We start from the raw sequence: 288358 nt of genomic DNA, 5'->3' as shown, positions 1-288358 counted from the left end.
GTCGCTTGGAGTATATTTGATAGAACACATGACAAGTTGGATTGCTAAGCTAATCAACTTGCAAGAAGAGTTTACTGATTACTTTCTATGGATTTGATTCTATTTTGACATTGCTGCGATGGGGCAGATATGATGCAGGTATGCAACCATAATCATTATAGTAACAATTGATTTAGCATGTATTATGGGCCAGTGCATACAGGTGAAATAACTTAAAAAATAGGTAGAGAATGGCTGATCAAGGTCCAACCCAGGTCTGTCTGATATTAAAACCTTGTAAACTGTACTGCCTTTACATGGGAAGCCCAAAGTATTTCTTGTCTTCCAGAAACTTTCAAGCTCATTGTAAAGAAAACACACCCAAAAGATTTAGGGACTCGCCTAAGAGAGTAGTTGTTTAAGGATTAATAATATTAAAGTAACAAAAGCTTGCTTTTATTGAGCATTACTTGGTGTCAGGGACTGTGTTAAGGACCTGACATCATTAAGGAGATGGAGCTTGGGTTTGGCCTCAAAACGGGTGGGGCAAAGATAGAAGCAAGGTCCTTTGAGAGGATGAAACAGCATGGGGGAGGGGGTGCTATTTGGCATCTGTCAGGCTTGGGGTGACAGGTCGGTGTGAGGGGTGGCACTGAATGGGTAGGTGGCCCCAATTATGGAGGGCCTTGAAAACCAGACTCTAATGCAGACACTTGACCCAGGAGAGACGTGTGGACTCATTCCATGTTCTTAAACATTGGAGACATGATCATTCCCCCCTGTAATTACTAGGCTAAAGGGAATACAGTTATGCCCCGCTTCTCAAAAGTTCACTTTACACCACTTTGCTTTAGCAAAACACCTACACTAACACCTGTTTCTGAAAGCCAAAAGAAATCCAAAGAATATTTTCACTTTTACAAAAAAAAAGGGGGAAAGTGCAGATCGCATTCAGTATGTGTTTTGCACTGAGCCATTATAGAGGCAGCTCACAGCGCACCCCAAGCAGTGAGAAGAGCAGTGAGAACAGCACCGCCAAGCTCCTTCCTGGGGACTACACTCAGCATCTCAGCATGAAGCTGGCATAACTTGAACTGAGTCCATGAGCATCTGTGCTTTATCTTGATTTATTTTGTGCATTTGTTAGCAGAATGTGTCCTAAGGTAATTGCTTCTCCACTCTACGCCATTTCTGCTTATGAAAGGTTTCACAGAAGCACTCTACTTTCAGATAGTGGGGGGAACCTGTATGGATTTTCTGTTGAGGTAGCTACTGCCAATGTACTCTCTGAAAGGCTTGCCAATTACTCTACCACCAATATGCCAACAGGATTTTAGAGTTTTCCATCTGCCATATTTTCAAACACTTTAATATTTGCTAATTTTTTCTTTAAAAGTGATATCCCATGTTTTTTGTTTTGCACATCTTTGGCTTTTGATGTGATTGTGCACCTATTTATATATAAAGTTAATTTACAGTAACTGGCCATCTACATTTATTTTTCTGTGAATTCATGTTTGTATTTCTTTTCTTATCCTAGTGGGTAGGTTTTTTTCTTGTTGATTTGTGGAAACTCTTTATATATTATGTTTTCATATATGTTCAGTATTGTCTCAGGGTATTGTTTTTCTTCCAACTTGGATTATAGTGTATTTTTTCCATATACATTACTATTTATGTAGCTAAAGGTAAAAATCTTTTAAATACAGATACTAGGCTTCATATGCCTAGAAGGAAATGCCAACATTATAAAAAATATTCCAGTATTTTCTCCTAGAACTTAAATTTTTTGATACATTTACATTTCTACACATTTGATACATTTGATCCATCTGGAATATAATTTGCTTTAGGTGTGAAGTAGAAATTTATTTTCATTTTTGCTACTGATTTGAAATGTCTAATTATCATATGTTAATTTTCTATACATGGGTCTGTTTCAGATTTCTGTTCTATTTCCTTACTTTATGATGAAATGACACCATATTGGTTTAATTACTATCATTTTATTAAAATGTCCTGTTACAGTATAGCACAGTGGTTAGGAGCCTAGTAGAGAAGAGCACAGACTCTGGCACTGAGACAAGTTGCTCAGTCTCTCTGTTCCTCAGTTCCCTATCTTTAAAACAAGGATAATAGGGTGGTCATGAGGATTTTATGAGTTTCTATATATAAAGTACTTAAAACAGTGCCTGGCATGTAGTAAGTATTTGTAAAGGTGTTGACTGTTATTATTTGTCATAATTTTTCACCAAAATTTTCTTGCTTGTATTCTGCATCTTCTGGATGATTTTTAGAATCAATCCCTAAGAGGGCTTATCAAGAGATTCTCAAAAGACCATTCCCTTCTTACGAGGAACTCTGATGCCACCTGTTAAGGTAATTTCATTTTCCCCTTGGCACATAATAAGCACGTAATAAGTGGCAATAACTTCATTGTTAAAGTTATTATTTTGGAAGGAACAGCAATAGTGCGAAAGTGAATACATTTTCCTCAGATGTGTCATTTTCCTCCACCTGCTTGTAACGGAATCTATGTAGAGAAGGGAGAGAAAGCTGGGGAGTGGGGGATGGAGGGAGGGTGCCAAAGGAGCAGCTTCTCTTACATTCCTTTGCAGGAATTTTAAGTAGGTCTCTTTCTTGCCCCCTCAGCATTCTTCTGTGGCCCTTGCCTTTAAAGAACTTTTGTGGAAATCAGAAAGGGCTGTATTTCAGCCCCTTCCTCCCCAGCAAGCATGTTGGATCCTCAGAGATCCGGGGGAGATAAAAACTCCCAGAAACAGCACTTGGGGATTAACATAGGCTTTAGCAGAGAGATACTCAGTTGTTTAGCTAAAGCAGAAATCATACTGAAATGCCTACAGGTGCCAGCAGCCAATGCAAATCAAAGGTAGTCAAACTATTCTCTCATGAACCTCCTGAAAAATTTTCAGAAAACCATGTACCCTTATCAGATTTTAGGTTAACATCTAAAATTCTTAATAGTGAGCTTAATAGTTAGTTTTACAAGGTAATTAGTGGCGCACTGTAAATGGTGACATTTTAAAATAAAAGCCTTATATCACTCTGATAGAAGTTAAACCCCATTGCAATTTGATAACCACCATCAACCATAAAAAGGTATACCAACAAATTTTATTTGAAAAACAAATTTTACTTCCTTTTTCTCCTTGAACTTATTTTTTAATTTCTCTTCTCCCACAAAATTTTATTTGAATATAATGTTTGATTTTAAGTGTTTTATTCATCACACTTTCAGACTTCTCTGCCACATAAGTTAAAATACAAATTGAGAGTTTATTTCCTGTGACCATAAGAGCATATGTGTTAAAATCTTTTCTTCTGGAAAAATTGATTAAAACAGCCTGAATATACTTGTAAAGTTGTTATGAATAACTGTTAAACATAAAATTTTATTTTAAATGCATACCTGTATGAGATAGGTGGGTTTTATTTTTTCCAATTAGTTCATATATGCGTAGGTGAACATTAACTTAATGCTAGAATGAGATCAGGTTCAGCACCAAATCTGTTCCTGTGTTTGGTGTTTATAGATGTAAGGGCCTCGTTTATAAAAACAAACAGGAACAAGAACCATTTTGTTACAGCAACGTCAAGATCAATATTTTGAATTGTCTTATCATCACCCAGGGAGTTGTAACACCCCGAGGCAATGCACCACGGTAGGATTTGAGATGGGTAGAATGTGTGCGTTTGTTCTGCCTGACGGGTTGGGTTCTCTGGAGGCAGATGCTGAGACAGAAGGTGAGGACAAGCGTTCTGGACTGGAAAGAACTTGTTGAGCACATGGCCAACCCAGGAGGCAGCTCTGAAGCAATTATTACCCATTAAAGTTGTGTTGGTGACAGGCTGAGGTGGCGGGCCTCGATGCCGCCACTCGCTCAGTCACCCAGGTAGGGTGGGCCTTTAGTGGATGAGGCCAGCCCTGAAGGAGCTTGCCCAGGGGGCCAGTGTAGTCATTTCCTGGGGTTGCCATAACCAATTGCCACAAACTGGGTAGCTTAAAAGTGACAACTTTATCCTCTCAGTTCTGGAGGCCAGAAGTCCAAAGGCAAGGTGTTGACGGGCAGTTCCTTCTGGAGGCTCTGAAGGAGACTGCTCCGTGCTTCTCTCCCAGCTTCTGCAGGCTCCTGGCGCTCCTGGGCATTCCCTGGCTCAGATCTCTGCCTCTGTCTTCACGTGGCCTTCCCCTCTGTGTTTCTGTGGTTCCCTACTTTTCAGTTCCTTCTAAAAAAACACTCCTCATTGGATTTAGGGCCCTCCCCCCATAATGTAGGATGATCTCAAGACCCTTACCTTAATTATATCTACAAACACCTTTATTCCATGTAAGCCAACATTCTGAGGCTCCAGATGGCTGTATCTTTTGGAGGTCACCATTTGACCCACTACAGCCAGCTAGTCCTTTGTTGAAGGGGGAGTTGAGCAGTGTATCTTGGTATCTCCCACATTTTGCAACGTGAGAAAAAGGTGATTGTAAAGGGGAGCTGAGAAAAAGAGGGCAACTCTGAGGCTCAGAAGGCAAGCAGTTTGCCAATCAGATCGGCCTTAGAAATGAGAGCATATGGAAGCTGAGTGTCTAGAAATTGATACTCCTTGGAAAGCCTTTGAGTACCCCAGGGTGACAAGTAACCCAATTTGAGGATTTAGTTCAAGCTGACTGTTTCCTTGCAGGAATACAGTCCTCAGGTTGCTAGATCTCCAGTTATTTAAGAGAATGAGAAATTCACACTTTAAGTGGTATCTCCTTATTTTTAAATGTTGTCAACTAATTCAAAACAAACAAACAAAACCTGTAGAGACCCAAGGAAAAAAATGTTGTGAGCTGAATATATAGCCACTGAGATAACCTGTGCTCTATGTTTCTATCCCTACTCCTACCATAGTAAGTAAAAGAAATATCAGTACATCTTCTTTGATGGCCACCAGTTTACCATCTCACCTGGAGAGCTGTATCAGTCAGGGTTCTCCAGAGAAAGAGAACCAATAAAATATGTGTGTATGTATGTGTGCGTGTATATATATATATATATAAATAGAGATTTATTTTAAGAAATTGGCTCATATGATTGCGGGGGCTGGCAAGCCTGGAATCCATAGGGCAGTTTGGCAAGCTGGAAACTCAGGCAGGAATTAGTGCTGCGGTCTTGAGGCAGAATTGTTTTCTTCTCCAGGAAAGCTCAGTTTTTGCTGTTAAGGACTTCTGGTGAATTGGATGAGGCCCGCTCACATTACTGAGGGTAATCTCATTCACTTAAAGTCCACTGGTTTTATTTTATTTTATTTATTTTTTTAATTTTTATTTGATATTGGAGTATAGTTGATTAACAATGTTGTGTTAGTTTCAGGTGTACAGGAAAGTGATTCAGTTATACATGTACATGAATCTATTCCTTTTCAAATTCTTTTCCCATTTAACTTATTACAGAGTATTGAGCAGAGTTCCCTGTGCTATACAGTAGGTCCTTGTTGGTTGTCTATTTTAAATATAGCAGTGTGTACGAGTCAATCCCAAACTCCTAATCTATCCCTCCCCCCAACCCTTCCCTCCTGGTAACCATAAATTCATTCTCTAAGTCTAGGAGTCTGTTTCTGTTTTGTAAATAAGTTCATTTGTATCCTTTTTTTTTTAAGAGTCCACGTATAAGTGATATCATGTGGTATTTTTCTTCCTCTCTCTCTGACTTACTTCACTTAGTAGTATGATGATCTCCAGGTCCATCCATGTTGCTGCAAATGGCATTATTTCATTCTTTTTTATGCCTGAGTAATATTCCACTGTATATATGTACCACATCGTCTTTATCCATTCCTCTGTCAATGGACATTTAGGTTGCTTTCATGTCTTGGGTATTGTAAACAGCGCTGCAATGAACATTGGGTTGCATATATCCTTTTGAACCATGTTTTTCTCCGGATATATGCCCAGGAGGGGGATTGCTGGATCATATGGTAGCTTTATTTTTAGTTTCTTAAGGAACCTCCATGCTGTTCTCCATAGTGGCTATACCAGTGTACATTCCCACCGACAGTGTAGGAGGGTTCCCTTTTCTCCACACCCTCTCCAGCGTTTATTGTTTGTAGATGCAAAAATCCTCAGCAAAATACTAGCAAACTGAATCCAACAGTACATTAAAAGGATCATACACCTTGAACAAGTGGGATTTATCCTAGGGATGCAAGGATTTTTCAATGTCCACAAATTAATCATTGTGATACACCACATGAACCAATTGAATAATAAAAATCATATGATCTTCTCAACAGATGCAGAAAAAGCTTTTGACAAAATTCAATACCCATCTATGATAAAAAAAAAAAAACTCTCCAGAAAGTGGGCATAGAGGGAACATACCTCAATATAATAAAGGCCATATATGACAAACCTACAGCTCATATCATACTCAACAGTGAAAAGCTGAAAGCATTTCCTCTAAGATCAGGAACAAGACAGGATGTCCACTCTCGCCATTTTTATTCAACATAGTTTTGGAAGTCCTGCCATGGCAGTCAAGAGAAGATGAAGTCAACTGATTTTAGATGTTAGCCTATCTGGAAAATCACCGTCACAGCAACACCTGGGTTAGTGTTTAATTAAATAAGTGGGTACTATAGCTTTGCCAAGTCTACTCATAGAAGTAAATTATAAGAGCCATTACTTACTGTGTTGAATTGAACCTGAGATGTAGAAGGGATCATACAGGTCACCTGGTTCAGTAGCACCTCATAGTACAGAGGAGGAAAATGAGGCGCCGGAAGGTGAAGCGACTTGTCTAGGATCACACAGCTGGCCTGGGAATGCAAACTCAAAGCAACGCTCTGGCCTCTGAGCGCAGTGCTCTTACCACTGTTTTACCTTCATGCGCCTCAATGTCTCAAGGCCAAAATCATGGCATTTCAGACGGACAGAAAGTCCCTCAGAGGTTATATGGTACACACCTCTCATTTTATAATGAGGTCTATAGACATTACGCTTATGGCCTCAGTACAAAATGAGAATTTTGATTCCTAGTGAAAGGCATTTTATACCACACTGCATAGCCTTTCACACTAGGCAGAGATGATTGTACTTAAACTCGTCTCTGTTAAGTTTTTCTTTCAAAACATCCTCTCTAATAGAAGCTAGTTTGCTTGTCATTGACTTCCCGTGAGTGTGTAATGGTCAACGAAACAAAACAAAGACGGTACGAGTCTGATTAATTTAAAAGTTGTATTGGTTGGATGCCAATCAATATTTTTCCTGAAATTTTTGTGCATATTGACTATATTTCTAGAACTGCAAGACCAAGAATTCAGCAGTTCCCTTATGGATAATCCTTTACGGATAATAACCCCCACCTTTTCTGCTCGTACCAGTTATTCTCCCAAAACCCCATAGGACTGGCTCCATTTTATTAGCTCATAACAAAATAAATTTAACTCTAATCAATTTTATATCACATTACAGTCATTTCTCTGGCTTAGATCATAAGTTATATTTCTGAATCACCTTTGAGGGGGATAAGAATCCCCCCCCCACCAAAATACATCAATTTGGTATAAAGGTTAGTTTGAGCTGAAGGCATTGAGGAAAATGGCAGACACATTAAGAGCTCTCTGCCCTCCCCAAGTCTGCCTAAGAGTGGGGCATAAATTTTCCTTTGTGAAGGTGTACCGCTCCCATATCCCATACCAGGAAGGGGAGAACAGGCCTTGTCACTGGAAACAGAGATGACACTGTCATGAGTCTGCATAAGTAAACCTTACTAAATAACCCTTATCTACCTTTAGTTTCCCTCATATGTTTACCTTCCCACAAATGTATTGCCCTTAGAAGCCCAAACCCCTCTTTCCTTTGTTTCGTCACTTCTCCGCAATCTATTGCCCTTTGTAAAAATAGTACATAAGCTCCCAAGTCTAATCACTTCTTCAGGAATTCACTTCTTTTCTGTGAAGATTCCACGCATGTAAAATTTTCTCTTGTTAATCTGATTTTTTGTTAGTTTAGTTCACAGTCCCCTGTGACTGAACGTAAGAAGATGAAGGAAAGGTGTTTTTCCTCCCCTCCATCTTCTCCATTATATGACCCCAATTCAGCTGGTCCCAGCCATAGGATGAGGAAGCATGGCCTCTATGATGACGTTTTCCCATTTTCCAAGCATGGTTATCATTAACCCTAACGTGCACATTTGTAATCCCAACGTGGTTAGAGCTGGTCAAGGGCACCTTAGGTGATAAAGGGGGACCAGTGTGAGGCTTTCTAGGAGGCCAAAGCCAGAGTCATTTCTGATGTCTGAGGTCTAGCTGAGAGAGGGAAGTGATATCTAAATGTGTGCTGGGGAGCAAGCTCTTCCTTTTCTTACCTCCTCCATGATAAAGCTCTGACCTTCATTTCCAACAGGGTCTTGATATTTCTAATATATTTCGTGTATTATTTTAAGAAGGTCTGAAATCAGATTTTGCTTGTGTGTTTGAGAGAGGGGCAAAAAAAAAATCTATTTACAAGGCTTAGCTGAAGAAAATGAAAATTCCTAAAACTGCATAATCTCTTCTACCTCGATGTCTCTTCCCCAGTAAAAACAAGAAAGGAAGATGGAAGAATGAATATAATTTTACAGTAGCGTGGATTTCACTGTTTCTCTAGGCAGCGAGGGGAAGAATCACGTCTCTGGATACCACATGTCCTCTGAAATAACAGTGAAAGAAAAATAATTCAGCAAATTCTATTTATTTTCACAGCCAAAGTCACAATTCTCTTCCCAGAGAGCCGAGGTCTAGAATCCTGTTATCAAATTTAACAGTATCAAATTCTTTGTTTTCCAGGATAAACAGGTTTGAGAAATGGCCAGTGGAATTTTCCAGTTCAGTTAGCCACAGTGGGGAGTTTATATTATTATACAACTGCAGTGAAGTTTAGTAATGGGCATCACAATGGAAAATTAATAAAGGCTCAGTGTAGCCCAGCCCGTTCAAGTAATTGTCAATTAAGGCTACAATCAATACCGAGGTAATAGCTCATGAACAAGGATAGTTGGGTACTTACTTCATTAACATTGCAAATCGATGTCAACCATTTGGGAGTTAGCGCAGAGAAATGAGCTCATATATTGGAGGTAATCATAGCTGGGGAATTTGCTGGCTGGCTGGAGATTTAGGGATCAGAAGCTACAACAGGCAAATGCCAGGGAATGGCCCCATCTGGTTAACAGAGTGTTCTGGTTACTAAAAGGCGAAACCTTCTTTGTTCCAACCCTTGATGCTGAAATCCTTTGAAAGGACCTTCATCTCTTTTCCTATACTTTGGGCACTGATCGATTTGCGTTTATGTCCTTCTTATTCTTCTTGAGTCTCCTACAGATAATGGTGTTGTTCTCCCGTTAAAAAATGGCTATAAATATATTTTTTCGGTAGTCCTGTGTAGCACCAGGCAGCCCCCCGAGTAAGGCATATTCATTCGGCAGGTGGACCTTCAGTTGGTATTTGCTTAGGGAATAATCTCTTTAGGGTCAGCATCGGTTGACACTATCTTTGCCCTCCCCCCACCCTCTATCCCCTCTTCCCCTTCCCTCACAATAGCACCTAAAACAGATCTTCACGTAATATGAAGTCAGAATGTATTCCTAAACCTGAAATAATTATTGAATGATATGCCTGATGGGAGGAGCCTGATCACATAGCGAGTACCCCAAACAGTGTGTGGTCGTTGACTCTCCATCCTAAGCTGCAAACAGTACAAATCCAGCAGTGTAGTCATGCCAGTGAATTCCCCTTATTGTCATGCAAAGAATTAATTTTCCTGACCTTATTGTCTGAGAATTTATGAATGTCTTTCCTGCCTCATATTCCTCACCAGAATGTACAGCCCGTGGTACTGAAATCTCCCTGGTCCCTTGGTTCAGATGTGAGCACTCAGAAAACCTCTTGGTATTGGTCATGTTGTGTGGAAAAGAGACACGATGACAGGACTAGGGTCCCAGACAAGCCTGGGTCAGCAGGCTAGGAGGGGATTCTAATGCCAACCTTGTGATCTGAGGCTCGGCAAACTTCCACAGCCTTTGTTGGTTTCTGAGGTCTTTATGTTTAGAGCATTTCCACTTGGGACTCATGGAAAAGCAGATATCTGTGCAAAGTGGGAATAGCAGATAAGACCATGGAAGCAGCTGCATTCATAGCCCTCAATCTAAGAGTATCCCTTTAGTAGAAAAGTGGAGAAAAAGGTAAGAGGTGGGGAAATGAAGAATTGTTGGGCTCGACATCCTCTCATGTAAAGAGCTCTCAACTGAGTTTAGAAGCTGGGAATTTAGGAGCCACCTGTGTGGCCTTGGAAATGGCACTTAACCTTTGTGGAGGCTTCACTTTCCCATCTACAAGCGGTGACAAAGAACTTTGCAAGAGGTAAAGCTTTTCTTTCAAGTGCCCGACATCATCAGAGCATAACATAGGTTATGTCTGCACACACAGATCTGGTGGAAAATCCAGGGAGTTTAAACCGTGCTTACAATCATTCAAAAATAACAATATTTTTCAAGGAGACGTTTTTCTGTTTTGAATTCACCATGATTTTCTTTTCGAAACCAAATGTCCTCTTCCATGAAGAAGCCATTGAGAGTCTATGCTTATGCAACAGCAGTATATGCCCTTACTGATTCCAGGGGAGCTGTAAAGTACGGCACACACACGCAGCCAAAGGAAACCATTTCCTTGCCTGTCACCTCATATGTCAGCCATCAGTCAGGGCCACGTTTTTACGGCCCAGGAAGTGGGGGACCCTGATGGAGCTGCACGCAGGCCTTGGACGACCCGTCCCCTAACTGCGCACGTTTTGTGAGCTTGTCTGCCAGGAGATGCTTTCTTCACAGAGTTGAAATACGAGGTATTTACTATAGCACTTCATGAAGATTCCCCCCTCCGCAAATCTCTCCTCTGCGTAGGCCTCCCTCTCCTTCACTTTGTTTCAGGAGGGCAGAAAGCTGCTCCACACAGGGTGTAAGTGGGGAGGTATCTCCTGTAGTCTGAGTTACCCCGTTCCAGAGGCATGCAAGATGTATGCATGTGCCTGGCTCCATCAAGCTCAAGCGCGCTTGGGTCCCAGCCACCTCGATCCTCGGCTTCCCAGCCCGCATCTGTCCCTCTGGTACCCAACCTTGGTCACCAGAAAAGTGCCTGCTCTGCCTCTTCCCAGTCACCTTGATCGAATTGGGCCCAGTTATGCCTGGATAATGCTCCCGGGATTTTCCAGAAATGGCCATTTGAAACTCACAACTGTATTGTTTTAGGGATGTTGTTATATACTACCTCACAGAAAATCACTTTATGAAGACCCATAAAAATTTTTCTTTGACTCAATACAAGAAAAGAACTGGACTTTTCCTGAGCCACTGGCTTCTTGTTCTTCATTATGTATCTGTGAATCTAGCAACTGACCTTGGTCTCTTTTCTCTGGCTGCTAACAAGACTTTATAATTCACCTCTGTTCAAAGCTACTTGCTAAGGATTTTCAACCGTAAAGTATTTCCCTACCTTTACATTTCCTTCCTCTAATTTTCTCATTTATTTTGTGTTTTAATAATATATGTAGCTCTGCATACAATTTCATAACTTTTTGTAATTGGATGGTGGATAAATACCCAAAAAGCAGACCATCTATTCCAACATTTGTTGAGCAACTTTATTGAGCTCCTACTCTCTCCCAGGTACTAAGCTTGGTCCTGAGGCATGTAGGTAAAAATAACGAGCTGGCTGCTCCTGGGGAGTCCACAGCCCGAGTTTGCTGTAACCTCCTGTGGACCTTAGAGCCTGGAAGTTACCATCAAGCAAACTGCACTTACATCGGACCCTGGGGGGACGGGAGGCAGAGCCATGACAAGGAAGGGCCACTCGCTTTCTGGTCACCATCTCCTTCTCACACCTCCTGCAATGTACAGGCGTTGGTCTTCTGCACGCTGGCTACTTGTGTCTGTCTCTTCTCTAGAAAGCTAAATCTCCAGCGCAGTTCATGCCCACAAACACCAGGCAAGAGAAGCATCTCAAGTAACGTTCATCGACCGGAAGGATGATTACTTTGATGGAATCATAGAAGCTTCTTAGAAGGGGGAGGTCAGGGTGGAATATTAAGATTTTGAGGTTCTAGTTTAAGGTGGGTCTTTCACTGTGGAGTCCTGGTTGGAATTGTGCAGTTTGTGATATAATAGTTTAGGATGGATGGACACAGCAAGGTGAGGGCTTTGCAGGGGACCTTGAAGGGTACATAGACAAGTTGGGTTGTTCTGAGAAAGGCGCAACCACCCTGATCCCCATTAGTTGAAGAGTTTGTTGTTCAGATAAATGGGTTTTCAGGAAGTTCCTAAAACAAACAGTACCGCTGTTTGCAACTCCATCTTTTTGGACTAGAATTTTCTAGAATGTTGCTGTCATGTTAACGCGGAGTGTCAAATAGTTGAATCGTGTTAGCATGGACAGTAAGCCTTGTGGCTGCAGTGGTTTCGGGCCTCATTTATTACTAATGTATGAAATTATATTTGTTTACTCTCTTATTATCTGTCTCCCCACCACACACACACACACACACACACACACACACATATATAATTTCACACGAATGTGATTGCTCTAGCCTGTTCGTTTCTGTGTCCATATCACTTACTACGTGGCCTGGCACTGATACTATTTGTGAAATTTAAAGCAAAATCAGGACTTTGCGTATGTTCAACACCAGGGGCCACAAGGCTGTGCTCTAAATTACCAGCTCCCTGCTGAAGGACCCGTACAATGGAAATGTGGGTATTGTGTTTGGGCTAGTGTGCTCCCAGGGTCTACAGGCGTTCATTCACTTACTTACTCATTTAATCAAAAGCATTTCTGGAATCCCTCCTGTGGGTCCGGCATGGTGCAGGGTGTTTGCCACATTAAGCATCTGATGGCTAACTGCTGTCTGCCAAAAGGGAGGGCTCTGAGATCCGTTCCTCTCATTCCCCTACATGCCCGAGCTGGGGATTAGAGTCAGCATTTGTCAGCCATTAAAAGACCTGGTGATGAAAGATATTTGAAGACATAGGAAAATATATAGCAGTAAATATATACAATGATATATGAAATCAAGCATGTTATACATACATATAATGTTATAGGGAAAAACATAATATAAAACTGAATATTTGGATGTTTGGTATAATCCAAATTTTATAAATATATAACTGACAATAAATCACACACACACAGGTGTGTGTGTGTGTGTGTGTGTGTGTGTGTGTGTGTGTGTAGACAAGGAATAGACCAAAATAATAACAACTCTGGGTGGTAAAATTATTACTGGTTTTAATTTAATGTTTCATATTTTTCTGCACTTTTGACAGTGAATGTATGTTTTTTGTTTTTTTAGAATGGTATTTGAAAATGTCACTTTCCTGTTTGAGGGTGGAGAGGGTGGGAGAGTTGCCAGATAAAATACATAATGCCCAGTCGGATTTGAATCTCAGATAAACAACAATTTTTTTTAGTATAAGTGTGTCTTTAATATCACATAGGACATACTTATAGTAGAAAGTATTCACTGTTTATCTGAAAGTCCCATGAAACTGGGTGTCCTGTTTTTTATTTGCTAAATCTAACAACCCTAGCGGGTGAGGGCAAGTCATCAGAACCATGTGGGGAGCCTTTTCAAACCTGTCCTCTGGCTCCCACCCCCAACCAGATTCTGATGTGCCTACCTAACCTTACCCGCCAACATTCAGAGTTTGAAATCTCCCAAGGTTATCCCTGCAGTGAGGCGGTGAGGGCAGCGTTGCAGTGGGGTGCTGTGGTTTGACAAGGCTGCAAGGGGGTTTCAGTCACGTCTCTCCTGTTCTCCCTGGTGGAACTCACTGAATTCCACACTGTGAGGACAGCTCTTCACAGTGTCTGGACCCTCCGGACTGTGTTCTGATTGGGCTGTTTACATAATTCTAGTCCTCAAGGAGGAACCAGTGGGCCCTGGACAGTGGTGGAGCTGCTTTGCAGGAAAGAGGGAGCTCTCGAGGTTACTTGAGGTCTCTGACCTTGAAGATTCTCCTCTGGATCACTGGGTCCCCCGCAGACCCAGGGACTGAGACAGAGTGAGAGCTGTCTCCCCAGAGCACGAGTGTCTGGCAAGTCACCCACTAAAGGCCAGGAAGCCGACAGAACTGTTCCAGCCTCTGTGAGACTCTCTCCTCCAGCTTCACCACCGTGGGCATGGAAAAATGCTTTTTTTTCCAGAAGACAAATATGTCCAGAGAACAGCCCTCTCTCAGGAAGGAAGTATCTAGGACCCAGGGCCAGTGACTATGCACCAGCTTGGCACCTCTAGAGAGCTGTGAAGAATCCACAGCATTGTCCTTTTGGGAGACCTGTGCAGAAGACCTGAAATAACCCTGTGGGTCAACACCTCACAAAATAATACTGGAGATGCAAAGAGCTAAACATTAGCCAGGACTTGTAAACACAGACTTCAAAAAGGTGATAATTAACAAGGTACAGGGCAAAGAGCAATAGAGGAGAAACAGTAGGCTTTGAACGAGGCCCCTGAACCCTCTAGGCCTCAATTTCATCATCTGTAAAATGGATGGTTTGAACAAGATGATAGAAAAGTACCTTCTAATTTTGATGTTCTGGAAGGTTAATTTTGGGAGTTAACGGGGGGTCAGTTTCTGAACCAGGGAAGCAGAATGATGACTCATAAACACAGCATCATTTACTGAACGCTGCCGTATGGGGGGTGATGGGGAAGAGGGATTAATATTCTTCGGGTGTATATTTGGTACTAGCCATTTTGGTACGTGTTTGATCTCATTTCTATGCTTTATAACAGTTCTTGGAGAGTAGTATCATTGTCTTCCTTTTATATCCAGGGACTTGGAGCCACAGAGAGATTAAGTGACTTTTTTGAGGTCACACAGGGGCACGTGCAAAGCCAGGATTTTTCACCAGGGCTGTTTTCTGCTGAACTCGATGCCTCGGCCACCACACCATGTAGACTTTCCCTGGCCACCTCTGTTGCTGAGCTGAAGCTGAAGTTACCTGTTCCTGAGCTCTCAGCAGCACCAGGTGAGGTACAGAGATGGGGGGCAGAGGGAGGTCCATCTAGAGAGAGCTACTCCCCTTTCAACCGTGATTAATCTATCAACTCTGTAAATAAGGAGTTGCCTACAACTGACGTTTGCTTACCAGGGACAGATGCCAGGGGCTATCTTTAAGGGCCCCTGTGCTCCAGAATTCTCCTCATATCAACTGTCTGATCTCTGAAATACCTTGAACAACATCCAGAGCTTTTTATTATGTAGGGAAAGGGTATATTTTAAATACCCGAACGCTCTCCACCCCATCCATCACCGAGAGAAGAAAAGTAGAAACTGCATTTCAGCCACTGACTGGTTTAATCATTTCTCATGAACAGATTTTGACTGGGCAAGTTGGAAAAGATAGAGAGGCGTTTTTGCCTGAATGAGGGCACTGGGAGAGAAAAAGAGAGGACAGGAAAGGAGTCAAAGTCTTAACTGTAGTGGTCACCAGTGGGGAGAGGGCAGTGGGGGGCCGAGATCGGGGTGGGGGATTAAGAGATACAAACTACTATGTATAAACTAAGTCCGCAACAAGGGTGTATTGTACAGCACAGGGAAATATAGTCATTATTTTATAATAACTTTAAACGGAGTATAATCCACAAAAAAGATCGAATCATTACGCTGTACACCCGAAACTAATATGATATTGTAAATCAACTATACTTAAATTAAAAAATGCAAATTAAAACCATGATGAGATACCATTACACATCTATTAAATTAAATTACAATTAAATTGAAATCATAAAGACTGACCGTACCAAGATTTGGTGAAAATGCAGAGGAACTGAAACTTCCATATGTTGCTGCTGAGAGTATAAAACGATATAACCACTTTGGAAAGCGTTTTGGCAGTTTCGTAAGAAATTAGACATATACCAACAATATGATCCAAGTATTTCATGTGTAAACATTCACACAAGAGAAAAAAGAAAGTACGTGTTCATACAAAGACGTGTGAATGAATGTTCATAGCAACTTTATTTGTAATAGCCCCAAACTGGAGACAACCCAAGTATCCTGACAGGTGAACCTATCAACATTGCGGTATATCCATGCCATGGAACGCTACTTAACAATTAAATGGAATGAACTTCAATCCATGCACCAACACAGATGAAACCCAAAATAATTATGCTGAGTGTAAAACTCCAACAGCTACAAAAAAAGAATACATAGTATACAATTCTATTTATATAAAGTTTTAGAAAATGCAAACTAATCTATCATGACAGAAAGCAGGTTAATGGCTGCTTGGGAGAGGGGCGAAAGGAGTGGAAGGGAGACACTGTAAAGCGATGTGGGGAAACTTTTGGAGGTGAAGCATATGTTCACAGTCTTGACTGTAGTAATGGATTCACGGGTTTATGCATATGTCAAAACTTATCAAATTGTATACTTTAAATATGTGCAGCTTATTGTATGTCAGTTATGCCTCAATGAAGCTGTTGAACATCCTTAAAAGAGGAAGTCTTAACTGATTTTAGAGTAAATATTCAAGCAAGCTTCCTTGAATACAATGGTGGTTGATCAAATGAATTCTTTGGCTACTGTGGGCCCTGACCTTTTCAGGCCTCTAAAGGCACAAGAAGACATGTTAAGTAAAAAGATTGGAAATCACCAATAGCAAAGAATGTGGGTGGGCAGGAACAGAAAAATTTATTTATTTGTATGAGCCGCTGGCATTTAAATGTCAGCCACTTCACTTGGAGGAAGCAAATCGCTTTGGAGTAGATTGAGGGGAAAATGTAAGACCAGAAGGCATTCAGCACCTAGAAACTTTTGGTTGGTGTCTTAAGTTGAGTTCCCCAGGCGCAGACTCTGAGATGAAAGCCACGAGGAAATGGTTGATTAGGGAAGTGCTTCCAGGGTAGACAGGTGAGGACGTGGAGGAAGCAGGACAAGGAAAGGAAGGAAACCAAGCAAGGATATGAGGTTGCTCCACCCTGATCCCACAGGGGAACCTGGGAGCGTTAATTACACGTCACAGTTGTCCAGTCGGAGGCAAGAGAACTGGGTAAAGGGCCACTTTTTGTGGGGCATGCTGTGTGCAAATTCCCAGACACTTCTAGCTCTGTGCAAATGCAAGCCAGCATCAGGGCAGGCCTCTGAAGAGCCACAGGTGCCTTAAGGATGCTGCCTCTCTTTACACTTCTTGGAATGCAGAACTAGTCTCTGGACAGCAAGTGAGCAAATCAAATGGATCCAGACCTGATCCCTTCCCTTTTGAAGATGTGATGAACTGAGGTGGTCCTGAGTGAGCTTACTTATAGGAAAGGAAGCTCAAGTGAGAGGGAATTCACCATGAAGACAGGGGGATGTGGGTTTGTAGATGCCCCTATAAAATGATCTACGCTAGCATGGCTGTTTCATTTTGGGGCTTTGGCTGAATGTATGGGAAGGGCAGTTATAACCTCAGGGACCCAAGGGTGGAGCACACATAGACAAACGTGCCAATGAGGTAATAGGACCATCACAGTGTTATGGTAGTAGAAGGCAGTGATACGTTGGCCTCGGAGAGCCAGGTCTTTTCAGTGGTGACACAGTCTACAATAGTCATTGTAGTAATCTTAGAAACAAGGAATAAAAAGGGAAATCTGTTAGTGGATTGATCAGATTTTATAGTTCCTCCTTGTGGGATATTTGAAAGCTCAACTAGCTAGACTATATGCTGAGATTCTAGGATATTACAGCCAGGGGTTCCAAGATAAAGACATACTACTTCCTGCTAATATGGACATATAGTGGCTCAATACCTTTTTAAAAAATAATAACAATAAATTTATTTATTTATTTTTGGCTGCATTGGGTCTTTGTTGCTGTGTGCAGGCTTTCTCTGGTTGCTGCGAGCGGGGCTACTCTTCGTTGCGGTGCGTGGGCTTCTCACTGCAGTGGCTTCTCGTTGCGGAGCACAGGCTCTAGGCGCACGGGCTTCAGTAGTTGTGGCTCACGGGCTCTAGAGCGCAGGCTCAGTAGTCGTGGCACACGGGCTTAGGTGCTCTGCGGCATGTGGGATCTTCCCAGACCAGGGCTCGAACCCGTGTCCCCTGCATTGGCAGGCGGATTCTTAACCATTGCACCTCCAGGGAAGCCCAGTGGCTCAATATCTTAATTTAAGTTTCAAAAGCATACCTGGTGGACCTCTGTTTTCTGGTCTAAAACTTCTGGAAGTTGTCACTCCTATCCTTATGACAATATAAAAGATGAACCAAGTGAAAATCAACAGCTCTTTCTAGATCCATCAGAGAATTGGGGTCACAGGAGAAATTGCTGTCCTGAAAGCTGGAGCAACAGACAAGTGGATACAGAGAGCCACAGCTCATAGAGCCGAAATCCTTCACTGCAGCCAATATTGGTAGGAATATTTTAAACTGTAATTGATGAATTGCTCCAGGCTCAGTATAGACAAGCGTGACAGTTAAAAACTCTGAGGAAGCCCAGTTTTAGGGAGGCCTCCACACATTTGTAAGTTTTATCCCCAGGAGTTCTATAAGTTTGTCACTGTGAAGACTGGAGAAAAATGCCCTCATGCTTCCAACAGGGAGAGGGGAAAAGTAACCATTTTGAAATATATCCAGAGCTGTCTATTCTCAGCAAGGCCTACCCTTAAGGCAAACTAATTTACAAATGTCTAATCGACTGAGGCTTTACCAAAGCCTAACCACCCTGGGGAAAGGGAAATACCCAACTCATGTTCACTGAAAGGCTGAAATCTGATTACAGGACTATAGAAAACTTTCACACACACACACACACACACACACACACACACACACACACACACACACACACACACCATACTACCAGTCAATCCACCTTCTGTGTAACAGTAGATGATTACAGCTAAAAGAACTGCAGCCCTCAGACCCTGTTTAAGAAGTCTCTAGGAAAACCCCAAACAATGGGGGAGACAAAAATAAGGATACTAGCAAAAATTTTAGTCTCTGACACCACAGTTACAGCCAACTGTAAACACCACCTAACTCCTAGTCAGATAGACATAAAACTTCACACTAAGGGCCTATCTAAATCAGTTTCTTTTACCCAGTACATCATCTCTGCTTTCAATTTAAAAAACTTAGAAGGAAAGCTAAGGGAAAAAAAAACCCAAAAAACAAAACCTGACAGTCTGAAGAGATAAAGCAAATATCAGAACCAGACACAGACATGGCAGAGATTTTGGAACTAAAATAACTATGATTAATATGTGAAGGGCTTTAGTAGAAAAGTGGACATTGCACAAGAGCAGGTGGGTTATGTAAGCAGAGGTATTGACACCCTAAGAATCAAAAGGGAATACGGGTAGTCAAAGACTCTAAAATAAATGGAGAATGCCTTTGTTGGGCTTATTAGCAGACTAGACATGGTCATGGAAAATATCAGTGAGCTTATCAATAAAACTTCAATAAAACTGTCAATAAAACTTTAAAAACTGAAATGCAAGGAGAAAAAAGATGGAACAGAATCTAAGGACTATGGAACTTTTGCAAAAGGTATAATAACGTACAATTCAATGGGAATACCAGATGGAGAAATGCAAGAGAAAAGGACAGAAGAAACATTTGAAGTAGTGATGACTGGGAATTTTCCAAATTAATGGCAGACACAAAGCCACAGATCCAGGAAGCTCAGAGAAAGCCAAGCATGATAAATACCCAAAAAAAGTACCTAAGCATATCATATTCAAACTATAGAAAATCAAAGACAAAGAGAAAATCTTGAAAGAAGTGAGAAGCAAAAACAGAGGAATAAAGATAAAAATTACATCAGACTTCTTTTCAGAAACCATACAAGCAAGATTATAGTGGAGTGAAATGTTTTAAACTTGGGGGTGGGGGGAAGCCTACAAACCTAGAATTCTGTATCCAGTGAAATCATCCTTCAAAAGTGAAGGAGGAATAAAAACTTTCTCAGACAAACAAAAGTTAAGGGCGTTTATTGCCAGTAGTCCTGTCCTGAAAGAAATATTAAAAGTTCTTCAGAGAGAAGGAAAATGACATAGGTCAGAAACTCAGATCTACTTTAAAAAAGAAAAGAGCATTAGAAGAGGAATAAATGAAGGTAAAATAAAATCTTTAATCTTTCTTATCCTTAATTCATCTAACAGATAACAGTTTGTTCAAAATAATAATAATAGCAACAATGTATTGGGTGATTATATCTTAGGGATAAGTGGAATGAATGACACCAATATTAAAAGGAACAGGAGGGAAGAACTGGTAATATGCTGTTTCAGGGTACTTACACTACCTGTAAGTAATCAATCTAACTGTCAATGGTCTAAATATACCAATTAAGAGACAGAGATTTCAGAGAGGATTTAACAGAAAAACAACACCCAACTATATGCTGTCAACAAGAAACCCAGACAAAGATTAAAAGTAAAGGAATAGAGAAAGACAGAGCATGCTAACACTAATCAAAAGAAATCTGGAGTGGCCATATTGATTTCAGACAAAGCTGACTTCATAACAAGGGAAATTACCAGTGATAAAGGGGTACTGTGTAATGATAAAGGGCTCGATTCTCTAAAAAGACAAAACAATCCTTAACGTGCATGTGCCTGCAATGCAGTTCTGACGTTGACTACCCAGAGTTAGTGCAGACTTCACAAATTAAGGGCTCCATTCTCCACAAAACTCCCCTCACTTCAGACACCAGCTGCAAGCTCCAGGGTTTCCAGGCCACCCACACTGCTTATCAACTGGATACAAATTTAGGGGTTCCCACTATCCTCCTAGGTTTCATAATTTGATAGAATGACAAACATCACTCAGGAAAGTGCTTTACTTTTTATTACAGTTTTATTGTGAAGGATACAGATAAGGACCAGCCAAATGAAGAGACCTATGGTGAGGTCTAGGAGGGTCCCAAACGTGAAGCTTTCTTATCCTTAGGGCACATCACACAAAATATGGAAGTATGATTGCCAGCCAAGGAAGTTCACCCAAGTCTCGGTGTCCAGAGTCTTTATCACGGTTTCATTATGTAGGCATGAATGATTGAATCATTAGTCACAAGGCTGAATTCAGTCTCTAGCCGCCCTCACTTCCTGGAATATTATATAAAGTTAACAGTAATTAAGACAATGTGTTGGTGGCACAAGCATAGACAAATGAATTGATGTAACTGATTGGGGCCATAAGTAGACCTATGCATATACAGTCATTTGATTCATGGAAAAGGCCCTTCTTTACTTCAGTGGAGAACAGTTAGCTCTTTCAATAAATAATGCTGGAATACATATCTGTATCTTTTAAAAAAGAACCTTAATCATTATTCACACCAGCTACAAAAATTAATGCAAAATGGATATAGACTTAAAGCTGAAATTTTCTAGAAGAAAAAATGTTTGTCCATGCTAATGATCTTGGGATAGGTAAAGATTTTTTAAACAGGATGCAAAAAGCACTAATCATAAGTTAATAAATTGGAATTGATTAAGATTAACAACTTCTGTTCATCAAAAGACTTCATTAAGAAAGCAAATAGGCGGGCTTCCCTGGTGGCGCAGTGGTTGAGAGTCTGTCTGCCAATGCAGGGGACACGGGGAAGATCCCACATGCCGCGGAGCGGCTGGGCCCGTGAGCCATGGCCACTGAGCCTGCGCGTCCGGAGCCTCTGCTCCGCAACGGGAGGGGACTCAGCGGTGAGAGGCCCACGTACCGCAAAAAAAAAAAAAAAAAGGAAAGCAAATAGGCAAGGATTTGAATCTAGGATATATAAGGAACTCCTACAAATAAATTTCAAAAAGACAAAAAATTTACAGTTAAAAACTAGCAAAAGACTTCAACAAGCAATTCATAAAGGAGCATATCCAAATGATTAATAAGCATGTGGAAATAAGACTAAGCAGTATTATTCATCAGGGAAATGAAAACAACAGTAAAATAGTAGTCTATACTCATTAGAATGACTAAAATTGTAAAAACTGGAAATACCAAGTATTTTTGAGGATATGGAGCAACTGGAACTTTTATACATTGCTTATGGGAATGTAAATTAATTTAAATACTTTGTAAAACAGTTGAGTAGTAACCACTAAAGGTACATATACACCTACTCTGTGACCCAGAAATTCCATTTCTAGGTGGAATTCAGTTCCAAAAGAACCAAGTAAATAGGTCCACAAATAGTCATATATGAGAATGTTTGTAGCACCTTTATCCATCATAGCTCAAACATGAAAAGCACCAAATGTCCCGCAGCTGTGCTGATGAATAACTCTATCATGGTATATACACTCAATGGAATATCTCAGGAATAAGAAAAGAACAAACTATGGATACATGCAGCAACATGGATGACTATCAAAGAATTATGTGAATGAAAGAAGAAAGACACAAAGTAATACATATGCTTTGATTTCTTATATGAAATTCAACAACAGGCGAAACTACTCAATGAAGATAGAAGTCAGAGTAGTAATTACCTCTGGGTGGGGGAAGGAGACTTGGACAGGACTTCAAGAGAAATTCCAGGTGATAACAATGTTCTATATCTATATTTGCGTTGTGTTTCGAGTATATAGACACATGCGAAAATTCATCAATCTGTACACGTAAAATTTGTTCACTGTGCTATGTGTAAGTTATACTTCAATTTTTACGAAGAAGTAAAAAGTTAGACCTGAGTATTTGTAACTCAGGCTAGTGAAGCTGTTCACGCCAGTTATAAAGTCACATGTCAGGGGCTTCCCTGGTGGCACAATGGTTAAGAATCCACCTGCCAATGCAGGGGGACACGGGTTCGAGCCCTGGTCCGGGAAGATCCCACAAGCTGTGGATCAACTAAGCCCGTGCGCCACAACTACTGAGCCTGTGCTCTAGAACCTGCAAGTCACAACTACTGAAGCCCACATGCCTAGAGCCCGTGCTCTGCAACAAGAGAAGCCACCACGATGAGAAGCCCGTGCACTGCAACGAAGAATAGCTCCTGCTTGCCGCCAAGTAGAGAAAGGCCACGCACAGCAACTAAGACCCAACGCAGCCAAAAATAAATAAATAAATTTATTTTTAAAAAAAGAAAAAAGAAGGAAAGTCTGGCAGGGCTCCTGGGTTATGCCCATCATTTCAAGAGCTAAGTGAACAAAGAAGATTAGCAAGATGTCATTCCAATTTTACAAGTTATATCTTTTTTTTTTTTTTTTTTTTTTTGCAGTACACGGGCCTCTCACTGTTGTGGCCTCTTCCCGTTGTGGAGCACAGGCTCCGGACGCACAGGCTCAGTGACCATGGCTCACGGGCCCAGCTGCTCCGCAGCATATGGGATCTTCCCGGACCGGGGCACGAACCCGTGTCCCCTGCATCGGCGGGTGGACTCTCAACCACTGTGCCACCAGGGAAGCCCCCACAAGTTATATCTTTATTCGATGTATTTTATTTTATTTATTTATTTTGGCTGCATTGGGTCTTCGGTGCTGCGTGTGGGCTTTTCTCTAGTTGGGGCAAGCAGGGGCTACACTTCATTGTGGTGCGCGAGCTTGTCATTACGGTGGCTTCTCTTGTTGCAGAGCACGGGCTCTAGGTGTGCGGGCTTCAGTAGTTGCAGCATGTGGGCCCTAGAGCGCATGGGCCTCAGTAGTTGTGGCACGTGGGCTCAGTAGTTGTGGCGCACAGGCTCTAGGGCGCGCAGGCTCAGTAGTCGTGGCTCACGGGCTTAGTTGCTCCGCGGCATGTGGGATCTTCCCGGCCCAGAGATTGAACCCGTGTCCCCTGCATTGGCAGGTGGATTCTCAACCACTGTGCCACCAGGGAAATCCTTGATGTATTATTGTCATCCACAGATTTTTTTAAATAAAAATGTAAAAATTAAAAGACCCCCTAACTAAACTGAAGGAGCATTCATATATATCATCTTATCTCATCCTCACAACACTCCTGTGAGATGTATGTTCTTACTCCCTCCCTCCCACGTTTTGCATATGAGGAAATGAGTCTCAGTAAGCTGGGTAGCTTGCCCTAAGTGCTGAAGCTAAAACCCTAATCCAGGTTTTTATTTCAGAACCCATGATCATCTGTTGAGAGTTCTGCTTAACAGATATACCATAAACTGTCAGGGCTTCCCACTTCAGTGCAAGTCTGCCCAGCTTCCAGCTACCAGCATCTGCCTCTCTTTGCTTGAGGGCTTTTACTTGCTGCTGGAGGAGCTAACCCTCAACCAATGATGGGAGTTGCAGTATAAATATCCCAACTCCTTGCCTCTGGGGGTGAGGGTAACTGAAACACAGTTTACACTGACTCACAGGGTTCCCCAATAGGATCAAGCTCCAGCCACCCTTGGTGATTTGTTTGATAATGCACACTTCATTGGCTGCCTTCCCTTCCCTGACTCACTTTCCTGCTCCCCTGCTGGTATTTCCTTCACCTCCCAAATAAGACTATTTGCACATAAATCTTTGTTTTAGGATCCGTTTCTGGGGAAACTCAAACTTAGACAATTGAGTTTCTCAGAAACAATATTTTTAAAATTTCCTGGCCCTCATTACCACGGCTGGTTTAGTCATTGGGCATGATCTTAATAGTGGTCTTCCTGATCATTGGTAGAAATGAGAACAAAATCCCTTTCCCTGACAAAAACATAAATTAAAAAAAAATAGACAACTTTTCGCTCTTTTAGTTTTTATTAATGTTGCATAGGAATTATTTTTACAACTGACCTTTTTTATTGAGATATGATTCAGATAGCTGTAAAATTCACCAATTTAAAACGTATGATTCAGTGACCTTTAGTATATTCAGAGAGTTATGTAACCATCACCACTATGTAATCCCAGAGCATTTTCACACAATAAAGAAAAACCATAGCTGTTAGCAATCACTCCCCATTTCCCCTGACCCTTAGCAACCACCGACCTAATTTTTGTCTCAATGGATTTTCCTGCCCCTGACATTTCATATAAATGAAATCATCCAATATGTGACCTTTTGTATCAGCCTTCTTTCACTTAGCATACTGTTTTCAAGGTTCTTGAATATTGTAGCACAAATCAGTACTTCACTCCTTTCATGGCTGAATAATATTCTATTGTATATACATACCGCATGTTTATCTGTGTATCAGTCAATGCACATTTGGGTTGTTTCCATTTTTTGGCAATTGTGAATAGTGCTGCTGTGAACAGTCATGTACAAGTTTTTCTTTGAAAATTTGTTTTCAATTTCCTTGGGTATATATCTAGGCATGGAATTGCTGGGTTATATGGTAAAACTCTATGTTTAACATTTTGAGGACTTGTCAGGCTGTTTTCCAAACTGGCTACACCAGTAGACATTGTCACCAGTAGTGTATGAGGATTCCAATTTTTTCACATCCTTGCCAATACTTATTTTCCTTTTTTCTTTTTAAAAAAGGTATCTCATTGTGGTTTTGATTTACATTTTCCCAAATAATTAATGATGTTAAGCATTTTTTCAAGTGCTTATTGTCCATTTGTATATCTTCTTTGAAGAAATGTTTATTCAATTTCTTTGTCATTTTTTAAAATATTTATTTATTTTACTTATTTATTTTTGGCTGCGTTGGGTCTTCATTGCTGCACGTGGGCTTTCTCTAGTTGCGGTGAGCGGGGGCTCCTCTTTGTTGCAGTGTGCAGGCTTCTCATTGCGGTGGCTTCTCTTGTTGTGGAGCACGGGCTCTAGGCATGCGGGCTTCAGTAGTTGTGGCACTCGGGCTCAGTAGTTGTGGCTCGTGGGCTGTAGAGCACAGGCTTAGTAGTTGTAGCGCCCGGGCTTAGTTGCTCTTTGGCCTGTGGGATCTTCCCAGACAAGGGATTGAACCCGTGTCCCCTGCATTGGCAGGCGGATTCTTAACCACTGTGCCACCAGGGAAGCCCTCTTTGTCATTTTTTAATTGGGTTATTTATCTCTTTATTGCTGAATTGTAAGAGTTCTTTATGTATTCTGGATACTAGATCCTTATCAGATATTTTGATTTGCAAATATTTTCTTCCATCATATGAGTTGTCCTTTCACTTTAAAAATTTTTTTTATTTAATTTAATTAATTTATTTATTTCATTATTTTTGGCTGCTTTGGGTCTTCATTGTTGCGCATGGGCCTTCTCTGGTTATGGCAAGCAGGGGCTACTCTTCGTTGCAGTGCACGGGCTTCTCATTGCGGTGGCTTTTCTTGTTGCCGAGCACAGGCTCTAGGTGCGTGGGCTTCAGTAGTTGCAGCACGCGGGCTCAGTGGTTGCAACATGTGGGCCCTAGAGCGCGCGGGCTTCAGTAGCTGCGGCGTGTAGGCACAGTAGTTGTGGTGCGCGGGCTCTAGGGCACGTGAGCTTCAGTAGTTGTGTCTTGTGGGCTCAGTAGTTGTGGCTCGTGGGCTCAGTAGTTGTGGCTCATGGACTCTAGAGTGCAGGCTCAGTAGTTGTGGCGCAGGGGTTTAGTTGCTATGCGCACGTGGGATCTTCCCAGCCCAGGGATTGAACCCGTGTCCCCTGCATTGGCAGGCAGATTCTCAAGCACTGAGCCACCAGGGAAGTCCTGTCCATTCACTTTTTTGATAGTGTTATGAGTTTTATCGTTTTATTCTTACATTTAGATCTGTGATCCATTTTGAATTAACTTTTGTATATAGTATGAGGTAGGAGTCCAAGTTCATTCTTCTGCATGTGGATATTCAGTTGTCCTACTATTATTAGTTGAAAACACTACTTTTTCCCTGTTAAATAGTTTTGGTACCCTGTCAAAAATCAATTGACCACATAGATATATGGGTTTATTTCTGAACTTTCAATTCTATTCCCTTCATCTATATGTCTGTCTTCATGCCAATACCATAACCTCTTAATTACTGTAGCTCTGTAGGAAGTTTTAAAGTCATCAAGTGTGAATCCTCCAACTTTGTTCTTTTTCATGATTGTTTTGACCAAGTCACTTGCATTTCCATATGAATTTTAGGATCAATTTGTTCATTTCTGCAAAAAGATAGTTGGAATTTTGACAGGGATTGCATTGTACCTATAAATCAATTTGGGGAATATTGCCGTCTTAACAATATTAAGTCTTCCAGTACATAAGTACAAGGTGTCTTCCTACGTATTTAGGTCTTCTTTAATTTCTTTCAGTAATGTTTTATAGTCCTCAGTGTACATCGTGCACTTCTTTGATTAAATTTATTACTACTAAGTGTTTTATTTTTTTGCTATCGTAAATGGAATTGTTTTCTGAATCCCATTTTAAGATTTTTTCATTGCTTGTGCACAGAAATACAATAGATTTTTTTATATTGATCTTATATCCTGCAACCTTGCTGAACTCATTTATTAGCTCTAATAGTTTTTTTGTCTGGATTCTTTAAGCTTTTGCTATGTAGTATCATGTCATATGCAAATAGAGGTAGTTTTATTCCTTTTTTTCCAACTGGATGCCTCTTACTTCTTTCTCTTGCCTAATTTCACTTGCTAGAACTTCCAGTACAATGTTGAATAGAAGTTGTAAGAGCAGGCCTCCTTGTGTCTTTCCTGATCTTAAGAAGGAAACTTTTAGTCTCTTACCATTAAATGTGATATAAGCTGTGGGTTTCTGTAGATATCCCCATATCACGTTGAGGCAGTTTCCTTCTACTTCTAACAAATGACCTTTTGGGGGGAAAAACGATCTCTACTTTTCTAAATAGGGGGAAATGACTATCAAGGTAAAAACATTGGCTAGAAGACACATTTCTTAGGATTTTCATGTCCAGAAGGCCCAGGGAAACATGTTATGGCCTCTCTGCTCTTCCAGCAGACTTCAGCAGGAAGTGAGTTGGCTATTTCTAAGCTAACGTGGACATCATAGCTGTTTCACTTGCCTGGACTTCAGTTTTTCACTCAGTGACTATATCTAGTTCATTTAAAGAGTGAGAAAGATTACCAAAGCAATGCTTCAGGGATTTAAGTTTCCTGTGAATCCGATGGAAATATTGATACATAGTAAGCATTCAGTAAATATTTATGAATGAACGAATTAACAAACTTCAGATGGTATTTAGGATTTTTAGAATGTTGGATTAGAAATCCTTGAAAGCTTCTCCTAACTTTAATACCCTCACGTTATCCAGCATACTGAAGTCAGAGTGACTCCGAGGCTTTCCTACCTGTGAGTCAGAGACAGAGCCAGGGTACAGCTGGAGTGCCTCAATTTCTCCTGCAGGACTCTGTGGCATATACCGTCCTATCCAGGAAAGCCCGAGTCTGCACATCTTCTAGGAGCAGGCCTTGTAATTAGGTGGCTCCACTGCCGAAAACTCCATTATTAGAGTTTTATTCGTTTAAATCAGAGACTCCTAAAAGATGGCAGGAGCACGTCAGGCTGGGGCACGGAGGGAGTCCAGGCAAGAACCTGGATGCTGAATGGTTAGGAGGCAGCCTTATTATAGACACAGCCTTCAGCTGAGGACAGAGCTGAGCCTGAGTCCCAGTTCTGTCACATGCCGTTGTGTGACTTTGGGTTAGATACTTAACTTCTTTGAAGTTCAGTTTCTTCGTCTGTAAAATGGAGATAATAATAATACCTCCTTCACAGAATTATTAAGATGATGAATAGGATCCCATATTTAAAACGCTCAGCAGAGTAGGAGAAGGGAGACCTTGAATTATCTTTTTTAGACCTACTCCCCTGTTGTAGATCTTCAGGCTCCTGGTGGGACCCAGGAGTGTACTAGGAGCCCACCCACCCCAAGGCCTGTCTAGAGCCAGGGAAACTGTAGGCAGAGCCAGAGGCAGAGGTGGGCAAAAGAAAAGGAGGAGAGCTTCTTTCGAAACAGTCGAGAGGAATGCAGAGAAGGGCAAAGGTGCTGTGGCCTTCAGAACCAGATGGGAGGAAAAAGAGAATCTAGTAGGTCTTCTGAAGATGGAAGTTCCGTAAGGAGTCTTCCGCCTTCTGAGTTCTTCTAAACCAAGAAAAATATTAGCAAAGAAGGCCCACATCAACACACAGCAGGCTCTCTGGGTTTCTGTTTTTCTTCCTTAATTCCTACATTACATAATTTTATGCACACTGCAGGGGGAAAACCAAGTTAATGTTGATTTTGACTTATATCTTCATTTATTCACAGGCACTTGCCTGGCACTGGAGGCTTGCTGAAGGAGCTGGCTCATGGCTGAGCCTGGCTCTGGATTCTTGCGAGGCCACATACCACCGTGTACTCACTGAACATAGTAGTACTCACCCCTCCTGCTCTAGTAGGACACAGCTCTTAATACCAAACCCCGCCTTGGATTTGTTGCAAGTGCCTGCAAGCCCTGAGGGAGGTCCCCTGTACCTAGTGATGGCAAATTACATTTGCCTCGTGCTGACACCCATTTACCAGTATTGCAGTTACAGAGATGTGTTGAGAAGGATTCTGAATCTGCATCGGGTCTCAGTGGGAACAATTTGCGATCGATTTGCAATATTGGCTTTAGGCATAGTAGTAAGGAGTTACAAGTTTAGGTCATGGTTGGCCAGGCTTGGACTGCAAGAAGAATGCTTACAGAATCAACAAATGTACATGCCTTTTGTGCCATTTAGAAGAGGAGAGACACAAAGCTTTAGACTCATTTAATCCTCAGGTTCCAAGCAACAGGTGCTCAGAGTGAACCCAACCAATTCCTGGGAGAAGGACTTTGCGGGGAGAGGTCACAGGGCCATGTTCTCTCTGACCTGGAAGAACATCCCTCTCATCTTCTATTTCATTTCTAAACATGTTTAGTGAAAATACAAGTTGTTTCTCTGTAATTTTTTGAATTTTGAAAAGTCTATCACCTTCTCTTTTTTTTTTATTGTGATAAAATATCCACAACGTGAAATTTACCATTTTAACCATTTTTCAGTGTACAGTTCGGTGGTATTCAGTACATTCACAGCGTTGTGAGCCATCATCACCCTCTATCTCCAGAACGTCTTCCGTCTTACTCAACTGAAATCCATACGCATTAAATGGTAACTGCCTGTTTCCTCTCCGACCAGCCACCGGCGACCTCTGTTTTACTTTCTGTTTCTATGAACTTGGCTACTCTAGGTACCTCATAGAAATGGAATTTGTCCTTTCGTGACTGACTTATTTCATTCAGCATGTCTTCAGGGTTCATCCATGTTGTAGCACGTGTCAGAACGTCCTTCCTTTTTAAGGCTGAATAAGTCCACTGTACATACGTACCACATTTTGCTTATTCATTATCAGTCGATGGGCATTTGGATTGCTTCCACTTTTTAGCTGTTGTGAATAATGGGTGTACAAACATCTGTTCAATTTCTTGCTTTCAGCCCTTCTGGGTATACACCCAGAAGTAGAATTGCTGGATCATTTGGTAATTCTGTTGTAATTTTTTTGAGGAACTACCATACTGTTGTTGTCCCCAGTGACTGTACCGTTTTATGTTCCCACCAGCAGTGCTCAAGGTTCCAATTTCTCACCAATACTTGTTATTTTCTATTTTTTAAAACAATAGCCATCCTAATGGGTCTTTTGGGGTTTTAAAGATTATGCTAGCTGGTCCCAAAGGATGTGGCAAGTTCAATGCAGTAGAATCTCTTTGTAGAGGATTTTCCTTCCCCTTAATTTTCAAGGTATCATCATTCTTTAGGTAAAACACTAGGTGGAGTAGACCACATTTTAAAAAATATGTCCTGAAAAATTCTTTTTCTTATTAGTACTGTCTGATCAGACAATTCTACCAGCTTTTGAGAACAGACATAAAGAATGACTTTGAAATAATTGCATGTGTCTCCCTTCAAAGCCCTGGAGGAAATGGGTGACTTTGGGGTGGTTATCTGAAGGCAGAACTGTGGGTGGTGGTTCATAGGTAGTGGGTATTGACCTCCCTCTCCGCCAGAGCAGGGACCCTGGTTTGATCATGACCCAAGTGTTCATGGAGCAGCTCCTTGTCCAAAGTACTGGCTTTTGGACAAAGATGCATAAGACGTGGTCTCTGCCCTGATGGAGAGCTGCCTGTTGGATTGGATCAGAAGTCATAGGTGGACGGTGTAGTCCCAGTTGCTGGAGAGAAAGTAAACGCTTCGGGGCTCTGAAGGCTCTCCTCGGGACTGTGGTCATCTAGGATGGCTACTGGCAGGTGACGGGACACCTCGGGACTGGGTAGGTCTCAGGGGATGTGGCGTGAGAGGGAGTGAGGGACATTCCTGGGAGGAGGAAGAGGCTGAGGAAAGGGAGGAGAAAATACATCTGAGACATCCATAGCCTCATTTTAGGGTGCCGAAAAGTCACTAAGAGGATCTTCGACGTTAGCTTTTCTCCAAGGAGGCGGTTTCTGAGCAGAGGAGTGATACCATCGAACTGCTGCTTACAAGGATTGTTCTAGTAACAGGTTGTGGATCAGATAGAAAGTGGAGAGAGCGGATAGGAGGGCCCTTGTATTCTGTGATGGGAGGCTCTGAACTTCAGACGAGGCTGGAAGTAACACTAAGGGATTCCCATAAACACAACGCTTTATTTACTTTCTGTCCCAATACCTGGTGCCCTTAGGCCTCCAGCATCCAGCCAGCCCAGGCCTGTCCCCTGATGAGCCAGCGCAGCCATGTGCGGTCTGCCCTGCCTTCTCTTCACTCTGGTTTCTCCTCCTTTCATGCGCCAGCAGACCCCTCACCAAGGCAGGGTCCGCTCCATGGCCAGCCTGGAAGAGGAGGGAAATTGGCCTTTCTAGTCTAGATGCTCCTGTAATAAGGCTTTCGGACCGACCCACAAATCCTGCCCGTGTTTTGGCTTTAGCCAGAGGGGAAAAGTCAGAAACTATAATAACCAAAGAAGAAAATAAAAATCAGCCATACTCCCTATCATCAGGAGTACAGGTTGGGTTTTGTTAAGGTAACAAATAATTAGCAGTGTCAGTGGTTTAAAACCATTGGTCTTTTTTTTCTGCAAGCTACATGATCATCGTGTCAGAAGGTTGCCTGGGGCATCTACTCCAGTGTCATCTTCCTCATTCTGGGCCCCAGATAGGTAGAGCTGCCCCTTAACATTTGGAACATTGCCAGTTGCTGTGGCTGAGGGGAAAGAAGGGAGCAATGGAAAGTCTCACTCCAACAGTCACACACTTGACCCAGCAATGACACATGTACTTCGGCTTACAACTCAATGGCTAGGACGCTCGCATGGTCCCGCCCCACTACAATGGAGCAAGGGAGTACGCTCCTACTATGTGTCTTCATGGTTGGGAGCCAGAAATATTAGGTCAGGAGCACAAATGACTATTATACCAGGACCAAGTAGAGCTATAGTGCTAACGTTTTGGTGTTTATCCTCCAGGGTTTTGTTTTGTTTTTTTTTAATGCACATAGGCCTAGCTAGTCATCCACACATAAAAACAGATATTTTGTATTGATTTTTTTGTTTGTTTTGTTTTTACAAAAATGGAATCATGTTGTATGTATTATCTTGCAACCTACTTTTGGCACTTAACGGATTATGGTTGTTTTTACTCATCACTGAACACATCTAATGGCTGCCTAGCATTCTACTACATGAAGACCATTATGTATTTAACCAGTCTCCTACTGTTGGACATTTAGGTTATTGTGCAAGTTTTACTATGTTAAATAATGCTGCAATGGACATCCACGGAAATGTCTTTGTACTCTTATACTATTATTTCCTTAGAATATATTTCCAGAAATGAAATTAGTCTCCAAAGATATGCCATGTTATATATATATATATAACAAATATATATATAAATATATATATAAATATATGTAATATATATATAAATTATATATATATTTTATAAAATATATATATATAAATATATATATTGTATATATATATATATATATTTTTTTTTTTTTTTTTTTTTGCATTACACGGGCCTCTACACTGTTGTGGCCTCTCCCGTTGCGGAGCACAGGCTCCAGATGCGCAGGCTCAGTGGCCATGGCTCACGGACCCAGCCGCTCTGCGGCATGTGGGATCTTCCCGGACCGGGGCACGAACCCACGTCCCCTGCATCGGCAGGCAGACTCTCAACCACTGCGCCACCAGGGAAGCCCCCATGTTTTATATTTTGATAGATATGGCAAACCTGCCTTTCAATAATGCCTTGCCAAGTAACACTCTTACCAGTGGCATTTAAGATTCCTGAGAGCCTGGTTTCATCAGGAACGACTTAGTTCTCCAGCAAGAGCTTTCTAATAACAATGATCTTAATAGCACTTACTAGACATGGCAGCGTGCAAGTATTTATTGAGCATTATTTCATTTGATTCATATAATGTTTAAGGAAGATATTATTATCTTTTTCCAGATGAAAAATCAGAAGCTAAGAGAGGTTAGTTAACTTACCCAGGTTAACCCAACCAGGAAGTAACAGTGCTGGGAATGACAAAGACTTTCCTTTACCAAACTTGAGTCAGGTTCCTCTGAGGCCTCTTTGTGACTAGGCTTCACTCTTAGGCTCTGTCCTTGGCCCACTTAGTCCAGTTTTAGCTCAAATCATGCTGGGTCATTTTAGTGACTATCCCCTGCCCTTGATATCTGATCAAATTTCTCATCCCACACCCTGGCCTGCTGTTAGCAAAAATCCTATCAAAATTGGTTTAGCCAGAATTTCCCTTACCCCCATGTTTCTTCTTAGTAGTTTCCCATCCAGTAACCCGTACTCTGCTCCTTGACTATAAATTTCCACTTGCCTTCTTGTGTTCAGAGTTGAACCCCATCTTCCTCCCCTACAGCTAAACTCCATTGCAGTAGCCCACCTTGAATAGTCTGCCTTACCGTTTTTAACAAGGGTCACGAATACTATTTTTCTTTGGCAAGTATTTAAACCCAGCTGTCTCTGACTTTATAGCAAATGCTACAGTCTCCAACCTCCTTGACAGAAGATTTCTAAAAAATTTGAAGCTGAACCTCCAATAAAACCGTAATATGCTTAAAAACAAATTTTTTTACATGAAGGTTACACAGTGCAATAGTTAAGAGAACTGACTATGATACTAGACTGCCCGGCTCCAAGTCCCACTCTGACACTCCTGAGCTGGGAAAGTCACTTAACTTTCTGTGCCTCTGTTTCTTCCTCTGTAAGATGGAGAGAATATCAGTATGTACCTCATGGAGTTGTGAAGATTAGAGTCAGTATCTGTGAGTACTTTGAACAATGTCAAAGTACATAGCAAGCACTATTAGGTGTTTGCTATTACTGTTATCCCAGTAATGTATCATATTTATTATAAAGAACACCCCCCCTAAAAAAATGAAGAACGATGAGATCAGCTAGTAGATAAAAGAGAAGTGCAGTATCTTTTGCCTGCCTTGGGTTGGCTTGCACAGGCATCAGCTCCCTCATCCTCTCCTTTGGATACCACTAGGCTTACATGTACCCACCTTGATGATTCCAATGGGCCATGAAGGCCCACAGCCTGGGCCCATTAGGATGCCATCATGGACTTGGAGCTCGCCATCGTGGAAACATATTTGCAGTGAGGACCAGTCTACATACCCAGTCACAGAGCTGGGATGTGGGCTGGCCCCTCATTTCGGCTAAGGTTACACCTCAGAGGGGCTTATCCTGACCCATCTCTTTGCAAGTAGCTCCCTCACCCCAGGTATACTCTCTTCCATTACCTAGTCCCATTTTCTTCTTCACAGCTCCTATCACTTTCTGAAATTATCCCGTTTCTTTATGTTTTTGCTCATTTACTGCCTGTCTTCCTCATCAGGATATAAGATGTTGTCTGTTTTATTCACAGCGGTATTTCCGCTGGTTAAGCCAGTGCCTGGTACAGAGGAGGTGCTCAGTAGACATTTATGGGATAAATGAGCGATCAGATGTTCCTTTCTATGTCCCAAGGACTGTAAGGCATCAATAAATAGAAGGAGAATGAACTCCAGAGCTTAACTAAGCAACTCCATCCCTCACCCCTTTCCACTCACTTCCATTTTACAGATGAGGAAATTGAAGAGGTTAGGAGAACATCCATGAACACACACAGGGCAGGACAGAGGGCTCCCCATTCTTTATTTGACACACAGTGGCCAAACCATCGTACTTTGTCCCACTGGGAGGAAATGGAAGAATGCAGAAGTCTTCTCTGTGGGTTCAATAGGTTAGAAGGTTGAAAAACAAGGCCCCATCATCTGCATAGCTTTATTAGCCCCATTTTATACCAAGGGAGACAGAGGCCCAGAAAAGTTAAGTAATAATTTATCCTGGTAAACCACAGTACTGGAATCTGAAGCCAAATCTTTCAATTCCACCAGGTACTTTCCACTGTATGGGAGCTACTGCCTCTTAAGACCAGGTGTATCAGTTAACAATGGATTTGGCTGCAAATAATAGAACATCTGATTAGTAGCAGCTTAAACAAACGGGAAGCTTATTGTTCCTCAGGTAACAAAAAATCTGGATGTGGGTAATCAGAGCTGGTGCAGTGGCCCAACAGTGTCCGTGGAGACTCAGGTTCTTTATATCTTGCACTCTGCCCTTCGAAGCATTTTGGCTTTACACTCCTGCATGTCGCCACTGGTTGTAAGGTGGCTACTTCCCCTTCAGCCTCAGGGCCACGTCCCCAAGTTAAGAAAAAGCGGGCAGGGGCAAAGGCCAAAGGAACACGGTGACTGGGTCTGTCCTTTTTGCAAATGTTTTTTTTCTTTTAGGGCAAAGATTTCTGTTTTTACCTCTTTGCCCAAACGGTGTTACAGGGCCACAGTAACCCCTTGCTGTATAGATGAAGAGGAGGTTAGCTGGTTGGGTCAGTCAACCCACAACGTTTGCTGCGTCTCAAACTCCGGCTGAAATTCTTTCTTTAGATCCCTATTTTCACGTGGCTGCCTAATTGTTTTCTGAGGCGCCTCGGAAGCATCCAGTAGTTCTTTGAGTGTAAGCTCTGAGTTTACCATCTCTTGCACCCATGGGATGCCACACACACAGCTGGCCTCAGAGAGCTGCTTCAGTACAGATTGATTGGGCAGAATTGTCTTCCAAGAAGGGCTTGGGCAAGGAAGAGCCTCAGAAACTGGTGATGCAGGGGAGACCCACCAGGATCACAGCACATGTTCCTGAGGTATCCAGCTGAAGCCCTGCAAGTTTAGACCACTGGGGCGTGCCGGGCCCACAGTTAGGCAGTTAGTCTGCCCAACTACGGGGGTGAGGGGGAAGAGGTATGAGGTGAGCCTATATCTGTTCTTGTCATCTCACTGAGGTTTATCGATAGAGAGGAAATGGTTGCGCAGATCATAATGGCAGTGTTTTCTAAGCCTAATTTCCTTTGGTTTACTTTAACCCTGGTGATGCTGAAGCCAAGTTCACTGATGGGCATGTATGGGAAGACCATCGTTATGCAAGGCAAGTGGGGAAATCTATGAGATGCTGGAAAGTCCCCTCTAGAAAGACCTCCTCCTGGGGCTCTAACAGTATCAGACAGGTCACCACTGAGATTTATTCCTTTGGGTCAAGACTTTACCTGTTATCTTTTTCTTTATTCCTCCAGCAAACTGTTTTTTTTTTTTAACCACAGTCATTTCAAGAAAAGAAAAAAGTTCATTATCCCACTACTCAGGTAACCCATGTTCATATTTTAATAAATGAAAGTGGATAATCTGTATATTTTAAAACTGTAAAATGAAATGTAAAAGTCTGCACCCCTCAGTGCCATGCCTCTACCCAAAGGTAGCCACAGATAAAATACTTTTGACTGCTTTCAGAAAACGTGTTTACGCCTATACCAGTGTGCATCTCCCTTGCTCCTTCCCGTCCTCTCTCCCTCTGTCTACCTATCGTCATCATTTATCTATTATGTTTCCTTTTTGACAGAAAAAGGATGATATTGTACACAGTTCTGCACCTCTTTTTTCCCCTGTCTCTGTACACACAAAACTACTTCATTCTTTTTCATACCTGCATAAGAATCACCATACGGTAGCCCTGTGCTTTATCTAACCCCTAATTGGTGGGTTTCTTTCCTCTTTTTTGTAATCAAATAATGCCACAATGAACACACTTTTATGCATTTCTTGACCGACATATTTAGGTACATATACATATAGGTAAATTCCTGACAAAGTAATTGTTAAGTTAAATGATATCTGTTTTAGTCCACTCAGGCTGCTAGAACAGAACACCATAGGCTGGGTGGCTTAGAAATTTATTTCTCACAGTTCCAGAGGCTGGAAAGTCCAAGATCAAGGTGTCAGGAAATAACAGTGTCTGGTGAGGACCCTTCCTGGTTCATAGATGGCCTTCATTTTCCTGTATCCTCACATGGTGGAAGGGGTGAGGGAACTCTCTGGGGTCTCTTTTTATAAGGGTACTAATACCAGTCATGAGGGTTCCATCTGCATGGTCTAATCACCTCCCTCTTAAATACCTCCTAATCACCTCCTAATACTATTACACTAGGGGGGTTAGGATTTAGCATATGAATTTTGGAAGGATGCAAATATTCAGTCTATAACAGTCCCTTTAAAATTGGATGGATTTTGCCAAGTTTTTTTTCCCCGGAAATGAACCAGTTCACCAGCCCTCGCTTTAGCTCTTGCCTGTTTGCCTCTCCATAGCCTTCTCAGAATAGGACCTCCTCACGTTAGCTTCCCACGATCTGAGTTAAAACTAGTCTCTTGTTGCTGTGTAATTTGCATGTCTTTACTTATGAGTAATGTTGAGCATATTTTCATATCTACTGACTACTTTTTTATTTCACTTTTTAGTAATTGACCACTGATCTGCATTGTTCATCATTTCTCTATTTTATTTGCATGAGCTTTTTAAGAATGAAAGAAATTAGCCCCTTTCCTGTCACATAAGTTAAAATTTTCCCAACTTGTCATTTCTCTTGACTTATAGCATATTTTTATTTTAAATAATCATAATTTTTAATATAGTCATTTATTCTTCCAGAAGTTTTTTAGTTTCTTTCTTACATGTAAATTCTTGATCCATCTGGAACTGATGCTGGTGTAATAAGTGAGGTAGGGATCTAGCTTTATTTCTTTTCTCCAATCAGCTGCAACACCATTTATTCGCAAATCACCTTTTCCCTACTGTTTTGAAGTGTTACTATTTCATATATTAAGTTCCTTTATGAATTTGGTTCTGTTTATGGATTCTTTTAAAATTTAATTTATTTAAACTAATATGTATATACACACACACACAACACAGTTTGCCTATTCCTTCCATCCCTCTACCCTCCGACTCTTGCGACCACCAATCTGTTCTCTGTATCTGTGAGCTTGTTTTTTGGTTTGCTTGTTTTTTTGTTTTTTTTTTAATATTCCATATGTAAGAGAGATTACATGGTACTTGTCTTTCTTTGTCTGACTTATTTCACTTATCATAATGTCCTCAAGGTTCATGCATGTTGTTTGCAGTGAACATAGGGTTGCATATATCTTTTCTAATTAGTGTTTTTGTTTTCTTCAGATAAATACCCAGAAGTAGAATTGCTGGACCATATGGTTCAAGTTCTCTTCTTTAATTTTTTGAGGAACCTCCATACTATTGTCCATAGTGACTGTACCAATTCACATTCCCATCAATAACAGACAAAGTCTACATCCTTGCCAAAACTTATTTCTTGTCTTTTGTTAATAGCCATTCTAACAGGTGTGAGGTGATATCTCATTGTGGTTCTGATTTGCATTTCCCTAATAATTAATGATGTTGAGCATCTTTTCATGTACCTGTTGGCTGTCTGTCTCCTTTTGAAAAATGTCTATTCATATCTTCTAGTTTTTAATTGGACTTTTTTTTTTTTTTTTTGCCATTGAGTCATATGAGCTCTTTATATATTTTGGGTATTAGCCCCTTATCAGATATATTATTTGCACATATTTTCTCCCATTTGGTAGGTTGCATTTTCATTTTATTGGTGGTTTCCTTTGATGTGTAGAAGCTTTTTAGTTTGATATTGTCCCACTTGTTTATTTTTGCTTTCGTTGCTTTTGCTTTTGGTGTCAGATTCAAAAAGTCATCACCAAGACCTGTGTCAAGGAGCTTACTGCCTATGTTTTCTTCTAGGAGTTTTATGGATTCAGGGCTTACTTTCAAGTAAGTAAGTCTTTAATCCATTTTGAGTTAATTTTTGTGTATTATGTAAGATAATGGTCCAGTTTCATTCTTTTGCATGTGTCTGTCTAATTTCCCCAACACCATTTACTGAAGGAACTGTCCTTTCCCCACTGTATATTCTTGGCTCCTTGTAGTGTGGATTTATTTCTGGTCTCTCAATATTGTTTCATTGATCTCTGTGTCTATTTTTATGGCAGTGCCATACTGGTTTTTTTTTTTAATTTATTTATTTATTTATTTATTTTTGGCTGCATTGGGTCTTCATTGCTGTGTGTGGGCTTTCTCCAGTTGTGGCGAGTGGGGGCTACTCTTTTTGTGGTGCCTGGGCTTCTCATTGTGGTGGCTTCTCGTTGCGGAGCACAGGCTCTAGTGAACGGGCTTCAGTAGTTATGGCACATGGGCTCAGTAGTTGTGGCTTGTGGGCTCTAGAGAACACGCTCAGTGGTTGTGGAGCATGGGCTTAGTTGCTCTGTGGCCTGTGGGATCTTCCCAGACCAGGGATTGAACCCGTGTCCCCTGCATTGGCAGGCGGATTCTTAACCACTGCGTGCCACCAGGGAAGTCCTGCCGTACTGTTTTAATCACAATAACTTTGTAATATAGTTTGAAATCAGAGAGCATGATGCCTCCAGCTTTGTTTTTCTTTCTCAACACTGCTTTGGCTATTTGGAGCCTTTTGTGGTTCCATACAAGTTTTAATGTTGTCTGTTCTCTTTCTGTGAAAGATACCATTGAAATTTTGATAGGGATTTCAATGAATCTGTAGATTGCTTTGGGCAATATGGACATTTTAACAATAGTAATTCTTCCAGTCCATGATTACGGAATATCTTTCCATTTATTTGTGTCTTCTTCAATTTCTTTCATTAACAGCTTATAGTTTTCAATATAGAGGTCTTTCGTTGCCTTGATTAAATTTATTCCTAGGAATTTTATTCTTTTTGATGTAATTATAAATGAGATTGTTTTCTTAATTCCTCTTTGTGATAGTTTACTATTAGTGTAGAGAAATGCAACAAACTTTCGTGTATTGATTTTGTGTCTGGCAACTTTGTCTCCTGGATTCATTTCTTAGTTCTAACAGTTTGTTGATGGAGTCTTTATGGTTTCCTATATATAATATCATGCCATCTGCACATAGTGACAGTTTTACTTTTTCCTTTCTGATTTGGATGCCTTTTATTTCTTTTTCTTGCCTAATTTCTCTGGCTAAGACTTAAAATACTATGTTGAATAAAAGTAGCAAAAGTGGATGTCCTTGTCTTATTCCTGATCTTAGAGGAAAAGCTTTCAGCTTTTCACTATTGAGTATGATGTTAGCTGTGGACTTGACATATATGGCCTTTAATGTTAAAGTACATTCCCTCTACACCTTCTTTGTTGAGAGTTTTTATCATAAAGGGATATGGAATTTTGTCAAACACTTTTTCTGCATCTATTGAAATGCTCATATTATTTTTATCCTTAATTTTGTTAATGTCATGTGTCACATTGATTTGTGGATGTTGAACCATCCCTGCATCTCTGGAATAAATCCTACTTGATTGTGGTGTATGATCCTTTTAATGTATTGTCTTTATTCTTATTCAGTAATATATCTTTTCCCTAATAACAAACTTTTAAAATAATTATAGCTTTAAAATACTTTTGGTATCAGACTTGGCTAGTTCTTCTTATTGTTTTTCATTTTCAAGAAATTAATTGATCTTCTTAAGTTGTTTTACAAACTTTAATATTATTTTAAGTTTAAAAAGTGGTATTTTAACTGAGATTTAATTACCTGTATAAATTAATTTAGGAAAAATTGATATCTTTCCATCAAAGACCATAGTTTGTCTTTCAATTTCTTAAGTCATCTTTAGGTCTGTCAATAGATTATTAAAGTGTTTTTAATAAAGACCTTGCAAATTATTTGTTACATCAATCCCTAGGATTCTTTGTGGTTGATATTTTTAATGAGATCTTTTCTTTTACCACAATTTCTAACAAGTTATGGCTTAGGAAAATCCATTGGTTTTATATATTTACTTTGCAACTCATCTCTGAATTCTCTTACTGTTTCATGTTGTTTTTCAGTTGGTTCTCTCAGGTTTTATGGGCCTGGCATTCTCTTTTAGAATGTAAATTATTCCATTAGGGGTAATTTTGTTAAATCATTTATTTGCCTAATATTTGACTCTTCAAGTTTTATGGGAGGTTGTGCCACAGTTGTATGCAATAAGTCAGTGCTTTTCCTACTTTCTTATTTAGGTACTTCCCCCGCCACCCCAGCCACTGACCCCACTGCTTTCTCAGTTCCTAGGACACCCATGCTCTGTCTTGTTTTTTGAAATTTTATGTATCTTATTTCCCCATTCATCACTTCCCAGATCACTGCTTAACAGTCACTTCCTCCAAAGAGTCTTCCCCGAATCCTAGTTGAACTTACCACTCCCCTAGCTCTATGCTCCCACAGCTCTTTGCTGTCTTTTATAATACTCAACACACTTAGATGTACTGCTTTCATAACTGTTTTTCTCACTAGACTTCAGGTTCTGGAAGAAACAGAAAGGCACTGCCCTACTCAGTGCTTGAGTTGGGAGCTCTGCACTGTGCCTGGCACATAGGAGGCTCCCAATGAGCATTTGCTGGATTGTAGCCTAAAGCAGCCTGCTGCATATTTGACATTTTTTTGATGTCTTTGGTTTTATCTTAAAACTCAGAAGAATTTTGCCTTCAGTTACATAATATGTCTGTGTTATTTTCAATATAAAAATAATGTTGTTTTTTAATGACAGAGTAAATTAGCACAACAGGAGATGGCCTTGGTTTTTCCATGCCTTTGTAAACTGCAAGAGATTTAAACTCTCCATCTTCAGCTTAAAATAGTAATGATGATTTAGCTTTCCACTGAAGTTATTTTCTGAATGAGGATATTTTTTTCCAAAATATTTGCTTGGGGGAATCATCATATGTTAGTTTGAGATGGGTGGAGGAACCTTATTGTTTACACTTTTCTGTGAGCTCCTCCATGCCAGCCACATGAGGCAGGATACAGGGGCTCAGGTTCTGATGAAGAGTGAGGCAGAAGAAATGGCACATGTGTAATGATAGGGCAAGAATATATGATGAATAAAAAATGAATTTTCCCAGAGATGCACCTCCCAAAGTTTGGGTGGTAGACCCAGAGCAGCTGAAAAAGAGCAGTCACCAAGAGGCCAGATGGAGAGGGCCGAAGGTAGCTGTGTGCCAGCCTCACACTCACCCACGCCAAGAGCCTGGCAGCAAAGATGCAAACCCTAAGGGGTGAATTCCTGCTGTTTCAGTTCAGGGTAGAGGCTGGGCTCTGGGACGCTGGAGCCAGAGGCCATCACATGTTCACAGTCACAGCACTGACACTTACCAGCTGGGTGACTATGGGCAAGTTATTTACTCTTTATAACCCCCAGTTTCCTCATCTATAAGGTTTTAATGGAAAAAAATGAAAGAATGTGCCTTAGCTTGTATTGCAACAAAGAATCACCAAACACTACATTATGAGGCCACAAAATTTAAGCTTGCAAAAAAGTCCATTTTTTCCCACCAACATATCCCCAGATCTGAGCTGCTTACTAATTTAAGAAGCACCAACTCTGGTGAAGACCATTGCTCTTCGGTTCTTTTGCAGAGTTTCCCAAATTAAAGGAAGCTTGAGTTACTGTCTGAATATGATTTGGTTTGCATACATGGATGGAGCACCTTTCAGGAATCAGACATTATACTAAAAGTGAGGGAACATGGGCAGGACCCCCGTGCTCAAGGATTAAATGAGTCAACAGCACGTCTTTCTAGTACACAGCAAAACCTCGTCCCTATTAGGGCCTCCATGAAATAGAAGAGATGATGGATTAAGACATCCTCTTAGAGTAGGAAGGTCTGGCCTTGAATTATGAATGACCTAACCTCAGAGGATTGTTATAAGGAGAGTATATATGTGGAAGCACTAAGCACAGTATCTGTGTTATACACACACACACACACACACACACACACACACACACACACACTTACACTCGACACTCACAGAGGAGGAATTGTAAGTGAATCTTCCTGGCTCATGGAAACTAGTCCCATTATTTTGCACCCTCAGTTTCTCAGGAGAAAGTTTGGAGATCCACACCTCTCCTGTCCTAATCTTCCCCCCCTGGGCAGGTCTGTTTGCTGCTCCATGCACAGAGATGTACCACTATCCCCAGCCTCCTCCCACATGGAGTAGAAGCCTAGACTGGAGAGCATTCTCATCATATTCTTGAAATGTGGAAAATTTGCTCCAAAAGAAAAGCAGAAGGTAGTTCCCTGGTGGTCCAGTGGTTAGGACTTGGTGCTTTCACTGCTGTGGCCCAGGGTTCAATCCCTGGTCAGGAACTAGGATCCAGCAAGCCACACGGTGTAGCCAAAAAAAAAAAAAAATCGAAAACAAACCGTTCAGAAAAGCAGAAAGGTCCTCTTCTTTAATCCATGGCCACCACTGTAATGACTGCTTCCCAGCCCCACTTGGTTTTGAGGCAAAGGGCCAGGCTGTTAAGGCCCTGCGTTGGAAAGGAATGAGGGGTTGAGCTAAGAAACAGATTGATGTGCTCTGTGGGGGATTTGAGCCCTTCTAATGAGATCCCAGGCTTTCGTCTTTCTCTGCATTAGGGCAACCGGGAATAAGACCCACCTGTCCTGAAGATGGGCGGGGGAAGCTTGGTGGGGGGTGGGGAGGGTGGAAGCGCGGGGGTAGATGGGAGTTGATGAGGGGTGGGTCGGACACCCGGAGGTGGGTGGGAGTCTCGGTAGCAGAGGCGAGTGTTGCGAGGTGTTTTTGCGTGAACGCTGACAAGTCTGGGCTGGGAAGTAGACGTCCAGTTATCAAGAGCAGAGTGTGCGATGCAGTCGTAAACATCAACAGTAATAATAATTTTAGCTGCGTGGAACTTCACTGCTTATTAAACGTCTTCGTATCCTGACAACAACGCCGAGAGGAGCCCAGGCAGGTGCTATTCATCTCCAGTTTACAGGTGAGTTAACTGAGTCTTGGAGGCTGCAAACCCGTGTGTCTTTACTCAGTATGCGGCGTTATATGTCAGTTAGTTTATAAAGTAGAATTTCATATATACAAAAATATGTCATAGTATATCACCACATTCTTTCCACTCAAATTCATTTGCCATCTTGCTCCAGATTTCAAAAGAAACAAATTTTACAGGCAGTTAAAGTGTTTCCTCCCTCATCCGATTCTCCTTTTCCCTCTCCTGTAAATAACCTAATGTTGATGTGTTGCTGTCTGTGTCCTTACCTATCTCCTATTCGTTAAATGCAATATATTCATAAACAGTATTACCTTGTTAGTGTGTGTTTTTATTGTTTGTTTGTTTTTGCGGTACGCGGGCCTCTCACTGCTGTGGCCTCTCCCGTTGCGGAGCACAGGCTCCGGACGCGCAGGCTCAGCGGCCATGGTTCACGGGGACCAGCCGCTCCGCGGCATGCGGGATCCTCGCGGACCGGGGCACAAACCCGTGTCCCCTGCATCGGCAGGCGGACTCTCAACCACTGTGCCACCAGGGAAGCCCAGTGTGTGGGGGTTTTTTTTGCGGTACGCGGGCCTCTCGCTGCTGTGGCCTCTTCCATTGCGGAGCACAGGCTCCGGACGCGCAGGCTCAGCGGCCATGGCTCACGGGCCCAGCCGCTCCGCGGCATGTGGGATCTTCCCGGACCGGGGCACGAGACCGTGTACCCTGCATCGGCAGGAGGACTCTCAACCACTGCACCACCAGGGAAGCCCCAGTGTGTGTTTTTAATTCTTTTTTTTTTTTTGCGTCTGTACCTGTGTCCATTTATTTATTTAAATTTTTTATTGCAGTATAGTTGATTTACAGTGCTGTGTTAGTTTCTGGAGTACAGCAAAGTGATTCAGTTGTGTGTGTGTATGTATGTATGTCTCTATATATTCTTCTTCATATTCTTTCCCATTATAGTTTGTTACAAGATATCGAATATAGTTCCCTGTGCTACGCAGCAGGATCTTGTTTATTTATTTTATATATAGTAGTTTGTATCTGCTAACCCCAAACTCCTAATTTATCCCCACCACCCCCGTTTCCCCTTTGGTAACCATAAGTTTGTTTTCTATGTCTGTGAGTCTGTTTCTGTTTTATAAATAAGTTCATTTGTATCATAGTTTAGATTCCACATATAAGTGGATCATATGATATTTGTCTTTCTCTTTCTGACTTACTTCACTTATTATGATAATCTCTAGGTCCATACTTGTGTTTAATTCTTATCATACTGTCTGAAACTTTTTGCAATGTTTTTCTTTTCCACTCAACATTAAATATTTGATTGCTTCTTTACCTTGATACATAGAGATTTTAAATATTCATTTTTAACTACTTCATATTATTCCATTTATGTGTCCTTTCTTTATTGATGGGCTTTTCTGTTGGTTTGTATCTCTGTTTGTTTCTCAGTATGTGATGAGAATCATGGCTGCAAAAAGAATTCCCCTACCTACTCCTTCTACCCCCTACCTACTCCTTCTAACACAAGCGTCAGGGTTCTCAGGATATATCTAGAAGTGTTCTTGCCGAGTTTATAGTAAGCACGTCTACAACTTTACTGGAGTATGCCAAATTGCTTTTCAAATTATTTTCTTAGATTTATTCTTAGGTACCTTTTGGTTTTATTGCTACTTTGAATGGAAGAACTTTTACAGTACCATTTCAGTTGTTGCTGGTAGATAAAATGTTATGGGCTTGGGTATTTTCATCTTATATCCAACAAATGTGTTGAGCTCTCTCATTCAATATAATAATAATAAATTCTCTTGGATTTTTTGGATAATCATATTGTTTATGAAAATTTTCAGTTTCATTTCTTCCTTTCCAAACTTTTTGCCCTTAATTTCCTTTCCCTGTCATATTGCACTGCAAAGGACCTACAGTGCTATGTTAAATAAAAGCAGTGACATAATGGTAAATATCTTTGTGCTCCCAATTTTTAAAAGAGTGCTAAAAACAAGGTAAACAAATCTGATCATAGAAATCAGGACAGCGATTGCCTACCTGGTCAGAGTAGGTGAATCGACCAGAAAGTGGTGTGAGGAAACATGGCAAAATGGTGGTGGACTATATTTTGTCCTCGGTCACGGTCACATGGCTGTACACGTTTGTCAAAGTTCCTTGAACTGTACGCTTAAGGTTTGTGCATTTTACTGTCATTTGCCCATTTTCTTCTTGATTTCTAGGAGCTCTTTAAAGAGATTAGCCCTTGGTGACTTGAAATGCAATATTTGTTACCAAAGTAAAATTTGCCTTTTGAATTTACTTATTGTTTGCATAGACGTTAAATTTTTATGTAAGTAAATAAGTTTTTACAGTTTCTAAATTTTGAATCGTAGTTAGAAAGGCTTTCCCTACCATTCTCCAATGTTTTCTTCGTTGGAATTCATATCTGTTTTGTTTGAGGTATGGATCCAACTTAATTTTTTTCAAATGGCTTTCACATGTTATTACATTAATAGAATTTCTAATATTTCACCATCTTTATATTTCTAGGATAAATTATTCTTGGTTATGCTATAATATTTTTAATACATTTCATGTATTAAATGGTTTATCCCAGGAGATTGGATATGGTCCCCTGTGCTATGTCACTTTAGTATTTTATCTATGCATGTATATGTACACATACACATTTATGTGTGTATATGAATGTACACACATAAGTTTATAAGCAAGTTTATATAAACATAAACTTAATAATTTTCTGATATTTTACCACAGATTTCTGCATCTGGTTCGTAAGTGAAATTGGGCTATATTTTTCTTTCTTTCTTTCACAGTGCTTTTTGAGTTTTGGTAATGAGGTCAAAATAAACTCATAAAATGAATTCAGTAGCTTTTCCTCTTTTTCATTTCTCTGACACAGTTCTTAAAACCATCTGGGCCTGATGCTCTTTGGTGGAGATTTGACTCCTGGTCAAATTTTAAATTTTTATTTGTTTTATATTTCTTCTTGGGAAAATTTTGTTAAGTATTATTTTTGTAGAAAATACCTTCTTTTATCTAAGTTTTCCAATTTACAGGCTTAAAGTTAATGCTATTCTCTAATCATTTAAAAAATCTCTACTGCCTCTGTTTTTCTTTCCTAATACTATTTCTTTGTGTCTTTTTTTTTGCTTCATTGATGTACAAACAACCTTAGGGTGCTCTGCCGACATTTTTGGCTGATTACTTGAATTTCTGGGTCAGGGTGGCAGAATAAAGGAGAGAAGAGGAACACAATGAAAACAAATTTGGGCTTCCCTGGTGGCGCAGTGGTTGAGAGTCCGCCTGCCGATGCAGGGGACACGGGTTCGTGCTCCGGTCAGGGAAGATCCCACATGCCGCGGAGCCGCTGGGCCCGTGAGCCATGGCCGCTGAGCCTGCGAGTCTGGAGCCTGTGCTCCGCAACCGGAGAGGCCACAGCAGTGAGAGGCCCACGTACCGCAAAAAAAAAAAAAAAAAAAAAATTTAAGGAAAGAATCTTCTGATACTACAGCGCAGGCACTGCTCCTTTTGTTTGGTCATCATAAGCTCAATTATGCCTTTTTTCCTTCAACTGTAAGGTACGAATAAATAGAGTATCTACATTATGGGATACTATGAGGATCAAATGAATTAATACCAAAAAACCATTTGAAGCAGTGTCTGGCATATGTGGAGTTGTCAGTCTATATCCTTAGTGTTTGTTGTTGTTGTGTAAAGGAGAAATAAAGTGACATACCCAGGTTTGAAGTATAAGGACTGCTGAAAATATGTTTGTTATGGATTCTTCCACACTTGGTGACTGGGTCCTTTCCCTACCTGGTCATCTCCTTCCTGCTAAATACTTTCCTAGTCTCCAGAGATAAATACTGAATTACCATGAAATAAAACAATGTGGCTTGAACATGGCCACATTAGCATTGCATAAACTTTCTGGAAGTTGCATTCAAGCCTCACACAGTCAGATTTAACATGAAAGGCAGGACTGGATTGCAAAATGCTGCAATTGTCTGTAGACTCCTTTTTTTTTATTGGAGTATAGTTGACTTACAATGTTGTGTTAGTTACAGATGTTACAGATGTACAATGTTGTGTTAGTTACAGATTCAGTTATACACATACATATATTCATTCTTTTGCAGATTCTATTCCCATATGGGTTACTATAGACTACTGAATAGAGTTCCCTGTGCTATACAGTGGATCCTTGTTGGTTATCTATTTTATAGATAGTAGTGTGTGGTGTTCATCCCAAACTCCTAATTAATCCCTCCCCACCCCCACAGATCCCCCCTGGTAACCATATATTTGTTTTCAAAATCTGTGAGTCTGTTTCTGTTTTATAAATAAGTTCATTTGTATCATTTTTTAAAAATTAGATTCCACATATGAGTGATGTTCTATGATATTTGTCTTTCTCTGACTTACTTCACTTAGTATGATAATCTCTAGGTCCATCCATGTTGCCGCAAATGGCATTATTTCATTCTTTTTTATGGCTGAGTAATATTCCACTGTATATTGGAATATACATGTTTTGGCTATTGTAAATAGTGCTGCAGTGAACACTGGGTGCGTGTATCTTTTTGAGTTATGATTTTTCTCTAGATATATGCTTAGGAGTGGGATTGCTGGATCATTCGGTAGTTCTATTTTTAGTTTTTTAAGGAACCACCATACTGTTCTCCATAGAGGTTGTACCAATTTACATTCCCACCAACAGAGTAGGAGGGTTCTGTTTTCTCCACACTCTCTCCAGCATTTATTGTTTGTAGATTTTTTGAAATTTGTATTATAGTTGACTTACAGTGTTGTGCCAGTCTCTGCTGTACAGCAAAGTGACTCAGTTGTACAGATATATACATTCTTTTTTTTATATATTCTTTTCCATTATGGTTTATCCCAGGAGATTGGATATAGTTCCCTGTGCTATACAGCAGGACCTTGTTCTTTATCCATTCTAAATGTAATGGTTTGCATCTGCCAACCCCAAATTCCCCAGTCCATTCCTCTCCCTCAACCCCTCTCCCTTGGCAATCACAAGTGTGATCTCTATGTCTGTGAATCTGTTTCTGTTTTGTAGATAGGTTCATTTGTGCTATATTTTAGAGTCCAGATATAAGTGATATCATATAGTATGTGTCTTTCTCTTTCTGACTTATTTCACTTAGTATGATTATCTCTAGTTGCTGCAAATGGCAGTATTTCATTCTTTTTATGGCTGAGTAGTATTCCATTGTATATATGTACCACATCTTCTTTATCCATTCTTCTGTCAATGGACATTTAGGTGGTTTTCATGTTTTAGCTATTGTGAATAGTGCTGCTATGAACATTGGGGTGCAGGTATCTTTTTGAATTATAGTTTTGTCTGGGTGTATGCCCAGGAGTGGGATTGCTGGATCATACAGTAGTGCTTTTTTCAGTTTTCTGAGGAGACTCCATACTGTTTTCCATAGTGGCTGAACCAACTTATATTCTCACCAACAGTGCAGGAGGGTTCCCTTTTCTCCACACCCTCTCCAGCATTTGTTATTTATAGACTTTTTAATGATGGCCATTCTGACTGGTGTGAGGTGGTACTTCATTGTAGTTTCTTGTTTTTTTTTTTTTTTTTTTTTTTTTTTTTTTTGCGGTACGCGGGCCTCTCACTGTTGTGCCCTCTCCCGTTGCCGAGCACAGGCTCCGGAGGTGCAGGCTCTGCCGCTCTGCGGCATGTGGGATCTTCCCGGACCGGGGCACGAACCCGTGTCCCCTGCATCAGCAGGCAGACTCTCAACCACTGCGCCACCGGGGAAGCCCTTCATTGTAGTTTTGATTTGCATTTCTCTGATAATTACTGATGTTGAGCATCTTTTCATGTGCCTGTTGGCCATCTGTATGTCTTCTTTGGAGAAATGTCTGTTAAGGTCTTCTGCCCATTTTTCCATTGGGTTGTTTGTTTTTTTGTTGTTGAGATGTATGAGCTGTTTTTATATTTTGGAGATTAAGCCCTTATCTGTTGCATCATTTGCAAATATTTTCTCCCAGTCTGTAGGTTGTCTTTTCATTTTTTTTTTATGGTTTCCTTTGCTGTGCAAAGCTTGATTAGGTCCCATTTGTTTTTTGTTTTTTAAATAAATTTATTTATTTATTTTTGGCTGTGTTGGGTCTTCATTTCTGTGCGAGGGCTTTCTCTAGTTGTGGCAAGCGGGGGCTACTCTTCATCGCAGTGCGCGGGCCTCTCACTGTCGTGTCCTCTCTTGTGGCGGAGCACAGGCTCCAGATGCGCAGGCTCAGTAGTCGTGGCTCACGGGCCCAGTTGCTCTGTGGCATGTGGGATCTTCCCAGACCAGGGCTCGAACCCGTGTCCCCTGCATTGGCAGGCAGATTCTCAACCACTGCGCTGCCAGGGAAACCCCCATTTGTTTATTTTTGGTTTCATTTCTATATTGCCTTGGGAGACTGACCTAAGAGAACATTGGTACAATTTATGTCAGAAAGTTTTTGCCTGTGCTCTCTTCTAGGAGGTTTATGGTGTCATGTCTTATGTTTACGTGTTTAAGCCATTTTGAGTTTATTTTTGTGCATGGTGTGAGGGTGTGTTCTAACTGTATTGATTTACATGCAGCTGTCCAATTTTCCCAGCACCGCTTGCTAAAGAGACTGTCTGTTTCCCGTTTTATATTCTTACTTCCTGTAAGAAGGAGGTAATTGACTGTAGGTGTGTGGTTGTATTTTTGGGCTCTCTATTCTGTTCCATTGATCTGTATGTCTGTTTTTGTACCAATGCCACATTGTTTTGATTGCTGTAGCTTTGTAGTATTGTCTGAAGTCTGGGAGAGTTATGCCTCCTGCTTTGTTTCTTTTCCTCAGTATTGCTTTGGCAATTCTGGATCGTTTATGGTTCCATATACATTTTTTGATTATTTGTTCTAGTTCTCTGAAAAATTTTCACCGGTGTTTTGATAAGGATCACATTAAATCTGTAGATTGCTTTGGTTAGTATGGCCATTTTAACAATATTAATTCTTCTACTCCAAGAGCATGGGATATCTTTGCATATCTTTAGGGATCACATTAAATCTGTAGATTGCCTTGGGTAGTATTGCCATTTAAAAAAATTTTTTTATTGGAGTATAGTTGATTTACAATGTTGTTAGTTTCAGGGGTACAGCAAAATGAATCAGTTATACATATACATATATCTGCTCTTTTTAAAGATTCTTTTCCCAGGTCATTACAGAGTATTGAGTAGAGTTCCCTATGCTATACAGTAGGTCCTTATTAGTTATCTGTTTTATATATAGTAGCGTGTATACGTCAATCCCAATCTCCCAATTTATCCCTCCACCCACTTACCCCCTGGTAGCCATAATTTAATTCTCTAAGTCCATGAGTCTGTTTCTGTTTTGTAGATAAGTTCATTTGTACCCCCTTTTTTTTTTTTTTTGCGGTACATGGGCCTCTCACTGTTGTGGCCTCTCCCGTTGTGGAGCACAGGCTCCAGACACGCAGGCTCAGCGGCCATGGTTCACGGGCCTAGCTGCTCCGTGGCATGTGGGATCTTCCCGGACCGGGGCACGAACCCGTGTCCCCTGCATCGGCAGGCGGACTCTCAACCACTGCACCACCAGGGGAGCCCCTGTACCCTGTTTTTGATTCCACAAGTAAGCGATATCATATATTTTTCTCTTTCTCTGACTTACTTCACTCCGTATGATAATCTCTAGGTCCATTCATGTTGCTGCAAATGGCATTATTTCATTCTTTCTTAAGGCTGAGTAATATTCCATTGTATATATGTACCACATCTTCTTCATCCATTTCTCTGTTGATAGACATTAGGTTGCTTCCATGTCCTGGCTATTAAATAGTAAATAGTGCTGCAATGAACATTGGGGTACATGTATCTTTTTGAATTATGGTCTTCGCTGGATATATGCCCAGGAATGTGATTGCTGGATCATATGGTAGTTCTTTTTTTAGTTTTTTAAGGAACCTCCATACTGTTCTGCATAGTGGCTGTACCAATTTACATTCCAACCAACAGTGTAGGAGGGTCCCCTTTTCTCCACACCCCCTCCAGCATTTATTGTTTGTAGATTTTTTGATGAGATGGCCATTCACACTGGTGTGAGGGGATACCTCATTGTAGTTTTGATTTGCATTTCTCTAATAATCAGTGAGTTTGAGCATCTTTTCATATGCTTTTGGCTATCTGTATGTCTTCTTTGGAGAAATGTCTATTTATATCTTCTGCCCATTTTTTGATTGAGTTGTTTGTTTTTTTGATATAGAGCCGCATGAGAGATTTGTATATTTTGGATATTAATCCCTTGGTGGTTGCTTCATTTGCAAATATTTTCTCCCATTCTGAGGGTTGTGTTTTCATTTTGTTTATGTTTTCCTTTGCTGTGCAAAAGCTTTTAAGTTTAAATAAGTCCCATTTGTTTATTTTTGTTTTTATTTTCATTACTCTAGGAGGTGGATTGAAATGATCTTGCTGCAATTTATATCAAAGAGTGTTCTTCCTATGTTTTCCTCCAAGAGTTTTATAGTATCCGGCCTTACATTTAGTTCTTTAAACCATTTTATGTTTATTTTTGTATATGGTGTTAGGGAGTGTTCTAATTTCATTCTTCTACATGTAGCTGTCCAGTTTTCCCAGCACCACTTATTGAAGAGCCTATCTTTTCTCCATTGTATATTCTTGCTTCCTTTGTCAAATATTCAAAGATAAGGTGACCATAGGTACATGGGTTTATCTCTAGGCTTTCTATCCTGTTCCATTGATCTATGTTTTTGTGCCAGTACCATACTGTTTTGATGACTGTAGCTTTGTAGTACAGTCTGAAGTCAGGGAGCATGATTCCTCCAGCTCCATTTTTCTTTCTCAGAATTGCTTTGGCTATTCGTGGTCTTCTGTGTTTCCATACCTATTGTAAATTTTTTTGTTCTAATTCTTTGAAAAACGTCATTGGTAATTTGACGGGGATTGCATTGAATCTGTAGGCTCCTTTGGGTAGTATAGCCATTTTCACAATATTGATTCTTGTAATCCAAGAACATGGTGTATCTCTCCATCTGTTTGTGTCCTCTTTTATTTCTTTCTTCAGCATTTTATAGTTTTCAGAGTACAGGTCTTTTGCCTCCGTAGGTAGGTTTATTCCTAGGTATTTTATTCTTTTTGATGCATTGGTAAATGGGATTGTTTCCTTGATTTCCCTTTCTGATCTTTTGTTGTTAGTGTATGGGAATGCAAGAGATTGCTGTTTTAATTTTGCATCCTGCAACTTTACCAGATTCTTTGATGAGCTCTATTAGTTTTCTGATAGCATCTTGAGGATTTTCTCTGTAGAGTATCTTGTCATCTGCAAACAGTGACAGTTTTTACTCTTCTTTTCCAATTTGGATTCCTTTTATTTCTTTTTCTTTTCTGATTGCCAAGGCTAGGATTTCCAAAACTATGTTGAATAATAGTGACGAGAGTGGATATCCTTGTGTTCTTCCTGATCTTAGAGGAAATGCTTTCACTTTTTCACCATTCCAAATGATGTTTGCTGTGAGTGGGTCACATATGGTCTTTATTATGTTGAGGTAGTTTCCCTCTGTGCCAACTTTCTGGAGAGTTTTTATCATGAATGGGTGTTGAACTTTGTCAAAAGCTTTTTCCACATCTATTGAGATGATCATATGGTTTTTATTCTTCAGTTTGTTTTTGTTTTTGGATGCATTGGGTCTTCGTTGCTGTGCATGGGCTTTCTCTAGTTGTGGCAAGCGGGGGCTATTCTTCATTTCAGTGTGTGGGCTTCTCCTTGCGATGGCTTCTCTTGTTGCAGAGCATGGGCTCTAGGCACGTGGGCTTCAGTAGTTGCAGCATGTGGGCTCAGTAGTTGTCGCTCACAGGCTCTAGAGTGAAGGCTCAGTAGTTGTGGTGCATGGGCTTAGTTGCTCCACGGCATGTGGGATCTTCCCAGACCTGGGCTCAAACCCGTGTCCCCTGCATTGGCAGGAGGACTCTTCAACCACTGCGCCACCAGGGTAGCCCCATGTGTCTTTTTGAATTATAGTTTTCTCTGGGTATATGCCCAGTAGTGGGATTGCTGGATCATATGGTAATTCTATTTTTAGTTTTTTAAGGAACCTCCATACTGTTCTCCATAGTGGCTGTATCAATTTACATTCCCACCAACAGTGCAAGAGGGTTCCCTTTTCTCCACACCCACTCCAGCATTTGTTTGTAGATTTTCTGATGACGCCCATTCTAACTGGTGTGAGGTTTATTTGAGATTTTTCTTGTTTCTTGAGGTAAGATTGTATTGCTATAAACTTCCCTCTTAAAACTGCTTTTGCTGTGTCCCATAGGTTTTGGATCATTGTGTTTTCATTGTCATTCATCTCTAGATATTTTTTTTATTTCCTCTTTGATTTATTTCTGATCCATTGTTTAGTAACATATTGTTTAGCCTCGATGTGTTGGTGTTTTTTACCAATTTTTTTCCTGTAATTGATTTCTAATCTCATAACATTGTGGTCAGAAAAGATGCTTGATATGATTTCAATTTTCTTAAATTTACCAAGGCTTGATTTGTGACCCAAGATGTGATCTGTCCTGGAGGATATTCCATGTGCACTTGAGAAGAAAATGTATTCTGCTGTTTTTGGATGGAATGTCCTATAAATATCAACTAAGTCTATCTAGTCTAATGTGTCATTTAAAGCTTGTGTTTCCTTATTAATTTTCTGTCTGGATGATCTGTCACTTGGTGTAAGTGGAGTGTTAAGGTCCCCCACTATTACTGTGTTACTGTTGATTTCCACTTTTATCTCTGTTAACATTTGCCTTATATATTGAGGTGCTCCTATGTTGGGTGCATGCATATTTGCAATTGTTATATCTTCTACTTGGATTTTTCCCTGGATCATTAAGTAGTGTCCTTCCTTGTCTCTTGAAACATTCTTTATTTTAAAGTCTATTTTGTCTGATATGAGTATTGTTATTCCAGTTTTCTTTTGACTTCCATTTGCATGAAATATCTTTTTCCATCCCCTCACTTTCTGTCTGTATGTGTCCTTAGGTCTGAAGTGAGTCTCTTGTAGACAGCATATATATGGATCTTGTTTTTGTATCCATTCAACCAGCCTGTGTCTTTTGGTTGGAGCATTTAATCCATTTACATTTAAGGTAATTATCAATATGTATGTTCCTATTACCGTGTTCTTAATTGTTTTGTGTTTGTTTTTGTAGGTCTTTTTTCTTCCGTTCCTTTTTTGTTGTCTTCTCTTGCTATTTGATGTCTGTCTTTAGTGATGTGTATATGTTTGGATTGTTTTTTCCTTTGTGTGTGTGTGTCTGTTGTAGATAGATTTGGTTTGCATTTCTCATGAGGTTTTGATAAAGCAGTCTATATATATATATACAAGGTTGTTTTAAGTTGTGGTCTCTTAATTTCAAATGAAATTCCCATTTCCTGAATTTGTACTCTCCTCATGGTTGTTGGTTTTGATATCATATTTGTGTATGGATGATTTCTTGCTTTTACTGTATGTTTGCTTTTACCAGTGAACTTTCCCATTTATGATTTTCTTGTTTCTAGTAATGGCCTCTTTTTTTTTCCCCCCCCGCCTAGAGAAGTTCCTTTAGCATTTGTTGGTTTGGTGGTGCTGAATTCTCTTAGCTTCTGCTTGTCTGTAAAACTTTTGATTTCTTCCTCGAATCTGAATGAGAGCCTTGCTGGGTAGAATATTTTTGTGTGTTCATTTTTTCCCTTTCATTACTTTAAATATATCATGCCACTCCATTGTGACCTGTAGAGTTTCTGCTGAAAATTCAGCTGATAACCTTAAGGGGATTCCCTTTTATGTTATTTGTTGCTTTTCCCTTGTTGCTTTTAATATTTTTTCTTTGTATTTAATTTTTGTTAGTTTGACTAATGTGTGTTTTGGTATGTTCCTCCTTGGATTTATCCTGTATGGGACTCTCTGTACTTCCTGGACTTAGGTGACTATTTCCTTTCCCATGTTAGGGAAGTGTTCAACTATAATCTCTTCAAATATTTTCTCAGGCCCTTTCTCTTTTGCTTCTTCTTCTGGGATCCCTATAATGCGAATGTTGGTGTATTTAATGTTGTCACTCAGAGGTCACCGAGAGTGTCCTCATTTCTTTTCATTCTTTTTTCTTTATTGTTCTGCAGCAGTGATTTCCACCATTCTGTCTTCCAGGTCACTTATCTGTTCTTCTGCCCCAGTTGATTCTGCTGCTGATTCCTTCTAGTATATTTTTCATTTCAGTTATTGTATTGTTCATCTGTTTGTTTGTTCTTTAGTTCTTCTAGGTCTTTGTTAAACATGTCTTGTATCTTCTTGATCCATGCCTTCATTCTTTTTCCGAGATCTTGGATCATCTTTACTAGCATTACTTTGAATTCTTTTTCGGGTAGATTGCCTGTCTTCCCTTCATTTAGTTGTTCCAGTAGGTTTTTATCTTGCTCCTTCACCTGCAATGTATTTCTTTGTTGTCTCATTTTGTCTAACTTAATGTGTTTGTGGTCTCCTTTCTGCAGGCTGCAGGATCATAGTATGTCTTCTGGTGTCTGCCCCCTGGTGGGTGAGGTTGGTCCAGAGGCTTATGCCGTTATCCCCTTGATAGGGGGTTTGACTGGTGGTGTGGTCACAAGAGCTTGCCCCGGATATTGAGCAGGGCCTTCCCTTTGCTCTGTGGTTGTCACTGCCCTGTCAGGGATGGGGCCTGCTCCCTGGTTGTTGAAGTAGAGGCCCCCAGATCTATTTCTTCGCTGTGTTTCAGATCTGCATTGCAAGGTAGGTGGGATTGGAGCACTCCCACTGGGAGAGAAGCCCCTGAGTATTCCTGCTTTGTAGCTGTTCACCTGTGAATGTGCTTTGTTGTGTCCCCTTTCACCCATTGTGCAGGCTCACAATGTATACTGTTGTTGGCACTGCTCTCAGTCCCACTTGAACTGTGGGTACACCAGCAGTTGGCCCTGGTGACTCTCAGGCATTGTTTACACCAGGCCACCAGTGCAGATCCACTGAGGTCAGTTCCCAGGACTGCAGTAGTTGTGCACCTGGACCCACTGTGGGAGCTGTGGAGGCAGCTCAGACTCTGGCCTGGCCCAACCCCCACGTGTACTTGCCCACAAAGCCCACGGCTGCTAAAGCTAGTCCTGTCCCAGCTGCAGGAGCAGTTGTTGTCCTTCCAGATGTTTCCCAGGCACTGAATTTAGGAAGCCATCAATGGAGGTGTAACTCCACAGTTCATGCAGCCGTGAGGAGAGATTTCAGCTCTCCTTCCGTAGTCACACAGCCACTGGGGCTCAGCTGTGGTTTCAGCCCCACCTCTACATGTGGTCCTCCCACTGGAGTCTTCTCCAGAGGTTGCCGGAGCACATGAGCCCATCAGGCAGGGAGGAGCCAAGGTGGCGACTGGGGCAAGTGGGCCACCCAGGTGGGAGGGCGCTGCGGTAGCAGTTTGAATGTAGGAGCCCATCAGGCAGCGATTGGGGTAAGCAGGCCGCCCAGGCCAGGGAGGGGAGGTGGGGGAGAAGGAGGCGATGGCAGGGGCGCATGAGCCGGCCCCAGGAGGAGCCCTCCCTAGTTAGTGCCTGCGGAGGCAGGGGCTGACATGTGATGAGAGAGGCTGCAATGGCGGCCCTGCCCTTTGTGCGTCACTCAACAGCGGTGCTTTGCTTCTGTGGTGATCCAGGTTTCCTCCACAAGAATTCCCCGTTGCGGAGCTCCTCACTCCGTGGGGAGTCCCCACAGCCAGCAGTAGTTCCCTCCCCAGGTCTACTCTTCAAACCCCACATTCCAGCACCCAGACTCCGTGCACACCAGCGGACACCCGTCTCAGGCTGGGGTGTGCAGGGCTGTGGCACGGACTATCTGTGTACATACATCTCACTCTGTCCTGCCTGCCACAGACCAGTTGCTGCTCTCTCCTCAGAGCCCTTGAAGCTCCCCTTCTGTCCCAGCTGATCTCCGCACCAGTGAGGGCATCGCCACATGCGGGAACATCTCTTCACCTTCAGCTCCCCACCAGGGGCGCAGGTCCTGTCCTGCTTCCTCTCCTCTTCCTTTTCCCTTCTTGTTTCTTTTGTCCTAACCAGTTACGTGGGGACCTTTCTTGTCCTTTTAGGTGTCCGAGGTCCTCTGCTAGTGCTCAGCAGGCGCTCGATGAGAATTGTACCATTTATAGATTTATTCTTCATGAGTTTGTGGGGGGAGAGGAGCTCCACGTCCTCCTCCTCGGCCGCCATCTTGAGCACCTTTGCCAGGGAAAAATCACTATTGCCATTTTTTTAAAATTTAATTTAATTTTATGGTACGCGGGCCTCTCACTGTTGTGGCCTCTCCCGCTGCGGAGCACAGGCTCCAGACACGCAGGCTCAGCGGCCATGGCTCACAGGCCCGGCCGCTCCGCGGCATGTGGGATCTTCCCGGACCGGGGCACGAACCCACGTCCCCTGCATGGGCAGGCGGACTCTCAACCACTGCGCCACCAGGGAAGCCCAGTATTGCCATTTTAACAATATTAATTCTTCCAATCCAAGAACATGGCATATCTTTCCATTCCTTTGAATCCTATTTAACCTCCTTTATTATGTTTTATAGTTCTCTGCGTACAACTTTTTCACCTCCTTGGTGGGGTTTATTTCTAGGGGTTTTTTTTTTTTTTTTGGTGCGATTTTAAAAGGTACTGTTTTTTTTTTACATTCCCTTTCTGATATTTCATTGTTAATATAACAAAATGCAACCAATTTCTGAATGTTAATCTTGTACCCTGCTACTTTGCTGAATTCATTTATTAGATCTAGTAGTTTTTGTGTGTAGTCCTTGGAGTTTTCTATATATAGTATCATATCATCTGCATATAATGGCAATTTTACCTCTGCTCTTCCAATTTGGATACCTTTTATTGATATTTCCTTTTCTTGTCTGATTGCTGTGGCTAGGGTTTCCAATACTATGTTGAATAGAACTGGTGAGAGTGGACATCCTTGTCTTGTTCCAGATTTTATTGGGAAGGCTTTCAGCTTTTCACCTTTGAGTATTATATTGGCTGTGGGTTTGTCATAAATGTCTTTTATTACATTGAGATGTTCCCTCTATACCCACTTTGGTAAGAATTTTTATCATGTACAGATGTTTGGATGGGTGGATGGATGTTTTATCATGTATGGATGAGTTTTGTCAAATGCTTTTTCTGCATCTATTGAGATGATCATGTGGTTTTTGTCTTTTCTTTTGTTAATGTGGTGTATTACATTGATTTGCATATGTTGAATCATCTTTGTGAACTTGGGATGAATCCCACTTGGTCGTGGTGTATGATCGTTTTTATGCGTTGTTGGATTTGGTTTGCTAATATTTTGTTGAGAATTTTTGCATATATATTCATCAAAGACACTGGCCTGTAATTTTCTTTTTTGGTGTTATCTTTGTCTGGATTTTGTATCAGGGTGATGTTGGCTTTGTAGGATGTCTTAGGGAGTGTTCCCTCCTCTGCAATCTTTTGAAAGAGTTTGAGAAGAATCTGTGTAAGTTCTTCTTTGTATGTTTGGTTGAATTCGCCTGTGAAGCCATCTGGTCCTGGACTATTGTTTGTAGGGAGTTTTTATTACAGATTCTATTTCACTTCTAGTGATTGGTCTGTTCAAATTATCTATTTCTTCTTGATCCAGTTTTGGTGGGCTGTATGTTTCTAGAAAGTTGTCCATTTCTTCTGTGTTGTTACATTTGTTGGCATATAATTGTTCATAGTATTCTTTTTTTTTTTTTTTTTTGTATTTCTGCAGTATCAGTTGAGATTTCTCCTTTTTCATTTCTTATCAATATTTTGTTTATTTGGGTTTTCTCTCTTTTCTTCTTGGTGAGCTTGGCCAGAGTTTTGAAAATTTTGTTTACAGTTTCAAAAACCAGCTCTGGGTTTTATTGATTTTTTCTATTGTTTTTTAAATCTCTATCTTATTTATTTCCTCCCTGATCTTCATTATTTCCTTCCTTCTGCTGACTTTAGGTTTTGTTTGTTCTTTTTCTAATTTTTTTTTTTTTTTTTTTTTTTTTTTTTTTTTTTGCGGTTCGCGGGCCTCTCACTGTTGTGGCCTCTCCCATTGCGCAGCACAGGCTCTGGACACAGAGGCTCAGCGGCCATGGCTCATGGGCCCAGCCACTCTGCAGCATGTGGGATCTTCCCGGACCAGGGCACGAACCCGTGTCCCCTGCATCGGCAGGCGGACTCTCAACCACTGTGCCACCAGGGGAGCCCTCTTTTTCTAATTCTTTTAGGTGGTAGGTTAGGTTGTTTATTTGAGATTTTTCTTGTTTTTTTTAGGAAGGCCTGTATCGCTATGAACTTCCCTCTAGGAACTGCTTTTGCTGTATCCCATATATATGGGGTTTTTTTTTTTTTTTTTAAATATTTATTTATTGATTTATTTGGCTGCACTGGGTCTTAGTTGAGGAATGCAGGAACTTCGTTGTGACATGCAGGATCTTCAGCTGCAGCATGTGGGATCTAGTTTCCTGACCAGGGATTGAACCTGGGCTCCCTGCATTGGGAGCATGGAGTCTTAACCACTGGACCACCAGGGAAGTCCTCCCATATATTTTGTATTTGTGTTTTCATTTTCATTTGTCTCAAAGTATTTTTTAATTTCCTCATTGACCCATTGGTTTTTTAGTAGTATGTTATTTAGTCTCCATGTAATCATTTTTTCCCTCATTTCTTTTCCTGTGGTTGATTTCTGGTTTCATACCATTGTGGTCAGAGAAGATGCTTGAAATAATTTCTATACTCTTAAATTTTTTGAGGTTAATTTTGTGCCCTAGTATGTGCACAATCAATCATAGAGAATGTTCCATGTGCACTTGAAAAGAATGTGTATTCTGTTTTTTTGTGTTTTTTTTTGGCTGTAATGTCCTGAAAATATGAATTAAGTCTAACTGTTCTGTTGTATCATTTAGGATCTCTTTTGCCTTATTTTCTGCCTAGAAGATCTGCCCATTGATGTGAATGTGGTGTTAAAGTCTCCTACTATTATTGTATTCCCATCAGTTTCTCCCTTTATGTTAGTATTTGTTTTATGTATCTAGGTGCTCCTGTATTAGGTGCATATATGTTGATGAATGCAAAATCCTCTTCTTGTATTGATCCTTTTATCATTGTATAGTGTTCTTCTTTATCTTTTTTATAGCCTTTTCTTTAAAATCTATTTTGTCTGTTATGAGTATTGCAGCTCCCACTTTCTTGTCATTTCCATCAGCATGAAATATCTTTTCCCATCCCCTCACTTTGAATCTGTGTATGTACTTTGCCCAAAGATGGGTCTCTTGTAGGCAGCATATTGTAGGTTCTTCTTTTTTTATCCAGTCTGCCACTCTGTGTCTTCTGATTGGAGCATTCAGTCCATTGACACTGAAGGTAACATTGATACATGTGTATTTATTGCCATTTTAAACCTTGTTTTCCAGTTGATTCTTTGTCTCTTCCTTTTTCTTTTTGTTTTTCTTTTTGGTTTGATGATTTCCTTTTAGTTTATGCTTGTGTTCTCTTCTTTATGGTTTTTGTGAATCTATTGTAAATATGTTTTTGAATTGTGGTTGCCCTGTTTTTCAAGTATGTTAACCTCCTCCTATATCTGCCTGCTTTAGACTGGTAGTCATATAGGCTCAAACACATTCTTAAAAGAAAAAGAAGGAAGAAGGAGAATCTGCATTTTATTACTCTCCTTCCCCACGTTTTATGATTTTGATGTACTTTTTTTTACATCTTCATGTTTATCCTTTTGCTGTTCCTTGTGTTTATCATCACTTTGTTTGTTTGATTTTAATCTGTATATGGGCTAATTTAAGTGATTTACTTTCCAATTTGTGATTTCCTCCTTCCTATATCTTTTTGCTTCTTTTCTATTTAGAGAAGACTTTCAGTATTTCTTTTAGGATAGGTTTAGGGTTGTTGTATTCTTTTAGAGTTTTTGCTTGTCTGAGAAATTCTTTAATTCTCCTATTCTAAATGATAATCTTGCTGGGTAGAGTAGTCTAGGTTGCATATTTTTCCTTTTCAAGCCCTAGAGTATATTTTGCCATTCCTTTCTGGCCTGCAGTATTTCTGTGGGGAAATCAGCTGATAGCCTTATGGTGGGTCCCTTGTAATGAAGTCTTTGTTTTTCTCTTGCTGCCTTTAGAATCCTCTCTTTATCTTTAACTTTTGCCATTTTTATTATATTGGGTCGGTCAAAAAGTTCATTTTTTTCTCTGTAAGGTGGTTCTAGTAGCACTTAGTTGTCCTTAACTTCAGTCAAAACAATTTTGTTAGATTGTATGTGACAGCTGTCATATCAGTGTGCATTTAAAAAAAGACATCAAAATTGGTGAATTTTTGTGTAGCCATTTTAATATTGATGATGGAAAAAAAAAGCAACATTTTTGGCATATTTTGCTTTATTATTTCAAGAAAGGTAGAAACGCAACTGAAATACAAAAAATTGATTTGTGCAGTGTATGGAGAAGGTGCTGCGACTGATCAAACTTATCAAAAGTGGTTTGTGAAGTTTCATGCTGGAGATTTCTCACTGGACGATGTTCCAGGGTCAGGTAGTCCAGTTGAAGTTGATAGCGATCAAACCAAGACATTCATTGACAACAATCCACGTTATACCACATGGGAGATAGCCGACATAATCAAAATATCCAAGTCAAGTGCTGAAAATCATTTGCACCAGCTTGGTTATGTTCCTCAATTTGATGTTTGGGTTCTACATAAGTTAAGCGAAAAAAACCTTGTTGGCCGTATTTCCGCATGTGATTTTCTACTTAAACGTAATGAAAACGTTCCATTTTTTAAAAAAATTGTGACAGGTGATGAAAAGTGGATACTGTACAACAATGTGGAACAGAAGAGATGATGGGGCAAGCGGAATGAACCACCACCAACCACACCAAAGGCCAGTTATCATCTAAAGAAGGTGATGTTGTGTATATGGTGGGATTGGAAGGGAGTCCTTTATTATGAGCTCCTTCCAGAAAACCAAACAATTAATTCCAACAAGTACTGCTCCCAGCTAGACCAACTGAAAGCAGCACTCAACTAAAAGTGTCCAGAATTAGTCAACAGAAAATGCATAATCTTCCATCAGGATAACGCAAGACTGCATGTTTCTTGGATGACGAAGCAAAAACTGTTACAGCTTGGCTGGGAAGTTCTGATTCATCTGCCATATTCATCAGACATTGCACCTTTGGATTTCCATTTATTTTGGTCCTTACAAAATTCTCTTAATAGAAAAATTTTAATTCCCTGGAAGACTGTTAAAAGCACTTGGAACAGTTCTTTACTCAAAAAGATAAAAAGTTTTGAGAAGATGGAGTTATGAAGTTGCCTGAAAAGTGGCAGAAGGTAGTGGAACAAAAGGGTGAATACATTGTTCAATAAAGTTCTTGGTGAAAACGAAAAATGTGTCTTTTATTTTTACTTAAAAATTGAAGGCAGTTTTTGGCCAACCCAATAATATGTCTTGATGTAGGTCTGTTGGGGTTCATCTTGTTTGGGACTCTCTGTGCTTCCTGTATCTGGATATCTGTTTCCTTCTTTAGCTTTGGGGAGTTTTCAACCATAATTTCTTCAAAAACATTTTCAGTCCCCTTTTCTCTTTCTTCTACAATCTATGCATAATTCCTCTTATGCATAGATTGGCACACTTTATATTATCCCATAGGTCTCTTATGTTGCTTTCATTTTTTTTTTCATTTGGCTGTCTCCTGTTTTAATTGGGTAATTTCCATTATTCTGTCTTCCAGATCACTTATTCTTTCTTCTGCATTATTCATTCTGCTATACATTGTCTTGAACTCAGTTTTTGTCTCAGCAAATGAATTTTCTAATTTTTCTTGGCTCCTCCTTACAGTTTCTAGTTCCTTTTCACAGTATTCTGCATTTCTGTCAATAGCCTTTCTTAATTCCTTCAGCAGTGTTATTACCTCCTTTTTGAACTTGGTATCCATTAGACTGAAGAGGACTATTTCACTGTTTGTTCCTTCAGGGGAATTCTCTTGGTCTTTTAACTGGGAGTGGTTCCTCTGCTTCATTTTGCTTGTATTTCTCTTACTCTGAGTTTAGGAGAAACAATTATCTACTGTAGTCTTGGAGTGCTATTTATATGCAGGAGTGTCCCTGCATAGCTTGTGTGAGTTTAATATTGTTTTGGCGTGAGAGCTGGTTTTGGTTTGGATACTTGCTATCTCTTTCCTCAGCGTGTGCTGGCTGTCATCCCCTTGATAGGGGGTGTGCAGGTGCCTGGCCCATGCACACTCCCGGGGAGGTGGGGGCAGTGGTTGGTGCCTGGTTGCAGCACCCTTGGTGGCTGGCCGCACAGTTCCCAGGAAGGTGGGGGCAGTGACTAGTGCTCGCTCACAGGATGTTTGGCAGTGGTAGCAGTCCATGCCCACTTCTGGAGTCCAAGATGGCAGCAGTGGCTTGTGCTCATCCCCGGAGCTCGTGTAGGTGGTGCCCTGCCACCTAAGAGCATGTGCAGAGAAAGAAGCTCCTATAGTGGGACTGCCCCTTGCCTTGTGTGCCCCCCAACAATGGAGGCTTGCCTCTCTGGCAGGCCCCTGGCTTCTTTCTGTATTCCCTTGGTCGTGGCCCACCACACCCTAGCCCCTGAAGACTGTCTCCATGCAGCCAACCACAGTCTTCTCCCCAGGGTCTGTCCTCTGAAGCCTGAGCCTCAGCACCCAGCCCCCACCTGCCCCAGCGGACAATCATCTCAGGCTGGGGAGTGCTGGGCAGCACCGACCTTCTGTGCACGTCTCTCTCAGCTTTGCCCTCTGCAAACCAGTTGCTGCACCCTCCTCCAAGGCTCCAGAGCTCCCCCTTTGTCCCAGCTGATCTCCCCGCCAGTGAGGGGATTTCCCAGTGTGCAGAAACCTGTCCTCTTTCACAGCTCCCTCCCAGTGGCACAGGTCACATTCTGATTCCTTTCTCTCTTTTTTTCTTTTGTCCTTCCCAGTTATGTGGAGATTTTCATGACCTTTTGGAAGTCTGAGGTCTTCTGCCAGTGTTCAGTAGATGTTCTGTGAGAATCATTCCACATATAGATGTATTTTTGATGTACTTGTGGGAGAAGGTGAGCTCCATGTCCTATTCCTCTGCCATCTTGATCTGATCCTCTGTAGACTTTTTGATCATGGCCATTCTGACCACTGTGAGGTGATACCTCATTGTACTTTTGATTTGCACTTCTCTAATAATTAGTGATATTGAGCGTCTTTTCATGTGGTTTTTAGCCATCTGTATGTCTTTGGAGAAATGTTTGTTTAGATCTTCTGCCCATTTTTTGATTGGGTTGTCTGTTTTATATAGAGTTGCATAAATTTTTTTTCATAAATTGTTTTTATACTTTGGAGATTAATTGCTTGTCAGTCGCTTCATTTGCAAATATTTTCTCCCATTCTGTGGGTTGTCTTTTCATTTTGTTTATGGTTTCCTTTGCTGTGCAAAAGCTTTTAAGTTTAATTAGGTCCCATTTGTTTATTTTTGTTTTTATTTTCATTACTCTAGGAGGTGGATGAAAAAAACATGTTGCTGTGATTTATGTCAATGAGTGTTCTGCCTGTGTTTTCCTCTAAGAGTTTCATAGTGTCTGGCCTTCCGTTTAGGTCTTTAATCCATTTTGAGTTTATTTTTGTGTATGGTGTTAGGAAGTGTTCTAATTTCATTCTTTCACATGTAGCTGTCCAGTTTTCCCAGCACCACTTATTGAAGAGACCGTCTTTTCTCCATTATATATTCTTGCCTCCTTAATCAAAGATAAGGTGACCATATTTGCGTGGGTTTATCTCTGGGCTTTCTATCCTGTTCCATTGATCTATATTTGTTTTTGCGCTATACCATACTGTTTTGATTACAGTAGCTTTGTAGTATAGTCTAAAGTCAGGGAGCCTGATTCCTCCATCTCCGTTTTTCTTTCTCAGGATAGCTTTGGCTATTCAGGATCTTTTGCATTTCCATACAAGTTGTGAAATTTTTTGTTCTAGATTTATGAAAAATGCCATTGGTAATTTGATAGGGGTTGCATTAAATCTCTAGATTGCCTTGGGTAGTATAGTCATTTTGACAATATTGATTCTTCCAATCCAAGAACATGGTATATCTTTCCATCTCTCTGTGTCATCTTTGGTTTCCTTCATCAGCATCACATACTTTTCAGAGTACAGGTCTTTTGCCTCCTTAGGTAGGTTTATTCCTAGGTATTTTATTCTTTTTGATGCAATGGTAAATGGGATTGTTTCCTTAATTTCTCTTTCTGATCTTTTATTGTTAGTGTATAGAAATGCAACAGATTTCTGTGTATTAACTTTGTATCCTGCAACTTTACTGAATTCATCGATGAGCTCTAGTAGTTTTCTGGTAGCATCTTGAGGATTCTCTGTGTAGAGTGTCATCTGCACACAGTGACAGTTTTAATTCTTCTTTTCCAATTTGGATTGCTTTTATTTCTTTTTCTTCTCTTATTGCCCTGGCCAGGACTCCCAAATCTATGTTGAATAAAAATGGGGAGAGTGTACATCCTTGTCTTGTTCCTGATCTTAGTGGGAATGCTTTCAGCTTTTCACCATTGAGAATGATGTTAGCTGTGGGGCTGTCATATATGGTCTTTATTGTGTTGAGGTAGGTTCCCTCTGTGCCACTATCTGGAGAGTTTTTATCATAAATGGGTGTTTAATTTTGTCAAAAGCTCTTTCTCTGTCTGTTGAGATGATCATATGGTTTTTATTATTGAATTTGTTGATGTGGTGTATCACACTGATTGATTTGCAGATATTGAAGAATCCTTGCATCTCTGGGATTAATCCCACTTGATCATGGTGTATGATTCTTTTAATGTATTGTTGGATTTGGTTGGCTAGTATTTTGTTGAGGATTTTTGCATCTATGTTCATTGGTGTTATTGGCCTGCAGTTTTCTTTTTTTGTGATATCAGGGTGATGGTGACCTCATAGAATGGGCTTGGGAGTGTTCCTTCCTTGGAACTTTTTTGGAAGAGTTTCAGAAGGATAGGTGTTAGCTCTTCTCTAAATGGTCAATAGAACTTGCCTGTGAAGCCATCTGGTCCTGGGCTTTTGTTTGTTGGAAGTTTTTTAATCACAGTGTCAATTTCTGTACTTGTGATTGGTCTGTTCATATTTCCTATTTCTTCCTGGTTCAGTGTTGGAAGGTTGTATGTTTGTAAGAATTTATTCATTTCTTCTAGCTTGTTCATTTTATTGGCGTATAATTGCTTGTAGTAGTCTCTTATTATCCTTTGTATTTCTGTGGTGTCCATTGTAACTTCTCCTTTTTCATTTCTAATATTATTGATTTGAGTCCTCTCCCTTTTTCTCTTGATGAATCTGGGTAAACTTTTATCAGTTTTGTTTATCTTCTCAGAGAACCAGCTTTTAGTTTCTTTGATCTTTGGTATTGTTTTCTTCATCTCTATTTCATCTACTTCTGCTCTGATATTTATGATTTCTTTCCTTCCACTAACTTTGGATTTTGTTTGTGCCTCTTTCTCTAGTTGCTTTAGGTGTAAGATTAGTTTGTTTATTTGAGATTTTTCTTATTTCCTGAGGTAAGATTGTATTGCTATTAAATTCCCTCTTAGAACAGCTTTTACTGTGTCCCATAGTTCTTTTTTTCGATTTTTTTTATGTGGACCATTTTTAAAGTCTTTATTGAATTAGTTACAATATTGCTTCTGTTTTATGTTTTGGTTTTTTGGCTGTGAGGCAAGTGGGATCTTAGCTCCCTGACCAGTGGTCAAACCCACACCCCCTGCACTGGAAGGCAAAGTGTTAACCACTGGACTGCCAGGGAAGTCCCCCATAGCTTTTGGACCATTGTGTTTTCATTGTCATTTGTCTCTAGGTATTTTTAAATTTCTTCTTTGATTCTTCAGTGATCCATTGGTTGTTGGGTAACATATTATTTGGCCTCCAGGTGTATGTGTTTTTTACAGTTTTTTTTTTTTTTTTTTCTGTAATTGATTTCTAATCTCATAGCATTGTGGTTGGAAAAGATGCTTGATATGATTTCAGTTTTCTTAAATTTACCAAGACTTTATCTGTGACCCGAGATGTGATCGATCCTGGAAAATATTCCATGTGCACTTGAGAAGAAAGTGTATTCTACTGCTTTCAAATGGAATGTTCTATTAATATCAATTAAATCCATCTGGTCTAATGTGTCATTTAAGGCCTGTGTTTCCTTTATTGATTTTCTGTCTGGATGATCTGTCCATTGATGAAAGTGGGACGTTAAAGTCCCCCATTTTTATTGTGTTACTGTCGATTTCTTTTTTTTATGACTGTTAGCATTTGCCTTATATATTGAAGTGCTCCTATGTTGGATGCATATATTCTTACAATTGTTATATCTTCTTTTTGGATTGATCCTTCGATCATTACGTAGTGTCCTTCTTTGTCTTTTAAACAGACTTTATTTTAAAGTCTATTTTATCTGATATAAGTATTGCTACTCCAGCTTTTTTTTTTTTTTCTATTAACATGGAATAACTTTTTCCATCCCCTCACTTTCAGTCTGTACATGTCCACAGATCTGAAGTGGGCCTCTTGTGGACAGCATATATATGGGTCTTGTTTTTGTATCCGTTCAGCCAGTGTATATCTTTTGGTTGGAGCATGTAATCCATTTACATTTAAGGTAATTATTGATATGAATGTTCTTATTGCCATTTTGTTAATTGCTTTGGATTTGTATTTGAAGGTATTTTTTCTTCCCTTCCTTTTTTGTTTTCTTCTCTTGCCATTTGATGTCTGTCTTCAGTGATGTGTTTGGATTGCTTTTTCTTTTCTGTGTGTGTGTCTATTGTAGATTTTTCGTTTGTGATTCCCATGAGGTTTTGCTTTGTTCTGTTTTGTTTTGTTATAAATTTATTTATTTTATATTTGGTTGCATTGGGTCCTCATTGCTGTGAGTGGGCTTTTCTTTTAGTTGCAGCGAGCGGGGGCTACTCTTCGTTGCGTTGCATGGGCTTCTCACTGCGGTGGCTTCTCTTGTTGCGGGGCACGGGCTCTAGGCGCATGGGCTTCAGTAGTTGTGACACATGGGCTCAGTAGTTGTGGCTCGCGGGGTCTAGAGCGCAGGCTCAGTAGTTGTGGCACACGGGCTTAGTTGCTCTGCACCATGTGGGATCTTCCTAGACCAGGGCTCGAACCCATGTCCCCTGCGTTGGCAGGCAGATTCTTAGCCACTGTGCCATCAGGGAAGCCCTCCCATGAGGTTTTGATATAGCAGTCTGTATATGTACAAGATTGTTTTAAGTTGCTGATCTCTTAATTTCAGTTTCATTGCACTATCCTGCATTTGTACTCTCCTCACGATTGCTGGTTTTGATATCATATTTGTGTGTGGATGATTTTCTACCTTTACTGTATGTTTGCCTTTACCAGTGAGCTTCCCCATTCGTAATTTTCTTGATTCTAGTTGTGACCTTTTCTTTTTTACCTAGGGAAGTTCCTTTAGGACTTGTGATGCTGAATTCTCTTAGTTTTTGCTTGTCTGTAAAACTTTTGATTTCTTCATCGAATCTGAATGAGAGCCTTGCTGGGTAGAGTATTCTTGAGTATAGGTTTTTGCCTTTCATTACTTTAAATATATTGTGCCACTCCCTTCTGGCCTGTAGTTTCTGCTGAAAAATCAGCTGATAACCTTAAGGGGATTCCTTTCTATGTTATTTGTTGTTTTCCCTTGTTGCTTTTAATATGTTTTCTTTGTATTTAATTTTTGCCAGTTTGATTAACATGTGTCTCGGTATGTTCCTCCTTGGATTTATCTTGTATGGGACTCGCTGTACATCTTGGACTTGAGTGATTGTTTCCTTTCTCACGTTAGGGAAGTTTTCAGCTATAATATCTTCAAATATTCTCTCAGGCCCTTTCTCTCTCTCTTCTCCTTCTGGGAACCCTATAATTCGAATGTAGGTGCATTTAACGTCATCCCAGAGGTCTCTGAGACTGTCCTCGTTTCTTTTTATTCTTTTTTTCTTTATTTTGTTCCACATCAGTGATTTCTACCATTCTTTCAGCTCACTTATCCGTTCTTCTGCCTCAGTTATTCTGCTATTGATTCCTTCTAGTGTATTTTTTCATTCCAGTTATGGTATTTTTCATCTCTGTTCTTTAAGTCTTCTAGCTCTTTGTTAAACATCTCTTTTATCTTCTTAGTCTGTACCTCCATTCTTTTTCTGCGATCTTGGGTCATCTTTAAGATCATTACTCTAAATTATTTTTCAGGTAGATTGCCTATATCCACTTCATTTAGTTTTTCTTGTGGGTTTTTGTCTTATTCCTTCCCCTGGAACATATTTCTCTGCCGTCTAATTTTGCCTGACTTTTTGTGTTTGTGGTCTCCTTTCTGCTGGCTGGAGGATCGTAACTCCTCTTGCTTCTGGTATCTGCCCTCTGCTGGGTCAGGTTGGTCCTAAGGCTTGTGTAGACTTCCTGGTAAGTGACATTGGTGCCTGCCCACTGGTGGATGGAGCTGGTCTTGTCCCTCTGGTGGGCAGGGCCATGTCAAGGGTTGTGTTTTTAGGTGGCTGTGAGCTTAACATAGCTTTAGGCACCCTGTTTGTTGATGTGTGGAGCTGTGTTCCTATCCTGCTGTTTTCTTGGCCTGAGGTGTTCCAGCACTGGAGTCTGTATGCTGTTTGGTAGGGCCAAGTCTTGACGCCAAAATGGTAACCTCTGGGAGAGCTCATGCCAATCAGTGTACTCTGGGGCCTCTTCCACCAGTGTCCTTCGCCCACCCCCACATCCCCCCACCCAGTGAGCCACAGCCAATCCCCGACTCCCTAGGAGGCTCTCCGAGATTTGTAGGTACGCCTATCCCAGGCTCCTATGGAGTTACTGCTTTGTGCTGGGTCTCAGTGTACATGAAACCTTGTGTGTGCCGTCCAAGAGTAGAGTCTCTGTTGCCTCCAGTCGTGCGGAGGTCCTGCATTCAAGCCCTGCTAGCCTTCAAAGCCAAATGCTATGGGGATTCCTCCTCCGGATGCCAGACCCTCAGGCTGGGGATCCTGACGTGGGGCTCAGGACTCTCACTCTTGTGGGAAAACCTCTGCAATATGATTATTTTCCAGTCTGTGGGTCACCCACCCAACGGGTATGGGATTTGATTATGTCACGAAAGCACCCCTCCTGCTGTCTTTTTGTGGCTTCTTTGTCTTTGAATGTAAAATATCCTTTTTTATAGTTTCTAGTCTTTTTTATCAATGGTTGTTCAGCAGTTAGTTGTGATTTTGGTGCTTTTGCGAGAGCTGGTAAGCTTAAGTCCTACTCTGTCCCTTTTTTGCAGTCAAGGGACCGCTTTTAATTTGGATGCTTGCTGCGCCTTTCCTCAGTGTGTACTGGCTATTATTCCCTTGATATGGGTTGTGCAGGTACAGTGGCCCTTGTGTGCTCCCGGGTCAGCAGGGGTAGTGCTTGGCAGCTGGTGGTGGGTCTTGTATGGGTGACTGCTCTCAGCGCACTCCCTGGACAGCAGGGGCAGGGCCTGGCGCTTGCGCACAGGTTTCGTATGGGTTTCTCTTTCCACGCCCTCCCGGGACAGTTGGGGCAGGGCCTGGTGCCTGCTCTCGGGTCTCATAGCAGCAGCCCGTGCCTGCCTCTGGAGCCCACTATGGTGATGATGACTTGTACCGCCCCTGGATCTCCTGTAGGTGGTGTCCTGTTGCCTGGGAGCACACACACAGGAAAAGAAGATCTTCTGGTGGTTGTGCCCCTCTCCTGGTGCAAGCCCCTGAACAGTGACACCTTGCCTCTCTGGTGAGCCCAGGCTTCTTCCGGGTACACCCTCAGTTGCCACAGTCCAGCCTCTTCAGGCTGTGTCTGTGCGCCCAACCCCCGTCTTCTCCCTGGGTCTGACCTCTGAAGCCTAGGCTTCAGCACCCAGCCCCCACCTGCACCGACCGACTAGTGTCTCAGGCTGGGGAGCACAGGGCGGCGGTGCTGTTTTGACTTCTGCAAACCAGTTGCTGCGTTCTCCTCTGAGGCTCTGAAGCAACCCCTCCGTCCAGGCTGGTCTCCCTGCCAGAGAGGGGACTTCCCAGCACGAGGGAACCTTTCCTCTTTCACAGCTCCCTCGCTGGGGCACAGGTCCTGTCCCGATTCCTTCTTTCTCTTTTCCCTTTTGTTCTGCCCGGTTACGGTGGAGGTTTTCTTGTCCTTTCGGAAGTCTGAAGTCCTTCTCCTTCCTGCCAGCGCTTAGTAGGTGTTCTGTGTGAATCGTTCCAGTTGTAGATGTTTGTTTTTTGTTGTTTTTTTTTTGCGGTACGCGGGCCTTTTACTGTTGTGGCCTCTCCCGTTGCGGAGCACAGGCTCCGGATGCGCAGGCTCAGCGGCCATGGCTCACGGGCCCAGCCGCTCCGCGGCATGTGGGATATTCCCGGACCGGGGCACGAACCCGTGTCTCCTGCATCGGCAGGCAGACTTTCAACCACTGCGCCACCAGGGAAGCCCTGTAGATGTATTTTTAATGTTTCTGTGGGAGAAGGCGACCTCCATGTCCTACTCCTCCGCCATCTTGATCCCCTCTGTAATCACAATTTCATTACTTGTGATTGGTCTGTTTATATTTTCTCTTTCTTCCTGGTTCAATCTTGGAAAGTTGTACCTTTCTAAGAATATGTCCATTTCTTCTAGGTTGCCCATTTTATTGGCATATGGTCTCCCAATGGTTTGTTCATTAGTAAGTATTTAGATGTTTATGATGTGTGAATCCTGAGTGAAAAATAGTGTTAAATCTGTAGTTACCCCCTAATGGATTAATGAAGTTTTGCCCAGAAGAGATACAGTGTTGCCTGCTTTAGTGTCTGTGTTAAAATTCATTTGCAGCTTTTGTCCCATCTGTAATTGTGTCTGTACGTATGTGCTCACTGGCCAGTTTCACATTCTAGGGCTGTGCTGTTGAATATAGTACCCATTAGCCACATGTGGCTATTTAAATTTAAGTGAATAAAAATTAAATAGAATTACAGAATCAGTTCCTCCATCATACTAGGCGTGTTTCAAGAGCTAAGTAGCCACTTTGACTAGTAGCTACAGTATTGGAAAATTCTGAATTGTAAGACATTTCCACCATTCTAGGAAGTACCATTGGACGGTTCTGTTCTAGAGAGAGTTTCAACAATATTAAAGTAGTAGTAGTTCTTGTACGGATGCCTCAGGGAGCAGATCACCTTGTCCTTACTAGATTGGCTGAACGCCTGTGGTTAGAGCTAGCATGATTAAAATAGTTTGTTCTTTTAAGCAGGTTAAACAAATGCTTTGCAATGTTGTTTATCCCAGGAGGTAGCCTGGAGATTCCAAAATTCAGGAATTCTCTATTAGTGGACCCAAATTAGTGTCATTTACTCTACTGTCTAGGTCAACCCTGAAGGCTATGCTTTTTCTTTTACATTATTCCTGGCCAGAGGTCACCCCGCCCCCTACCCCACGCCCACCTCCTCCACTTTCCTACTTGTTGATGTAAATGATCACCCATTTCCTGGTCACTATCAGCCCTCAAACATTTGTCAACTTTGGCCACTTTCCTAGAATAAATCATTGGGCAGTTTTATTGCTTTTGCACCATGAGTGACATCTTTAGCAAAAGCACCCTCCTTCCCAAAAGTATTAGCCAGCCAGGCCTGGTAAAAATAGATAACTTATCATATGCTTCCTGTTGTGTATGATTCAAGTATCAGATCTATAAATGCTGGATGTGTCGTAGATGGAAGAACATTCTTTTGATGTACTCATAACAATTCACATGATACGGTGAAATACACATGAATCAGAATGAGGGCAAGGAGACCACGGGGCTAGGTGTTCTTTCTGTGTTTGGTGTGTTTGGATTAACAAAGGGATGAGAGTCAGGGGGAGAGGGTGAGCGCTCTAACATGTTGCTGTAACTCCTGCTGGCCTGAGAGGGGTGGGCAGGTCCTTCAGGGAGTCAACCATGATAAGAAAAAGGGTCTTAGGTCTCTTATCAAAACATATTGATATTTGTGGCTTTCTTCCCCCAGATTTGTGGTGACATGCTGGTTAGCAGTTTACTCTCACCTGTCTATTCAAAGTCCACCCTGACCAGATAGTGTGGGTTGTAAACTAAGACACTCAGCAGAGTCTGTCCACCCTCTCCCCTGCCCCAGTCTCTGGGACCCATTAAGAAGAGAGCACACAGGGTGCTACTTTGTGAACGCCTCACTTCAACTAATATTAAGCTGAGCAAAACCAGGAGGAAGCTTGGAGGCAGTGGACCAAGGGGATGAAAGACCAGAAATCTTTGTCCATGATCACCAGACATCAGAATGTGCTGTTTGCCCAGCTTTTCAATCCTGAATATACATCAGTTGTTCCATTTAACCCATCACTAAGTCTGTTCATCCTTCCTTCCAAGTACTTCTGAAATGTATCCACTCCTCCATTCCACCACCGCAACTGAAATGACCACCATCTTTGCATTAGATTGCTCTCAATATGCCTTCACACAGCAGCCAGAGGGTGACATTGAAAAAGACGAATCTGAACATACCACCTCCCCACTTAAACCTCTTCTTGCTTAGGATAAAGACCAAATGCTCAACCTGGTCTCTTAGGACCTATCTGGCTGACCCCTGCTATACTCTGAACCTCAACTCAACCTCATTCCCTGGACCTTATTAATTATGCTTCTGTCACATAGGCTTTATTCGACTCCTATAATAAGTTAAACTTGTTCCTGCCTCCCGGCCTTTGCACATGTGTTAGCTTGTGCTTGGATAACTCTTCTCCCAGTTCCTTCTCACCTGGTCAACTCACACTCGTCCTTCACGTTATAGGTTTAGTCACCACCTCCTCTTCATGTATCACTTTTTCTCCCCTGGAACTAGGTCAGGTTGAACTTTTGTTATTTATGTGGGTGACTATTTGATTAACTCTCTTTCCCATAAGATTTATAAACTCCAGAGACAGTATTTTTTATCTTTTACTCACCATTGTAATCCCAGCTCCTAACACTATGCCTGGCAGTTGAGACATGAAAAAATCTTTGTTGACCAAATAAGCAAATAGGTAAATGGTGACTTCTGTTACCTGCCAGGAGAGGAGCATGGTATACAAAGGAAGTTGTAGACTTAAGAGCCCTGGGTTCAAATCCTAACTCTGCCAACTTGTTAGCCAGGTGATCTTGGGCAAGTTGATTTACCTAGGCTTCAGTCTTCTCCTCAGTAAAATGGGCATAACCATATTTACATGGGGCTGTGAAGAGTCATGCCAGATGGGCACCCAGTAGGTTCTCAACAGACATACACATCGTCATCATCACTGTTATCGTTATCCTATTTGGGGACAATGGGGTAGAAAGTACTCTGGTGAGGTCACAGGGCTCCTCAGGAGGAAGTGACAGATTACACCCAAAAGGAAACAGATAGTAACATTTTTTATTAAATATTACAGTGGATCAAAAAGTACAAAATATCTCTTGCCTGCTATGTGATTGGGAAACTATTGGCACGTAATACAGTATCAAAAGCAGTAATAAGTACAATTTGGAAAACATACAAAATTGAGTGTTTATAGTTGGCTCAGCATTCTTCTGGTAGTGTTTAAACTAATGCAAAGGTTACTCAATAACCTCTCCATCGGGAAACTATATAGTATCACTGGGCCATGTTGCTATATACAAATAATCACCTTACAGAAGAGCATAGAGGTTACAGAGCTGGAGTCACCAAAAGTATACAATATTTACAACACAGGAAGGTTTAAAAAAGTATAAACAGCCAAGAGATTATGCTGCTATTCTTCAGACATATTTCAACCATGAGGAGACAAGCAGAATATCAAATACATCAACAGCCAACACTGGAATTTAAGTGCTCAAGATACTCATTGCAATGGTGTGGGTCTCACCAGGGCAGACTTGTTCCCATTTTTCTTTAAAATTGGGACAAGAGTAAAACTAGACCAGATGGGGGCTTGGCTGACCACGACCATATGTGACTTGTGGGACAACAAGTGAAGAGAAATAAATGGTTCTCTTTGAAGGCACACTACATAAAATATTTTTGTGGGATCACCTCGAAATTTCCATCAGACACACCAACACAGTGAAATACAGTACTTGAGAATACATGCACCAGGTCAGAAAGTTGTAAAGTCAATGCTGAGTTTTAACAAACCCTTCTGTATATGCCCTGATAAACAAGTGAACTTAAGAGCTTCTAGCTAGTAAATAAATAAGTCAGTCCTGTGGCAAAGATTACAAGTTCCAATCACTTACTAGAATACTTATTTCTGAAACTTGGTTGGGCTGGGTTTTGTGGGGTTTTTTTTTTTCCTTTAATGTTGAGTTGCCAAAAGTTAAGCCAGAAGTTTTTCAGAAATATTATTTAGAATCTCCAAATCTCCAGTAAATCACGGACTTAGTGCATTTTGAATTGCAACATTTCTTGGAAGCCACACTTCGTAAATAGATTTATAACTCCACTGCCAATTAGATTCCACAGTTTCCTTTACAGAACTACCAATAACAATGGTTTGATTGCACAAAGAAAGGCTTGTGCAATTCCATTCAATAATAAGGCCCCTTGAACTCAAACAATGCAAACAAAGCCCTATTTAAGACTTTTTAAAATGTAGTTCTCGGCCAATGAAGAATTCAATGGTCTTTTTGAAGGATTTCCAAGATCTCTGTTCAGAGTTTTAAAACAACACACTGCTTCTGTTGGGAATGTATACCCCCATTTCTCTTTATTTGTCCTGCTGTTTTGCCAAGGGTATGAGCTTCCTCAGACAGAAACAGTGAATCTCCTCTCGGAAGAGATGAGAAAAACAAAAGCTGGACTATGTTAACATTGTTTGAAAATGGTGTGATCGAATTCCAACATGATGAAACCAGACTGAAATCATTGCAGTGGGGAAAACAAATGCCCCATATTCAAAATGGATAGGTGAGCTCCACCAGGGACAGATGCCCCCATTTTCTTTGAGAAACGAGCTCAGAGAAACCATGTAGGATAGGATCTAGCCCATGTCAGCTGCAGAGACACCAGAGTTTCCTCCTTCTTCCATGTCCTCTGATTCTGTGACTTATTCAATCTAGTGCAGCTTCCTTCTGTGTGTCCTGGCCAGCATTCTGCCAGCTGGAATTGAGATTTTTTTCCGCCCTCCATCTTGTGCAATAGCAGGATAATCTGCATTCACACATTTATAATCTAAATTCTACTAGTCTATCTATGGTTCTATTAAATATATATATATATATATATATTATTCCACAGGAAGGTAAATAATTAATTGAAGCAAATGGAACTCTTAACACTAGATCTCTACATTCTTTTGTTTCCACCTTTGGATATTAAGTATGCTACACTGAGTATTTGGCTTCGTATCATAGAGACATTTCACTACAAATGCATGGCATGCATGGCTTGGTTTAAGAGCCACGGTTTCATTGTTTACCAGTTTTGATCATTTTGCAGTCAAGTTACCTATTTAGAAGTTGAAAATGGTCATCCATTTTCATAGAATTAAATATCTCACAGGTAAAAGACTTGGTTAACTATGGTCCTAATGTCTACCGGTAGTGGTGGGGGCAGGGGAGGGTTGACTGGGGAGTTCATCAAAGCAGTCTTATCAGCAGGGATGGGACCTGGAAGGAAAATCCACTCTCTGTGTCGATCGACTTTTAACACACTTAGAAAATGCATCCACCTTGATGTTACATCTCGGCAGCAAACGAATAAAGTGGCAAGAATGACAGTATACATTCTCTGCATCTTTCGACTGCTTGAACAGCTTGACCATTTCTTCCCAACAGTAGAAGGAATTGTTAAGTGGGCCGTATTGCCAGGTGGTTAAAAACATGACACAAATCACCCTGTGTGTGTGCAGAAGTCATGCCCCATAAACCCAAAGAGGATGGCTTTCTTTTGAACTGGGTAATCAGTTTGCCGGCTACCCCCAAAGATGTGGCCTGTGAGGTTCTTCCTGGGAATAGCGAGAAACCAACTCGATGAAGGCAATGTGACTACCTGTCACTCGAAAGACCACTGGCCCTGGGCAGGTATCTGGTGCCTGGGCCTCCCGCTGTGCACTTTCTCCTGGATAGTCAAGTTCTATCTTCTTCCCAACCCCCCTTCCCAGACTGTTTAAAGGGATCAGTGCCAACACGAATGTAAATCATTTTGGCTTCTATTCTAATTTCTGAAATTCCTAAAATATGTGCGCAGCCCACAAATATGTCCTCTAGACTCTGTTGTTATTCAGCAGCTTGCTGCCAGTGAGGTTTTTGTTTTTATGATTCCTCTGGTATGTAGGACAGTTTCACAGCCTAGATAAGGTAAGTACAATGCTCGATATTTTCACATAACCCAATACTTCAAAGCAAAGCATTTGGCCGGGTAAGCAGTGTATAAGCTCTTTCAACTATGCCATTTATGAGGAAAGAAATCCTTAAGTTGCAGATTTGCAAAGGAACGTTCTTTGCACTGTTGTGTGCTCAACTGTTTCTTTGATCATTTGTTCCACTAGAATCAGTTGCTTCAATTTGTAAACAATAACATTACCACCCAAAGCTGCTCAAAATGATAAGATGTGGAAAAATTACAAACACACATCAACAACTAAGGACAGTCAGCCTTTAAAACAAAACAAAACAAAATAAAACAAAAACAAGACCTGCAAACAAAAGCGATACTGTTTAATTAAAAAAAAAAAAAGGGGGGACAAGAAGGAACTGGGAGAAAATAGGACTACCTGTATATAAATTAGGTGAGCAAACAGTGATACGGGTAGTTTTAAGAAGCAAATATATACAGTCAGTTTAACAGTGTTTACTTCTCTGGATTGTTTAATAGTGTCAAAATGAAAGATCTATTGAAGTTTCACTATACATTGCATTGATTGAACCTTGGAGAGTTTTATGAAGAGAGGGGCATCCCTTGGCATATTTGCCAGTCTTCCTTGCCCCTTCCTCTGAAATATCTGCCCTTTTTTGCCCAGATTGTTTCCTGACCATCAGAACTCAGACGGGGTCCTCTAAGTTCTTCCTGGATACACATGAATCCCCTTCACAAGATCCCCGTGCAAAGTGGACCATCTGAGGCGCGAGGGCATCTGTGTTGGCAGGGGCTCAAGACTGACCAGCCAGGGCTAGAGTCATCCCGGAAATATCAGGTATGTTCACCTCCCCTCTGGGCCCCTTTTGGCCGGGACTGATCTCACCCCGGATTAGAAGAATACTGACTTCTAATTCTACAAGCCGTCACCCCGAGGCTAAGGAGTGAAGCTCTGTTATCCACGCCATTTGGGATGCTGGGCAGAGCCAGGCTTACAGTTTTGTACTGGGGTGTACGGACGACAGCTGAGAAGATGGGAAGGCGGCTTGAGGATTTAGAGCAGCTAAAGGGTAAATGCTGTTGTGCAAAAGGTCCCCATACGAACTTCCTACAGGTGTGGCTGCAGCCAAGTGTCTGTATAGCTGCTGAGAATTTGTTGGCGACGTAAAAATTCCTCTTTGCATCACAAGTGAGTGGAAAGCCAGGGGCTGCATGAGTGGGGAAAGCACAGTCTGGTTTTTCAAGTACTGCAGAGAATGAGAATACCCAGCCGGGAGCCTGGAGTTGAGGCCCGAGTTACACAGGCTTCCAGAATACAAACCTGGGAAGATGGGGGAGGAGAGGGGCAGCTTGTGGCTTTCCGAGGCGCCCCCGGCATGCCCACCGTGCGTGGCCTTGCTGCCTTCGCTCTCCTGCTCTGAGGCCTTCTCCTTTCCAGAGACCTCCTTGGAGGGGTCCAGAGGAGACACGGCCCGGGCCTTTTTCCCGGCAATCACAAGGTCCAAATCCTCCAGGCTGCGCTTTATGGGACGCGCCGCACCAATGTTCTGGGGGCTCATTTTCCGGTGCAGGATGGGGTGGACCATGCCTTCCATCTTCCTGAAATTCTCCAGTCTCACGGGATGAGGTTTTCCCGATCTGGAAAGCGATTCAGGGTATTTTTTAGGGGCCGACATGGTCATGGGCGATACCCGACAGGCCTTGGGGTGACAGTCTCGACTCTGGCTGTTTATGACCTGGAACTGGGAGGGGCCCTTGCTCTCCTGAGGCCCGGGCGCCACGTGGGCCAGGCCCAGGGCCTTGCCCGTGGGTTTGTGGGGGTTCTTGGGAAGGCTCAGGTCGGTTGGCTGATCGTCTGTGAGGGCTTCCGCCGCAGCCGACTTCTTGTCTTGCAGATGTAGAGACGCCAGGTAGTTTACGTGGAGCTTCTCTTGGTGCTTGTGGGAGGGAAAAGCACTGTTTTCCGACTCCCCGTACATGTCCCTGCAAGGGTACTTGCATGTCTGTTCATTATGCAGGTGGCGCTCAGTGTGCCTGTAGAGGCTGTGGAGATGAGGCGACGAGTAGAAATCGGCCAGGCAGCTGGGCATGTGGGAGTGGGGAGGAGCCCTCCGCTCCAGCAGCTTCTCCTTGCCATCCTGAGCATCCTGCTTGAGGGCATAGGAGTCGGCAAGGGGGCTAAGGTGATGCTTGGAGAAGCCGCAGCGGTGGGGCTCCAATCGACCCAGCTTGTCGTGCTTCCAAATGTCATTGATGCCCTTTCTCTCCTCTGACGGCTTGCTTCTGAAACTCTGGACGTGCTGAATCACTGACGGCCGGCTGACTGCCACGTGGTCAGTGCTTTGGCCGTGATGGGCCTGGGACAAACCCGAACAGCGGTCGTCCCTCACAATCAGTTTCTTTCTGCTGATCAAAGGGGGTGGGGAGCCATAGGGGTAGCTGCTGGAGAGGCCGGCCCCGCTTACTTGGGACAAAAGTTTTTTCTTGGCCAGCGGGGACATGATGCCTGGGTTGCCCCTCGAGTAGAGCAGGGGCGTGTAATTAAGTCCATGGTTCTCATTCATGGGCCCAGTCAAGTCTTTGTCTTTGAACATGTCAAATGACTGGACCACAAGGACCTTCGGGGTCTGCTTGAGCGCACTGTGGATGTCGTCACTGCCCAGCTGGTCCACCTTCACGGTGCAGTTGGCGATATAATCCGCCATTGCGGGGAGTTTGTCATCCTCCATTTCACTCTGGTTTGCCAGTGGTGGCTGCGTGGTGGGGTAGCCGGGGAAGGACGCTTCTTGGAGTTCATTTTCAGGGCTCTCTGTAAAACAGCAGGGCTTGGGTTCTTGTTTGGAGTCCAGGAGAGCCCGGGGAGAGGTGCGCGACTGTTTGCCAGCCCCGGGGATCGGGGCTGGATCCCTTTCGGGGGCCGGAGGGGCACTCGCGAGTGGAGGGGCAGGCCCCTCCTCTCCTGCCTCCTCGTTGCTGGCACCCTGATCTGTGTCGTCGTCCTTTTCTGGGTCTGCTCGGGACACCAGGGGCCTTGCTGCAAAATCCTGGTACCCTTCCACTTTTTTCTTTGTGTCTGCTACTGGGAGAGGCTCAGTGATGCTCTTCTGGTGTAAAGTCTCTTGTTCCTTCTCTTGCTCTGACGAAACCTGATAAAATATTGCAAAAGATAGTCAGAAGGAAGCCAAATGCGTTGACACTTCATGCTATGAAATAAGATATTACACACAGCCGTTTTTTGAAAACAGCCTTTTCAGTCAGCTCATGGGAGTCTCTGTAAAGCTTTATTACTCCCCAATCATGGCTCTAAACAAAGAAATATAAATTACAGAAACATTAGGGGAAATATGCATATTCACTCCAGTCCCTTATGAGATACCTATCAAAATAGCAAAGTATTATGTACTGCCGGTATACAGTCATATCACTCCTTGATTCTAATATATAGTTTAATTCTGAGGTTGTTTTCTTGTCAAATCAGTCAATTATCCAAATGGGTTTTAAATTACATGTTGTGGTTTATGACACTTTGGAGAAAGATTTTTTTAGAATCTCTCTTTCAAAAATGCAACCCCGTGTCAACAACAAACTTACTAAAACCCCTTGTTTTTTCTTCGAGAGAGCAAACCCCGTCCTAACGTGTTCAGTATGATGCGTTAAATTAGCAATGCTTGAGTGTTAATAATTTCTACCCAGTGCCGTATGACATGCAGATAAAGCTAAAATATTGAAAAATTATGCAGATGCCTCGTCAGCCTGTCTACCTGAGGGGCAGAAGGACTCCAGGTCCTTCTAGGCTGCAGCAAACTACATTTCCATTAAAGCTGAAAATGAAATTGTCAAAATGCAAGCAGTGAGTGCCACAACACAGACAGCTTTTCTGTTCACTGAAATAAGTTGTAGTCGATGAGATGGATGGTCTTTATGTGTCCCCACTGACAGAAGTTGTGGGCACAGTTCGACTCATTCATTGCATTACGTAGCTGTGCAGACTTTGGCCTTAGAAGGTCATCTTAACTTTCCACCTGTGACCCAGGGGGACTGGCAAGTTCTTTCAAAACTTCTGTCATTCTGCCCTGACGTGTCTTGGTGGAGAACAGTCACAAAACGGTGATATTGAGATGGTCTTCCCCCACCTCCCCGCAAACTCATCCCTTGAATATTTTTCTTCTTTGTGAAGGAAAGAAGTGTCTACCACTTTAGCATCTTCGGGCAAGATTGAGGATGCTGGTGTAGGGATGCATAGGAACAAAAGTTTTAAGGAACCATACCCATTTCATAGATATTTCTCCTTAAATCCGCTTCAAGATAGCCCTCTGTTTTAGGGATACTTAGCATCATTCTTTTCCTTTCTTTGTTTTTGTACTAATAGCTGCCTTTTCCAGTACAAGTACCATTACTTGTTCTACATTAACAGTCATCATTGGTCTCGTGAGCTTATACATTACATGAAAATATAGAAAAATGACTACGGCTAGGGAAAAAGGCATATTGCATTTCAGTGTCAGTTTCTGATGGCGCTGTGGGGGAGTCTCAGCCCCACTGATGTCTCTATGACCTAGGCCTTCAGGTACATGGAGTTCTAGGTTTTTGGTTGTAAACAGGTTTAGGAGGTCATTGAAAGCTAGGCAGGAAAAAAAAAAAAGTAAAGGACCCTTTTTGTAGGATGGCATTTTATGATTTGCCTTAGTATATTAAATGGTACCTTCCCACCACACAGCTTATAATCTGATTACTTGAAGATAGTGGGTTTGACTAGAAGGGCTTTTTAAGCCCTCCTATCTCCAAATTAAAAACAATGACAATAATAACAACAACAATAAAATTCAACCCCCAAACACACAGTGAGGAGAGATATACTTGCTATGTATAGAAATAGCAATACAAAATATACTATACATAGCAAGTATACATAGCGATATACTTGCTATGTATACTTGCTATGTATAGTGTATTTCTATATATAGAGAGAGAAATATACTTGTTATATATATATAACACGGGTCTGTGTAGGAGGCGGGGAGCGATTCTGATCTTTGGGTCAACCTTGGAGAGAGGGTGTGGGATTCCAGGTAGTTTAGATAACCTGATCATAATGACCTCGGTCCCTTAGATACTTGAAGTCCCTGAAGGGAACCTGTGGGGGCCTATAGGAAACAGGGAGCCTTAAGGCTTTCAGGATTTCTGTGGACTGCAGGGCACCGGGCTCTACTCTTGACAGCGGTCGCCTCCCAAGCTGACAGGCTCAGGGCAATGGCTTGAGGATTCCTCCCCCAACTCACAAAGCAGCCCTTTCAATTCTCACGCCCGGAGTGGAGCCATTCAAAGGCCAGCTGGCCTCTTGGTCCTCAGTTTGTCCCCTGGTGCTTTGGCAATGCTGTACATATGGTATCTAATAGAACTCACTGATCCCAAGCCCTATAATAAATCACCAGACCAACAGGATAAAGGGAGAATGGAATGTAAGCCTTAACTTGGAATTTCCTTGCTTTTGGCCATTTATGTTGCAAGCTTGCAGATGTTTGGAAATCTCTGCATCATCCCCCCCCCTTTTAATTATTAGAGCTTAAAATAATTATGAAACAAAAATTAAAGCAAATTTCTCTTCTTGGTATTAATATTATCTTCTTACACAGGAGTCAGTTGGGTAAGTTAATTTCTAGTTAGGAGGCTGGTGTGTGTGTTTTAAGCTGGTGTTTAATTAGAGAGTCTCTTATGTGTTCATTATAAACCTGATTTTTAGGGGGTGTTTAATATCAGCACCAAAGTTCCCTCTGGGGTTGAATCTTAGAACGTGCTGTCTTCAGATGTGGCTGCTAAGTTTGGTTTGGTTTGGTTTTTTTTTTTTTTTTTAATGGGCAGCAGAGATTTTTTTATTATTCATCTTGAAACAGAGCCCAGCTCATCCCCCATGACTGTCTGGACGATGATAGTAACGGCTTCTACCAGAGAGCTGCTGGGGGCTGTGGGTAGCTGGGGCCTGTTTTAAAAGGTTCAGAAACTACCTGTTAACAAGACAGATAATCATGGCTTCAGAGGAACCATTTCAAAATTCCCCTATAAATAATACGTACTTAAGATGTTTCTAAATTGGTCTCAACCCAAGTCTGGTGCACAGAGGTCAATTAATGGAGGCAAACAAGTCTCTGAAGTTTTTAGGACAGTCCTGCAGAGACACAGCAGATCCCACAATGCGTGTTTTAAAGTCACACCAACTCCTCAGACAGGCTGGCTGTGAAATGGCAGAGAAGCCACATCTTTCACATGGGAGTCCCTTGGCTTTAAGAGCTGAAGCTCTGGCTCCTTCTATCTCAAAGTCGGGTCTGCTCTCAGTTTTCTACAGAGTGTTTGCTTCCTTCTAGATCCTATTCTTGGCCTATCCCATTCAATCCATGTGCTGCCCCGAAAGGCCCACTATTCAGGGAATGGTGAAGTTTAGATGATTAGGTTTCTTAGTCTGGTGGTGTCTCTGGCAGGGATGCAGCTGTGGATGCAGGGCTCCAGAAGACCCTGAGGCAGGACCAACCTCACAGAGGTATTTCTGTGGAGGAGCCCGACTCACCTCTGATGCATGCTGGGGCTTCGGGGCATTCTCTTTTTCTTTCTTGCTCTTAGAGATTTCGTGTTTGATGCGTTTGCCTCCTGATACTTTTGTTTTATTCTCGTTTTCCTGTGAATTGTTCTCCTGTTTTCGAGGTTTGATTGGAGGCAGGGGCTTATCTTCCTCTCCTTTAATAAACCTTTCATACGGCAGGATTAATCTACAAGGGTATCAGAAGAGAGGCTCGGTCAGGGCAGGCAGTTCCAGTAGTGTCGATGCTATGGGGGTTTACTTTCTTGTCTCCCCGGTCAAAACCAGCACCTGGTAGCTTACATCCTGCTTTCTTTGCAAGACCTCTTTCTTGTTTTGCGAAGCTGTACACCAAGGATACCAATGGACACATCCAAAGTCACATCATTATCACTGCCCCTGGGACCTGGCTAAATGCTGATAACCACATCACAGTAATAGCAACTATAATGCTAGCTGCCATTCATTTATCATTCTGCCAGCAGCTGTTTATTGAGCACTAACTGTGTGTCAGGCAGTGTTCTAGGCACCAAGATACAGCAGCGAGCAAGATATTCAAGGCCCCTGAGGCTTACGTTCCAGTAAAGTACTAGTATGTGCCAGGTGATGCCCTAGGTACATTATGTAGGTTATTTCACGTAATGTCCACAACATCCCTGTGGAGTATTTACTATTATTGTTGTTGTTGTTATTATTCTCTTTTCAACAGATGAGGCAACTGAGGCCCAAAAAGGCTAAATAATTTGCCTGAGTCACCCCATTTGTTAGATGTGGAATCTGAACCTAGTTCTGCCTGTCTCCCAAGTTTGCATTCATTCATGTCAAAATATAGACCAGACACTTAAGATAAAGAGGTTACGGGAGGGGAGCGCAGCACAGCGGGAGATGGCTGTCTTACCCAGAGCTCTTGGGGTGGGAGCAGGTGCCTCCCACAGGAGAAGCTCTGTTTTGGGGTGCCAAGTTAAAGAGGGCCCCAGAGAGAAGGCAGGCAGGCAGAACGTTCAAGCCACAAAAATCAGAGGGCTGAAAAATTCAAGCATTTTAATTATATAACTTTTTAGACAAAATACATAAAATTGCTCTAAAAAGAGAAACATCAAACAGCTCTTGTTTTAATCTGTTTTCCCTTTGCGATGTAGCGCTTGATCTGAAAGGGAAAAATAGCTGATGTAATTAAACGGGATGGATTGCATTACAATCTCAGTTTCAACTTCAGTGATTAAAGTTTTTATAATGCATTTGGTATGATTAATGACTCACTGTGGGATTAATACAAGACTCAGCCTTAAAAATATGAACTTTAATACAGCAAACATAATTTGTTTTAAATAAGACAAGTTGACTCAATGAAGAAAATGTACTTGGCTTATAAACAACATAAATCTGTTCAAATATTGGGAACCGTAATTATTTTTAAACTAAGACTCCCAGGCAAAAACTTCTTTGGCTTGGATATTTGTTAGCTATCCTAAAACTGGTTTCTAACTATGCAATCTGGATCACAACTACTTAAACGTACACAACTGTTCGGGTTTCTGAGTACAGACGTGGGGACATGTGCGATCATGATATTTCACTCTTTAATAAAATACCAAGTAAATTACGGGAAAATCAAATCTCAGTGTATAGCAATTAGAAACAAAAGTCATTACTGAGCATGCTCAGGCAAGGTATGTGCAAGAAGGCGTGAATAATAGTTTTGAGCCCTGCGTCTGGCAGTGGGCCAGCCATGAAGATCAACACAGCCCATGGGGAATAGTTATCTTCAGATCCCATTACAAGCTGAGTTTAAACATGTTACAGCTGCTAAAACTGGAAACTGTTCTCTCTATGTGGACTTTACTAAAATAATATATGGCTGCCAAATACCTGCTTCCCACTGTAATATTACAGTTAATGTTTATATAATAAAAAGCATAACTAAGCAGAAGAGAGAAAAAAAGTAATCTTGTTCATACTTGAATGTATTCCGTCTCATCTGTAAAGTCCCCAACATTCCCCCCAGTTGCTTTTACCTGCATGGTTCTGCCAGGGACTTTATCCCCTTCAGCAGTGGCAGGTTGGGGATTTTTGTCCGGGAGCAAAATGCATTGAATATTTTAAATTAGGAAAAATATGTTAAATTGACTTTAATGAAAACATATTTTTATTGTTAGGACAGATAGGTTTGTTTTACTTTTGTTTGGTTGCCATGGGAACCCAAGGAGCATTGAAGTCTGGGTATTCCAATGGTTATTGTTTGTTGGTACCACCCTCCCCCCAAACTCCACTCTCTAATTGAGATGGTGGCACCATGAGGGAGGGGACTCCCTTCACTAAGGATGACAGCATTACCTCTGACTGTGGGGAAGGGGGTGAGAGGAAGCAGAGAACTGGCTGGGAGAGACACCCAAGGTGAGGGACCCCTCACCTCAGGTCCAGAGAGTTCTGGGCCAACCCAGCTTTCTAGATGGGTGCTAAGGAGACTTTAATTTCCTCGCACAATTTTGCAAGTTCAAGAAGCAGGGCAACACTTCTATTTCATTTCTTTCTTTCTTTTTTTTCTTCCCTTCACTCAGCTCAGCAGCTGGCTGGCTGACAGCAGTAAAAAATACATTTCACTTTGCTGGTCAAAGGCCTAAAGCCAGAAGCAGGAAATCTGGAATTAAATGTTTCTTGTATCTGGAAAGAGGCATGACTAAGGTAAAACTGAATCCAAACACAAACCCTGCTTGTTCAAGGCTTCCAGAGGGCGAGTGTGTGTGAGTGTGTGTGAGTGTGTGTGTGTGTGTGTGTGTGTAAAGGTCAAGTGAGTGTTTTTTTTCCCTTCTAAATCACTGAAAGATAATTATAGTGGCTCAGGGAATAAAGGCTCCCGAAATAAAACAAGAAAGGCAGCAGCTAAAAGGAAACAAGTAGAAATATGACCAGCTAAGCCCTGAAGAGCAGACAGAGCTCTTCTCACCCGGCACACAAACAATCGCTGTTCATATAGTGATTTCCGTTTGGTACGATTTTCACTGAATGTTTTTTCAGTTATCCTGTCATGGTACAACACAATTACCCCACAGGATATGATCTTATCATCTGATTATTAGAAGTTTTTACACAGTACAGAGGACGAAAGCTATTATAGGTTTCTGAACATTTAAACGTTTAACGTACATGCGATACCATTGAAAACAGGTTAGCCAACATAAGGTCAACATTGCCTAATGCAGCGAGCGTTGTATAAAGAATTTAGTATAATGCAACATGACTGCACCTTACAACAAAGATTTAATCAGCCTCTAAACTGTACAGATAAAAGCAAAAATGCACCCCAGCCCCTAAGAACTCATTACACAGGAGAAATATTTTCAATGGGCTGCAACTCTAAGAATGTGGTTTGGGTTTCTGGTGGATGGAAGAAATAGGGAAGGGAAGCAATATATTCATTAGAAAATCCAGAGAAATTCCCCCTCCCACCCCCCCAATCTAATGTAGTCCGAGGATTGAAAGCTAGGCAGATAAATGGGCCTTTACTATTATCGAGATTTCAGATTAGCAAAATGCTTATTTACGATGCCGTTAATGGATCTGAAATAGGTAAGCCATCATGTATTAAAAAAAATAACATCTTTCCATAGGCATAAGAATTGTAGCAGCATGAGATTTTATTTTTCCCTAGGAATAATACAAGAATAACATTTTCCACCCCAAAGCAGAAACAGTAGGGGAGCCTTTTTCTATCACAGAGATTCTTACTAAATTCAGTCACTGTGAAAAGCAAGATTTTTTTCTCCTTCTTTTTTTTTTTTCCTTAAATAAAGACAACTTAAAACCAACCCAAGTTAAAATGAACAAATCAGTGGCATTATAACCTTGATTTATTAGCGTCTGAGCCACTAAATTATCATCATACAAGAAACTGCTGGTTTGAAAAGATTTCTGCTTTGTTAAATCTCAAGTTAAATAACGGTGCTCAGTGTACTAGGTTTTTAGATCTGCCTCATCTGATATTATGAAAAATTCAATACATTTCTCTTCAGCAGAAGTCAAGGGTCAGCAAATCTATTACTGTAATGTAAGTAATCTGGCAACCTGCCAACTCTTTCTCCCTTTTATTATTTTTTTAAACACGAAGGCAGATAATTTTATATTTACAAATTCTGAAATCCTCCAGGGCCTTGCCTCTCTTTCTCAACAAAAAGCAGCAGCCTCATATTCAAGAAATGAATATTGCACGTGTCCTCATCATTTGCATTTCATACAAAAGAAGAAAAGACCCTTCATCTTTATTAGGCAACATTCCCCTTCCCTCCCCATAGACAGAGGAAAAATAATGTCAAATCTCATCAGAACGGGTAACCACTAATGTCTCCTGTATTGACTAATGCTTTCATGGAATGACTGACTTTGGGGCCAAAACATTTAGCAAACAGTGCTTAAGACGAGAAATGAGAATCCATGTATTTATAGAGCTCTGAAAAATATTATAAGAATGTCTAGGACTGATTCAGTCTGAAGAGTTAGAAGAAGTGGCAAACCTTTTTTTTTTTTTTTAATTAATTAATTAATTAATTTGTCTTTGGCCGTGTTGGGTCTTTGTTGCTGGGCGTGGGCTTTCTCTAGCTGCAGCGAGCAGGGGCTACTATTCGTTGCGGTACACGGTCTTATCATTGCAGTGGCTTCTCTTGTTGCAGAGCACTGGCCCTAGGTGAGTGGGCTTCATCAGTTGTGGCACGGGGGCTCAGTAGTTGTGGCATGCAGGCTCTAGAGCACAGGCTCAGTAGTTGTGGCGCACGGGCCTAGTTGCTCCACGGCATAGTGGCAAATATTTAGGGTTGTATTTGAACCTCAAACTTACCCTAGTTACTTCATAGGCACTTTGATGCTATCAAACCAGTGAACAATTCCAGGCCCAGATTTCTACTGGTGCCTTTGGAGCAGAATGTTTTAGGGGCAGAGGGGATAAAGTTGGCGTGCATGTCAGGGCAAAAATGCTACTACTATTCTTTTAACTATTAGGTTTTATCGTGGCATTAGAAAAGAAATGACATATTGGTTCCACTGGGGCTTCAGACCTGATCTGATCCCAAATGGAGTTATTATACCTCCAAGTTGATTCCAGGGTCGATAAATTCTAAGGTTTGGCCAGACATTTCCCTTCTCAGCCAGAAACTGAAAATATATAACTTCGCTGTGAAGTGTGGGGAAGCACTCTTTCACCAAATATGGAGCCAATAGAAGGTATGTTTTTCCTTTTTGAAGATGAAGTACACACACTTGTTAAGGTTCCAAGAAACATGGAAAGTTCTAATCTCACATACTGTTCACCTCCAGCTCAAGGTACCAGACCATTACTCTAAAAATGTCTAAAGAGCATTTGTCGGTGTGGGGGGGGGGGGGGGGGGCGGGATACGTACCAAAACAAAAGCCAAGTACACAAATGTGCTGCTATGTCAACGTGCGGAGCAGTGGGAATGTTTCCTCAGTGGGCACAACACTGGTTGAGTATAATGGCCATTATGCCGTTTTGTTCCTATTCTTTTAAAAGCCAGACTCCATCTAAGAAAAAATGTGGGCTCCAGATGAAGATCTCCACCAGTTTATGGTGTAAGTGTCAGTGGAGCAGAAAAAAGATCAGTCACAAAGAGAGCTGAGAAAGAGGACTTGAGTGTCAGTTTCTGACACTCAAAGCTCAAAGATGTGAACTCAAAGCTTTGAGCACCGAACCACGGAGGGAGGTGCCATGCTGACATGTAGGCCACGGAGAATAAGCCAGCGGCAGGACCCACCTGAGCCTAGAAGACGGTGGGAGAATGCAACATGGGTTCTGTGTGAAAGACTTAGCTTGCCCATGAGCTACCAACGGTAAACTGTACAGAGCTCTTTAAAAAGGAAGTAGGTATGAAGAGCACCATTTGTATTCTACTCTAAGATACGTAAAAGGCACGTGGCCCGTTATTATCAACGACCATTATCAATGGCCACTCGTCTTCAGAAAACCTCTGCCTTGGGAAAATAATCGGCTCACTAGGGGCTTCATTACCTACTCAAGGGCAAGCAGAAGATGAACAAGAAAACCTTTTGAAGGCACTAATTTTCTCCCTTTGCCCCAGTGGTGGGAGAGTTGTTTCTGAGGCCCATTGATGACTCTTGGCCTTCCCACAGTCGTGGAGTAATAACTGTGACCCTAACTAAGCAAAGAGAGGAAAGAAAGGTGCTGGGATCCCTGGCTTGATGGATGGTGGCTTGACTCCCATGAAGGAGGGTCAGCGTGAGAGACGCAGCTCCAGGATGACAGGCCCCTGAACTGAATACATGGGCTGTGGGAGCCAGGGTTGGGGGGGGGGGTGGGGGTGGGGGTGGAGAGAAACTTCTGGGTGTTCTTTTGGATCTCTTTCAAGGGCAGATGAACATCCTTTCAAGAATAATAGACAAATACAACTACGGTGTTTTCAACGTGATGTGCACCCCCAACATGAAGGGTCCATATGTAAAAGCACAAACAACTGTCGCATTCGAGTCCCACGTGAGACACCACACATCCCAGAGCTTCTGAAATGTTCAACAGTTCCCCAAAATGTATCACTTTGATCAAACTCTGTAATAACTTGCACAAAACCAAAATGTTCCAAGAGGTTTTCAGTGGAAGAGTTAAGGATATATTTTAATGGTAAACAATTACATTCTTCTGTCATCTGATACTTTTTTTTTTCCTTTCTTTTTTGGAAACATGCTTTCTGAATTTTCAATAGTTCCTTTGTGAAGGCATCTGTTACTCACATCATTGAAAAGATGTTTGTGCAGTGGCATGCTTGAGAATACAGTTATTTAATCTTAATGATAAAGCCCTGAGGACAGAAAATCATAAGTAGAAACCTCTTGTTATTTATCTAAAAGAAAAAGGGCTAAGACACCTCATCTATTCTCAAATTTAAATTCAGGCTGGATGAAAACTATCAATAAAACATGGAACCTGCAAAGTTTCCTAAATACTATAGCAAGGTTCAAAGGGGGTTGGGTAGGGGGAGTGGGAAGAAAACAAAAATGAGACAATAAGGGAGCTCCACAAAGAAGAAACTGCTGTTTGGCAAGCCTTTTTTGGGTCAAACAAAGAACTTGCTGTAGTTTACAGCATGACATACACACTTGATTAGTTTGTGCCTGAGGGTGTTTTTACACTCAACAGTGTAAACTCCAACTTCTATTAATTACAACTTGCATTTAGAGGCAAATTTAAGAATTTTTAAATAGAGATTTTTCAAAGGCTGTTGTTTATTTTTTTTTTTAAACAGAAACCAGTTTTTCTACTCCAGGGCCTGGCTGGGGTTCTGTTTTCCTTTTTAAAAGTTTCTTGAAAAATGCAGGCATTGGAAAGTTATCAGAGCATTTTAGGCATGCTGAGTGATACGGAGGGAGGCTCTTGCTTATGAAATTACCTGACTGTCCTTTGGGGAGACATTCTTTACAGATGAGAAGCTGCTCCGGGCATAGGGTGCTTACATCCACCCAATTCAGGTGCCTTATAAGAACAAGCCTGATGGGGTATCACTGGAAGAGCAGCAGCAGTACCTTACCGAGTCTGCCTAAATCTCAACACTTTGTGTTAGATTTTGGGGGTTGCTGGTTGCTGATAACGGCCAGGTGGCCTTCTGTGGGTGTGGGGAAAAGGGAGATGAGAGCGCCTGGGTGGCGGTATTACAGAAGCGTTACCAACAGAGTGCCTGTTGGCCAGAGTCTCCATTACCAAGACAGTGTTTACAAAGGAGATGCAAGTCCATAGATTGGTCGAGCCCACCATGGGTGAGGATGGGGTACGGTCTACCCCCTGGACCTCAAGGCAAGAGACTGAACAGACACTGAGAGGATAAACGATAATACCTGCCTTTGGTGTATCCAATTTGGAAATTCAGCCTTAGACCCCTCCTGACTGCCCCTTCTACCAACTCATTCCCTACCTCTTCGTACACATTTCCTAGAGAAAGCTGTCCTTTTGGTTTGGATTTAATTTAATTCACTCAACCCCTAATACTTGAGTCCCTGGTATGTTCACGACGCAGTACTGGGTGCACTGGTGAGTCTCAAGGGAAGCAATACCACAAGGTCCTTGCCCTCAAATATAATTTCTTTACTGTTTCTGAGTTCTACAACTGAATTATTTTAGGCAGTGTACGATGATCTATCTTAGGTTCTAACCTAATCTCTTTAAGGTCCGGTTCGTAAATTGGTACAACCAACTGTGGAGAACAGTATGGAGGTTCCTTAAAAAACTAAGAATAGAACTACCGTATGACCCAGCAATCCCACTCCTGGGCATAAATCCGGAGAAAACCATAATTCAAAATGATACATGCACCTCATTGTTCACTGCAGCACTATTTACAACAGCCAAGACACGGAAGCAACCTAAGTGTCCATCAACAGAGGAATGGATAAAGAAGATGTGGTACATATACACGAAGGAATATCATATATATATTGCCATAAGAAAGAACAAAATAATGCCATTTACAGCAACCTGGATGGATCTAAAGATTGTCATACTAAGTACGTCAGAGAAAGACAAATCTAGAACATCACTCACATGTGGACTCTAATTTTTAAAAATGATAAAAAATGAACTTATTTACAAAACAGAAACAGACTTACAGATATCAAAAACCACTTATGGTTACCAAAGGGGAAATATGGCAGGGAGGGATAAACCAGGAGCTTGGGATTAACATACACACACTACTATACATAAGGTAGATAACCAGCGAGGACCCACTATATAGCACAGGGAACTCTACTCAATATTCTGTGATAATCTATATGAGAAAAAAAATGAATATATATGTATAAATGAATCACTTTGCTGTAGACCTGAAACTAACACCACATTGTAAATCAAATATACTCCAATAAAAAAAAAAAAAAAAACAGTTCAAATTCTAGACCCCCCCACCACCACTGGAAGACTTTGCTTATTCCATTTGGAAATTCTCTCTTCTTTCTCTGATCTCTGTTGAACTTATTATTTGTATCTATTACTTCCTTACCTAAGGTTTTTATAGCCTTAAATATTTAACTCTCTTTCACGTATGTATGGAGTATGAGTCGGATCACACAAGATAGGGTCACACCCAGCAACCCCACGACTGGGCACATACCCAGAGAAAACCATAATTCAAAAAGACACGTGCACCCCAGTGTTCACTGCAGCACTATTTACAACAGCCAGGTCATGGAAGCAACCTAGATGCCCACAGACAGACGAATGGATAAAGAAGACGTGGTACATACATACAATGGAATATTAGCCATAAAAAGGAACGAAACTGGATCATTTTCAGAGATATGGATGGACCTAGAGACTTATACAGAAGGAAGTCAGAAAAAGAAAAACAAATATCATATATTAACGCATATATGTGGAATCCAGAAAAATGGTACGGCTGAACGGTTTGCAAGGCAGACATAGAGACACAGAGGTAGAGAACAAACGTATGGACACCAAGGGGGGAAAGCAGGGGTTGGTGGTGGTGGTGGGATGAATTGGGAGATTGGGATTGACATATATACACCAATATGTATAAAATAGATAACTAATAAGAACCTGCTGTATAAAAAAAAAAATTCCAAAAAATAAACAAAAAATGTAAAAATAATAAAAAGAAAGCAAATTTTAGAAAAAAAAAAAGATAGGGTCACAGCACCTCCCAGTTCTAATGAGTTGGTAGTAGTGCGTATGGGTGCCATGTTGAGAAGAATTGTGAAGCTGCGCCTGGGTTCTCGGGAAGCGGCATCATATTCCCTTAGTGGTCTCTGCCATGAATGTGGTAGCATGGGCACCTCCTCATTTTTTTGCCAGCCCTATTCTTGATAGACGTTCAAAAAACACCAACTGGCTCTTGAGGGCAGCAGCAAAGGAAAAAGGCAGTGAGTCAAATGGCACATCTACCCGACCCAAGAAAAAGAAACTGGCCACCAATTTCAAAAGGAATCTTAGGCTCTGCTGATAGACTGACACTGCCCACATCCCAAGAAATACTATATGCCACATCTGGAGTAGCTTTGGGTATTCTAAGTGACACAAACGGGAGGCATTTACACGAGAGCAAGCCAAACCGGTGAAAGTCCATATATCGTGCTCTGAGGCTTGAATGAATGGATTAGGAAGACTTGAAGTGAGAGAGGAGCTTTGCCAAGTGTATGGAGGCCCATCACCGAGAAAAAAGAGCATGTGGAATGAGTCAGCCCCAAAAGGCAAGGTAGAGTCAGTGGGAAGCCACAGGTGCGCTGCTCAGTATGGGAAGAGCGTACAGGTGAAGAGTGCCTTCAACAGTGGTGTTTCTTCGTTGCCTTCCCACTGCAGGGCGATTAAGCAGAGACAGAATTACAGCCCGATGCCAGAGACAGTTCGGTCCTCATGGAACACAGCAGCCCACGGGCGTGTTTAGTTTAGTTTACATAAAATATTTTCAGAAATATTGGAGCCAGTATTTGTAAGTCGGGTGATTTCACATAAAAATTATCTCCAGAACACGGAAGGCGTGGAAGCACCGAGACTATATCCTTCTACGGCAGTAAGTGTCGCTGATCCCACCGGGCCTCTCTCGCGCCCGGCTGTGTGTTTTGCACTTTCCAGCCTGGCCACACCTGTGCTCACCCATGCTACCTGCCCCCATCAACATCTGAGTGTGTGACCACTGCTTCTCCAGTGACCGGGTGAGAGGGGCCAGTTTCCTAAATTTCCTGTCTGTTGCTGACTGATAGATACTTTTGTAAAATACCATAAAAAGGAATTAACAGGAAAATGAGAAATTTTAAAAGACATACAAAATGCAAGCCCCCATTAAAAAAAAATTCAACAGACAAAAAATTATTCTGGCAAACTGCCATGTAAGTGTATCAGCGCTTATGCATAGCTGCCCCATTCACAGAGCACAGATGGGCCAGAAGAACCTCACTTTGAGTAACACTGTCTAGAGGATTGCTAAAGGATCCCCGCAATCTGTGAATCCTGCCTGTGGCTTCCTCAACCGTGTGCTGATTAACTGAGTCCCTTAGAACCTGGTGTATGTCTGGCATTTACCTTGCAGCACATACTTATCTTATTTAAAACGTGAACCTCTCACACACTGCCTTCCGCCTTCAGAGAAAAAAAGGCCGAAGCTCCATCTGACTATCACTGGGCTTCTGCCCAAACGCATGGGGCTTGGGTGCAGCTCACCCCAAGTCACTGCCCAGGAAAACGCCTCAGCCAGGCGGCGTGACCGTCTCACCCCAGGAATGCTTGTGGGAAAAGGGTAGAGGGTAGACTTTGAAATTGGGCATTGAGTACATAAGAAGGTGAGGCATAATTGTTCATTTCCCCCACAAACAAATCCATTTGTTTATGATTTTCTAACTACTCAGAAAAGCACATCATAAAGTACTTTTGCCTTAATGCTCCTTTTAAAATCCCTAGGAACAATTTCATGTGCTCCACAGACACAGACCATGTAATTTATTCAGGAAAATTAAAACCAGTAATCTGGTATTCTGTGTAAAGATTTTTTTCCCCCTTGCATGTGCTTAAAAACATTAAAAAAAAAAAAAAAAGAAAACAAATCTGCATGTGAAAACAGTCTTTAAAGTGAATTACTATTCCAGAAAAATCAAGCTAAGAGAATTCCACTAAAGTAACCATTTTCCTTTTTGTTCCTTTACTGATAAAAGAAAGTTATTCGGGGCATCTTCAACGAAGAGTTGAACGAGAAAGAAAATGTTCCACTGAGACGTGTCCTGCACAGAAGGAGGTGGGCATTTTTTTTTTTTTTTTTTTTTTTTTGCATTATAATCTACAGTAACTTCATCTATAAATCCTGAACAAGAAGTGTCCAGGATAACCACACTTCATAAGCTTTGCTGAGTTGGAGACATCTACATAGCGACAGTCTTTCGATGGGGAAACATTAATGCTTTTTATATTGGTGATCATCTGTAACATGAGCAATTAAGTACAGTACTAATGGACTGCGGCCAGGAGCCTGGTACTAACATTAAAAACTGACAGAGATGAATAGGTTTGGAAGCAAAACCAGGCTGACAAAGACATTTTTATGAAGTGCTTGGACCTATTTGATTTAAACCAATCAGAGGCAAGTTTGGACCAGTCAGGCCTTCAGCGACAATGATGCATTCACAGGCATTGTACCTACCATTCCTGCTATGCCCTAAATAAAAACAACATTGATTCTTTTCAACAACTTGCACTTTCATTATTACACTCATGAATAAACCAAAAGTGCCCAACTAATATATACAAGTAACATTTACTGAGGGAACCGGCTACTTTTTTCTTGTTGGAAAATGAAAACATTTACTGGAAGCATGAACCACACTGCATGAAAAATAAATCAGTGGATAATGCGTAGTAGATCACTCACTGCTTCTTCATCTTCTAGGAAAGCAAAGCTGGTGGCAGGGAAACAGGAAAGGGAGCCAGTCCCTATATTAGAGTGAAAACAGGAGCCCAGGTGAGCCGGCAGCAGAGGGGGAACTCCAGTCATTCTTGTCTGGTTTGGAAGGCTTTAAACACTGCCAAGGGCATCTCCAGACTAGATGTTTGCTCACAAAACCCTGACCCTTTAAAACTCCCTGAACCTTCTGGAAGACAATGGCCTTTCACCATTCTAGTCATCTCTGTTTTAATTGTGTTAGCACAGCCTATAAGTAGCAAGAATGAGTGAAATCTACCAAAATCACTCAACACAGTTGCAGTCAAGAGCTTCAGCCTTTTCTTTGACCAAAGCATAACTGGTTCAAGTCCCTGGACAGATCTGAGTGTATACTCTTCCCTTCTTTGGTAGAACCATCAAAGAGAAGTAGGACATCTAGCACCGTCATTCCCAGACATTTCTCCCCACCATAACACACGGGAGTATGGGTGACTCCTTTAGAGCGTGGTTCAAACGAGTGAGGGTGGCATTACGGTAAGTAGAGTCTGATTTCTTTAAAAAATATACCAATATTTGCAGATGGTTGATTTAACTATTAGAGATTACTAATTATTCATGACACCCCTTGTATCTGACCACAACAATGCAAGAGGGACTTAGATGGCGAAAGTAAGTGCCTACTGTAAAACTCTTAGAGGAAAACACAGGCAGAACACTCTTTGACATAAATCGCAGCAATATCTTTTTGGATCCACCTCCTGGAGTAATGGAAATAAAAACAAAAATAAACAAATGGGACCTGATTAAACTTAAAAGCTTTTGCACAGCAAAGGAAACCATAAGCAAAATGAAAAGACAACCCTCAGAATGGGAGAAAATATTTGCAAATGATGTGACCAACAAGGGATTAATCTCCTAAATATACGAACAGCTCATGCAGCTTGGTATCAAAACAAAACCAAAAACAACCCAATCAAAAAACAGGCAAAAGACCTAAATAGACATTTCTCCAAAGAAGACATACAGGTGGCCAAAAAGCACATGACAAGATGCTCAACATCTCTAATCATTAGAGAAATGCAAATCAACACTACAATGAGGTATCACCTCACACCAGTCAGAATGGCCATCATCAAGAAATCTACAAACAGTAAATGCTGGAGAGGGTGTGGAGTAAGGGGAACCCTCTTGCACTGTTGGTGGGAATGTAAATTGGTGCCACCACTATGGAGAACAGTATGGAGGTTCTTTAAAAAAACTAAAACAGGGCTTCCCTGGTGGCGCAGTGGTTGAGAGTCCGCCTGCCGACGCAGGGGACACGGGTTCGTGCCCCGGTCCGGGAGGATCCCACGTGCCGTGGAGCAACTAAGCCCATGAGCCACAACTACTGAGTCTGTGCTCTAGGGCCCACGAGCCACAACTACTGAGCCTGCGTGCCACAACTAATGAAGCCCGCGCGCCTAGAGCCTGTGCTCCGCAACAAGAGAAGCCACTGCGAAGAGAAGCCTGAGCACCTCAACAAAGAGTAGCCCCCGCTTACTGCAACTAGAGAAAGCCCGTGCACAGCAACGAAGACCCAAAGCAGCCAAAAAAAATAAATAACTTATTAGTTTGAAAAACACAGACTCTTTAAAAAAAAAAAAAGATACATGCACCCCAGTATTCACTGCAGCACTGTTTACAATAGCCAAGACATGGAAGCAACCTAAATTTCCATTGACAGAGGAATGGAGAAAGAAAATATGGTACATATGTACAATGGAATATTACTCAGCCATAAAGAAGGACGAAATAATACCATCTGCAGCAACATGGATGGACCTGGAGATTATCATACTAAGTGAAGTAAGTCAGAGAGAGAAAGACAGATATTATATGATATCACCCATACGTGGGATCTAGTTTTAAAAAATTATAAAAATGCACTTATTTTACCATACAGAAACAGACTTAACAGATATCAGAAACCACTTATGGTTACCAAAGGGGAAATATGGCGGGGAGGGATAAATCAGAAGTTTGGGATTAACGTACACACGCTACTATACATAAGGTAGATAACCAACGAGGACCCACTGTATAGCACAAGGAACTCTACTCAATACTCTACAATGGCCTATATGGGAAAAGAATCTGAAAAAGAATGGATACATGTGTATCTATAACTGAATCACTCAGTTGTACACCTGAAACAAACAACATTGTAAATCCACTATACTCCACTGTAAAATAAAAATTAAATTAAGACAAAGAAAGGAAATGCAAATGCCAAGAACGGGTTAAGGACCATGCTAATCACCCTGGAACAGCTGTGCTCCAACCTGGGTTTCAGGTTCTGTGCAGGGATCTCTGTGTTGGGGGCCCCGTGGGGCGCCCACAGCTGACTACTGTCTCTCAGCTCCAGATCCACTCTTCTGTGCTCTGCCTGGTGATGCTGGGACCGGGACAACATAAATTACATGTCTCTCTTGTCAGCTGTCTTCCTATTGGGGTTCTGCAAGTGGGGCCCTAGCAGGCCAGGGGAAGGGAGAAGGGACCACCTTCCCTTTCGCTTGCTGTTCATTTCAGTGCCAACCCAACAATGACGTAGCAGCAGCAGTTGGTTCCACCCTGTCGCGTCTTTCAACAATCCCTGAGTAGTTTCAGTGCGTTTCCTCTGAGGTCTGGCCCCAGCCACAGAGCATGCCTCTTCAGGACGGCGCCCAGCTCCACGGTGCCTCCCCTCTGAGCTCCTGAAGGACCAGTACTGGCTGGGCGCCTCTACCTATGAGAGATCTGAACCCCAGTTTGGTGAGGTCCACTCTCCAAACTTCTGGGTGGTGATAACCTACCTTCTTTTCTCTATTCCTTCAACCCTAGGAAACCTCTAGTTACTGCCTCCATAGTGGTGGACTGCTTCACACCAACGCTTGTTAAGCAGTTCCCTACGGTAAATTCTCTCTGTTGAATACTTAGTGTGGATTTTTATTTTCCTTCCTGGATCCTGACTGATACACTGACCAAACAAATTCTAGATTTGGAGGAGTAACCGACATAGCTTTTCAAAAAATGTATTCCAGTGGGAGACTAAACCTTTATGAAGTCTGCTCCCAAGAATGAGAGAAGAAAAATCTCTAAAAATCTTTAATAATGTTTTTAGTTGCTAAACTTGGAGGTATCTCTATTAGAATTTTCCATTTTGACTGACTGAAGGCATGTGGGATTCTACTACTCCAGGAAGAGGTAAATCATAAAACAAAAGTACACAACCTTCAAAAGAACATATCTTGGCATTTCATTTAAGATTGAAGCTATTTTTATCCACACAACTGCTTGAGTAAATTAAACACAGAGCCACACACACACATACACACACACACACACACACACACACGTACCTAGTACTATGGAATCCAATCCTTTTTCTGTCCCAAACCTTATCTGTTTTTTGACCATGTGATGCTGCCTAATACATCTGATTAATTTTTCACTCTACCTAGGTGAGCTGGCCCCCAGCTGAGATAACACTCCTTTTTCAACTTTTAATTGCTATCTGGGCCTTTAAGTGTGATGGTTCACATGCTGGGGGCGTTGGCACATGGAGCTAAGGGAGGTTCACTATCTGAAAGTAGAGACAGTGTTGCTAATGAAAATGTTTGGATTAAAGCCTTGACTCATAATCAAAACAAGATGACTCTGGTACCTCAGACACTACAGAACACTCATCCCAGGTACCAGTGCCTTTTCGTACTAGAACTTCAGTGCTGTTAAGTGTTAGGTACAGTGAGGGTGCGGGCTTTTGTATTAAATACTGCGAGAAATAACACATTTAAAAAATTCGTGCAGTATACTGCAAACAATGCTATGCAAAGTAATAATTTGAATTCCTGTTATAAATTTTTTAAAAATCCTTCTGCATTATAACACTGTCAAGTAAGGCAATCTCTTGGGAATACTTTGTGAGAATTTTTCATAGGGTACTAAACCCAGCTCAATTTTCTACGATTATACCTATAAAAACATTCCAAGTTTCACTGAATGGCCATGCTAAAAGAGGCTCTGTGTTAAGTGCAATGCAGATAAAAATATAATTGGGCTCAAAAGAAATATGACTAAGAGTTGATGTGTGAGGTGACATTATCTGAAGATGCATTTGTATGATCCAGAGACGGGTGTTAAGCATGTGGGTTGAAGTTGGAATGGTAACTGACTATGTGAAGAGCTACCATCAAATTTAGCACTTGTGTTTTAGTTTTCAAAGGAGGAAGCTAACTGGCCCGTTTGCTCAGCTGACCGTGTCTTGACTTCATTCCATCCATGGCCATCATTAAAACGCAGACACCTCTACTCGGATCTCACAAGCTCTGAATCTGAAACCATGAAGCCAAGTCGGTCAACACTACTGCAGGGAAATGCCAGTGATAAGGAAGTTGTTATGACCTAAAGAAATTAAGTAGGGGCTGAAAGTACAGAGCAAGGATAACGCGTGATTTATGCTAACTGGTCTCCAGCGTTGTGGGTAACACAGTCCTAACGCAAAGGGGAAGAATTCCTGAGGATACAACCCGCATAGGAGGCCAATTTGGCATTAGTTCTTGTTTGCATTATCATCACCTTTCTGAGAGAAGCTGAAATTATTAGAAAACCAAACCACACAGAGCTTGGCAAGAAAGGATTTCCTGGGTCGAAAGCATTAGGAGAAAAACACCAAGATGGGAAAAAACAATGGATCTTATCTGGGACCAATTTTCTTATTAAAGAAATGCTTACTTTTCAATATTAATACAGTCAGCATTAACACTTTTCAATATTAATGCAGTTACATGGCAACCTCATAGTAACACCACAGACCCCAGAATCTCAAAGTTTTCCAGAAGCTGAAAGTTCTCGTAGTAAATAAACCTACAGAGTACAGAGAACATATTGAATAATGTATGCTTGGGGGGGGGGAGGGGTAAGTATCATCAGGCAGGTGGTCACAGGATAAAACCAAACTAAACGAACTTAATCTAATTTCATCCCTTATAACCAGAGAAAGCCATGTTCCCTAAAAATCACAAGGCAGTATGCAAAGTAAAATGCCAGAGGGATATTTTCTGTTTCCTAAAAGGTCTTATGCTTGACCAATTAACTTCCAATTAACACACTTTTAATTAATCAACGACTTTCCAAGAAAGGGTGCCTTACCTTTCATAATGTCTGCGGGTACAAGTGGCGGCACTGGTGCTCCCAGGATTACCGCCTAATTCATCATAAATATGTTTCCATTGACGGCGGGCTGTTATCTGAAAAAAGTGGCAATGAGAAATTTAATCTTGCGTCATAAGAGATTCACAGTGCCAGGATGTGACAGTCTATTCTGGAAACCCAGAAACAGAGAAGTCCAAATGAATACATGGGAGACTTACGGGCTTATAGTAAGATCTCACTTTTAGCATTTTTCTTTACAGTAAAAATGGAATTCTGCTTTGGGCTCTATATTTTGTCACCCTTAGCGCATTTTTGTCTGAGGCATCTCCCTGGATATTCATGTAGTTATTTGCCCCCAAGGTCCCAAACTTATACTCTGTTCCTTTATGTCATGTGATAAAGCATCAAAATAAAATAAGACTTCAGCTAAAATATATCTTAGTGTACCAGTTTAAATGAATCAGAATTAACATTACTTGCTTAAGGGCTATGGTAATGGGTGGCTGAGTACACAGGTAAAGACAGAGTTTTCATAAAACATGCTTTTGTATCTTCTGGTTTTTCAACTATTGTGATGTGTTGCCTACTTTAAAGACTAAAAAAAAAATTCCTACACAAATTAATTAAAATGATCAAGTTGGTTATGAAATTTATGGTCATCTCAGGCTGTATTTTTATGCCAGCTCCTCTAACCATCAGAACAAAACCAAAATCTGAAACTGTCTATGTCACAAGCTGTTTATTTTTCTTCACTTAGGTCAGGAAAATGGGATATCCATCAAATCCTATGAAAATTAACATATTCCAAAGTTAAAATGTAAGCTCTGTATTTTACTGAGTTGGGTGAATAAAAACAAACAGCTTGCAACATACCGAAAGGCATACTATGGTCTTGTTTTTTTTTTTTTCTCTTTAATTTTATTTTTATATAGAAATTAAGATTTTACAAAATAACAGATGCATGATCTAGCAAATGATTCATTTGGGGAAACCACGTCACTTACTACATCTGAGCAATCTAGTGTTTCCTTGAAACTGGGAAGACGGAGCAAGTTCTGAGATCTTTGTGAACGTTTCTAAACAGGGCTCCAGGAAAAAACTCTGCTAGTGGAATGTGCAGGGGGCAGGGCGTGGCAGAGGTGCCAGTGGCATTTAAACAATCAGAACAGGAGGCTTCTTTTGAAAAACACCCGCAGAGCTGCCAGCGGAGTTCACTTAGGGGCTAGAGGCAGCAATGCGTGAAAAAAAATCTCAGCGTGCATCCAGGGGCTCTGTGATTGCGATCTAAGGAGGAGAAGGGTGGTTAAATATCATAGGGTAAAAGTACCCCTTCCATTTCAAATAAAAAGAACCCCTTCATTTCCATACACCCTTCTTAACAGACCCAAGTAGGACCTCGAGACAGTGTGAGTTTTGCATTGTTCAATGTCCCATGAAGCGTTCCTGAACCAATTTGTTTCAATAGTGCTTGTTAGCCTGAGCCACCTCTTAGATCTACGAGCAGGTATAACTAAAAATCCTCCTGTATTTGTAGCTTGGTTTAGATTATAATAATAAATGTTTTTTCAAGCCCCTTTAAAAATACTGAAAATACATATTTTGGTAATTATTTTGTATTTAGTTACAATCTCCCTCCAACCTTTTAAATATTACAGTTTCAGGCCGATCCATTCTAGACCTGTGTATCACAGAAGAATAAACAGGTTCCCCTTCTTCCAAGTATCTACCTTATTCCTCAGAGCCCTTAGAATACTGAGTCCCTTGAAACAAGTCTCCATATTCCCATCCCTCAGGTGAGGTGCGAGCCCTGGAAAATAGCCTATGTGTGTTCCTGCAATCACTTCAGAAAGAAACCATCACTCTTGTATCTCTTGTGTACACTGTATTTTATATTTTGTAAAGAGTTTTCATATCCATGATATCATTTAATCCTCGTATCAGCCTGTGAGGCAGATTATAGGAATCTCATTCACAGACAAAGGAAACAAGTCTCAGAGAGGTTGCACGACTTCCCTAAGGACACACAGCAGCAGAGTGGGAATGTCAGGATTCATACCGATGTCTTATGGTCCCAAGAGCAGACTTTTTTCCACTACATCAAAGCAGCCTCCATATCAGAATGACCTGATGAACAGTGTAGCAGGGTGACAATATAGAACTCCAGGGGCCTTTTGCTTTGAAGGAAGGAGATAACTGTGGGACCCATAGCTTCTGCTACAATTTCTCAAATTCTCACTAGTGGGAAAATAGCATCGCTACTACGAGGTCAGCACGAATGTAAGGGGGTGGGTTGGGTTACCAATGCTCTGAGATTTTACTCTCTTAAAGTAAAACCATTAAAACTGTGGTTCCTGCCACCCTGCCCACTTGTGTCTCTAGTTAGAACATAGGTTCACCATTAAATCACGGATAAGTCCCAATTATACCAGAATCCATCCGTTCACTCACCAAACATTTATTGAATATCTCCCATTTGTTGGGTACTGTGCTAGCAGCTGGGTGGCAACAGTAAAAACCCAACACCCAAGATGACTGCATCCTAGTGGCAGATACCCAAAAATAAACAAATGACCAAATATATAAACAGAGTACTACTGACTGTGAAAAATATAATGAACAAGAGGCCACTGCTGACAGGGATATGTGTGGAAACTGGCCGTGTTCCCTACCCACAACCCATCATCCAGACTAGGGGATGCCCTGTTAAACACGTGCCTATGACAGAAATGACAAAACTTCTTTGAGAATAGATAATGAATTATCAAAAGGAAAAACGAAAAATCTTCCTGACACTAGGATTGAAGCTGTGGCCGCGGGAAGCCAGCATCAGTCACCACTTGGCATTAGTAAACCGTATGCAGCTGGCTAGGGGTCTGTTTCAGCCCCCCGCTAGCAGGTTCTGGTGTTTCAATACAGTTTTTACCAGTGGAGAAAAGACAAGGGCTGGGCCTTCAAGGAAGTGGGTTCTCAACTGTTTACTGAACTTCCACTGGCCAGCCTGGATGAATCAGGCCATTTTGAGATATTTTCTTTCCACAGGAAAAGTCATAAAATGTGCTCTTTCCAACTGCTCAACGCCTTTAAGTACACAGTTCTCCTGGGTATACATCTCTTATTTTTTGTGCCCAGATGCGCTTTCAATTCAAACGCTGACCATAGGCTGTACAGCAAAGGAACGTCTAAATCCTCGCCTTGTCCAAACCTACAGGGGGTCTCAGAGTCCTGTGAGGATAGGAGGACGCAGCTGGGACAGCTCCTGGGCATCATGCCCCCACCTGTGTACATCTGCCTTCTGTACTAACAGGCTTTCGTCGTGCCTAGGCATGCATTGGCTTTGGGTTTTTATTCTGTTGTCCTCTCTGGATGTGTGTAAGCTTTAAACCCAGTCTCAGGCAGAAGCAATGTCTGCCTCCTGGTATCTGGCCCCCAGCCCCATTCAGCTGGAAGGTTTGATCTAGCCATGGGGTTAGCTTGATCAACTCTCTCACAAAGCCTCAGGCTTCCTGGACATGTTCATGTTTCAACCTGACCTTCTATTATTTTAGGTTTTTAAGGATACAAAGAACTCTGGCTGTCTGTTTCCTAAAGAAAATTCATCCAAGCAGTGGGATTCCTGACATCAACACATCTGCTGCTGCTTACCATTCTAGGACACTACCAGGTACAGAGGCTCGGAAGCGGAAGGGAGGGTGGCGGGTTGAGGGTGGGGTGATAGCATGAGAAGAAAGAGACGTCACCGCTTTTCAGGGTTCACAATCTAGCAGGATTCATAACGCATACAATTAACCATAAAGCAAGACGGAAAACCGAGTGGACCACACCCAGGTAAAGTAAACCAATGCAGGTGCATGTGAAACTTAATCTCACTTTGAAGACACTTGATAGTTACTTCTTTCCCTAGTGTGGATAAGACCCAAGGAACTCTGTGAAAAGCACTCTACACCTGTCACGTTCATGAAGTTTTCACGGCTTATGAATTCAGTCGCCTCTCTGTATCCACAGACCCCTGCAGATACCAAAATTTGCGGACTCCTAAGTCCCATAAAAAATTTGCATATAACATATACACGTCCTTCTGTATACTTTAAATCATCTCCAGATTGGTTATACTACTGAATACAATGTAAATGCTATGTAAATAGTTGCCGGTACTTGGCAAATTCAAGTTTTTCTTTTTGGAACTTTCCGGAATTAAAATTTTTTTTTTTTCTGATCCAAGACTGGTTGAATTTTCGGATGTGGAACCCTCAGATACAGAGGGTAGACCGTACAGTGGTTTTCAAGCTGCTTTTTGGAATTCAGGTGGTGTTTTAAAAGGTGGTGTGAAACTAACTCTCAACAATGCTAATCCCTGCCAAGAAAATGGGCCCAGCGAGTGGGAAAGGAATCTGTCCCTCCCATGATTTTATTTGATGAAAATAGTCTGTCGGGCTTCCCTGGTGGCGCAGTGGTTGAGAGTCCGCCTGCCGATGCAGGGGACACGGGTTCGTGCTCCCGTCTGGGAAGATCCCACGTGCCGCGGAGCGGCTGGGCCCGTGAGCCATGGCCGCTGAGCCTGCGCGTCCGGAGCCTGTGCTCCGCAACGGGAGAGGCCACAACAGTGAGAGGCCCGCGTGCCGCCAAAAAAAAAAAAAAAAAAAATCGTCTGTCACTTTAAAAAAAATTGGAAAACTATTTAACCCAAGATACAGTCTTGGAGGCTTTATTTTCCTACCTTTGAGGTCACTAGGATGAAATAATTTTGGTATTTTGTGGACTGGTGAGGAAACGGTCGTCAGTGCTTCCACTACTGTATTAACCGTAAGAATGTGTAGGACGTTATGAAGTCAGAAGGAGAGTTTGCCTGCGAGCAGTGTTGCCCCAGCTGCTGTGAGAAAGCCTTTTTCCTCAGGACACCTTGAGGGTGGACTGAATTCAAGGAAGATGACTTTTTTTTCCTGGTAGTACTCCAGGAACTGGAGCCTTTCAAAGCGATATGACATCATCTTTGGCCTCGAGAATTTTGAATTAAGCGAGAGGCTTTGTCTGTCCAGAGAACTAGGGTTAGATTCAGAGGATGCCTTGGAGTGATGTCAAAGCCAGAATCTGATGTCAAAGCCTAATCCTTCCAGCAAGAAGACAAGTGACTTCTTGCAGTTGGGAAATAATGGTCCGGTCTCACCCATGGGGCGAGGCGGGGCTGTGAGCTGACATTCTTAGAAGGCAGCACTTGTATGGTCCTCTGCCTCTAGGATAAGATTTACTCAAGACCCATTTCCCGACTCAACCTCTCTCCAAATATTGCTTCTGGCTCGCCATCAAATGTTTAGCCAAATGGAAATCACTTTAGCAAACCATCATCAACACGCTGCATCCTGGTAATACCCCAAGCTACTCTGCAAGCTTTAATTGCTTCACCAGACACTGAAGTGAAGACCTCCTTAGCTCATCAGCAAAACTTGATTCAGTTCTGCCTCTTCCACTGCAGGTGACCCAGACTCTCAAATGCTTGGAAGGAGAAATTGGATATATGACTGTTAAAGAAGGGTCCTCATTGCCAACCAATCAAAATGCCAGTGTACTGTTCTTTAGGAAATCAAATCCATTCAATACATTTGTGATCTCGAAACCTAGGGGTGCAGAGACACAATATACATTTCTAGCAGAGGCAGAAGAGGCCAAGAGAACAGAATATAGCCATTAGTTGAATGCTGTAAAGGCTTAAAATAGAACTTGTGCTCTTTTTTTTTTTTTTAATTCAATTTGAGGGTTGTGAAGGACTAAAATGAAATAATCCGTAATCCTCAATTCGAACCAGAAGGTTTGGAATAGTTTATAACCACAAACAAAAACAAGCCAATTAAGATGGCCTCTTTTTATAACCAGAAGGAATTCCAGAGAGATGTCTTTATCCAATCACAAGTTAACAGCAGAAGAAATATATCTACACATTTTAAACTTGCAATTTTTTACTATTACTGAGTATTTACATCTTCCAGACTTCCTGACCCATCTTCTAAGGTCACACATTTTTCTCAAGAATCAGAAAATCTCAGCTAATAGTCAGTATATCTGGTAAGGTTCGTATTAAGTACAAAGAAGTGACTGAAAGATGCTACCAACGAAGGCAGGTTATTAGATCTTTTTTTTTTTTTTTTCCCAAAACATCACCCCAAATACGTAAAAAGATACATAAGAGACTGCTGGGAATGGAAGGCACAAAGAATTTATAAATCTCTTTCTTCCCAGTGATACTGTGGAGGTTGAAGTAATTATGCACAAAATTCTCAGCAGTTCAGAATGTGAAGAATGCCATGGTGACCCCATTCAGCTCATCTCATCTCCCTGTGCCTCAGTTTCATCTGGAGCAGGGCAAGGATCTTTTTCTGCATAAAGGCCAATTTGCGAAAAGTAAAGTTAGGGGGCTACACTTTTCCTTATTCAAAATGAAAATGGCTTATTGAGTCCCAATTTAGATTGCCACTTCACCAAACAGCAAAATATTCGTTGGAAACTTTGTGCTACTTCTGAGCCAAGGCATGTTAAAACTCTGGCATGTTTATCGCGTTTATTTAGTACTAGCAGGAAGACAACATTCTAATCTTTGATACTTGACTTAGACGGGGGCTTCTGAAGCCAGGCGTTGTGAGGTCTAGTCATCACTGTTACCATTAGCTTTGAATGAACATAATCTGGGCAGCTTAAAACAAAAAAAAAGGATTCTCAAATTCTCAGGCCAGGCCCCACCCCAGAGTTAATATCTCAGAGACTTAGAAAACTACTTATACTTTAAAGTTCCCCATTGAAAATCTGAGCCCCAGTTCTTGAGTAGCTTCCGGGAAGCCTTTAGAATCTTCTTCACTGATCTGGAAGATTCTAAGATCTCTTTTGAGCTCTAAATGACAAGTCTACACTTGCTTCCGACATCAGATAATCTCACAGATAAGTATCCTCTAGTAAGGCTGCGATGACAAGGTTAAGTCCTCAGACTGTGGATATCATTCATACATCTCCTGGAGTGACTTCAAAACCGAATCCTCACTGAGCATCTCAGACTTTTATTAGTCAAAATACACTAGAGAAAAATGTTTTCTGTACTTCACAGGTTCAAAAGCTTAAAGGTAGAAACAGGAGTGGCAAACTTAAGTGCCTGCAGGGCCAACAGGTAGTATGAGGCATTTTTTAAAAAGGAAGGAAGGAAGGAGGGAAAGAAGGAAAGAAAGAAGGCAGGACAAATCCCACCAGTTGGCTTCATTCAGTTTATGGCCCCAAATAGATTTTACAGTGAGATAGCCACGTAGATTCACTGCTTGAGATGAGATGAAAAAATACGGCGTATTGTGAAGAGTGGCAGGGACCCGCCAAAGGATGAAGAAGTTGAAGGGTGAGTGGAGAGGGAAGGAGGAAAAGGGCCACCCCACAGGTCACCTGTCCTCTTTGTGACTTGGCTGAAGAGACGTGAAACACATAACCAGATGGAAAGCAGATGCCCGTCTGGTCTTGCCACGTCCACCCATCCCAGTCACTCTCTCCTCCACTCCATCCAGCACAACGCAGGGCAGGAAGAGAAAGGGCAAAACAGAACACTTAACTTGTTATCAATCTTCATCGCCCCCAGCCCCATCCCTCACTGCCTAGCATCCAAGGGCCTTCTTCCCTCGGGTGCATCCTTCTCTCTGGATTCCCCTTCACGGTCACTTATCCCCACCACCTAGTGACTCTACTTTAAGTTACAAACTCTCTATACCCAACTTTATTCTACCTACATAGTTTGTTTCCCCATCTGATTTTCTCTTCCAAGAAGGTCATGACCTTTCATGTCTAAATTCCATCCGTTCTCCAAAATCCTGCTCAACTGGCATCAGAGCCACAAGTCTTTCTTCCCCATCTCTAAACGAGGAAGTACTTTACCCGAACCCGGCACTGATCTTTTTTTTCCACCTTGTTTTATAATTACTGCCTTTCCTGGATGGTAAGCAACTGGAACCCCTGGCCTAGATATTTTTATGTCTCCCAGAGTGTCTTAACACAATACCTTATACACATGAGACACTCAGTAAATATGTGGTCAGGTGATCTGCTGATTGTGTGATTCATTCATTCATTCGTTCATTCAACAGAAGAAGAATAATCACTGTTTGTTCAAAAGAGTATCGCAAATGCCTTGAGACTCATCAGAAGTTTCTTTTGTATTTTCTACACCACTTTGCTATTGCATGTTAAAAAAAAAAAAAATCCTTGTGCAAATACAGAAGATACAAAAGCAGGAAAAACTGATTCTGTGAAATTTACTGGCACTCTCCCTATCAGTGAATAACAAAAAATTCCTGGGTTTAAAAAGACATTCATAATGTTGTGCAATATCATGTAACTGCCTGCAGTCACGGTCCATAAGAATGTGTATTCCTACTCTGAACTTTCAAGGTTAGGCTTAGAAGTCCAGGCTATGGGGCTGACTCCTAAATTTATCAGACTAACACTGCATAAGTTACCAGCTTTTTCACATGCACAAAAGCTATAATTAGCTCAAGATTTTGCAAAACTATGAGCCACAGTGGGAAGGAGTCAAACTCCCTGTCCTATCAACAGATCCAACCAAGTGAAAAATTACATTATTTATTTTTCAATCGGGCATTTGGTAAAACAAGTATTTTAAGCAAATTCATGTCTATGAAATGCACCTTTAAATGTAGTTCATATGAGTATTCGATTTCCTTATAAAAATCTATGTAAGCCCGTATATTAAATAAGCATTTTACATGTATATAGACTCACATCCAAGAATTTTTAGTCAGAACTCACAGCAGGTATCTCTACATTAATACCAGATTACATGAGTCACATAACACTTGCTGTCTCTTCCCATCCCAAGCCCCTGACATCACACCCTTACATTAGTTTGTGGAACAATATGCTACGTCTGGCAAGGAACACTCATTATTTTGGGTTAAAATGAATTTCATTTTCTTGACTCTGTGTCTCTTACTGTCATTTTACTACCGATACAGGGATATACCCCAGGTTACTCTGTGAGGAAAGAAAAAAAACGATTTCTTCTTCAATTGTAGAAGAACCTGCACAACTCAATCTGATCACTGTGTGGAGGAGAAAATCTTTCCAGTGACGACATCTTCCTGTGTCACTTGATTTTATTACAGATGTCATCTCTGCGTGCTGTAATAGTGCAGCTCTCTCTTCTTCTTTCAAGATTTTAATCTGAGTCTGTTGCTCTAACATTTTATCAGTTCAAAATACATGCTGTAAACCTCCCTGGCCATCAGATTTTCCTGTGAGCTAAAAATAACCCGTTCCTGTCAGTTAGAATTAGCTGATAAAGAGTGTCAGAGCCTGTTCTGAATAAGTTTGATAACTTCCTGTTTATGTGGCACTGACCCTTGTCTAATAAAGCTTCTTTGCCCTAGAATGAGAGGAGATTCTGCTGCATTCTATTCCTTAATGGCCAATACTGATTACTTTTGAAAGCCTTTAATACATTTCCCATATTAGACATGAACAGATGTCAGGTATGTTGCCAAGGGAAATTTCTTTTATGCAATCTTGGCTTGTTGTACAATAATAGCCCTTTCTCAACATGGGAAAAAATTACAGACCCAACTAATTTCCCTGACAGGGGAGAGTTACATATGTTTTCCACTTGTAGTTTTTACGACAAGTTTACAATTTTGCCAAACCTGGAACTAATTGGGACTGTTTCCAAAAGCGGCCCAATAAACCCCCAAAAGTGTAGAGCCATTTGAAAAGGTAAGTCAGCGATGGTTTGCTTTTTGCATTTTCTCCATTTTGGTCACAGCAGGGTGCGGGTGGGGGGGGGGGGGTTAGATTGCAAAACTATTTCATTTAAGTCGCTTAAACACTTACTGTTTCATATCCTCCCAGTTTTTGAGCAGCTTGAAACATAGTCCAAAGGTTAACTGTTAGAGGGACAATAAGTATTTAGATAAGCATTGCATTAACATATTTCCAAGAAATGTCAATTAAAACATTTTGCTTTGTTTTTTCAATGAGAAAGAGAAAAAAAAAAAAAAAAAAGAAATACTAACAGTAACCCAGAGAGCTAAGTTCTTAGGACACAATTTGCCAAAGGGTGTTCAACAACAGGATATATTAGTACCACTTAAAATATTTCTTAAAAAAGAAACAGTCACAAATACGGAAATAGTTCTACTTTTAGGATAAAGGAAAAACACAATTTTTAGTCCTATTGCCATCAGCAGACCAAGGGAAGCTAAGTTACAGCCTCCTTGGGAAAAGAGGGGGATTTCAAAATGGGGGCTGTTCTTGTAGGACCCTTAGAAAGAAGCCATTGACTAAAGGGTAATATATAATGCCTCCTTCAGATAAGAACTCTCCATAATCAATAAATTAACAGCCACTTTAATATATGATTAGCTTCCTAATAGAATGTCTGATGGCAGCACCATATTAAAAGCTCATAGCATATTTCACTAGCACATGGTACCTTGCACTGAGCAGGGAAATAGATATTTCACCCTTGAGGCTGCAGTGATACAACAGATCAAAGGAAAGGAAGATAGTGGTTCACAGAGCAATTGAGTCATTTGTCCACTCAGTCCCCTAACTTGCCTGTGTGATGTTGCACATATGTATTTTTAAAAACAATTTTCTCTTCTCAGGACATGCATGTGTTTATGCTATTAAACATCTATGCCAAATTGCTAGCAACCCTGTTCATTTGTACTAAATACCATGGAATGGGACTGCTACGGATTTGATTCTTTCAAAGAGGAGAAAATTGAACTTCAGGTAATTCCTTGGTAAAGGAAATGAAGAATAAAATTAAAATTAAAAAAAAAAGGCTCTTTGACACAACACGTTGGAAAAGCCTCACTGAACCCTGCACTATTTCAAAGCTATCAAGAGCCCTGCCTCAGCCTCGATTTAATCTGAACCAATGCATAATGCAACAAAGCTGTTCATAGTACATTAATTTTACTTCTATTTCAAGCAACCAGTTTTCAGACAAACATTGTAATCATTCGTAGTTATATAAGTTTATAATAGCTGCAAGTGTTCTCTTGCAATCAGTGCCAGTTGCCATTAGGTATGTAAATTGTTATGTAAAACATACAGGTTTGACATTCTTCATCAAAATGACACATGGTTTTAATCTAGGAAGATACATTTGGAGAAAATACTATTTTTCAAGCCAGGGGCTCATCGCTTTGTGTGCCACGAAGTCCAGACAGAGGCAGTATACATATGCAGTTGTGAAATCAGGACAGGGTCTGGGTTTCTTCTCTTTTTATAAGGAATTCTGCTCAGCTAAGAGTTCCCTGTTCTACTTTAAAATATATGATGACGCTTACATGTACATGTCAAAGTAATTCAAAATTGGGCCCTCCGTTCAAATTTGTGTATTTCTTGTTTCCTCTGAAGTCATCAGGTTTTTGTTATCTCCTAACAAATTTGGGGCTTAGGAAATACGTCTTCTCTTTGTGGTTGTTTTGTCCATCTTTTAATGTCCTCCTTTTAAAAGCTGTCTCTTCAGGCAACATCTGTACCTGATAAAGCTACGTCATATCATCTCAGAAGAAAGGCGTTACAGACACTCAAGACTGACAAAAGAGAAAATGAGGAACTTTCAACATGTCTATTTCCAGTCATAATCAGTGGATTCGGGCCTATAAATAGCTCACTGCAACTGCCCCAGAAGGGAACAATATCAGGGAAGGAGGCAGGGGGAAAAATTCCTGGCCTGGATGATTTGTAGATTTAGTACAAACAGAGAACCTCATCTCCAGAATGGGATTTCAACATAACCCTGAGTCAAAATGTTTTTCCCCCAATTCAAAGAATCTGAGCGGTTTTGATATTTCAGAAATGAAAACAAGTATACTTACTCTGTTTAAAACCTAAATACGGTATTCGTTCTATTGGCGTCTTCCTTTCTTTCATGTATTTATAAAGTGCCACCAGGAAGGCCTGCTCATCTGCCCTGCACTCTTCACCAATTCCAACCTTTGGTTTTTCTTCATTGGAGACCTTTTTACAGTTATTATGGTTATTCTTCGGCTTGGTCAAGGCTGACCTGGCCTCACATTTCACCTGGAAAAGGGAAAAAAATATGCCACATCAAATCAAGCACAGCTCTGGAACACTTACAAAGACATAGCTAGGACAGGAACCAGTAAACTACCCTTGCCCTGAAACAGCTCTTAGAGGCACCGCTGGATATGAATCGTCTTAGACCAGGAGACGGTAAATTTCTGTGAAGGGCCGGACAGTAACTATGGTAGGCTTTTGGGCACTATTGTCTTGGTCACAGCTACTCAACCCTAGCACCGAGAGCCATCCCAGACAAAATGTAAATGAATGGATGAGGTTGTGTTCCAATAAAATTTTATTTATAGAAACAGGTGGCCAGTGGGCCATGGTTTGCCAAACTGTGCCAGCCTCTTTTAGACTCCTTACAAGTATGTTGATGTGAAACCAGAAACAGTGTTTGCATCTACTAGGACCATTCTCCTGTCTCTTTATACACTTTATTTTCCTAAGGGGCACCATCTGTTACTATCATTCAAGGAACGTTCTTAATAACAGTCCCATGTTTCGCATTTTGTATCAAAATGAAAGGCGAGTGTATTTCTTCATAGTAAACTTATCTTGTTGCCACTCTTCCCAGCAAACTGGAAAAACAGGTCAATGCTGGCAGATGTTGGCATCAGGAATACCAGCAAGGTCTCTGCTATCTGTCACCCGAGGGTGATGCCCAGATACACCCTCAGTAGGAAACAAAAGACCCCACTCTTTAAGGAGGGTGTCTCGCTTTTCAGTCAGCTCTGAGAATCTCATAGATGTTAAGTTGCCACAAAAGAAAAAGTAGAGGTCAGCTAAAAACCCAAGAAGAGTAAGTGAAAAGCTCCATAATTAATAAATAAATGACAGTACATGGGCCAGATGTTCTTCCCTCCACGCTCCAGGCAAATATGGAGCTCGCCACACCAAACGGCCAACCTCATGTTCCCTCCTCGTTGCCACGTTCTACAAGAGGCCTTTGATGGTTGTTAAATGTAACGGCTGAGCTGCTGAGCTATTTTAATTGTCAAAGGGGGAAGTACGAAGGGTCAAGCTGCGAGTTCAAGTGAGCCCACGGGGAATGTGTACATTCCAATATTCGTTACATCTCCCGATCTAACGTCTGAGAGAAGAGGATGATTGCCCAGGAAATGGTACGAATTAAAATGTCCCACACATTCAACAAGGTTTTCCATTTCAGATTTCTGACCCCTCTTATTCTTTCCCTTCAGAGTCTCCTTCCCAAGCGCTAAGAACATAAAAGGCCTCACTTATTTACTAAAGGGGAACCTCTCCTCTAAGAACATAAAAGGCTACATTTATTTATTAAAGGGACACAAACGCCTCCTCTGCAAGGGTCTTCTTTATTGTTTATTCTCTCAAATGGACACACTAGTTTAATATCTTTATAGAGTCCTGGAAAAAAATTAAACTTCCTGCACAGCTCAATCAACTGGGCCTCTAGATAAGATTTTAATTTTTAAAGATCAGTGGAAGTGGGATGAAAACATTTTTCCATATAGGATTTCTTCTTACAGTATTTTCAAACTTTAGTACTTGGTAACATTATATTAAGGCAAGCATCCTGGGAAACTTTATATTGTCATCATTTTTCACTGTCAAATTTCAGATTGTTGAGTCTAAAGTTCTGATGAAATCTATCATTTAACGGCTCTTTAAAATCATAAAATCACTCCAGTTCTAATCTGTCTTGCTCTCTGGCCTTTTTTGAGTGCTTACTATGTAGCCAGGCTCTATTCTAAGCCTTGTTTGGGCCCTATCTCATTTCATGCTCACAACCCTAATGGGGCAGGTTATTACTCTATGAGGGAGGAGGAAACTGAGGTAGAGAGAGGATGGGTAACACATCCAAGATCACAAGATCATGTCCAGGTTATTAGTAAGTGGCGAGTCTGGAATTTGAACCCAGGTAGTCTCACTCGATGGCTTGTGGTTTTAAACACTGTATTTTACTGACACTCATAAAAATATTAAATTGATAGTCAAAACATACTTCCAATTAAAGACCATATCTTATCACTAGGCATTACAAAACCTACAGCTTAGAAATGTGATTTATCAAATGAGAAGCTGAAGATAAAACTCGGTGGTTTCCAAAGTGTAAAAGGGCTCCATTCCTTCCATTGTGTTTTGAGCAGAGGGAAGGAAACCAGTATCAATGGAGCAGCGACAGCGCGCCCTGGGCTTCACGCAGCCTACCTCATGTTCACAAGAATCATAAAGGGAGGTCTTGAGCCCCATTTTACTGTCAAGGAAACTGAAGCTCAGCGGTACGTATTTTAGTGTGTGGCTAGTGTCGGGTAGAGCTCTGAGTTGAGAACTCAGGTCTCCCACACTCCAAACCCATCTTTTAAAACCAGGAGTAGGTGTCAGTTTTGCATATAAAATAGGCTGAGGTCTTAAATCTGCAGTGATAATGGGCCACTTATTTACACTGTTAGGTCAGAAGTGCCACTGTTAAGGGAGTATGAGGTTTGTCCCTCAGTGTCTAGGGAGCTGCCTCACCCATGCAGAAACACCCAGAAACAGAAGGAAAGCACAGAGGGTGTGCACAAACCCGACCCAAAGTCATTCAGACCCCATGATCACAGGGGAGGCTCCAGGTGAGGCTGGGCTGCCACCTACTGAGCTGCATCCTGAAAGTCAGGGGGCTTCTCTTGGGGGCCAGGGGCTTCGTAAGACATGAACAGTGGTTTCTGTTCTCAGACTAGCTCCTATGTTTCTTCACTTAACATAAATGAGCCCTTTAGGGTATTATTCTGTTTCTGGATAGGACCAGGCCAAGTTCCTTTCTACCTTTATTTCACACTTCCAGGAAACATTCTCAGCATTTTAAGCTACTGAAATATGACACGGGAGCTAGTCTTCATGCTGACCTTGAGAAAGCCCAGCCTTTTGATGGTAACAGTTAATTACTAGATCTGTTGCCCCCCACCCCCCCACCCCCCAGACCTGAACACCTTACACTTGTTGAGTTCACTAAGAGCTTTGGGGTTTCCAAAGTGACTGAAGAAGTGCTAATTAAAGAATCCACATTTAACATTTTCAGTGAACCACCACCTATTTGATATTAACCACATCCTTTCACTGGATTGAGTTGTAACTCATTCAGCCTTCAACTGGGGCAGCAGGACCCGCTGAACCAGCAGGAAAGGAACGAGAGTCTAATTCCGATTTGGTCACTAACTTCCTAGGAAACCCTCATTTTCTTCCTCAGGAAAGCAAGAAGGATAATCCCTGGGGTGAGTTCTGCGAACCAAATGGGATGAAAAATATTGAAAATAATGGAAGTATCACATTTGTGAAGTATCAAAGGTATGTTTGTGATTTAAAGGGAAGAACCTATTGCAGTCTCCCTTTTTTTTTTTTTTTTTTTTTTTTTTTTTTTTGCGGTACGCGGGCCCCTCACCATTGTGGCCTCTCCCGTTGCGGAGCACAGGCTCCGGACGCGCAGGCTCAGCGGCCATGGCTCACGGGCCCAGCCGCTCCGCGGCATGTGGGATCTTCCCGGACCGGGGCACGAACCCGTGTCCCCTGCATCGGCAGGCGGACTCTCAACTACTGCGCCACCAGGGAAACCCTGCAGTCTCCCTTTTTAATGTTCCTTTAAGAATACAAGAATATAAGCCACCTGTTAATGTACTTCTGGCCTTTGGAAAGTGCTTACAGGATGTGAAAAGTCATTTGCCTTTTATCAATGGAGGCCTTTCATTAGAGAGCCAGGCTGAGAAGACTTCTCTTGTATAGGTCGGCATTATGAATGGGCTTTTACCCCAGACCTGGATTTGTGTTGGACACATTCATGACATCTTCAGAGAACTGGTAGCCTCTTCTCCATGAGACTTTTGCTATTGTTGGAAAGCCATGAAATTCTCTGTCCCTTGGAAAACAGAGTCTTGCAAAGTTAGTTTTCATGTCCTCACTGCAAGAGGGCAACCTTTGGATATTAGCAACAGGCAAATTACTTGACTTGCGTTTCCAGGCATGCACACAACAAAGTGAGTGGGTTCTTATTCTAAGAGCTCTGCTGCGTGGAGCTGCAGGAAGCTGGTACTTATCCACAGTTAGAAATGGTCTGTTTGAGGCACTTTTGAAAAAAACACAAACAGTCACACAAGTCTTGGTCATAAAGCCAAACTATCACCTGAAATGTTGCTTCCAGTTCAGCAAATGATCAGATGGTCACAGACTTGTAACCTCTACGGTAGCGTTTCATGAGAAAAGACCACTTTACGTCACACACGTCTTTTTAATGCTGTCCCGGCCCCAGATGTGGCCTGTTCATTCAGCAGGGATTTTACATCCATTTGTTGGTGCCAACAGATAAGCCCGCCATACTTCATACCTACCAGTCTCTCTCTTCTAGGTGAAGCGGTCTTTCCAGACCCACTGGAAGCAGACAAAGCAGGACTGTAATCCAAGACTCCGAGAAGAGCAGGGTGTTTAAACCAGTCCCCGGGAGCTGACTGCAGCATGACATTCATCAAGTCACCATTGAAACGAATGACGGAAGGATGACCCTCCTTCTGGTAAAGATTCTAAATGGCAGTGCTGGTGCAAGTCAAGTGGAGAAGGTCACTCAGAAAACCCAGGCTTCACTACTGTCCCTTCTGAGAAGGGTAAGTCAGTGAACAGCAAATACAGACTGCAGTTCTCTTCAGTTTTGTGGGTCCGAGTAGGAGTCCTGAGCTGCCTTCCACGGAGGGAGATGGTAGAGGTGCTGTTCTTTCAGATCAATTGTATGAGTTCTGTAAAACTCCCAGAGGCATTCTTTGGTGGTGGCTCCAAATGACATGAGAAGGAGCTTCCTCCTGCTGGGCTCAGGTGCAGAACATGCCGGGATAAACACGTGATGTCACCTTAGAGGCACGGGGCAGGGCGCCAACACAAGACCTTGTCAGGACAAGCTCTGCTGAATGCCACGATCCTAAAACCCTCTCAACTCCATTCTGCAGTATCTTGCAAGCCATGTCACAGGGAACAAACTGTTCCCGCTGACATCCTTCAAGACCACAGAAGTCGAAGCCCTAGATAGGTAGTTGTAGGGCCAAGATGTCCGAATTACTAGAAAATTCATTTTTGGTATCCGCACAGACTCACTTGGCAGAAGGTTAAAGGAACAGAACAAAAATAACTTTAGGGAAAAACAGATTTGTTTTTAGCCAGAAAACACACATTTCTACTGGGTGGTCTCTTTTTAACCCCTTGCAATCTTGGAAGCATGAAGAAATTTTAACCCATAAGTCCTCAGAACTTCCTGATGAAATAATCCTTGAAGATAAGCTACAGAATGTGAATGTCTGAGATTTGCTTCTTTTCACTGGGAGAAGAGGAGGCCATGGCAGAAAAATAGTAGATGGTCAACAGAGAACTGAATTCATGTTTTCCTACTTTAGGATCTTCCAAATTCACTAATAATGCTCCCATTTTCGTAAGCTTAGTCCTTGGATCTGGAAACGTGGTATCAGTTGAAATCCGGGCTTCAATTCAGGTCCTAAAGGGGCTACTGCTGTCTTTGGCACAGAAACAACACCTAAACGCAAACACCCCATAAACGGAATCATGGAAACACGATCCAAGCCCACAAAAGTAAAAAAAAAAAAAAAAAAAAAAAAAAAAAAAAAGATAAGCCTAAAAATATGAAGCGACACTTCACCCTTCATGGTGCTAAATACTTCAGGCATGCACTTTCCAGATTCCAAAGAATGCTTAGGCCCCAGGGCCTGAAAAAGAGTCTAGAATTTGGACTTTCATTCTGCATCAAGAGTGATCTTTAAAAACATGTAAATCTATATATGAGTATATGTATACACGTAAGTACTGGGCTACGTGTCTTTAATTCTAAGGTAAATTAGAGGTGACTTTGAAAAACAAGTAACTTGAAAAAAGATTAATTCTAGCCATTTCTAATTTCATCCTCTGTTAACCGCTGAAACATATTTAGACGAATACATTCAGAAAGAGGATGGTTCAGCTTGTCTATTTTTGATACAAGCAGAGTAAACCATGTCATTGTGTCACCTACTATGAAATCTCAGCCTCAATGACGTGGGCGCTTAATCATCTGTCCTTTACCCAACAGGCCAAACAGGGAGGTGGGAAGTCTTTCTGCTGACTAATCAAAATGCCTGCACTGCCCCTCCCCCACCCCCACCCCCACACCCCCCCCCCCCCCCCCCCCCCGGCGGAGGGGAGGGTGGGGAGGGGAGGGGAGGTGGCGGGAACAGGAACAGCAGAGAGCTGTGAATAGCAAAGTCAGACTCTGAATTGAAAACTGCCACCAAGACACAGGAGCAGAGAGAGAAAGAGAAGAGGGGAAAACAAAAAGACGCAGCAAAACGAATACCACGGAGCCGAATGACTGTACCTTGGCAACGGATTTGCCATCGGAATTGTTGTTGGAATCTTTACCACCACTGAATGAATCTCTTCTCTGTGGGCATGGTTTCTTTTTGCGTGGTCTGCCTTTAAGATTTGGCGCTGAAAACAAATGGAGAACAGATGAGATACATTTTCATTTGCGTGGGTTTCCTTATGAAAAACCAAGGATGTTAAAACTCCAGTGGCGCCCTCTAATTGTTCAGAGAAACATACACATCTGTGGTAGCCAAGCCTCCTTTTAGGTGTCTCTCTCTGAAAGGCTGCCTCTTGGTAGACTGTACACTTCTGTCCATGTTCCCCAAAGCTCATCTATTACACTTGAACGTGTCTAATTAATATAAATAAAATGAAGCCCTCAGCTTTAAAGGGTTAGGATAAGGAAAATGCACTTCCCCACTGTTATCAAAGAAACACGTTGGGCTGAAAGACAGCCCTGAGCCTGGCTCATTCTTTGTTTTTTGTTTTGCATCTTGTTTTCAGAAACCCAAATGATATGCCAGCCCATTATGGTATCATAGTAATGTAACGTTTGAAAACATCTCTCTTCAAAAGTGGAGACGTGAGTGTTTTCTCAAAGTATGATACAAATAAGTAAGGAGAGAGCTGTAAAAAAAAGAGGCATTCAAAATAACAATCTGAAAAACATTATCCCATGTATATTTACTATTAATATTGCGACCAGCATGCTTCAAATCTCAACAAATCTGGCAGATACATTTAAGTCAGCGTGTTCTCTTTTCCTTTTCAATATATATATATTTTTTATGAAGATCTTGAGGGTTATTTAAAATAACTTCCAAAGATCACACTGGAGTTAGCCTGATTCCGTGGAGATTGTACTTTTTAAAAGCCATAGACAAGACACAAATCAAAGTTATATTTCATCTTGGATGCTGAGTTTGAATCCCTTTAAGATCCACACAGAAAGAAGGAGAAAAAAAAAAAAAAGGCTGCTGTTTATTGAGTGCTACGACTCTCCGGCATCAGCTTTCACATTTAACTTCATCAGTCACCGGAGTCAAGCAAAAATAAAACAAACCAACTAACCGACTAGCCCTTGAAGAATTCCAAACTAACAAATTATACCCCAAGCAATTTCTTTAGGACCTTTCAAGGTACCCACACTTCTTTATTGCTTTAAGGTATGATTATGACCATGGAAAATCTGAACAACTCAAACCCTCTGAACTGTTGTTAATCTTACTCATGTCACGCCATTAACCAGTGCTTTTAGGACACTGTACTCCTCTTAACAAACACAATTAATCCCACTAATTTGATTTTCTACTGTGGGTAACAGTCTTGCTGTTGACAAACCACAATAAAGCAGAGCTGCCTTTACGATCAGGCAAAAGTTTAAAAAGTGGCTTTGGGGCTCAGACTACCCCCCCTTCCCAAATCCGTTCTCCTCTCATTTCCCCAAAACGTTTGTCTTAAAGTCCATCTCAGAAAGCCAGCCTGGAATCATCAAAGGTAAACAAACTCACAAACAAAAATATCAAGCAAAGAGAAAGCGCTGATTACCCATTCCAGTCGACAGACATCTGCCTGATGTCTGTGCGCGTGAAAGCTACAGCATGTGACTGCTTCCCGGCCCTGTGTCCCTGAAGTCTCGACTTGACTTGGTGTGGATGTCAGCTTCCCTCCGAATGCGAGCTGCGAGGCTCAGCGCTCTGCTTACAACTCCCCTCCCCCGGCAGCTCCATTACTCATGTAAACACACAGCAGTGACTAGCACGGGGGTGTGTGGGATGAGCTCCGAGGACTTGGCTTGAGTTGCCAGACTGGCAGGCAGGGCTTGCCTCTCTCTGAGACTACCACACGGGGTTGGTGATTTCATCCGGCCTGTTTTGTGGATCCTGGCCTCCTGTTCCCCTGTCAGAGCCCGATGCCACCTTCCTTCCAGGCTCGGCCTGGAGCCAGGGCGGGGACCATTTTGGTTTGAGGACGCAGTGTAGCACAGAAGTGTTTCCACAACTGACCCAAGGGCTAAGACTTTAATGACCGCGAGGGAAGGATGTACTTTCAAGTCCCTTATCATAATAATAGCAGAGCAGAAAGCTGACAGAAACCCACAGAACTTGGGGTAGGTCTGAGGCATTTCATTAAAAGGAAGAAAACAATCTTGCCTCTGTTCTAAGACTTGTTACTGTGATCGTTCCTTCCTAACATGTTGGCAAAAAGCATTTAAACCTAAAAGGCATTTATTTCCAGAAAAGCTTTCAAATCCCAAAGGCCTTTTAGATAGAGAGAACTTGCACTGAACAGGCTGTTTTGAATAAAGGCAAAGGTTCCGGGAACTGACAATAAGTCATCCCCAAATCGGGTCTATTTTCTCCATTCTTTGAGCTGCTTTCAGAACCCAGAGAGGCACATGTCCTTCCCCAGCAAATTCTGAGAATTGCAAATTTAGAACAGACTAACACCTAACAGTCTGGTCGCACAAACTTGAACTCTAAGTGGAATCTGATCCAGAGAAAAAGGCTTTTGTCCCTAAGAAAGGCAAGTACACTGATGTTTCAGGCATGGTTAGGTAAATCTCACCAGTCACTAAAGCCTCAAACTCAAATACCTCTTTTAGTCTCCCCTCTGAACTTCTTTTCTGACCTTCTCTGATGGAAAGTATCACTGTATTATTTGTACTTTAGCTGTGTCTCATAGCTTATTATTATACGAAGTTGGAGAGTCCTTAAGGGCAGGACCATGTTAGATTGATTTTTCTCTGCCCCAGTATCCATCCAGGGGCAGCACTGCCTAATATACTGTTGCATAATCAAGTGACTAGTGGAAATACAGGTGCCCACATAGGCCTCCTTGGTGTCAGGAGCTGGGCCCGCCGACCTGACCACATGTATGCCCGTCACACTGGGCACCTGAAAAACGGCACTCACCTTTCCTGCTTACCTGTGAGCTCTGGGAGCACACACCAGTGACTTGAGTTTGCTGTGGGAAATGAGACAGGAAACCTACAGCCTTTGGTTCCTGCTTAGGGTAATTGTATCTGGCATCTCAGTGGGACCATGATTGTCCCACATGCAATGAACAAATGCCCTGAAGAGCGGACGTTCAGAGTCCTGGGGGAATGGAGCGTGCAGGACTCCGTGTGGGGTGGGAGCCCCCGTAATACAATTGGAGATTTTTTGGATCCACAAGACCCCAGGTGAATCTTTGGGACCGAAAGGCTGGCTTTTGGGGAGAGCAAATATTCTTGTCCCCAGATTACATCTGTATATCCTACAGGGTCAAGAAGACAAATCATTTGCTAGGCGGGTGAATGAAAACAAATGCTTTATGGTGTGGTGGAGTCAGGGGGGCGTGGCTCTGGCCTTTAACTCTTCCCCACCTCCTCCTAGCTGACCTGGACCCACCTAAACCTGCCCTCTCCTTGCCAGCTAAGGGCCACACACTTCCTGAGAGAACCCAAATCCTAGAACTCCAGACGCACACCAGCTCCCGTGCTTCAGATGAGAGCAGTCTCTACCAACAAAGCCATTCTTGGAAGCCAGCAATACATTTACTGACAGCATATCTGGTGCTGGTGAGTTGTACTTCAAAAAAAAAATACATGTAGTGTATTTTAGTGTGAAGCAGTAAATGCACAGTTACTTTGATATGTGTGTATATCCACTGGCCAACCCTGGCCTGGCTCAGAGAGTTCAGTCAAAGCCCTCTGCACGAATGTTTTCAATATTATTCACACATAATAATAATAGCTGATGCTTACGGCGCACTTTTTCTTGCCAGTCAGCACTCTGCATACAGTAACTCATTTAAAACTCAAAACAAGCCAACAGGAAGGCACAAGTAGTATCCCCATTTTACAGACCAGGTAACTGAGATAGAGTGAAATTACTTTTTTCTTAGGTCATACCACTGGTTACTGGTAGCAGAAGGCTTCCAGCCCAGGCAGCCGGACATTGTCCAGAGCCCCTGCTTTAAGGAACTTCTCTCTAACAGAGGACATACACACTGTGTCTCATAATGAGGTATCTATATTATTAACTTGGGCTGGCAGTCTCCAGGGAGCTTTCCCCGAATGAAAAAACTCTCAAATACCACACAGCACGAGGGCGCTGCAGCCCATCTCAGGCACCGCACAGTATCCTACAGCCCTGAGGGCGAGCAGGGTCCCCATCAGTTAAGTCACAGGGTGCCAATAAAACTTAGAGCACCAAGTACATTACCCCCTTGCAGTGAGCCACTGACTTAACTCTTCTGCCTAATCGGTGAAAGATCTCTGTGGTTTTTTAAAACAAATCTTCCCTCTCTGATTGCCCATCTGTTCCTCTTACTCAGCGCCATGAAATTAACAAGTATTCACCATTGTGACCTCACAGCTATTTCTATAGGTGTTAATCCCAGGAGAATCGGCACCCACCAGTGCCCCAGGCTACTTTGACATCTGACCCATGTGTTTTGTTTTTTCCTTTTCTTAAAAACTCCTTCAACTATTACTGAATCAGTCTTTTTTTTTTAAACAGTATAGCAAAACATGCTTTGTGTTTTGTTTTGTTTTTCTTAAAGAGTCTAGAAGCTCAGAGTTGCAGGCGTTCATGTGCGTATTTACTTCACTGTGGGTTCTGACAAGTTATGTGTCAGGGCAGCACAGGTGTGGGAAACTTTCATCTTGCAATAATAATAAAAACAAAGGAAATGTAACCAGTTACTGGCAAAGTAAATTGCTTTTGGCTTAAATGTTCCTGTTTTTTTTCCTACTGTGTTCTTCCTGTCATGACCGTCTCTTTTTTTTTTTTATAACATTTATGCTCTTGGAAATGCCATGAAGATAAACTGCTATAAAAGCTGGATTGACTCATCAGTTAACAACTCTTTCTTCTCGTTTTGCAGAGAGGATTTTGTTGCCAGCACAGCAACATGTTCTCTCGAGAAATTCTTTGTGAGCTTCCACTCAGAGATAGGACTTGCTTGTTGGTAGGGACTGGAATTAGGGGAATGGAAAACCAGGCATCATTTTCCTAAGAGTTTGACCCCCAGGGTCAATGTCTAGAGGAAGCTGGCAGAGCGTTAACTCATTTGATTTGCGTGTGTGTGTGTGTAAAACACTAAACACAAGTCAGAAAACTAAACGACACCGATTGAAGGATTATGGACTGGCAAACATTGCTCTATGCGTGGTGTGCATCACTGATAATACTTTGCATTTCTTTAATGCCTTTCCTCTGAGCATCTCAATTCTTTTGGTACATTGTCTTTACAGACAATAATCTTAAAATACTCTGGCAAGTTTCAGCATGGAGCATTGCTCCTGCTGGGGGGGGAAAAAAAAAAAACCTATCCTAATTTAGTTATCATTTATTGTGTTCTATTTTCAATGTTTCCCTTTTGACTCCTTAGAAACTTCCTCTTGCACTACAACAAAAATAGGATGAGTGTTTTTAAAGTTATTAACGTATGAGTAAAAGATTTAGAAACCGAGAATGGCAGAAGAAGGCTTGATCAAAGCCACTCCTGAAATTTATGGGTGTAATAAAAGAAAGGCATTTCACAGATAATCTCTTACAGAATTTGAGTTTTCAAATACTTGGAAAAAAAGAAAAGAAAAACAGAAGCTCTCAGCTCTCCTGCTGGCTTTAACTTAAAGCCAACATTTTTACTTTTAAATTCATAAATGATTCCCTGAAATTTTATTTCAAATCCACGGTTACATTCCATATACTCCCCGCTCCACACCTCACAGAGCAAGGCCAGAAAACTGCAGCCGCTGGTACTCAACATCCGATAATTGGTTGAATCTTTCCATGAATTCACAAAGAATCAATTATATATAGATTTAAGAACATGCAAGTTTACTTTTATTCTGTTCGCCTATAAATAATTTCCCACACCCAGCAGAAATGTTTGAGAAGCAACTGTGCTGTATGAGAGATGAACACACCGGACCATTAACAAGCACAATTCCATCCTGAGGGGCTTGCTAACTTAAATGATGACTTTAAAGCAAATAGGCACAGTTTAAAAAAAGCTGCAAGAGTGTTATCATTTTCTCTCATTGTTCTGACAGTTTCCTATTTAAGAGTAATTTTTTCCCTCAAATAAAGGCATTAAAAAGATGAGTCCAGACTTGCAAGCTGAGACCAGAGCCAGCCTCAAACGCCCTCACTCTCAAATGCCACCAAGACGAGGCAGCCCTGCACAGGGACCAAGGGGTGTGCCCCAGGGGAGTGGTCACACTCACTACTTTGGATGTCACGGCTGCTTTGAGTTTCCAAGGTTGCTTTAGCCCAAGCCATACCTTGATGTTGCTTCAACCACCCGTGCCTATTAACTACAATTTAGCATTTCCAATGAACTGTGCTCTCACTGAATCCAGGTCCTCTCCTACCACCTGTGGAAGGGTGCACGGTAGTGTTATTAGAAAGAGTGTGGGGGAAAAAAAATGAAGCAGGCTTTCTATGAGGTCAAGCCACTTAGGCTCTTTGTCACTGAGATCCCCAAGAATCACTAATGAGAGTGGAATGTATCACTGCATTTGTCATACCTGGACTGGTCAGGCAACTTTAGTCCAAAACAGGGGTGGACTTCATTGACTGCTCAACAAACCATGCAAGTAAACACTTTTGTAATGCCTTCCAAATATGTCCTGTCTTACTCACTCCTTGTTTCGTACTTGCGAATGCTCGAGCAGTTGTTAATGCCTCTGATCAAAGTCTTAGTAATTTCATAGGCATGTGATTTGCATAGCTATTTCCTGATCCGCCTTCTCTCTGCCCTGGAGGTCTTCATTTCTCAGAAACACTTAACAACACAGATTATTTTACTTCTCCCCTTCCCCCAGCCTATAAATGGAACTTGACTTGCTAGCTCATCTGTATTGCTAATTGGTTTGAAAGCATGTGACTCCATGCATTCTTGCCATTAATACACAATCAAACCTCTCTTTTAGTCAGTTTTTAACCAGCAGTGATGGGCAGATCTCTATCTTTATTTCCCCTCTGTGTCTTGAGGAGGGAGACAAATTTAAATGGCCAAATGTTATCTTATATCATTTCAAAATGATGTAGGGAATTCCAAAGGCATTCAGAAATGTTCTAGAAGTCCATGATAGGCCTGTCTAAAAAGGCGCTGGCAAAGAAGAAAGGGATTATGGTTGCTTTTCACTACGACTTGCGGAGTCAGAGGGGGAATCGGGGAGCTAAATTGAGGTCTAGAGTGAGGAGAGATTCTGGGTTTTCAGAGGACTGACTCTTTAAGGAGAGAATTCTGGAGGAGGGGAAGGAGACTGAAGCCAATGCCAGGCCTTTCAAATTTGGGTCTGTTCTGATTACTCACAGCATCCTCCAACCATCATCACAGTATCCTTTCAACCATCTCAGATGAAAGATCCCCTTCAGGACCCTGGTGGCTCACAGCCACTCTGCAAATGCTTATTTGTCTTTGGGGTAATGAAGTCTATAGGCCATGGCCTCAGGAACCTGTGGAAAGACTTTGGCCTTAGAATTCCAAATATTTTGTAAAGAGACATCAGGGCAGCATGGATGCCTGAGGGCTTCGCTTGGATCTTAAGGTACAGGAGGCAGCACCGTGTAGGTGCTCAAGGCTGCGCACAAAGGGTCCGTTTCCTCCCCAGCTGCAAAGTCTTGTCGAGAAGTCACAAACCCAGCCAAAGCAAAAAAATGGACTCTCAAATACTATCGTGGCTCAAACTTCACTTTCACATGTATCTGGCAACTCATTTCTCCTGCTGTTCTTCTCCCCAGATGCCAGGTACCCACCAGCCATTTCCAAGCCCCAGGAGCCCCAATTAATGAAGATCCTGCTGGATGTTGAGGGGGAAAAAAAAAACCCGCATCAAAACTCCTACAATTAGAACAAGTGTGTCGTCTCAATGCTCACTATGTACTCTTTCTTAAGATTTTGAAATAACTCATGTTTCCATTTTTTGAAAACCATTCAGTATACACAGATTTCGTTTTTCTTAGTATGATTATCTACAATACCAATAGAACATTAACTTAAGATACTTGTCTATTTTTTTCTTAGGCTATTTAAGGATCCACTCTGGAAATGATTTTTTAAGGACATTTTGATTTCTGTAATTTATGAAGTTTATAAAGATAGGACTTGGGCTTCCCTGGTGGCGCAGTGTCCGCCTGCCAGTGCAGGGGATGGACACGGGTTCGAGCCCTGGTCCGGGAAGATCCCACATGCCGCGGAGCAGCTAAGCCCGTGCGCCACAACTACTGAGCCTGCGCTCTAGAGCCCGCGAGCCACAGCTACTGAGCCCGCTTGCGTAGAGCCCATGCTCCACAACAAAGAGTAGCCCCTGCTCGCCGCAACTAGAGGAAGCCCCCCCCCCACCCCGCACAGCAACGAAGACTCAACACAGCCAAAAAAAAAAAACACCAAAAACAAACAAAAAGATAGGACCTCTTAAACATAGAGAATTCGTTTTTGTCTCTTTTTTTGTTATAATCGATAAACCTGTTTATTCTAGTCCATGATTGATATGTTCTATGGTGTTACTATTGTACGTGACAGCACAGAAGTGCAAGCCACATTTTTGTATTGAATAACCTTGTGAAGATCAGTAACTATCAGAGCAGTTCTTAAACTCGTGTATAAATAGAACATTCTTGTTCAGCCATTTCTCCAGGTTTGGAAATGAGATATTCCATTTTCAACACTGAGGGTAACTGATTGCTGCATCTCTAAAGAAAATGTTGGAAGTAAGTAAAAGAGACTTTTGTGTGTGTGTGTATATGTGGATTAACATGGAGATATTTAACTTACTACAGACTTGGACTAATATATTATGAGACTTTTCACTTTTTCAAACACATACGGAAAAGTAAAAAGTAAAAGATCATCAAGTAATAGGTTCCCCATTTCTTTTTAAAAAGATCCCCAAAGGAATTTGTACTTAAAGGGGATTTTTCACTCTCTTCATGTTTTTCTACCTTTCAGAAAGAATAATTTAAGAAGTAGGATAATCCCGGGGAATTCCCTGGAGGACCACCGGTTAGGATGCAGTGCTTTCACTGCGGAGGGCGCAGGTTCAATCCCTGGTCAGGGGAACTAAGATCCCACAAGCCGCGAGGTGCAGCCAAAAAAGATGACTGTTCCTGTTTGTCTGAGACTTTGAGACATTCTTCTTTGCTCAGGTAAATGTGTTTCTCCTCTATGAGCTGCGAGCCACAATACTGGAAGACGACTTTCAAAGCTCTACTGTGGTACCAAGGAACTTACAGGTGGCAGAGAAGAATGTGTGCTGCAGCAGGGCAGAGTGAAGAAGGTCAGCTCGATATAACCCCAGCAGGGCAAGCTAGGGAGCTCAGCTCCCGGGAGTGTGTCACACTGTGGGGAAACAGCGGACAGATACTGATAGGAATCTTATGATGAAGATACGGAACACACAGAAGATGTTAGAATTTATTCCCACTTATTTCAGTGAAAGCCAAAACATTTACAGGACTGCTTAGAGTTGCTCTGTCCAATATGGCAACCACTAGCCACATGGGGCTCTCGTGCACCTAAAAGATGTCTAGTCCAGGGACTTCCCTGGCAGTCCAGTGGTTGAGAATCCGCCTGCCAATGAAGGGGACGCGTGTTTGATCTCTGGCCAGGGAACTAAGATCCCACACGCCAGGCCAGTGCACACCGCAACTACTGAGCCCGCGCAACACCACTAGAGAGCCCCCGGGGCTCCACGAAGAAGATCCCGCGTGCTGCAACTAAGATCGACGGACGCAGCCAAATAAATAAATATTAAAAGAAAAAAAGATGTCTAGTCCAAATTGAGATGTGCCGTAAGTGTAAAACACACACTGGATTTCCAAGACAATACAAAAAATATCAAATAGCTCATTAATAACATGTTATATTGATTACATACTGAAACATTTTGGACATACTGCATTAAATTAAATGTTATTAAAATTAATTCCACCTGTTTCTTTTTACCTTTTAAAATGTGGTTATTGGAAAATTTTAAGTTACACATGGCTTGCAGTATCTCTCTCTTGGGTGACGCTGGTTTAGTCAACAGTTCAATGTTACGATTATAGATACAGGTCCTTAGAAATGTGTGTTAAAGTGCAGACAGAACAAGGCTAACATCTGAAGCTAAAATAGCAAAAATCATGAGTCAAACTTTCAGTACAATTTAGAGTTTTATTCACTGTTTTGCAGGGTAGTCATGCATAGATGTTAGTATCTGAAAATTCTGCCAAAGCTGAGGTGTCTCCTTTGTAAAATTCAAATCTGGTAATCATTGATTCAAAGTAACCACATGGCCCCGATGAAGATGTTATTTCATTAACTTCCTTAACTAAGATGTCAAAGCAAATTTTAAGACTTGACAACAGACTTGGGGAGTTGGGTGGGGGGTTAGGGAAGAAAGAGAGAAAAAGAGCTGTCTAATTTTTTATTTTACTTGTTATTTTCTCCTGCTACCAGCATGGGCTGGGCATAAGGTAAGTCATTTACGAACTGAATAAGAGAAAATCGATTCTGAGTGATTTTGGCTCACTGGAAAAGTAGAAGCTTCTACACCACAAACTGTTGAATAAGTTCATGGTCTGCCTGTGTTTTTCTTTTTGGAGTTTTCATCTGCAAGTAAGTAGAGAGGTTTGATGCAGCCAGGCCCAAAGGCAAGGGCACAGTCTTCACAGCTTTGCCAAGGTGCTTGAAGTCCTACGGTTTAATATGACATAAAGGGAGGCTGTTCATTGAAGACAGGAGCTCCAGTAAGCCCAGAAAAGTTGACAGAACGAAAAGGTCTGAACTCTAGGGGGCAGGAGAGGAGATACATCCTTTTCCCAATCTTAGCACCAAAAAGGCCAGGGGGCATCACTCCGAGAAGATGGCTGCTCATCGCTCAGTTGGCCCCATGTCTCAACTTCCCAAATAACTTGTCACTGTCGCTGAACCAAAGCCTTTCCCCCTCCACCTCCTCACCTTTTGATTCCTGGGGCAGCAGCAACACAGAAACATACCTAGACATTAAGGGTTCTCCAAATATAACATGCCAATCAAAGGGCTACACACCTGCTTGGATTCTTTAATGGAACCACCTGCCCCTTACCCCCTTTTTAGGGTTCTCATAAAAATAAAAGAACAGTAATGGGGCCTTCCCTGGTGGCGCAGTGGTTGAGAGTCTGGACACGGGTTCGTGCCCCGGTCCGGGAAGATCCCACATGCCGTGGAGCAGCTAGGCCCGTGAGCCATGGCCGCCGAGCCTGCGCGTCCGGAGCCTGTGCTCTGCAACGGGAGAGGCCACGACAGTGAGAGGCCTGCGTACCGCAAAAAATAAATAAATAAATAAATAAATAAAAGAACAGCAATGGCAGCAGTAGAAATAAGCTTAGAAAATATTTTCTTAGAAGGCAAGAGTTGCTATAGCGTTTAAGGCAGTTACATGCAGCGAGATTAAGACCAAAACCCCCGCAATGTCAACAGAAACGTGCAATGACTATTATTCATCCTACTGTATAATACTTATAACAATAATTTTTATGAAATTATTTGGCAGGTTCAACCTCCATCCAGAGAAGCAGTCTGCACACCTCTGCTATGCTTCTGATATCTAACTATAGCAGTATTTGTCTTTGTCCTCCAAACTCTTCTATAGCACATGGCATGCATATTTCAGCATCCAACATTATTAACTCATGACCAACTGTCACTTGATGGTTATCTAACACGCGGGGTCTCCACAAAAGGGATCCTTATTTGGGCAAAAGCTCTTGTCTGCACCAGTCTGTCTATATTTTCCCTCAGAAGAACTTTATTTGGATTATTATTCGCTGTTAGTGGAAACTCGGAGGCTGCATGTGTGGCAATTGGAAGGCGGGGAAATAAATCCTTAGGAAGTTAAAACACTTAGCTGATATTAAAACCAGTTCTGGCTTTGTTAGCTGAAAGGAAACTCTCGGTTGCCCTCTTGTGGTCAATCTATGTGATGCGGTGGGAAGACCATTAAAAACCCAGAAACTAACAAGAGAGTTTAATCAAATACAGGTAAGAACATTCAGCCTCGACAGAAACAGTCACAAATCACAACCTTATGTTGTTTTATATGTTTTAGAATTTACATTGAGCAGCCCTCCTATGTGGAGAGGGATGGGGGAGGGGGGAGGGCTAGTAATATGGAAATTAGAACTCTGTCTTTCTGGAATACAATGACTTCCCTGTATTTACAACCATAACTGTTATATATGTGGCAAACTGATTTTTAGGGGATTTAGAGCCTTAAAAAAATCATGCCTACATTTTCAAAGTTTCTTCATAACCAAAAATAGACTGATGTTCCAACTGGTTTGGAATTATAAGAACCAAGGAAAGAAGTCTGAATAATTCCCTAATATGGAAGAAAACCACTTTTTTTTCTTTTTAAATAAGGAACAGTTTATTTGTTTCTGACAATAGGCAACATATGGAAACGCGGAATTTATAGAAGTTTAAGTACAGAACTTAGCCTTATCGCCTAAAAATAAAATTTTATAAAAATCTGAACTCCAAATCTAATAATTGGTTACCCAATTTGGTATTTAATTTTAATTTTAGAAAACAGCATTTAAATAAAAATTCTGCTGTAGGCCTTTCAACAATTTCCTGCCTAACAGGCCCATCCCCAAAAAGCAAACAAACCTGGTATTAAAACAGACTGAGGAGCTTAAGAAAAAAAGCTGGGGGCAAAGTACATGAGAACATAAACTATTTTTCATCTTATTACCAGTAAATGTACCATTTTCCTCTTTTATGTGTCTCCTCTTGAGATAAAAGCCGCTCCTCCAACCAGCATTAACAAAAATGCTCTGTATTTTTAATATGAGGTTGGGGGCAGATTAATCTTAACTTGGCTTTTCCACTCACACGTGGAAGTTCAGTGTTGCAACAACAGTTGTTTGGTTTTGTCTTTGAATTTGCAAAGTTCTTAAAGTAATTTTACCACAACATTAAACAGCTGTGAGTTCTTTAGCAAACATGACGATTCTTGTTCTTTTTTGTACTATTGTGCAAGCTGAAATACCCTTTCTTTCATGCCTTTTTATTCCAAAATGAATTCCCTAGTTAGCCTTGTTTAGCTTTAAAAAATATAATGAAGAAAGGGGGCGGTGTTTGCTGACCTCTGAAATTCATCAGCATTTAAGCACAGGGAGCTTACACAAGGTGCCACTCAAAAGGGCTTTTGTTTAAGTCCCATTATGGAATGAAAAATGATACCCTGCCCCAATTTAATGCCAAGCCCTGTGTACAACAAAGCCATCTGCAAATATTTCTGTGGCGCAAGGGATCTTATGCCTATTTTGCAGATGAGAAAACTGATGCAGATGCGAAAACTGAAACATCCAAAAAAATGGTGAGGGAGTGAAAAACGAAGACGTTCACAGAGACTGCAATTAAATTTAGAATTTGACTCCTAGCCCAGGACTCTAACCACGTGAGGGCTCTGACTCTTTGGAAGCAACAGAAGAGCAATTTTCAAACATTCTTTTGACATTATTAACCACAGCCCCAGGGCTCCGGGAAGTGGAGGCAGGGCCTGGAAAGGACACGGAGCTGCTAGGTGACAGCCTCTGGCGACACTAATGAAGTGGATTATTTGATCCATACCACCATATATTCTAGGAATAGTCAGAGGCTTAGCAATTCCCTTTGTACCTTAAAAAATTAAAATCTAGATTTGAGTGCCAGCGTAGACGGCCTCCTAAAACATGGAGCCAGAGAATCATGACAAGACGTGAAGTGCAGAAAGTGGTTTGTGGCTTTTCTACTGTACTTGGAACCAAACATCGCTGCTAGGAGCTGTGATGACGGTAGGATTCTTCACTTGAGTAAAGAGTGATGAAATTCCAGAGAGTAAGGAGAACCTCAGACACCATCTAGCCCAAACCCTTATTCTACACATCAGGAAAGGGAGGCCCAGAGAGTCTGCCAATTGCCCAGAGTCACACTGGTGTCTGCTGGCTGCACGAGATCAGCAGCAGGGCCTTGGCAGGAGACGGCTTTGCAATGGGCCCCAAGTACCTCCTCTTGGGTCTCTGCAGGGCAAGCTCCGTCATCCCAAGACCACGTAACTAAAACACACTTTCCAAGGAACTGCAATTAATAAAGTCAAATGGGAGCTGACAAGGACATTCCCGCTGTGTTCAAATGCCAAAACACACAACAGAGAAAGCTCACTTGGAGCGCACGGACCGTGGGTCCTTCTGGCGGGACTTCTGCGCACCACACTCCCAGCTGTTTGCTCAGACCAAAATGGGAGGGACTAGGAAAAAATGCTCACGAAGCCGTCGGGGCAACACTTGGCACTCGGCGACGGTGCCTGCCACCTTCTTGCTTTTGCTGGACTGGGCGGAAAACTGAAGGGGCGGCCTCATGTGCGGAAAGGCTTTGGGAATTCAAGAGCTCTGGGAGAAATGGACCACTGCCCACCTTGCTTTGGAGCATCCTCGTTACCTTCCAATAGTAACAAATACCCTAGAGGTCTCCCAAGCTCCCCATGCGGCTCCACACCTGTGGGCCCGAGCTCCCCGGCTGTCTCTGACGATACCCTTCCTTTTTCACCATTTTCCCTCCTGCCCCAACTTGTAATTGTTCCCCAGACTCGCACTGGGAATTGCATCCCTTAAAAAACCTGCTTATTCTCCCACCTCCCCAGCTGGGTGGGTGGGTGGGAACTCTTTGTCTGTAACTTCTATATCAAGCAGGCTTCTACCCTAGCACCTATCACCCTGTATTGAAATCATCTGTGAGTCTCTCGCCTCATCAGACTCTAAAGGGATGATGTCTGTCTTAGTCACTGTAGCATCATCATAGTAGGTGAACAATAAAAATTTGAAGGCTCTCTGTATCATGTTTTGAAAGCAGTGTCTGGTACTTAGTGAGAGTCTAGTAAATGTTTATTAAACTGCACTGACTGCTGATTCCACTAGAGAAGAGAAATACCTCTGAAGACGGCAAGGTGGCCGGGCTGTCCTTGGTGGTTCACCTTCCTGTCTGCAGTACCTTCCCTTGGTCACAATTGCCATTAGTAAGGGGGGAAAATACACGTCCACATTTTATTTCCCACTATGTAACTCTGAGACCCAGCAACTGTCCACCAGTTAAATGCTTAACAGAGACCTGCCATGTCTGTGAATCTACAAATCTGACTTGTTTTGCCAAGACCCTCCAAGCTCATGGGATGATGCTGGCTCTATTGGAGAACCTAAACAAGGGAAAAGGCAGCAACACCTAAGAGAAACAAAGTTCCCTGGGGAAGATGGCAGACTGTCTGATGAGAATTACTTTTTGAAGAAAACCCATCCCTGCAAAGCTACCTAAAAAAATGTTCCTGCAGGCCAAAGTCTGGGCGAATCTATAATGTAGAGATTAAATTTAAATTCTAATAAAGATTTTCAACAAAGATCAATAAAATAGGAGATTGATCTGCAGTTAAAAGTTCCCAGTAATGGGATAGCCTAGAAATTTCATAAATAATGTTTTTATCTTGATTGCAAAATAATCCCCTGCCACAAAAACAAGGCAAATCAAGGTAGGAAGTTGTTCAGCGGGAATTAAAATGTCACACTTTACACAGAATAAAGCATTGCAATCACCAGGGAAACACACATTACAAATGTGTTAACACAAAATTACATACATCACTTAATTATATAAGCGCATAGCTCCTGAGTAACCCATTAGCTAAACATGTCGGGTTGCGGTTGAATATATACATGCAATATTTTTAGCACAGAGGGGATGTAACTATGTCGAGCCTGGCACCATAAAGCCTGAGATGGCAAGTGCTATTAAACTGAGATGCAATCATGTTGAAAGGAAACATTAACAAACGGCAGACAATTGAGAAGAAAATACAGTGAGCTTGTGTTCTACTACACGTGCTTCCAAAACCTTATATAACTATTCATTGTCTATTTCTTCTGGCTTGCATCCCTGGTTTGTTCTATGCGATACTAGTTTTATAATAATAAACTGCTACACCAGTTTTATGAAATCACACATGCAGAGAGGTTGCAAGATGACATTACATCTGATTATCTTTGCCAGCAAAGGACACTGTTCTGAAATTAAACAGTCTCATTCAAAATCACCGTCCGCTTTGTTTAAAATGTCCCTTAGAGTTGGCTTCTGAAGAAAGATACACCTCTCACTCCAGAAGTCTTGTGTAGTTGGTAAAATTGCTGCTGGAGACCCAAGTTTCATAAAGAAGGCAGAGCCTTGGAGAGCAGGTAGTTCTTCATAAAATTCACAAACCAAACAACCGTGTGACCCTGGGCAAGTCCATCTCTCTGGGGTTGAATCTGCCCATTTATCAAAAAGGGATTGAAAGATTATGACTGAGAAAGTCTACGAGTGAGATAAAATGAGACAACACGACTAGCACATTATTTGGTATCTAGAAAACACTGATAAATGGTGGACGCCATTATTATTAACTATTATACGCACAGACACATGGAAGTAATACATCAAGCACTTCAAGAGGCCAGTAGTTCTCTCGTGGGTGAGTTATTGACACACTGGAAACACCTGGCCCCTCAGCACAGAGGTAAGCACCCAAGAAGAAAGAGTAGGTGCAATCAAAGCTGGAGGATCGCTTGGCAGCTGGTATACCTCCTTGGAGGCTGACAGTTGTCTTCTCGGGCAGAGCCTTCCAATATAGAGCCAATAACCAGAGGCTGTTAAAAGAGGAGAACGTGTCTTGGCGATAGCTGATTCTATGTTTGGGGCAACGTTAAATCTCAAAACAAAAAGTGAAGAAAGGAAACTGCCACACAGTAAAGTATCGCCTAGATAGGGTGAAACGTTTTTTTAAAGAAGAGACTATATGCCAAGTATCTTCATTCTCTAAATTAATCACTGAAATCCCACCCCCACCTCCCGGCCGCCAGCTCATCTGAATCCCCTACGTCTTGAAATCACCATACAGAGGCCTCTTCACACTGTAGGAGCTCAATTAATAGACAGAAAGTTGAATGGAATTGGGGACTTCCCTGGCGGTCCAGTGGTTAAGACTCCACACCTCCACTGCAGGGGGTGTGGGTTCCATCCCTGGTCGGGGAACTAAGATCCCGCGTGACGCAGCCAAAAAATTTAAAATTTAAAAATCTGAATGGAATTGAATATGGTAGGCCAAGAAAACCTATTGTTTGTAGGAGTCCCAATATAGACAAATCTATGGGAAGGCTGAACCCCAGATAGAATCCAGGGCTTTTCCTTTGGCATTTTCACTAGAACATCCCTATTAATCAAATACCGCCTTAAACAAGACACAACCTGGCAAAACAGCAAGTTCTATCTAAATAGAAGCTAGTGAAGGTGACTTAGAAGGAAAATAAAGTCATTTAAGAGCAAGTATTTAAGGTCCTGATTTCTTACTCGCCAAGTCCTGGTCTTGCCTCTAACACCTCATATTTGTTGATTCAATAAATACTTATGGAGTTGCCATCGTATGCCTGACCCTGTGCTAGTCCAGCTGGGAATAAAACAGAGAAGACAGCACCGTTCCTCACTTTAGGGAGTTCACATATTCACTGAATTTGAGTAAGCCTCCTCACTCACCAGGCCTCAGTTCCCTCATCTATAACATTACAGGTTCATTAAACAAGATTGGTTCATGGACTAAATCTGCCTTGGTAGCACAGTTTATTTAGTTTGAAGACTTCTTAAAAATTATTATTGTCATCAGTTAAAAATCATGAGATTGTTTTCACATAAAAATTGATATGTCTGGCTTTTCTGAAAGAGTTGAGAGATCTGACAACTCTGGGCTCATGTTCCTACAACACAACAAAAGACTGGAGCTGAAAAGTAGCTGCTCCTTTTTACAGAGCATGGGTATCTACTGCTTCCTGATTTTTCATAGGCCCTACCGGCCCTCCTCCCTCAAGGTTCTCTGCTGACACCTCTGGGCATCCGTGTTTGTGATCTCTGATCTAGAAGATCCCTTAGGTTCTTTTCATTTAGAATAAGATATGACTGTGAGAGCCAACCATTAGTATAAATCAGTAACCTGAAGAAAAGAGGTTAATTCCTGGATTAACCCACGTTCAACCTAGTGGTCTCAGTCCAAAGGCTGCAAGATTCCCAAGTGGGTTACCAGAGGAGGTGTTATAATAATCCTTCTTCTTAAGTGTTTTCCAAAACCCCATTACCTACACATCCATGTGGGATTAGGTAGGAGGTAGTCCTGCCTGAAAGCAGAGAAGTGGATCAAGCTACACTTAGAGGTTCCTCTTGTATCTACATATTCCCTCTCTGCATGTGTCCAACAGGAACAGGACATTTCAGTGGGTCTCTAAGGATGTCAGATCAGATCTTGTTACTCTTAAGGGATGCATGGCCTGATTCCTGGGGGATCTGCTTTGAAACTGCTATCAGAAACCTGGTCATCTCAGCTGCAACTTCAACGTTTTTGCTCTTCATTCATTTTTAGACCCTTTGCACTCCAAAAATGCTTCTTGATGGTTGCTAGGCAACTTTTGTTGAATACATGCAAGAGGTATTAATTGTGTGAATGTTTTCGAAAACAGGGGGAAAAATTGTTTGAAACTGAGGGCGTTGCCATACCTAAAATATAACATTTTCTCCTTAGGCAGCTGTCCAGAATAGGGACACTGCAGGCTGTTGGCTTCTGTATGTCTGGAGGCAAGAAGATTCACCAAACCCGGTAATATATACAATGGATAAACAACAAGGTCCTACTGTAGAGCACAGGGAAAAGTATTCAAAACCCTGTGACAGACCATAATGGAAAAGAACATGAAATAGAATGTATATGTACGTATAACTGAGTCACTTTGCTGTACAGCAGTAATTAAAACAACCTTGTAATTCAACTATACTTCAGTAAAAAATAAATTAAAAAAAAAGAAGATTCACCAAAAATCACTCATCCACACTTCTGTCTCTTCTATCATCCGTCATCAGCCCCTGACTCACATAAATAAGTGGTCTCATCTTATAACAAAGTCTCGCTCACAGGATAACTGGGACTTGTCTTATTAAGTATTTTCTGCTTTTCCCATTGTGCGGTTCCTCACTGACCACATTTTTCCTGACATGTGTATTTCACACTTGCATATCCTCAGGGCAGGACAACTTGTGGCTCATCCATGATTTACATCCAGCGTTGGAACCCAGTAACCTTATCAGAGCCATCATCTCTTTCTCTGACCCAAATGGAAACAGCGAGAACTCTTCTATTTTCCACATCAAAGACTAAGCTTTCTGCTGATGCCAAATGCTCTGTGCTTCTTACCAGTAAACGTAGATTTCATTTCACAGTGTTCTCCCCTCTTCTTTTTCTTTTTCTTTGACATTCCAATGTCATGATCAAGCTACAGAGACATAGACTTCTATAAATTGAGTCAAATGTTTCAACTAAACAAGGGTAGAACTTGTGGCAAGGTGATCTCCTTCTTTTGTTGGATATTAAGTAAAGAAAAATAACTTTCTATCAGGATGGAGTCCTAAGGGCAAAGTAGACTAATTACATACTCTTTCCACTATATGGTTCACACAGGCAACTAGTTTCATCCTCTGTAAAATGGAGAAAATGATTCAGGGCTCAGATGAGTGCCTGGCACATAGTAAACAGCATAGAAGCATCATCATCACTTCTGGGTCTTAGATCCTACAAATGTCTTCCCATTATTTCTTGGCCACATATTCTCATTTTGTTTAATTCCAATGAAAGATTATGTCTTCCCTATGAAATCAATTTAGAAAAAATTGAGAACAGACTTAAACAGAAAGAAAAAAGAGGCTGTTATCAGAGATTTAAAATGTGTCAAATAAAGAAATCTGACTTTTGGAAAGCCACCAAGGTAAGTTAGGGTGTGGCGCACCTGGAACTGACAGTGGTCTGTACGCGGAGCGCAAGTGCTGGGTGGTGGGACGGAGGGAGAGAATAAAAACAAGAGACAAGAACACTGTGGCTCTGGAATGTTCCGGACAGATAAATCCTAGGCCTCTCTGTGTACCCACAAACAGTTCTGGGGAGCAGATGGAGGCTAGGAGATCTCCCTTGATGGAGGCGAACAGTGATAGATATTGCAGGTCACTAACAAATGTCTCATGCCAGGTGCTGTGCTGAGAGCATTACGTGCAGCACTTCACTTAATCCTCGCGTACAGTCAGCCTACCGTATCTGTGTGCTTTTTGATCTTCAGGTTCAACCAACCGCGGATCAAAAATATATATTTTAAAAAAACAACAACAACTTCAGGGGGCTTCCCTGGTGGTGCAGTGGTTGAGAATCTGCCTGCTAATGCAGAGGACACGGGTTCGAGCCCTGGTCTGGGAGGATCCCACATGCCGCGGAGCAACTAGGCCTGTGAGCCACAACTACTGAGCCTGCGCGTCTGGAGCCTGTGCTCCGCAACAAGAGAGGCCGCGACAGTGAGAGGCCCGCGCACTGCGATGAAGAGTGGCCCCCGCTTGCCACAACTAGAGAAAGCCCTCGCACAGCAACGAAGACCCAACACAGCAAAAATAAACTAATTAATGAATAAACCCCTACCCCCCACACCTAAAAAAAAACAAACAAAAAACTTCAGAAAGCTCCAAAAAGCAACACTTGAATTTGCCACCTGCCAGCAACTATTTACATGACATTTACATTGTATTAGGCATTAAAAGTTATCTACAGATGATTCAAAGTATAGGAGAGGTTGTTTAGGTTATATGCAAATAATAATTTTATATAAGGGACTTGAGCATCCTCTGATTTTGGTATCAGAGGGAGTCCTGGAACCAATCCATCCCCTGAGCATCCCGAGGGATGATTTTAATATCCCCTTGAGGTGTGTAGCAACATTACCACCAGCTCAAAAATGAGAAAACAGAGGCTTAGAGAGGGTAAGTCATTGCCCAGGAGCACAAAGGTGGTGAGTAACCTTGAGTGGAGACTGAAACCCAGACTCACGTACCTTTGGCGTTCAATTCCTTGGCGCCGTGCTACCTGCCTGTACAGAGCAGCCTACTCAAAGACCCTTCTGAGGAATAGATTTTGTTCCCTGAGATGAGGGCCAAGGAAAACAGAGGCTGTAAAGCAGAATGCAGCGACAACTGGCACACACTTCACATTGCTCATTCAATACTATAAACTAGTGTTTCTGTGCTCATGTAACTCCTTCCACTAAGAAAGAAACAGGCCCAAGCTCGTTCATTCCTCTCGCTGTTCCACACATCATTAAAGGAAACTCCTCTCATGCCTAGCTAAGGTAATGACATAATAACAGAATTAAGAATTATTTTCAACAAACATTTCTTGGGCACCACTTAGCCTTACAAGGGTCACCAAAGATTCATGAGACAAGATTCTTGCTTTCTAGGGAAGCAGAACTGAGTTTGCTGCAAGTCAGAACTGAAACATCCCTTCAACATATGCTGGTTACCGAGGATATGCAGGCTACACACTGGGCTCACAGGGGTTCCCACGACATCCCTTGGCCCTCCTCTCACAAAGCTGAGGTTCTGGCGTGAAGGGTAGAGGGAGAGGGTAAAGTGGGTGGGTTGGTGTTATCAACAAGCAAGAGTAGAAGCTCTGAGAACACCACGGGGGTGCTGAACTCATGGAAACATCAGGGAAGACCTGTCTCAGGAAGTGATGCTTAACCTGAGATCTGCAAGACAGAAGAAGTTGGCCAGTTTGAGGGGTGAGACAATGATGAGAGGTTTTCTTTTCCAGGAAGGTCATATGCAGAGGGTTTACAATCAAGGGAGAGAAAAGCAAGGTCAAGAAACTGAAAACAGTCCCATATTACCCAGCTGGACAGAGCACAAGGGAGGGACCATTATCCTCTTCCCCGTCTCCATGAGACAAATGCATCACCGTGGCAGAGACCTTCAATGCTGTAGACCTTCACGAGCCACACAGACGGATCCAAGGAGGTCGGTGCAGGACTTGCGGCAGGAAGGGGCTTGAGGGGCAGGTAGGATAGGAAAGACAGAGGGAGGAAGAGAGGACACACAGACTCCGTTTCCTTCCCTGCCCTTTCAGTCTGTATTAGGGACACAGCCGGAGATGAAGCTGGCTGCCCACCCTGCCAAGAGCCTCCTTACCCCAGCTCCCCAGCTCCGTGACACAACTCTACATTTGTACGTGTCATCCTCGGTGAAAAAGGGCTCAGAGTTACTCCTCTCATTCCCCGCTAGCCCGTGTTCGGCTCCTTCTGCAGGCAGACGATGCCTGTTTTAATATGTGATTCTTCATTTATTCATTTCCAGCTAGCAAACAATTTTTAATTAGCCTGCTCTTTACTAAGGACGTGGAGCAGGTTATTAACTAGGTGCATCTCTGGGTCTTTAAAAAGAGTGGAAAAGACATAATCAATCTGTGTGTGATGTTTAGGGGTTTAATTGGTATTAGTCAACATCTTTAGAACAAATCTCATCAAGTTCCATTTTTAAGCCCTGACTCAACTGACAGCCCCACAAGGCAGAAAGGAAGAGTGGGATTAATGTATTCATCACTTGTAAAACTTGCCAGTCCCTCAATTACATTAGTTCCAGTAAAATATTCAAGGGAATAATCGAAATGAAAAAATAATAAGTATTTTCCTCTCTTCTGCTGAATCTGAGAAGGATTCCCTTAGCTCTATCACAGCACTTAAATAACGTTTTAAGTGTGTGTTTAATTCAAGGGAGCCTCCACTCGCATGCGTGTGCCTCAAAGTTAGCACTGTGCTGTGCTGCTCCTCGTGCGAGTCCCACAGCCTTACACAGCCTTACACAGGGCCACCTATGATGCCACAGGTGGTTGTCAACACGTGTCGGTTGGACATATGGATAAATGAACAAACCGACTGTCCTCGAAAGTACGTGCTAGTACATTATTCAGGAAAGTGCGGGATCAAAAGAACCACGTGAGCTTCCCATGACACGGAGGAGAAGGCCTTGAGGTCACCCCATCTGGCAGTCCTGCCCTGGTCGGCTGTTCTTTGTGGTTCTGTTTCTTGCAACAAGGATTGGGTATTAACTACCCAGCATGAGTCTGACTTCACTTACGGAAAAGCCATTTGGGATCTGGACCTAATTGAAGGGGATGAAAGGAGGGAAGTGAGTGGTATCACTACCTTATTAGAAAGCTAGCCCTTTCGAAGCTACTCAGATATTTCTTTATTATCCATGCTGAGGCAAAAGTCAGAATTTGCAAGACCAGCATCTTTGTTGTATCTTCACCAGATAACAAACACCTCTTGAACCTCCACTTAATGAAAGCCATTTTGGAAAATATTTACCAAAATCTTTTAGAAATCCTCCCAATTTGCCAAAGTTAAAAGTGCAAATATGCTTTTCCTTTGCTTCAATCCCACTGTCCCTCAGTCAGCCTACTTTGGAATGACCTGCTTGATTATACATAAAAAACTTGAAGGATTTATATAAATACAGGCCCCACAACATGGTTGTTAAGTTAGTTCCACCTATACTTCTCAACGTGCAGGGACTTGATCAAGAGTGATTTGTATTTAGCAGGTTTGTCTAATTACACCTCTGTTGTAATATCTAGCATCTATCGCAGGAAGTACACAAGCAAACATAGGTCATCTAGCTAATTTCAAGGCAACATATACCAACTGTGGATACAGTAGCAAGACCACAACCTAAGTACAAATGCCCAAGCTTGCTGTAGAGAAATTTTTAACGAGTAAAGGTAGGTAGAAAAGTCCAGGTTACCTTTCCAAAAAGCATTAGAAATGTCCCCAAATCTTCCCCACTCCAAACTGTCTTTAAAGATACCCGTGTCACTCTGCTCAAAATAATGTCACTAAGTTCTATGGCCAAAATAAAGAGGTTCCTTTACTGTGATATTTGTTGCAGCAAAAAATAAGGCACAAATGAATCACAAAGATGTTAAGATAAGAACTGGGTGGAAAACACTGTGATACATGACGCATCTCATTAAATATAGTTTTATGTGATGGGTTACTGTATTGCCCTGTTTAATTGATTTATATACACTTTAGGAAGCTTTTTACTGTTCAGAGTGTAATTATACACTTTATAATTGAGTACATAGTTGACTAATTACGTTTATGGTCGTTTCAATTAAAAGCTGGGTATCAGGCCCATGGTCAGAAACCTACCTTCCTCACCTTTAAAACACTGCTTCTACAAATAATGTTCTATGAAAATGAATTATACTTAACCTGCAAGACTTGCTTACAGCATTGCTTCTAGTAGGGTACTTATACACAGTAATCAAGAAGATATCTTTTCTTGGGGTAACTGCGTGTTCCTAGGTATCTTTGGTACAGGGTCATTCTCAATATTTTGAAAGTTCCTTCCAAACAATTTCAGAACAAGAAAAGAACATCAACGCAGATGATAATTTACATCAGTGGGAACTCATTCAATACCTACCCATGAACATTTTTTTTTTGCATTTTCTACACTTTTGTAGCTTTTGTGCTCTGTAAGAAGAACAATGAGAAGTTAATCTCTCTCCTTAAAGGAAAAAAAAAATCAGAAAACATAATTTTGTCACATCCCTTCAAAGGAGTTTCTTTTCTAGCTGCTTATCTGTTCAAAGCTGCTTAAGATATGGTAGTCAATATCAATCAGGAAACATTCGACCTGAAGAGATAAAGTCCGGGAGGTACGAGATCGTTTGATGAATGGTTTGCCCTTATCAGCTTGTAATTGCTATTATAAACTCAACAGAAAGGTTCCCTTCCACTCTCCTTTCTGAAATAAGCCTCAAAGAAAAAGGAGTGGTGGTGTCGCCACTAAAGCTCAGGCACTGAGCATATGCCATAGCACTGGCCGCCACAGACAGCAGGTGTTGCATTAGTCAAAATTAAGTCTCTGAAGGCCTGCGTTTTATAGGCGATGATGCATTTTCTCATACATTATTTCATTTAATCTAGACAGCAATTTTTTTGTGTTTGTAGCTCTTATCATGGCCTGTAATTCTGTTATGCGTGCCTGTGTGTGACCATGGATATATCTGCTTACTATTCACATCCTTAGACCCTAGTCTTCAGGAGTCCAGGGGACTCACGTCTGTTTCATTCCTTAAGTTTGGCTCAAGGTCTAATGCAATAATACATAATAAGTTCTCCCTAAATATATTTGTTGAACTGATGAATGGTAACCCCAACCAAAAGAAGAACGGGTGGATGGATGAATAAGACACTCCGTGTTGAGGGGGGTTATCTCACTCATTTTATTTTATTTTACTTTATCTTTTCGGCCACGCTGCGAGGCTTGCAGGATCTCAGTTCTCCGGCCAGGGATCAAACCTGTGCCCCCTGCAGTGGAAGCTCAGAGTCCTAACCACTGGACCTCCAGGGAAGTCCCTATCTCGCTCATTTCTTTTTTTTTTTTGCGGTACGCGGGCCTCTCACTGCTGTGGCCTCTCCCGTTGTGGAGCACAGGCTCCGGACGCACAGGCTCAGCGGCCATGGCTCACGGGCCCAGTCACTCCGTGGCACGTGGGATCTTCCCGGACCGGGGCATGAACCCGTGTCCCCTGCATCGGCAGGCGGACTCTCAACCACTGCGCCACCAGGGAAGCCCCTGTCCATAGTTTTGTTTGCTCCTTAAATTCAAGTGAGGATCTCTTCCCCGCAGTACCTCCTTCAGCCATCATTCAGAGTGTAAAATTGACCAGCCCTGAAGGAACTACTGCTGTCTTGCAGAGTTCCGTATATACATGCACAGAGTCCTTTTCAGTTTACTCACACCAGCTTGACCAAATAACATATTTATACACACATGGGCAGGTCATTGCCACATTATTGAGGCATATTTTTATACCAGAAGAATGAAGTACTGAAAGAGGCTTAGGTATGTTCACACTGTTTGGCACACTTGTGTTGACAGTAGCTGTGAACCTGATGAGATTTTACATCTCACCTCTAAGGGAAGGCAGTCAGAGCAGCTGGTATTTACAGCCTGTTGGGATTGGTGGCATTGTAGGTGAAATAGTCTACAGAATACAAAGCCACTAATTTCATAGAGATGAGACCTTTGGTTGGAGATGATGAGGGCTTTATGGGTAATTTCAAGGGAGGGATCTCTTCCCCGCAGTACCTCCTTCAGGCATCATTCAGAGTGTAAAATTGACCAGCCCTGAAGGAACTACTGCTGTCTTCAGAGTTTCACATATACATGCATAGAGTCCTTTTCCGTTTACTCACACCCTAGTCGATGAACAAATTTAACCTCGTGCTCCAGTTATAGGAAATCTCTGGCTTGTTCACACTAAGGGGTTTCGGGGGGGTTGTTCTTAGTTTACATTTTGAGTTAATTTCCTTGCCAGAAGGTTTACTCTCAGCTCCTTTCTATCATTTCAGTTCATCACAAGACCCAGGGAATATTTGCCCACGGAAAACACAGATTTAAATATTCCTCTGATGATGGCCCTTGTATCAGATCAAATCCAGAGCCGAAGCCACAAATGAGGGAATCACAGTGGCTGTGAGGCACAAGTAAAGAGATGAGGTTTTCAAAGGACCCCACCCCATGACCTAGAGGGTTAAAATAAAGCAAGAGTGCCCCTTAGCTGGAAAACCATGAGCTTCTAAAGAACCTCCTCCATAGAATGGGTTTTAGAGTCTCAAGAAAGTGGTGTTTGGAGGATGACAGAGCTCATCTGGTCTAGTCCACTGGACTATACCAACAAACTTAGTTATATGGGCTCTGTTCATATCACAAAGAATTCTATTTCAGAAAAAGAAGAGGATTAGGGAACATGGGGCAGGAGGAACCGCCCTGAGGCGTTCAAGCTACTAAAATGATTACAAAATGTGAAATTTATACGAATTGAACAGAGCTGTGTAATATTGGGTCTTATTTCTCCCAAAAGGGAAAATTATGAATCATTAAAAACTTCCCTTCTGTGACTTCTCTCTCTGTTGTGTCATTTCCCAATCACCGTGCTGATGGCGCCAGTTTCTTAAGGGCCCGGCTCTAAAATCCATGGACTAATGGTTGAACAGAACCAGGGAGCTACCAGCCCTTCTGGTGGTACTCCGTTAGACCCACGCCACGGGGTTTATACAGCTCCAACTCAGGCCTTAAAATGCTGAATTAAACTAACTCCTTTATTTAGACATAAACATCACATCATACCCCAGACAGGGCCAGAATGGACATTTCTGGTTCACACATTCAGTCCAGGGCAAAGAGAGATACTTGTCTATAAATATCGCTAACCACAATCTGAATTCTCTAATTTCAGAAACCCACTCCTCCAACAGAGTAACATTTATAGAAAATGAAATTTGGGTTTTCAGTTATGCCAACTCGCTCTTTCATATTCAAATGTTACATATATTCCAGAACATGTTTACAGAATTTTCCTGTATTTCTAAATAAATACACAAAAGAAGTTCTGAAATACACACATTTTAAAGATGACTTCGCACACACCAAGTTATTCCCAGATGTTTTTACATTCCGAATTTCTCAATAAATGAATAACATGCTAGGAAAGCAAACACGGGCTGACAGTATTTAGTCTAAGTTTTTTAAACGGTATAACATGTGTAGCTAAAAATAATTTTCAATAACTATATTTTACTATCAGCAGTTATTAAAGCATTGAAAATGAGCATTTGTAGGGTTCGCACTGATCCTAATAAATGTGGTCTCTAGGATGATTTCAACTGTTTTGGGTTTCTCACAACCACATGGCAGCAACAACTCTTGTATTCTATCTGCTGAGTTTTATACATACATATATATATATATTCATGTGACAAACCCATGATCCCAGTTCACTGCCACAAGTGCTCATTAACAAGCCTCACAGCCCCACAGTCAGTTCTGCGAGCTCTGAACCAGTTCCAGAACGAGGGCTACAGCAAATGGCAGCCTGGCCTTTTCACTTCTTCCATTTCTTACATCTAAAAAAAATTGCAAAGAACTCCCAATAACTGCTCCTTTCATACCTTTTATCTCCTTTATAAATTGGTAATATTCACTCATTAAATCTCAAACTTTGCTACATTCTTATGTAATGCTTAATTCTCTTCTTTCTCTGGGGTTGGCTTGTGAAATGTCTTTAATTAAAAAAGCTAAAAGCACTCTAAATCTGGATGGCAGACTCATTTCCAGGGCACTCAGGCATGTTGTCTAATTTTAAAACTCTGACAGGATACATGTAAATTTATGCAAGTTTCATAAAAGTCACAATTTCCTCCTTGAATTCAAGCTAAAGAAAATGCCCCCAAGCTCTTTTCAAAGCTGTTTGTTTTACTGGAAAGCTCATTTTGCCCATTGTGTTGGAGGTGATTATTCCAAAGGCTATCCAGTGTCAGAGTCCCATCAATCCACTGAGAATTATGGAGTTATATTTCCCTACTATTGATCAAATAGGCTCTTTGATCACTATTTTATGGCTCTTAGACACAGATGGGGGAGAGGGAAAAATATTATCATGCAAATTATTTTGGTTGACAGTAATTAAGAAATTATATGTTAAGAAAATCAGTAATTGTTCACATGAGTCATTAATGTGTTTTCATTCTTTGTAAAACTTTCTGGCACGCCCTTCCTTTCTTGCTTTAAATAAGCAAGGACTGGAAAATATGCATAGTATTTGGAACCCAGGGGAGTGACATATTAATTCAAAGTTTGCTTGGAAGTGTAGTTTTGTGGAAACTCAAACATGTTCCCCTCCTTTTTGTTTCTACTACCCTTCACCCAAGGCTTCTCTCCAGAATGTTGGGGTGGCCTCTTTGAACAGTGAGGCAGGGTCTTCTCTGGGCTGGGCCCTCCTCATGCCCAGAAGAGGCAGTGCTTCGGAAATCTGCAAGAAAACCCACCTAGTGGGGGAATCAAAACCAGCTAGGCTCCGGGCGATTAACCAGCCTTTGCTAATTCTTTGCTCCCCAGAAGCAACTCTTCACTCTGAATTAAACTTTTGCCAAAGTTTGTTTTGGAAAGGTCTTAAATCCACAGGAAAGAGACTAACAGTGAATGATGGAAGCCTGAGACGGGCTCCCTCCCAAACGGTTGGGACACCTTCGCATGAACTCAGGTTAGCTTACAAATCGCCGATCCCTAAAAGGGCACAAACTAAAATTACATTTGTTTTTATTGAAAGACAGACTCAAGTGCTGACATGTAGTGTATGACATGTGATACATAATAATACTCTTAAACTAGTTCTGACATAATATCTCCGGCGGCCTAATAACCACAAATGATTGCTTTAGTTAAGAACTAGCCAGAAGCAAAACAGATCCATGTAAAAGTAGCTTGAACCATAACTACCTCAACAATATTTTATGTCACTTTGTAAAAGTTAAAGGAGTCTTATAATAATTAACAACAAAAACGCCATGCTCTTTACTGTTGCGTGTTGCTTGTGAAAGGTTATTTCATGGTCCCGAGGCTGCCAGTGCCGTAAATTATGCAGGCACCAAGAAGCATTAAGGAGAAATAATAGCAATTTAAACGAAGGCTGACGTAAGTCATGATAAACAGTCATTGGAAAATATTACAGTGCTGTCTTTTTTGAGTGGGTTTAATCAGAAGAATGTGACCATATTCTAACATAAACCACTTCTCTTTTCCATTGTGCTCGCACTTGGAATGTTGGCACTCACCCTGGCTGCAAGGTTCTTATTCACAATAATTGCTGAATCCGGACCTCTAACACCTCCAGGGAACCTAACAACGTAAATTTGGTATTCTGATTGATGGAAGGAGCTTCCAAGACAAAGCTCAAAAGCTCTGGGCTGCCTGGTGGTCCAAAAGAGGGGCTGAAATTCGAGACGCATGTAGCCAGGATGCCTCAAAGAATACATATCCAAAAGATGGCCAAGTAATGCAAACAATGAAGAATGACTTTATTGTCACATCCAATAGAACCCTGAGATGTGGTATAAATCCAGCAGCTGTTCTGAGAAAAGCAAACCTTTGTCACAGATTGTTCTGGGTGAACTGCAAATATAGCAACACATTAAGAAGCAAACACGATGACGGAGACCAAACCTGCCAACTTTCAGTGATGCAAAATATCACCAGGTCAGGATCACAAGATATGATGGCCAAGCAGATGTTCATATCTGAACCCATAAAAATAACTGTTACCTTTACTATGGGGGGAAGGGGGATTTTGTGTATAAAAAACTGACTGGGGGAAGGTTTGGGGAAAAAAAAAAAAAAAAAAAAGCTCAGGTACATGCCAGCATGGGGACTGGGCAATATTTACCTCTTTGGAATTCACCCAGCCTTTGGGAGTGTAAAGAGGATAATGAAATATAAATAGGAAAAGCTGAAATTCCATGTTCTTCCTGCCCTCACTTTTCCACTTCCTCCCTTCCCTAGGTATAACCACTGTCATTTTGCTGTACTCAGATCGACTCTCAAACACTTTGTAATGCTCAAAAATATTATCAGTGATTTTTTGTTGTTGAAACTGTGTTAAAGTTATACATTAAGAACAACTGTCATCTTATATTGTCTTTCTATTCAAAGACATATTATGTCCATTTAGTTAAGACTTATTTTATTTAGCTCATTAAAATTTCATAATTTTATTTATATAGATTCCCAAAAAAGAGAGAAAAATGATATTGCTATCATAACTGCAAAGCCTTCCGAGACAGAGTTCATTTAGAAGTCTTTAAGCGAACTATTGATTATCTGTGTCACCGAAGGAGGGCAAGGATAAAAGAAAACCCAACAGCTTATTTTTCCCACTGGTTTCTATTTCATCCATGATCCATTCTTTCCAAAGGCCATTAAGAGCAGCAGAGGTGATTTCATTTTTTTCTTCCTCTCCTTTTCTCTGCCAGCCTTCGGGTGGAAGTGCTAATGAGCTGGAATAAACTCCAATGAAGGCAGAGGGGACCTTCCCCGGAAGTCAGGGACCTTCCCCGGAAGTCAGGGACTTGGATAATCTACATAGTGAGGGGCCCTGTCCCTGATAATCGAAAATTAATTGCCACCTTCCAGAGATCATTTAAAATCTCCATTAGATAGCAAAACAGACTATTTTTGACTCTGGATCTCTTTTTCCAACTGAGTCTATTTAAATAGCCCCAGAGGTCAAATATCTGGCCACTCCTTTAAAAATATTCTTTCAAAATACGATAAATGGCTTTCTTTGGCATTTAGACTAATAAAAATGTATTTTATCTCCTCTTACCACACAAACCTGACTTTCTCTAAATAGCCCATTGCGAACATTATCAGTGAATTTTGCTCAGTGTACAAATATTTTATGTATTACAATGAGTAGCAGAACGCAAAACTTGCAAATATTTATTTTTAGACATATGGGAAAAAAAGCAATTAGAGCTAAAAATGTGAAGAATGAAGAGCTCACTTAGAAGCAATTACGCTGGACATGCAAACTGTTCTGCCATCAAACTCTGATTCAGATGCTGTAGAGCATTTTAAGAAATATCACTTGCAAAAGCACACACACAAAAATATTATTTCACAACTGAAAATATCCAATCACTATAAACAGCATCTGGGGGCCATTCATAATTCACTCGGCAGCTGAACTAGCCAAATAATAAGTGGCCGGACTCAGAATTCCTACCTTCCGATTTTTGAAGAAGAAACAGAACATGACTCATATTTGCAAATACAGATGCTCTCTGGACATTTTCTGTGAGTGTGCAAATGTGTGTAGGCATCATGGGTCACGGGTATACACATAACGAGGGACATGCCGTTCGAGCATTCATCACTACCTCCCCCATTAAGTGGTGTCCTGTTTTTGTTTTGAGGAAGTTGAAAATTGGAATATTGAGTTCCCTCTCCTTGCTCAGAGCCTTGTATGTAATTAGCATATTTTTCAGACTGGTAAGAATCTGACCATAAGCAGCATCTGAGAAGTTTTCCATTCCAAACTACTACAAAGCCTTTGGTACACAGCCTCATAACACATTTTAAGAACAGGCGTGCTCTTCAAATATACCAGCACTAAGATAAAAGAACTAACAAATTTACTGCCACACAAGCCACTGTACTGAAACACCCTAAATATTTATACTAACGGGAGTTGAAAATAGTGTCAGAGAAACAATGCCAAAATATTTCCTCCACTCATTAATAGCAACTGTCTTTGGGAAGACAGATGCCAAAAAGCCAGCACTTTTCTAATTCACTGGGTCCCATGACATGTCTGTTATTACAGGTTTCAGAAGGAGTTTCATAAGGAGTCCACAGACTGGTCGATTTATGGGCAAAGGAAAATAGTCTTTAAGACAATCCGTATTTACATTTTTAAAAAATATCTCTCTGAAAAGTACCAAGTTTTGATTCTAAGATGCACAATTCTTTTCACATTTCAGGGTCTCCAGAACTGGTGGTCTCCCAATGAACATGTTACAATTACGCTTTTTTACTTCCTAGCAGCGCACATAAAAATGACGTGTATTACAAACATGTTGTCTTAGATCTGATGAACTACAGTACCTAGTTGTTTGGTCTATATCAGGGGTCAGCGGATTCTTCTGTAAAGGGTCGGGGCGTAAATATTTTCAGCTCTGTGGTGCGTGCTCCACTCTGCTGTTGCAGCACGAAAACAGCCATAGATAAGACACATAAGCGTGTGAGTGCGCTGTGGCGCTGTTCCAATAAATCTCTGTAGCATGGTGACAGGCCAGAGGTGGCCCGTGGGCATGGGATGCCCTAAACTAGACTGTCAACAGCACATGATGAGAATGGGCACAGCGGGGAACGGGGCACACTGACAGAACATCAGGCCTGATGCTATACCTGCTGAAGGCATGGACCTTGTCACACGCTGCAGTCTTCCCGGTCTAACAACTCACCTGCCGCAGGATATCAGTACAGGTCAGATAAGGCTGAGGCCACTGACCACGTTTAAACTCACATGAGTTAATCACTAAATGGTCATTCCCCAGGGTGGGGAAGCAAGGACCATGCAGGTGAATGAAGCGAATGTGGTTGGCTGCACCCGTAGGAACACTGTTTTTGTCCTTTTTGTCAAAAATTTTGAGTACAAGCTGGATTCTGTAATTATTATTTAAGTAAATCAGAGGAGTCAACAGTTTACTACAAAGAACAGCACGCCCTGTAAGAGTACCCATTCTACAGGACACGGAGCTGGGTTCGAATCCCAGCTCCACCCCTGGAAGAACTCTATGCAATGACCTCCTTCAACAGCTCTGAGCCTCACTTTTTTCATCTGCAAAACAGGGATAACAACACCTACCTCAAAGTATGGTTGTGAGAATTTAAGGAGATAATGCAGGTAGTTAAGTGTTTCATAAATGGTAAAGTTGGCTTCACCAAGCCTTTCACATGATTCATTAAATGGATATCATTCAGGGACACAAACTATATTTAGGTACCTCTCTCAATACAATAAAAGGTGTGAGCTACTGCTATTATATATACTTTTTCTATTAATTTTTATTGGAGTATAGTTGCTTTGCAGTGTTGTATTACTTTCTGCTGTAGAGCAAAGCGAATCAGCCACAGTATACATACATCCCCTCTTCCTTGGAGTTCCTTCCCATTTAGGTCACCACAGAGCACTGAGGAGAGTTCCCCGTGCTATACAGTAGGTTCTCATTAGTTATCTATTTTATACGTATTAGTGTATGTATGCCAATCCCAATATATATATACTTTTAATTAACCAGAATTCTCAGGAAATGAGCTGTCCTAGTTAACAAAAATATAGAGTTTACAGAGAATCATTACAAATCATTATTTCACTGACAGAATGCAAGAATGTGAGAAAAGGGGATCTTAAAGATCATGCAGTCTTGGGGTTCTTAATCCAAGGTTTCACACAGTCTGTGAACCTGAAAAATACATGCAGAATTTTCTATATTTGCTTGATATGTTAATTTTTGCTAATAATAATGTTCAGAGCCACGATGATGATGATGATGATATCTGCATGCACATTTTTATCAGAAGAAGATTTATAGCTTTTATCAGATTCTCAAAAGGGGCCGAGATCCCAGAAAGCTCAAAAATCCAGTCCAACCTTCCATTGCACATGTTAGACATGGAAACAAGAAGTCAACTGAGGGGGCTTCCCTTCCCTGGTGGTGCAGTGGTTAAGAATCCTCCTGCCAATGCAGGGGACATGGGTTTGAGCCCTGGTCCGGGAAGATCCCACATGCCGTGGAGCAACTAAGCATATGCGCCACAACTACTGAGCCTTCGCTCTAGAGCCCGCGAGCCACAACTACTGAAGCCCGCACGCCTAGAGCCCGTGCTCTGCAACAAGAGAAGCCACCGCAATGAGAAGCCCGTGCGCCACAATGAAGAGTAGCCCCCGCTCGCCACAACTAGAGAAAGCCTGGGCGCAGCAACAAAGACCCAACTCAGCCAAAAATAAAGATAACTTAATTAATTAAAAAAAAAAAAAGAAGTCAACTGAGTTGCTGAAGCTCCCTATTTAGTATGAGGGTCACATCTGAACCCAGGTCTCCTGACTTCCACCCAAGTGCCCTCTCCTGTGCTTTTTCTTAGTTTCTCGGGAATTGATAGCACTACTGTATTATCTCTCCAACGTCCTGGCTCTGCACTAAAGGCAAGGCCTTCACCTGCGCCCACTGCCTCAGAAACAGACCGCACCTTCTGCTGCTATTTCTTGCCACGCTGTACCACTTATGTGGGCACCAGCTACAGCCCAAGGTTCCTCCATCATGCCTGGACAGAAGCAAACAAGGAAGGAGGAGGTGGCGGTAATAGTTACGTTGTCAACTTCCATCCTTCGTTTACCACTGCCACCGACGCCAACTTTAGGCAATCCCATGACACTGAGCCTCAATCTTAAGTGTGCGTGAAGTGTAATTAAAACATGGGACATTCCCCATTTAAATTCAGGAGGTCTGAGACTAAAAGTCAAAATTTTAGCAAGTTCTTCAAGAGACTGCTGATGAGGTGAAAATCTTTACCTAAACTCACTTTCTTGCCTAAGCCCAGTATCCACTGAAGAAATTTTTCCTGTTGTGCTTTAGAGCTGTACAGAAACTCAGGGTCTTCATTCTGAGCACTGGTTCTGTATCTTCAGCCATAGCTGTGGAAGGTTCAGAAGATAAGAGCTGATTGTGAACTCAGCCCATAGCAAGCTCTGATTATCTATCTCTCCACTATTGCTCAGAAGGAAAATAATTTTGGCAATAAGAGATTCCTGGAATTTATCCTAAAGAAATCATCAAAATGCTGATATTTGTATAGATAAAGATGTTCATTACAGTGTTAATTATACATTAAAGCAACAAAACAAAACTCTGGAGGAAATGATATAAACTTCTAACAGAAAGAGATTATGTAAACTCAGATACACTCATTTTATGTACTATTATGCAACCATTAAAATGGTGTTTATAGGGCTTCCCTGGTGGCGCAGTGGTTGAGTATCTGCCTGCTAATGCAGGGGACACGGGTTCGAGCCCTGGTCTGGGAGGATCCCACACGCCACGGAGCAACTAGGCCCGTGAGCCACAACTACTGAGCCTGCGTGTCTGGAGCCTGTGATCCGCAACAAGAGAGGCCGTGACAGTGAGAGGCCCGTGCACCGCGATGAAGAGTGGCCCCCGCTTGCCACAACTAGAGATAGCCCTCGCACAGAAACGAAGACCCAACACAGCAAAAATAAATTAATTAATTAATAAACTCCTACCCCCAACATCTTAAAAAAAATGGTGTTTATAAAAATGTTGACAATAATATGAGGAAATGTTTATTTTGTAATAACTAAAATTTTAAGATACAATTCCATATATAAGATGTTCTCAATAAAAATGCTTTGGAAAAAGACTGGAAGGAAATGGATGAACAATGATGAGATTACTCATGCCATTTAGGTAGGCAATATCAGAGTGGATGAGAACACCAGCTTTGAAGCCAGACAGACCTGAACTGGAGCCCAGCCTCACCACTTACTAGCTGTGTGGCTTACTTGCTGTAAACTTTCTGAGCGTCTGTTTGTTCCTCTGTGAAGTGATGGTTAATACGAGCCTCCTTATAGGGGTGCTGTAAAGATTTTCTTTTTAAATAAATTTATTTATTATTTATTTTTGGCTGTGTTGGGTCTTCATTGCTGCACACGGGCCCTCTCCAGTTGTGATGTGCGGGGGCCACTCTTCATTGCAGTGCGCGGGCCTCTCACCACGGTGGCCTCTCCTGTTGCGAAGCACGGGCTCTAGGCACGCGGGCTTCAGTAGTTGTGGCACGCGGGCTCAGTAGTTGTGGCTTGTGGGCTCTACAGCGCAGGCTCAGTAGTTGTGGCGCACGGGCCTAGCTGCTCCGCAGCATGTGGGATCTTCCTGGACCAGGGCTTGAACCCATGTCCCATGCATTGGCAGGCAGATTCTTTACCACTGCGCCACCAGGGAAGTCCCGGGGTGCTGTAAAGATTAAGCAAGAAAATGCATGGGAAGGGCTTAGCCTAAGGCCTGACATGTGGTCCATACTCAGAGAAGAGTGGCAATTATTATTATTATTATTATTATACTTGTATTTTCCATAATGGAAGTAATTTCTTGAGAAAATTATTTTGAAAAACATATGAGCTGGGTCTTTTTTTTTTTTACTATTTTTTTCCTATTGTACAAAGGGGATGGGGGATGGGGAACATCTGGTTAACTGAAGATTCTGGTTAATTAGAGTTTGCTGCATATAATCTTGCAGCTGTGATGCCATACCCTGCAGCACTGGGTCACACTTGCGGGGGAGAGCATTTAGGCACAGGGTGAGAAGCTGATGCTCGAGTCCTATTGAGGTCCCACCACGACTGCACTAATGTTTAGCCACTGATTTTCCTGATCAGTTCAACTGCCCAGTGGGGCCGGTGACACCTGTCCTCTTGGTTATATAGAGGTGTTCAGAGGTTAGGCATGGGGGAAGATCTTTGAAATGTCTAAGGAAGGCTCTTCCAGGAGAAGGACATTCCTCTTGTGAGCTGTGAATGCAGGGCTGAGGACGAAATGAGCAATTACCAGGGCTGGCAGTGGTGAGACCACACTCTACAACTCTGAGGTCACCTCCTCAGCTCGGGATGATGAGGTCAGCAAGTCAACTAAGGCGGGGCTCCACAATACTCCCTGTTTGTTCAAGTCCTCACACACTTCACATCTTCCCTTCTTTCAAGAACTATGGGACAGGGCTTCCCTGGTGGCGCAGTGGTAAAGAATCCGCCTGCCAATACAGGGGACACAGGTTCGAGCCCTGGCCCGGGAAGATCCCACATGCCGTGGTGCAACTAAGCCCGTGCCCCACAACTACTGAGCCTGCACTCTAGAGCCCGCGAGCCACAACTACTGAGCCCATGTGCCACAACTACTGAAGCCCGCGTGCCTAGAGCCCATGCTCCGCAACAAGAGAAGCCACCGCAATGAGAAGCCCGCGCACCGCAACGAAGGGTAGCCCTTGCTCACCGCAACTAGAGAAAGCCCGCGCACAGCAATGAAGACCCAGTGCAGCCAAAAATAAATAAATTATTTAAAAAAAAAAAAAAAAAAGAACTATGGGACAGAACGCGCTCCCTAGAGCATAAGACCTGTCATCGGTGCTTCGATAAAAACAAACCTCAGAAGAACCAACTATTACCAACCCCCTCCTCCTCTCTGAAAGCCCATGTGCTGGGGATGGGGCACTAGTCAGTGCCCTGCGAGAGTACAGTTTCTGGCACTGTGTGTGAGATCTTCGTTAAAATATTTTATCTCTTATTTAAAAGACCTACCGCTCATGTCTGGGACTGTGAGGAAGAAAGTGTGACCTGCTAAACCCTGCGTGTGGTGAACCTGCCTCATGCAGGATCCCCTGTGGAACTCTCCTGGGAGCCAGAAGACCTCATCCTCATCCATAAATAACACAGAGCAAGTCAGGGATCCATAAAGTATCCTTGGCCGTAAGTGCCATCCACTAAGTGATCTTCGGAATAGTGAACATTATACTGGCTAAGCCTCTTCCTTCCCAACACTTTCTGATATGAGTCCAGCCTGAACTGTGATCTATATATACTATGTTCCTGATCCAGAGAACCCACATTTAATTAGAACTTGCCAGTGTTCTGTATGCTAACGGTCCCTCCACCATTCTTTTTTTTTTTTTTAACATCTTTATTGGAGTATAATTGCTTTACAATGGTGTGTTAGTTTCTGCTGTATAACAAAGTGAATCAGCTATACGTATGCATATATCCCCGTATCTCCTCTCTCTTGCGTCTCCCTCACACCCTCCGTATCCCACCCCTCTAGGTGGTCACAAAGCACAGAGCTGATCTCCCTGTGCTATGCAGTTGGTTCCCACTAGTTATCTATTTTACGTTTGGTAGCGTGTATATGTCCATGCCACCCTCTCACTTCGTCCCAGCTTACCCTTCCCCCTCCCTGTGTCCTCAAGTCCATTCTCTACGTCTGCGTCTTTATTCCTGTCCTGTCCTTAGGTTCTTCAGAACCTTTTTTTTAAGATTCCATATATATGTGTTAGCATATGGTATTTGTTTTACTCTTTCTGACTTACTTCACTCTCTATGACAGACTCTAGGTCCATCCACCTCACTACAAATAACTCAATTTCATTTCTTTTCATGGCTGAGTAATATTCCCTTGTATATATGTGCCACATCTTCTCTATCCATTCGTCTGTTTTTAGTTTACATCTATTTTTAGTTTTTTTAAGGAACCTCCATACTGTTCTCCGTAGTGGCTGTATCAATTTACATTCCCACCAACAGTGCAAGAGTATTCCCTTTTCTCCACACCCTCTCCAGCATTTATTGTTTGCAGATTTTTTGATGATGGCCATTCTGACTGGCGTGAGGTGATACCTCACTGTAGTTTTGATTTGCATTTCTCTAATGATTAGTGATGTTGAGCATCCTTTCACGTGTTTGTTGGCAGTCTGTATATCTTCTTTGGAGAAATGTCTATTTAGGTCTTCTGCCCATTTTTGGATTGGGTTGTTTGTTTCTTTGATACTGAGCTGCATGAGCTGCTTGTAAAGTTTGGAGATTAATCCTTTGTCAGTTGCTTCATTTGAAAATACTTTCTCCCATTCTGAGGGTTGTCTTTTCATCTTGTTTATGGTTTCCTTTGCTGTGCAAAAGCTTTTAAGTTTCCTTAAGTCCTATTTGTTTATCTTTGTTTTTATTTCCATTTCTCTAGGAGGTGGGTCAAAAAGGATCTTGCTGTGATTTATGTCATGCCCATGTTTTCCTCTCAGAGTTTTATAGTGTCTGGCCTTACATTTAGGTCTTTCATCCATTTTGAGTCTATTTTTGTGTATGGTGTTAGGGAGTGCTCTAATTTCATTCTTTTACATGTAGCTGTCCAGTTTTCCCAGCAACACTTATTGAAGAGGCTGTCTTTTCTACATCTTATACTCTTGCCTCTTTTATCAAAAATAAGGTGACCATATGTGCATTGGTTTATCTCTGAGCTTTCTATCCTGTTCCATTGATCTATATTTCTGTTTTTGTGCCAGTACCATACTGCCTTGATTACTGTAGCTTTGTAGTATAGTCTGAAGCCTGGGAGCCTGATTCCTCCAGCTCTGTTTTTCTTTCTCAAGCTTGCTTTGGCTATTTGGGGTCTTTTGTGTTTCCATACAAATTGTGAAATTTTTTGTTCTAGTTCTGTGAAAAATGCCATTGTTAGTTTGATAGGGATTGCATTGAATCTGTAGATTTCTTTGGGTAGTGTAGTCATTTTCACAATGTTGATTCTTCCAATCCAAGGACATGGTATATCTCTCCATCTGTTTGTATCATCTTTAATTTCTTTCATCAGTGTCTTATAGTTTTCCGCATTCAGGTGTTTAGTCTCCTTAGGTAAGTTTATTCCTAGGTATTGGTATTTGATTCTTTTTGTTGCAATGGTAAATGGGAGTGTTTCCTTAATTTCTCTTTCAGATTTTTCATCATTAGCTTATAGGAATGCAAGAGATTTCTGTGCATTAATTTTGTATCCTACTACTTTTTGTATCCTGCTACCAAATTCATTGATTAGCTCTAGCAGTTTTCTGGTAGCATCTTTAGGATTCTCTATGTATAGTATCATGTCATTTGCAAACACTCACAGCTTTACTTCCTCTTTTCCGATTTGGATTCATTTTATTTCTTTTTCTTCTCTGATTGCTGTGGCTAAAACTTCCAAAACTATGTTGAATATTACTGGTGAGAGTGGACAAACTTGTCTTGTTCCTGATCTTAGAGGAAGTGGTTTCAGTTTTTCACCATTGAGAACAATGTTCCGCCACCATTCCTTGATGTCCACAATGAATTCTGATATCTGAACGTGAGAGGCGGGAAAGGTGGATGCACTAATTTCTGGATACAGGCTACCATTTGCCCTAACTTAAGGATGCTCCCCGACTTCCTCAGAAAGAGCAACTTAGAGGCTGTGCAGACTCCAGGGACTGTTAAGCTTCGTAAGAAGTGAACAGTATTCAACCAAAGACACTGACCAATTTATGAAGACTGTTCCTCTAGTTTGAAAAGATGAGTAAATGTTGAGAGAAACCTGGTTGCTTTGAGCTAGACATGTTCCCTTGAGAATTAAATCAACTGGCGATGAGCTAAAGTTTAAAGATTGAGGTCAAGAAATACTTGACTCTAAGGAAGGTGATAAGATAGATGATGGAGATTTGAAGCCCTCTGGAACCTAGCAGAGTTTTTATATTATTTCCACAAGCATATGTTGTTACAAAGATGAGTATGGCATGATTCTTACCACCCCCCTCCCCCGCAGGAGCTTAGAATCTAGTGAAGAGAAATGCAGTTGACGTTGGTAACTTTAATACCAAGCAGAAGGAAAAAATAACTTTGGAAAAGTACTGAGTAACACGAAAGGGATAAGGAGCAAAGTGTCCAAGATGATTATTCTGAAGCTACTCGTTCAGCCTAGAAGCAGCCCTTTAAACAGCTAGGAAATCAAGCAGGCACCTCGCTCCTTTACCCGCTGCTGCGAAGCTCGTGCAGCCCTCCCTCTCTTATACACCCAAACAAACATTTCCAATTTAATAAGAGACACATTGATTTTTCCTCCAAGAGGTTTCCTCTGGGTCTTAACCACAACGGGGCCTGTGAGAGAAGGACTCATGAGCACGTGAGTCCTCAGGGGAAGGTGACATCTTCGAGGAGGAAAAATAAATGTTCTGCTCGTGGAGGCTGTTTTTTTGTCTACGCTGAAAGCTAAAAATGGCAGAGGAAAGAAACCTCATTCTCTGAGCTTCAAAGTCCATAGTATTTTCCACCTCCTCACCTGAAATAACTTCCTCCTTTTTGAATCCCTCAAGGTCCAGCTGAAGATCCACTTCCTCTAAGAGGCCTCCCTGACCTCCGCACCTCCTCTTTCGTACATCTTTTAACTCCAGTGGCACCTAGCCTTTGACCTTCTCAGTTCGCCCTTCACAGACTGCCCGGCAGCCTCCATGAGATGGCAGAGCTTTCCCATTTGCTAAAGCTTCACGATATCATCTCTCTGAATGCCAAAGTAACTCCAGACTCTTAGCTCCACGCTCCTCTCACGCTGTGGTGGAAAGTGTGCTCACGGTGGTCAGCAGCCCGGGAAGGGGGCGCTACAACTCGTACGTCAGCAGCATGTTAGACCTGTGACCCTGCAGCTACCGTGTGACCCTAAGGTTGCTCATGGGTCAAAGGCAGGATTGTTAAAAGGATCACAGATAACAGTGGCAGTGACCACTGCTCTACGGGTTATCTCAACCACCTTGATTTGTAAGTGTCTTGAGAACAGAGACCAAGATCCCAACAACGTCTGGAGCTCTGCCTTCAACAGAGTTGGTGCTCAGTGAATGTGTGGATAAGAACCCAAGAAGCATCAGAACGCACAGCCTTCTTCTGCCCAAGTCCCACGTTCTTTCGTCCTCCAAGATGGCGACTGGATAGCCAGAAAGGCAGTCCAGAGAGGAGTCTTAGGGAGAGAACTTCTAGGCAACTTCCAAAGGGAGCATAAAGCCCAGATGATGGAATCAAGGCCCACGCCAGCCAGCAATGAGGAGATTTCCTAAGCAGGCATCACAGCTAGCTCCCTTGCCAAGAGCCTGGCTACTCAGCGTCCTTTGAAAACCCATTTCCAAATCATGGCAAACGAAATTTAATTTTAAAAAGGGAAATGATTTATGTGTTACAGGAATAAAGAAGTGACAGAAGCAGGAAAGCTTGCATACATTTCATTTTTTGAAATTAGACCTATAATTTTTTCATTAAAACCAAGGATGCCAAGTTGGGAAAGCCAATGCACTCTGAGCAGAAAATTACAGAGAGGTGCATAAGGAGAGTCCTGTCAGCATCACAATCCCATGCTTTAAAACGAGTCCGGGAGAACACAGGCTAGTTTACTACTGCCCCCTTCAACTTCTAAAGAGTTCCAGCTCTTAAAGGGCTCGATACTCACATCTGCTTCTCTGATGGAGTGGGAAGCCACTGGGAGATCTGAGCACAGAAATGGTCATTCCGACTGCTGTCTTGAAAAGAGACCAAAGGACAGCAAGGGCTGAAGCAGGGAGACTGGTGTAACATAGACAAGAGAAGACGTTGGCATCAGAGTTTCCTGATCCCAATCCAATGGTTTCCCTATTTTGAATCTTTACCATCAGTCCTTGCTAAACCACTCCAACACATACCGATCCCTCTAAATCCTACCGAACCTATTTCACGTCGATCATCTAGAGACCTGGTGGTCAGTTATCTGTTTCCTCATTCCGCAGCCTGATGATCTGCGGAAATCCGGCAGCTCTTCCCGAGCAGGGACCAAGGTGGGAGGCACGCAAGTATAACGGTTAAGAGTCACACTGTCTAGGTTCAAGTCCTGGTTTTACCACTTGCTAGCTGTGTCACGTTGCTGTGCTTCAGTGTCTTCATCTACAAAATGGCAGAGAGCAATGCTATCGATACGCAGTATGCACGTATCCGTTCATTCGTGTAACCGATATTTATTATATCCCTACTACGTGCCAGGTATTGTTCTGGTCCCCAGGCACATGGTTGTGAAAAGACAGAAGAGCTCCTTGCTCTTAAAGAGCTTACATATAGTATGGGTGGGGAGGAAGCCGACAGACTAAAACACGTAAAGAGACAGATACAAGAGTTCATTTCCGATAGGGATGAGGGACAGGAAGATAAGGAGACACTGGGCGATGGGACAGAGCCAGATCTGTGGAAGAGGGAAGGTCAGAGAAGACTTCTCTGGGGAGGAGACATTTGAGCTGAGGCTGGAATGACGAGAAGAAGCCAGACCCATGATATCTGTGGAAACACATTCCAGGCAGAAGGACAAACAAACAAGTATTTCTGGAATGAATGGATGTCAAATGAGTTTAAGTAGCAAATGATACCTCATTCTCCCTAGGAGGCTGTATAGGTATGAAATGATTTTGTGCATGTTTTTTGAGGCATCACTGTGGACCCCATATGTGGTTAAGGTAGTATCGGGTGGTGCAAGAGGTACAAGAAGATTCTGTGAACCTGAGTACTTAAGCAGTACCTGCCATGTTCCATCTAAGCGCTTTAAGCGGTTAACTCATTTAATCTTCACAACAACCCTGTGAGGTATGGTCTACACCTAGGAGGTGTGGTCACGGCTGTCCCACATTTTGCTAGTACCCTTGCCGCATACTACACTGTAAGATCCTTAAGAGTAGGGAATTTTTCTGTCTTGTTCACAACTGTATGCACAGGCACCACTTGCCGCACTGTAGGTTTGGAATAGATATCTCGGTGAAACCCAGGGATGGATATGGGCACACTGTGTATCAGACAACGTCCTGCCCTAAGCATCCCCAGAGAGCCTCACCCAAAGTCCAAGGAACTTAAATCAATCCAGTTTCCCTGACAGGATAGAATGAAGGAGTTCAGAGAGAATCTTCATGGATCAAGAAGATTTTAAAAATCAAATGAACACAGACTTACTCGGGACCTCATTCCACCAACCCTACCCCTAACCAGCACTTTTGCCTGTGATTTTTCAATGACCTGGCTCCTTCCAGTCGTGTGTGGTGTGTGTGTGTGTGCGCGCGCGTTTTAACTGATAAAAAGATCTGTTTCACCCTGGAGAGGAACATGTTGATCTTGCTAAAGTAATAGGATATAACTTTCTTGCTTTTCTCGATAAAATCCTAGGTGAAATATTAGTCAATGTAGACACAAATCCTTTCTTCTGGGGTGAACAGAGTGTATTGAACCCATCAGTCCAAATAGTTTCTAATAACCTATGGAGTCCACTCAGCTACAAAAGGAGTCCAGAGTTATTTTAAAATACATTTTAAGTTCTAAAAACAGAAGAGAAATCCACTAATCCTACCCACTTCATATATCACGACTCCGTACATTAATTTACAGTAGCAACATAAAAATTCTTTTTATTAACCCCCAAAAGGGTTGGCACCCTAGCTTCCAACGCCTCTGCCCAAGGAGGCCTGTTCTCCAGTCCTCTTTGTGTCTCGCTGTCCTGGAAGCCAAAGCCCCATGTCCACCATTCCATGTACTCTAGAGCACATCCCACACACCTCTACCAGCAGACGTATTGCGGTTTGGTTGACTGTGGTATGATGAACTTAACATTCTCTCTGGCCCTGCTTTGGCAGCTACATGGAATAAAGAGCAGGTAACCAGGAGTGGTCGTGGTGAGACCATCCTCTATGATAAACAGAACCTCTAGAAAACTTCCAAGACAAAGCCGTCCTCCAAGTGAGATCTCTGAAGGTGAAGGTCTTCCGCGGAAACAGCAATGTACAAGAAGCACAACTCCTTTGCCACCCGGCTTCAGTTAAAGAGAAACATCTGCCTTGTTATCATTTGGGAGGTGGGTGGGCACTGTAGGCAGGCAGGCAGGGGAAGCCTGAATGTGGACATGGGCCAGGAACAAAGCCATCAGATCATCGAAATCCACTGAGACCATGAAACCTACTTTGGCAAGAAAAAGATGTTTACTCACTTACAAATTCCCATGATCTTTAACAAAACAACTGCCTTTCCTTTCATTTCCAGCAAAGCATGTGATGTTTAGAGGGGAAGAGGCAGTGTCGTCCAGCTCGTTCTTTACACTTCAAAATAATTTTATAGGTCCTGAGTTTTCTTTCATAAAATGTCAAGGTTTCATCCCCTCTTCTGTTTCCCTCCCTCCCTTTGCTTTTTCTTCTTTTGTCTATAATGTCACTATTTCACCCCACAGGAAAATGGAAAGTTCAGGGCAGAGTCAGAAAAGCGTCTTTAAAACATACTGTAAAAAGTAGAAAACTATTCTTTTCCATTAAGGTTCCAGTAAGAGCCCCAGAGTCTTAGGAAAATGGTTCCTTTATTATTCAAAGAGGAAGATAGGTTTAGATGACTACGTACAAGTTGTCTGAGGCTTAAGACTCCAATAGAAACAACAGAGAATCTTCATTTATCAAGAGAATTAAAAAAAAAACAAAATCAAGCGAATACAAATTTTTTCTGAGCCCAGCAAGTGGGCTGTTACTACTGGATTTTATAGATGGGACAAGTGAGGGGCCTTATGTCACTTGCCCAGAGCACAGCAAATCAGACGGTTGAGCCTTGATTAAACCGGGGCTATGTGCCTATAAGCCTAGCACTCTTTTTATTCAATACTATAACATGTTACCCCGCAGCCCCTCAGCAGAGGCTATGTCTTAATATTGATGTAGCCAACTTCTCCCCGGGGATCAGGGTTCACGGCGTTCTCCATATGGACCAAACACCAAGATGACGGTCCACCTCATCTCTGTTCCGTTCGGGTGATTTATCACATCCTTCCTTTAACCTCATCCCACTCCTTGGTCAAGAAGCCCATGCACACACGCACACGTGTACACACCATCTGCCAAGGAACTTAGAAGCATGACTTCTTATGTCTCTCTGCAATTCCAAACTCAAACCAAAATAAACCATACTTTTATTAATTTTTTAACCAACCATATCTTTATCCATTTAGCCTCACCCACCTTTAAAAACTGATTTCACCTCATTTACATTGGGTCTGCCTCACATCTCTGATATAAGCCAATACCTTAAAGTTATCCATTTATCTACCATACTGCGGGTGCCTCTGTTTGGCTTTAGCTGTCGACACCTCACACATGTGAAATCAATTTGTGTGATATTAATGTAAACATTGTGCATTACAAACTGGTGGACATTTTATTGTTCTAACAGGAAAAACAGACAAAATGTGTGCAGGTGTGTGTTTTCTCTACAGCACAGACAATAATAACACACTATAAATGACAGTACGTGTTTTACAAAAGGATCATCACATTATAAAAAGAGGTAAAAGTAAGGTGGGGGGCTGTCAGAGAACGTCTTATGCTCGCAGATTCTGACAGGACAGTGGGGGGCAGGAATTATACGCAGGGTAAAGATTTTTATGAAAAAAAATTGCCATTCATAATGTCACTTTCCCCTCATTGTTATTATAACCTCATTTCCTAATGGCATGTGCAAGACAACCAGTTTTTTTTTTTTTTTTTTTTTTTTGCGGTACGCGGGCCTCTTACTGCTGTGGTCTCTCCAGACGCACAGGCTCAGCAGCCATGGCTCACGGGCCCAGCCGCTCCGCGGCATGTGGGATCTTCCTGGACCGGGGCACGAACCCATGTCCCCTGCATTAGCAGGCAGACTCTCAATCACTGCGCCACCAGGGAAGCCCCGACAACCAGTTTTCATAATGCTTTGGTGCGGAGTCCCTTGCTTTAGTTTTAAAAATAGTCAACTCTCTTGTGCTAAGAAAACAGCACACTGCCTTTCAGAGCATTGTAACTGACAAGATGGAAGAAAGCGGGCAGGATGTTGAGGCTGAAGCTTTTCAATCACCTAACATTAATACGATTCAATTTATGCTTATGTCATAGGTTTAGACATTGTGCTGCAATGTAAGCCAGGAAGGGGCTTGAGTAAAATACACTGAAGAAAGCAGATGGTGCGCTATCAAAACCCTTCAAGCCTCAAAGAACCTTTCCCAAGGAAGGAGAACAGTTAATTAAGACCAGGATATATTTACTCTATGCTGAATATCTCAATGTAAATAAAAATCAAAATGACACTACTGTCATGTGGGACTAAAGGATGAAATTTCATCTATTCTCTTTTTCTTTCATAGTTTCTAATCAAACTTTTCATTAAACAGCTTCATAAAATTCCATGGAGAATTTATTTACAGGGACTCGCTGCAGATTTAAAAGCCTGACTTTTATTGTTCAATTAAATCTGTTATTCAGTGGACAACATTAAAACATTAAAACAATGGAAAAGGGGTGGGGTGTCTGAGCAGCTGGGCAAGGTTGTCACACGAGCAAAGTCCATTTTCAGAGATGAACCTGGGGTACGGGAGTAAGCTGGATGGCACACAGAGGAAACGAGGGGACATCCCTGCTCGAGAAAGAAAGCCCAGATCCGTTCCAAAGCCGTGGCCTGGGTTTGTCCCAGCCCAGGTCCACCGACTCACATTCATGTCCTACTGGTAGAGCGGGCATCAGGCCACTTATAAATCCCACACAGAGAGCACGGCCTCCTGAGGGTGATGACTAAGGGCAAACAAATCTAAGAGAGACCAGCAGCTGACCCAGGGCAAAGGCAGCCATTCCTAATGGAGGCCGGACCCGAATTTTAAATGATCTAGGTATTTCCAAAACTTTTCTAATAACCTCTCTACCTATTTTTATTTTTTAAAAATTTTTATTGGAGTAGAGTTGATTTACAATGTGGTGTTAGTTTCAGGCGTACAGCAAAGTGAATCAGTTATGCATATACATGTATCCACTCTTTTTTTTTTTTTTAAGATTCTTTTCCCATATAGGCCATTACGGAGTGCTGAGCAGAGTTCCCTGTGCTGTACAGCAGGTTCTTATTCGTTATCTATTTTACATATAGCATTGTGTATACGTCAATCCCAACCTTCCAATTTATCCCTCACCTTCCCGCCACTTCTCCCTACGGTTAAAAACCAGATACAGCTCTGCCTTTCCCATAAGGCTTTCCCTGACCCATCACCATGATATGACCATCCTCTCCGGCCAGGCCACCTCCTGCATGCCCCCAGCTCACTGGGAAATGCCTACTGCACGTGCCTTCTACAACACTCACCCAATACTTCATCACTGACTTTCCTGTAACATGAGTTAACCTTTCAGGGGCGTTAATCCTGTCTTCCCCAATTAGATTTTAAATCCTCCAAACAAGCAAAGACTGTGTTTTATTTATCTTTGGAACACCCCCCCTCCCACCCTCACTCCGTAACCCATTTAATAAAAGAAAGCAAAAGATATATTCGTTAATAAAATAAACATTATTTAATCGTAGGAGAGCAGACACTGTCCTTTCGAGAAGAGCCTTGGAGGTATTTTATAGCAATTTATGAATTTCATGTGTCAAAGGCGTAGCTGCTAAATGCTATGCACTCTTTGCCATCAGCTCCACCATTCATCCACCTGGTGATATGGCTAATAAAATTTGATTTTTACAACCTAGGCATACTGTTACCTAAATTACATCTGACCAATTACTGAAGTCACCAAACGTGTGGTACAGAATATATACTGTGCAGAAAATTCATCTGCGGGCCCCCCGGCACTCGCGGTAATCTGACAGAAGTGTTTCAGTCATCTGGCAGTGTTTAATATTAGGAACATTTGTTTAATGCCAGTCACTAATTAAATTTATGATCTTCCACCAACTGTTGGTTGGAGAAACCCAACCCCGCGTTTCAACAAACCCTTTAACCCATGTTGATTTCAAATATAACCAGTTGGAGGTTTAAAAGGAATTTCTCTGGAAATTGAGATGTATGACCAGAAGTGCAAGGTGGGGGAGGGATGTTGGTGAACGTGTTCAAATTGGGTCAGAATAAGCTTTTTTTCTGTTCACTTACTAAAATGAAACCCTGTAAGAAGTCTCAACTATCTGAAGTATAAACTTAACTAAAAAAACCTGATAGTCTACTTTTTTAGACTAGCCATCTAGAAGCTCTTTAAAGGTAACTTCATTCCAAAAGAAAGCTTCCACCTTAAGAGTCTGGAGAAGAAAAACAGCATTAAAATTAGCTATACCAGAAGAAGATTCCGGAAAACATTCAAAAGTCAGATGCTTGTGTTTGCGAGAACATTTAAAACTAATTTAGTAACTCTTAAAACAACCATTGTGATCGTTGTTAAACTGCAACTTCTATTACCAATTCTAGATACAACAGCTTTGAAACTCCATGACTAATAACTCTTAAATTAGCCAAAAAGGTTAAAACATTTTTTCATTATATTACACTGTGAAACTCTAATTTAGAATACTCTTAAATGAGGGAAAGCATTTTTTCAGTTCTATTTAGTTTCAGGAATTTAGAGACCTCTTGAGCAGCAAGCAGGACAGAGAAACGCTTTGTCCTGGGAGTAGGGGCTAGAGATGAAAAACTCAAAAGAGAAGTATTGAAAAGGGAAGATTTATAAATGTTGATCTGAAAAGAGAGTATGTTTTAAAAATGTATTAGATACATTCATCTACTTGAATAAGAAGGTTATTTGAACATTAAGAACGATAAGAAAATCATAACTTGCATAAACACTACCACCCTCTTTTAGACCGATAATCCAGAGTTGTGAAAGGCACCTGGAAAAAGTTTGTTAACAACAAAAAAAAGTCACGTCTAATCAACTTAGGTCCCCTTCCTCTCTTTTCTCCCTTTGTTCTTGGATCAAGATGAGCCGTCTGGTCACCTTACCCTCAGCTGCCCACACACCTACCTACAATACCCCCGCAGCAGCTCCAGGGCTGCTGGAGTCGTGAACAATCAGACTGGAGAGGCCACCGTGGACCCCCAAACCACGGTGGGGCCTGTAACGGCTGAGCAGAATAATCTGAACCTGAATAATCCGCAAAATTAGGCATCCTCGGAAAGACATTACCCAACAGAATCAAGGAATGTTCTGCCCCAAGGGACCCCCTCATACTCTCTAAGCCAAGAGTCTCCACTGCGTCTGCACCCAGATACCCACACGGGAGCCAGCGCGGCTCAGTCATCACCCCGCTCACTCTACGGTGGTGATTCCCAGAGAAGGGAGGGGGTGAGAGCTGGGGGTGTCTTTGCCTCTGTAAGTATAGGAACTGCCAGGCGACACGTGTACTACGATGACGTGCCCCCTGGGTATTCTGATGTCCCTGCCCAGCCTATTGAGAACCACTGATACGATCCAATCTCTTCAAGAAAGAGATGAGAAAGTGAAGATGTGAGAGATGTGATTTTATCTTGCCTCCAGTCTTTCACGGCATCATGAAAGGTCTTCTAAACTTAGGATGTGCTCTCTTCTCCTCCTTCCTTTCTATCTACAGAGATCTCATGACCAATCAGCTGTGTTAACAGAGATGCAGATACAGATATGTGTGCACATATCCATCTCTGATGGGCACAGTGTATAAAGATATATGTATATGACAAAATTAAGGGGCATGGGGATCTATTATTTGTCTATATCTATCTATCTATATCTATTTACCTTATGATACTGAGGTGGTTAAACTGGTGTGTTTTTTTTAAACTGGTGAATTTTTATAGCTCCTTATACCACTGAAAAGGAAGTGATCAGTTAAACGAAGAAAATCAGTATCTGAATAGCCGAACCCTTTTAAGAAGCAACTAGCATAAAAGCTTCCTGTCCTATAAAGTCCAATTTCAAGGTTGACCAAGCAACTCCAGACTCTGTCTTGAACAACAAATTCTAAAGAATAATCCTGGGCCCTGGTACACACAGGCTGCCAAGTAGGCAATGACGTCTTATGCCGCAATCATTGCGGGGAGGGGAGGGGTGGGTGGCACACTGGGCTTGTCGAAGTAAGCCCCGTTCCCCGTCGCTGCTCTTCACAAGAACTGAAAACAGCCAGACACACACGCACAAGTTTCATGTTGGGAAAAAAAAAAAAAAAAAGACTCACCAAACTCATCGCATATGCTCTCATTTTCTATGAGAGTTGGATGGTCAAAGGTGTCCCGACAGTACAGGATCTGAGGGTTCTTGCTGACCACTGCGATGCCCCCCAGGGCCAACGCAAACTGGTCCGTGAGAATGGAAGACGGCTTATCCTGGATGCGTTTCAGCATCGAGCGGTAGCGGCAGTACTGAGGGTAGCTGAGAACTATCACGTTCGTTTCTTCCTCGTCCTCCCCTAGACAAACGAGAAAACACTTCCATTACCCTTTTCGCTCCAACAGAGAATTGTCGTGGTCCTGGCGTCATTTCAATGACCACCTCTGGTTTTGTACCAAAAATAGAGTCTTCAAAAAGACTCTTGTATCAGTTTATCTTTAGCACAGTTCGGCTACTGCCAGCATCCTCTCAGCACCATCACCCCTCCAGATCCATGAAAAAACCTCAGGCAGAGAAAAGGAAAAGAGTGGGATGGATAACCCCACAGACAGATTACGCAATGTTTAGGTCACTGGCAAGCAGCAGAACCAGAAAACCGTCTTGAAAGAATCTGATGTATATATATATATTTTAAGCATTAAAGGCATCACCGTAGGAAAAACTCAGAATTTTGCTGAGCTTCTTTATACTTCTTTCCACAGTTTGGTATTGCTTTTATTTTGGATTATGTCATCTTTCAGCGCTTAAAGCCCCTGTAAAGGTCATCTGGCCCCAGAGCGATGTCTGTGGGTCTAAACAGCATCATTATCTGCTCTGGTGGTTGTTAGTTTTGCTCAATGAATATTTCTCATCCTCTTTATGGTCCTGTGGAAAGGCCGTACTTCCCTGCCCACTGAGGACAAACGGCTGTGTGACTTGTTCTGGCCAATGAAATATGGCAGCAGTGGGCGGCTACTTTAAGAGCCAGTGGACAATGGACCACACTCTCTCCCTCCCTTCGTTCTGGACATCTGTAATGTTTCAGACAGTGGCTACTCTGCCAGTCTTGGTCTTGAGTGAGGATAACACAGAGCAAAGCCCCTGGTTGGTCCTAAAGGGATGTATAAACGTAAGCACTTGTTGTTTCAAGTGAGACTGTGATTTGGAGGTTGTTTTTGCAGCATGATCCATTTCAATGTGACTGATACATCCACCTTCCCCCCGCCCTCCCCCCAACCCATACCCCCTTATCATCATCTTCTTTTTTTTTTTTTTTTTTTTTTTTTGCGGTACGCAGGCCTGTCACTGTTGAGGCCTCTCCCGTCGCGGAGCACAGGCTCCGGATGCGCAGGCTCAGCGGCCATGGCTCACGGGCCCAGCTGCTCCGCAGCATGTGGGATCTTCCCGGACCGGGGCACGAACCCGCGTCCCCTGCATCGGCAGGCGGACTCTCACACTGCGCCACCAGGGGAGCCCCATACCCCCTATCTTCTAACGTTTCTCAAATCCATCTGGTAACTTAGCACAACGCAGAGGACCACACTGAGAGGACTCCCCAGGCCTCTTTGTGGGAGCTCCATCAGAACCAACTTAACTCAGGAGAACGTTTCAGCAACTTTAACGAAACTCCCTCTTACAATGTGATCTTAATGCTTATTTACATCTCACCATATTAACTGCTCATTTACAAAACCCAGATTCTGCATGCATGAATCCTTCCTTCATCTTAAGCTTGAGAAATGGCACCCCCTCCCTCTGGTATCCTGCCACCTGCACGACGTCAAGCTGGATTTAGGCTCCACGACCCAGTTTGCCATCGCTCTCTATAACCACATCTTCAGGGCATTTGTAAGCAATTCCCAGATATGTCAGTTGCTTATCCAAAGGGAAAACACTCAATATTTCAAGCCTTTACGATGCTGCAGGGAACTGCACAAAACAGTTGTTAAGGATACCAACACTGTCGTGGCCATCTGGTAGCCAGTGGGAGACGAATGAGCAAGGACAGAACGTAATGATGGGACATAACCAGTACCAAAGGAAGGTGTGCATGCGACCTTTTCAGATAGGACGCCATTACCCAGATGTATTTCTCATTACGTTCACTTAGCTCCGCAGGCTGGAGGCTTCTTCGAGAATGGAGACGTTTAGCTGCTTTCCAGATGACGTCTTTTAACGGTTTATGTCGCTTAGACTCCAGCCTGGCTTGTGGGTAGCCACTTCATCAGCTGGCACACTTAATTAAAAGGAAATAAGTCTACACTGAAAGCAAGTCCCCAGTGAAAAGTAGTTTTGAGATGCTGATGTATGTCCCAAGACACGCCAATTTGAGATTTTTACAGTAGATCAAGACACTAGTTCGTACTTTGGGTTCAAATCTGTGCTTTCTACAGAGTTAAAGCAAAAAAATGTTTTATTGGAAATATCTACCTAACATCATCAGAACTCCAGAGTGTCTAAGTACGAGTGGAAGAAGCAGCCCATAATGTGTCATTTGCATCGTTACACTCTATTTGTCCAGGATGACCAAGATTTGTCTAAGATCGTCCAAGATGAGAGACAGGGATATAACCATGAACCCTCAGGACTTATTTCAGCATGCTCAGCCCCTAATGCCATCTCCTGTACATAGTAAATACTGTTCAAATATCCGTTGATTCCAAATCTCTTGGCTTTCTGTAATGGGTGGGGGGTGGCAGGAAGCTGTACTAGTTTCTCTAAGACTTCTTGAATGAAATGGAGAAAGTCATGCTTCTCAGGCTGAATAAAGGTGAAAAAATGAATGCTTCAGAGTTAGCTTTATAACAGAAGATGTCGCCTGGACTCATGGGACCACCTCACTTCCTTCCTATCCCTTCATTCTCCTTCTGTTTTTCTCTGACCATTTTTCATGATGATGCCATCTCTAGTTTCTTCTTAATTCTCTATTCTGGAGGAAATCAGCCCCCTGGCTATGTTCTGTGCTTAGAAATGACTTTTTTTTTTTTTTTTTTAACTCCACCTCATCCTTCAAACATTTATCCCTCTTTCATCAGGCAGTTTCCAAAACACTAACCAACCCATGTGGTCCTGCTCTTTCTGATGGAAAAAAAATAGCAAATTCCCTCTGACCCCAAGTCATGGAAACACATGCTATGATGTCCATTCATTCTGGAGACAGTATCTCTAAGAATGCTCCCAGGACCGCCCGCATCAGAATCACATAGTGGGGTGTAAAGAGGCAGACTCTGGGGCCCCAATGAGAACCTCTGATTCAGAAACCCTAAGGTTGGGGCCCAGAAATTTATATTTTTAACAAGCTCCCATGCACATTAAACTTTGAAAACACTACCTGAGCTTTACTTATAGTTATTTATTCAGTTGTGCTTTGATCTCTCTCTCCTCTCTCTCTCTCTCTCTCTCTCTCTATATATATATATATATATATACTTTTTTTTTTCTTTTTTCCTGTTTTCAGTTATATGCTTCTATCCAAAACCCCAGTGTACCTGAAACAGAATACAGGACCAAATTCCCTTCTCCTTGACGCTTTCCCAGGACTGTTAGAGGTATCACAGAAGACAGCAAATGTAAAAAAGCTCTCTTAACCAAAAATATGAGGAACTGAGGAACTGTTTTCTTGTTTAGGAAGCGGAGCAAAAATGCTACTGCAATTTCTGGTGCTAATAATAAAACATTAAAATTTACAAAGGCCTTTCACAAAGCATATCTTTTGTTTGTTTGTTTCTCACAACAACCCTATTAGTAGCATGACAAACTGTTAATTAACATTCCCTGACTTAAGAGACGGGAAAGTTGAGGTTCAGACACCCAAGGGACTAGTCCAGGATCTCAAAGAACTAGAAAGTGATGGAGGTGAGACTATAACCCAATCTTTTAACTCCAAGTTTGATGAGCTTTTCATTATGACAAAATGTCACTAATAATAATAATAACATTCCTTAGGGTAATATCTTGATTTCTTTTCCTATATGGGTGTGGCTGAAAGAAAATATTTTTCCTTTGACATATGATTACTATTATTGTTGTTACTGCTGTGGAGGAGATTTAACTAATTTACAATATTAGGGACGAGGATGGTGGTCTTTGATCAAGTAAAAGAGGAGACATCCGTTTCAACGAGAACTGTTGAATTCAGCCAGTTATAAGCCAGAATTACTCTACTCTGGTTAAGTTGACGGGTTCTTATTTCGGGTTCTTACTTCGGAACACTGAAATTCCCGTTGTAACGATTTAACATTATTGACACACCTTTCATGTTTATCAACTTTCTACTTTCTATCCACATGATAGGAAATAAAGTCAACTCTACGCTGTGCAAGCCGAGAACCCCTGCCCCTCACTGAGAGGTCAGAGGCACAGCTGGGACCTGGTCTAATGTGGCAGTGCTTAGTGATTCCAAAAAAAAAAAATTATTATAACTTTGTTGCTTATTAGCAGAACCATCCATTTGGACCAGAATTTGGGCATTGTTTGGACAGAGGCAAATTTCCAACCTTTCAATTAGATATTCCCAGAGGAGCTGCCTTTAATATTTACAAAAGCAGAGAAAATCCATGAGACCCTCAGGACTCCTGTGAAGAGGTTAACAAACATTCTAGGTGAGAGTCAAGAGAAAATAGAGAGTAAAGGTGAGACCTGGAAGAACCAACGATTCATCTAGGTCAAAGTTTCCCTGAGTGAAGATACCCTGGATCTCTTCTTTGGAGTTTAGGCAGAAGTTTCTTGAACCGAAGAAACTTTTTTTTTTTTTTTTCAAGACAAAGTGTGGTCACCTTAATATGAAAGGTATGTACAAGAGAGTACAAAACTGAGTTTGGAAGAGCGTTCCAGGTCTAAAATTCTATGATCCTCTAACTTCCTTCTAAGCCTTTGCATTAACTTCTTCCTAACACAGCTACAAAAATATTAAATTGTTCAACAGCTGTCGTATTTTATTTTGCCCTAGTACACTAAGAAACAAATAAAGCCAAACAACCTTTCAAGAACTCTTAAATTCCTCAGCTACTTCTTTCCTCCTATGCATTTCATACACACACAAACAAATACTCCTATGCAAAGTTACGCATGAAACAAGGGCTGACAGTAAACGCTGTGTAGGACATCTCCCCCTTCCCAATTCATAATAGGTCTAGCAGATAAATCCAAGAATGAATAAAGAGTGGATAAACTGCACATTTGTTTAGCAAGGGAGAGACAAAGTGTTCCTGGAACAAAGATTTTCTTTCAGCCACACCCACATAGGAAAAGAAATCAAAGTATTACCCTAAGGAATCTTTGTCTAACACACTGTAGTTGGTTGGGTTATATATACATTACTTGATTTCTGTCAACAGAAAATGACCAGCAATAAATTACTGGTACCAAAGACTGAAATTTCAAACCATAATTATGATATTCTATTAAAACGTCATCCTGTTCTTCAAGTCCCCCTCCACCAAAAAAAAACGTGTGCCTATTTTAAAATGAAATATTCAAAGGGAATAAGAGTCCCCAAATTACTAAACCTTATTTCAACTTCAGTGAAAAGAACTTTGCCTATTAAAAGTTAATACCTAAAGTACACTGCTTGTAATGCTCAACCAAAATTACTCTAATCCTGCACTTATATCATAATTACACGTTCTGTTAACCTCTCTCAATGTCAATTTTTCACTTATTTATATGTTTTCGAAGTCCAAAACAGAATTCCACTGAGAAACTGTAATTATAACGTGAGACTCCACCCAAGCTTTTCAAACAGTAACTGTATACCATTGCTTTAATCCTCAGCGTTGGGCTGGGAGCGGGGAGAAGGTGGGGGGAGATGGTAAGAGCAGGCATTCATTCTGAATAGCACGTTGCTCAAGTCGTCTTTGTAAAAAGAGAGATGCATGAAATAGCAAACACAATGAATTAATGGAGCATTGACTTTCAAATATCCATAATGCTATTTTTTTAAATAGATAATGGTGGCCAAATGCACAGAAGGCTGAAAACATAAATTCCGGAGGAGAAATTTGCTTTTATCTCTTACACAACAATTTAGAAATGTAACTTTCTTTTTCATTCTGTGGGGAGGGAGGAGGGAAGGCTTGTTTCGGAAACATCACACTATTATGCTTACTGAAAACCACTATAATCTATTTCTAACATCACAGTAAGCTTAAAAAAAAAAAAAAAAAACTTAAAAAAACCCTCGCACCAGGATTTTATAGAGCCTGGTGGAAAAAGTATGCATGTTCCTTCCTGCACCTAATTACCTCAACTGAAAAATCTGCCAAGTATTTTGCCCTTTAGTTCTCTTAATCGTATTAGGGCAAATGCATTTGGATGCCAATAGAAACAAACATTTAAAGATTTTCACTTAAAAGATTCCAAATATGTATGAAGGTTATGTTTGAGACACAATGTCCCTAGTCCTTCAAAGATGATATACGGTGTTCTTTTTTTTTTCCCCAAGCAAATATGAATTTGCTCATGTTATAAAACTTGATGTCTAGTTTTGAGACAATTTAAGTAAAATAATGTCAATATGAGAGGCTCTTACAATGATTTATGCTTCTTTCTGTTACTTTATTACATTAGACATTCCTTTCTCAAAGCTTTATACTTTTCACTGTGCTCCTAGCAACGACCCAAGGCAAAGCATCAACTTTATATACCTGGCACCATTCCAATTCTTACTGCTATTGACAATTATATTGAAGTTTCCACTTAATTGCTACTCGGCTGTGACACTGAATATTTGTCATAATTAGGCATTTCCTATTTTCCGTCCATTCATTTTTGATTATTACTGGAAATGAAATTTTTTTATTCCAGAAAACCTAAGCATGAAAATTCTACAGATAAGAGTAGCTACAGCTGTTACTATCATTACCAACATTGTAACATGCAGCAAAAAAAAAAAAAAAAGAAAAGAATATAATTTCTCAGAAGGTAATTTTCCTTTCAGTCTAAGTGCTCTTATTCATCTTACAGTTACTCAATGATTTCCTGTTCTAATTACAGGACATTATACAGAAAGACGTTTGTAAAAGGAAAATGCAGCAGTGCATATGACTTAAATGGCCTGAATTGGTTGAAAGTGTTTAAAATTCACAGTTGTACATTAACTTTATCAATTCCTGACTACAATTCTGTGTAAACGTGTAATGTGTCCCTACATCTCTCAAAAGGGAGTCAACCTAGTACCCAAAGTTAGTACACATCAAAGGGGAAAATACAGTTGCAGTTAAACTGATGTTGAAGAGTTGCGGTGGGGGAAGATCAGCTTTTTGGGTTTTTTTTCTCACCGAAGCTGTTACATTGGAGGCATGCCAAGAGAAGGAGTGGAAAATACTACTAATAAAAATAAATTAAACGCCTGATTAAAAGGGAGAGAGAACAAGATTCCATCCAGAACAGAAATGAAAATGCCACCAACTATTTCATAAAAACATACTGTGACGTAAATTGCACTTCAGTATTGCACTGCTGTGGTTATTTCGAGAAATGGTTTGTACTGTAAGTCAGATGGTGCTGCCCCACCCTTAATGATTTTGTAAGTCTCTACACAGTAAGCAAGTGGGGCAGCCCTGAGATGGCTAAGACAGAAAACAGACCCAGCCAAACAGAACTGACAATAAAAAGATAATGTACTTTTAACATAACAGAACAAGAAGATTGGTTTTATTAACTAAAAAAAACCCGACTTTAAATGGTCCCCAGCTTGCCATTTGTTTTGATAAATGGAAAGACAGATCTTCCCAGGATAGGCAACAAAAACATCACTGGAGAACTTATAAAAAGAGAATATGGGAAAATATGTCAGTGCATGGTTACAAACAGAACAAAGAATATTTCAAATGTAAAACCCAGGGTTTTAACCAGCTGTTTCCAAAAGCAAGCCACTTCAAATGGATGGACACACAAATATAAAAATACGTGTTAATATGTTAATATCAGCTTTTGCCCTACTACTGCTTCATCACTCAAAAAAAGAAGACAACAGAAAGCTAAACTAAAACCAAGCACTGCCATCACTTGAAGGAACAAATGAACCTACTAGGAGGCAAAGCCAGCTCCACCACCAAGGGTCCCCCAAACGGTCACTGAATTCTAAGCTGCATTCAAGAGCCATATTAGATTTGTTCTAGAGAATTTTGTGTCTGATTCCCACATGGCTCAGCTCAGCCAAATTTAAATGTCGTACAAGACAGGGATTATGCAACAGGTGTATCTACTGGTGAGACCACATGGCTAGAATGACGCATAGGTAAAAGTGGTGACCACATTTGGGGTGTGACTCTAAGGGGCCTGACTTACCATAACCTGCCTCCCTTTCACAGGATTAACTGTTAAGCTACAGTCAACCATTCACTTTTAGTATCAATGAGTTTCAGTGTCTGAAGAAGAAAATATAAAGAACCCTTGAGACCCCCTAGGAGCCAGATCTGAGTCAAAATTTCTCCTACTCTAAAATTGTGTCAAAGCGATTAATTTATCCATTTATTTATTTACTAGTGACCCAGGTAAGACTATTATATTGGATTTGAGCTTAGTTCAACTCAACCCTCTCTGGCTTTACAGGAAGCTACTACTAAGATCCAGGTTAGCCCCTCTGGTACCATGACAAAGTTGCTATAAGAGAAGGAAACTTGACCATCGTTAGCACAACTGGTCTTAATACTCATATTAACTTCTGCCATCTTTCCCCTTAAAATATCTACATAGCTTTTTATTCTTTTTCGTGTGTGTGTGTGATACGCGGGCCTCTCACCGTTGTGGCCTCTCCCATTGCGGAGCACAGGCTCCGGACGCGCAGGCTCAGTGGCCATGGCTCACGGGTCCAGCCGCTCCGCAGCATGTGGGATCCTCCCAGACCGGGGCACGAACCCGCGTCCCCTGCATCGGCAGGCAGACTCTCAACCACTGTGCCACGAGGGAAGCCCTTTATTCTTATTTTGTAGCTTATGCCTGCCATCATTGCGAGAGTCACAATTCCATTTCTGCAGCAGCCATGTAAGCCTTTGACATTTGAGAGACCCTCCTGAACCCCTAAACTCATGACTAAACCTAATTAAGGTGTGATACTGGACAGATCAATAGCTAAGTGATTAACTTCCACACATTAGTCTCTCAGCATGTAAGATCTGAATTTGTGCCTTAACAAAATGACATCACTATTTGTCATGACTTTCATGGACATGATTATTTCACTAGTCAACACTGATCAAACTAAATGTCATCATTTCCAACATGGTTTGTATCAGGGGGAAAAAATCTGTGTGTGGAGAACTAAACACCAAATGATGTAAGACTGATTAATATTGATCACCTAATGCTCAGCATTTTGAAGGCATTCTATACATACACACACACATGTGCATGTGTATATATATATACACTATATAACAGGATATATATCTGAAAATAATATTATGTCATGGTATGGCTACTTTCATTAAAACTGTGTGGTCATTAAAAATACTAAAATCAAATAACATTTCAGGTCATGCAAAGATGCTTCTGCTATATTCAGTGAAAATAAGAAAGGTAAGAAATAATATAGTCAGCCCCTTGTCTTTTGTTTAATAGCACTACTGAGATATAATTCACATACTAGATAATTCATCCATTTAAAATGCACAAGCTTTTAGTATATTCACAGAGTTATGCAATTATCACTACAGTCAAATTTAGAACACTTTCATTATCCCAAAAGAAACCCTAAACCCCCTCACTCCCACATCTCTTTGCCCCTCATCAGTCCTAGGCAACCACTAATCTACTTTCTGTCTCTATAGATTTGCCTATTCTGGACATTTAATATAAATGGAATCATACAATATGCGGTTCTTTTTGACTGGCTCCTCTCAGCATAACGTTTTCAAGGTTCATACATACTGTAGATTGTATCAGTATTTCATTTCCTTTTACTGCTAAATAATATTCCATGGTATGGACATACTACATTTTATTTATCCATTCCATCAAGAGATGAGACATCTGGGTTGTTTCCACTTTTTGGCTATTATGGATAATGCTGCTATCAACATTTGAGTAAAAGTTTTTGTGTGGATATATGTTTTCATTTCTCTTGTGCATATACCTAGGAATGGAATTGATGGGTCATATGGTAATTCTGTGTTTGCCCTTTTGAGGAACTGTCAGACTGTTTTCCAACGTGGCTGCACCATTCTACATTCTCTCCAATAGCGTATGAGGTTTCTGATATCTGCACATCCTCGCTAACACTTGTTATTATTTGTCTTTTTGATAGCCATCCTAGAAGGTGTGAAGTGGTATCCCATGTTGTCTCGTTTAATGCTTAAAAATCACTAATAGTGGGGTTCAGCTAGATTATGAGATTATCTGGGATTCTTATTCTCCTTTGTTTGCCTGCATTTTAACTGTGCAATATTTTTTTAAAGATGTGGACATCTGGCAAATTTATATGGAATTTCAAGAGATCTCAAGTAGTTAATCTTAACAAAGAACAAAGCTGGAGGACTTACACTTTCCTATTTCAAAACTTACTACAAAGCTACAGTAATCAAAGCAGTGTGGTAGTGGCATAAGGGTCAAATGTGATCGACAGAATAGGGAGTCCAGAAATAAACTTTCAAATGTGTCAACAAGGGTGCCAAGATCATTCAATGGGGAAAGGACAGTCTTTTCAATAAATGGTGTCAGGAAAACTAAATATTGATAGGAAAAGAATGCATTGGAACCCTTACCTCACACCACATACAAAAATTAACTTAAAATTGATCAAAGACTCAAATTTAAGAGCTAAAACTACAAAACACAGGAGGACTCTTCATGACCTAGGATTTCACAACGGTTTCTTAAGCATGACACCAAAAGTGCAGGCAACAACAAGAACAAAAAAATAGATAAATTGGACTTCATCAAAATTTGAAACTTTTGTGCACCAAAGGACACTATCAAGAAAGTGAAAAGACAACCCTCAGAATGGGAGCAAATATTTGCAAATCATATATCAAATAAAGGATGAATATCCAAAATATACAAATAGCTCCTACAACAAAAAGACAAACAACCCAACTTAAAAGGACTTGAATAGATATTTCTCCAAAGAAGTTATACAAATGGCACATGAAAAAAGTGCTCAATATCATTAGTCACTAGGGAAATGCAATTCAAAACCATAATGAGATACTACTTCACACCTACTGGGATGGCTATTACTTTAAAAATAAATAAAACAAAACCAATAAACTCCAAGTGTTGGTGAGGATGTGGAGAAATTGGAACCCTCATCTATTGCTGGTGAGAATGTAAAATGGTTGTAGCTGCAGTGGAAAACAGTCTGGAAGTTCCTTAAAAAGTTACATATTGAATTATCATATGACCTAGTAATTCCACTCCCAGGTATATACCCCAAAGAATTGAAAACAAGAACTCAAACAGATACCTGTACATCAGTGTAACAGCAGCATTATTCACAAGAGCCGAAAAGTAGAAACAACTCAGGCGCCCAACAACAGATGAACAAATAAACAATGTGGTTATGCATACAATGGAATATTATTCAGCCATTAAAAGGAATGAAGTTCTGATACATGCTACAATATGGATGAACTCTGAAAACATTATGCTAGTGAAATAAGCCAGACAAAGGACAAATAATGTATGATTCTATTTATATGAAGTATCTAGAATAGGCAAATTCTTACAGAGAGTAGAACAGAGGTTGCCAGGGGCTGGGGCTGAGGACAGAGGCAGGGAATAAGGAGTTATTACTTGATGGGTAAAGAGTTTCTGTTTAGGATGATGAAAAAGCTGGAAATAGATACTGTAATGGTTACACAAGACTGGGAATGTACTTAATGCCACTGAATTGTAAGCTTAAAAATGGTTACAACAGTAAACGTTACGTACGTGTATTTTACACAATTTAAAAAACGAGGGGGCTATCTGGCAAGGGTCATATTTTCTATGTGGATGCATTCTTAATTGCTTCTTGAAAGAAAAAGAGGTGTCTCTCCAACCTGTAACTAAAATATAAACTCCTGGAGGGCACAGAATCAGTGTCCTAGTTTCTTGTTACCCCTCCTAGACCTCTGAAGGACCACTGACAAAGGCAATTGTCTATAGAGAGTATCGCAGTCAACATCTGAACCTTCTGTCAAACAGTAAAAGCAGTCATGTCATTAGTTCACTCTAGGCTCTGGACCAGCAGCTCTTCCCAACAGGCTGAAAGGATGTGGAGAAAGTTATCCACCAAACAGTGCTTTAGTCATTGGCTGGCATTAGATGATGGGGACTGAGGTTAGGCAGTCATCTCATTTTTGTGACTTTTTAAAAAATAATTGCACTGCTTGAGGAGTGTGTGGACCACCCTCAAAGAGCTGAGCCATCTCCAAACAACAGCATTGACTTCTGGGAGCACACATCCTCATGTGACAAGAATTGCTTGGATTGCATTGTTTTCTTGCATATTATCATAGGCCTTCTGGAGTGGCTTAACAAGGAGGGCAAAGCCTTCTTTCTTCTACCAGTGGCTCGTCATGAATCAGGGGACTTCAAACTGGTGAACCCCTGGACCGAACCTGCATAGGCATGGGACAGATGCTCAACATCTGTGTCACTCACTACTCTACTCATCCTCCTGAGAGTGAGCCTGCACTCGATACAGCCAATCTCCTTTACCCATCTACTGCCCCTTAGTCGTCTTATGATCACTAAAGAGACAAATCAAAATACTGGTTTTGGAGAAGCCCCCTTTATTGGTATATTAAGGCACCATAAACTATGAGCTTTGATTGTTCTCTTTTCTCACATATTTCCGTTAAAGGAGAAGCTTGGCAGTAGGAACAGAGTACTTTGGCCTGCGTTAAGATGCTCTGAATTCAGAAAAGCCAGAGCAATAAAGGTCAATGATGCTGATCGCTTTAAATGTAGCTGGAATGTTCTGCGAGGTTACCAGATTTTTAAAAATAAACTGCATAAAACCTAAGGATAAAAATTTTACATAATTTATATCAGAACTCTTGTACTTTAATAAATATAGACTCTAACAATTCAGATTTTATCAAATGATATCTAATATTTATTCTAACTATAGTCAATCACCATCTTATTTCATTCCATATCATGTTTACCATTTTCTACTGCCTATTAACAAAAAATTCATTCAAATTTATGATAAAAATTTAAAAGTCCTCTTAAAATTGGAAAAAGGCAAATATATGGTTTTTGAAAAACCTTTTATAGCAGGATTATTCAATAGAAACAATGTGAGCCAAGTATGTCATTAACATTAAAAAAAGTAAGAAGCAAACGGGTGAAATTAATTTTAATAATCTATTTTATCTTTTTTAGCTCTAGTATTTTACTACTAAAAGTAATAATTCAATGGACATTTTTGTCTCCCTCCTTTAATTGAGATATAATTGACGAGGCTCTTTGGTAGGGCTAATGGTCAACTCCGGGAGGGCTCATGCCAAGAAATGCCAAGTATTCCCCAGAACTTCTGCTGCCAGTGTCCTTGTCCCCGCGGTGAGCCACAGCCACACCCTGCCTCTGCAGGAGACCCTCCAACACTAGCAGCCGTGTGGCTGACAGGGTCTTGGTGCTTTGGCTGGGTGTCAGGGCTGTGCCTCTGAGGTGGGAGAGCCGAGTTCAGGACACTGGTCCACCAGAGACCTCCCAGCTCCATGTAATATCAAACAGTGAAAGCTCTCCCAGAGATCTCCATCTCAACGCTAAGACCCAGCTCCACTCAACGACCAGCAAGCTCCAGTGCTGGACACCCTACGCCAAGCAACTAGCAAGATAGGAACACAACCCCACCCATTAGCAGAGAGGCTGCCTAAAATCATAATAAGACCACAGACACCCCGAAACACACCACCAGATGCAGTCCTACCCACCACAAAGACAAGAACAAGCCTCATCCACCACAACACAAGCACCAGTCCCCTCCACCAGGAAGCCTACACAACCCACTGAACCAATCTTAGCCACTGGGGGCAAACACCAAAAACAATGGGAACTACGAACCTGCAGCCTGCAAAAAGGAGATTCCCAAACACAGTAAGTTAAGCGAAATGAGAAGACAGAGAAACATACAGCAGATGAAGGAGCAAGGTAAAAACCCACCAGACCAAACAAATGAAGAGGAAATAGGCAGTCTACCTGAAAACGAATTCAGAGTAATGATAGTAAAGATGATCCAAAATCTGGGAAATAGAATGGAGAAAATACAAAAAAGGTTTAACAAGGACCTAGAAGAACTAAAGATGAAACAAACAATGATGAACAACACAATAAATGAAATTAAAAATTCTCTAGAAGGAATCAATAGTAGAATAACTGAAGGAGAAGAACGGAGAAGTGACGTGGAAGATAAGATAGTGGAAATAACTACCACAGAGCAGAATAAAGAAAAAAGAATGAAAAGAATTGAGGACAGTCTCAGAGACCTCTGGGACAACATTAAATGCACCAACGTTAGAATTATAGGGGTCCCAGAAGAAGAAGACAAAAAGAAAGGGACTGAGAAAATACTTGAAGAGATTATAGTTGAAAACTTCCCTAACATGGGAAAGGAAATAGTCAATCAAGTCCAGGAAGCACAGAGAGTCCCATACAGGATAAATCCACAAGGAGAAACATGCCAAGACACATATTAATCAAACTATCAAAAATTAAATGCAAAGAAAAAATATTAAAAGCAGCAAGGGAAAACAACAAATAACATATAAGGGAATCCCCATAAGGTTAACAGCTGATCTTTCAGCAGAAACTCTGAAAGCCAGAAGGGAGTGGCAGGACATATTCAAAGTGATGAAAGGGAAAAACCTACAGCCAAACTCACTCTACCCAGCAAGGATCTCATTCAGATTTGACGGATAAATAAAAAACTTTACAGACAAGCAAAAGCTAACAGAACTCAGCACCACCAAAACAGCTTTACAACAAATGCTAAAGGAACTTATCTAGGCAGGAAACACAAGAGAAGGAAAAGACTTACAAAAACTAACCCAAAACAATTAAGAAAATGGTAATAGGAACAAACATATCAATAACTACCTTAAATGTAAATGGATTAAATGCTCCAACCAAAAGACACAGACTGGCTGAACAGATACAAAAACAAGACCCACATATATGCTGTCTACAAGAGACACTTCAGACATAGGGACACATACAGACTGAAAGTGAGGGGATGGAAAAAGATATTCCATGCAAATGGAAATCAAAAGAAAGCTGGAGTAGCAATTCTCATAGCAGACAAAATAGACTTTAAAATAAAGACTATTACAAGAGACAGAGAAGGACACTACATAATGATCAAGGGATCAATCGAAGAAGAAGATATAACAATTGTTAATATTTATGCACCCAACACAGGAGCACCTCAATACATAAGGCAAATGTTAACAGCCATGAAAGGGGAAATTGACACTAACACAGTCATAGTAGGGGACTTTAACACCTCACTTTCACCAATGGACAGATCATTCAAAATGAAAATAAATAAGGAAACACAAGCTTTAAATGATACATTAAACAAATTGGACTTAATTGATATTTATAGGACATTCCATCCAAAAACAACAGAATACACTTTCTTCTCAGGTGCTCATGGAACATTCTCCAGGATAGATCATATCTTGGGTCTCAAATCAAGCCTTGGTAAGTTTAAGAAAACTGAAATTGTATTAGGTATCTTTTCCAACCACAACACTATGAGACTAGATATCAATTACAGGAAAATATCTGTAAAACATACAAACACAAGGAGGCTAAACAATACACTACTTAATAACCAAGAGATCACTGAAGAAATCAAAGAGGAAATCAGAAAATACCTAGAAACAAATGACAATGAAAACACAATGACCCAAAACCTATGGGATACAGCGAAAGCAGTTCTAAGAGGAAAGTTTATAGCAATACAGTCCTACCTCAAGGAACAAGAAACATCTCAAATAAGCAACCTAACCTTATACCTAAAGCAATTAGAGAAAGAAGAACAAAAAAACCTCAGAGTAAGCAGAAGGAAAGAAATCATAAAGATCAGATCAGAAATAAATGAAAAAGAAATGAAGAAAACAATAGCAAAGGTCAATAAGACTAAAAGCTGGTTCTTTGAGAAGATAAAATTGATAAACCATTAGCCAGACTCATCAAGAAGAAAAGGGAGAAGACTCAAATCAATAGACTTAGAAATGAAAAAGGAGAACAAACAACTGACACTGCAGAAATACGAAGGATCATGAGAGATTACTACAAGCAACTATATGCCAATGAAACGGACAACCTGGAAGAAATGGACAAATTCTTAGAAAAGCACAACCTTCCAAGACCGAACCAAGAAGAAATAGAATATATAAACAGACCAATCAAAAGCACTGAAATTGAGACTATGATTAAAAGTCTTCTAACAAACAAAAGCCCAGGACCAGATGGCTTCACAGGCGAATTCTACCAAACATTTAGAGAAGAGCTGACACCTATCCTTCCCAAACTCTTCCAAAATAGACCAGAGGGAGGAACACTCCCCAACTCATTCTACGAGGCCACCATCACCCTGATACCAAAACCAGACAAAGATGTAACAAAAAGAGAAAACTACAGCCCAATATCACTGATGAACACAGATGCAAAAATCCTCAACAAAACACTAGCAAACAGAATCCAACAGCACATTAAAAGGGTCATACACCAGGATCAAGTGGGGTTTATCCCAGGAATGCAAGGATTCTTCAATATACGCATATCGATCAGTGTGATACAACATATTAACAACTTGAAGGAGAAAAACCATACGATCATCTCAATAGATGCAGAAAAAGCTTTTGACAAAATTCAACACCTATTTATGATTAAAAAAACCCTCCAGAAAGTAGGCATAGAGGGAACTTACCTCAACATAGTAAAGGCCATATATGACAAACCCACATGCAACATCATTCTCAAAGGTGACATACCGAAACCTTTTCCTCCAAGATCAGGAACAAGACAAGGTGTCCACTCTCACCACTATTATTCAACATAGTTTTGGAAGTTTTAGCAACAGCAATCAGAGAAGAAAAAGAAATGAAAGGAATCCAAATCGGAAAAGGAGATTTAAAGCTGTCACTGTTTGCAGATGACATGATACTATACGTAGAGAATCCTAAAGATGCTACCAGAAAACTACTAGAGCTAATCAATGAATTTGGTAGCAGGATACAAAAAGTAGTAGGATACAAAATTAATGCACAGAAATCTCTTGCATTCCTATACACTAATGATGAAAAATCTGAAAGAGAAATTAAGGAAACACTCCCATTTACCACTGCAACAAAAAGAATCAAATACCAATACCTAGGAATGAAACTACCTAAGGAGACAAAAGACCTGAATGTGGAAAACTATACAACACTGATGAAAGAAATTAAAGATGATACAAATAGATGGAGAGATATACCATGTCCTTGGATTGGAAGAATCAACATTGTGAAAATGACTACACTACCCAAAGAAATCTACAGATTCAATGCAATCCCTATCAAACTAACAATGGCATTTTTCACAGAACTAGAACAAAAAATTTCACAATTTGAATGGAAACACAAAAGACCCCAAATAGCCAAAGCAATCTTGAGAAAGAAAAACGGAGCTGGAAGAATCAGACGCCTGGGCTTCAGACTATACTACAAAGCTACAGTCATCAAGACAGTATGGTACTGGCACAAAAACATAAATATAGATCAATGGAACAGGATAGAAAGCCCAGAGATAAACCCACGCACATATGGTCACCTTATCTTTGGTAAAGGAGGCAAGAATATACAATGGAGAAAAGACAGCCTCTTCAATAAGTGGTGCTGGGAAAACTGGACAGCTACATGTAAAAGAATGAAATTAGAACACTCCCTAACACCATACACAAAAATAAACTCAGAATGGATTAAAGACCTAAATGTAAGACCAGACACTATAAAACTCTTAGAGGAAAACATAAGCAGAGCACTCTATGACATAAATCACAGCAAGATCCTTTTTGAGCCACCTCCTGGAGAAATGGAAATAAAAACATAAATAAACAAATGGGACCTAATGAAACCTAAAACTTTTGCACAGCAAAGGAAACCATAAACAAGACGAAAAGACAACCTTCAGAATGGGAGAAAATATTTGCAAATGAACCAACTGACAAAGGATTAATCTCCAAAATTTACAAGCAGCTCAATATCAAAGACACAAAAAACCTAATCCAAAAATAAGCAGAAGACCTAAATAGACGTTTCTCCAAAGAAGATATACAGGTTGCCAACAAACACATGAGAGGACGCTGAACATCATTAATCATTAGAGAAATGCAAATCAAAACTACAATGAGGTATCACCTCATGCCAGTCAGAATGGCCATCATCAAAAAATCTAGAAACAATAAATGCTGGAGACGGTGTGGAGAAAAGGGAACCCTCTGCACTGTTGGTGGGAATGTAAATTGATACAGCCACTATGGAGAACAGTATGGAGGTTCCTTAAAAAACTACAAATAGAACTACCGTACGACCCAGCAATCCCACTACTGGGCATATACCCTGAGAAAACCATAATTCAAAAAGAGTCATGTACCACAATGTTCACTGCAGTTCTATTTACAATAGAACAATGGAAGCAACCTAAGTGTCCATCAATCGATGAATGGATAAAGAAGATGTGGCACATATATACAATGAAATATTACTCAGCCATGAAAAGAAATGAAATTGAGTTATTTGTAGTGAGGTGGATGGACCTAGAGTCTGTCATAGAGAGTGAAGTAAGTCAGAAAGAGTAAAACAAATACTGTATGCTAACACATATATGTGGAATCTAAAAAACAAATGGTTCCGAAGAACCTAGGGGCAGGACAGGAATAAAGACACAGATGTAGAGAATGGACTTGAGGACACGGGGAGGGGGAAGGGTAGGCTGGGACGAAGTGAGAGAGTGGCATGGACATATACACGCTACCAAATGTAAAATAGATAGCTAGTGGGAAGCAGCCGCATAGCACAGGGAGATCAGCTCAGTGCTCTGTGACCACCTAGAGGGGTGGGATAGGGAGGGTGGGAGGGAGGCTCAAGAGGGAGGAGATATGGGGATATATGTATATGTATAGCTGATTCACTTTGTTATAAAGCAGAAACTAACATACCACTGTAAAGCAATTATACTCTAATAAAGATGTTTTTTTAAAAAAAGCAATAGACTCAGTCAAGAGTCAGAAAAGGAAAAAATAAAATAAAATGACTTTTTGTACGGTTTGGTCACTAAAAAAAAAGCAAGAGAGAGATACAATTGACATATAACATAATTTAGGGTGTACAACATAATGACGATATACATAGAATGAAAACATTTTGTCTTATGTCATGGCATAAGTGCAAGTGTTTCTCTAGGGTACTTTCTTTCTTAGTTTATCTAAATACATCATAAACATTATCTCAATGCATGAGCAATATAAAGAATTACTAACGAGATATTTTACATTATTTTTTCATATTAAGTTTTAAAAATCTGTATTTTACATTTACAGCATCTCAATTAGTACAAGCCACATTTCAGGGCTTTATAGCCACACGGAGCTCATGGCTGGCAGCATACTGGACGGTATAGCTTTAGAGAGTCCACCGGGAAAGAAATGTGGTGACCACTGTGTCAGACAACTCAGCCCTAAAAAGGCAGCTGGGATGACTGGGGCTGTTCTGGGTACCCGGCGCAGTCCTCACGGTGCCTTTCAGTCCTGGACTCCAGGACCCTACCATCTTAAGTAAAAAGGTTCAGAAACCCAGCTAGGAGAAGAGAGCAAAACAGGAGAAAAACCAACTGTTGTGGCTGTTATTTCATTGTTCTAATAACCAAAACCCCAACAAAGGCCAGAGGTAGCAAGCAACCTTGTGTCACTGTTTTAGCAGGGATCCTTGCTTGCCACCTTTAGTTTCTGGTGAATGATAAAAATCAATTCCAAGTTAAAAAATTAAAAGCTTCAACTATAAAAGCTGGTGAGAGCCCTCTCCTCTGGGTTCTATCTATTCTCCTGCTGTAACGAGCTACAAGTTCCCCTGGTGCCATGTCCGCAAACCATCTGTTCTGTTTTCTGTCACAATAGCAGGAGAACATCAGTTGTTCAGAATGGGTATATTTTTAATCTTTTTTTTCCTAGCGTGCACAATGCGAAAATTCGTTTAACATCTGAAGGAAAGAGATACTTATTAAACCCAATGGAAAGTGAAACCACTGTTCAATCTCACAGCAACACAGTCATATAAAACTCTGGCACCTTCTAATGCGCTCTCACAGCACAGCGTGGGAGAACATCACTGCCAGCCAATGATGCGGATATGCTGTTTTACTTCTTTTTGTACAGTGTTAGTAGTGAGTATGCTGATGTAAGACATCAGGAGGAAGAATCTGGTTTATTCACGTTTCCCATAATACCCATCATCGGCTGAAAATCATTTCCACTGCAAATGTCTTCCTTTCCCCGATCTCTAATATCCAAACCTACTTTCCTTTTCTCATAAAAGACACAATAAACAAATTGCTGGTGACTAATGTATTAATTCCAGTAATAATTCCGTGGTTTCATACCACGAGTTACCAGTGCTACCCATCTCTGTTCTGGGCACCTCTTAAGATATTTCTGTGGCATGGTTTATGTTAGAGCACGGATTGGCAAATTATGGGCCAAATTCAGCCTGAAGCCTCTTTTTGTAAATAAAGTTTTATTGCAACACAGTCATGCCTCTTCGTTGATGTATTGTCTATGGCTGCTCCCATGTTATAGCGGTGGAGCTGCGTAGTTGAGACAGAGCCCCGACAGCCCATAAGTCTGAAATATTTACTCTGTCTCTGCTAACCTCCGTTCTGGAGAACAAATGATTGCTTCCAGAAATCTATCTTGGATCACTGATATCAGCTTAATTCCTATAATTCCTAAGATACAGTTACCCTGTGACACTATACTGAACTTTATTTGTTCATGTTGGGCTCCCCTTTCTAGACTGTGGGTCCTTTGAAGGGCAGGAACTGGGTACCGTGTCTGAATCCCTAACACCGTAGATACAAGTGAAGCACATGGTAGGCTTTCAGTTGATGTTAATTTCAATTAATGTTTGAAATTAGTGTTTTCTGGTTATTCACTGTTCCTCCTCCCCTACTTCTACCCTAACCCCGATCCACTTCCTAAGCCCATCTACCTTGCCGTGTGACCCCTGAAGGTTGTACCATGGGTCTCCCTTGCACTCTGGCTTTCGCTTAGTTCAGCACATGGAAGACACCGGCAAGATAGCAGGTGGTGGGAAAGAGAGAACTTGGGGTATTTCTTCCCTGCTCCTTTCCAACTTCAGCACCACGGCTCTGGCCGTGGCTGCAGCCCCGCACCACTGCAGCTCCCCCGTGACTCCTGCTTCCACGGGAACCCCTCTTGATTCCGCTGTTACAGCCCCTGGGTTACAGCCTCAACGGGCCCTCTTCACTCTAACCAACCTCCATAACTCTTCTCTTCGTTAATGTGTCTCCAGTTGAACCCTGAGAGGAAATCTGTTTCTGCCTCAACCTGGAAAGATACTTCTCACCTCAAGTTGCAGGTCCCCACACTCAGAGGTTAAATGAAAACCAAGAAATGACACGTGTTCTGTGGACAATCACATTAGAACCACCGAGGGGGGCCCCCCTCCTGCCATGCTGAACGAGGATGCCTGAGCTGCGTCTCTGGATTAGTGCTTTGTAACAGCTACCCCTGTTGTTGTCATGCACCTATTGAAACAGATGAAGACATTCAGCTGTGGGGGGCAGAATGAAAATAAGAAACAGAAAACCAGTTGGAAGCAACTACAGAGTATCTGAAAAGTCCTGAGGTCAGCTGTATAAATATGGAAGTGTTAAGCTAAGAACGGCAATTACCCGTTTCTCTTGGTCACACAGGTAAGCCCTTTAAAGGCTCCACATTTCAAAATCACATATTCCATAAGATTGGCTTCAACAGTTTACCTTCTCATGGGTACCAGCACAGGGGTGAGCAGAAAGATCAATTGCTTGGAGACTTTGGAAACCAGGAGCCCCGTAAGTTCGATCACTTGTAGAAGAATTCAACAAGGTAGCAAGTGTGAAAGACAGGGCAGCAGGGCAAGGTGTTTCCTAAAGATGTGATCTGGGAAATGACGACCTCTCAGAGCCTTGGTTTCCTAATTCAGAAAATGGGCATAAAAATCGTGCTTCCTGGGAGGATATGTGAGTTAAAAGAAAGTACTGAGGCTGGTGTAGGGCAAATGCTCTATAGATCTTCACCATTATTACTGCTTTGCAAGTCATCCCCCCAAATATTCCAAAGAACACTAGCTCCTGGGGAGAGAAAGGAGCATATTACCAAGTGTTGTATGGAAAAAGGGTCCCATAGTATGGAAACACTGAATTTAACAGTTATACAGACAGTCTCCTTGGGGCCTTTAACAAGCTAAGGGGCATTTCAGCCTACAGGAGGGAATACACTGCCCTTCCTGAATTTATTCTACCATGAAATTCTCTCTCACTTGCTTTCTTACCCACCCACCCCTCTGCTTTTTTTGGTCATTCATGGCCCACCTCAACAGGCTAGCGTTGGGGTGTCTCTGATGACATTTTGGGGACTACCCACTCAAATGTTGGGACTATGTACCCAAATGTTGATTACGGCAATTCCCCAGCTCCCTTCACGCCCCTCCAGCACACACACCCTGCTTAACGCTGTATAATTACAAGTAGTTTATTGTGCATAGTATAGTCACTCATTTGTATAACACTTTGGAATGTATAACGTCCCTTTCACGAGCTTAGATTCACTTAATCCTCCCAGAACCCCCCTTGAAGTCTATATGGATACCCCTGTTTTATACAAGAGGACGTGGAAACACAACAAGGTGAATGACTGGCTCAAGGTCACCCACCTACTGGCAGGGACAGGTCATCGGGCATTGAATGTCACACCATCCCATCACACCCCACCTGCCTTCTTCTCGGTCCCAAACCTCTGAGAGGGGTTCTGGCAGATTTGTGAGAACCTGAGAGCCTCTCTAAGACTGTCCAGTGGGCTGGTGGCCTTGAGAATCCTCGTGATTTCATGAACTGATAAGAAGCAAACTTCTCATTTCAGGTTGTACTATTAAAGTAGCCTTTCCGGTCTCATGTCTCCAGTCTCAAAACAATCCCCCAAGTGAAGCTAGATTTTGCCATATTTGGAAGATAATCTCGGAAAGAGACTGCTGTTGTATAAAACACTCTTCTTCATCAGCATACTTCTCCACTTTTAACCCCCCAGGGAGCAAATTTTAGTCTCAGTGAAGCCAATAGTACTATTTTTCTCTATTACCTCCCCTGTTTGGGTCCCAGGACAAAGACCCACAAGCCATTCCACCCTCATCACACACACAGCTCACACAACCACACCCTCTGCATCACTGAAAGGACAGCATTTGACATCAAAATGGCCACCTGTCCATGGACTGGTCAGACACCACTTCCTATGGCTTAGGAGGTAGCAAGCGGCAGGAGGACAAAGGTCAAAGAGCTAGGGCTTCCCTGGTGGCGCAGTGGTTGAGAGTCCGCCTGCCGATGCAGGGGACACGGGTTCGTGCCCCGGTCCGGGAAGATCCCACATGCCGTGAAGCGGCTGGGCCCGTGAGCCATGGCCGCTGAGCCTGCCCATCCGGAGCCTGTTCTCCACAACAGGAGAGGCCACAGCAGTGAGAGGCCCGTGTACTGCAAAAAAAAAAAAAAAAAAAAAAAAAAGATCAAAGAGCTAGTGGCCCTCCCTGAAGGATGTGCAGCCTAGTAGAGGCGGTGGGCGTGCGAACAAGCATGCCAGTAAATGCTCTGACGAGAGCCACAGGTGAGGAGGCAGATCCTTGGTACCAAAGGAGTGTCAAGAAGGGCTTCCGAAAGAGAGAGCTCGAGCTGAGGTTAGAAGGCTACACAAACACTCTCTAAAGCATATAAAGACACCATCCCTCCCTGAGCCCCTTGTGTGTGGTGGTCATGAACACATCTCTCTCCTCCTCTAGACAACCCTACACAAAGTTATTATTATCCCCATTCTGCAGATAAGGAGACCGACACACAAAAAATATTAAGTGACCCTCAGCCGTCACACTGCTAAAGAGGCTGGAGAACGGATCTGAGCCCAGGTCTGCCTGCCGCTGCGGACTCAAAAGGACAGAGTGGTGGTGGGTAAAACAGTTCCAACGAAAGGGGGTTTTAAAAATGCAATTTGGAATCTGACCAGGTTTACACAGAAGAAAACCAGATACATTGGCTATGTTGCCTACAATTTATTTATTTATTTTCAATTTTATTTATTTATTTATTTTTGGCTGCACTGGGTCTTCGTTGCTGCACACAAGCTTTCTCTAGTTGTGCGCAGGCTTCTCACTGCAGTGGCTTCCCTTGCTGCAGAGCACGGGCTCTAGGCACCCGGGCTTCAGTAGTTGTGTCATGCGGGCTCAGTAGTTGTGGCACGTGGGCTTCAGTAGTTGCAGCACGTGGGCTCAGTAGTTGTGGCCTGCGGGCTCTAGAGCGCAGGCTCGGTACTTGTAGCGCACGGGCTTAGTTGCTCCACGGCGTGTGGGATCTTCCCGGACCAGGGTGTGAACCCGTGTCCCCTGCATTGGCAGGTGGATTCTTAAACACTATGCCACCAGGGAAGTTCCTGTTGCCTACCATGTAAATGCCTCCTTTTTCATTTTTATTTCTGGCACTTGGCTCGCCAGCCTTCATCTGGGCAAGCCCTGCACAGTCCATCCACATAAACAGTCGAGATGTCTTTTAATAATGAAGGATATTATTAATATATTTTGCCTCCACTGAAATGCAAACCCAATTTGATTTTTTCCTCAGGTGGGATGTGGACAGAGAACATCCAGGTAATAGGTGCTGTTCGCGAGGCCAAGACAGAGCCAATACTTTGTAGCTAAATGCCATTCACAAAGCACAATTTAACAGCTCCGTTTAGTGACTCTTCAAAATCAAGATGATTTCAACAATCTCTGAACACCAGCCAAGATGCTACCAAAGTATACTTAAATACCAGCAAATATTACATAAGAAAAAAATCCCATGTTTGTCTCCTTCTCTGACTTAAGAAAATCACCCCTCTCTCCTACCTTAAGACAAAGCCATTGCAATTCTTCAATTCTCAACGGTACGAGGAAGGGAAGGCTCGCATGAGGAAACAGAGCTCAGCTTATGCCGAAAATTAGCATCCATCTTCCATCAACTCTTTTTTTTTTTTTTTTTTTTTTTTTTTTTTTTTGCGGTACGCAGGCCTCTCACTGTTGTGGCCTCTCCCGTTGTGGAGCACAGGCTCTGGAAGCACAGGCTCAGCGGCCATGGCTCACGGGCCCAGCCGCTCTGCGGCATGTGGGATCTTCCCGGACCAGGGCACGAACCCATGTCCCCTGCATCGGCAGGTGGACTCCCAACCACTGCGCCACCAGGGAAGCCCCCACCAACTCTTTTTATTGGCTGTTAAGCTTTAAGGTCCTTACTTCAAGTTGAGTGGGACACGCCAAACACCCTTTTCTTGCGCCAGTAACAAATCTTGAAGCTCAGAGGACCTCCGACACCAGTTATTCTACGGATTTAGAGGCACACGTGAGTAGCGTCTGAAGGAGCCTCGATACTTGAAAGACAAGTAGGAAGCCCTGAGACTCATCAGCCCCCTCTACCTTTCCCCAGCCTTCAAATCGATCAGATTATTTAAAGTCATCATGTTCTTTCTGTCTAAAAACATTTCTAGATTAAAAAGCAACATAAGTTACCACCTTGGGTGGTATTTCCTATTATAAGTTTGCTAATGCTTTGAAATCTAGAGATAAAAATCTCATCCTCCCATGCACAAGAAGAACCAAAATAAGGGGCTTCCAAGGCTGCCCTGTCCCCAGGAGGGCTGCATCTCCTCTCACCTTTCTCTAAGAGAGCAGGACTTCAGAGCTTGAACAAACGTCCTCATGCGCAGGTCAGTGAAAGAGATGCTTCCAATATTAATTTCCCACCACGTGATATCCTAGGTTAAGATGCTCTTTTATAAAGTGTTCCTCAATGAGTTACTCCTTTACACGTAACCACGAAGAGACCAGGTTTCTTCGGCCAGAAGAAATAAGTGTTTCTTTTATCTTTGCTCACACATTCTTTAAACAAAAATGTTTTTAATTTTAGAACGAAAACATAAATAAATCCTTGTAAAAGGTAACGTGAAGACTCCCCTTGACCTCACAAACCCTCCAACTTTAAGGGAACTTTCCACTTCCACTTCAATAGAGCCTTCTTGAAAAATGGAAAACTGCTGGTCTCAAGACACGAGGGGGCCTGGAGGATGAGGGGGGAGATCTGGTCCAGTGGTTCCGCTTGGTTTGGAGGTGTGTCCGACTCTTTCAAAAATCACGGCGGAATAATAGCTCTCTTAATTCTGCCAGAGTACAATTCACTTAATACAGACCCCAAAAGATCTTCCCTGTATGGCGCACTGAGACAGGCCAGAGCACACAGCGAAACGCCAGCCTGTGTGAGGATCCCCAGCTCCATGTAACCCCAACTCTAGCTATGAGAGCGCTTCTTCCAACACATGGAGAAGTGAAAATGATTACATTTGGTTCAAAGTGTCTCATTACATTGATTTAAATAAGATTTCTAAACCTGCAAAAAGAAAAACATTGTGAAAGGCCATTTGTTTCAAACAAGCCTCTATAAAGATGGTTAGTGAGACCCTTCAGAAACTCAGGCTGCTGGGGACCAAAGTCATCTCCTCTTCTGAGAACGGCTGACAGAAGATAATAGAATTTAGTGACACCCACGTCAGGTATTTCTTTTCTGCTTAATGTAGAATCTAACAGACAGGTGTTAAGAGACCTGGGCTGAGGAATGTTCAGCCTAGGCTTTGAGGAGATGGTAAACCTGATGAACTTGCTTCATCTCTGACGACATTCAAGTGCGACTGACTTGGAGTCATTTTCTGAGATCTCACACACCTGGACAGGTAAGATACAGTCCGGTTTGCAAAATGCCGAGCACGCTTCCTGATGTTTATTATATTAACACTGCCGTCTTTGCAATGCTTGATGCCAAACTAAAGGAAAATGCAAATGAAAATCCTCAGGCTCCCAGTCAGAATGTTCAGTGATCCAACACTGTCCTCCTGGAGTCCAACTGCTTTGTACTGAACATACACTATTGACAGGCAAGTGCTAAGCCTTTAATGTGTATTTAATCATTGCAGCAACCCAAGGAGGGTCATGCTTACCTCTTCCATTTTATAGATGAGGAAACTGAGGCTTAGAGAGATTAGGCGGCTTGGTCAAGGTCACTCTGGAACCCAGGTCTGTCTGATTCCATAGCCCCCAGTCATAACCACTTCTTAGGACTTCTGAGAGAAGCCTACACCCAGATAAGCCTGTGACACAAAGGGACCTGCCACTGAAGCAGCGCTGAGAATGGAGCTGTGGGCTATGCACTGGGCAGCGGATATGCACAGAGGAGCAGCCTATTCTCTGAGAGACGATATTTGGGGTCCAGGAATCATATAGAGATGGAGGGCTGGAGTCGCCGTCCTGGGAAGCCACGAGCCTCCCCTTCCCCGTTCAGGGTCAGGGTCAGCACAGAACCTGCCACCTCGGAGGACCCATTCTGGTTTTGCAGTTATAATTCCTTCACTGTCCACTAAGTGGAGGCAGGTGTTTACTGAGTGGGAGATACTATTATTTTAAGAGAGGCCTTTGGAACCAGGAAGCTCGATGAATTTATGAGATCAGCTGCTCTTTTTCCAAGATGGGTATAATACAATTCATTTCATTTGCAGCTGGTTTAACATGAAACATTGTTTCAGAGAGACAAATAAACAACAATTCACATTCAGTTGGGCTTCTCTCCTCCCCACCTCTCCCAGTTGTTCCACAGGAAATTTTTTACTGATTAAAGTACAATTACATTAGGGTGAGGAAAATCCAACCCTGGAATAAATCGTTTTAAGAAGAAATCTCCCTGATGTCTGAGGGGAAAGCAGCCTCCGCAGGGGAGCAGCGCGCCACGCAGGGTGAGGAAAATCCAACCCTGGAATAAATCGTTTTAAGAAGAAATCTCCCTGATGTCTGAGGGGAAAGCAGCCTCCGCAGGGGAGCAGCGCGCCACGCACTGGCTCTGGAATTCTGGGCCAACTCCTGCCCTTCTCTGGGCTTCGTCTCTCCTCCTTGAGATGATGGGGGCTCTGCCTTCCAAGGAAGGTGGGATCAGGTCAGGCAGTGCTGCATGGTGACTTGCCTCGGCCCCCTCCTCCACAGGGAAATACTGAAACTTGTACTTTAGGACCACACTGGTATAAAGATGAATAAATATTATACATTAAAACATTTTCTTCCACTGAAAAGGTCACTGCATTTTCCTCTGATCTTGAAACGATTGGAAACATTCTTGCAGGCCCCCCAAAGTACTGGGGGCGCTAGGCACTGTGCCAGCTATGGCCACTGGATAAGCCGGCCCTGGATGAAGACCTAGCCTCCGGTTTGCTGAGGGCCTGGAGACGGGAAGGTACATTTGGAGCAGCTGGGCCTGAGCAAGGTTGCTGTGCGAAAGAAGGACTCGGTGTGGGAGAAGGGTGGAGAGGAGAGCTCGTACTGCTGGTGGCCAGGTCACGAGACAGGAGGAGAGAGGTGTCAGGTGCAATGGATAACGCTGGATGATACACGGAGCAGGGGGTGGAAACTGGCCCCTCTGCCACCCCTCCCATCGACTCGGAGAAACCCTTAGTCAGATCTCCACGGCTCAACCAGGAACACTGAATTTTAAAAATAAAAATAAAACAGGGAGATTGGATTCCATGATGTCTAAAGGCTCTCTGTTCCCACTCTAATATTAGACTTCTCACCACAAGTATTTAAATACTGTTCCACAATGCCAAAAGCTGCTTCATCTCCCAGAGGAAACTCACTAGCATAGGAACCAAGAATGGACTTTGAGGCACCCGATCGTTTGCAAACATGCCTCGCAGTCTGCAGAGGCCTGGCCACAGCACCTCCAGCGAGCAGGCCCAGGGCACTCTGGCCGCACACCGCCTTCACCCAGCGATTTGCGTGTTCAGGTCTCGGATGGCTGCATTTCACACCCAGTACCACTGGATTTTTCTGCTCCACGGATAGGAATGAATTCTGGATAACTCAAAATGAAAATGTGAAGTGTTACATTTTCTCTGTGAGACAGGGAGTTCTTTGCTCTGTAGTTCAATGTTCATAAAACCTGCACTTTTTCTTTAAATTTTAAAATTTTTGGGTGCGCCGCAGGGCATGTGGCATCCTAGTTCCCAGACCAGGGATCGAACCCGTGCCCCTTGCAGTGGAAGCGCAGAGTCCCAACCACTGGACCGCCAGCGACGTCTCCATAAATCCTACACTTACGACTATTGGGCACTGATGCCCCCAAATTGCCTTCGCGCACCCGTTGGCTCGGCTGGGGCTTCCCGCCACCAGCCGTCCCGTGTCAGCACTGCCACCACAGGCCTGCTCACCAGAGGCTGGGCCCTGTATGAGTATTTTATTCATTTTCCTCATCAATACGTACCAATTCCCTGCTTCAACAACATATACACGAAAAAGCGATTCATCCGTTTTGTCCACGGACGCTCTCCAAATAACCAGTTCCTTTGAGCTTTGGGATTGTGTCTCATTCAAGAGAACAGAGACATGGGTAATTTAGTCTCCATGCCGATTACAAAATATTTAGGTTAACTTCCCAACCGGGCAGTTAACCTGGCAAGTCTTTACTCTGGAGCTGCTAGCCACATGTGCCTATTTAAAGGTGAATGAATTCGAATCAAATCAAATATAGACATTTTAAAATTCAGTTTCTCAGTTACATTAGCCATATTTCAGGTGGTCAACAGTCACATGTGGCTGGTGAGCCCTTTATTGGAAGACACGGATATGGAACAGGTCCATCATCACAGAAAGCTCTACTGGAAACTGCTGTCTGAGGCTTGGACACTTGCGAAGGCAAAGAACTATATTCCTTTCACCACTGTGTCCCTGATGCTTAACACAGGCTCTGTCTGACATGCAGTAAAAACTCTAATAAATGCTTAAGGAACCAAGATCCTTCATCTCTAAACACAGAAATAAAACGTGATCCCTAAGAAATGTTGAATTCGACGAGGAAGAGGTAAAAGAAATACAAAGAAAGGGCTACCTTGGGGAAACTGTCTCCACAAATGAAAACTAGAATTCTAGTGTTACCACAAAAAACAACACAAAAGAACCCGGTTCCTAGACCCCTCTCTTATAGAAGCTAAAAGTGAATGAGACTGTTGCTCGAAATTTACATCCGTGAGCCACCCACAATATTGATAGGCAGGAAAAATGACCAAAGCCAATATATTAATAACACAATGGCAATAGTAGTAGCAATAATAATAATGATGGTGATGATGATACGCACAACAGGGCCCTACACATTTACAAAACCCTTTCACATCTAGTCTCATTCGAATCTCATAACAATTTTGTGAGGTTGGAATTCTTCTACCCATTCTATTGGTGGGGAAAAAAAGAGTTTCGGAGACTCAGTGACTTGTCTAGGATGACCCACCTGGTGTATCAGATACCTGGTAAGAGATAGCTGAGTTCAGGCTTTCTGACTCCAGACCTTCCTGCTCTATCACAGCTGCTCCCCTTTGCCCAGAAATTACCACGGGGCTATTCCTACTTTCTACCTGTGCCATTAAATGAACTGAGATCCCTTAACAAAAACAGACTTATACTTCCAGTGCCCCAGAAGGCCAACTCATCGATTGTCTTCCTTAAACATAATTTTTGGCTTCTGCCATATCGAAGGGCTACTCTTTGGTAACCAGAGGCTCCAGAAAACATTAATTTATCATCCAAGAAACCACGTGTGCTGTGGATTATCAATCTCAAACAGTGGTTCCGAAGCACAAGCGTGGTACACTATGCTCTGGGTTGCACAGCTGCTTTGCATTTTGAATTCTTTATTTATAGAACAAGTCAAATTAATAACTCAAAAATGTTGTTTCAGGCAAAGTAATGGACACACAATAAAACTATTCATTTCCTAAAAGGTCACTCCAGGAGACGCATACATTGTTTAAAAGCCTACCAACAATGCTATTATTCCTTCGAAAACTGAAAATGTATAATAAGCAGTTAGAGTACATATCTGCCCCTGAGACCCCAGGCTAATTTAAAGTACAATCACAAGGCAATCAATCATACTCCAAAATTACTTCATTTTCCAAACTGTTTACACTTTTTAAGTTACAAATCCACTTTCTGCTATTTCAACTCACGATTTACAACTACAGATTTAGACCGCTTGGCAGGCAGCCAAGCACTAGTCATGAGGGAACTAATGATATGAACAGATCAGTGTTTTATAGAGGAGAAAAGCGCATGTAAATTTCCAGTGTGTCTGCAAGTAATCAAGGCACTGCTGACTATAAATGAGACCGTCTCAAATTTATTTTAGGAGAAATATCTTAAAGCTGCACTTTTTATCCTGGCCAAAAAAAGCCTTTAGGAGGAACTCTGAGATTACTCAAATTATTGTAAATAAATGGTTATGTGAACAATATGGAAAGAATAGTGAAATAAGCGACTTATTTCAATAAGCGACTTATTTCAACATTCCTGTCCCACATGCCTTTATCATGATTTCTGGAATGCTAGCGTTAATGGAAAGAGAGGGAAAGATCTGCCAATCTCTCTCTCTCTCCCTCTCTCTCCCTCTCTCCCCACCCCCGCCCCCAACTGCTGTTGTTAACCATACCAGCAAATCATGTTTGTTTTAGTAGCCAAAAATGCTCTGAATAAAAAAAGAAGACCCTGTGGGATACTGTTTTAAATATGATCTTTATTGTTTCATTACAACAGCACAGCCAAATAATCACTTTGTGTTATTTGTACAAATAACGTAGGATGCTCGTTTTCTTGCGGAAATAATTAGTCTATCATATCCTGCTCGTCGTCAAAACCTCCCCCTTTGCTGTCACCAAGCATGTGCATTAGTCTCAAGAGGCTAAATTTAGCCAAAGTTTCATGTGTTCTTACATGTTAAAGAGTAAAGCCAAGTAAGCATATTCAGCTGTGAGGATGCCTTGAAGAGAGACGCTCAGAATAGCCTCACAGTATATACACTGTAAAAGTCCATTCACCATGATTGATATTTTAGTTGGAGAATCATTACATGACTAAACTCAATTTTATAATTGGATAAGGCCAGATACAATAAACCAGCGCTGCACTGTTAAAAGTATCCTACATCTTCAAACTATCTGTAATCATAAATCAACCTAATTATGTGAAATACTGTCATGAAATGGAAAAGTAAAGAAATTAAAATAAACTAGCTGCTTGAATATCTCATTTTATTTTCTAAGGACCAAACCTTTTTTATTGGCCTTAAAGCCCAGCCCCACAATGGCTGGTAAACCATAGTCTTCAGATAAAACTGTACACACAGAAAATCAATAACAGAGATTAAAAGCTTCCCCCTCCCCTTTTTTACACCAGCGTGTGTGTGTGTGTGTGTGTGTGTGTGTGTGTGTGTTAATTTCACTGTACTCAAAATAATGATCTTCAGGGACCTGGAGCAAGACACATAGCCCTATTTTATTAAAACTTCAATTTATCCTTGTTTTTGTCACACTCAAAAAAGCCACTAAGAATAGAATGAATGTTTCCAGTTCTGAGTAATTTCATAATAAACTCCCTGGAGCCTCTGATCTCACCACTGTGACATCATCAGGGTCAGTGTTCATTGGCTGCAAGTCTTTTAGGTTAACCCTTTCACAGAAGTCCCAGCCTATCAACTGGCTAGTTCTCCAACCCCCAGTCTCCTATATTCACCTGTGAGAACACAGACACACACATAGCATGGACCTAGAACATTCTAAAAGGCAGGGAGTGTGTCTCTTCCACAGGAAGGCTTGGTGCAAATCAAATACAGGCCCCCAGAGGGGCAATGTGGGAAGTTCTGGCAGGTGGAGACGGAACCAGTCAGGAACTTAGAGCTGGGTTATCTTTCCTAATCACAGTGTGAGAGTTGGAGAGAGAATTCTGGGTATAGAAACATGTTCTACACACAAAGTACAAGTCTACCCAAGATTGGCTATATCTGAATTTGCCCAATTTCTCTTGAAACTTGGTAACATATTTTTCACTATACATTGGCTTCAGCGACGCCAAGCACTGAAGGATTTTCAATATATATGATATCCTAATTCTACTTTTCTTTACCATTTATATTTGTTCTTTACAAATGTTTTTTTTTTTCTTTTTACAATTTAACGAATACCTAGCAAAAGCCTCAGAATTCTGCTCTGATCTCTGACCTCACAAGTTCCACTTCTAGGAATTTATTCTAAGAAAATAATCAAGAATACAAAGAATGATATCGCTTCAACAATGTTCCTGAGAAAAGCATTCATAATAGACAAAAGCTAGAAAAGAACTCTGAAGTCCAAGAACAGGAGAACTGCCAGATAAATTACAGCACTTCTGTACAGTGGAATACAGTGGAGTACATTACTAAAAATGATACTACATGTGAATATCTGTTGTGCATAAAAGAGCATATTAAGTTTAAAAAGTGTTGTAATACTGAAGATATACTATGAATAATTTTAAAAACTCACATATAATAGGCAGAGAAAAAAGACTGGAATGATAGACAATAAATATCAATACTAGTTATTTCAGCATGGTGATATTATGGGCAATTAAAATTTTTTCTTTCTATTTCTTTGTATTGTCCCAACATGATAAACATGCATTACTTTTTTTTTTTAAACATCTTTACTGGAGTATAATTGTTTTACAATGGTGTGTTAGCTTCTGCTTTATAACAAAGTGTATCAGCTATACATATACTGCGTTACGTTTATTGTAAGAAAATAAGCACAATTAAAAGAGATGAAGAAAAAATGTGTACATAGAAGAAGAAAATGACCCCATATAAATTCTCTAATGTTGGATAGTCCAAATGCCTGATCAGACCTTTTTGAAATAATATACCCAACTTTTACGTTTTTGTAACTCTGATAAATCTCCCTCAACACACCTAGTAAGGGAATGACAATCCAATAAAAATATTGAGTTGATAAGAGTGACAAAAACAGCTGCACCAAATTAAGGGGAAAAAATGGATTTTGGTTTTCATACCACTTACAAATCTTTTTAAAAATTATTTTGGGGCTTCCCTGGTGGCGCAGCGGTTGAGAGTCCACCTGCCGATGCAAGGGACACGGGTTCGTGCTCCGGCCCGGGAAGATCCCACATGCCGCGGAGCGGCTGGGCCCGTGAGCCATGGCCGCTGAGCCTGCGCGTCCGGAGCCTGTGCTCCTCAACAGGAGAGGCCACAACAGTGAGAGGCCCGCGTACCGCAAAAACAAAAAAAAAAAAAAAAAAAATTATTTCGCTACTGGTATCTTCATGCAAAACATATAATATCTTGCACTAGTATGGTACATTTATATCAATTGATGAATCAACACTGATACATTATTATTAATCATATCCATAGTTTACATTAGGGCTCACTCTCTGTTGTACATTTTTGAGTTTTGCCAAATGCATAATGTCATGCATCCACCATGAGAGTATCGTACAGACTACTTTCACTGGCAATCTATTTTTTTTAAATGAGATTGAAAACTTCCTTCTAATAACACATATTGACCTCGAGTTATTAGAATGGGCACAAACATATCAACAACCCTCAGCATGGTCCAAGGTACAAAGACAGCTCCACAGTCTTAGCAAAATTCATCATTTTTGGTGCCAGTTCGAAGGGTGGCTGTGGAAAGAGATAAAACTTTGGGATCAGCTAGTCCCTTTTGCTGAAACAGTGGAGGACGGGGGTGGGGGGGGACCCACTTTCATTTCCTTCTCCTCCAGCTCTGAATTCAGAATTACTATTCAATTATAAGACAGAATGTCAAGATGTAATAAACCGAACTGAAAAAGGGGAAAGAAAACATGCTCTTTTTTTCCTACAAATGAGGTTCAGAGCTTTTGCCCATGAAAGTAAACCAAATATGTTTCTCTCAAAAATTCCAGCCAAAAGGCAGGATGCCAAACACACTTAACAGATAAATCACTGTTTCAGGGTCTCTCTTTTACTCTTTCCCCTTTTTTTTTCTTTCTTTTGCTACACACACACACACACACTCACACACATTTTAAAAGCAAATAGAACACCCCTCCCGCCTTCTCAATCTACTTACAGAAAAATAACCAAAGGAAACAATCACTTTTGTTGAAGAAGGCATTGTTTAAGGGAAAAGGCACATTAAAATAACTTCTACCTCCATCGGAGATTAGCATTTCATATCTTGGGATCAAGCCATTGTCCTGCACACTATGTATAACTTATTGTAGTTAATTTATCACTAAGGTCATTGTAAACTAGGAGGGAGTTTGTAAACAAAAATGAATCACAGGTTTCATTTTTGTATCCTTTTCAAACTGGAAGACCTAACAGTTTCCTGTTCCAACATACGAAATAGTATTGCTTCTATCGACCTCCTCAGCGCTCTTGCCAGCAGTTTCCATTTAATTAAACTGACAGCAAAACAGGGCCTTTCGCTAATGGGATCCAGACCATTTTTCCTTCAATGTAAATTCTCAGGCATGAAATTACATCTGAAACAGACACAATAATCCTTCTATATCTTCAACATACGTTTAATCTATAATAACAATTCCTTTCTCTATATTACAGTGTGTTTTAGATTTCAGTCAACCTTGTTTTAACTGGAATTCTCAAGTGTTACCGAGTCTGAATTCACCTAGCATTCCTACCAGGCCCTGCCTATATCTAGCCATAGATTATGGTTAAAGACCAGATGCCAGAGGCTAATGTCCACAGCGGGGAGGAAAAATGATAAAATGAATGAATAATGTTTCTGTTGGCATCCTTGTTCTCAATTTATTTAAGTAAGAGCTTTTTCATCAGTTGTTGACTCTGAGTAAATAAAAGCTATCAGCATTTATAAGTATGTCTGAATTTCACATTACAAGTCAGGGTTTCAAGTATTTCAATATGGCTAATCAAGGCAGAATACATTAAGTGCAGCTTGGAGACCTGTCCATATTAACATAATTAGTGGACTGGCTAGCCATTTTTCTCTGCTTGGATGTTAGTCACTTTTCTGGTATTGCAAGCCGTAATACGTGCTTGAAACTTGACTTTTTCCAGTTCTTTAGGCATAATTATGAAAAAAATCTCTGTATTGGATGTATGGGTTGAAAAGAGAGAGTCTTTTCATGTAACTTAGCACGGAAATCAAGAACTTCAGGGCAAAAAAAAAAAAAAAAACCCAAAAGAATCCTAAGACTATTTCTAAACAAAATTAAAGCACCTACTAAATTGAGCAGTGAAAACATCATTTTATTCTGATTGTGAGACAAAAGAACATGATGATTCCTAAGTGAAAATTGGTTGGGTCAAGCGTCATTAAGAAAACAGAGCATCTTTCACACTCAGGGCAGGTCTAGAGCTGAGCAATGCAGGGTGTAGGAGAACATAAATAATTCGCAAATGCTAAGCCCAGGGTCAAGGAAGGCTGACAGATAAACTCAACTCGTTCTCTTTAACACCCTAACCAAATGGCAGGTCCCTTGGTATGGTCTGTCCAGCTATCAAGAAAAGACCCATCTACTTCAACAAAGGAAGGGAGTTTTGTTGTAGATATTCACTGGCCTGACCACCCAACCCCACCCCAAAAAGAGATAATAGTTTGCATGCATGCAACATTTTAGGTTCAATTCTTGCTCCATTTCCAAAGGGCCACTGTCCTGTTTGACCATGCCATAAAACTGGCAATGCTTGGTAGTCAGTGAATCAAAGAAGCAAATCCTATGAGCAACTTCATGAAACAAAGAAACCGCTATAAAATAAGCATTTTAGGACTTGCTGAAAGTCGCATCTTCCAATATAAGAAATAATGCCATTGTTCTCTTGGAAAATACAAAGCAAAGCACTTTATTTTCGGGGAGTGGGGGGCGCGGGGTGTGGAGCAGTGAAGGAAGTGTCTGCAGAGTATCCTGACAGTCTCTTTGAAAATGAAACATTTCATTTATACAGCAGAAGACAGTTGTGGCAAGATTAGAAATCATCTCAAATCTCCCAGGCAATCAAAATACAGTCTTTTCATGTGGATGGAAGGGTTCTTGTTTTACAGAAAATGCTAAATAAACAATTCTACGGGCAGAAATGTGAAAGCAATTTATTATTGTTCTATTCACGTTGGTTAAAACTTTAGAAACCACACGAAGCCTATAAATAGAAGCTTTTCTTTGTCTTTGGGATGTTGAAAGCAGTTTCTCTAAGGTCCAAGGCGAAAAGGCAGGAAATTATTGATCTCACCGAGGAGTAACATACCAATTCAGACAATGCTTAAAAGATGGATTCTGTAAAATCACTGTATATGGGAAGAACAGCAACCCTGTCCTCATTTTTTGAAAAATCAAGCATCGTGTCATAAATGGACTATATTGTGAGGTTTTCTTTTTATTTTGGACACGGGCAGCTTAATTACTTATGACAATACTTTATATTAGATTACCAAAAAGGGCACAGAACTGTACTAGTGATGGTGCCTTAGAAATAGGATACCTTGGGACTTCCCTGGTGGCGCAGTGGTTAAGAATCCGCCTCCCAATGCAGGGGACACAGGTTCGAGCCCTGGTCCAGGAAGATCCCACATGCCACGGAGCAGCTAAGCCCGTGTGCCACAACTACTGAGCCCGCGAGCCACAACTGCTGAAGTCCACACACTCTAGGGCCCGCGTGCCCCAACTACTGAACCCGCATGCTGCAACTACTGAAGCCCACACACCTAGAGCCCATGCTCCGCAATGAGAAGCCTGCGTACCACAACAGAGAGTAGCCCCGGCTCACTGCAACTAGAGAAAGCCCGTAGGCAGCAACAAAGACCCAATGCAGCCAAAAAGAAAAAAAAAAAAAAAGAAGAAATAGGATACCTTGGAAGGGTTCACTTTTAGACTTTGGGAAAAAAACACAAGTTCTGTAGGGACTGTTATAGGGTTGGGAGAACCTAAGTAACAGTTGGCCACATTCACATCCATAAACACTTAGTTAAGTTTGGAAATAGTGTGCTTAACCAGAAAGAAGACATCATGCAAAATGATTACTTCTAGGTCAGTGTTTTTTAAACTGAGGTTTGCAGCCCATTAGTAGGATTACAAAACCTCTTAGGTGGGTTGTAACCAGCATTTTTTAAATGAAATTGAATATAGTAAAAAAGAAAATGCTAGAGTGTATCATTCATAGTAAAGTTCGCTGGAACTACTGGTTTAAATATATCTGCATCTACACACACACACACACACACACACATATATATGGAGACGTACATATATATAAAATACAGATATCTGTGTATATGTGTATACTGGTTCACCATGTTAAATTTATCATTATTATTATTATTATTGGACATTAGATTGGATATATTTGTATACCAACAAAATTCTTACCTAGGTAATTTTCATGAAATGATCCATCCCCAATACTGCCATACAATAAGAAAATTAATATTTTCAAGAATCCTTCTAAAAGCTAAAGTCTAATGGAGCCTGAGCATAATATGCCCTTAAGTGTTTACTGAATAAATCAATGAATGAATAAACAAATGTAAGAATATACAAACAGATGATTATCTACATGAATACAACAAGCATATCCAAACCAGAAGGTTACATGAACTACTTCATGGGTCTGGCTAGCTTCCCTTGATTACAATGAGCTGTATTTCTAACACTTTGTCAAAATAAAAGGCCAGGTCTTCTGTTATAAATGGCACACATATTAACAGAAACATTAACATTCACAGGCCAGAAAGGTATCTGTGGAGGCTGTGTCTATATTCTAGCAAAGCATCTACTTGAAAAGGGGAAAACTGAGTTAAATAGGCAGTCTGTCTACACAGTATAAATCTCAATCTGAAAGATGAGCATTTCTCCATCAACCAGCTGTTTATCATCCTATAAGAAAACACTCAGATGAAAGAAGAGGACTTGTTTTGTGTTAGGATACATGACACTGTGTGAACCATCTCTACCTAGGTCCACTGCATGGTCTATTTCTCCCTGGTTCATGTACCAAGAATTGTAGGGGTGTCCAAAGATCTTCACATCACTCATGAAGAGACAATGGATCCATCAGAAATTGACTCTGAACTAGGAGCTCTGGACAATACAAATATTGACCAGTAAGACCAGCTTTTTCCTGTAAGACACTTGGAGTCAAGTTAGGAAGATATACCTTAAAAAGAAATGCAAGTAGGAATACGGTCATATCCAAACAGCAATAATGGTTTGCGTTTATTTGGTGGGGGCTTGTTTTAATCACTACTTGAGTAAAGATATAGAAGATTTCTCACACTTGCAGATGACACAGTTGGAAGATATGCTCCAAATGTATGAGAGTCAAGAGCAAAAAGCTCTTAAAAAGGCTGAAAATTGGCTGGAAGCAAAATATGCTAAATATAATAAAGAAAAATGTAGTCTTACACTTAGTTTTAAAAAAGAAAAAAATTATTGTACAAGAACTGGATGGCGGTGGTCCATCTTAACATTTCACGTAAAAAAAAAAAAAGACCTAGTTTTCTAGCTAACCATGATTTCCATATGACTCAAAAGAAAGTATTGCTTGGGAGAAACAATAGAACATGGACAGAATTCATGGAAATATAGGTGCAGGATGAAGAAAGTAATGGTCTTATTATATGCCACCTTGGTTAGACAATATATACAGTCTGCAGATGCTATTTTTAAATGAGCAGTGATTAACCAAAACACACCAACACAAGTATAAGAATACTCTAGGTTGAAAGCACCAGGGACAGTTAACCTAGAAATTCAAAGATGTCAGAAGAACCAGGAAGACTTCGGGAGCTCTTGAAAGGAATGTGAGAACTGCTTTTAAAGTATCAAAAGGACTTTTATGTGGGAGAAGAGTCTAGACCCTTGTCTTATGGGATTCATTAAGGGAACTGGTCCCAGTGGGTAAATGTGGCAGAGCCATAAAACTTAGAGCCACTAAGTTTTATATTTAGTCCAATATAAAAACAAAAACTTTCTAAAATTCAGAGCATATAAAAAAAAAATCCAGGGCTGTATAAGGTAATAAACCCAATATTACTGGGAAAACAGTAGAAGGATTACTCTGATAGATGTAAAATGGAATTAAATTGAATAGTTGAGGTTCCTTCCATTTCTTAGAGTCTTGGACTAGGGCAGGATTCCCAGTGAGCTGGGAACCCAAGGAGTAATACACCTTTGAGGAGAAGAAGGGCCAGAGCTGGGCCTTTAAAAATCAATTCTAAAATGCACTCCCTGGCCCCCTTCACCACTTTGTAATTTTCTGAAATCAGTATGTATCTAAAAATTATGTCTATATATGGAATGAAATTGTTTCTTGTTCCCTAAAAGCTGTTGTGAAATCAATGATGCATCTTTACAACCAGTGGCTCTTAGAATCAAGAACATATAGTAAATTGGAATTAAACTGTTAACAGAGGTAGCCTCTGGGTAGTGGGACTATGAATGATTTTTATTTTTTCTTTTTGCATATTTTTACTTTCTGCAATAAAAAAACTTGTTACATTCATAATGGGAAAAAACATTTTAAAAGAATGATTTGGAATTAGATTTTTATCTAGAAAAGTCCCACTGGTGAAAAATGAAAGTGGTGTTTAAATTATGACATTTCAGTGTTTCCCAGAGAAATCTACATAGTTTTCATTCAGCCAAGGCACTTACGTTCCTAGACCGTGAAGAACAACCCACAGCCTCAAATCTAATTTCAACATCGATTCGATGATTGAAAAGCTGCCTTTCTGTTACTGCTCCTCAAACATACCCACATGTTAACATTATAGTGGGCAATGTTCTACTGACATTCTTTATTCACTAAAGTAGTTAATCTAAGATGTAAAACTAGAGCCCCCAGGGACTCAAAAAAAGCCATTTTTGTTTTAAGTAAGGAAAAAAAATGCAACCCGTTAACAATTTTACTTTTCTGAACTGGATTATGTTCACAAAAGCTTTTCACTTTGGACAAGGATATATCTTGACTTTACTGTAGCAATAATATACTAACTGCTAACTTACCCACCTGACAGAACAAGGGTACTACCCTTACTTTTCAGGATGGGTGGGACAGGGGGAAGGGTGAACATTTATTATTATATCCCACTCTGTGGGTTCATAAGCCGGATTTTTAAAAATAATTGTGTTCCTCTTCTTTAATATAACGTTAAAACCAGTATACATTTAAAATCCTCCTCCCCCTACAGCATATAAATAAATGTGGAGAATTATTTGCTATGATCTTTATTTATTTTGCTATGATCTTTAAAGAAGGATGTTCAAAGGAGGTGTAAGTTTGAAATATATAACTCTGAATATACAATGTTCTTTCAATAAAGGCTGGGCAAGGGTCATAAAACTATAAAAAAAAAAATACCCTGCCCCTTTGGACTATAACAGCTAATCATTAGCCATCCATTCGTAATGTTTACCTTTTAGTGTGTCATTTTCACATTTTTCTTCATGGGGACTAACCATTAGTATCCCCCCTAAGACTAACAAAAGTACATTCATTGCCTGCTGGCAAACGACTTCCGGCCCCAAAGCATTTACTGGTAGAAGAAGTTAAAGTATATCTAGCCTTGTATTTCTATTATTCTTGGGCATTAGTAGCAGCATCAATTTTTCTTCCCAAGAACTTCATTCTAACTGGCTTCACATATGATGGTAAAGATTCACACACACTATTCACATGTTTGTGAATCAAATTTTGGAAAACAGAAAAAGTTACAGTAGATGTCGCAGAAATCTCTTACTAAATGGACATCTTTTAAATCCATTCTCTATTCAACCCCTCCTTCTCTACCTGCCCCTACACAGAAAGACTACCCCAAAGCCCCATGAACTCCCAAATTAATATTCTTCTGCTTTTTAAAAAGGGAGCTTGTTTGCATTTAAACATGCCTATGTAAACAAGGTGTTTGAGGGAGATTTTCTTCTCAGAGTACTCAAAGAGCTGGAGTGAAGCTATTTAAAGAATGGAGTATTCAATTTCTTAGGCCAGATGCTAGTATAAATATGAAACTATGTTCACGCTGCAGATGAAACTATTTTTAGTCCGTGCATTTTGAAGAGCACTGTTCAGTTAAGCATTGTAGGGAGGGCTTTCAGTAAGCTACAAACAGAATCTAGATGATTCTTGCCCCTGTGTTAACACACTGACACCAGGACTACGGGAGTGGGGGGCTGCCCTTCCGCTGGTACACACCACGACGGTCTCGCCAGGTCAAAATATCGAAGACTTTCATGCAGGTTAGTAAACAGCCATTGCCTCCAACCCCTCTCTTCAGCGCTCCCTGCCACCTCCCTGTATCCCTGGATCCTCCCTTGGGAGATCCAAGACCCTCCCCACCTCCACACCGCAGCCACTGTGGAGTTAGTTCCTGGCAACACCAGGGGTCCTGGTTTCTCCCTCAGCCCTGAGGTGTGTGTCCACTTTGCCTGGTGCCTGCATCAGCCCTACAGCTGGTAATGTGCTGATTTCCACTGTTCACCTCTATCTGATTATCCAGTAAGTTGGACTCTGTTATTCGATTCCAGACTTCAGAATCAAGGAAGGTGCAAATCTAAAAAGGGATTTGAGGACCACAGAAATGTGAAAACATAAAATTATTCTGGGACAAATCCCAGCCATGTTTTTCACACCAGGCACATGTGTTCCTGTGTATAAACTTGGTTAACTAACAGTTGCTAATGATGCTAGTGTAGGTGTGTTGACTGTGCAGGTCACTTCTTTCCCAGTGCCTTGCACATACTAGACACAATTATAGCAAATGCACACAGAAGGGGCTCAAGAAAGACCACAGACAAGGATGATAGGAGTCTCCTAAACCCAGGATACAGGTATAGAAACCAAGAGTGCAGCTAAGACACAGCAAGCAACTTTCAACATCCACCAGCACAGGGCATGCATCATTTTCCTTGGAACTTTCTGTGGGACTGATGGACTTCACAAAGAATGGTCTTCCTCCTTGCTCAAATATAAGCTGCTCCACCAGGCCAGTCCTGCCAGGCAGTGACACTGGCCTATAGATCAGCGGTTGGGCTGGATCTTCAACTAATTCGCTGCCATGATGTTACCAGGCTGTGGTTCTGGACACCGTCTAGCTCTCCCTGTCCCACTGACAGGCTGCCCTTCCTGTGGCTGTGAGTGAAGCCAGGAGGCAGGTGGGGCTCGGTACCCCTTTCCACGTCTCCACCATTAGCAGACTGGCAGGTAACAACAAGGTAGGGAAACAAAGCCCAGGGTCAGAGTGATGAATGCTTTACTTTTTAGAATCTGAAACAAAAGATAAACCAGCCAAGAAGCTGAGAGGCCTGGGACCTTTCTGCTCTTGTCTTTCTTCGCTTATACAAAACTCATTCGAAGGAAAGAAACCAGAAATGAGGGAACTAAGAGAGGGAGCAACAGGAGGGAATATTTTATTTTTTCCTTAAGTATATATTCTGTTTGTTAAAAGATTCATGCATCATACAAACCAAGGGCTTAATCTCCTCTCGATAACTGGTATACTCCCACTGACCCTCATGAAAAAGAGTTACACATTTTTTGATACAACACTAGTTGCTGTTCCCCTCACCCCCAATTAAAAACAACAACAACAACAACAACAACTGTGGTGCTGAGAACATGGCTTTAAATATTTCTCCACGTTCTACTAACACTAGAAACCACTCTAGCTTCTCTCATGGTTTATTATGATATCCCCAAATCCCTGCAGCCTGCTAAGTCCTAATTACCATTTACTTTAAGAGCATAAATGTTTTTTGGCGACTTAAATGGACAACTCATATTACCGGTTGATAGCCAACAGCACAATGCTAGGCTGCATTATGTTTTTTTTTCACAGCACAACAGAGAAGAGCGCAGTCCAACTGAGGATGGTCTTCAGGACACTGTTGGAATCAGACTGTCTGGCAAACACATCCAGAGCTGTTTCTCAAACCACGTGAAATGTTCTCACTGCCACCGTGCCTGCGGCGTCATTAACGAGCATCCCAAAATGCGCTGTACACATTTAAATGATAAGGAGAGTAGTATGGACAATGAGCCTTTTTCCAGCGGTGCTTCAGCTTTTACCAGTTATGCAACACAACACGGATGTGAGCCTTCACCTTTGCTTTTTTTTGCGCACCGCTGGTGTACACTGCCTTTTAGAGCAGTGTTTATTTCCTTTTGCTTAGCTTAAACCCAAGGCTAGGGCAGGTTGTTCTAATCTAGACAACCTGAAGGATTCAATCTCAGCCAATCACCTTCACCTCGGCAAATTTCTAAAGACTAGTTTTACCCGGGACTCAGATTTGCCAGGTTACTTCATCACTGTGTTGAGCCAGTTGGTAGTAATAACAATGACCCTTTTCCTCACCCGACTGGGATCTGTGTTTAGAAACTGTCCCGCGTCCTCACCCCCAAATGGGAGCTGGGGATGAAGCCAATCATGTGAGTGCAGGCATCTCAAAGGTAAGAGTCATGTCTTTATTCTACTGTTCGTACAGCATCTAATCTGTATTGGTGCTTAATTAACTCTGTAACGGACACACAAAAGGGGCAGGTGCACGGTGGGTTATTTTCAGACTTCGCATCTGTGTGGCAGTTATACTTCTGAGTCTATAGGTTAATTCAGTGCAACTGGTTCCAACCCTCCCTGGCCTGCTATTGACATGAGGCTTGCCATAGTCCGGGCAGGTCTCACTGCTCTCAATAACCTAGGCTGGGCTGTTGCCCAGGAGAAAAGCCTCGAAGGAAATGACTTTAGTGTGGTCTACACTAGGAGTACCCAACTCAATTTTAGGTGATACACGGATAAACATTTCTTTTAATTTTAAGAACTATGTATTTATCTTCACTGTTATTTATAGCAAGTGATATGGGTTTTCTATTTGCAGTAGTGATATAAAATTTCCTATTAAAGTTGTTTAAGTTAAAAAAAAGCAGTTAAAGAAAAAATATTAACTAAATTATAAAATAGGGAGTTATCGACATGAGAAAAATTTTGACATTGGTTTACAAATGGCTAAAGTCTAAGATATCCTAATTTAAGGCCTAAGACTTTAAATAATGCTCCATTTATCAAGTGCTTTATTGTGCCAGACACTGTCTTAAGTACCTGGAATTCAATATGTTACTAAATCCTACAACATCTCTGTGAGGTAGAAATTATTATATGGATTTTTAAAAATCAGCAACCCAGGTTCAAGTTTAGGTCTGCCAGACTCCTACCATTACATTATTCTGCCACCAGGTACAAGATTTAAAGCCTCATCATGCAGTCATTCACCCAGTGCATGTATTGAGCACCTACTACATGCCGGACAATATTTTAGAATAAAAATTGGGGTGAGGGAGGGATCCTCATTCCCTTCCCAGTAAGTAGTTTAGTCTGGCAAACGGCAGATGGGGTCTTGATCAGAATAAAAAATAAAATGTTTCTCATCTTGGGCTTCAACTCAGGCTCCCAGGAAACAGGCCAAATTTAGACCATAAACAATATGCAGAGCTCCCTTAGTAAAAGACAAAAAGCCATTATTTTATAAATATTTAGAATACTGAACATGAGATTGATTCACATAAGAAACAAACTGTCGTTAGAAGTGGCCACTGGGGACTTCCCTGATGGTCCAGTGGTTAAGACTCCGTGTTTCCACTGCAGGGGATGCAGGGTCGATCCCTGGTCAAGGAGCTAAGGTCCCACATGCCGTGTGGCCAAAAAAAAAAAATGTGGCCACAGGGTTGATGTGATAAAAAGGCTTTCAGAAAAACCCTTAGGCAGGCCTCATTTTATGAAACGCGATATATAAAAATTAAGCCATAGAGAACGTATTTACATTACAACAGGGGGCTCTACTTCACCACGGGGAGTTTTCAGAGGGCTTCCTAAACAGGAAGTAACTACTAAAGTTATAATGTATACACAGCATACCCCAATCACCCAGACAGGAGCAAATAAGAATTACCCAGTGCCCATTCCTGCTGTCAAAATTAATAATCTGAAAATAGAAAAATACATGACATGAGAGAGGCATGCTCTTTCTTGCCACACATGCATGAAAACCGAAAATCCTTGTACCTGAAAGCAAAAACCCCATCAACCTTGCGGGGTGGACACATATTTTCATTTTTCTTCATAGCACAATGATTCTGTACTCTTTAACGAGAATCAACCAGCAGTCTTTAACCAAGAGTTCAAAGACCAGTTTCAGGAAGGGGTCCACGAGTGTCATTCGAATGTCATTCCAAGTTTGTGGATGTATTTTCTGGGTAGGGAGTCCATAGTGTTCTCTAGATTCTCAACGTTTTCTATGCCACATGCCCAAAGGTTAGCACCATCAGAAGAGGCCAATCCAATTACCTCTCCTCCCTGTCACATATGCATGGGCTTCTACGAAAATGCAATAAATAAGACTTGGTGGTAATCCCTGATGGGTGGCTTTTTGGGCAGAGTGATAAGTAATAGGCATTGGAAAAGTATTTCCTAACCCTTTTTATCATCATAGACTCCTTTCAGAATCAGATGAATGTTATGTATGGGCTTCCGAGAAAAGGTGTGCTTATGTCCAGAATTATGCATGAAGATTTGGGGGTTTAGGCACCCCACAAAAATGTATCTATCAGTCCTTAGTTAAGAATTAATGACTCAGATGATTCCCCAGCAGAATATTCAGGCATATGACTGATCGCCTAAGCTATAGTTTTTGTGTGTGGGGGGGCAGCTGGGCGTACCTGATGATTATCCGTAAACCTCCTGTCAAACCGTGAACCTGCTATCCATGATCCTATACCCTCCCGATCTCCACTCTTAGAGTCAACAGGAGAAGTTTTATTCAGCTAGAAAGCTCTGCCCGGGGTAAATTCTCAGATTTTGTGAGATCCATTCTAACACTGCCTTTGGGAGAAACTGTTTTCTATGAATTGATTTGATTAACCACACTAGCCCCATTTGCAACCGTGAACAATGTCACCACGTAGAAAGCTGACGTTTTCATGGAAAAGTTTTACCATCTGCAATCTAAAATTGCTAACTTTTGTCTTAGCTTGTAGGTAACACAAGCTAAGAATACGGTATCAAAATATTGCTTTGATGCATCAAGGACACCCAATGAGAAGGTAAAGACTTAACATTTTGAGTTTCAACTGATATCCCTTTATCGCCAGAGCACGCATTGGTAGGTATGAAGTCTCCATAGTTATGAAACAAATGACACTATAAAGCCAAACAAATCAAGAAAGAGCCTTAAGATTAATTATCTTCCCTTCAGCATCTCCGAACACTTTCTGGGTGGAGGTGCTAAAGCTTTGGCAAAATATTAGGGATTTCAATGAGGGATATGTAAAGTATGTATTTCTTGTGCTAACCGGATAAGCTTGATATGAACCACTAGGTATTTATTAGAGCCAATGAAAGGTCAGCATCTAACATCAAGCACAGGAATTCTATCTAGAAAGCCAACTTTCCACCAAATCCAAGCTCGTAGTGGGATAAGTAGGCCCTCCAAAAAGAAGATCTAAGCCAAAGATGATCACGATCGTCTTCAAGCCTAGTAATATCCTGGAAGACCAGTGATCACATGGGATGGGAATCTCCTCATTTATTTAACAATCACACGAGACGACTACCAAAGGAACAGCGGTCATCATCCCTGCTCTTTAAGCATTTACAAGTTTGCTCACATGCAAGACCCACTCAGGAACCTTCTTCCATACTCCCAGTGCCCTCTGCTTACACCTTCATCTATGCACTGGCTAAACACTACCTTATAACCTAGCTGTGCTGTCCACCCCGCTACACCATGAGTTCCTAAGGGCAGGGACTAGGTCTCTTTCATCTTCATCTTCCTTCTACAGCAAATACAGCGCCCTGGTCTTCTTCAGCACTCAGTGCATACAACAGGGATTCTTCTACGTAAGTCCCCTACATATGAGCGAGTTCCACTCTGAGAGTGTGTTTGTAAGTCCAATTTGTTCTTAAGTCCAACAAAGTTAGCCTAGCTTACTTTGCAGTATCAGCTACATCACTGCTGCTTTTACGCTTGCTTCCGGACATCCTGGGCTTGAAATAATGATACTGTACTACCGTACTCTATACAGCACTGTACAGTAAAGTACACAAAAGCACAACCACTTGTAGAGGATGCACGCACATGACAATGTACACCAGACACGTACTTTAAAAGGTTTGGCTAAACGTCACAGCCGTCCAAATCTCTCTAGATCAGCACTGTCCAATATAAATATAATGTGCACCATATATATAATTTAAAATTTTCTAGTAGCCACATTAAAAAAAATAAAGGAAAAGGTAAAATTAATTACAATAATATATTTTATTTAACCCAACATATCAAAATATTATTTCAACGTGACCAATATAAAAATTATTGAGATATGTTCTTTTTTAAGCTAAGTTTTTGAAACCAGGTGTCTATTTTACATTTACAGCACATCCAATTTGCAGGCTAAATATTCAATAAAGTGATGTAGTCCTACTAAAGCAATAGTTATGTTTAACAAAAAAATATTTTACACTGCTTTAGTTTTTAATTTTATACTGAAATTAATTAAAATTAAATAACATTAAAAACTCAGTCTCTCTGTTAAAGTAGCCACATTTCAAGGGCTCAGAAGCTACGTGTGTGGGACTTTCCTGGTGGCACAGTGGTTGGGAATCCACCTGCCAGTGCAGGGGACACGGGTTTGATCCCTGGTCCGGAGGATCCCATATGCGGCAGAGCAACTGAGCCCATGTGCCACAACTACTGAGCCTGCGCTCTAGAGCCCGCGAGCCACAACTACTGAGCCTGCACTCTAGAGCCCCTGTTCCGCAACAAAAGAAGCCACCGCAATGAGAAGCCCATGCACTGCAACGAAGAGTAGCCCCCGCTCACAGCAACTAGAGAAAGCCCATGTGCAACCAAATATAAATAAATAAATTAAAAAAAAAAAAAGCTATATGTGATTAGTGGCTACCATGCTGGACAGCACAGTTCTAGGCTACTTAACAGTAGTTGATAAAGCAACTTGCTAAATACTGTACACAGCGTAAGCTCTTACTTTTAAAGCAAAACAATATACACACATACACACACAGATAACTGGAGGAATAACTACCGATCATTAGCAGTGTGTTAATTCTGGGAGGAGTGGAATCAGAAAGGAGGTGAAGAAGTACTCTGGCTTCTGAAAGGTTTAAATTTTTTTGTATAAAAAGTAAAATTAAGGCCAGAAACCAGACTGAAGTATCGCCTTTTCTTTAAATAGAAAACATAGATAGTTACACACGGAGAGCAACAGGGACAACTTAGATGTCTTTAGATAAGGGCTACCAGACAGGTGGGAAAACCAGTAGTCACGCTGTGTAAGGAATGTGGATTGAGACTATTGGTGTTTGACCTGGAGAATGGAGCACTGGAGGCGGGGGCAGTTCTTCTCAAATACTTGAAATGCTGTCAAGAACAAAAATTTGATTTGTTCTCTGCTGTCTTGAGAATAGAACTAATAACAATAGTACATCATTAATACAGTCGTCTGTACTATAAACCATACTTCTGTGATTTAACTCCTCCAAAGAAAGAATGTCTAGCACAGGGATGGATCAAAGATGGAACGGAACTGTAAAGTCATGAGTTTCCTCAATCATTGAAAATATTAAACAGTCAACTATTTTCAGCAGAGGACATTTAAGAAATAGTAAGTTCAGGAAAAGATGTCATAACTAGAGTTTTGTAACTAGATTATCAACCCTGAGATTTTGTTATTGTATGAGATTTACCATTATCCAAAGGGCACGTGTGAGATTATTACAGATTATTACAGATGTTCACCCAACATCCAACTTTCCTCTCCTTCCAAGAATGCTGTATGATTATATACACTCACCTCTTGGAAGTAAAACATGACCATGGAATTAATCACTTTGTTGATTAATGAAATATGAGTAGAAGCCGATGCCTGTTACTTCATGTTACTATATTTAGGTTGCAACTGTCCACTTTACTTTCTTGGGGAAGAAAATAGCACTTTGCAAGGTTTACTTTTCTAAAGGAAAGAGGAAAGAAAACCAATGTTCTTGACTAAATGCTCCCCCATAGGTAATCTAGTCTAATCTTTCCCAGTCCTCTGAGACAGGTATTAACGCCGTTTTACAGATAAACAAACAAAGCAGAATTTAAAAATTTAAGGTGATACAGCTTACGGAGCAAGGATTTGAATTCAAGTCTGTCTTACTTTAAAGTTCATGACACAAACGTTTAGTACAGTGGTCAGAAAGAAGCCACCCGAATATGGTAGGTTCTGTGTTTGCTCAATCTTCTAAATCTTTGATTGAAAACATTAATACCAAACAATGGAAACTAAAAGAGCATTCTCAATTTTAAAAAAAAAAAAGAAAGAAACCCACACAGAGGCTGCACATGTGAAAGCCTGTATTTACACACAGCCATCATGTGATGGGTAATTAGCCAGGTAACTATAGGTTTTTCTCTGCTAGAAAAGTATATGTTTCATCATGCTTTGAAATCTGCCTTATTATCAGCACTGCTATGAAAACAGTGTTTTATTTCTTATCGAGTGAATAGGCCAGGCATAAAGCATTGTTTTTGTAGAGCCTAACAGAACACTTCCCTTGTGAACCAAAGAAGTAGAATGAGTAGTTGGAAGATGGGGAATATCCTCCACCATGATTAGCAAGTAACCATTTTCAGGGAGGAGAGGATTAAAACAGTACAATTGCCTAGAATAAGAAGTATCGGATGTCTTGCTAAAACCATCTCCTTAATCACCTGTCACCTAAAGAAGACCGATTACAAACAAGCTGATGATAATAAAAAGATAAGGGAGAGCAAGTCCAGTCTGGATTTGTTTATTTCCCTGCACATTTTTGTCACTGCTATAATCCTGACACATGAAAAAGATTCCCTTGAGGAAGAGAGGAATTAACGAGTGCCAGTATTAATAGGTAAATGTCCACACACAACAAACTCCTACAACACCACCAAAAATCCCTAGGCTGGCAAAGCTAGCTTTGAGCATGTCCAAAAGCTCTCTTAGTAAGTTTCCTCGAATGAGTCTATAATGGAGGATTACAAATGAAGCCCAAAATAGTTAGAAACTAAATACCACAAGTACAGTCGTCCCTCAGTATCCGTGGGGGAATGGTTCCAGAAACCCCGCCAGGATACCAAAATCTGAGGATGCTCCAATCCCTTATATAGAATGGTATAACATGTGCATATAACCTACACACATCCTCCCTTATACATTTGACCCTGGAACAATACGGATTGGAACTGCATGGGTCCACTTACGTAGGGATTTTTTCAATAGTAAATACAGTACTACATGATCCAAGGTTGGCTAGATCCATGGACATGCAGAACTGGGAAAACAGAGGAATCACAGATATGGAGGAACGACTGTAAGTTATACCCAGAGTTTCCACTGTGCAGAGGGTTGGCACCCTAACCCCCTCATGGTTCAAGGGTCAACTGCACTTTAAATCATCCCTAGATTACTTATAATACCTAATACGACATAAATGCTAAGTATGCTAAGTAAATAGTTGCCAAAATGCAGCAAATTCAAGTTTTGCTTTTGGGAACTATCTGAAGGGTTTTTTTCCTTGTCTTTTCTGAGTATGTTCCATCCAAGGTTGGTTGAATCCATGGATGCGGAACCTGCAGATATGGAGCGCCAACTGTACATTGCTTCTCTTTCCAGGTACCAATGGGAAAGCCCCTCCACTAGAGGGTGTCCTAGGAAGTGCTGGACAAGAACTCAAGTCAACCACTGAATCCACACAGGTGTCCCGACCATGCAGAGCAGAGAACGCCAGAAATTTCAGAGGAGGTTGATCATAAAAGTCGCATGTTGACTTAACCTACTAAATATAGCTGTGAAGTCAGAATGCCTACAGGATAGTTAGGACTGTTGCTGGGAAGATAAGACAAGCATATATATATTAAAAAAAAAGATACTGCATTATATTGCTAGTTATAGCGTGAGGTACTCAATCAGGTGGTAGAGACACTGAGTGTGATAAGAGCTCCATAAGCAGGGAAAATCCTTTGGGCAGGATGCCAAACAAGGGCTTAAGGGGCTTCAACTGAAACTTAAAGAGATTTCCTTCAGGTAAGAGTCGTGGAAGGGGCATTCCAAGAATGAGTAAAGGCATGAGCCATACAAAACTCACGGGAGGGCTGGGGAGCAGGGTGTGGGTGCATGCGGTTAAAGAGAAAGGAGACCAAGCAGTTAGACGAGTTAGGCTAAAGCAAGAGGTTTACATAAGCGATAGGAGATAAGAGAGAGAGATAGGCTGTCTTCACATTCTGTGTGCACTCTGAGCTGCCAATTCCACCTCTACAAACGTATGAGGAAAGAGTCATGGACGTGGGCAGAGTTACAAGAATTTCAGAGCTTGTGGGAAAACAGAAGCAAATGAAATGTCCAAATAGAAACACCTCTCTCATGAAACATTATGGCAGGCCGAAAGAAACAGAGTATTTTATAATATGGAGGCACTGTCATAATACACCTGTACAAATTTAAATTGGGGGGAAGGGTATGCATATGAATTTCATACCTATACACTCATTCATATACCTTGGCATATTGATATTAAAAATGCTAACAGCAGTTACTTCTGGGTGGGGGGAAGAGAAGCAACTTAAATTTTTCCACATTTTGTATTGCCTACATTTTCTAATATGAACACGGATAACACTGGCACTCAGAAAAACAACAACAGTGAAAGATCTTTAATAAAAAAGAAAAAAACTGGAGGCTGGGACTGCACAGTTCACTGGATGCTTGCCTACAACATTTGTATCTTATCCAGTCGGCGTGAGGGTATCGAAGAAAGGGGAGCTACTGGCTGAAAGCCAATATTTTTAAAGGGTCAGAAGGGTAAAAGATGTTAGCAATGATTAAAAAATTAAAAAGCAAGTGGAGAGGTCCAAAGAAAGAGGCCAGGCACATTTGGGAGAACAAAGCAAAGCCGCTTCATCCCAGCATACTAACTGAAAACACACAGGGCAAGGCAACTAGGAAAACCCCAAATCGACAGCACTGTTTGCTCAGCCCCTACTGTGCATGAAGCACTTGTAAAGCTTCTGAAACCCCACTATTATTCCAGTCTGTCCTAAATAAATATATTCATTAAAATGGGGTAAAAGTCCAAACCTCAGCTTTCCTCAACAGTGGACCTGTACAAACTACAGACTTAAACACATAATGTTAGAGGAGAGAAGAGGGGTGGATCTTTGACATTTAGGAAAATTAATGTTTTGCAATAAAACCTCACATTTCAAGTACTCTAAAAGACAAACGAGGGGCTTCCCTGGTGGCGCAGTGGTTAAAGAATCCGCCCGCCAATGCAAGGGACACGGGTTCAAGCCCTGGTCCAGGAAGATCCCACATGCCATGGAGCAACTAAGCCCGTGCGCCACAACTACTGAGCCTGTGCTCTAGAGCCCGTGAGCCACAACTACTGAAGCCTGCGCGCCTAGAGCCCACACTCGGCAACAAGAGAAGCCACTGCAATGAGAAGCCTGCACACCGCAACAAAGAGTAGCCCCCACTCACTGCAACTAGAGAAAGCCTGCGCGCAGCAACAAAGACCCAACGCAGCCAAAAATAAATAAATAAAAGTTTTTTTTCTAAAAAAAAAAGACAAATGAGCAGTTGGGAAGAATCAGCATCAATACTAAAGAGAATTAAGCCTAGATGCCCAAATCAAACACCTGCTCACAAAACCCTCTGGAAAAGCCCCATCAATTCACATGTTGGATGTATGTGCTTTTGGGTTCCAAGGTGATGCCATCGTGATAACAGCTATAATAATGGCCTACAGTCAGTAATCATGCAGTGGCTAAAGAGATGAGAGCTGGAAAGTAGAGAAAAATATTTTAGAGGTACAATAAAAGAAGAAAAAAGTTTACATTTCCAACGGAAGGGGAAATGTTGAATCAAGCTTCATTTTTAAAGCACATTTGAGGCACGGTGTTGCACTGTTCAAGGAGGCTTAACAGGCCACGTGGACCAATCAGGTTTGTTCCTCACAGTAGACTCCCACCACCAAATGCAAATGGAAGTATTGCTCCAAGTGTGCCTGTCTATCTATAATACCAGATATTTATGAGCTTGCAAGAAGCCAAGGATGCCTAGAAGACTTTTTCCAAAAGACCCCGGGTATGTAACCAGAAACTAAAGGGGACATATATATTAGCAAGGGACTCAGACCGCAGCTGAATTTCTTTCATCTTTGGTAATCTTCCCATCAGATGGTGACTACCACAGATTTTTCACTGTGATATTCACATTTTTATTAATGAGACTGAAACAAAAGTATGGGTTGGTTGCCTTCTCCATCATGGTCTTTTTTTATCAAAGGTATGGCCATACACCAGAAAACAGAGAATGAAAAAAAAGCAAGAACAGCTAGAGTCCAGGAGGATGATAATGAACTAAACTAACACATATGATAATTTAGGGAAGATGTGTGTGCTGGTCTTTTATCTTATTTGATCAGAGCAGCTTAAACAAAGCTGGACACCAAGCTGGTATTCAACTGTGGATCTTTATTGAGGCAAAAATATTACAGTCCTACCCTAAATGCTACAATATACAACTATAGGAATTACAGAAACTTGAAAGGCACAGCAATGATATTGAGCCACAAAACCTCCTGCCATGTTAGTTGACAATGATGTTCATTAGATAATAGTCTACATTTAACACTACTGTTTAAAAAAAACACAAGCAAAAACAGAGGTAACTAAAATTCAGGAGGTATAGTGGTTGAATAACATCTTTTCCCTCCTTTTTGCCCTAAGGAGTAGAAAAGTCAAGGCCATACAGCTTTAGGGAAGAGATTCCGAGAGTTTTGCCCGTGTCATTCCTACCTGGAGGGTGCCAAGCCCGACGCATGTGCCATGCGGTAAGTTGGTATAAATGGGTAAGTTGGTATAAAAGAACCACCAAAGTGTGTCCTGAGATGAGTGACCAGGATGGGGAAGGATTCTGAAACCACATCCTGGTGGAAAATTGAAAAAACTGGGATTTGGCTAAAACAAGCCAAATAAGGACAGAACTGAGGACTATTTCAAGGAAAGGGGGAGAGGAAGTATCAACTGTACCAGTGTCCAGTCTGACAATTCTATGAAGGGCTCCCCAAAAAGCATGAGTTTCTTACCTTGTTCAAACACTGTATCCAGGAGGTGAATACTGGTAACCTGAATACTTAAAAATAGCACCTAAGTTCCAATTTCACTTTTTTCTTACTTCTGCCTCAACATCTCCAATTCTAAAAGTAAGAATAAAGTCTTATATTCTATGGACTTCTCTTCAGTTGACTATCTAACCTTCAGTCCATTATTAAAAGATCTGAATTTGGTGTCCTAGAAAGTGTTCATCACTGTAGGAAACACTAGAAGATCTGCAAGTCAACAGAAATTCCAAATGGAAGGGTTTTAACTTGGAATGAGCCTTCCTGAGTGATGGCAGTATGATATCTAGACAGCAATATCAATGACCAGCTGTTGACTGGTTCACACGTGGTTAGGTTTCACAGACTTCCCTTCCAGCAGGTGTAGCCGAGATGGCTGAGTGCAGACAACATACATCGTTGTTTATTCAAGACACTTTTTACATGTTCATTCTACCATTATTTTAGGACAGTCTTCAACTACTTGATTACGTGGTCAAGCTGAATTTTAACTTTGAAATGAAATGGAAGAACCTCCCGCCTATGTTCCCAGATCCTTAGAAAATGGCCTGTCACTAAGTTGTTCTAAAGCTTTGAATGTCTCGGGTACAGACTTTTGGAAGTGTGAACTTGCTCCTGTCAAAGGTTCTCTGGGCTGTCACTTTACAATGAAATGAAGCAACCTCTTGACGAAACAGCCACGTTGGCACGTGGACAGCATGCTTCTCCTGTGTTCACTGTGCTAGAATTAGATTCTTTAAAGAATGCACGGTTCACACCACAATACTGTCAGAGGAGCTTGTGAGAAAATCCTTTGGAAATTATCTTTACAAATTTTTGATAAGCCTCAAGTGTAACTGATTTCTATTTTGAACTCAAGGAGGCCAAATCTGTTTCAGTGAAGAGGCCCTTCTGTAGGGATTCCTCATGATATCCACGAACAGAATAATTCAACAATCTATCATCCAAAAAATTTCCCAAGTTTCTATCTTAAGGAAAAAATAGTATAGCTAGCTCGGCAATGGAAGTTAAAATATAAACAACAAATACCCTGAGAAGACTGTTTAATATATACATACAAAATTTACATCTAGGAAGGAAGGAAGGAAAGAAGAAAAGGACTGGCTTAGTAAGAAGCATGTCTTCCATCTTAAGTTCATTAGATGTCTCTGGTGAAAAATACTTCCTATGACAAACTGTCAGCACCTTAGCGTACTTCTCATTAGAGACATTTATACTGTTCTCTTCAACACAAATCGAGAATCCTTCCCGTATCCACATCCCAGGAAGCAGCTTGACATATCAAACTCAAAACGAAGTTGAAACAACCATTTGAAGTACAAGGCCTCCAGAATTTCCAGGCAAAGACTATAGTCAATTTCTAACTAAAAGTACTGGAGAAGACATTTACACCACTGGCCACTTGTGGCCCAGCTTATTTTGACAGAATGTAAGGGGAGAAACTTTATATAAAATATAAATACATATCTCTATATAAACATATAAAAATATACATTTATATTCTTTCTCCATATAGTTGTATATATAATATATACAAATAAAAGAACCTGAAGGATTTTAATAACAGCAGTAAGGCTGTTAAGGCAGACAGTAAGAGTGTAAACCCTGCCCCAAATAACTAGAACATGTGATTAGGGAAATTCATAAGAGACAAATTAGAGCTCATTTTATATCACCTAGCTCCCTATGATATAGGATCGCCTTCTTGTAATAATAATGATAATACCATCTTAGACTTCAGTATCACAGATGCTTCCATGGATACTGATCTTTTTTCTCCACTGACCTTCTCAGAAATCCAGCGAGATAAACAAAGTACACACTATGACCCATTTCACACACGAGGAACCCGAAGGTGTAAACACACAGTGACTTGTGCCGTGAGTGACAGACCTTCAGGACAGGCAGAGGCAAGATTCTCCTGACCTCCCAGCCACTGCTCCTTCACCACCACCATGCTGTCTAGTCCCCAAAGTACAGTAAAAGTCCCAGCAGCAGAAGGGACAGGGGAAGGCACTCTTTCTCCATCTGACGGGACTTTAGAAACAGAAACTGAACTGAGGGAACCCCCAGCATTAAATTCACCCACACCCACACCTTTTGGTCTCTTTTCTTGATTTCAGCTCACACTCCTCTATCTTTTCTTTTTCTAGAGACATATTTGGAGATGAAACCATTCAAAACTGCCCATCCACAGACAGTTTGTGACAGCGTAATTGACAATGCGTCTGCTGCAAAAAAATGAAAATGCTGTTTTAATAACCTTGGCCTAAAATACATTCTATTGTATGCCTCAAAGGGTTTCAATAAAAAGTCAACCTGTAGAGACATATTTTCTTGGCTTAAACAACAATCCAAAGCATATAAATGTAGTCCAACTATAATGACATATTTATAGGCCAATAAAGCTTACACTGCAGCTTTCATACTTCACTTAAAGGAACTCTGTAAGAAGCAGTGTTATATAAAATAATTTGATTTCTTTTCAAACTATAGCCCAAGGAATAAAAAAATGCTAGTATGCTATGTTTAACTGATAGTGTTTATATTCCTTAGCTGTTAAAAGTTTTGTAAAATGAAATAATTCTTCATTTGACTAGTTCCAACTGCCATACCAAATATGGGTATCAGGTCCACTTTATAACAAAAGCTAAGTACTGTAATTCTGAAGACAAAAATAAATAACTAGAGGCTTGTGTAGTGAATGATTTAATCAACCCGATTCTTCTGGAAAAACAGGTTCCTGTGTTCGTTATGCTTATGAATAATACATTCCTTAACCCTTCTATTTTAACATAGTTATTTTTTCTTTCTTCCTTTTCTATAAACGTCAGTATGAAACTGTCTGAAAAAAGGTAAAATGTCTCACTGAGTAAAGTCACAATCTGAATTGGTTTCATACTGAACTTTCTTTCTGTGAAAAGGACAAAGGGGAGGGAAGGGGATGAATGTACTCTCACACATCTCAGAAGTGTTTTTTAAAGATTGTTAGTTTCCCCACTATCTAGATCTACAGTTTCAGTCACCATTTACCATCCTAAATGAAAATGCCATAGGTTTTTAAAAAGCAAACATGACCTCCACAAATATTGTCCTTGAAGGGGAGAGGGATAAAAAAAAAAATGAAAGAGTTGTGATTTGAGTCACAGCAGTTATTGGAAGCTGCCATTTGGGGCAGAGTTTCTCTTTGTGGAGTATTAATTTGTTGGCAGACACACATTTGTGAGAACATTCTTGTTTTTTTACTATTCAGAGAGACAGGAAGTGACACAAACTGGGATTAAAGGGAACTTATTCTACCTAAACACTCAGCAAGAAGAGTTCTTTGATTAGCTTTTAGATGGTAAAATCCCTTCTTTAAGAGTCAACCGAATTATTTTGTTATTATTGATGTTTTAACATGATGAAATAATTCAGTTAAAAAAGATAACATATTGCAGTTTTACTTTATCCACAGAAAGGTGAGATGGCTCCATTCTTTGCTTACTTCCACTAGAAAAAAAGAGGGAGGGTCTTAAGTAATCTCAGAGTTCATCTTCTTGCCCTGGTAGGAACAATGAGGAGTTGGAAGGGTTTTACAGAAGGAAAAACCTAATAAGTGTGTGAACTTCCATTAACAATGTGGTACTGGAAGTGGTTTCAGTGTGGCCAAGAGAAAGGGAGATAAGAAAACCACTGTGTAGAAAGAAAAGTACAGACAACAAATATTTTGATGTTGCAGACAGAGAAAGGAAGGGGTTGAAGAGAAAGTTGCTGGGACAGGAATGCACACAGCAAATGACATCCCCTATATCCCCAATATAAATCCTCACAGTGTAGGCTTGTAAACCTTAGATCAAGCAGATAATGGACACTCATTACATTAAGGAAAGTTTTTGTTTCTCTTTCCACATTATTACAACACAGTGTGCATTCCAATTACAAAAGCTATTTGTCTCAAATTCCCCACAGTTCATACCAACTGAGTAGAATTTCAAGGCTCCAAATTCTATCCTTAAAGGGGTATTTTACATTAAAAAAAAGAAAAGAAAAAAAAAAAGACATGGTGTTTCTTATTCACCAGAGAGCTTCCCAATCCAATCTCCTGTTGCTTATTTTCCCTTCCTCTGCACTGGTCCCTCACAGAGCTGTCTCCCAAATGAGACCCAAAGGGAAAAAAAAAAAAAAAAAAAAATCTGAATCACCTAGAGATCCTTTTATCAGCACACATTCTTTGGCCTTGCCTCAATCCTACTGAAAGAAGAATCTGGGGAAGCTGTACTCAGCAATCAGTATTATTTAAAAAATTTTCCTAAGTGAGTCTAATGAACAACAAGATTTAAAAACCACTAAGTACTTTGAATGTTCACTATAAACCAATTTCTTCTGGAATCAATTATTAAAAAGTTCGATTATGGACATTTTTAGAATTCAGGAAGATCAAAACCTCTAAACCTTTTGATGAAACTAAGAGGTTGGGTTTCTTTTCATTCATTAATAAACTATCAATTTTAAATACAAAACAACTCTTCTATAAATACTCTTGTTTATATGCATGACATCAAGCTTAACCATCTACACATCCTTTTGTTCCCCCATGGGTTTCCTGTTTAGTTTTTTATTAGTAACAATATATTTCATAACTAAAAAAAAAAAATCAAACAAACAGAAGAAAGGTTTTAATGTTAGGGAAAACATAAGACAATAGCAATACAACTTAGATCATATATTAGGCAAGTAATACAACAGCTGTATTATTCAGCATTACCACATGTCAGAAGGCTAGTCATGGTGTGCTCACAAAATTGGCCATGTTAGCAGCCTGTGTAGGAAGATGATTTAAAAAAAAATTCTTTAATTTTGAAATGAAAACCACTAGATTAATAATTTTCTCTAAACGGGCACATGACAATCAGGCCACCATGACCAAAATATTACTGCCTGACATCTACCAAAAGATGCCAGGAAACTGTTGATTGTTAAACTAAAAGAAAATATTAATGCTATTCCCAAAACACAGCACAGCTCATCACAAACCAGAATCACATGAAAGACAAGTCAGTTACGGGTGTTACTCAGTCTCCTTATGCCAATTAAAATAAAAAGTCTAGGTTTGTTGTAGTAGTTAAAATCTAGGTTAAAAAAAACCCAACAGGAAGTTGTTACATTAAGGCATAAAACTGGGCTATGAAAATCAGCATTGTGCTAGAACGAAAGAAAAAGATGCCTTAATATGTTAAAAGTGAAGTTCCTCTTTGCCTAAAGAGGAAATAAGTAGTCTAAATCAGAGGTCAACAACTGTGGTCTTGAGCAATGCTAGGAAAGTAAGTCAGTGAATGCCACAAGGAGTTACAAAGGAAAAAAAAACAAGCAGGAAAGGACACAAAAAAGTCACTGGAGAAGAGAGTGTTGAGAAAAAGCAACAGAATTAATTATGGCGCTCCTCTCCATACACCAATATACACCAGTCACTGTGCTACACCCTTTGTATCTTACATCTCCCAGTGACCCTGAAAAGTTTTTCCAGGTTTTCCAGATGGGGAAGCTGCGGCTTGGAGGTTAAATTATTTTGCCCAAGGCCACACAGCTAAGTAAGCAACAGAGTCAGGATTCAAACACTAAACGGAATAACTACTCCAAATCCCAAACCTATAGTGGAAGAAGGGAAGGAAGGAAAGAAAAAACCATGTGGTTGATGGTAACCACTACACCCTGAAAACTCTGGGGAACCTATGCCGTGAGCTGTGGACCAGTAGTTCCCCTGCTTTGAAACTCTTCTCCTGCTCCACGTGAAGCAGCTCAATCTCTCTTCCTCACTTTGCCTTCCTTCCAACATAAAACAGGAAATTCTGATGTGGTGTTAAAAAATGTCATAGTATCTACTCAGAACAAATATTTAAACTCTCCATTAATTCAACTTTTGGTGCCTCGATTAAGTCTTATGCCTTGACAGCAAATGGAAGCTGCTAAACGCTGAGTGTTATTATATCACCCAGTTCCCAGCACAGGGTTCCACACAGACAAGGTCCTGTGATTCAACAGGTAACATCCATCCCTTCCACCCCCAGTCATCTGTCCATCCATATTCCCAGGTCCCTCTGAGGTTAAAGAAATTATATGCATATATGAATGACAGGGTTTCCAGAAAAACCTACAATAAAAAAAGTAGGTTACTGTATACGCCCACACATTAGATTTAGAAGTACAAACGATAATTACCAAGGTCAGCCTTTTCCTTGAGAACGTCTTTGAAGTTGAGTCCACTGTTCAAGGTTGACTGCCGGTACTTCAGCAGAGCTTCCTTCTGTCCATTCCCTCCCAGGGACTCCATTTTCACTGACCCAGCTTGAAGGCCACATCTCCACTTGGAGAAATCAGAATGTACCCACTTGACCAGGTCTTCAAGCTTCACAATCACCTTTTCGGAAACAGCAATGACTTCATCCTATAAGAGGTAGTGGCGGGAGAACAAAAAACATTATTGGTGGTTCTGAAGTAAATGATACGTTTTCAATAAAGCCCATCTGAAACACCATTTGAGCAGCTGAACCTAATGTAAGCAGACAACGTGTTTTATTGGTGACAGAGAACCTTCAGAAACTCACTTCACTTCAATGGTTTTTCGCTGCTTGTGGTCTACTTGAGGAATAATTTATAGGATTTATTTGTTATGTGCTTAGAAAATGTCCAAAAATTGGACAGTAATTCTAATAGCCATGCTATTTGCCAAAGCTCACTCTCCCTACTTGACCACATGGGCGAAAGCTAATTTTTAGGTGCCATTAATTTTACAAAATTAAAAAAGTGAGAACTAGATGACTAATGGTTAGTCTGTCTCTATATAAATGGTCTAAGTAAATCTGGGATTCTTGGAACTCTGACTCACCCCCAAATTCCTATGTTTATGGTACATTTTCCCTTGGCTTATACACAAATATTGAATTTAACTTTTGTCCTAAAATTAAATAAAACTGTGATGTAATCCCCGAAGAAATACTTCATAAATGTTATGTGCTTCCCACTGAAAGAAACTTACACATTCTCATGTTTCTTAAAAACTTTGTAAGTTGAGAAATGAACTGATTTTTTTCTTTTAATACGTATGGGGTAAGAGGCAAAGAGGGCAAGTGAGGAGAAAGCCTTTGAATCTAAGAAAAGTAGTTGAAACTTCAGTTTCTCCTACGGATCATAAATTTCAATTTCAAGCACCTTTAATTGCTTCCAGGAAACGACCAACTTTTCTGACTCAGAATTAATCCAGCAAGATATTTAATAGATATCCGTACACGGAGCAAAGGAGGGCCTCTCTTTCCCGAAGATTCTTTGGAAAAGGCTTAAGAAGATCATCTCACTGGGTTTTAAGTTAAATTATTTGAAGCATTTGACATTTCAACTTGAACTGACTTCTTCCATTTCTTTTACTTCACATTTCTGAAGAAAGCTGAGCTGTGAAAACCCCTAAGCTTACAAAATCTTAGAAATATTTTTGACAAACAACAACAGGAAGATGTCTCTGAGTTATTAAACAAAGGGAATTCACAAGTGATTTTGGCTAATTTTGCTGTAAGACGTGACTCTTTCCTCCTTCTCTCCCACCTACACACACACACACACACACACACACACACACACACACACACACTCTCTCTCTCTCTCTCTCTCTCTCTCTCTCTCTCTCTCTCTCTCTCCTCCAAAGCAAACAAAAAAGGGTTTATTAAGATAAGCTTCCCACAATAAGAAGCCCCGGATTCAGTTTTTTAAAAATGTTTTAAGGTAGGATCTAAAATTTCACTTTTCCTCATCCAGTTCCAAGCTGCCTCTGAGAAGAGTTTGTTAGGCACCAGCAAAATAACAAATACTCTATCAAAAATGAAAAGTAAAACTTTTGTAATGGAATCCTTTCTCTTATCATGATTAAATATGAACTTCCACTAAATGGGAGACAAAGTAGAAACTGTTTTTATTCTCTGCTCAAGAAAAAAAAATGTCAATACTTTATATAAACAATGGGGCATATTACAAAGTACCATTTGGATGGATGATTTCACTCAGATTCACTACACCATCCTCTTGAAATAAAAGATCTATAGTTGTCATGCATTTTATAGCTATTACATGGTGATTATTAAATGTCACAATAAAAATTCAGGCTGGGTATTGTTTCAAAGCACATGGGAACAGCTTCTGGACAGGGAACAGCTTCTGGACAGGGCATACCAGAAATCAAGTTTAGAATATACTGGAAAATAATTAAGTATCATGGTATATAAGTCTCAATATTAGCAAAGATGGAATTTGGCAACAGTTTTACCAAATATGGTTCCCTAGAAGAGACAAGTTTGGAGATGAGTGTTATTTTCAAATAGCTCTAACTATGATCAAATGATTATCATTTCAATTACCAGTTGCTTCAGAACTTTTCCAAGAAATGGCATGACTAGCTCTGGCTGGCTTCCAACACCCGCCAAACAAATAGTTTATTAACCGAGAGAAAATACAATCCTTATGATGTCATTGATGAATAATCCCATCTTTCAAGATCCAGTCTACAGGTTTAGTCCTCCCTCTTTTCTCTCTCTCTCTGAAACAGACCTTCTGAATATATACACAATGCATAAAAACAAATGCAGGAATTCAAATAAACATGTATAAGCCGTAAACCCAAGTTTGGCTTAACTGTGAAACCACCAGTATGTTTCACTGTGGATTCACAGAGAAACTGGCCCTGCAACATTGTCCAACGCCAGGATTTAGAAGGAAATCTGATAAGCGGAGGAGGGGGAAGCAAAAAACCAACCCCAAAAACAAAATAGCCGACATATATATAGAAAATGTCTCAGGAAACATTACTTTGTACACACAATGGCATAAATCACATGTTCGTATTTACTATTCTGAGGCAGTTGCTGACTAAAGTTCCTAATACTCACCATTCTTGGGCAAGTCTCTATGTCTAAGAAAAGAATTTCAATAAGCTCATCTCATGATTACATTAGCTCTCTGCAAACCGAGAATTAGCACTGGATAACTACCGCTGATTTACTCTAATGCAACCCAAAAGGAACACAAAGAAATACACCTTGTTATTCTATTAATGCACTTTGGCTTTTCAATTAACCCAGAGCCTAATCAATGTTTATGTAGGCTGCGTTGGGATACTTTCTAAGTCCACATCCCCTTTCATCATTGTTTCAAACTGCCCACTTCTGTCGTTTGGATTTTGTTTCTCCCACTGCATAATAACAGCGTACTCAATCACAGACTCCTCTAAGTCAGAGGAGATCCTCTGGTCAAGAAGTCATGTATCAGCCAGCCTATGTGTATGGCTGGCCTCTCCAAGTGTTGTAAGTCCCAAGGGAAACTTGGGACGCCCCTGGTGGTGCAGTGGTTAAGAATCCGCCTGCCAGTGCAGGGGACACGGGTTCGACCCCTGGTCCAGGAAGATCCCACATGCCGCAAAGCAACTAAGCCCATGCGCCACAACTACTGAGCCTGCGCTCTAGAGCCCGCGAGCCACAACTACTGAGCCCACGAGCCACAACTACTGAGCCCACATGCCACAACTACTGAAGCCCACATGCCTAGAGCCCGTGCTCCGCAACAAGAGAAGCCACCACAATAAGAAGCCTGTGCACTGCGACAAAGAGCAGCCCCTGCTCGCCGCAACTAGAGAAAGCCCGTGTCCAGCAACGAAGACCCAATGCAGCCAAAAATTAATTAATTACTTTTTAAAAAACCAATTGGGAAACTTTACACAAAGTCGCCTGACTTCTATCTTCTCTTATAAAATAAAATAAAGGGTTATCTGGGGAAAAAAAAGAGAACAAAAAAACCCCTCAAAACAAAGAAGTTGAAACTGAGTAGAGGTTGCTTTCTTTAGATGAGATGCAAGTTCTCTAGTCTGCCACTGACCCCACCGTTCCTATCTCCTTACACTCAGTCCACACCGTTCCTTTACCTGCCTGGACCCTCCGGCAGGCACCCACCACTTAAATAAACGTTCACACCCTAATTTATCCCACCTCCCTCACTTTAATGATGAGGACAGTAAGGTTCAGTGACATGTCCGACTGTCAACTTCAGGCAGAACTTGGACAGGAATCCAGGTTTCCTACTGGCCAACATAGCATTCATCCTGGACTCTGGAGCCAGACTGCCGGGGTTCAAATCCCAGCCCTGCCATTTACTCCCTGTGGAATACTGGGCAACTTCTTTAACTTCCCTGTGCTTCCATTTTTTTAAACGTATGTTTTTAAAAAATGTTAATGATACTGTCTATCTCTGACAGTAATGGTGAGGGTTAAATGTGTTAACATAAATGAAGTGGTACATCGGATTTAGCTGTCATCACTGTCATTGCTTCTCTGAATTAGTGTTTTCCAAAGAGTGCCACACAGAGATGAGTATAGATGGTTCATGGATAAACCTTTTAATATTTAATGTAAGTTACTCACTGCTTATTTATTTTTGTGGTAACTTTCCACTTATGGGGAAGTGGTACTGGTTTCCCATTTATAGGAGATATAGAAGTTTCCTCTTTAAATAAATTTTAGTTAAAAAACAATGGATCGGTTTGAACAAAGCCATTAAATAAACCCAGTAGATGTGGGTATGGCAAAAAAAAAAAAAAAAAAAGTCAAGATGCTATGAAAATGACTGAAATTTGGGACAGTACATGATATATCAGTGGTTCTCAAAGTGTGGCTCAGGAACCCTGGGGAATCCCCAAGACTATTTCAGGTGGTCCACAGGGCAAAACAATGATCATAATAATACTAAGAAATTATTTGCTTTTTCAAGTGTACAGTGGGGTTTTCCAGCGACTACAAGACAGCTGGTATGGCAAAAGAGTGAATACAGAAGGAGATACGAGAATACAGCTGTCTCTATTAAGCTCGACAGTAAAGAAATTTACAAAAATGTAAAACAATGCCACTGTTTTTACTAATTTTCTTTGTTTTTGAAAATAGGGTTAATTTTCATAAAAATGTGTTACATTTACATGATGGCTTTATATTCCCATTTTCATTGTATTAATATTAATTTACAGTAAATTTTCCTTTTTTTATGTACAGTTCTATGTATACCATAGTACACATGGCAACTACTGATCTGTGCTTGGTATAGTTTTCTCTTTTACAAAATGTCATATAAATTAAATCTCACAGTATGAAATCTTTTAAGGCTGCTTCTTTCACTTAGCATAATGCCTTTGAGAGCCACCCATGCTGCTGTCTATATCAACAGCTTGTTCCTTTTTTTCTGCTGAGTAGTACCTCATGTTATGGATCTGTCCCATTGACAGACACTGGGTTGTTTCCAATTTTGGCGATTACAAATAGAGCTGCTATAAATATTCATGTACAAGTTTTCGTGTGAACATACATTTTCAGTTCTCTAGAGTAAATACCTAGGAGAGGGATTGTTGAGTCATATAGTAAGTACATATTTAATTTTGCAGAAGCTGGACAACTGTTTTCCAGAGTGGCTGTAACATTTTGCATTCCAACCAGCAATGTAGGAGAGTTCCAGTTGTCCCCCATCCTTACCAGCACTTGATACTGTTGTCACTGTTAATTTATTATTGCCACTTTAATATGTACGGAGTGGTTTCTGATCATGTTTTTAATTTTCATTTCCCTAATGGCTGAAGATGTTGAACATCTTTTCAGGTGCTAATTTGCCATCCGTATATCCTTTCTGATGAAGTGTGTGTTTAAGTCTTTTGCCCATTTTTAAACATTGGGTTGTCTGTTTTCTTACCGTTGAGTTTTGAGAGTTCTTGTACCCTCTTGATACAGGTCTTTTACCAGATATGGGGTTTGAAAATATTTTCTCCTGTTCTATAGCTTGTCTTTTCATTCTTTTAACAGCGTGTTTCACAAAATGAAAGCTTCATACTTTGATCAAGTCCAATTGGTCAGTGTTTTTCTTCTATGAATTGTGGTCTTACTGTTATATCTATGAACTCTTTGCCTAATTCCTGGTCATGAAGAATTTCTACTTTGTTTTCTTCCCAAAGTTTTATAGTTTTACATTGAGAAGTATAATCCATTTTGACTTAGTTTTACATAAAGTGTGAGGGTCAGCTTGACATTCATTTTTTTGGCATATAAATGTCACTTTATTTTTAAAAAAATTAGTAAGCATTTAAAATCATTTTAAGTTTTAATTTCTAATACCAGTAGATATAACCCACATAAATCAAAGCTCCTTTGCGGTCCTAGATAATTTGAGTATAAAGGGTCTTGAGTCCAAAAACTTTGAAAACCACTATATCACTAACCAAGGCCGTTCTTATTCTTAACTTTGCTTAATGTCTTAGTAACAATTTAATAATGAACAACTCTACCTTTGACTTGAAACTCTCCCTCTCATTAAGAACTGTGAAGAATCTGAGATTTTACTCTACTTTCAAACTTATAAGTTAGCTTGTCACAGTTTCATGGATGCTTGCAGAGGACACAGACTCCTGGTCAGAGACAAACGATGGTTTATAGCTCACAGAAATAGCTGTAGTCAAAGTATCAGCATTTGTGTTGGATCTTTGATAACCAATTCCCAAAAAGAGATACCAAGAGGGCTAGATGATATGTGTCTACAGAGTGGGGTGCATTTCAGGAGAAGAACCCCAAGCACAGGCAACCCAAATCTTTTAATACTGATCAGTAAGTATGTCTGCCCTTTGTTCTGGAGGAAGGCACTTAGCTCCATCTTCCAGGGCCGTTCACTATACAAACATCCTTGAAAAGATAGTTGGAACAAAGAGCCAGTGGCTTTGCTCACAAGCGTACAGATACTCATACTCAGTGGCCCATGAAACATACCTACCCAACGCCGAACACCTCTACGTTCCCTTGCTTTGTTCAACTTCTCTCCTTCCTCATTCTATTTCCCTACAGGAAAAATGTAGGAAACATTTATCTTTATATGCTGTCTGGGTCCAGTCTTCTTTCTCTGCATATCACTCCTTGAAGAAGTCATTCTCCATGGAGATTCCAATGTTACTCTCTAAGGCCATGACTACATTCTGTCGTTTGGTTCCAACTAGTTGGTTCAAACCTTCATCCAGACTCCAGTCCTTTGTCCAGTCCTCAATTTAGATGTCTCAAGAGTCAACTCAAATTCACCGGAACCGTACTACCAACTTGGCTTATGTGTAAGAAAAGAGCTTAGTTGACACAAGAAGAATTTAATACTCCCCAACTGTGGTTAACTTTTTGCCCACATCTATTCTTCCTTTCATCTTTAGTAACAGACTGCTAATTTGCTCGGCACAGAAACAGACACCACTTCCCTGCTTCCCTTACAGCCAGATGCGGCCACGTGACCAAGTTTTGACCAATGGGATGTACCAGTGATGTGCGCAACTTCCAGGTCAGGCCCTCAGAGGGGACGGATATGCCTTTGGATCATACAAATAAAGGCACATCTCTCAGGAGAAAACGCTAGAGGGAGTCAGGTCTCTAGATGACTTCGTAGAACCCAGCCATCATACTAACCCTGAAACACTTACCCATAGGCTGTGACATGAGAGATTTTGAACTCCCAACTTATTTAAGCAGTTTTAATTCTGGGTCTCTGTTAAACAGAGCTAAACCTATATATATATATTTTATTAATATATCATTCCTCAGGAGAGAAGACATGAACGGAACCTTCCCTATAGCACCACGTGGTACCCAATAACAGACCATTGCTGAGGACAGCCATGTTCAGCTATGTTAATGGAGCCCAAAGGACAATAAACACATACATGTATTATCAGAGGGGTTGGCGAGCGGGGGGCGGGCGTAGAATGAAAACAGGAAAACACGGCATATTCACCTTAATTGTCCCCAAACATCCTGGGGTTTTGCACCAATGGACTCAGGCAAGGGGAAGAAAGTGTCCTGTTGGGCCTGGCTGCGTTGGCCACTTCCATTGCTCGCAAGCCTCCCTCAGATACCTGATATTCAAGGTACCATCTGCCCCATGACTCTCCCTGTTACACATTAGTATGTTCTGCTAACAGGACATCTACAAAGTGAGTAAAAGGTTTCACTCTGCAGGCACGTGGTTGCCAATCAGAGGTCCAAGAAGGTCCGGCAGAAGAGAATGGTAATGTGGGTCAACAAGATGAAGCTTTCACTGGTCAGCGGTGAAATAATGAGAAAAATGAAGACAACACAGTGAGTATTTCAAGAAGCTAAATATGCTAGATTTTAAGGACTACCCTTGTATCAGCCAGGATCCCAACAGGAAAGACATGGAACAGTTAGGAGGGTTTTACAAAGGGACTGATGACAAAGATGTTGGTGGGATATAAAAGAACCCTAAGAGAGCGGTGATGCAGGAACCTGGGCTAACGGCATCTCAGCCATCACCACTCCCGGGTGAAATCGTCAAAAGGGCGGGGGATGGTTACCAGCGATTCTTCTACCAGTGGCTCCGACTCTTCCTTAGAGGGACACCAACAGCCTGGGGGAACCTCCCATGTAAGGACAGGGCATAAACACTTGCCTTCATTCTCCTTCCTCCCTCCCTCTTCTGTGGGGGAACGGCACTGGAAGCCCCCGGTCCCAGGAGCTCTGTTACTGGAGCCACACAGGGGGCCTCCAGGACAGAGAGAAGGGTGCAGCGCTGATCTGGGGAGGCTCCCTGCACACCTGCTATTTAGGACTTCACCTCTCCTCCTTTCAACTGGTGTTACAATAATCTTTTTTTCCTCTAAAATAAGGATGGTAATGGATGCTGGTAGCTGCTTTTTAACGTCCTTACTCGGCAAAATAAAATGGTATCAACACTAACTTGGTCCCCGAACTGGGAATTACTGTGCTTATTACCTGTGACATAATGTTAAATCTTTGTTAGGTGTCAGTATTTGATTCTGAATTGCATAATTCTCTCTCCTACAATAAACACCAGAATCGCAGAGACTTTTTAGCGGCGAGGACGTTTAACTTTTACTTCTCCTGTACCTCCCAAGGGGCCATGGATTGTGCTGGGCCCAAAGCATACAACAAGTATTTATTTTTAATGGTCCCCCTTGTCTGGATGTCCCACGCTGGGGGAAACTGAGAGCTGAGGAAGCACTGGCTTCTGAGTCTCATGGACCCGGGTTCAAAGGTGGCTCTACTGTGTTTAATGTCCATGTCAATCTTGGGACATGACATTATCTCACCAAGGTCTCATTTAAAAAAAGGGCGGGGGGAATCAGATAAAAGAACCCACCTCACAGGGTAACTAGGCTGTTGGAGTAGTTCTAGTACAACTGTCAACACAGGCATCTAAGAAATGATGGCTATTACTGTTATTACATAACATCACTTTAAGTGAAAATGAGGGAAGGAGGGTGAGCGATCTTCAGATGTCACCTGCAAGGAACTGTGCATGTTCTTTACTCCTCTTAATTCTTTGTCTGGGGACAATAATATCCCTGGAGCTCCTGCTGGGTACCTCCAAGGCCAAGGGTGGGCCGGAAAGCAATTAAGAATGTCTGGGCTTCTCCTTAACCCTCAAGGATACAGCGGTGGCAAACTCTGAGGTGCTTTACTCTACCCAGACGTTCGTCTATGAATTTGACAGACATCATCTTATCTAATCCCCATGAGGACTCGCTGAGGTAGGTCTCCTCAGGCCCATTTCAGAGATGACAAAACTGAAGTAGAACCAGAAACCAGCTTCATAAGCCTATCATTTCTCTGGGAAATTGGTCTCTAAGCCTTTATAGTAGTAACACCCCAACCTACTCCTACCCTGGGATAAGTGAACCTTCCCCATCTCCCAGCAATTTCCTGGGGTGTCTGGGACTCAAGGTCATTTGGGGACAAAAAGATTTCTAATTTTTTCATTTGTATTTTGGTTTTGCCCCCAAAGTAAGACTACACGCACTAGTTAAAAATGTGAAGACTCTCCTGTTGTCTGAGCGACGCAGGAATCCTCTCAGGTTTGCTAAGGGTTAACGTGACTCCCTTAACACGATGAAATGGATTTGCCACGGAGGCTCATTAGTGTACTGGGTTCCAATTTCCCAAGCCAGCCCCTTTTCTTCCAGCCTTTTCCCTCCCCCTCACCAGACACTGGGGTGATGCTTGTGGCTCGGTGAATTTTGGAAATCCATCCTGGTGCAATTACAGGGAGTAAGCAAACAGAAGACTGCTCTGAGCGGTGATTTGTCAAACGTAATGTGACCATCCTTCATGGCACAGCCAAAGGCCTTTGAGTATCAAATAAGTAATTCAAAAACCCTAAGTATTTTAATATTCCTAAAAACATTTTTAATACTCGCTAATCTAAAACCTGTTAGGATGCAGCCTGCTCCCATGACCAGAAGGCCCACTCTAAAGAAAGCCCGAGAAACATCCTCTCATTAATTCCCAGTTCCATTTCTTTCCTTTTGGATTTACTATACGCATGCATCTTCTTTCCTCCCTAAGATGAAAAATAAATGTACACAGAAATCAAGAAAATGCATCCCAGCATCCTCTCTAACCAGGCAAGCATGTGATATGTAGAGAAGATGCCTTAAGTCAATGGTTGAGCCAGCCTACCCTTCCTTTAGCCAAATTAATAGGGTGTTAACATCACAGTCTATTTTTTAACTACTTTCAGGTCGCCGTAATAAAAACTAGCTTGGCCCCCACATACTTAGCTCTGGCCGTTAAAACAGAAACAAAAGAAGATAAATGAGGCCAATTCCAGGGTTCACGCGCAGCTGAGTTACCTATGAGAACATTCTCTGAAAGCAAAAACAGTCACCATAAAACCCAAACTCAACCACCACCCAACCGAGATGTTCCAATATGGTGAGTGGCTTCAAACCATTACTTTTACATCTGCTGACCCTTTTTCCACCTAGTTTGACAGGCATACGGCACACTGCCCGGGTACGAAGTTCAGCAGGGCCCGTATTCAATCAAGACCCTAAAAGGAAGAAGGAAATTCTCTGCCCCTGTTGGTCTATGAACATCACGGTGGAGCCGACTGAAGAGTCAAGGTTATTGGGGATCGCACACAGCACCTTGGTAAACTGCTGTCATTAACGAGAAGAGCAGTCTTCACAGAGTCAGCAAAAGCCTTACGCCTACTTAGCCCACTTTAATGCAGAAACCAAGTAAATCTTCCTGTTTTCTGTAGCCTTTATTTAAACATAAACATATGATTTAGACATGCTCCCTCTTGTTAAACATTTTCTTTCACTTTGTTCACTTAGCACAGTTCACATTATTATCCTCACATGTACAAGGGCAGTGGAATAATTTGAGACCCACGGTTTTATTTAATAATGTAATTATCCTATATTGGATTACTTAAAAGGGGCTTTGTATTTTACAGTTCTAGCTTTTCCCATACCAGTGATATGCTCTGACACAGTAACTGATTCAGGCTTCAGTCAAAAGCTCTAAACTCAGTTTGGAAAAATATTGAGTGTTTCTGAATAAGCCAGGATTAATAAAAGAGCCAATTTGCAACCACAGTTGGTGACCTTTCTACTCCTGTTCAAAGACTGTGGTGTGGAGGCCAACACAGAGGACAGACACGAGCAACTATGGCTGCCTGATTCCAACTCCCTGCCACCTCAGTGAGGCGGTACAAACCAGAGAATAAAGCCCAAGTTTCCCTCAAGGTAAGCTTTCTGAAGGCGGGGCTGTAACTTGCCTTCCACATCTTCTGATATTCCGTAGACAACCAGGAGGAGCTGAATGCGTGAATGAACGAATGAGTGAATGAATGCTACCGGGCATTCCGACAAAACAGTTGCAAAAGGGAATCCAGAAGGAGCTATCACAAGCTGAGCTTCATCCGGTGCTACTGTCAGGAGGGATTTTGTTTGAGCTTTTCCCCCAACTCAACTCAATCTGATCCAATTAACCTGCACTGACTCTGCTCTGTGCCAGGCATTGGACTGGGAACCAGCCATGCAGAGAGAAGGATGAAGAAGACACGGGTGCTGCCCTTCAGAAATGGGCAGTGCCCAGGGCTCCTGTTCCTTGCCTAGAAGTGAAGGTTACTCTCTCTCTAGTCTCCTTTGCCAGAGAATCCATTCATTCTTTCACTTTCAACGTCCGGGACATCTACTCTGAGCTGCGCAAGGCACTAGGAACAGCAGCAGGGGGCTGGGGAAGAACTGCAGTCTAGCTGGGGTGGGGGACACAGGACACATACAGTAAAGCACAGTCCTCAGCTAAGTGTGACTTATACAATGAGAAACTGTCATAAGTGAGCTCATTCATTCAACAAATATTTATTGAGCACTAACTATATGTCAGGCACTGGGATCATAGTCAGAAATTAAAACAGATAAAAATCCGTACCTTCCTGGAGCCTACAGTTGTGTGTGGGGTTAGGGTACATGTGTGTGTGTTGGCAGAGAGGGGAGTGGGGGGCCAGATAACAAAATCTGCACGGAGAGGGAACAGGATACAAAGGCACTGGGAGGGACGCGGTATGTTGTCAAATTCAAGGTGAAAGAAAAAGCACATAGCATACGTATATCCTATAGCTGATTCATGCTTCTAAATTTGAATCCGGACTCCTTTTCTCTAAGTTTCTGGCAGGTTTCGCATGGAAGCTACCCCATAAATCAATTTCCATTATTAAAAACTGACCAGAATCTGGGAATTCCCCGGCAGCCCAGTGGTTAGGATTCCGCACTTCCACTACAGGGGGCACGGGTTCGATCCCTGGTCAGGGAACTAAGATCCCGCATGCCGTGTGGCATGGTCAAATAAATAAATAAATAAAAAGTGAAAAGAGAATCAACAGACTGGGAAAAGATATTAAAAAATAATTGACCAGAATCTGCTTAATGCCACCCTTTTCTCAAACCTTTAATGCCTACATAGGTGTGTTTTAAGCACTTTATCTAAAACCAAGTTGCATCTTCCCTGAAAGAGGAACAGTTGAGTTTTCCCGTGAAACAGATAATTTCCACAGAATTTAAAAGATGGAAGGCCAGCTGCTCCCTGACATACGCACAGAGTTGAAGAGTGGCTGAGAGGTCCTTGTTTCCTATAGGTTCACCTGTTAGAAACACAAACTGGGACAACAATCCCTTTCATTTGGATGTTTAGGACTTAGTTACATGGACATATGCCAACCTGATTTAATGCCCCTCCTCAAACACTGTGCATGAAACATACCTATGTTTTTATGCATTTAGGAGCCTGTTTAATTATACCAGCTACAGCGTCCTCATTCCCCTTCTCTCTGTAGACTCATCATCACACCAGGCGCAATGTCCTTTCCAGCAAAACGCGCCAAATTCACTGATTAAGGCATTAGGTTTGGGACTTCCCTGGTGGTCCACTGGCAAAAGAATCCGCCTTCCACTGCAGGGGTATGGGTTCGATCCCTGGTCGGGAAACTAAGACTCCCACATGCCATGGGGCAACTGAGACCTGACGCAACCAAAAATAAAATAAAATAAAATAAAATAACTAAATAAATGTTTATATATATATGACATTAGGTTTTAGAAAGACCCAATATAAGTTGTTGACATGCTCTAAGACTAACAAATATTTGAAGGATTAAAGCAGTCTGCTATCTATTATGTACATCGTCTATAATTAAATGCCCAGAAGAGTGGGGAGGTATTTGGAAGAACCACTCAAGGAGAATACATAATAACAACAAAAGGGGAAAAAAAGAGCGAGACAGGGTAAGAAGACTATCTTCCAATCCACATCAGACTAGCTTTATACTAAGGTGATTGGTTCCACTTCTGATTGTAGCGGGCAGCCTCTAAAAGGACACCCAGTGATCCCCACCCACCTCCTTGTATTCATGCCTTTGTGTGATCCCCTTCCCTTGAATATGGGCTGGACATAATGTCCCAGATCTAACAAACAGACCTAGGCAAAAGTGATGGGATTTCAACTCTGAGATTAGTTTACCAAAGGACTGTGGCTCCTGGCTGGCTCACACATGGTGAGGGAAGTCAACTGCCACACTGGAGCTGGCCTGTGGAGAAGCCCATGCAGCTCGGCAAGGAACCAGGGAGGTCAAGGTCAACGGCTAACAAGGAAGGAGGCTGTCAGCCCAACAGCCCAGGAGCAGAGAAGTGAGCTCAGAAGTAGATTCTAGCCCTAGAGAGCTTTGAGATGACTCAGGGCCCTCCGGGCACCCTGACTGCAGCTTTGAGAGACCCCGAGCCAGACACACCTAGCTAAGTCTTACCCAGACTCCTGACCTACAGAAACTGTGAATGAGAAATGCTTTAAGATGGGAAGTTTGGGGTAATTTGTTACACAACAATAGAGAGCTAGTACACTAATCTTCGAACATGGAATACGTTGACATATTTTTGTGTGACAATGAAATAAAGCCTGTAAAACAAGGTGCTAAATACCAGTTTTAACTGTGCCTGGAAATTAGATTAATTTCTGCTGAGAAGTTGACAAGCCAATGGAAGAATGCTTTATGCAACTGCCTGAATCCTGAAATAACTGTGTGTAAAACAGATCTTTCCTTGTTGGGGGGTATCCACAGAAATCTCCAAGAATACTACAGAACAGTATAAGCACCCCTTTCAGGACGGAAGGGGATCCATAGAAATCTCCAAGAATACTACAGAACAGTATAAGCACCTCTTTCAGGACGGAAGGGGCAGAATAAAATATAAGCTTGTCCAGTAAGGCTGACTTTATGTTCTCTCTCCTCTAAGCAACTAGAGGGAGAAAGGCCAATCTTACTCATCTCTTTATCACCTCCACGGTACCTTGTGTGTACTAATAAATATTGGTTGAAGTGAACTGAATAAAAGTTTGCCGTCAAAAGGCCTATATTTAAAAATAGAAATGTTAAGAGCAAGATTATATTATGTCCTCCGCTACTGCAGAAGAATTCCAAGCCTCGTGTCTCTTGTCCTCCTCTCACCTTCTCAAGGGCCTTGGCACAGCTGACCAGTTAAGACAACGGTGCTGCCTACATGTACAATCTACAGGTCCTGTACATACACAATCCTCTAGCCCTCATGGCCAAGATCAAAGCAAGGCTTCTCTTTCCTTAAAAAGAGAGAAAAAAGGCAGAAAATAGCCTTTAAAAATTAAGGCCAAAAAAAAAAAAAAAAAAAGAATTAAGGCAACTGAGGTACCTCAATATTCTGTCATGCTGAGAATGTTTTCACTCCACTACTTCGAGGGGTCATTTAAGGAATTCTGGGGGTCAGAAGTGATTTGAACACCTGCTTGGCTGTCTATTGAATTACTGATCTAGTAACATCCAAAATGTGGAGAAACAGGACCTATAACCGTAAAGAAAAAACAACAGAGCCTACTGATAATTTTAAAAGACACTACCATGTGTGTGATTCATACCATTTGCATTAGAAAAAACATCTTCAGCCTTTTTACTAGAACCTCCTTCTTGCCTGCCCAGATAGTTGGGGATGCATATTTTACAACCCAATGCCTTGTTGCTGAACACACATTCAGCCCCCAGGAGCACAGAACACAATTAGAGTATTATGGAGAACGCACACAAGAAACAGAATGGAACAGATTATCTCACTTAAGACATACAGAATTGAATTATTTTCTGTATCTATAACCCATGTACACTAGATTTTGGAATAATTTGGCGAGGAGCCTGGGTACTACAGCAGTGTTTTCATCTGAATCCTAGTCATCTGATAAACACTGTGGGATTAACCCAAAGCAAAAGGATTTAATGGCCCAGCAGGCAGCCTCTATTTTGAAGATCCTTCTTCTAAGATTCCCCAGCCATTGTGGCTGGGACTCAAGCCCTTTACGTCCTTCTTTCTGCTGATGCTTTCTGCTTTTTGAAAGAACCTGGCATCACACATCTCAAAGGAGTTGGTCTGGAATGACACTCCTTACCACCACCGAAAGAGGAAAAGGAGGAGAGGACAAGGGGGTGAAACCCATTTCCAGATTAGGGGTGTTTTGAAAAATAAGAACTAGGAGAGGCTCTTTTTAAATGGCGGGAAAGGGAAGGTATTTACAATAAATTCAAGGCTGTGCACATTCAGCGCGTCAACACCAGGTTTCCCAGAGGTTGCATCACGAAAGGGGAGGGACCTGGGAAGCACCAGGTCTGAACTTTCTTCGGCACACTGAGGTGGGACATCTGGAATGCAGGTTTGGTCTCTTGACTCCCATCTCTTTTTATTTTGTTGTGGCTGATGGAAGAAATGCCCCCTGAGGGTCCTTTAGGACCCAAATAGAACAGAGCAGAATGGGCTGCAGGGTGACTCCTTCACAGTGACTGGAAACTTCAAACATGAATCAAAAACTCTGAACCTAAACACAAGAAAAATCTCTCAGGACAGACGGAGAACCAGGAAGTTTAACTCAATTTAAATTGATGACAGACTTCATGGAGACAATAAAGTTCGGATTTGGTCCCGGACCAGAAAGGACAGGGTCGATGACCAGCATCTGCTGAAGGCCTGGGTCTTCTATTAGCCAGGTCAGGGTTTGAGACTTTATGCCCATACAAGTCTCATTTGATAATCACAGCCCAGCAAGATTAGCCTACTTCACAGATAAGGAAACAGAGACCCCAGAAAAATTAAGTAACGGACCAAGATGACGTGCAGCTACTACCAGTCAGAGTACATACACACGTGTGGTTCTACCAAGCTTTGAGACTAAGAGTTTATATTCTAAACAGAAAGAAAAAACACACACGTGAAATTATTAATCAGCACTGCCTCTAGGTTCAAGTTCAACCAGACCAGCTAGACAACCCGAGGTCTGGCTTCAGTCTACCCCATCGTCCACCACAGCCCTGCTCCTTTGCCGACCACAGACCTCATCCAACACTGCAAAGTCCTGCCTTCCTACTTGCCTATGGCTTCATCTGCCAAGGATTTCCCCTTCTGTCATTCCCACTCCTCAAAAATCTCCACCCATGAAAGGCCGAAGTATTTTCAAGGGTCTGCTCACAAGCCCCCTTCGGCAGGGCGCCTTCAGCATGGCTCCAGGCCACCTCCCCACTCACACACTTCTTTCTTCCCACTTTTTTTTTTTTTTGCGGTACGCGGGCCTCTCACTGTTGTGGCCTCTCCCGTTGCGGAGCACAGGCTCCGGACGCGCAGGCTCAGCGGCCATGGCTCACGGGCCCAGCCGCTCCGCGGCACGTGGGATCTTCCCGGACCAGGGCACGAACCCGTGTCCCCTAGCATCGGCAGGCGGACTCCCAACCACTGCGCCACCAGGGAAGCCCCTCTTCCCACATCTTAATCCCTGTGCCCTTCCTGACTGTGGGCCCCAGCTTGCATGTCCGTCCATTCCTTCCATCCCTCCAGACTCTGGAGCTTCCGCTGGAGAAAATGGTGAGGGCTTTGCCCACCGGGCTGCCTGGCCTCCTCCCTTTGCTGCCCCTTTAGGACTAACAGGTTCCTTTTGCTTCATTACAGAAAACGGGCCAAATATGCGAAAGTTTTCAAAACTGTAATATTCCAAAGCTTTCCTCCAGAGAGTGCAAGGTGGCAGCCCGTGGGCCACATCTAGACTGAATACATGTTGAGTTTGGCCCACAGAGTTTTCTTAAAAATTGTAAGGAACTGCCAACTAAAACCACACAAAAATCTGGCTTTCTGGCACGTCTCTTGAAAAAAATGGAAAGATATGGCAACATCAAACGACACTGCTGCCTGCATGCAAAGTTCGACAGGACCTGAGGGGCAACATCCAGACGAGTCACACGCCGCACCCCCCCCCCCCCCCCCCCCGTTCTGTCTCCCAGCCTGGCTCCACCCACTTCGGCCTCCCAGCCCGGCCCACACCTGTGCCTCTGCTCCAGGCTCCTTTCTCTCCTCGTCAGTGGAAGACATCATAGAGGAGGTGGTTTTTGAACAGGATACATCAGTTGTGCTATTTTACTTCACAAAGAAAAACCTCAGCAAATTTTACACCCTTCTTCGGATACAACCCCCAATTCCTCGACCTGTCAGCAGGACAGCACGAGGCGTCTGCCGCCTGTGTTCTGGAATCAAGACAGCTCGAGCTCCCATTCAGTCTCTGTCATTTACCGGATGAGTGAACTTAGAAACCTGGACGGGTGACCTAGACTCTCGGGTTGCCCGCCTGCAGAATGACATGGCCCTAGAGCCCCCCTCATAGTACTGTGGCTGTAAAGTGTAAACAGAATGTCCATGTGAAGCTGTCGACACCTAGTTTTACTACTAACTTTATTAAAGTCATATCAGACCAGGGGCCAGGCAAACATTTACCGTAAAAGGTCAGATGGTAAACACGTGAGGCTCTGTGCGTCACAGTCTCTGTCGCAACTACTCAGCTCTGCCACGATAGTGTGAAAGCTGCCAGAGACCATTTGTAAACAGGTGGCTGTGTGCCAATAAAACTTTATTGACAAAACAGGCAGTGGGCCAGATTTGGCCTATAGGCCTTAGTTTGCGGCTCCGTTTTCTACTTCTCCACAGCCAGCCAATGTAAATCAGTTCTGAAAATGCTACGCAGGTGTCTCAATGGGATCTAAAATAGTAGGGGCCTCCAGTGGGCTTCAGTGGGCGTCTCTAACCTGTTTCCTGGGTTCACCAAGATTCGGCTCAGCCCAGAAATCATGCCAAAGGGAGAACGCTCCCCCCTCCACATCCTACCAAGAAACCTTTTCCCAATCGTCACGGGAATCTCTTTAGCCCTGAGTTCAAACACTACTTCTTGCAAAATGCCTCCAGAGACCTTCCTAACAAGATCAGGTACGCCATCATAGGTCGCTGTATTTTCCCTTCTCCTTGCTGACCGCACCACAAAAGCACCCATTTATTTAGGATTGTTTGCTTAATCGTGCCTGTGCTCCCCGCCCAGTGAGAAGCCCCACGAAGGCAGGATCTGCCTCGTTTCCTACCTGTCTCTCCAGGGCACAGCACGGCCTGCACACAGACGCCGCTCAGGAGGGAGGTGCCTGGCTCCTCCCGTGGGCTTGTGGGATTTAAAGAGCCCGTGCAAACACTTTACCGTGCGCGGTATTATTACCAAATACTCGCGTATCAGTCAACAGCCAATTTGACTGCAAGTTCCCAGACAGCAGGATAGAAGCTTTCAAGAACCATATACTAAATAAATAGATGAAGGACCAAAAGAAACTATTCATAAAGGCTCAGATAAAGAATAGGTCAGTATATAATGAAAATGAAAATATATATAATATATTTCTCAATATATTCTAAATAGGGGGATATGAAGATCACCTGGCAGAATCGAGAATCTGGTGTTTTCAATCTTGCCTCTCAGTCTCACTTAGATGTGACCTTGGGCAAGTTACTTAACAACTCTTTCGGTCTCAGTTGCCTAGTCTATAAAGTGTGGAAATGTCACAATACTACCAACCTTAGCGAATTTCTTTGAGAACTAAATGAGTATTTAAATTATATGTTAATTTATTTGCAATGCCTGACACATAATAGCTACTCAATAGAAAAAAAATGTAACTTCATTGAAAACACTGTGGGTGAAACTTTTGCAAATGGTTTTGGAAAACAGCAAGTTGGGAAGTTTCCTCTGGGTTGTGCACCTGGAAGAAGGAAGTGCGAATGTGGTTCTAAGACTACAGTGTATGGTGATGGGTTTCCTCCATTTTGGATAAATCAATGAACTCACCTTTTCCTTCTTCCTTTAGAGAGTGAGTAACATAAGAACAGAAATCTTTATCTGGGTATTAGTCACTGTGTTAACTGTTATATCCCAGTGCAGAGAACCAGCACATAGCAGGCACACAATAAAAATTTCTGAATGAAAGAAACCATCCATGAATATCAGACGGTAGCAGAAATGCCAATTCTGTTTATCACCAAGAATGCTTTTCTTGAGTCAATATAAATATCCCTATCAGAGGGCTCTCCTGGCTCCAGGAAAGAATTTGGAAATGAGAGTAATAAAGGTGAAATCCAGAGGGGACCCTGAATATCAAAGCCTGGTTTCTGTGTAATCACTCACCCTTTGGTAAGTATCTCATCATTAGAATAAAAACCATACACTCCATTAGTGATTTTATAAAAGTGATCTCCCACAGAGGCACCAACTACTGGTGTAAGACAGGGCACTGGAACCACCCACCTGAACACGCCCATGGGAAACACTTGCCTACTTGCCTCAGACTGTAACCTCAAGAGAGCAGCCCTTCCCTAAAGCAGCAGACCACTGTGCTTGAGGGACTGGGTTCTGGTTAGTCTCTGCATCTATTAAATAGAGGGGGCTGGACTTGTTCTCTTGAATATCCTGTGAGTCTATTAAAACGTCCATGGCACATCAGCCAGGAGCCTTTTTCTGAGACAAGCATGGCAAGTCTTCCTGGTCATCGTGATCAACAGCACCAAGAGCTGTCTGGCCAGTCCCGCCTACAAGCACACATGTCTGATGGCAGAGGCAGAGGGACCGGCTGCACCCATGGACAGGCTATCGTTCATGCCAGGAGAAGGTCTCAGAACATCAGAACAACCTATTCTGCATCGGACGGCTTCACCGCACGTCAGAGGCCCTCATTCCACAAGGCAAATTTCCAATCAGAACGTCGCCAAAGTTGGTTCGTTACAGAAGAGAAACCACTAAACCTGGGCCCATCACTGAGGAAAGTCTGAGGACAAGGTAATGAATGAGAACATTTTTATTCCCTGGTACAGTATCTGGCTAGTTTGCTTTTTTCCCAATGGTACTCGGAGCTGAGCTCAAAATAGATGACGGCAAGCAAAGCTTGGACTAAAGGGAAAACGGTATTCTGTCAAAATGATTTCCATCTCCAATGTTCCACAGGGAGCTTTGAGCAGGCCTAGTGACAAGTAACTGGATGGTAACTTGGCCTGTTATCTCTGTAGTATGCAAGGCTTCTTTTGTGAGAATAACACACACACACACACACACACACACAACTCCATATATACATATCTGTATATACATACACACACACACTTTGATATGTATGTATATGTACATATTTTTAAACATATTCGTCCTTTAAGAAGAACACACAGAATTATCAAGATTAAATTATGCGCACTTACTTCTTTGTCTCCAGTAATACCGTGTTCTTTTGTGCTGGTAAAACAACATGTGCTTTAATTAGCAAATATCTGTAAATAATTTATTTGCTTTCAAATACAACAGAACAATGGGGTCGATTTTCACATACATTTGCCCAGCACGCATGCTGGGTCTTAAGCCAGACTCTCCCATTGTTCAATAACTACATCAAGCTGTCCAACTCTTGCTGCCCTCCGTGGTGGAGGGGTGGGATAGGGGGCTAGAAACCCAAGTTCCTTCCAGAAGCCACATCCCATTTTGCATGACCCTAGAAGGCAAGCACAAAGCACTGTCCAGTCCAAGCTACAACAAACTCTTATGATCTCCAACCCTGGAGCCTTCTGCGAGGAACACGGAAGAGTGCCAGAGCGAAGGGCACTGGAATAATGGTCGCTGGATGCAGGCGCTCTGCTGCCCCCCAACAGTGTGAACCCCAAAACATAAGGCACAAAGTGTGAGGCCCGTGAATCACAAAACCTCATCTAGGCTGCAGGGTTAAAACTGGGCGCCGCGCGTGCAGTGCAAAGAAAGATGTTAAATCAAATGAGAATGACTGCTCTAGGACTGGAGGCGCTATTATTTTGAATAAGATTGAAAAGGCCAGAAAAAGCAATTCAAAAACATTTCAATTATGTATTTCCCAGAACTACATCTTTGAGCAACTAATGCAAATGTTACCACCACAGTAAAACTTCTTCCCACATAAAAGCATATAAAACAGGTTAAACAGCATATACTTTATATACATACGCATACTTTTGACTATTAATAAAAAATTCAAAATCTATGTATGCTTTACTCTTCTAAGCAGTACAGTAATTATGATTAAAGGACACAGGCAGCACAAAAAGAGCCAATTTATCTTACTCGTGCCCAGGAATACTATTGGGTAACTAAGCAACTAAAGACAAAATATGGTCTAATTAATTCAATCCTATGCTTATTTAAAAGACACAATTAGAACATTTTTATTTTCCAGCCTGCACAGTAGCTCAACATGCTTGAGGGTGTACAAAGCAAAGCCTATTATTCTCAAAGACAAGAGTTTAATGTTTAGTGCCACTGATCCGGCTTGGAACTCAACTCCGGGGAGGAGGGATGCGCCTCACAGCCCAGGTGCGCTGGAGTCATGAGAAGGGAAAGGTGGGGAGAGGGGAGATGGTTATGGGGCCACCAGATTGACTAGCAACACGTGGTTTCTACCCCCAGTTTTTCTCTCTCTTCAAGGATGGAGATGGGACCCGGAACTTGACGTTCATGTGTGTAAGGACACCCACCACTGTGCGTCGATTCACACAGCCACAAAGATCCTACAGAAGATTCATGCAGTTAAACCACATGTCCTAGTCTGTGTGACAAATGTCAAATATCCATCTTGAACGCTGTTAACAATGCGTCTGATTTTAAAAGCAGAATTAATGTACGCAAGTGTGTACTGGAGACTTGATGCCATTGGCATGAGTCTAAAGCACCCTTTCAATCATCATCGTCATCTGCACGTTGGAAACGTGTCGTCAGTACGGGTGCTCACAGCACAGGATGCGAGCCATGCTCTTCAAAGGCCAAGGCCCAGGTTCTGATCTCCAGGAGGCCAGCAAGGACCTTGGTGCGGCTAGAAAAAGCCATCCTCGTGCGAGGGCACAGGAGCAGATTTTTCAAGAAATGCAGGAATCCATGACCACATTTCTGAGAGGCGAATGAATCCTTAAGCCAACAATCAATAAATTTATTTCAAATTTATTTAAAAGCCAAGCCAACGGGTAATCACTAGCTACAATATTATTCTGAGTAGAAGATGGCAGATATCCAACCACGCTGGCTATAAAAAATGACAAGCAAATCCATTTGATTCCAGCAATTATATTCTGGATATTGGTTAAAACTAGACTTTGATAAATGAGCCTGAGTCATGTATCACTAGATGCCACTATGAACAATGGCATGCTTTATTAATAACTAACAGCGAAGTATTTACATGTATGGACTCGTGCACTCCATAAAAATAACATTTCCTTAGTATGTGCCTGACACTCTAAATGTCAAGACAGGTTTTAATTGATTACGGTTTTGACTTGCTATCAAACATGTGGCCTCGTCAAGAACATCAGTCTGGAAAACATGCTAGTTCGCCGGAACTGCCAACCAACACTCAGGTGAGAAGTGACTCCCCTTCCCTGAAGTCCCATCTTTCCGCAGACTGACACCCCAGAGCCCTGACTTTTTTTTTTTTAAACAACCTTTATTTATTTTAAATACAATTTTCTTTTTTTTTTTTTTTGCCACCGTGTGCCGCTTGTGGGATCCTAGTTCCCCAACCAGGGATTGAACCCAGGCCCTTGGCAGTGAAAGCTCAGAGTCCAAACCGCTGGACCGCCAGGGAATTCCCCCAAAACCCTGACTTTCTATAGGCTGATGGCTGAAGACTGGAAACATGCTCAAAAAGATGGAGATGCTGGGGCTTCCCTGGTGGCGCAGTGGTTGGGAGTCTGCCTGCCGATTCAGGGGACAGGGGTTCGTGCCCCGGTCCGGGAAGATCCCACATGCCGCGGAGCGGCTGGGCCCGTGAGCCATGGCCGCTGAGCCTGCGCGTCCGGAGCCTGTGCTCCGCAACGGGAGAGGCCACAACAGTGAGAGGCCCGCGTACCGCAAAAAAACAAAACAAAACAAAACAAAACAAGAAAAAGATGGAGATGCTGGCTCTCGCCTGATCATTCAGTCCCAAGTAGTCACTAATTTCTTTGGCGAGTTCTACTTAAAAAAAAAAAAAAACCTGTGCGCATTTTCACAGCCTATGGTGCAAAATGATATGGATTTTCGAAGAGAAAGAAATGTGAGGTGGGCTGCTGGAGCTGGCCCACAGGTGAATGACCCTCTGCCAGAAAGAAAGAAATTGGGCCAAGCTTAAAGAAAGCAGGCTGTGGGGAAGCGTTCATTTTAATCATGACATTTAGTCATTCAGTAGATACTTGATGAATGCACTGACTGCTGTGGGGAGACCCAGAGGGAAGTAAGACACAACCCTCTGCTTCTGAGAACAGCACTGCAGTGGGGAGGGGGAAGAGGGAGTGACAAGCACAGGAAAAGCACACAGATAACCATTCCAGGAAGCACCATGCGAAAACTACCTGGGAGATTAAAACCAAACACTAGACTGTAAGTCCCCTGAGGGCAGGGGTACTTGTCTGTCTTGTTCAATGCTGGATGTCGGGGCCTAGAACAGGCTCTGGCACAAAATGGGTGCTCTATAAATATGCATGGAGTGAATAAGACCTCAAAGGTGAAGACAGTACTTCATAGTTTCCAGAAAGATTGCAAAAGGCTACAAATAAATAGTGACCTTAGTTAATCTCCACTTTAACTAAGGGATGCAGATAAGAGTCTGACAGCTTTTCTGTGACCAGTGTCTGTCTATGGGGGTAGACTAAGAGTTTTTTGAGGGCTGGGACATTCTCCTGTATCTCAGTACCCCACTGTCCAGCATCTAGTAGGTCTGCAATCAGCAGCTGAGGAGTTGAACACATGCGTTTTCCAAAAACATATAGTGACCCTTTTGCATTTACTGTCAGAACAATTCACCAATGTGTTACATCTTACATTGCTTTTACATTTTTTAAAAACGTGTGCTGATCTCATCTCTCTATCAAGATTGATAAGCTTCTTGAGAAAAAAAGCCACATCATGAATTGTTTCACATCCATCTCTGTACCTAGCAAAGCACGGAGCACATAGCACTCAGCAAGCAGCTTTTATTAACTCAAGCTAGATGAAACCAGCATTGGCTGGAATTGGGAACTTAACCATCCAAAATACAACTTAGTATATACATTCTACTGATTCTCAAATTTTAACATCCTAGGCTCAATGCTAAAACAGAATTTTGTACATATAAAGGTTTTTGACATATTAATGTTAAAGTATTTCTTCTATTACTGGATCTTGCTCCAAAGCCAAGGAAGAAAGACTAAAAGGTACACAGTCACATTCCTTATTTCGGATCAACTCCATAGGGCAGGGGTCAGCAAACTTTTTCTGTAAAGGGCCAAAGAGTAAATATTTTCCACTGTGTGGGCCATATGGTCACTGTCACAACCATTCAACTCTGACACTGTAGTCTGAGAGCAGCTATAAACAATACATAAACAGTCTATGTTCCAGTAAAACTTTATTTACAAAAGCAGACAGTGGGCCAGATTTGGCCCTTTGGCCTTAGTTTGCTGACACTTGTCACAGTCCAATAAACTCTGTCCATGTAATTCATTAGTTCTCACCCTAGTTCTAAAGGGCCTGCTAGGGAGAGAGTAAAGATATTCCTTCTCTTAGCTTAAGATCATTACTAAAAATAAACGATAACTATTATAACAGCATCCATCATTTGCTGAGCTCGCATGTATTGGTTCGAGGCTAGTTGCCAAGACCTCTTCATTATTATTACTAATTCTCTTGGCAAAGTAGAAACCATTAAATCCATTTGACAGATGAAGAAACTGAGGCTTAGAAAAGTTAAAGAAATTCTGCAAGGCTAGTGAGGACACTGAAGAGATCTCAGAAACTTCTAAAAAGAGAAATCAGCTCATGGAAACAGACCAGAGACCCAGTGAGTGGCCACCCACAGGCAGAGCAAGGCCAGTCCAGCACCTCCTAAATTTCAGAATGTGTCCGTGATATGATCAGGTGATCTTCTAAAAACTCCTGCTGATCCAGTTGACAGCATATTTCGATACTAAAACGTAAATCCTTAAGGAGCCTTTTATAATGGCAACACAGCTAAAACCACCATATGGATGAAAGCCAGCCTGATCTGGGGGGACCTGAATTGGCTATATGTTCTAGTAAACTAACCTAAATGCCGCCCTCTCATAGAGAAAAGCTTTCTTTAGGAAGGTCCATGGTAGGGGTCTCAAACTCTAACGAGAACAACGATACTAGTATTAATGATAATAATAATGAGTCAGCCATCACTGGAGACTCTGCTATGTGCCCACCTCAGTTGTAAGCACTTTACATGTATTAACTCCTTTAATCCTTAAAATAATCCTGGGAAGTAGGTACCATATTTCCATTTTACAGATGAGAAAACCGAGGCACAGAGTTTAAAACTCGCCCAAGATCCACACAGCAAGACTGTTTAAAATGCAGAATCCTGGACCCCAATTCCAGAGATTCTAAATAAATTAATTCCAGTAGGGGCTTGTGAATATGGATTTTTAACAATTTTTGACTGGATAGTGAAGCTGGTGATAGTCAAACCACTGTTAGATACCCTGGCTGCATACTAAAATCTGTAGTGCCCAGATATGCTTGATATTGACTCCCTGACATCACTGACTTACTCATCCACACTCGCTGTTGCAGGGGACCAGCAAGCTTTCTTGTAGAATCCAGCCTATGATCCGTCAGGCTGAAATCCAACCTTGTACATCCACCTATTTTTTTTTTTTTTTTTTTTTTTTTTTTTTTGCGGTATACGGGCCTCTCACTGTTGTGGCTTTTCCCGTTGCGGAGCACAAGCTCCAGATGCACAGGCTCAGCGTCCTTGGCTCACGGGCCCAGCCGCTCGGCGGCATGTGGGATCTTCCCAGACCGGGGCACGACCCCGTGTCCCCTGCGTTGGCAGGCGGACTCTCAACCACTGCTCCACCAGGGAAGCCCTCTTTTCTATTTATTTAATTTACAGTTATAAAGTAATTTTGCCCATAATAATGTCTCTTGATATTTATAACAATCCCCAGTCAGCTTTACTATTGTTCCCATTTTGCAGATGAAGAAACTGAGGTTCAGAGTGTTTACAGTTATCCAAGGGCAAACAAATAGTAAGCTGTAGAATCAAGTTGTGAGTCTCTGGAATGCTTTTCCTCCACACCAGCTGCCAGCACTGTTAAGTATGCGTAGGCAGCAGTGATATAAGCAGGCCAGACATTATCCTAATTACTTAAACTAGTAATAAATTGTTAATGATTATTAATAATGGTATTAAAATGTAACTGTTATTGTCCTATGACACTGGCTAGGATTAACTGAACTTTATAGAATAAGAATGATTCTGCTACCTAAATATCTGGTGACCTTTAGCAAAGCTGACTAGTCATAGTTCAAAAATGTACAAGGAACTGCCCACATTTAGTACACACTTCTGGAATATAATATGATGTATTCAAGCTCTAGTTTCAAGGGTAGGTTTCAGCGGGAAAATAAAGCAACCCTAAAGCTTAAGAAGGCCTAGGTTCTAGCCGGCGACCTTTGACAAGTCACATAAACTCTTCAAGCCTCTGTCTCCATCTATAAAATGGGCATACAAATCCCTGCCTTATCTAGCCTGATACAATTAACGCAAAGATCAATAAGAAAATTTCCCTCCCCCACCAAAAAAAAAAAAAAATGTCCTCTGCAGATCATAGCAAACCACACAGGGATGCTATTTCTAATCTCGCACAATGATAATTTCCCTGTTTTTAGAACCCATGTCTTTATATTTCAAGAAATCATAAAAAGACAGAATGATGCTCTTAAGCCAAGAAAGCATACGGAGTCCTGGCTGTCCTTTTGAAATGGATGCTGATGTCAGCTCAATCAAGAAATTATTAACCTCCATTTGGTTACTTTAAATAAACTGTACTGGCTGATTTAAATGTGCTGAACATTTTCTCCAAGGCACAGTGCACGTCACCAGGAAACCTTTCTCTTTCAGTTATGCATTGCAAATGGCAAATGCATCATTCAAAACTATTTAAAATCAATAACAAAATCATTTCGCTGTACATAAACAAGTTAACAGAGTAAGAGAAAACAAAGCAAATGTCTTAATGAGAGGGCCCTGTTGCCCCCTCTAGGTGCCAGCAGTAAATGCTGGTTTCTGCAGGCTCTCCTCCAGAGGAGACTGCTGCTGCTATTCTGCTCATGAATGACTGACTATCTTAGGCCAGGGGGGAAATGACATCACCAGGGTGGAAAACCGATCTGCACTGGGAAACTTTCTACCTGCTTTACATTTGTCGTAATTATTTTGCACAATGTAGCCTGTATTTGCATAATTTTGAGGCGTGTCATTATCTCAATTGAAAATTGTTTTAATATGGCTGAATAATTCACAAGGACATCATCCAAAGTCCTAATGAAATATACAACTATAATCATACAGCTAATTACCAGCCGTGTTAGCATTAAAAAACAAATCATGCATAATATTAGACGATGTATATGCAGCTGAGGAATATAAATAGAGCCATGTCCCTCTCCAAACCCCCTAGAGTTTACTTTTAAATGGCAAGATTAATTTTCTCAGGTATGGCTCATAGAGCAGCGACGAAACGCAAAGATCATTAAAATGGTTCGCTTACATTTCCCCATAATGACTAATGTCTTTTAAAAAATCGTGTATTTAAAAATATATCTATTCACTATCATTAGTTCTACCAGATGCAACCTTCAGCTAATATTTCTTTTATTCTTAAATCAGAATTTACTATATAATTACACAACAGAAATGAAAACTGGACCAAGTGGGGTCAATTCGGGGTCTTTAAAAAATATTCCGCTTTCAATTGAAAAAAAAAAAAAAAGAGCGTGGCCACAAAATATCCCATAAAACACTGAATAATTTCCTTCTGGGTTCAGTCAGAAGTCTATTAGGCACCAGCTCTTTTCTGGATATTTAATCCTTCCCTTTTCCAGATCACAGGCCATGTTGAAGTAATAAATTTGAAAAGCAAATAATAAGAAATCAGGAGGGGGAGGGGAAGGCAGACAGCTGCGCAGGAAAGTTGGGTCGGGGGAGGGGGCCGAGCCAAACCTTGGGCGGTGCAAAGAGCTCAACCTGTTGGTAGGCTGCAGGATTTTTCACAGCATTTCCAAACAACACCTTTGTAAAATTGCCGGCAGACGTCGGGAAAGGTGAACATTTAAAACCCATAGCTGGCCGGGAGGGCGGAGGGGAGGGCGTGTGGGTTGGGAGAGGTGTTCGGGGAGGGGGGAGGGGCTTATTTCCGAAGAGGCTGAAACGAGGGCGAACGTTTTGACGAACTCCGGTAATTAACCGGCATAGACCACTGACGGGTAACTCGATCTCGGCCAGAAGGAGTGAACTGGAGGTGCCAAAAGTACAATCAACTCCACCAGACCAAGGAATTCTGGAAGGACTGGCAGGCAGCTTCGAGCTCCGGGATGAGTTAAACGGGGAACCATTCACTTAACAAAAAGGTCCTCACACCTACCTCGACAACTCGAAAGCCTGGCACAGAGCTAGCTGCCCTCAGAAGTCTGAGTTTGATTGCCCTGCTCCCTCTTGGGCAACACAAAGCCTTGACAGGCGGCCGCGCGCCCTCCCGCCCCGCCGCGCCGCAGGCACAGCCTTCCCAAAACAGTTCCCCCGGTAGGTACCAGGGTGCTGAGGTCGGTCAGCTGACGAGGGGAGCCCGCAGAAATGCGGTCACACATGAAATGACAGAGCCGAATAGGGGCGGCCGCCCCGGCGACCGGTGACAGCGGGCTCACCTCGGGCGTCCTGCCGGGAGCGCCGGCGAGCGCCCCCGCGGCCGCCCAGAAACGTGCCGGGGAGGCTCTGTCCCTCTCCACCCTCCCCAGGAGCGCCGTCTGGGCACGGAGGACTCCGGACCCGCAGGGCCAGGGGGTGAGCACACACCCCTCTGCCCTTCCCTCCCCCGTCCGCGTCCCACACATCCCCAAAGATCGCGCTGGAAGGCGTCCACTTTGCGTGGAGTAATTGAAAACTAGAACATCAAATGGCTTGTCCGGGGGGAGGGGGTGGGGACGAGAGATAGTTGTTAATGCTTAACGTGTTTGTGCCGGTTACACGACCGCTTTGAAATCCGCCCGGGCAGATCTGCAAGTTATTTGAATGTATTATTCCAGTACCTGTCATTTATCACTTTATTCAACACGTCTTTGCCAACTCAATAGCTTTTGATCTCACTCTGCCTCCATTTCGTAATTTCCGCCCTCTTAAACATATCAAATACTTACTTAAAAAAAAAAAAGAAAAGAAAAACGGGAACAATATCGAAACCCACCGAAAGAAATCCACCCATCCCCTACCGAGCCAGACGCGAAGGTAAATTTTCAAAAGGCAAAAAATATAAAAAGCATGTGATGTTCAAGCGGCAATAGCAGGATCACTCACACACACACACACACACACACACACACACACACACACACACACACATCCCTGAACAAAACCCTTCTCGAACAAGTTATTTGATCTTGACTAAAATCAGCAGTTGGATCTTCTTTGTAAAGCTGACAGCCAAACTCTGACAATGGCAAAATACTCGAGCCCCAGCTAGTGGCGCTACCCCTTTAAAAAAGAAGTCGATCCTGTTCGCCTGCAGAAGTGAATACAGTATTTTCAAGCTTGCCCTGTAATAAGCATTACTACGGGAAAAAATAATAAAGAAAGAAGAGAGGGAGATATAAGTTTACCACCTCGCCATGGTCGCTATTTCTGCCCTGGGGAGTGTCTTCTGGGAGGAAATAAAGTTTAGAGCTGGATAAAAGTTGCCGGCTGGTCCTCTCTTCCCACAACAGCTGGAGCTCCGCTATGCAAATCGGATCCTTTGGCGTACATCTTACAAAGAAAAAGTCGCCAAGGGACAAAATTCTTGGTTTGCCTTCAAGGTGGAATTGAAAAGCCTTGTAGAAAATGTAAGGTCCGTGCAAGCCACACGGTGAGCCGACCCACTGCAGGGGAAAAAAAGCACCAAATAAATAATGTAGCCATCAGAGCACAAACGTCTATTCCCAGACACATTTACACACAGACATCCACACTCTTAATACAGAAGAGCCAACAGATATAAAGCTGGGTGGAAAAAATAATAGAGCCCACACAAATTTTCTGCCTCCCTTAAAAAAAAAAAAAAAAAAAGACTCCGGGCCCCCCACCTCTCCCTACCTCTCCATCTGAGGCGGTAGAATTACATTATGTATGTATGATCACTGCAGGGATTTTTTTAAACAATAAAAATGATTTGGGGGGATGCAGAGGGTAAAAGTTTGGTGAAAAGTTTGTGGGGGGTGTGGGTGGGTGCAGAGGTGTGGGTGAGCCGGGGGGCTGGGGGGTGCCGGGGGGTGCCGGGATCGGAGGAGCGGAGGAGAGCGAAATACCTGGAGTGAGTTGGGCTCCATCTCGACGTTCTGAATTGATTGAACTCAACATTCTCTCCAAACTTGTTGGCTTGAATGGATTGCATCAGGTCCTGGCAGGGAAAAACATTCTCTGCCTTCAGCCGGCGTAATCTCTCAATATAAAACTAAGCTCTCGCCTCCCCTTCGGCACCAAAATGATTGAAAATGTGTCCTAATATTTCTCTGACGACTCAATTTTCAGCTCCTGTCAAAAATGTGTAGGTTTCCTTCCAACCGTGGGTTGATCAAATTCATAATCGGCAGAAAGGCTCCGTCCGATCTCGGCGGGAAGAGGATGGATCAAGGCAAAAAATATATAGGAAGGTCTGTAAAAATAAATTCTGCCCTTAAAGTGTGTGAAGATGAGATCTACCTCTTCCCAATCTCCCTTATCTAGCGGTTTCATTTGATGAGATTTTTGGAGGAGACGAGAGCTGGCGAGCTCCGCTGTGCATCTGACAGGACCTGCTTGTATATGTCTAATATAAAGAACATTTCCTGCAGAGATTCCGGGGCGCTGCTCCTCTTTCTAATGCTCCTTAGCAGATTTGCTGTTATTAGACATGTAGATTTGTTTGATAGTTAAATTACGCTTCCTCACTGCCATGTTTTCGAGAACTAATCTGTTAAATTATCTTTTGATGCCTATTTACATCGAAGGGAAAAGTGGGTTATCGATTATATAAACATATAAATATTAATGCATTTGTTCGCTTCGCAAAAAAAATACTCAGAAAAAAAAAAAAAAAACCCAGAAAGACAAGTGAGCAGCGCACACACATCTCAAGATTTTGCAAACAATATTGAACGGACAGCGACTGCATTTAGGGACTGGAACAATAAACGATGCATGATAAATCAATAAATGCGAGCAGCGAGTCTGCTCGGAATATGAATTCAGGCTCCCGGTTCTGCGTGTGCATTCTTTAATTTTGAAGTATATACACTAGTACGTGTTTACAATGCTGATGGACGCCAAGGGCGCTCTCAAATGATAATGTGTTTATATAACCCAGCGCTACAGGAATAATATACCGGCTACTCCCCCACCCCCCAACCCCTCCCCCCGCCAAAAAGGGAGAGGAGCTTCCTCAATAATAGTTTGAAACTGAAAAAAATCCATTTGCAAACTAGTTACATACAACCAGAAATTAAGCTGTTGAAAACCGGGGGCACGAACCGTAAGACAATAAAGGCTTTAAATGTGTATATTTATTGTTCTGGAGCCCTGGAGCATTGCGAGGTTTGCATGCATGGCTATTATGCAAACACACAGAAACTTAAGAGCGACAGAACAAGGAACAGGCAGAGACTGCAAAGCCCTCGTTCGCTCCGACCCAGCTGCCGGTCCTCCGCCAGGCTAGACTGCATTTTCGCAGTGTGGATGTAAAATGGTGTACTCGCTTCCCCCACGCTCCCCCATCCCCTTCCCCGCCCTCCTCCCACTCCTTTCAGTGTTACACCTACCCACACCCCCTCCGACTTTAGTATATTGGCACCAATCTTTCCAAAGTGGGTCTGGCATGCTAAAAAAGTAAACATGTACTATATGGGGAATAAGGTCTGTATAGTATGACAGTTGAAACTTGATCTGTGATAAAATTACAGGATGTTGAAATTACTAGTAAGCTATTTTTAACGCTTTCGCAACGTTTCACCTCTAGTCACAGCATCTAGTTGAAACAGGATTACTTTAATGAAAATTATATTCACATGGCTGAAGTTAATACACCCGGCAGAGCACAAATGCCTCATATTCAGTGACTTGAGGTGGAAAGACCCTCTGTGTGTATTTTTATGCCTTTTCAAAACGTCTGCGTCCACTGCAGTAAGAATTAGGACACTTAACATTATCTAAACCACATTTTTGATTCAGAACATGGGGAAGTAATAAAAGGCAAGACCTAGCTCATTTCTATACACACAGAGATAAACGAAAGAAAATGGCAGATCCTCCAATTACAGTAAGTAATAAAAGCCCATGCCAAGGAGCCGGTATTCTGAAAGATGTCGAAAACTATTTTAATAATTTAAAGTAATATCACAACTCTGCACCGTGGAAGACAATGTAACAATTCGCAGTCTCCCATCTCTTGCATTAGCCAATTATGACTTGCACATCACTCTTTAATTATCTTCCTTGAAATTTCATCTGATCTTTCTATTTTATAAGCATGGGTTACAAAGAGAAATTACAGCTCTCTGGTGCTTTCTGTCTCTTTTTAAGTTTATGATGCATACTGCAGACGTTTGATTAGAATAACCCATTTTGTTCATTTTTTTACATATGAATGGACTTGACTGAAGGGCATTTTACATAATTTTTTAAAAATACATGAGAGACGCCTAAGGCTGCAGTTAGTCTCTGTCCTGTTTGTGTAAATATATACATTCAGTTCAAGAAATACTATATTAAAAAACTTGAGTTGCAGTATTTTGACAAGATCATATTTGAGATCGACTGTGAGTCAGTTTCCTGTATGACCAATGCAGCAGCATTTATGCAGGAAACCTCAACAGAATGCCTGAGGGTGTCCCTCGATTGTATATTAAATCTCTCTCTTTAAAAATACACAGCTCTTCAGAGCATCTAAGCAACTTCTGCTGGTTTTGTTGCTATAAGTCTTTAAGGGTCTGTAAGGAACTTCACCTAATTAGAAACCCTGTTTCTATGTCTGTACAAGGTTAGGTGCATGCTGCCTGATATCTCTGTCTTCTGGAAAACTCCGGATAAGGTTTTTGAGATGTTAACAGTTGCAGGGATCTAGGTCTGAATATTTCTGAATATCTGCAGTCTTATAGTCAGATGTCAAAACTGAATCACAGGGGCATCTTCCCGCTCTTTTTACAGGAGCAGCACCCCCATGAACCTAATAAAATCCAGTAAATCAAACCTCAGGTCCAATCCTGTGAATGACTTTTAAAATTATAGGTCACAATGGTGTGTGTTTACAAACAAAACAAAAACAAAAAGCAACCCCCTCTATTTTACTTCTTTAATATGATGCTTGATAGGCACCTGTAAATTATCTCTGTAGCAAATATCCATACAAAGAAAGTTTCAATTAAGATAAGGAGATTGTATTGAAGCAGTTCTTTGAAGTAATGTAGTTAATAGCCTGTTTGATTTCTGCTTGTAAGAGAGTAATAACGTGGATTCAAGGTTCCATCAATCACAGAGCAGATGTAAGACTTGAGACACCCGACACCCAGGGGAATAGAGGCAAACTCCTGCAGTGCAGGGTCCTTGGGCTAATGTAAAGTAAATACTCATAAACAGATTGAATGTTGTAAGAAGACAATCCATTCTGGACAGTTAGAATCATGAAAGCAAGTGCTTTATCTATAAAAAAGCTTGTAGCTGGGACTCACAGTGTATAAAAGAAGAGTGGGGAAAAAGCAGTATATGTTTATATCACACATTATTTTTGGGCTCTTTCTTATACTGCAACACAGGAACCTATACCCACACATCTATATTCCGGCTGCTTTGCTAAGCCAAAACCCAACTCTCTGTTTTAAGTTATTTGGTTTGCTTAAAAGGTTAAAAAATTAAAAATCATTCTCACCCCTCAAGGGAGTGGGGAAGCAGTAGACACGTTTTTCAGTGTCTGTGAATAAAGGATCAGGGGGGTTAAGTTAGTTGCGAAACCTAGCAGTGACATAATTAGGCAGCTTGGACTATAATAAATAGGATCATTTAAAAAAATTTTTAAAGTACAGTTGAAGAAAGAAGGCGACCATTTCAAAAATTCAACCCTCTCTGCGCACCTCTGGGCCTCCCCCTCCCCCCCAAATTGTAAAAGACAAATGAAACATTTTTGACCTTGGCTATAATAATACTTCATGTTTTAGCACTTTAGTCAGCATTTTATCTACTAATTGCTACACACTACCGCATGTGGCTCGAAGCTGCCACTGCAGCTTTCTTTCACTGGTGAGCGAATTGCTTCATAAAGACTGGGAATTCAACCTGGCTGTTTCCTTCCTTGCTCCCCCGACCACGTTTTTTTGTTTGTTTTTTTCTTTTTCTTTCCTTTTCCACGTAGAAGCCGCTATATTTTTCCAGAAAATACCAGAACAGGGACGGTGAATGGTCCCCTAATCTCCTTCCACCGGTCAAACTCAGGCCACTTTGGCGATCGGGAGGCAAAGGGGGAAGGTGAAAGGGGGCAGGAGGAACGAGTGGGGCGAAGCTGGGGGAGCGGTCAGGGGGGGATCCTGGCCTGCTGGTGGACCTGCTAAGTGATTCTACACGTTGGTCCCCTGACTAGTCCATAGCTGGTTAGAAGTCCGGGAGACTCCGCGCTGCCCACCTGGGGACCTCGAGCTAGAGGCTCTCTCCCGTCTTGCTTGGTCAAGAAGTGGGGTTCGAGGAGGGTAGCCCCGGAGTCTGCGGACTGATTCGTGGATCGAAAAGCCAGCCCTGTCCGAGGGTCAGCCACTGCCTAGTCCCCTCCCCTCTTCCAAGCCTGGCGCCATCGCGAGCGGTGGGGGTGGGTGGCGTTATTAATAAGGCGGCCTCCAGCAGAGCTGACTCGCGAAGTCTGAGCTCAACGTCTATGGGTTTAAGGAGGGTAAATAGGGTTATACGGGTCATTGCTTTCCAGGAGACCTCTAGTGGTCAAAGGTTGAGCTACATCTTAAATTTGGGCCTCCCTATTTGTCGCCTGTCTCCTCGGCTGTGGTGGGGAGACACACTGAGCCTCTTAACTCAGTTCCGGGCAGTAAAGGCCGGTAGCTTGGGACAGATTTCTCACGGACTTGAAGGCAGAGCCAAGAGAGAAGCGGGGAACTCCGAGAAAGGGACCCCTCTCCCGTCCCCCTCCAAACCCCGCCCCCTCCCGCCCCGCCCCGGGAGGGGTCATGTGATGCCCTTTGTGGGCACTGGAAGACCCAAGGTCCTCTGCCCTTAGTACAGACGGAGACTTCCTATCTTATCTTGATTTTCCTCCGCGTTGGGAGACTAATCAAGTATTTTCAGGGAAGTTGGATTAAATTTGCCCAAGCCATTTCCAGTTACAATAGAAATGCTGAGTCTGTTTTTTTCTGACTTGTTTGTAAATCAAAGCCAAGTCCCACTCCCTCACCTCAATCACATATACACCCAAACACCCCTTAATTTTAACAATTCATTGCCTTCAAGTGCCCTTGACATTTCTGGGTTATTTAGTTTAGAAATAACTAAGCTTCGTTTTTCTCTTCTTTTTAAAATTGTATGCACTGCAGTGGAGTATGTATGACTTTTGACTAAATTGTGACCTTGTCCCTCTAACCGAAATGCCACACCATTCCATCTCAGGTGGCCACGTCCTAGGGGAGAGAGTGGTGGTGACTTATAGGCTCCTTGTTCTTCAGACTCATTTGTGATCCACATACTAATAAAGAATTTGATTAAATTGACCCCCAGCATGGTATTAAAGGAATTGCTGGGAACAGCTATCTTAGATCATACCAAAAACAGAGGTCCCAGCCATCTGAGGTTATTAAAACATCTTGCCATACCTGATTTTTAAAAACGAAGACAAGAAAGTGTACAGACATGGGGTATTGGCTCCACTGGGGGACTCAAATACCACCTACTAAAAATTTCTCTGTGCAGTTTCAAATGAACGTTAATGATGCCTTGTATTTAGTGATTTACAACTTAAAAATACTTGACAAGCATTAAAAACAGAGTGGGCATGGTAGGTAAATCACTAAACTGCAAGTCAAGGGGCCACTCTTCAGTGATTTTCTGTGTCTCCCTGTCCATGGCTATAATTGTCTGTAGGACTCAAATCCTAACTCCGGCTTTGTCAGAATTTCTCAGATAATTGTGGTAAAATGATGCAGACTGGTCATCTGTATAGTGGCAGCCCCCTGTGCTAGGCCATCAGCCAAACCCATGGAAGCACCAGCAAGTCCCTGGGCTGTCTCCACCTACATTTTGCCATGGCCACAGACTGATAATTTTATGACTTGTTATTTCAGGTTGAAATATGTAAACGTAGTAATTCACTAAGGGTGTAAAGAGATCTGAGTACTTCAGAGGAAAAGTAATACCAAGAAGAATAGTGAGATGGTTTCTGTTCTCATCTTCAGTAAGCTGTGGCCAAAATGAAATTGGGCAGGGTTTTCACAAAGATGGTAAGGGACTAGAGGAGCCTCAAACAAAGTTTACACAATGCCGTTCTCAGGGTGTTCTGGAACCACCTGTTATGGACTCACCACAGCTAATTGTTGCATTTTCAGGAATTTTGCAAGCTGGCTATTAAACACGTCTATTATTAAATATTAAGTTGTATGTATATATATATTTATATCAACTATACTTCAATAAAAAATATAAATTCATGATACATTGTATTAAAAACAAAGGTAGTACATACTGAAAACTCATCACTTTCTAATTATTTTACTACATTTTACTATTATCTCTACTCTTGAGGTTAATTATACTTTTTGTATTGTGATGACTGCAATACTATATCACAGTATGTTACCATATCTCTTCCCAACCCATGCCCATTGGCATTATGTTGGTAGCTTGAAATTGGCTGTGGTGGGAGCATTTAGAGCATGGAACTCAGCAAACATTACCAATCAGGGCTTGATTTATTGTACTGTTGATTGTTTAGACTTAAGAAAGGAATGGAGAGAATGTAAATATTGCAGATTGTGATGATTACTTTTATAGGTCAACTTGACTGGGTCATGGGGTACCCAGATATTTGGTCAAACATTATCCTAGATGTGTCTATGAGGATGTTTTTGGATGAGATAAACATTTGAATAAGTAGACTGAGTAAAGCAGATCACCCCCAACTCCACGTGGGTGAGCCTCATCTAATCAGTTGAAGGCCTGAATAGAACAAAAAAGCCTGAGTAAGAGAGAACTCCTGTCTGATTAATTGAGCTGGGGCATGGGTCTTTTCCAGCCTTTGGACTTGGACTGAAACACTGACTCTTCATGGGTCTCAAGCCTGCCGATTTTTGGACTGGAACTTATACCAGTGCCTGTCCTAGTTCTTAGGCCTTTGGACTCACACTGCAACTAAAGGTCAGTTCTCCTGGGTCTCCAGCTTGCTGACTATAGATCTTGGGACGTCTCAGCCTCCACAAGCTATGATATATATATATATATATATATATATATATATATATATATATATATATAAAACTATGATACATATATCTCCTATTGGTTCTGTTTCTTTGAAGAGCCCTAATACATGGATTAAACTTAAACGTGTGTCAAGGACTTCCCTGGTGGCCCAGTAGATAAGAATCTGCCTGACAATGCAGGGGGCATGGGTTCGATCCCTGGTCTGGGAAGATCCCACACGCCACAGAGCAACAAAGCCCATGCGCCACAACTACTGAGCCTGAGCTCTAGAGCCCGTGAGCCACAACTACTGAGCCCGCGTGCCACAACTACTGAAGCCTGCGTGCCTAGAGCCCATGCTCCAGAATAAGAGAAGCCACCGCAGTAAAAAGCCCGTGCACTGCAACGAAGAGTAGCCCCCGTTTGCCACAACTAGAGAAAGCCCGCATGCAGCAACGAAGACCCAACACAGCCAAAAATAAACAAAATAAAAATTAAAAAAAAAAGAACTTACTGTTTAACGAGGCTTAAAATCACATTTTTAAAAAAAAGTGTGTCAAGTCTGTAGCCAATAATATAGTGAATAGCACAAACAAATGAGGAAATTTTTGAAAGCTGTATAATTCAGCAAAGAAGTTGCTCATGTCATTGGTGAAAGAGTGAGATTTTTGGATACATCTTTGTTTTCTCACTTTTATTTTACTCCTCAATTTAAATGAAAATTTCAAACAATATTCAGGTTGGAACTACACTCATTTGCTAATGGAATTATAGGTTAGCTATGGATATAAGAGTTCAGCAACTAGTTAACAAAAGCATTCTCTGAGAATAGACTGGCTCTATGGAATTTACAGTGAAGAGTGTGGCATATTTTATTATTATTTGTACATTTGTGCTACACTTTCTGTGTATCAGCAAAATGTGTAATGAACTTATACACCTACATATACCTCTAAATCATATATGTATACCATATGTACATATCTGTATCTACATCTAGATCTAAATATATAAAAACTAACACAGACTTACCTCTTTTGGGTTAGGGAGCTAGTTAAATATTTAGAAGCACACCTCTGTCTACAGGTAGCCTTCAGCCTGACATGCAACTCAAACTTCTAGAGCAGGGGTTGGCAAACTGCAGCCTACTACCTGTTTTTGTACAACCCACGAGCTAAGAATGTGTTTTACATTTTTAAATGGTTGAAAATAATCACTAGAAAAATAATATTTTGTGACAAATTAAAATTACATGCAATTCAAATTTCAGTGTCCATAAATAAATTTTGTTGGAACTCAGCCACGCTCATTCATTTATGTTATTGTCTATGGCATCTATCACACTAAAACAGCAGAGTTGAGTAGTTACGACAGAGACGGTATGGCCCTCAAAGCCTAAAATATTTACTATCTTGCCTTTTGTAGTAGAAGTTCGTAGTTGTAATTACCTGTTCTAGAATATGTAGGTATGTGTCTTGGCTGGCAGTAGTATACACAACCAAATGAACTTTTGAAGTCTTTTCTTGTCATTGGTCCTAGAAATACTTCCTCAGTAAACAGAGAAAATGGAATACCCAGAGTTGTGAGGGATTCAAGTCGCTGACTCAAGGTCAAAGACAGAGCCAATGCCATCAAAAAAGTAGGAATGGAGCATGAGATTTCCCACTCCTCAGTCTGTGTTCCACCAATGGATGATAGTACCTTTCTTCCTGACTGCTTGTCCTAAAGCACTGTATAATTTTGTTGGGCGCTGTTAAATATTTATTGAGTTTTCTTGTCCAACGTGGTTCGGTTACTGTGTGTCTGTGTGTGTGATGGGATCCTTCAGGATTAAAGGTTCTATGTAAATCAAGGATTATTTTATGACTTGTTATTGAAGGTTGAAATATGTAAATGTGGTAATTCACTAACGTTATATCAGTGCATATATCTGGGAAACAAGAATGCATTATCCTTCTTTTGAGTCTAACATCATTTACATCCTTTAAAAAAAAACACCCAATCAATTTTTTTTTTTTAATGAGGAAATGCAGTGGAGGAAAAAAAAATTCCTTTAATGCAATACTTCAGCTGAAAGTTTAATGATACAAAAGGCAGGCAATTCAAAGTTACAGTTCCCACAGCAACTGTAACTCTGTTATATAGCACATTTAGGCATAGATTTCACAGCATGTAGTGCAATACAAAATACTCCACACTGGGCATGCAAGGGGGCAGAGTTATGGTTGCTATGGGTACCATGACTTTGAATTTCCAGATTTTCTGAGAGTTTAAATTCTCAACCAGAACATCACATTAATAGTTCACTTTTTTTTTTGCATTGAAAATAATAAAGATTGTATCACTGTTTCCACTGTCAAACCTATCTCCAGTTCAGTCCACTGCTTAGTATAAATACCTACCCAAACGTATTCACCCTACTTGCTAAAATTAAACACATGACCTCAGCCCAGGGAGTATTTTGCAAATTTATATGCGATGACTTTCACTGGATTAACTAAATCTGCTCCCTCCTCCTTTCCAAAAATCACCAATAGATTCAGGTTAAATCTTTCAGCCTTTTAGCATATTTTATGTTATTCATGGGCTGAGAGGATATGGTAATCATATTCGTTGTGTATGAATGTGTTATGTATATATTTATAATTTACACTCTACTCCTAAAAGAACTGGAGGCAGCTAACTGCACGTCTTCATTTATTCATTTATTCCTTGAACATGCCATGCAACTTTATGCCTTTATGCTACTGGTCTGAGGACCCTTTTCACTTTTAAAAATTCCTGAGGTCCTCAAAGAGCTTTTGTTTATGGTGGTTTTATATAAATATAAATATATACATGTATATATTTACCACATTAGAAATTATAATTGAAATATTTTAAATATTCATTAACTCATTTAAAAATAATAATAATAAACACATTACATGTTGACATACGTGTATTTAAAAAGTAACTCTAACTTAGTGAAAAGAGAGGGCATTGTTTTACATTTTCATAAATCTCTTTAATAGAAGACAGCTGGATTCTCATAGCTGCTTTTACATTTAATCTGTTGAATATCACAAGTCATGTAGCTTCTGGAAAATGCCACTATACTTTTATGAGAGTATGCGAGTGAAAAAAGCAAACCATGTCTTAGTATTATTATGATTGTTATTTTAACCACCTGAAGTGGTCTCAGGGATTCCCGTGGATCCCCAGACTGCACTTTGAGAACAAGTGCTCTATGCATTTGCTTATGCTCTTCTTTCAAGCATCTGCCTCTTCCTTGCCCACAGGAAAACTCCTATTCATGCTTCAAGGCACTAGGAAAAATTAATGGCTCCCTTACTTATATCCTCATAGAATTTTATAATATGCCGATCTTAGCACTTATTTTGTATCCTTATGATTGAGTGTTTAAACGTCTGGGGTTTTTTTTTTTTGCTGTTGTTAGACTATGAGTTGCTCAAAGGGGAAACCATGTCTTATACATTTTTTTCTCATTTTCTAGCATGGTACCTGGCATTCCATATGTATGGGATGTAAGAATTCAATTCAACAAACAAGTAATAAAATAGCTCCCATTCACTGAGCAACATATGTTAGGAACTATGTCTGAATTATCTCAAATGTAACCCTCATAATAATGCTATGAAGGTACTATTATTATCAGTATTTTTTAAATGAGGAAACTAAGGTTTGCCCAGAGTTGAATAGCCATGGGTCATACACCATGCCAAGAAATAGGAAGGTTAGTAAAAAGCAGGAATCAGAATCTTTGCCTTAAAGGCATTTACAATCTACTTTCAGAGACAAGACAAAATGCACAGATGAAAGGCAAATAACAACATAAAATTAGCTAACAACAGACCACAAAGACTATAATTAAAGAAATGTCTACTTAGTAGAAATGGCTACTTACCCAATGAATTATTTAGATTCAAACTTTTGGAGGATGTACTTCTATCAGAAAACCCTCGTTTTAGAATGCACACCAGATACGTGTATATTTGTTGATAAAATATATATTTACCTCTGCACTAATCTGTTACAAATGTACTAATATATACTAACATACTCAAGATATAAATTATAAAGAATTTTAAAAGAATGAGACAGAATATATATATAAGAAGACATGCTATAACTTTTTTCAGCACCCTGAATTAGGTACCCCACTTCGGAGCCAGTCCATCTACACTGGCAGTCAGCTTTGGCTGCACACTAGACTCATCTGCGGAGTTTTTAAGATACGACACTGGGATCACACCCCCAGGTTAATTACATCAACATTTCTGAGGGTAAGCACATGGATCATATGAATTCTTTACCCCTTCCCTCCCCCAGACAAGGAATTCTAATGTGCAACCAGAGATGAGAATCACGGGTCCAGCCACTAAGGACCGTGGTACTATGGAGAGAGGGCAGGAATTGCAGCCATTTGGGAAGACATCACAGGAAAGATGGTATTAAAATCAGCTTTGAAATTTTTCCTTGGAAGTATTGAAAAGTTATGTTTGTACAGTTGTATTTGTCAGGTAAGCTGATCTTTTAAACCCCCCTTCCCTAAGTTAGGACCCATGTTTTTATTTTTGGAAGCAGTCCCCATTTTTAGTGTACCTGGCTTGTCAAGGTATGGAAGTGAGGGGCCCTGAGTTGTTTTCTGTGTCTGGCTAAAAATCTGTGTGGACCTCTTGAGCTGTTTTTCAATAACAGTAATTGTGGAGGTGGTGATTTCTGTTGTCATAAAGTACTTTGTTTCAGGAAAGTATATTCTTTGAGTCAATATATAGGCCCTTAAATGCAGTCATGACATGTTTGTTCTGGAAGGCATCTTTTAGGAGAGCACCCTTGTTTTACACAGGAGGAAGCTGAGACCCAGAGATGGGAAGTGGTGTTGGGTGACTTATGTAAGGCAAAGCTCTGAGGAGAAAAGTTTGGGATGTTGGTGGGGGGAGGAAGAGAGATGATTGTCCTTAGACAAATGGTTCTCAAATACATTCTATGAAATTCCACCTTCATAAAGTGCCTCAGGTCATTCTGGGACAGGACATATGAGCAGAATGGACAGGAGTAATTGTGGCTCCTCCATCTTTAGCTAATCCCATCAACACTGGGGTTGGTTTAAACATTTTAAAACAAATTATATGGAAGGCTCCTAAACTCCAAAAGTTAGGAAGCACCCTGAGCTCTCTGCTTTCCTGTTCTTGGATCTGTTGTGACTATAGTGATCCAGAACCTTCCTTGTGAATGAAGAGGTTCAACTAGATGAGCTCTGAGGTTCCTTTTGACCCTCCATGAAAGCTCTGGGACTGTGTGCATTTCTAGATAGTGCCCGAATCTGAGGACAATAGTAGAGTACAAAATTGGGTTCTAAAAACTCCTCTTTGTGCTTTGTAACAGGGAGAGGAGTGGAATTCTTAGATAATTTGAATTTTGAGATCCAGAGGCTGGGGCCCCTAGACTTCTGGGACAAATGTAGCTGTACTTCACCAGGCCTGCTCAACATGGGTCATTATAGGTGAAAGACAGCACAGCCTGGGAGCTGCTTGACCTGGGGGACAGTGTCATGCATAGACCAAGAGAATTCCATGTTGTCACGGCTTCTGTTCATTTGGGTTAAACTGGGTTTCACAAAGTGGATAACAATGCATGAAACCATTCTTGTTCTTCACTCTTTAAAACACATGAAAATACTGGAAAGGTTCAAATGTAGGAGCTAGCATGCCACGTCATGTTTCTTTATGCATTCTGTTTACCTTGTTGCTTCTTTCTATCCTCCACTTTGCCTTCTTCACCATGTCCACCTAAAGAAGTCCAAAACACCAAGTGAAAAATGGGCAAACAGTAACAGTAGCTCATTGTCCGAAATGCCTGCGTGTACTTAACTTTATATGGTAAGCACTAGTATTAGCCACTAGTTTTAGACGAAGACACTGAGGCACACTCAGAGAGGATAAGTAACTTGCCTAAGGTCACACAGCTAGAAAGAGCTTCAATATGGATTCAAATTCAGGTAATCAGTCTAGAGTCTGTGCTTTTAACAACACATTTTACCATCTCTTTGTTGAAACTGTCAGGGATGTCACAGAAGAAAAAAATCCAAATGTTCGGTGAATGTATTAAGTTTTCGTCATTACTTTTGATAAAAAATTTTTCATCATTACTTTTCACTATCACTTTTGATAAAAGTTTTTAATTAAAAAATGAAATTAGGTCTATACCCATCAACTTGGCAAATATTTTAAATAGTAGCTGGTATTGGGTTGGAAATGAGAGCATGGAATTTGCCCCATTGGGGAGACTGCCAATTTTGCATAGTTCTTCTGAAAGACAATTCGGCAGTATATATATAATACGTCCTTTAGATACAGCATTCCCTCAAACCCAGAAATTTCACTCTTATGAATATATGCTAAAGAACATTTTGGACAAGTTCACAAAAGGAATACAAAATTTACCCCAGAACATTGTTCAAAATAAGAAAAAGTTGGAAGCAACATAAGTAATTGAAATAGAGGGTCGGTTAAATAAATTATCGTGCAACACTAATAAAGGAAAATATGCACATATTAAGAATGTAATAGAAACATGTTTATTGACCTGGAAAGATATTAAAAATACTCTTGTTTTTAAAAGGAAATATTTTTAACTTAAAACATACAAGTTGATGTTGATAGTAGAATTAAGGCAATTATGTTTCTTTATTTGTACTTTCTGGTAGTTTCAAAATTTTCTACAATGTATTACTTATGAGATATTATAGAAAGAAAAAGTACTAGAACGTCCTTGCCTTAGCCACTGGAAAACGTTTTGCAGATGTGCAAAACAACCAATGACTGTAACCAGAGAATGTTCAAAGTGAAATTAACAGCTAACATTTATTGAGTACTCATTATGTGCTAGGAGCTCTATTAAATACTTTGAATTATTTCTTTTAATCCTTACAACTCTTATGATATAAGCGCTCTCAGTAGTCCTTTTTAGCAGTTGAAGCATGAAGAGATTAAATAACTTGCCCAAATTTACTGAGGAGGAAGCGTCTAAGGGGATGTGAATAATTTGTAGGATTTAGAAATAAAGGAATAAAATTGACCCTCGGGTGTTAAGGCACCATCTCCTGGGAAAGGAACATTTGCTAGTTAATCAAAGAAGATACATTTATCTGGTTAAAAAGAAAACCATCTATTATGGGAGATTGAGCCCTGAGGGGACCCAAAATGGGTAAATAACTATATTGTGTGATTTTTTGATGGAGTAGTTGACTTTTCTGCCAGATAGGAAGTGCTTTACCGGTGGATGGTTTTTTGTTTTGTTTTTTTTTAATTGGGTGCCATGCAAAGGGTATGTGATCTGAGAAGCAGCCTAGGAGTAAATTAATTGAATTCATTTTGATAACTTGGGGATTTTGCTTGGCTTTGCACCCAATCCCTCGCTTCCCAATACCTCACTCAATAAACATTGATCTGTTCATCTACACCCTCAAGGGTCTCCTCCTTTGGTATCTTGCTCTTCCACATTATTTTGTAGTTGGGAAATAAGAGACACAGAAGTCCCAACTGCTCTACCAACTCTAGAACTTAAACTGTAGGGCCCTAGGGGTGGTAGTACAGTTGGAGATAGGTGTCTGAGGATTTTCTTCAGGTTGTGTTTGCGTATCACTTAGCATAAGAATGAAAAGACATCAGTTGTGTGAATCAAAGAATGGGCCACTGATAAGCAACTTAGTCCCAAGAACAAGTAATGCAATTTCTTTGCAAAGCAGTTTGCAAAGAAAATGTGCCTAGTGCCCTAACATCTGGCTGTCTCTTGAAGCTCAGGGGTGCCTTCAGACAAAGAGGAATTGCTTTCACTACTGCCTTTGATAATCTTTAATATTCTATCTAAATAGTGGGAGACAGGATCTTGAAAGGACAGAAAAAACTTCATTACTGTCATGTTTTTGTCTATGACATTCACGTTCCTCGAATGCCTCTACTCAACCTTCCCTTCCTCAGCATTCATTGAAACCCAGCTCAAGGGTCCCTCTTCTATAAAGAATTCTCTGGTGCTACCAACTGAGAATTATCTCAATATTCCTGGAACTCCATGACTTTTTAAAAAAAATTAATATACTCATTTATTTTTGGCTGCGTTAGGTCTTTGTTGCTGCACGCGGGCTTTCTCTAGTTACAGAGAGCGGGGGCTACTCTTCGTTGCGGTGCGTGGGCTTCTCATGTTGCAGAGCACGAGCTCTAGGCGCGTGGGCTTCAGTAGTTGTGGCACACGGGCTCAGTAGTTGTGGCTCGCGGGCTCTAGAGCACAGGCTCAGTAGTTGTGGCGCACGGGCTTAGCTGATCCGTGGCATGTGGGATCTTCCCGGACCAGGGCTCGAACCCGTGTCCCCTGCATTGGCAGGCGGATTCTTAACCACTGCGCCACCAGGGAAGTCCCTCCATGACTTTCTGAATAAGTTTTGTAGTTGCATTGCTCTTCCCCAGAGGGACAGGAATGCTACTAGATAACAACAATGGTAAATATGCTCAATGAGACCAACTATCTGGAAATGACAGGCACCAAGAAAAAGCCTGAGTGGCTGAAGAGGTCATAGGGAGATAGGGATAGCTCATGTCCAATCAAGGGAGAATATTAACATGCTGAAAAATGGTACTTTGGCAAGTTTTCCTAAAGTACTGAATAAACTTTGATCCACGAAACAGGTTTTTTTCAGGAAGAAAAATGGGTTATATAAATTTGAGTGAGACAAAATCAGATAGAATTTTTACCCGCAGCCTTTAGAACGCGGACGTGACTCTTCAAGAGGAAGGTAGGCAGCTCTCATCTTCTCAAGGGCAGGCACCTGGTCAAAGCTGAAACTCAACCCCTTGTATTAGGATCTGACAGAAGAAAGAAGGTGTTTATGATCTGCTTGAAGTTTCTGAAATAAGAACCCAAAGAAGACGACTCAGGTGATCTTCGGACAGCATTGTAAAGGAGGACACTTCGATTTTGGCAGTTACAGGAACATCAGTCCTTGGAAAGCTGGATTCTATTATGAGGGAAAGGGTTATTACTCAGGCACGCCTGGGTCTGCGAGAACTGTTTCCTCTAGATGGCTGCTACCCTGGCCCCAATTCCACGCTCATCCACCAGCCTTCCTTCTCACTCAGCTTGCAGGCCCTCTGATCATGGGGAACAAGCTAAATGACAGGCAGAAGCATCCTGTGCCCAGGAAAAAAAGACTGTGAATTAAAAACTATTACATCAGGGTTCAATTTTTCTTATGAATGATTAATTATAAAATTAAGTAAATTTAAATTCACTTAAAATTTCAAACAGAAGAAATATGGACTAAGGGGACATTCCTTTCTCACCTATCCCCGTGCCACTCACTGACACACAGTAGAAATACACCACAGGAAAGAACAAAATGCTGCATAATATCCCACAACTATTGAACCTTTTCTTTATTTCTGGATATTTAGGTAGTTTACGATTTTCCATGACGTGTTGCAGTGAACTTGAACATATATTTTTGTGCATTTTCTGTGAGATAGATACACAGAAGTGGAATGCCATGACAAAGTGTAAATACATTTAGAATATGGCTATATGCTACTAAACTGGCCCATAAAAGATGGTACCAATTTACACTTCCAACAGAAGCATAGGAGAGTTGTCTATGAGTTTGATCAGTTGGGTTAGTTGCTTGGGCCAGATTACGTCTGCAGCAATGACAAAATTGGTTCTCTGTATTGCAAAATCTCTAGAACTTGGTGATGAAAACTGTCACTCCTGTGTAGGGTCTTGTCTAAGGGTCAGCAGATGGCTCTAAACAACACTGACCTCATGACTCTCTTCAGCTTAAACTGTAGCACCTTGTGGCTCCTGGCGTGTATTAGACTGAACATTAATTTCCTGTGAAAACCCTAATCAATTGCTCTTTTGAGGGGTTTTGAGGGACTCAGTAAATATCACCTTTCTCTTAAGCCCCAGGTCTCAATTTTAACTGGGCAAAAGAGTAAGACAGAGAGTCAAACATTACCTTTGCTATTGTTAAAGTTGAAACTGGAGAACATGTACACACAACTATATATATAATAATAATCAACAAGGACCTACTGTATAGCACAGGGAACTCAACTCAATACTCTGTAATAACTAATACGGGAAAAGAATCTGAAAAAGAATAGATATATGTATATATATAACTAAATCACTTTGCTGTATACCTGAGACTAACACAACATTTTAAATCAACTATACTTTAATATAAAATTAAAAAAAAATTTTAAGTTGAAATTGGAAAATGTGAGTTATATCTGCTGTGCAAGTGGGTTTCCCCATCCTTACCTCTGGCATTAAAGAAACAACACCTGTCTTGGACTTCCCCGGTGGCAGAGTGATTAAGAATCCAGCTGTCAATGCAGGGGACACGGGTTCGAGCCCTAGTCCGGGAAGATCTCACATGCCGCGGAGCAACTGAGCCTGTGCGCCACAACTACTGAGCCTGCACTAGAGCCCACGAGCCACAATTACTGAGCCCATGTGCCACAACTGCTTGAAGCCCACGCGCCTAGAAACCGTGCTCCTCAACAAGAGAAGCCACCGCAATGAGAAGCCCGCGCACCGCAATGAAGAGTAGCCCCCACCCGCCGCAACTAGAGAAAGCCCACGTGCAGCAACGAAGACCTAACGCAGCCAAAAATAAATAAATAATTTATTTTAAAAAAAAGAAAAAAAGAAACAACACCTGTCTTAGGCAGCACTGGGTCACTGCAAATCTCGCCCAAGGCCAAGGCTTTCACTGATACATTCATTAGCTGACAGAAAAGTCAGGAGTATACACTCTCTGGGTGGGTATGCTTAGCAACCCATGGCTACTGTTTCTTTCAAAGCTCGCGTATCAGATTATGTCTTTCCTTCCCTGAGGAAGAAAAAGTGAGGAAATAGTGTGAAGCCAGAAGTGTTACACGAAAGGTGCTCCCTCTACAAGAAAGAAACATCAGGAACAGGGGAGATTCTTGTCCTTTCTGGCCCTCCTTCTCCAGCTCCATTCTAACAGGAAAGAGTTGCATGATTGATTAGTAATGCCTGCCATAGTCTGGGTGGAGGAAGTTATGGCATATTTGGCATGTATTTCTAATCCTGCAATAATTTTATAATGAGTAATATGTGGTTAGTATAAAAGTTAGATGCAATTGTGTCTTCTGAGTTATGAAAGATTTCACTACACATCAACTACCCCTGCAGACTTTCTGTCTCTATTCTCTGCACGTTCTGAGTCTCTGTTCCACGGTAGGGTGGAGAGATAGTCTGCTCCCAGTAATTTGCAACAGTCTAGGTCTTGATAGCTCTTGGTGCTATTCCCAGCACAGAGCTGGTATTTTTCTTGTAAGTGTTCATAATTCAGGACTCACATATCCAAATACCCAGCTTCTGCACTGGGGTAACAAGAGGCAGAAAAGAAAAAAAAAGTCACTTTGCCAAGTGGCCAAGGATTAAATTGGTAGTGGGAAAAAAATTAGATTTTCGAGCTATTAAGAATTTATTACAAACAATGGAGCAATAAAACAAAGCTGATGTCTTTCTAAACACTTGGCATTTTCTGCTTTGTACTCTAGTTGATGTTCTTTTCTAGAGAAGGAATCTTTATTTATTATTTGTAGATAGTTTCCATTTGCTCTACTGAGAGGAGAACATTTCTACTTGAGTTGAGTGATTTTAGGGCTCAAGAGAGATGCCAGATACGTCAGGGACCAATTAAGCAGGATTTTAAAATGCATGAGCTTCCTAACAGAAAAATAATAGGTGCTGGGTGGGGTGAAGCTGGGGAATAGGACAGAGGTGTACTGAGGAGGAAATGAGGAAAAACACTGAGAAGACAAAAAAGAGAGCTGTTCCTTGATGAACATGCTGCCCTGTTGACACTTCATTATTTCTGGCCCTTCTCCCTATTCAGGCAACAAGACTGCTGCTCCCTGAAGGACTTTAATTGACTTGTATATAGAGCCAGCCCCTCCCAAGAGCCCTGACCACATCCCTCCTCCTTCAGACCAGTGTTCCTCCAACTTCGGACATTAGCAGGTTGTGTTTCTGACTTTTGCCTTATCAACTTGCCACCTGCACTGTTTCCCACCTGGTTGTAATTTATTTATTTATACTGACTCGCTTTCAAAACTTTTTATGACTAAAAGAAAAATCAGTGTCACTTGCAGTAAACAGAAGGTAATCATAAAAATAAGTACAATGGAAACAAAAACGTTGTTTAAAAGTTTAAAAAAATAAATGAAAAGCCAATAATGAAAAATAATTATTGATGAACCTGGGAGCTTTACAAATTTCTAAACCTAAAATCAGTTCCTCAATGACAAGAATGTATGTATTTACTAACAGTCAGTAATGCAGGAGTAGTCAACTCTTTAGTGCTTACTTCCACCTAAAATCACCTAATGGCTACAATTTGGAAAACATACTTTTCTAGGAGGCCAAAAGGTATAGTGGGAAAAGCTTGGGGTTTCTAATCGGACCACACTGAGTTCCAGCTCTTACTGGTCTCTCACAGTGAAGTAGGATGACAATAACTACGTCACAGGGCTCCTGTGACGCCAGAATGTAATCATATTGAAAAGCACTGAGAGCACATTTAGGAAATTTCAATTTTATTCTTTTCTACAAATATGATATTTATAGAATATCTTGTTTTAGAGTATTTTGTTCTGGGTCGGGAAAGGCATAACAAAATACAGAATCACAGAATTTGAGAAATGGAAGGGATTACTCAGAAAAAAATAAACAAAATTTATGGGCTGTATTTATTTTCCATTCAAAATAAAAATAGCTTTATTGAGTCCCACGGGAAAAATGTACTGTCTTACTTACACTGTCTACTTCATTGACTAGAAGAATGTCAGTGAGAAAAGTGTTAAGAGTTTACAGACATCCAGTTAATATCTGGGTGTATTTGAGAAGTGGCCACACAGGTAGCATTCTAATCCTATAGCTTTATATTCAAATGAGGCCGGTGGGTTGCACGGAACCTCTGGGTCTCATGGCCCCTTGATCAGCAGCCCATTCCCCTCATTACTGACAAGGAAGCTGAGACTCAGAGCATCAAGTGTCCCCATGATCTTAAAAAATAAATCATAGGGACTTCCCTGGTAGTCCAGTGGTTAAGATCCCAAGCTCCCAAGGCAGGGGGCCCAGGTTCAATCCCTGGTCAGGGAACTAAATCCCACGTGCCACAACTAAAGATCCCGAGTGCTGCAACTAAGACCCGGCACGGCCAAATAAATAAAATCATAGATAGTAACAACACAACATTTTACCCAATGTCGACTCTCATTAAATGCTTAGTAGTGACCTAATACCAATTGACAGTATTTTATATAATTCTAGAATAACAGAATACTTATTACAGGAGGAATTTCAGAGCTCACCTAGTTCAGGGGTCAGCACTAAGGAATGAAGTGGGTCTGGGGGCACGGGGAGAACCAGAGAGATCAAACTATCTGGAATAGTCACAGTCCCCCACTGCTCTTCTGTGGCTTTGAACCCAGTGTTGCCAGATCTGACTTCTAAAGAGAAGACAGAAATTTGGATTTCTGGATGCTTATGTGAAAATGTCTTTATCTTTTGGCAACTAAGCAACTGAACTCCCCTACCTCCTCTCCCACCTCCTACCACACACAGAAACAGAAAACCGAAACCCTGTGTGTTGGTCACATAAGACGTGTCTATGGTTTCCATCCACTCTTCAGTGTTGCCATATTGGTGCCTCTGATCTGGCCCAACTGCCTTGTCTCCGAGTGAGGAAATGGAGGCCCAGAAAGGAGAAGTGACTCAACCAAGGTCACATCAGAGGACTCTCTTCTAAAACCTCCTGTGACAAGCAGACAGATCATTCATTTTTAAAAAGTATGAGGAAATGAAACTGCAATTGGATAATCTAGAGAGCAATGATTCTGAGCACAGCTCTTTGTGTAATTGTCTGTAACCTATATTATCCAAGCTGGTTAACACATGAAGTTAAGAAAGTGAGCCACTGCAGGGACTTGCCTGGCGGTCCAGTGGTTAAGACTTCACCTTCCAGTGCAGGGGGTGTGGGTTCGATCCCTTGTCTGGGAGCTAAGATCCCACATGCCTCACGGCCAGAAAACCAAAACATAAAACAGAAGGAATATTGTAACAAATTCAATAAAGACTTTAAAAATGGTCCCTGTCAAAAAAAAAACAAAAAAAGAAAAAAGAGTGAGCCACTGCAATAAAGAGTTGGTAGGGAGGGTTTGAGAATTAAGTGGAAGTATTTGTTGGTGCAGGATGTTCCCAGAGGTGAGTTCCTACTCCAAAATCATGGACCAGCAGTTAAAGTAATATGGGAATATGCTTCCCCCAGGTCTCAGAGAAAACACTGAGTGAGATAATATCATTTGCAGTTCCATGGAAGGAAAACCCATGCATCTTTTGCATCAGTCTTTGAGATGGATAAATGAACTGATGCTTCATTTATTAATGCCACCCTTTACTGTGAACTAGTCATGGTTCAGGCATTGGGGACACAGCATGAATAGGAAAAAAATTCCCTGCCCTAATGTGACTTATGTCTTAACGGCTTAAATGAGCTGCTTAGGCAGTTCTCAACTGGCTGAATAATGGATCAGCTCTTCCATCCTTCATGCCGACAAGAACAAGAAAGTTGATGGTGGCACTGAGACAAGAAGTTGGCTCTCCAACTCCTAGGCCAATATTCTATTGCCATGGTAATGATATGGTCGCTGGTCTGGATTATGGCATAGGCTTTTATATGTTGAACCAAAGCTCTAAAAATACCAGGAGGCAAAAGATGCTATTAACGGGACAAGGCAGGGGAACTGATATCAATTTACTTCTTTGTTGCCCATGCCTCACTTAAAAAAATATCTGAAACCCAGCACAAGCAGGGCGTGTACCTAAATTAAGCCTTTGGTCAGCTTTGCTGGGGAGAGATGACACATTTCCGTAAGTGATTCGTCTTCAGCCCTGTTGGCTCTGGCAGATTTATAGGGGTTATATTTTCACACACAAATTGTCCTTGAACAATTTCTCCACTACCTGGAACACTGCTCTCTCCTCCCTGCCCCCTGTCAGATGTGCCCATCTGCTGTCTCCCTCCCAGATTTTTTCTTTAATAACAAAGTAATTGTTGACATTGTAAGAAAAATCCAATTCTTGGTTGACGTTCACGTTCCAGAGGGTCTCTCTTTGGGGAGAAAATCAGCAGCAGATAGAGTTGCACATTCCTGACATTGGGGCCAGCTCCCTCGAAAGCCTGTATTACCGCAAAACAACTGCACTGCCCTTTCCAGCTGGTTCTCTTTTCTTTCTTGGGAGGGATCAAGAAAGACTAATGCTTTTTGTCCTTTACCCTCCCTCTATATGCCAGGGCTGCTGCATGGAGCGATATCAGAAGACGGTCAAGGGGAAGATGGTCCATGAGCCTAATAGTCCCTGAGTTAAACTTCCATGCTCACTTCCCATGTGCCGGGTGATATTGTGACCTTGCACAGGTCGTTTCTTAAACGTATCAGTTCCCTGACAATAATGGGAACTTGGAAGTCGCCATGAGCATCAAACCTCCCCTGGCATCCACAGATGATGACACCCAGCCAGGCTGAAGGGACTTAATAAAGATTTGGTCAAGGGTGGCCACTGTCTTCTAGGAACCGTGCCAGCTGATGGTGTGAAGACTGACCCTCTTAGCAAATTTCACTGTAGCAAAGTTCCTACTAAATTGTCCTAACTGGATTAAAGTCAATCTTAATTAAGAGACAAAAGAGAAAAATGGTCAGCAGAAAGGGCTTTAGAATCAGGTAATCCTTGGTTTGTATCCCTGCTCTAGCACCTTCTAGCTTCAGGACACTGGACAAGTTAATTAAACTCTCTGAGCCTGGCTTTCCTCTTGGTAAAAATAATCTCCTCTACAATACATCATGCAGTTGTCATGTTGGCATCAAGGTTAAATGAGATGATGTGTGTGAAAACACTTAAAACAGTGGCCTAACATCAAGGAGGACTCAATAAAAGGTAATTTTCATTCTTGGTATAAGTTCTAAGTTAGAGAATATTTTCACCAATACATTTTTAATTAAGGAAACTCAGTTAACAAAAGCTTTGTGAGTAGGCCCTTACAGCACTTGCCATAACAAAGAGGGAAGAATATTTCAGAATTGCTATATTACTTATTTATAGGAAGAGGTTGCTTTGAAATAATTTTAAAAGTTCTGAGCAAAACGCTTTGATGACTAACTCGAGAGTAGGGTCTACACTCCCCTTGAAGCCTTGTTTACACATTAAGTCCTTATTTCATCATTGGTGCAAAGGTACGTTTTAGTTCCCTCCAAGGGGTGATAATATTCTGAATTTGCAGTTATCTGGATTTCTGAGACTTTACTACCATCCAAAGTCTTAATTTCAGAGAGATCCTGCATATTTTAAACCTGAAATAATCTAGTCTTATATCCAGTACAGTTGACCTAGAAGATACCCTGTTGATGACATGATTTTGAGGCTCAGGTCTTGGTGCTGGTCTTCAGGAATACAGTGATAAAGAAAGTAATAGTAATACCTCCTGCATCTGTGGAAATGATTTCATTTATGCTCACAACAATCGCTTGTGGCAGAAAGAAAGACAAATTATTTCCCATATTTTACAGTTGAGGAAATTGAGGATTGGAGAGTAAATCACTTGCCTCATGACGTGTGCTTCAGTGGTTTATGAACCTTTATGTAGCTATTTAGTTGCAGAATTCTTTCAGAAACTGAAATGTTTTCTGTAAGAGAGAACAAAAAAAAGAACCAGAGAACAGCCTACCAGCCTCGCCCTCCTTCCTCTCCTGACATTCAATGATCCCAAATCTGTGGTGGGAAACAGCTTTCTTTGACAATGACCATGGTAGCCCTGGCAGGTGGTAATGAGAGAGTAGAGCTCTTTGATTCTAGATTTCTACATGCCCTTGAAATCTACGGAGAATTACAGAGATGAGATCTGCCTACCTAATACTGATGGAGCTGCCTTGGTGGTTGAAACGCTGACCGTGAAGGTGATTTGGCATGGCGCAGCAGACTGATGGGCTCTGCTCCCTGCTCACCACGGGCTGC

The 288358-nt window shown here is 41.5% G+C and overlaps 1 protein-coding gene across 3 annotated transcripts; it reads right to left on the bottom strand.

Moving 5' to 3' along the window:
• Positions 1-75508: 75508 nt before the first annotated feature.
• ARID5B (AT-rich interaction domain 5B) lies at positions 75509-264199 on the bottom strand. 3 transcript variants are annotated; one of them, XM_032609231.1, is made up of 10 exons: positions 264151-264199; positions 263470-263724; positions 233264-233489; positions 171812-172042; positions 120983-121095; positions 114420-114624; positions 112417-112469; positions 102556-102653; positions 84989-85187; positions 75509-81575 (listed from the first exon to the last, which is right to left on the bottom strand). In XM_032609231.1, the coding sequence occupies exons 1-10, from the start codon at positions 264169-264171 to the stop codon at positions 79422-79424; spliced, it is 3555 nt and encodes a 1184-aa protein (XP_032465122.1). In that variant the 5' UTR covers positions 264172-264199; the 3' UTR covers positions 75509-79421. The 3 variants fall into 3 exon arrangements, with proteins under 3 accessions (XP_032465122.1, XP_032465123.1, XP_032465124.1); XM_032609232.1 differs by lacking the exons at positions 263470-263724; positions 264151-264199 and adding an exon at positions 262239-262338; XM_032609233.1 differs by lacking the exons at positions 171812-172042; positions 233264-233489; positions 263470-263724; positions 264151-264199 and adding an exon at positions 122521-122961.
• Between the last annotated feature and the right edge of the window lie 24159 nt (positions 264200-288358).

This window comes from Phocoena sinus, chromosome 16 (genome assembly GCF_008692025.1).
Source record: "Phocoena sinus isolate mPhoSin1 chromosome 16, mPhoSin1.pri, whole genome shotgun sequence".
Classification (NCBI taxonomy): Eukaryota; Metazoa; Chordata; class Mammalia; order Artiodactyla; family Phocoenidae; genus Phocoena; species Phocoena sinus.
Note: the sequence above shows the minus strand (reverse complement) of the source record. Positions and strands in the feature narration are given on the sequence as shown.

Excerpts from the sequence above, each read along its gene's own strand:
- ARID5B (XM_032609231.1), bottom strand. The coding sequence starts at position 264,171 with ATGGAGCCCAACTCACTCCAG. Across the intron at positions 263,725-264,150 it reads TGGAGCCCAACTCACTCCAG|TGGGTCGGCTCACCGTGTGG; the intron begins GTATTTCGCTCT and ends TTTCCCCTGCAG. Across the intron at positions 233,490-263,469 it reads GAAATAGCGACCATGGCGAG|GATGAAGTCATTGCTGTTTC; the intron begins GTGGTAAACTTA and ends TACCTCTTATAG.